Source organism: Lissotriton vulgaris, chromosome 5 (genome assembly GCF_964263255.1).
Source record: "Lissotriton vulgaris chromosome 5, aLisVul1.2, whole genome shotgun sequence".
NCBI lineage: Eukaryota > Metazoa > Chordata > Amphibia > Caudata > Salamandridae > Lissotriton > Lissotriton vulgaris.
The window spans coordinates 1,832,229,686-1,832,518,043 of NC_141693.1; the positions used below are offsets into that span (position 1 = coordinate 1,832,229,686).

The window sequence follows — 288,358 nt, forward strand, 5'->3', positions numbered from 1 at the left end:
ATCAGCACAGGAGAAGATAAGAGAACAGGGAGTTAGAGAAGGAGGCAGGGTGGTAGAGAGCAGCAGATCAGCACGGGAGAAGAGAAGAGAACAGGGAGTTAGAGAAGGAGGTGGGTGTAAGAGAGGGAGGGCAATAGATAGAGGGAGGGAGGGCGATAGAGTGTGGACAATAGATAGAGGGAGGGGGATAGATAGATAGAGGGCGATAGAGGAAAGGCGATAGATAGATAGAGGGAGGGGGATAGATAGATAGAGGGAGAGCGATAGATAGAGTGAGGGAGGGGATAGATAGAGTGAGGGAGGGCGAAAGATAGATAGATAGATAGATAGATAGATAGATAGATAGATAGATAGATAGATAGATAGATAGATAGATAGATAGATAGATAGATAGATAGATAGATAGAGGGTGATAGAGTGAGTGAGGGCAGTTGAGTGAGGGCGGTAGAGTGAGTGAGGGCGGTTGAGTGAGGGCGGTAGAGTGGTAGAGTGAGAGCGGTAGAGTGAGGGCGGTAGAGTGAGGGCGGTAGAGAGGAAGAGTGTGGGTGGTAGAGGGTGGGTGGTAGAGTGTGGGCGGTAGAGTGAGGGCAGTAAAGTGGTAGAGTGAGGGTGGTAGAGTGGTAGAGTGAGGGCGGTAGAGTGGTAGTGAGGTCGTGAAGGAGGTAGAGTGGTAGAGTGAGGGCGATAGAGTGGTAGAGTGAGGGCGGTAGAGTGAGGGCGTGAGGACGTTAGAGTGGTAGAGTGAGGGCAGTAGAGTGAGGGCGGTGAAGTGGTAGAATGAGTGCGGTAGAGTGAGGGCGGTAGAGTGGTAGAGTGAGGGTGGTAGAGTGGTAGAGTGAGTGCGGTAGAGTGAGGGCGGTAGAGTGGTAGAGTGAGGGCTGTAGAGTGGCAGAGTGAGGGTGTGAGGGTGGTAGAGTGGGGGCGGTAGAGTGGTAGAGAGAGGGCGGTAGAATGAGGGCGTGAGGGCGGTAGAGTGAGGGAGGTAGAGTGGTAGAGTGAGGGCGGTAGAGTGGTAGAGTGAGGGCGGTAGAGTGAGGGCATGAGGGCGGTAGAGTAGTAGAGTGAGGGCAGTAGAGTGGTAGAGTGAGGGCGGTAGAGTGAGGGCGTGAGGGCGGTAGAGTGGTAGAGTGAGGGCAGTAGAGTGATAGAGTGAGGGCGGTAGAGTGGTAGAGTGAGGGCAGTAGAGTGAGGGTGTGAGGCCGGTAGAGTGAGGGCGGTAGATTGAGGGCGGTAGAGTGGTAGAGTGAGGGTTGTAGAGTGAGGGCGGTAGAGTGAGGGCAGTAGAGTGGCAGAGTGAGGGCGGTCGAGTGAGGGCGTGAGGGTGGTAGAGCGGTAGAGTGAGGGCGGTAGAGTGAGGGCGTGAGGCCAGTAGAGTGGTAGAGTGAGTGCGGTAGAGTGAGGGCGTGAGGGCGGTAGAGTGGTAGAGTGAGGGTGGTAGAGTGAGGGCGGTAGAGTGAGGGCGTGAGGGCGGTAGAGTGAGGGCAGTAGAGTGAGGGCGTGAGAGGGGTAGAGTGGTAGAGTGAGGGCGGTAGAGTGGTAGAGTGAGGGCATAAGTGTTTGGCAGGAGCTGAAGAGGTGAGTGGCTGGTGCCTCTGTAAGGCAGGCCGACATAGGACCGCCCCTCGCCCAGCCCTCCAGTCAACACTGTCTACAGGCTTACCTGTCTACAATGCTGCTTGGGAATCAGTGTCTAGTCAGATATCCGGGCTTGGGGGAGGGTGGGGGGAGGGGGAGGGTTGCAGCTGAGCATTGAGACACTTGGGTAGACGCATGTACATCCTTTGAACAATCCAGCTATCCATCCGTGCACCAACAACCAAGTATTCATTAAACCATCCTGTTAATCACTTATTTAATCATTTGTGCATTCATTTAACCACCCCTGAACCTGCATTATCCACCTACACATCCATTACCCATCCATGCATCAATTGAAGGTTGCAAACATACGTGAAGCCTGTGTATAATTTCTGTTGGGTATAGAGACAAAATATCGACTTCAAAATATCGACTGGACATAATATCGAGTTTTAAATATAGACTGGACAAAATATCGACTGGACATAATATCGACTACAAAAATATCGTTTTTCAGGTAAGTGAAGTAATATCGACTGTATAAAATATAGATAGCAAAAATATCGATTTTTTAATAATATATAATATTTTATAGTGTATTTTTATGTAATAATATGTGTGAATAGTGTGTATTAATGTTATAAAATATTTTATTACATGAATTTTGTTTTGATAATAATTGCGTAATGTAATTCTGTAGCGGGTTGTGGGTTTATAGGGGAATAGCGGGTGGGAAGTAATTTAATAATAATTAATTAATTAATATATGTTTGTTAATATTTTTAATTAATAATTAATTGATAATTAATTAATATTAATTAGTTAATTAATTAATATAATGTTGAATATATTTTGTATTAGTAAATAATTGTTAATTAATTAATTGTAATTAGTTAATTACATTAATTAGAGTACATTTTTTATATATATAATTTTGTGTTATTTTTAAGTAATTAATTTTGAAAAAATAATATTAATTATTAAAATAATTACACCTAATGTTCTAATATATTTACTTTATTGTTATTGTTAATTAATAATTAATTGGTAATTAAATAATATTGATACATTTTGGGTAAAGGAGCATTTTTAGGGTTCAGGGTCAGTTTTCAGTTCATGGGTAAAGGGGTATTTTTAGGGTTCAGGGTCAGTTTTCAGTTCATGGGTAAAGGGGTATTTTTAGTGTTCAGGGTCAGTTTTCAGTTCATGGGTAAAGGGGTATTTTTAGGGTTCAGGGTCAGTTTTCAGGTCATGGGTAAAGGGGTATTTTTAGGGTTCAGGGTCAGTTTTCAGTTCATGGGTAAAGGGGTATTTTTAGGGTTCAGGGTCAGTTTTCAGGTCATGGGTAAAGGGGTATTTTTAGGGTTCAGGGTCAGTTTTCAGGTCATGGGTAAAGGGGTATTTTTAGGGTTCAGGGTCAGTTTTCAGGTCATGGGTAAAGGGGTATTTTTAGGGTTCAGGGTCAGTTTTCAGTTCATGGGTAAAGGGGTATTTTTAGGGTTCAGGGTCAGTTTTCAGTTCATGGGTAAAGGGGTATTTTTAGGGTTCAGGGTCAGTTTTCAGGTCATGGGTAAAGGGGTATTTTTAGGGTTCAGGGTCAGTTTTCAGTTCATGGGTAAAGGGGTATTTTTAGGGTTCAGGGTCAGTTTTCAGGTCATGGGTAAAGGGGTATTTTTAGGGTTCAGGGTCAGTTTTCAGTTCATGGGTAAAGGGGTATTTTTAGGGTTCAGGGTCAGTTTTGGGTTTTTGGGTAAAAGGGTATTTTTAGGGTTCAGGGTCAGTTTTGGGTTTTTGGGTAAAGGGGTATTTTTAGGGTTCAGGGTCAACAAATAAGATTTTAAAAAATTATTTTTATTATTTTCATTTATTATTTTATTATTATAATTTAATTTAAGTCGTTTTAAGTATATTTTAGTAATTAAAATTTAATATTAATTTAATTTAACACTGTTTTTAATAAAGTCGATATTTTTTACATCTATATTTTTGTTAACGATATTTTGTACTCGATATTTTTGTACTTACCTGTTTGTAGATACAAACTCGATATTTTGACTGTCGATATTTTGTCCACGATATTTTGGCAAGTCGATATTTTGTCAGTTGATATTATTTCAGTGATCCTTCTGTTGTTTTGCTATTTTCCGCTATGAAATATACATTAAAGGAGCTGTGTGAGGTCTCAGTTGTATCAGTCTGCCAACACTGCAGTCCAAGGCTGAGGAGCCCTGGCGGCGGCTGTGGTTCCCTGAGATGGCAGTGCTGCATGCTACCGATCAGAACTGAGGTGATTGGTCGGGCTAGGATGGACTTTTATCGGGGCTGGTGAGATTTCTCGTAGAATGGCAAGGCAGGCAGACACTGAGGTGGGGTGGGGGCAGGGCTGGTGAGAAGTTAGAATATTTGTAGTTCCCTTCTCCCGGGGTGGGGAGGGGGAAGGGGTTAGTTAGAAAGGATTAAACAAATAGTGCCTTCAGCGTACTGTCTGCAGGGCACAGTTATGTGTGCATGCCAGGTGTAAGGGCCAAGACGTTTCAAAACACAGCACATTCCAGGAAAGTTCTTTTGGTTTTCATGAGTTTAAAAAAAAAAAAAAAATTTAGTACATGTCTCATATTAGCTTATGGCCGCCTGCTAGCTCGGAGCCGAGCAGGATGCGGGCTTCTCCCAAGGGTGACTGGAGATTTAAATGTGTGCAGGAGGGGTGTGTGTGTGGGGGGAGGAGTCATAGTGAACACAGTGAGATGGTCTGGGTGAGGGGTAGAGAGAAGAGAGAAGAGAGCCATAGTGGTAAAGTGAAGGTGAAGGGACTGTTGTAGAGGCGAGTACGGAAGGAAAAATTGACATTAGGTCCGAGGGGGGAGGGGTTTTGGGAACGGATAGGCAAGCATGTGAAGGGAGGGTTGGTTAAGAACGATTGCGCAAGAGAGTAGCCAGGGTGGGTGAGGACGTGGGCAGCTTCTTTTCTACACCTACCTTTTGCAATCTTAGAAATCTTAGATCCGGCCAGAGGAAGGAGTGGAGAGGTTCTCTGCCAGGATCCTGCGGTACTGGCTTCAATGCGTGTCCACTGGGAGGGTACCCGAGGAGTTTTGTAGGCGATGAGTCACTGTGGATGCCACTTGCATTGTAAGATGGGGCTGGGGCAGAGTCAGTCAGAGGTGCGGAGTGGCATCGAGTTGAAAGGCTATGCGTTGTACACTATGTTTAACCAAATTGACCTAGCCGTCAATAAGTTGAAACGCCCTATTGTGTAAACAATCTTTGACCAACCCGTATTTGCGATTTACGGACAAACGGAAAAGGTCGCAAAGCACAAAAAAAAAATTGTGAAATGTAAAAAAAGAGAAAGGGACTCAAATAGAGGAGCAATCGCGCCACGTTAGGGTAAAAAGAGCGGGCGTAAAGAGATTGGCAAGGGGAGACTGGTGAATTTGAGAAGGACAGAGATAAAACAAGAAATGATTTGTGCGCCATGAATCTGTGACACTAATCAGTGAGTGAGCTCTCTAAACAAAGAGAAGGGGTTGTGTGTGTGTGTGGGGGGGTTGTGTGTGTGTGTGGGGGTTGTGAAGGGTCGGGCCTGCGGCTCGGAGAAGGGGCTCAGTTTCCCGAGGGAGGGCTACTGCCTGCTCGGCCCAGATGTTACAGTCTGCTCGAGAGTCTCTGGCACCATCAGAGATGGAGATACCATTCATCCTGGGGGGTAAATACTAGGAGGGAAGGGCGGGGGTTGAGAGAGGGAGGAGGGAGATCACAAACCGAGCATGAGAAATTTAAAACAAGCCCCACAGGACTAGATGCTTGACCTCCATTATTTAAGATGTAAATAAAAAATAAAAATAAAAACGAGTTGGCCGAGCCGTGCGGAAACACATTAATTGGGAGGGTGTAACACCCCAAACACCTTTCCCGTCCCTAAAGATGTGCCTCTCTCCCTGCAGGCTCTGAAGAGATGGCTGTGTAATGGGAGGGACTGTCCATGCTGGTTGCGAAGTCTTAGGGACTGTTCGGACAGGTTCTGAAGAGACAGCTGTGTACTGGTAGGAGCTGGCTTTCACTGGAAGTGACAGTCGGTGATGTCTCTGAAGAGTAGCCGTTGTCTATTGGGAGGGGACAGCCGGACAGGCTCAAGAGTGTTGTCTACTGAGAGGCACTGTGTGTGGTTGTGTGCTGAGGGACATCTGTGGTGCATCTGAAGAGATTGCTGTGAACACAAAGGAGCTTGTATGCAGTGGTAGAGACAGCCCCCACTCTTCAGAGACTGTTCTGTACCGAGAAGAGTTTGCATGTGCAAGAGAGGGACAATTGTGTAAAGGGGACAGTCAAAGCTAGCTCAGAGTGAACTGGCCAGCTCATAGATCACATGGAAAACGAAAGCCTTCTAGTGACTCGTGAAACTGGAAATGTAAAGGGAATGTCATGGCCCCGCACATAGCAAAAGGAAGGCTGCAAGAAAAAAATCGCATTGATCTGTCTTGGCATTGCTGTCGGGAGGCGGAAGGAGAAATGCGAGTCACGGCTGCCAGGTGTGAAGCAGTGGGCGGGGAAGCAGATCCCTTTGAAGCTGCTGGGCAGAAATGCGAGTCACGGCCTGGCGGCCGTGAAGTGTGAAGCAGTGGGCGGGGAGGCAGGAGCAAGCAAATGGTAAGGGGAGCCTTTGAAGAGCAAGGTAGGGGGATAGAAGCACGTTCACAAGCATGTGCACTTCTACAAATCCGCATTGTGAACTCCGCTTTGTGGTTTGACTGCAATAGGTCTCTCTGCGAGACCTAAAAATTACAAATATTGCTGATCATCAGCCCAATGCATATCTGTAAAAGCATGTCTCATCACAACAACATTCATGAAACTACAATGAATCTGCTTCCAGCACACATCCTCTTAAAGACCAGCTGAATCACCTAAAGGGCCATCCGAAACTGCACATCGAGATGGCTGACCGAATGGGTAGCTACCTCAACGAACAGCGCCCTTGCAAAAACTAAGACGCTGCTGGTCTGGAAACAAAGAAACAGCATATAATAGAATGAAAGAAGTAGACTGTTGTTCGTCTATGCTGCCAGGATCTGGGTCAATATCGCAGATACCATCAAAATACCTCCATCCTCCTAAGCCGCTGCACTTTAGCATTCAGCTCCCTAACACCCAGTGCCCATGTTCATTGTGAAGGAGCTCACTCCTCTGCTCTGTAACTAGGTCTGCACTTTCCAAGTCCACTCACACAATTGTGAACTAATGGCACTATACTGCAGCCAAAGTCTCAGGATTGTGGAATATGCAGGCATTCTGGAAGTGGGACAACACATTAACAAACCATTGCCGATACTATCACATTCCCCAAATATTTGGAAGAAATCCCTGGGCCTGGCACTTATACTACACATACAAAGTTTGTTTGACAAACCTGCCTATAGCAATATACCTGATTACTAATTCAAACGTCCAGCTAAGAGATGAGAGCAGAGAGGAACGGCCTGGCAAACACACACAGTCATTTCCAGGAAAACAGGAACATGTGCCATTTGGCAGAATTCCAAGATTGCTATGATATCTTCAAAGAAGGAGTCTAAAAAAGGCATGCAAGCTCACTGTACACACGAGCATAGTCCAAAACACATGGTAGTATAACAAACAAGCACTAGCAAAGCCAATAGCTCCGCCTATGCTAGAGTTATTCGATTTGGCAATCTTTTTTAGCCGTGATTTAGACCATGCCCCTAATTGGATAGGCCGCACCCCTTTTAGAGTACCCCCCATGTTTGTTCCCCACTTCAAGCCCTGCCTGCACAGAGCCCCTTCTTCCTTCAAAGATATGTGGTGAGACACTCAGCGGATTTACACCTAAGTCAGAAGTCTACCTGCAGTAGTCAATCTACTTCACCTCCTTGTCCATTCCTGTCTGTGATGTCACCTCCATGTTTCAGAATGTGTTGGTTTGAACATCAGGGTCTGTTACTGAGTCCCCTGGAAGCTGTGGAAATGAACGGTCAATAAACTTAGTGCTCTTGCACTTACCTGACTCTGTGTAATCATTTCACTACCTCTCCCTCATAAATACTAGTAGGCTATCAGGTTCCTGACTGTTAGACTTGGCATCTTTTGGCATGTTTCCCCTGAAATATTACGTTCTGACCTCACGGTTTTGACTCTGTTTTGCTGCCATAGTGTCCCTGCGCACTTTTCTCACTGCTGATCAGTGGTAAAGTGCAAGTGCTCCTGTGGTAAATGGTGTTCTGGATTGGAATTTCCATGATTGGATATTTGATTTACTTGTTAGTCCCTAGTAAAGTGCACTGAGTGTGTCAGGGCCTGTGAATCAAGTGCTACTAGTGGGCCTGCAGCACTGATTGTGCCACCCACGCGAGTAGCCCTGAAAAGGTAACTCAGACCAGCCATTGCAGAGTCTGCGCGCAGTTTGTAACTGCCATGTCGACTTGGCCAGTGCACCCACTTGCCAGTCCCTCACCTTCCCTTTTCTTACATGTCAGCCATCCCTAAGGTAGGCCCAAGGTAACCCTGTGGGCTGGGTGCTGTGTATGTGAAAGGTAGGACATGCCCTGGTGAATGTGGCATGTCATGATAGCGAATTACGGCCAATTTTGTCTTTCACCATTGCAAGGTTACCTGTTCCCCATAGGACAGAATGGGGAGTTTGTTTATAACATCTTATAAACATAACTGGCCCGGGGAATAAGGTAGGAAAGTAAAGTTTAGTATGCCTGAACTCAGAATCTAAAGATCCATCTTTTTGTGAAGGTGATTTTTACATTCTGTGTTAGAAATTACTACTTTTAGAAAGCAGGTATTTTCTTGCTCAGTCATCCTGTGTGCCTCTGCTTGAATGTGGATAACCCATCTGGGTTTGGGATGACAGAAAGCTGGGGAGCTGTGAAAAATGAATACAATCTTGGTGAACATTATCGGCGCCATCTTGCCCCTTTTCGAGCCCATTCGTGCGCGTAAGCGGCAGCCATTTTGAGCATCATGGTCTCCCTGCCCCTCACTAATAGCCAGCGCGTCTCTCTCTCTCTCTTAACCTCGCAAGCATTCCCCCGCACGCTGACAACCCCCGCTCTCTCATGCCTTGGGTCATAAACCCCTCTCCAGCGCAGCTTCACCACGGAACCCCATCCTGTTCCCAGCGCGACACCTCCCTTCATTCCTTTCATGGCCTCAAACCCTTTTGATGCAAACCCCCTTTTCCTGTGTCCCCGTTTGTCTTCCTCGTTCCCAGGCTGCCACCTGACCCTGCGGATACTGTTTATTACCCCGTACAGTAGGAAGCTTCCCCTCCCCATCAAAGATCCCCGAACCGATCAAAGCCCCCACCCCATGAGATCCGATCAAACCCCATGCATTCCGTGAATCGGCGGAATGCCCTGCTGTGTGACCACCACCACCTGTTGTGACCGGGGTGGGGAATCCAACTGTAAATGTATGTGGGAACGGGTCTGAAGGGGAGATTCCGAGGATGTCCTTTCAAATACTAAAATATTACGAGAATGTGTTATGTGCAATAAAGGTTGTAAACTCTAGTATAAGAGGCCAGGCCTCAGAGATGTGGTTAGAGCACCTCGTGACGATACTTGCTGTCTGAATTGATGTGTTCTCCTCCGGAGAGAATAAAATCCTCGTTTCCCGCCTTCCAGTCTCCAGCGCCTGCTTCTTCATTGATTAATATTGGTGGGTCATAGAGGCGATACTGCCGGGCAACATAAAAGGGTCTTTGGTTACCGGTTGTCTTTGGAACCCTTTTTAACAATTGGCGTCCCAAACGTGGGGCCCATCAGCGACTCGTGGATCCAGTGGGAGAGGTCCTGACGACAGAGTGAACGACTGCAACGATCGGAAGGTACCCTGTCCGATAGACCCTCGTCTGACAGCCGATCATCCGAACTTCACTGGTTCCGAACAGACCTCTCTCGAGTGATCTGCGGTCCTGACTGGGAACCATCAGGAGTGCCACGAGAAGTGCGAAGAGAAGAGGACGATCGGGCGCTGGATTCGGAAGACGAGAAACTGTCCATGCGGTCCGGGTAAGGTCGTGTAAACACGACGAAATTGCGATAGGGATAGATAATTGAAAGAAATTGATAATTGTTGTGAAAATACTAGTATTACTCTTTGTTAATTTATTGGAGATTCACTGTCTACAAACGGAGAAACAACAGGCTCTCCCTTTATAAACAGCGAAGGATAGGTACGCACCCGTCGGACCTATTTTTCTCCCCCACTAAACAATTGCCCCTTTGCCCCATTGATTAACGGTTATAGATTGTTTTCTGGAGATTCTCTGTCTGAAAACAGGGAAGATTAGGTCCCCTCTTTACAGATAGTGAAAGGGTAGGTGACGCGAACCTTTGCGAGCCTACTTATTCTCCCCATTGACCATATTGATTTTTTATTTTTGACCTAACGTTGATTGATTGCTCAGAATTGGTTCATGAGGTATTCACTACGTGCAAACAACGTAGAATAGAAATATTCTGTCTAGTCTTTGCGCGCAGTGATAAGATAGGTAGTGCTGATTATTATCCCATTGTGATCCGTCATGCCTGTCTTCTCCCCACTGGTCAGTAGCCTGTTTAACCCGGACCGCTTATTAGAGATGAACCATCCGGCTCCGCTGGAAGGCACCCCTAATAAGGACATGTTCATGAAGCATGGATTAATTGCTATAGCCTATAGTGAGCTGTGGCATAATTATACAAAAAGGGATCGAGAAAGACAGTGGCCACTGAGAGGATCCTTTGATCTCGACAAAATAGAAACAGTAGAAATAGCCCTTCGTAGGAATGAAACAACACCTATTATGCTCGATAGTCTCGGTATGTGGCGCAAAGAAGCCACGCAACGAAGGGAAAGCGACGAATTTAGAAAAGGTGAAGGGACACGACGGACAAACCTCCAAACGTCTAGTAGGCAAAGGGAAGGGCCAGCGATGGCACAGCCCCGAGGAGTAGACATGAAAAGCGAATGGTGTAAGGGGATGTGCCGACAAGCCAACCCCGGAACACAACGACCTGAAGGTAATCCCCCGACATTACGCACGGGACGGACAGATTTAAAACAAAACCAATGTGCTTTCTGTAAACGTCTTGGACACTGGAAAGTCCAATGTCCGACTCTGCAAAGCATAGGTAAAAATGGAGGGTTGACAGAAAGGACGGTCCGACAGAAAGGAAAAAGACGTGAGATAAAAACCAATCAGACTAGTACGGACAGGACAGATAGAACCACCCCGTTCGATTATGCTCGGTGGCACAGATTTCGTCAGGCCAATTTTAACGACATGTTAGAGTTCTGGGACTGATTGCTCTCTGTTGCTCCCCCACTCTGAAAAACAAACACAACTGCAGGTCAGTGTAAACAACCCCCCCGTTAGAGAAAAGATTCAAGAAAGCCAAGCGTCTATTATATAACTTAGGATTTAATCACGGTAAAACACACAACCAACAGTAAATAGAATAACTAGTAGAACTCTCTAAAACAAACTTTACTGATAGGAAAAATACAAAACGTGTTATGCTCACTCCGGAAGTCCTCCAATGTAACAGTTCGATGGTCCCGCCCATCCGAAACACATAGCACGTGTGGGGCGGGGCCTGCCAGCAGCCATGAGCCAAAAGGAGATCGCTGGCGAGAAAGTCCTGGAGACTCCGCCAAGCAGGCAATGAAATGGTCTTCCCATACCGCCCTTCCAGGGATGGCGTCCCCCGGGCCACAGGTAGGGAGGGGGCGGCTGCAAATGACCCCCTCCCTCGTATCTCCTGGTCCGGCCATCACGAATTCCTCCATCGAACGGATGCAGGGTGGGCAGGGAGGAAGAGGCGACGCGGACGAGCCTCTTCCACCTCCACAGGTAGGAGGCTTCCCTGCCCTGGTCCGGCGCCGATGTCCTCCAGCCGGGCGACGGCCATATACCTACGCTGCACAGGAAATATAATGTCCGGCTGGTATATTTCCGTAACACAGGACATATAATGCCCGACTGGTATACTTACGCAGAACAGGACATACAAGACCCGACTGGTATACTTTCTCAGTACAGGACATACAAGACCCGGCTGGTGTATTTGCATAGTACAGGACACACAATGTCCGACGGGCATATTTGCGGAGCACCGGATGTACAGTGGTCCCCCAAGAGTCGGAATCAGGGATGTAGGGTGGTCATCATGTGCGCCCCTGATTCCAAGAGACGGCGTAGGATGCACCGGGAGAGGAAGACGGCACGGTGAGCCTCCCTCACCTCCCCATATGAAGGCTCCACTGCTGCACCCTGGCGCCCCGAACCAAAATGTCTTGCTCCAACCGCATGGTGCTCTGCTTTTCGCCATCACAAGAAGTTTTCCTCCGCTCCTGATGGATACGGCAAAAGTTGCTGCAGGGCCTCAAAATGGCGTCTGGGCCCTTGAAAGGCGGGTCTAGGCCGCTGGAGTAACTTTGTCCGAAATTGCAACTCGGGCGCTTGCCCACCTGGGCGCAAGCCCCCCCACCATCGACAAAACATCCCCTCGACTTTGAAGATTCTACCAAAGTCCCAAGAGCCCTCGGCCCCTTCAGGCTTCCGGTGAGGAACAGTTGCATTGATCTCAAATGAAATAACCACGGCACAGCAACAAGATGGCGGTGCTCTCGTGTCTGCATCAGCTTCCGTCTGAACCACCCAGGAACATTATGGGCTAACGAACTCGAACAAGTTCCGGCTGAACATCAACATGACCCGGTAAGAGAGACTCTACCCCCTCCCTCTCTTGATTGACGGTCCACACCACCAGCCCCTCTGTTAGCACAATTTTCTTTTGAACTGCCGAAAGGGACTCTGGTCCAACCGCCAATTGTCGGGGATATTTTGCCCCTGACGCTACTTCCGGACTAAACCGGCCTCGCCCAAAATGGCGCTGGTATCAATGGAAACTAACGGATGCCTCGTGGTATTCCTTAGCTAATGAAACTTGATGTACTAGGATATATATATATATACGAACCATTGCGCACTCGATGTTAAAGGGAGGAGGGTTCACTTGGCAAACATTTAAGAAGGGTTCCGTAAAAATGTTGATTTCAATGAACAATTTATTTTTTGATATTTGATGTAACTGATACATAACGTCGCTTATGATGCACACCTGCGGTTTACATCTAGGAAATGTGATTACGATGAGCTTGACTGTGTTTCCGTTTATGAACTGAAATGCCCCTGATTCCTTTGTCACACAATGAAATGTTTTTGGTTACTTACAAATAATTAATTAGACCTTTTTACATGTTCTTGTACTACAAAATAACCCCCTACTGTATGTGCTTCCATCGATGACATGTCAGGCCAAAATATGAATTGCGCTCTCACCTTTTACGTACTGAATAACTCTAAAAATAAAAGTCTTAGAAGCTCTGGATAGGCTCCGCGTACTTTTGTAAATACGGGTATCGGTGGGAGGGTTTTTCTGTGCGCAACTGTTCTGCTCTCTTTTTAAGGTTATCCGAGAAATGGTCGTTCGGCCCTGGGTTGATGATCAAAACGAAGGTATGATACGCTGCTTATGAAGAAGGACCTCGACTTCAGAGAATGGGTAAAGTAAAATGGTGTGATTGATAAATTGTTATAAGGATATGATGGTCGAAGGTACTAAGGTACAGGGTTGAACAAAGAACTGGTATGCCTTAAGAACATCACAGCTTTGGGAATGATTTTGGGACCCCGATGACCGGATACACCTACAAAACCGGGTACCTCGCGCTAGGCACCTCTGATTCCTCTTTTTAGCGTTTTTCACTACACACGATCCTTAACGCCATCCTCGAACATCCCCATGAACCACCTATCACATTGCCTGACCCCATGACTTTAAGAAGCCAGAACCCTAAGGGATTATATCCCGAAGAGACAAGTACGATTATGTGGTAAGTAAAGGATTTTCGTGCCCTACATTTGATATGTTCGAATGTTGTCCCCCTACCTCCCCTTTTTTCCCTCTGCAGGTTACATTAGAATCCCGATAAGAGTATCATAAGGAATGTGGAACAACGTCACGCCCGATGCATGAAGACGGACTAGCGCTACAAAATGGCACAACAAGGACGCTCTCACGACCTTTTTACCAAATCTAACGCTTTTCTGTCCCAAAACTGCATGCTTCCCACCCCCTAACACAGACCCGAAACGTCTAACGTTGGGTAACGCACTGAATAGCCCAAACAATACACGGTCATTCTCTATGTCACACGTGTACTGTTCGGCCTATTGTCTCTCTCTCTCTCTCTCTCTCTCACTCTCTCTCTCTCTCTCTCTCTCTCTCTTTCTCTCACTCACTCTTCCACCCCTCCACACTTTCCCTCTTCCTGGCAACTGGCACCTAATTGGCGAACCTGGTGCACCTCCTGATTGGCCCCAAATACCACAAGTATTTGTGCAAATCTGTCCTAAATAAAATTATATTGGTACCACGTTACTACCTCTCCTTTTCTACTAAAATATGGATGAAATTTAAATTGACCGATAGGAAAGGGACAGGTAAGACGACTAAGGTTCCCTAAATTTGACCCACTCTCAGGGAACCATTTGTCTGTGGCTTCTATGATAAAATGTGTCTGTGGTAATGCGACCATCCCCATTGAAAATTGTCTCCGTACCCCAAGCTGTAAGAAATGATCGAGACACCCCCATCTACCCAAAATGTCCCCAGTTTCGATATCAGCCACCCTGAACGAGAACTTGAAAAACGCCCCCCCCCCCTGCTCTAATTCACTGTGTCCCTAATTGTTTTCCATAAGATCCCTCCTTCCCCGAGAATAAGTTAAATAATTGTTTCAAACCACCCCTCCCGAGTTTTTGTAGTAACCAGGTTGCGAGGATTTATATAGAAAGTTAGAAGGATGTGTGCAAAGTTGAAAAATTAGATTGAAAAACGAAAGAACTTGTTGCAGTAGGCATGGTTGAAAATAAGATGTTTTTTTGTAATGCAGACTCGTTTAGCCTATGTTCATCCCTCAGAAGGGTGCTTATCAGACTATGGTGAATAGCACGTTACACTTTTTGTAAAATACAAGGCCCTGAAGACTAGCCTAGCCTTGCAAGACTCGTACTAGGGAAAATGGGTCTCTGCCAGAAGAACTGACATCTACTATAATAGACATATGACAAACGAACGTAATAACCATCAAAGCGCCAAAGAATTAGCCACAAAAGGAAGTTGTAAGGAATCCAGCAAACCCATCATCAATTGCTTATACGCTAGCCGCAAGAATCTCCAATGTAGCGAGTGCTTACCCCAGTTGCTTGGTGTTGGGAGAGAAATAGACTTATGTAATTGCCTTCTTCTACAATATCTCTAAAAACTGTCTTTTCAAAACTCATTTAAGGATACCACTGTCGGAGGAGAAAAGAGACCGGATGTGGGAGCACGCGGCCTGACTGCGGATTGTGGAACATCAGCGACGGAGGCCGAGGCGAGACCACAGCAGTAAGGAGACGCCGGACGGGGCATTGTTTCAAACGAAGCTAAGGAAAGGGGTGACCTGAAGCCCCTGCTATATGATCAACGTGTGCCAAAAGCCCCCGCTCTCTGAACATGGTCTCGGACTCGCCTGACGCCAAACTCTCCGCCTCCCCCTGATCTACTCCCGACTTGGCCTTGCTCCATCCCCTCCTCCTCCGACCTACTATAAAGACTGTTCACACCCGCACCTTTTCACCCGAACTCCCAAGTTCCTCCAAATCCTACTGAGCTGCCCAGAAGAGGGGTACCCCCTGCGTCAAAAAGGGGGGGAGCTCTGACTAAGTAGACCACGAACTATGTTAAAGTCCCAGAACAGTGACCTAGAACTCCACCAAGGGTCGCCCCCGAAGAAAAGATAAACAAAGTCTGTGGTTCTGCCCGCTACCAAGCACCTTGAAGATGATGGAAGCAACAGGAAATGCCCACCACAGAGACTCAAGAAACGAACAGATCTCACAATTCTGGAACAATCGCATTTTTTGCAAATCCATGCTCTGCGCTACAAAAGAAAGTGCATCTGTGCCAAACCTTAACGTATTGCTCCTATGGGGTCTGGCGAATCAAAGCAAAAGGTACCCCTGCCCGCAGACCTCCAACGGCTCAATCCACATGAACATTTCTGTTGCTAGGTAATCCAGGTGCTCGACAGCGCTGACAGAAGACGACAAAGGACAACGAGAACTTTGACATATTTACTGTATCTCCTTTCTCTCCCAATCACCATTTGACTGACTACGTACTCGCTATATACAAGAAGGACTTACTTATATGATAACTCACCAGTTCTTATTCTATGATCTGTACCCAACGCCCTCACTGCGTAATTCTAGGCTGATATTGCATTACGATGACTTTTCCTGCAACCAACTTAACAATGAACCCGCTTACTAAATGATGAAATTTTTCAATGCGATGTTTATAAAATAATGTATATGCACAGTTCCTTTGCCTAAATCCCCTCTCCCTTACTTGTGATTACTGCATATAGGTGTAGATAGGAAATAAGCCAGCAAGATGTCTTGGAAATGTTAAAGGGAGGACTGTGAAAAATGAATACAATCTTGGTGAACATTATCGGCGCCATCTTGCCCCTTTTCGAGCCCATTCGTGCGCGTAAGCGGCAGCCATTTTGAGCATCATGGTCTCCCTGCCCCTCACTAATAGCCAGCGCGTCTCTCTCTCTCTCTTAACCTCGCAAGCATTCCCCCGCACGCTGACAACCCCCGCTCTCTCATGCCTTGGGTCATAAACCCCTCTCCAGCGCAGCTTCACCACGGAACCCCATCCTGTTCCCAGCGCGACACCTCCCTTCATTCCTTTCATGGCCTCAAACCCTTTTGATGCAAACCCCCTTTTCCTGTGTCCCCGTTTGTCTTCCTCGTTCCCAGGCTGCCACCTGACCCTGCGGATACTGTTTATTACCCCGTACAGTAGGAAGCTTCCCCTCCCCATCAAAGATCCCCGAACCGATCAAAGCCCCCACCCCATGAGATCCGATCAAACCCCATGCATTCCGTGAATCGGCGGAATGCCCTGCTGTGTGACCACCACCACCTGTTGTGACCGGGGTGGGGAATCCAACTGTAAATGTATGTGGGAACGGGTCTGAAGGGGAGATTCCGAGGATGTCCTTTCAAATACTAAAATATTACGAGAATGTGTTATGTGCAATAAAGGTTGTAAACTCTAGTATAAGAGGCCAGGCCTCAGAGATGTGGTTAGAGCACCTCGTGACGATACTTGCTGTCTGAATTGATGTGTTCTCCTCCGGAGAGAATAAAATCCTCGTTTCCCGCCTTCCAGTCTCCAGCGCCTGCTTCTTCATTGATTAATATTGGTGGGTCATAGAGGCGATACTGCCGGGCAACATAAAAGGGTCTTTGGTTACCGGTTGTCTTTGGAACCCTTTTTAACAGAGCAGGAGTGGCTCCAGATAGTCTAGGTGGGTCAGGAAAGGCCTGAATATGCCTAGGCTGCAATTGGGGAAGGAGGAGGAGATTTCCTTGCACCTCAAAGGGCCTGGTCTGCCTCTGACCATGCCGTCTTCACCTCCTGCCAGGAAGTCACACCATAGAAGGCAGAACTGGTTCTGACAGACACTCTTCACCTAAGAGATCAAAGGATTTTGGGATATGAATATTGGGGCCCAGACCCCAGAACTTTAGAACTCTTTTGGACCAAGAAGGCTGCCAAGAAGAAGAGCAGGAGAAGCTGTGAGGAGGAACTACCACTTTGCTGTCTGCTTTGCTGTGTTGGCCTGCAGTGGCTGCTTCTGTCTTGGGCAGTGAAAGGACTGAACTGAACTTTCTGCAATCTACCTTGTGAGTTTCTCCAAGGGCTTGAGGTAGAGCTTTCCCCCTGTTCAAGAAGTCTCAGGAACAGCACAGACTTCAAGCTCTTCTGCCCTCAGCACTGGGCACTGTGTGTTTTGTGCTGCAACAGGAGAAAAGGAACTCCGACGGCGTCTATGAAGCCGCTGCCGACTCTGTGTCCTGAAGGCACTGCAGAGGGCACCGACGCAACGCGACCCTGGTCTTACCAACAACGCCTGCTGATGCCGCCACCGAGCCGCTGCTTGCACCGCGACCTGTGAGCACCACACTCCGCACCGCCTTGCTTCACGACGACGCCTTGGTATCTCCGACGACGCCGCTCCACGCCGAAATCTACGCCGCTGCTTGCACCGTGGTTCGAGGGCACCGCTCGAAAAGTTACACAATACACCTCTCTCATCCCGCACCGCAGCGTTGGCCTACCAACGCCATCGACTCCAGTTCAGCAGACGACGACAGCGCTTCAGCAATGACGACCACGCTGCTTGCACTGCGACCTGCCAGCACCGTGACGAGCACTGCATTCACTTCGTACCACGACCCTGGTCTCACCAACTACGCCATCTGACCGGCCACTGAGCCACTGCTCGCACCGTGACCTGAGGGCACCGCACTGCTGCACTTCGCACCGCAGCACCCGACTCCAACGCTCCTGACTTCAACAGAGAGGAAATTGATCTGCAACGTGTGTGACTTCGAGGACCACCACGACTCATGCACTGACCTCCTGAACCGACGCCTGCAGGCGCCGTGCTTTCGGAAACTCAACGAGAGGTCGCCGATGCCCTGTATTTCTAAAAGGTACTGTTTGCGGGTCTTCCCGACACTGTAGCTGGCCCGCGACGCCGCGGTCAGCCAGAACTGTATGGATTTGTTTGCTCACGATGCCGTGATAGCCCTGGATGGAGCTATTGATATCAAGGAACTATTTTTAAAGCATATTTTGAACGAAGATTTTAAGTACCGTATTGTAAATTTTTATCGTTTTGGTCCTGTCTTAAGTATATAAAAATATTGGATAATTTTTCTAAACTGGTGTGGTGTCCTTTTGTAGTACTTACACTGTATTACTGTTGGTTATGTGCAAATGCTTTACACACTGTCTCTAAGATAAGGCTGACTGCTCAAGCCAAGCTACTAAGGGGGTGAGCAGGGGTTATTTTAGGAGTGTAACTCCCTTATCCTGACTAGAGTGGTGGTTTCTGCCCGACTTTGGCACATGCCCTAGCCAACCAAAAATCCCATTTCTAACACTGACTCTATAGCTCACCAATTAAAAAACGTTGGCAAGCTATTTCCCTAAAATCATTAAAAATTATCAAATCTACTTCTGCAGACAGCTTTATTCTAATCCCTCAAAAAAATTTACTTTTTGCCCTTTTGACTTGCCAAACTGTAGGAATAGTTCTCTTTTACCCTACGTAGCCAAACTCGTAGGAGGCCATGGGCGTAGGAAGTGTAGGGGAGACGGGGGATATATCCTCCCCCCAGATTTTAGAGTGGGGGGAACTTGGGGAACAAGGGTGGGGGGACGAGGGGACTAAAGAATTTCCCCTCTCCCATGTGTGATTCACAGGGCCATTAGGGCGAAAGTGCTACGTATAATGGCCCTGCACTTGTCTGCCTCCAGTTCCTGTGATCATAACTGTAACGCCCAAAGGGCCCTGCCCCCCCCAGCACCTCCCCCTGTGTCTCAGCCTGGGGTGCTGCAGCTTGAGCTGCTGTAGTCTCAGCTGGGCAAGTTTTTCACAGGTCTTTAAAATATCATTTACATCACTTTGGAAATGGTTAGGGAGGCTTTGTTTGTTTTATTCACTGGGTTCAGTACCCCTGGGTCAGCACTCTCCAGAGCAGTTTAGGCCCTGCTCACATCTAGCCTTAATTGTTGGCTTGTGAACTGACCAGGTGGCACATTTCACGTGTGAGATGCTAGAGCCAGGAGCTATTCCCAATACGTTTATTTACAGTAATCCTAAAGCCAGATAGGCCCTTCACCACACTATTTTACTCTGTCCTAACTGACACTAATATAACTTAGGTGGGAAATGACTTTTATTCTGTCATAGCCACTTGCACCACAATCACCATGATATTCAAGGACACCCCCCCACCTACCCATTCACAAAAAGAAACTAAAAGACAAAAGCAATAATGTAATCTGACAATCTAAACAGCACAGTACCACACAGCAGAAAGACCATCAAAGAACCATATAACCTACCAAAAAGTATATACCCACAACATAAAAAATATAACATAAATCAAAATAGTTAGAATAACACCACAATTGGATCTCAATTAGCCTGGGGGGGAGTTTCATTTACGCAAGCATAATCTCACATGACTTCTGGCATTTTCCATTATGATTGTTAGACGAAAAGGCCTGAGGTTACGCCACGTCGCATAACTGAAACTTAATTCGGGTAAAAATCCTATGACGGGAACACAGGAAGAGTGAGTGAACCTAAAGTGAGCTCCTGTTGCTTTTGTCAGGAGAAATTTAGGCTTTTTGTTGTGTGAAATGTGTTCTCGTGCCAAAAACAAATGCAAGGACACATTTTGTTCTAAAAAACAATGCAAAAGGATAAAGCCGGGATTTTTCGTAATTTTTGTGATTTTTTGGGGACATTTTGCATAATTTTTGCAAAGGAAAGTATGCCAATTCTAATCACAAAGACCCTAAAATATACACCTATCCTTACCCGTGCAAGACAAGCACCCATTCAAAGATGTATAGGTTAAGAATCGCCAAAGAACCTGAAGACATGCACATCACCCATAATGGAAACCACCCATCGATACACTAGACAAAACAAAACACCAGGAGGAAAAGTGCCCTACAGGGAAGTACCCTGGACAATTTAGCGCCTATCCAACCATATGCTAGCAAAATGTACAGCCCTCAGGAGTAAACCACTGGAGTAATCCACTTTATTACATACTGAACACTACTGTACTCTCACTCAGTACAATTCAAAGTTACTCCGGGTGTCTGGGTATACATCCTGCATTCAGAAAACTCACTCATTCTCATCACTCGCCCTTCACTTTCCCGCTCGCCCTGCATTCACAGCGATCCCCCTGCTCACCATGCACTCGCGCTATTCACCCTCCTCCTACCCTGCATTCACACGAGCACACCGCTCACCCTGCATGCACATGACACTCCACTCACTTGTTACTTTCACTGCTCACCTTACACTCACAGCGATCACACTGCACTCACGATGATACCCTACACTCACAGTGTTCATGCTCCACTTACCCTGCTCTCACATCAACTCACCGCTCAACCTGCACTCACACCACTCACCATGCACTCACGCTTTTCACTGTACACTTACACGAGCACACCACTAACCCTGCAGTCATGTGACACTTTACTCACCTGTCACTCTCACTGCTCACTTTGTGATCTCACTCAAATAAGCACATTTTCACCATGCATTCATTCCTCCCACTCTGCACTATCACCCGCACTCAAATTTGTCACAACACTCACCCTACTCTCACACTGCCACATCACTCACCCTTCACACACATCTTTACTCACATGGGCAATGTACACACAAAATTTCAACTACCCTAAATGTCTCCTATTAGGATATTTTAAAATCCACCTGGATACCCCATCCATTCCTGAGGCCAGGGCTTTCCTGGACTCCTAGAGCCTCGCCCAGCTTACCCAACATGTGCTACTCCCTTCCCACGTTGGGGGCCACCTTATTGACATGGTCTGCTCTAAATTTCCTTTATCTGTGACTGATCCAGAGCCTACAACATGGTCTGACTACTTCCTGATTAGGTTTTCGTGGGAAGACATCAGGTCTGGCAGAAACCCCGCCCCTTCTGCCGGGCCAGTAGCTAAGAAGGAGAATCTCCCTTCACTTTCAGAGTTCCTGCTTCAGTCTCACCCTACTCCTGCTTCAGATCTAGAGGGGGCAGTGGCCTATTTTGACCACTGGATCAGCCCGGGAGTTAGGACCTGCTCAAATGCTAAACGGGTTCACACCAGATGCTCTCTTCCCCCGCAACCATGGTACTCTTCCAATCTCAGGGATCTTAAATTGGGGTGTAAGCGGCTGGAGCTCTGCTGGCATCAGAATTACTGTACGAGAGCAAAGGTGACCTTACGTCTAGCTCAGAGAGAGTACTACACGGCCATTAGAAAGGCGAAGAGTGACTATTTCCCCGGGAGGATTATGTTGACTCGGAATAACAGCAAAGAAATCTTTGCGATTGTCCGGAGCTTCCTTTCCCCCTGGGCGGAACAAAGTGTACTACCGACATCGAACGAGTGGTGCGAGGAGCTCTCCTCTTTTTTATTGACAAAATTGTTAAGATTCAGGAGAGTGTTGGCCCTGCTTCTAGGCCCACTGAGACTCTCTCTCTCGAACCTCCCTCGAACCAGCCAGCAGGACCCGCCCTGTTCTCCTCGTTTGTGCCCACTTCTGAGGCAGATGTGCTGGCCCTTTTGAGGTCTCTGAAGTCTGGCTCTCATGTTGAACCTTGCCCGGCTCGGGTTCAAGCTGGTGTAGCAGAGGTAGTCTGCCCAGCAGTAGTGGATATGGTTAATTTGTCCCTTCGGTCTAGCTACGTTCCCGCTCAATGGAAGCGGGCTAAACTACTCCCCCTCATAAATAAACCTGCATTGGACCCTCTGCTGCCAGCTAACTATCGGCCCATCTCCCTCCTTCCTGCACTCGCCAAAGTATGTGAGAAAGTGGTCTTCCCGCAGCTTGAGGTGTTCGTGGAAACATCAGGAGCACTCCACCCAGCCCAGTCAGGATTTAGATCTTCCTACAGTACTGAGACTGCTCTAGTTGAGAGGGCAGCCCTGATCTTACTTGACCTCTCTGCCGCCTTCGACACGGTGCCCCACCAGTTGCTCCTGGACAGTCTTTCTGCTGTGGGGATTTCTGGTCTGGTCTGGAAATGGATTAAATCCTTTCTGGATTCCCGCTCACAACAGGTCTGTGTGGCCTCTTGCGCCTCCTCTGTCAGGAGTTTGGCTACCGGGGTGCCACAGGGTTCTACCCTAAGCCCACTTCTTTTTAATGTCTATCTGACTCCGCTAGTCTACCTGGCAGAGAAGCTGGACGCTAAAGTGATTGCGTACGGAGATGATACCCAACGGCTGTTTACTTGGGGTGGTTCTGACTTGAATACTAGTGCTGCTCAGATGTGTCTAGCCTCAGTATTTCAATGGCTGGCCCAGGCTTCCCTCAAATGTAATGAGGATAAATCAGAGGTCCTTCTCTACGGCCAGTTCCCTGATGACTTTAGAACCCGTCTGTGGCCTCCGGGCTACCCCTGCCTGATGTCCAATGGTGGGCCAGCAAAAAACCTGGGTATTTGGTTTAATGAGGACCTACGATTCAGCGACCATATAAAAAAACTGACAGGGGTCTGCTTTGGCACCCTCAAAACATTTAGGAATTTTTTTTCTCTTCTACCGACAGTAGCCAAGGAGACAGTCACCCGCGCTCTGATCCTGTCTAGGCTGGATTATGCTAATGCCCTGTTCTTGGGGCTGCCGGACTATTTGCTGCGTAGGCTCCAAATCATTCAGAACGCCCCAGCCAGGCTTCTATTCAATTCCCCAATGAGATCTAGTGTGCGGCAGTACCTACGGGAATTACACTGGCTGCCGGTGGCCCAGAGGGTGCAGTTTAAAGCGATTACTCTGGCCCATAGGGCTCTTCACAGTCAGGGCCCTCCCTATCTTAGGGAGCATTTTGGCTTCTATGTGCCAAATCGCCCTCTGCGCTCAGCGGGGCAACGCTGGATGGTCGTTCCTCGCTTCCGCAGAGTGCGATTGGGGGGCCAGTCCATCTCTGTCAAGGTGGCTGAGGCATGGAATACGCTTCCTGCCGATCTGTAATTCATCTCGGAGTTTCAGCAGTTTAAGAAGCAGCTCAAAACACATATGTTCAGCTTGATACGCTAATCTGATTCTTGCTCCCACCTCTGCTCTCCCTCGCGCCAGGACACTCTAGAGTAACAGTGCGCGCTACAAATGTGTTATAACATATAAAAATAACTCACACTGCACTCACACCACACAAACAAGCACATCTCTTACCCTGGAATCACATCCCTCACCCTGCACTTCCTCCTCTCATCCTGCATCACAGAGACAAACCTCTCAGCCTGAATCCATACAGGCCCTCTGTTCATCCTGCAAGCACACAGGGACAATAGTCTTTATGAACTCATTGGGGCACACCACTCACTCTGCACTAACTCCCCTCACCATGCACTCACAAGTCACTCTCACAGATATACTCTTCACTCACACCGTTCATTGTGCAGCACGCACACCACACTGCATTTACACTACTCACACCACCCACAACTCACTTCTCTCACTCTGCACGCACTCTTCACACCTGACACTCACATGTGCACTCCTCTCAGATTACATTCATGCAGTTCACCTGACAATCACATCTGCATATTTTTCACCCCACACTCGCACCACTCGTACTGCATCTACTCTCCACCATCCCCCAGCACTTATATGAGCACACCTCTTACTCTGCACATATAAAAATTACACCACTCTCCTGAATCTACACATATTTCTACTAAAGCACCCACAGAATACCTGCTCTTTCCTTGGTACAAGATGCCTACTTAATTCCATTGTCAACAACGGGGCTGGTGCAAGAGGGGAGAGTGGACTGAGAATGTGGGATGGCACAAGGAGGGAGACTAGGATTGAGGCTTTGGGGTATGGTGTTGGATTGAGGATTGTGTAGCACCTTCAGCCATTCCTGGCTTTCCACTCACCATGCTTTATTCCGGGACACAGTTTTTTTAATTTTAGAATTTTTGAACATTGCAATTGGGTCTCGAAAACCCAAAAAGGCGGAAGTGTTACTTGCCGCAGAAGTCAAGCATTTCATAAGGTCAGTTGGATGCTGTGATATTACATCTTAGAACATAGTGTAGTTCCTTTCCAATCCTGTAACTGGTTGAACCACATGTGAAACCAATTACAGGCCCTGTACAGCTATTTTAAGGAGGTGCACTTTTCATTCACATCATACTTGTAACAAACATTAACATGGCAATATATTATTATTTTTGAAAAGCGTATAGAGAATATGTTTTTATTAAGTATCACTAAAAGGCAAGGCAGGAATAGCAGAAGCATCACTGCAAGCTTTTCTATCACAAAAAAGCAACTTGACTAATTGAAGCGTGAGTGGCAGTGTGTCTTTGTGTGAGTGTGACAGAGTACAAATGTACGAAAGAGGGCAAGAAATTTGGTGAGAATGTGTGTGAGAGAGAATGTGTGTGTGTGTGTGAGTATATGTTTGTTAAACATTCATGTGTGATGGTGGTCTGGCATACTTGCGCTTATTCTTACCTTATGAACAAGGGCACTAACAGCATATGGATGGGGGTGTTACCTAAGGCAAACTGCAGGCTCTGACATACTTCTATGAAGACACCATCATTGGCTGTGGGCACTCAAATTGCCTAACTGAGAAAGACGCTAATCCAGTCATACCCAGAAGCAGGGACACAGAACACACACCACCACATCCGGCCGAAGGCCCTGACAGGATGCAGGTAATTCTTAGTAAATGGGGTGGATCCGCAGCAAAATGTTGGAACTGATATTTGAAGTAACTCTTGTCATAAGATTTCCTGTACTCATTGTACGGGGGTGTCAATGGCAAAATGCTGACCCTGGTATAATGGAGGGAAATTTTAGAGGTACCCATGACCGTGGCTGAAGTATCCATGGCAAATTTCTGGCACTGTCATATTGAATGTACTCCTTGGCAGAAGGGGCTCACCCTTGAAAAATGATGACCTTAGTATATAGTATGGGTAATTTATGACTTAAAGACATTTTAATAAAAAGAGATCTACTCCTAGGAAAGGCCAGGCTTCCCTGGAGCACCATGAAAGTACTCGAATATTCATGAATTCCCTATAAAGGTTTGTAGTGTTTTTAGAAATTTGATCCTAAAAATTTTAAAACATTCTCAGGGGAGTCTACTCTACCATAAATCATCTACAAGAAATATGTTAAATTATTTTGCTTGCTGGAATTTGATGGGAAGTATCATACCACTAAACTTATATAGATATGTTTCCTCATATAATGGCTATAAGGTTAGCTCTGACCCCATATCTGGAAATGCTTGTCCTGCCCAATTGCTGGGAGCAGGACTGGCTTTAGGGTGGTGTGAGCGGTGCAGCCGCACCTGGCATTGACTTTAGTGTGGGGGCGCCGTGTTTAAAAACAATTTGTGGTTTAAAAGCACATGAACTTCCTTGTGCATCAGAAAGATTTCAGGCAACAAACAATAAAAATGTCAAGATAACTCTAGTGATTAATGTTCCTACTAGCGAGAGTTCGGAATTTTGTCTATGGGAAGTTTTAGCTCATTGTAAAGTAGTGCGGCTGGTTAATGTGCCTGCTGTAAAGAAAGTGTACCATGCAGAACTGAGTGTGAGTGAACTATGAGTAGCAATGTAAAAAAAAAACCTTGATTTTTCACATATGGTCTAATTACTTTGTGAATATAAATACCAATAAAGCATACTTGCAAACTGTGACTACATGCCTGTCTTTCACAATATTTCACTTCAAAACTATGTGATTGTATTCAACGTGCGTACTGGAAAATCTATTACTGGAAATTCTATAAGGTTGTCCCTGTAACCCTTCCCCCCCCCCCCCCTCGAAATGCTGTGTCTCTTACACCCCTGGAAGAGGCCTTAATATTGCCCTTAGGGTGACAATATCTGAATTGCATCTAAAGTCGTGAACGCCACAACCATCAACAAGTTAATACTGTAGAGTAATAATCCGGAATCAGCTTGAAGGTGCAAGTCATGTATTAAGTTCATAATACAACACACCCTGAGCAGGAGTGCTCAGTAAGGCTAGCAAACAGGAAAACATTAACTGACAACTCAACTCACAGGGGAACTGTCACCGTAGAACGTCCAGCCGTGAGCATTCCAGCTGGTGACATCACTGTCGCGCGCAAGGGATAGAGCGCGCAGGGAAGAGGGGGAAGAGAGGGAGGGGAGAAGGAAAAGGGGAAGAAGAGAACACAACAAACACACAAAGGCATCGAAAGATCACACATAACATGGAAATGTCACGCATAAGCAAACTTGACCAGTGAAAGAAGTGGGCGGGAACGGCAGGGCACGGCGTGCCCCTACTGCTCTCATTTAACAGATTCTGTTCCCCTACTTTTTTAGTTTAAAAGTGCGTCCCAGGACGCCAGAAATAGCCAAGATCTATAGATAAGGCTTGGAGTTCGTGGCAGTTCGGGGAGGCGGGACAGGCAGAGAAGGAAAAGGACTCTGTTTTTTCTTTCCTTCCCAGAGAAGACAAGGGCTGATCTGACATCATAGTGTGAAGCTGAAGAGGAACGGAGCAAGCACTCGCCATGACGTTGTGTTTTCGCTGTAAGCCCCGTCCTTTTCAGACTGGGGGGCGTGTGTTTTTAAAGAAACGAACAAAAACACGCCCCTCAATCCGAAAAGGACGAGGCTTACAGTGAAAACACAACGCAAAGGATACCAGCAGACACCAGGAGAAAGAGACATGCTCAGACAGGGTCAGGAAGAGGAATTTGTGTGACGACCATCCCCATGGCATTTATTTACTATAATGCACCTGGGAAGCAGGGGGGCGCAACTGCGCTCTTGGGGGCCCCCTAGTCGCGTACAGTCTAAAATGCCTCACTCAGAGTGGCCCCCACCGCCGAGCTCACACCAGTCCACAAGCACTGCCGAAAAATCTCTCAGTCAAAGTAAAGACATGCATCCGCGCCGTAGTGTAAGCGGGAGTGCAGCGGGGGATTCCTCTGGCTGTTCTTGAGAGTGAAGGCGGGAGCCACGCAGGCGGGGTGGTGGGGGTGTCTCGCTCCTGGGGGGATTTCTAGATGAAGTGCTTCTCACGTGTGGAGCGCTGACTACTCGAGATGGAGATGCCAACGCCAGGCCACTGAAGCAGGGCTGGGAAAAAGCGAGAGGGGGTGACGGAGAGTGGGGGTGGGGGCACAGAGGTGGGTGAGGGAGGAGGCCGAGGAGACTGCGGTGCGAGAGCAGGACGGCCGCCGCCTCTCCTCACTTCTGCGGGGAGGAGGGGCCGTGACTCGGCACACACTGCGCCCGTCCGTGGGAGACTGCATGAGTAATGCCCCGCCACCTCGTAACCGCTTCCGAGTTACACCCCCAGCTCCCGGCAGAGCAGCAAACACTGAGTCAAGCAAAAAACCCCAGCAGACCTACAGCGCAACGTGGAAATGTACACGTGTAACACATTTACAACAAATGGTTTTTAGTTCTGGCTTGCGTTACGTGGATTCTCGTAGATTACTAATACGCAAGGGATGTAGCATTGATTACCTCTGAAAACAATAGGACCACGCCATGAAGGCTACTGCTCGGCCGCCATCTTCGGAGGAATGACAAAAACACGCCTTGCAGAAAAAAAAAGCAACCGCCCACCGCCGCAATTACGTTTTAAAAGGGGTGGAGAGGGAAAAAAAATTGCCGGAACGCCCACGAATCGCCTCGGACAAAGACGGACAGATCTCTCTTCCAATGGCTACCCTCCATTTATGGAGCTAGCCAATGGAAGAGAGAGGCGGGACAAAGCCACATACTGTTCTAACATAAGATTTCGCCTGGGCGGACGCTGCTGCGCAGCGGATGCCAGGCGAAACCTAAAAATTAGAATGATTTGCTCTTTCTGGCCACACCTCTGACTCTGCCCATTGACCCAAGCCTCAGGTTATTCCCGCCCCCTGATCTCCGCCCACAGTTCCCCTACTTTTTTTTCCCCCACTTCGACCACTGAACTTGACAGATATTTTGAGAGACCAGGAGTGGTATGCTTTTGTAGCTGTCAGTTTCAGCGGTTCAGCTCGGCGCATGACTGCTTCCGCCTGTTCTCGATGGAACAGGCAAAGACAAGCTACACGTCAGAGGCGGAACTAAATCGAGACCGCGTACAGCCAATTGCGCATGAGGAGGGCGGAGCATCGGGGGGTCGCACAGGAGCAGGGGTGAAAAAATTCCAAAGGATAAGAACTGTACATCGACGGACCGCCTCTAACAGCTGTTGAGAGAGGCAGGACTTTCAGCCAACCAGAAGCGAAACAACACCAGCACGTGGACTCCCAGTCGTCTGGAGGCGGGGAAAGCGACCAGGAAACGGCCGAGGCGCATGGAGGTGTTATTAAAGGTACAGGGGCACCCGAGGGCAGGTTACGAAGTGGAGGCGGGGTCTGCAAGGGATTGGGTTGATTTCATGCCCCTATGGCACCCCCTTGCTCTGGGAAGTCTGCGAGTGGCATGACAGTGGAGAGCGGTGTTTGGTAGCATCGGGCCGCCCCTGTCCTTTGCATCCTAGAAACTGTATTAATTATTCCATCCATTGACAAGTACCAGAATGTACTTTCCTTGGAGTAGAGCGGGCTAGGCTGTGCTTGGCATAATGTCACACGTATTTATAGCTTAGTTTGGAAAGTGGCTAGACACATGTTCCACTAAGTACGAAGGCACGATGGGGAAATTATTGCGCCAGGCCTGGGTAGAAGCGAGGGTTAGGGGGAGTAGGAGGTGTCAAAATCGGGAGGAAATGCTCCGGGTATGTAAGACATGAGTCGAGTTAGTAATAACACGAGTTTAGGCGATGGTGCAAGATGAGCATTGCACAGGCCAGATAATACAAAAGAAGATGCCTCAAACAGCTAATACAAATCTTTACCTTCCACCGACCGTACAGAGAAACTGTCATTTACTGAGGAGAAAAGCACACAATCCATACAACACATCGGGAACTCTCATGTTTTCCAACCCCATGCATTAGTAGCTCATATAGTCTAGGATTTTCGGGAACTTGTAGTCCTGAATGCATAACGCAGACCTGCCAGCCGACACTTCGTCACTATTTGTCACATGTCATCTCCTTTCACACGGGAACCTGCTAAAGCGCTGATATCACAGTGTTTATACAAAGAGCTGTACACCCCAACAGAGAGCGGGTTTCCAGGGCATTATGTGGAAGTTTTTCACAGCTGCCATGCATCAGGGATTTTACACCGTCCCCAGCATATCAGCAGCAGCCTTAGAAACATTTGTAATTTTTTTGGGGCGGAGAGACTGGTCTGCTTAGGTAGGGCTGGGCTGTAAGTCCCATCTCCCGCCATGCCCCTCATCATGCAAACTTTGCATAATTTGCCTTAGGTTAATTATATAAAGTTTTGGCCAATGTATACGCAATTATGAGTAATTATAATATTTTTTGGGGAACAATTTTGATTGATTTTACAAGGGTTCAAGTGACCTGAAGCAAACATTTTCTGCAGACATAGGTTCAATGTAATCACAACCCCCCATTTTTCACTGAAACTCCCAGAGTTATAAAAAAAACATTATAGCTTAACCTTGGTATTAACCTATCAATCAATCAATCAATCATGACATTTGTATAGCGCACTACTCACCCGGAAGGGTCTCAAGGCGCTGGGGGAGAGGGGTTCGTTACTGCTCGAAAAGCCAGGTCTTGAGTTGCTTCCTGAAGGAGAGATGGTCCTGGTTTAGCCGAAAATGGATGGGGAGGGAGTTCCATGTCTTGGCTGCCAGGTAGGAGAAGGATCTTCCTCTGGCGGTGGCTCTGCGGATGCGTGGAACGGGGGCGAGGGCGAGGCTGGTCGATCGTAGCTGGCGGGTGGGCGTGTAGAAGGTCAGGCGGTTGTTGAGGTACTTGGGGCCAGGTCGTGGAGGGCCTTGTGGGTGAGGAGTCTGAACGTGATCCTCTTGCTGACGGGGAGCCAGTGCAGGTCTCTCAGGTGGCCGGATATGTGGCTGTGTCGGGGGATGCGGAGGCGTTCTGGATGCGTTGGACTCTTTTCTGAATTTTGGCTGTGGCTCCGGCGTAGAGTGTGTTTCCATAGTCCAGTCGGCTGGTGACTAGTGCCTGGGTGACCATCTTCCTGGTTTCGGTGGGGATCCATCGGAAGATCTTTCGGAGCATGCGCAGGGTGTTGAAGCACGATGATGAGACGGCGTTGACTTGTCAGGTCATCGAGGGGGAGGAGTCCAGGATGAAGCCCAGGTTGCGTGTGTGGTCCGTTGGCTTGGGAGTGGTGTCCAGGGCAGGGGGCCACCAGGAGTCATCCCAGGCAGAGGGTGATGACCCCAGGATGAGGACTTCCGTCTTGTCTGAGTTCAGTTTCAGGCAGCTGTTCTTCATCCACTCGGTGACGTCTTTCATCCCTTCGTGTAGGCTGGTTCTGGCGGCGGCGGTGTCGTTGGTGAGGGAGAGGATCAGCTGGGTGTCGTCGGCGTAGGAGATGATGTTGAGGTTGTGTTGCTGTGCGATGGCTGCGAGGGGGCTCATGTAGATGTTGAAGAGGGTGGGGCTGAGCGATGATCCCTGTGGTACGCCGCAGATGACTTCGGTGGCCTCGGATCTGAACGGGGGAGGCGGACTCTCTGGGTTCTTACGGCGAGGAACAAGATGATCCACTCCAGTGCCTTCTCTTGGATTCTGATGTTGCGGAGGCGCTGCACCAGGGTGCGGTGGCAGACAGTGTCGAACGCTGCGGAGAGGTCCAGGAGGATGAGGGCCGCTGTCTCCCTGTTGTCGAGCAGGGATCTGATGTCGTCAGTGGCTGCGATGAGGGCGGTCTCGATGCTGTGGTTGGCTCGGAAACCGGACTGCAAGTGGTCGAGGGATCCGTTCGTCTAGAGGAAGGCGGCAAGCTGTCTGTTGACGGTCTTCTCGATGACTTTGGCAGGAAAAGGGAGGAGCGAGATGGGGCGGAAGTTCTTGAGGTCGGTGGGGTCCGCTGTTGGTTTCTTCAGGAGGGTGCTGAGCTCGGCGTGCTTCCAGCTTTCCGGGAAGGTGGCGGTGTTGAAGGAGGCGTTGATGATGTCCCGGATATGGGGTGCGATGATGGAGTCGGCTTTGTTGAAGACGTGGTGGGGCAGGGGTCGGTTGGGGATCCGGAGTGGATGGTGTTCATCGTGCGGGTGGTGTCTTTGGTGCTGACCGGGGTCCAGGCGCAGAGGGTGGTGGTGGGGGGCGTTGGTTCGGTGGTTGGGTTTGTGGTTGGTGCGCCAAAGCTGTTGTGTATTTCGGCGATCTTGCAGTGGAAGAACGAGGCGAGTGAGTCGCAGAGGTCTTGGAAGGGAGTGATGTTGTTGTTTCCGGCGCTGGGGTTGGAGAGCTCTTTCACGATGCTGAAGAGTTCCTTGCTGTTGTGGGCGTTGTTGTCCAGTCGTTCTTTGAATGCTGTCTTCTTGGTGGTGCGGATCAGCTGGTGGTGTTTGCGGGTGGCGTGCTTGAGGGCAGTATTGTTGACTGTGGTCTGGTCATTGCGCCAGGCTTTCTCGAGAGTGCGGCAGTTCTTCTTGGAGTTCTTAAGTTCGTCGGTGAACCAAGAGGCTTTCTTGCTGCCGTGTCTGCTGGGAGGGGTCTTCAGTGGTGCGAGGTCGTCTGCGCAGTTAGTGATCCACTGTGTGAGGTTGCTGGCTGCTTTGTTGTGGTCCGTTGCGCTGGCGGGAGGGTTCTGGCTGAGGGAGGTGGTGGGCTGGTCGACGGTGATCTTGTTCCAGCTCCTGCGAGGAACCTGTTGCGGGTGGTGGTGGGTCGTGGTCCTTCTGAAGCTGAAGTGGACGCAGCTGTGGTCAGTCCAATGAAGTCCGGTGGAGTGGCTGAAGGCGATGTACTTGCTGGAGGAGAAGACTGGGTCAAGCGTGTGGACGGCGTAGTGGCTGGGGGTGTTCACCAGTTGTTTGAGTCCGAGGTTGGTGAGGTTGTCCAGCAGGGTGGTGGTGTTGCTGTCCTTGTTGTTCTCCAGGTGGATGTTGAGGTCCCTTAAGAGGATGTAGTCAGCGGAGGGGAGGGCGTGCGGGCTGATGAAGTCTGTGATGTCTTCGCTGAATTGTGTGTGTGGTCCCAGGGGTCTGTAGATGAGGGTGCCTCTGAGTGTGGTCTTGGGGTCGGTGTGTATCTGGAAGTGGAGGTGTTCGTCGGCGGTGAAGATGTCGTCGGAGCTGGCCGTGATGCGGATGGTGATCTTGTGTACGATGGCGATGCCTCCTCCAGTCTGGTTGACGCGGTTCCTCCGGGTGATCTTGTATCCGTCCGGGATGGCGATGTCGGGCGCTGAGTAGGCGTTCATCCAGGTTTCCGTGAGGAAGGCGACGTCTGGTGATGTTGTGTCGAGCAGGTTCGACGGCGTACGTGGACGGAGCTGGTGTTGAGCAGGATGCATTTGAGGTGATTGCTGCTGGTGCTCGGCTTGGTGGGTGCGGTGCCGGTCCGGAGGTAGGTGAATTTGCAGGCTTTGGCAGGTGAAGGGTCCGTGGGTGCGTTTCGGGGTGGCTCGGTAGCAGGCGGGGGTTCGGCCGTCGTTGAGTGCGTTGAGGGTGGCGGCATCGTAGGTCCGTCGTGTGGTCTGGCGTCGACGGGAACCAGGGGTCCTGGCGCTGGGCGCGGTCCACGCGCGAACGGGCGCAGACGGGCTTGCATTTGGCGCGCCTTCGGCGCACAATCGGTGCATCCGCTGCACGGTCGCTCTGGGGGCATCATATAACATACAGTGTCTCGGCATATGTCACAATTAAATGTATGATCCACAGCGACATTTTCGTGTCCTGTTTAGTAAACAAGTATTACTATTTTACAGTGTTCTGATTGCCATGCCTTTGAATGGGCCCTCCGCGACTTCATGTATTTTCATGGGGATTCCTCTGTATGATGCCCACCTGCTCCAAATCTTAGTATGTTTTAGGGGGCAACCCCTAGCCACAAAAATTGGGAATTCTAAGTCCATTGCATGAACCATGCCTGCTTTCGAGATCGATAGTCGGGAAGCATTTCCTGCTTTCTATTGTTGAGCAATTTCTCGTTTAGCCAAGGTCAGACCTAAGAATAGTAGATGTGGTTTTTACCTGTTTCCACCTCTTTCCACTGATCCCATCCTTGCTATGTATCATTGTGAATTTGGAGGATCTCAGATGTTTCCATGCTAATACCTCTCCGAAACATGCCAGTACCCCACGCCTGTCGTGGACTAGAATAGGACAGGCCCAGGCCATGTGTAGAACTGTGCCCTCCGCCAATTGCCATCGGAGGCAGTGAGGTGATGCAATCAGTCCAGCTTTCCACAGTCTTTGTCGAGTGAAGTAAACCCTATGCAGATACTTGAACTGAATGTATTGTAGTCCAGTTTAGATAGCTGCCTCTCATGGGGATTGCCGGACATCCAGGTGGCGCACAAGGAGTCAGTATTAGTGGGGCTATTAGTCTCTAATGTTTGGTATATTTTAGATACCATGTGTTACCCAAGATCTCCCATAATAAGTTTACCCTCTAAGGGGCTAAATTCTGGTAGGTCCATCAGGTCTTTAATGTAAAGGAGGAGGGCGTGCCGCAGCTGTAGATATTTATAAAATTGAGAATAGGACATGAAAAACTCCCTGTGTAAGGTCCCCCTAGAGTGGAGATGCCTATCCGGTCCCAGCCCAGGAATCCCTGAAGGTTCGCTATTTGTGGGAGGAGACGATTTCGCCACAATGGGGTTTCTCATGTGAGACGCACATAACCAGTCCATTTGGCGTAGAGTTTGCCTTCAAGTCATAACCACACATTTCGTCCCCCGGTGAAGATCCTTGGGGTAGGTCCTACTATATATAAGATAATATGTGGAGGATTATCCCAATATCCACTGTTCAACTCTAAATGCTGGGTCTTCTTTGGACCCATACCACTATTCATTTAATTCTTGAAGATGTGCTGCTGCATGATATGATTTTATGTCGGCTGTAGCAATGCCCCCACAATAGGTGGATTGCATACAAGTGCGTAGGGTGACCCTGACAGTACCAACACCCTACATGAAATCTGCAGTGATTGTGTTTATCTGACGAAACCATGATATTGGAATAGGATATGGATATGACTGAAGTTGGTATAATAGACATGGTAGGGCCACCATCTAAAAATTGGCTGATCTACTATAAAGCAATAAGGGGAGTGTCAACCACTTCTTCACCTCGATTTTAACCTTCTCAGTTGGTAACTCTATATTATTGTACCAGGACAAGGCCTGGTTATCTGTTATATGCACAACTAGATAGATGAAGCCATGTGTCACTGCTGTAAGACCCTCTGCCCATCGACCACTTCCAATAGATCCTCTAATAAGCCAGAGTAATGATTTGGAGGCGTTCATATAGAGACCCGGAGTATCACTGAATATGCGTTTCACCTGGAGTATTCTGGGGCCCGATCTAAGGGGATCAGTTAAGAAAAAACTGGATGTCTTCGCCATATAATGCAATACGATTGGAAATCTCGGGAGTCCACTCGAAGCCTCGTATGAGTGCGTCTTTTCTGACCCAGACAGCGAGGGGCTCTATGTCAAGAGCAAATAATAGGGGGGATAAAGGACACCGCTGATGTGTTCCGCGTTGTATTGAAAATTGTGCAGACGAGGCTCCCATCACCCAAATGGAGGCAGTGAGCTCAGTATATATTAGTCTCACCAGAGCAATATATCTGGGGCCCATATTGAGATGATGTAATCACGTGAACATATATGCCCAGATGACAGAGTCAAAGGCTTTGTCAGTATCAACAAGGAGGAGGGCAGATGGTCTCTTCAGTCTATTGACTACGGTAATCACGTTGTTCACACGGCATATGTTGTGGCGGGTAGAACTATGTGGCTTAAAGCCGGCGTGCTCGGGGTGGATTAAATCTGACAGATGTGGTTTTAGCCTATTTGCAAGAACCTTGACAAAGATTTTGGTTTCAATATTTACAAGGAAGATTGGGCGATATGATGAATATAATTCTGGTGGTTGCCCCGGTTTTAGGAAGACCACGATTTTTGCGTGCCTCCAATTCGGAGGCCGACATTTGTTCTCGAGGGCTTCATTAAGAGTTGCAAGGTATTGAGAACCGAAGATTGTTGTGTGCATTTTAAAGAATTCAATAAGGAATCCATTCGGTCCAGGGGATTTACCTGATGCCTTGTCTACTGTGGCTGCAACAAATTTATCCTGGGTGATGGGTGAGTCCAGCGCATCCTGTGTGACTGGGGACAGTGCTCGAGGCGGGAGGTCTCGGAAGAAGTCCTCTTTTTGGGATGCAGTTAGGACTTCGTACTTAGTATAGAGGGTGCAATAGTACTCAGCAAAGGTTGAGCTATGCATGTAGGGTCGGTGATTGCTTCTCCAGTATGTGAAGTAAAGGTGGGTAGTTGGACTGATTTCAGAGTACTTTGGCAGAACCTAGGTAGTAGTTTCTCAGACTTATCCCCAATTGGTGTGTCCTGCTTTGCATGGCTTGCCATATGCGTTTGGCCTCGTCTAATTAAATGCTTTGGTATTCCCATTGTAATGCGCCTAATTGTTGATGAGCATGGTCTCCTGTTGGTTCTATGATCTGTGAATCGGTTTGTATGATCGGGCTTCAAGCTGTGTTAATATTGTTCTTTTTTCCTGTTTTGCGGCAGTATTGTGGCTTATATCGAAGCCGCGATTGGTAGGCTTCATGGCCTCTTATAAGATCGTGGCAGAACTAGCTGTGTCCTCATTTAAGAGGAAGTAGTCTGTCAGGGTTTAATGAAGGTTATTTTTGTAGCTCAGATTGCGTAAGTGCCTGGTTGATAGGTCCCAGTGCATTGGGGATCGCCAGGTACCTATTTCAAGTTGTAATTGGTCAGGGGAGTGGTCCAATAACCCTCTAGGTAAGATGTCTGCTCCTTTCAACCAGTGTATGTGTTCTCGAGGGATAAATATGTAATCAATTCCGGAAAATGATCCATGTACAGGCGTAAAATACATTTAGCCAGTAACATCAGGATGTAGCACACGCCACGTGTCAGTCCAGCCCAGCGCATCTACTAAGGGTACCACCCGGGATTCCTTGGGCGTATAAAGTGTGGTAGTGGGTCGGCACCTGTTGAGGTTTGAATTCATGACATCATTCCAATCCCCACCTATTACGGCTAGGATATCTGGTATTGAGCTCCAAAGATCAATGATTCTTTCAGTAATCGTATGGCTAAGTGGCGGTGGGCATATACAATACCCAGAACTATCTGTTCTCCATTGATCACATCCTGTATAATTAAAAATCTGCCAAAGGTATCGGCCCTTTTGTGTATGTGTGTGAAGGATAATTGGGAATGAATCAGGATAGCTGCCCCCCTAGAGCCTCTGGTGAAACCGGAATGGAATACAAGTATATAGCCAAAGTGGGGCAGGCATGGCGCCTTGGAACCTAGCTAATGTGTTTCTTGTAACAATAGGATGTCTGCCCCCAGGCGCATCGTGTGTCTAAGCACAGCCCCCTGCTTAATCTTGTCTAATAGACCTCTAACATTCCAAGTGACTACCTTAACTGTCCCCATATGGTTTATAGTATTGGTGTGTGTTGTCATGCGATGGGATGGCCAGAACTGCGAGGTCTAGAGCGCCAATTTCTATGAATACGTACCTTGCACATACACTGTAAAACCATAAAATAGAACTTTTAAAAACTGTAACTTCTTTTCCCCTTCCCCCTCTTTAGCCCACCCCAATACCTCAAAAAACAATGAAGAATCTGTCGCGGAATGTGAGCAGCGTCCACCCCAACTGAAGATGAAGGCTGAAACAGTCCAAAAGAACCCTAGCTGTCGCATCCCTAACCAATGACTTAAGTCATCTGCAACAGTTAGTTCTCAGGTACTTACTTCATGCCTGTGAAAGTCAATGTTTGTCAGACTCCATTGTTCATTTCTGGATATAAAATCAGCTGTCTATTGAAGGATGAACATGTGTCATTTGCCCAGTGCCTTTTTTTGTTGTTGTTGCAATAGGATCGCAAGGTGTATCGCGACCTGTGTCGTCGCTTGTTCTTGTTACTTTGGTCTTGGTGCATACGCGGATCCCCTGAGGAGGAATCATAGTCACGGGGTGGTGTTGTGTGGGATTTGACTAATCGACGTTCATTTGTCCACTGGAAGACGTCCTCTGGAGTATTGAAAAATATGGTGCTGTTTTTATAACTGATCTGAGTCGGGCAGGGAAAAGTAACATGTAAGGCATTTGTAGTTCTCGAAGACACGCTTTCCCCGCAAAGGACTGTCTCTGCTTTTCAACAAGGTTGGTGTAGACTGGAAAGATCATGATAGAATGGGCATTATATGTAAGGGACTTCTGCACCCGAGCCATAAGATGCGTCTCAATCATGATAGTTCAGTATCCGTATGATCACAGGCTAAGGACGAGCACTTGGCGGCAGCCAAGTGGCAAGGGCCCGGTGAACACACTCCAAAATGAAGCACAGGGATAGCTTTCCATCGGGGATCCAGGACTGAAGCCAGTGTTCGAGGAATTCACACATGTCGGTGCCCTCACACCCCTCGGGAAATCCCACAAAGCGTAGATTATTGCGGCATGCTCTTCCCACAACATCCTCGACACGTGTGGCAAGGCCCCAAGCAAGCGTTTCAAGAGTCGTGACACGTTTTTGCAAAGTATTTATTGTATTCTCTGTTCTGGAGATCCATGTCTCAGGCTGTGTTACTCGGTCTGCAACATTCCGTAAATCCTGTCAGCTCCCACAGCACCTATTCTAATGTCAAGCATATCTCGGGACTGCGTAATCCTGGCTAGGATTGCGGCTGAGTCTGTGCCTAGGTGGGCTTATATTTTAAAGTTTTGGTGCTTGCACTACTGCTTGTGAATTTGTCCATTGTGCTCTGTTTCGATGCAGGACCAGACGTCAATCCCCTGGACATATTAGCGCAAATGGTGGACCATCCAGCCGTAAGTATTGAAATTTCAAGCTCTGATAAAGTAGTAGAGCCCCAACGCTGAGGAAGTGCGTTATGGGGGGTATCAGGCGCTGAGGAGGGTCTCCCCCACCCACAAGCCACACTGGGGCTTGGCCCAGCTGTCTCCGCGGGCAAGGTACTACCCCCTCTTCTAACGGGCACTACCCTGCCTCAATTATGTTTCGCCATTGGCCAGGAGGTCCCACACCGGATGCTCACATCTGCATCGCAACTGATCCCCAAGAGCTATGACTTTAGAGGGGGGCCCCATAATTACCAGGTGAGCAAGGAGCCCCAGGTAAGTTGATGTATGTACTGTATCTGTCAGTATGGATTTCCTACCTGTATTAATGAGGCAATGGCCTTTGATATACTGTTTATAGTGTCTATGCCTGGGGGCCTCCGACACTTCATTTTGCCTCCTTTAGGCGAGCTGGCAGTATCTCTAAACCCAGAACGGGGCCCTCCTCGGCCCAGTCGCACCACACGTGGCACCAAGTTGGCGCTTTCAGGACACTCTGAGCCCGGCCCAACGCGGACCACTGGGCCTCAGTCACCACTTCGCCCACTGCTCCCAGCAATCAAGCAACGCTCACAGGGCCACACGCTGTCCCTGGCATGCCCTCTCAGCAGCGGCACCCACCAGGCCCGATGCGCCACGTTAACTCCTCCTGCACAGCCGTGCCACACCCGGCCTCACTGTCTCGATACAGGGGGGCCGTTCCAGGCCGAATGCAGCATCAACTCTCTAAACCACTTGACCCCAGCCCGACACCCACATCCGGCAGTCAACCACCTCTTCGTCAGGACCGGCCTCAGCCCGAGGGCACCCGACTTCAGCCTCGCCCGTCAGGTCTCCGCGCGGTGTCCACCACCGCAACATCTATCCCAGGCTCTGCCGTAACAGGTTCCGTCACAGCAAGGTAGGATTCACCGCTTCCTAGCTGCAATTTCAGATGCGATGTGTCCACGGGCACTAGCGGCGCTGATGGAGTTGACGTTTGGATTACTAGTGCTTGTAGCCCGCAGGATCATACAGAATATGTGGCGGCTACGGGAGCTGGACTAAGTCACGTCCACCATAATGGACCGCTTGACCACGCCCCCCCCCCCGAAGAGTAATTGTTTTAAATGCAAATTTGTTATTTTGTGCAATATTTTTTTCGCAAGGGTGCATTTTGCTTTTTAAAAAAGGGCAATCCAGCAAAAATACTGCAATCAACAGCCACTTGCATTCCGTTGTTCCTGTGTTTTCACTTTACATTTTTACAACGAATGGCATGTAATTAAATTAAGTGGCATTAGGACATAATTTCAGGAACAAGCGTAATGCGAAATTCACACAATTAAACCAGTGTAATTTAAATTTCATCGAGGCCTAATCCTTCCCTCCCACTCCGGACACTGCCTGGTATTCAGCCTCCTGATCGTTAACACTTCAAAAAGTTGTAAGGCCAGGCCTACATTTACAATACATCATTAATCACAAATTTCTTCCATTTGCCGGTGCTATTTGCAAACCCTACTTCTAGACCCCATTTAAACGTTCCCCACTCTGTTGGATTGAAGACAGTGCAAGTCTTCCTTTCTGTTTACAATAGATCGTCTAAATAAACACTTGTTGCGCTAGAGATCAGCTGCACACCATTGTCTGTTAAGCGATTTGGAAAAACCTTTCCTATTACACACTCTGCTCACAAGTTTGATGACACGCCACATTAGTGTAAAAGTGCTAATGGTTTTGTTTTTTTGTTCAAGTGTTTAAACAGAGAGCATGTGTTCATTCATAGTTTATAGATGCATATGTATACATATAAATATATTTATAGAAAGATTGGGTGTATAATGTGGATATTTCACATGCACCTAGCTGACTTGACCAATGAAAATAGATGTGAAATCTTTAACCCGCAGTCAGCTCCAAAGATAATATCGCGGTGTTCCATAGATTGCGACTTTGGGATTACAGGAACCTGGCCCTCCGGCCACCAACCGCTACAGCTCAGCTGACCTCCTCGCACTCTACCCCGGAAAGAACAACTGCCAGCTGTCTTCGCCGAACACCCCCCTTTGCCAGTTCCCCTGCTGACAATCCATCACAACCCTCCGCACCCCCACAACCGCCGCACCCACGCCAGCACCACTATAACCCTGAAATGCATCCTCCTCAACGTGCCCTCACTGTACAGACATGCTGTAGAGATCTGGGACCTCCTCTACACCCTCTTGCCAGATGTCGCCTTCTTCTCGGGTACTTGGACCAACTCCACTTCTCCCCCAGACATCGCCACCGCCATCCCTGATGGATACAAGATCCAGAGGAAGGACCACCCCAGCCGCCCAGTAGGAGGATTTGCCATCACACACAAGAGCTCCCTCCAACTCACCACCTCCAGCTTGAACGCCAGCCCGCCTGCCACCGAACACCTCCACTTCCAGATCCAGACTAGCCCCAGAACGACCCTACGAGGCACCCTCACCTACAGACCTCCCAGCCCGAACAACATTTACCACGACCATCGCAACCTCATCGCACCCAACTCCTTTGCCTCCAGTGACTACATATTCATCGGAGACCTCAACTTCCACCTCAACAACTTCAGCGACCCCAACTCCGCCACCCTCCTGGACAACCTCACCAACCTCAGACTGAAACAAATCATCACCACCCCGCCCACAAGGTAGGACAAAACCTTGACCCTATCTTCGCAGGACAACATCCACTTCAGCCACACCACCCAACCCCCCCGGGATGGATCACCACTGCGTACACTTCCACGTCGACAAACCCACTGCCCCCAAACCAGCACCCCGTCCTCCGCGAAGGAACTGGAGCAAAGTCACGAGGAGCAGCTCAACTCCACCCTCAACTGCGATTCCCCTCCTCGACCGACGACAACTTCGCAGCCAAAGAATTTCACCAACTGCGCAAACGAGCTTGCACCCCTACGGAACCCTGAAAGACAGCGCCCCTGCAAGGCCACCTGGTTCACCCCAAACCTCCAAGAATCCAGACGCACCTGCAGACTTCTCGAGAAGAATTGGAGAAACAGCAAATCCTCGGAACACCGCACCAACTATAAGAACGCCATGACAGAAGACCACCAACGCATCAGATCCACCAAAAGGACCTTCATACAGAACATGATCCTCACTAACTCCAGAAACTCAACAGTACTCTTCTGCATCATCCAGGAATTCACCAAACCCCCCAGTGAAATCACGAACATCACCCGCTCCCAGGACATCTGCAACAAGCTCAGCTCCTACTTCCATCTTAAAATGAAGGGCCTCTACGACAACTTCAATGACCAGACACCTGACTCCGAAACCTCTCCCTCCCCCAGCAACACCAGCCAGCCCACCGTCTCCTCCTGGACATCCGTCACCACCAAAGGCACCACTTCGACCATGAAAGGCTACACTCAGGAGCCCCCATGGACTCCTGCACATCTTCCACAGAGCAGCTGCCATAGCACTGGAACTAAGACGCATCATCAATGCCATCTTTGAGACCGGCATGTTCCCCGTTGACTGGAAATGCGCAGAAGTCAATTCCCCACTCATGCAGCCCTCAGCAGATCCCACAGACCTCAAGAACTACCAACCCATCTCCCTCCTCCCCTTTCCCGCCAAAGTCACTGAGAAGACCGCCAACACCCAACTAACAAAATTCATCGAAGAGAACTCCATCCTCAACCCCTCCCAATCCGTATTCAGCAGCAACCACAGCACCAAGACCGCCCTCCTCGCTGCCACAGTCGACAGCCACACTCTCCTCGACCAAGGACACAATGCGGCCCTGATCCTACTCGACCACTCTACAGCCTTTGACCCCGTCTCCCACCGCACACTCACCGCCAGACTCCACGACACCAGCATACAGGGAACTGCCCTCGAATGACTTTGCTCCTTCCTCACCGGCAGAACCCAAAGAATCAGACTCCCGCCCTTCCTCTCCAAACCCACAGAGATCAACTGCAGAGTACCCCAAGGATCATAACTCAGCCCCAAGCTTTTCAACATCTACATGTCCCCCCTCGCCACCATCTTCAGACAGCATGGACTTAGCATAGTATCCTACGCCGATGACACCCAGCTCACCCGCTCCCTCACCAAGGACCCCATCACCACCAGACTCAACTTCCAGGAAGGAATGAAGGACGTCGCATCCTGGATGAACAGCAGCTGCTTAAAGCTCAACTCCGAGAAGACAGAGGTCCTCGTACTCGTGCCCTCCCCCTCTGCATGGGACAACACCTGGTGGCCCACTGCCCTCTGCAGCCCCCCACCCCCACGGACCATGCCCGGAACCTCGGCATCTTACTCGACTCCTCCCTCTCCATGACCCGACAGGTCAACGCAGTTGCCTCCACCTGCTTCAACACCCTCCGCATCCTCCAGAAGACCTTCAAATGGATCCCCTGAATCAAGGAAGACTGTCACCAACGCACTCATAACCAGCAGACTGGACTACGGAAACACCCTCTACGCCCAGAGCAACATGCTCTTCTCCGCAAACTTAATAATTATAACAACAGGGGAGAGGAGAGAAATAGTGGATCCACAGGGCTGGTCGCTCCACACACCGCGCAGCTCCCTCTCTGAGTGCCGGGACCCCCGACCCCCCCCCGCTGCTGCCTCGCACAGGCGTGTGCCGGGACCGCCACTCTACCGGCTCACCTCCTGCTTTGTGCCCCTGAGCGCCTTAGCGGTACTTTCGCCCGTGTACAGCGTTTGTTGGTATTTCTGTTGACTGTTTTGTATTGACCTGTGCTTTTTTTCCCATTGTGCCTCCTGTGCCGCCCTCGTGTCCTCCCCGCCGCTTGTCCCCCTCCCCGCTCCCCGCCGCTGCTCCCCTGCAGCCCCGCCCAGCTTCACTAGTTTTTGCCGCCCATTGGCCCACCCCGCTCCCGCCTCCCAGCTGCCCCGCCCTCGCTCCGCCCCCCACTACGCCATTTATGGCGGAGTCCACGCGTACGCGCAGAGTGCTCGCGCAGCGGGCCCGCCGATTGCGCGCCGAAGGTGCGCCGAAGTTGCGCCAAAGGTAAGCCCGTCTGCGCCCGTCCGCGCCAGGACCGCGCCCAGTGCCAGGAACCCAGGCCCCGGCAGACCCCAGCCCGCCTGCCGGACGTACGACACCGCTACCCTCAACGCACTCAACGCCGGCCGACTCCCGGGCTGCTACCGAGCCACCCCGAGACGCACCCACGGACCCTTCTGCTGCAACTCCTGCAAGTTCACCTGCATCCGGACCAGCACTACTCCAGCACCAACCAAGACCAAGACGAGCAACAGCAGCAGCCACCTGAAATGCATCCTGCTCAACACCCGCTCCGTCCACAGGCACGCCATCGAGATCTGGAACCTGCTCGACACCACAGCCCCAGACGTCGCCTTCTTCACGGAAACCTGGATGAACGCCTCTTCAGTGCCCGACATCGCCATCGCTATCCCAGACGGCTACACGATCATCCGAAGGGACCGCATCAACCACACCGGAGGAGGCATCGCCATCGTCCACAGGAACACCATCCGCATCACGACCAACACCGACGACACCCTCACAACCGCCGAACACCTGCACTTCCAGATCCACACCGACCCCAAGACCACCCTCAGAGGCACCCTCATCTACAGACCCCCGGGACAACGCACACAATTCAGCGAAGACATCGCCGACTTCATCAGCCCGCACGCCCTCTGCTCCGCTGACTACATCCTCCTAGGGGACCTCAACTTCCACCTGGAGAACAACAACGACCGCAACACCACCACCCTGCTGGACAACCTCGCCAACCTGGGACTCAAGCAGCTGGTCACCTCCCCCACCCACTACGCCGGACACACACTCGACCCCGTCTTCTCATCCAGCAAGGACATCGCCTTCAGCCACGCCACCGGACTCCACTGGACGGACCACAGCTGCGTCCACTTCAGCTTCGGAAGGACCACGATCCACCACCACCAGCAACAGGTTGCACGCAGGAGCTGGAACAAGATCACAGCCGACCAGCTCGCGACCTCCCTGAGCATGAACCCCCCCCCCAGCACAACGACCCCAAGCCAGGCGGCCACCAACCTCACAAAGTGGATCAGCGACTGCGCAGACAAGCTCGCCCCCCGGAGGACCCCGCCTAGCAGACCCGGTAGCAAGAAAGCCCCATGGTTCACCGACGAACTCAAGAGCTCCAAGAAGAACTGCCGAGCCCTCGAGAGAACCTGGCGCAGAGACCCAACTCCGGACAACATGGCTGCCCTCAAGCTCGCCATCCGAAAGCACCACCAACTCATCCACGCCACCAAGAAAACCGCATTCAAGGAACGACTGGACAACAACGCACACAACAGCAAAGAACTCTTCAACATCGTCAAAGAGCTCTTCAACCCCAACGCCGGAAACAACGACATCACCCCTTCGCAAGACCTCTGCAACTCCCTCGCCTCCTACTTCCACAACAAGATCGCGGACATACACAACAGCTTCAACACTCAACCGACGCACGCCACGACCGAATCACCGCCCCCCACCACCACCCTCCGCTCCTGGACTCCGATCAGCACCGAAGACACCGTCCACACGATGAACTCCATCCACTCTGGATCTCCAACCGACCCCTGCCCTCACCACGTCTTCAACAAGGCCGACGCTGTCATCGCACTCCACCTATGGGACATCATCAACACCTTCTTCGACACCGCTACCTTCCCGGAGAGCTGGAAGCACGCCAAACTCAGCGCCCTACTCAAGAAGCCATCAGCCGACCCCACCGACCTCAAGAACTACCGCCCCATCTCGCTGCTCCCGTTTCCTGCAAAAGTCATCGAGAAGACCGTCAACAAGCAGCTGGCCGCCTTTCTCGAGACGAACGGATCCCTCGACCCCTCGCAGTCTGGCTTCCGGGCCAACCACAGCACCGAGACCGCCCTCATCCTCCTCGACCTCTCCGCGGCCTTCGACACTGTCTGCCACCGTACCCTAGTACAACGCCTCAGCAACGTCGGAGTCCAGGAGAAGGCCCTGGAGTGGATAATCTCCTTCCTCGCTGGAAGGACACAGAGAGTCCGCCTCCCTCCGTTCAGATCTGAAGCCACAAAGTCATCTGCGGCGTACCTCAAGGCTCCTCGCTCAGCCCAACCCTCTTCAATGTCTACATGAGCCCCCTCGCAGACATCGCACGCCAGCACAACCTCAACATCATCTCCTACGCCGACGACACCCAGCTGATCCTCTCCCTCACCAACGACCCCGCCACCGCCAGAGCCAACCTTCACGAAGGGATGAAAGAGGTAGCCGAATGGATGAAGAACAGCCGCCTGAAACTGAACTCGGACAAGACGGAAGTCCTCATCCTGGGATCCTCACCCTCCGCTTGGGACGACTCCTGGTGGCCCCCCGCCCTAGGCAGCGCACCCAAACCAACAGACCACGCACGCAACCTGGGCTTCATCCTGGACTCCTCCCTCTCCATGACCAGACAAGTCAACGCCATCTCCTCGTCGTGCTTCAACATCCTGCGCATGCTACGTAAGATCTTCTGGTGGATCCCCACCGAGACCAGGAAGACGGTCACCCAGGCCCTCGTCACCAGCCGTCTGGACTACGGCAACTCCCTCTACGCCGGAACCACCGCCAAACTCCAGAAGAGACTCCAGCGGATCCAGAACGCCTCAGCACGACTCATCCTGGACATCCCCCGTCGCAGCCACATCTCCGGACACCTGAGAGACCTGCACTGGCTCCCGGTCAACAAGAGAATCACCTTCCGTCTCCTCACCCATGCACACAAAGCCCTACACAACCAAGGCCCAGGATACCTCAACAGCCGCCTCAACTTCTACGCTCCCAAACGCCAGCTTCGATCGACCCGCCACGCCCTCGCCGCCGTCCCCCGCATCCGAAGAGCCACCACAGGGGGACGGTCCTTCTCCTACCTCGCTGCCAAGACATGGAACTCCCTCCGACCCACCTCCGCCTGACCCAGGACCACCTCGCCTTCAGGAAGCAACTCAAGACCTGGCTGTTCGAGCAGTAGCAGACCCCCCTTCCCCCAGCGCCTTGAGACCCTCTGGGTGAGTAGTGCGCTATATAAATGCGATGATTGATTGATTGATTGATTGGTTCTCCCTCTACAGAATTAATTAAACAAAAAGAATCCACATCAAGATTTTGTAAGAGTGGTCCCTACAATGGTGGGGAGCACACTGTATTCTTTAAATACCCCTCACACACCAAAAGGACCCTTGGTGTCATGCTTCATCACCGACACCGCGGCCACGGGATGCGGCGTGCTACTGACCAGCGACTACGTGGGAGCACTTTTATAATTTGGCTATGTGTGGTGCGATTGAGGTTTCAGTGTGTTTAGGTGAGTTTTGGGTTCTGAAAAGTGATAAAGTGAGGTTAAAAAGTACCTGGCACGTGAGGTCTACAAAAACTTTAATGTGCCCCATGCTGGTACTGTTAAAAGAGTGAGTGTGAGGTGTTTTGTATGTTAATGTACAACAACTCGTGTGTGTGTCGTCGACATGTTTCGAAGCTAGGCTTCTTCTTCAGGACGGGGTGCACAGATCCCCACCTTACTCACATCCCTCGAAATTTTCGGTTTGTTTACAGAAAGTGATATTTAAGCAAAAAAGGCTAGTATGTGCCTACTTGTCTGTTCCAAAGTTTCAATAATGAGAACCTGAAAAGGACAAAAAAGAACAAAAAAGGAGAATATTTTTGGTATTATCGTTGTAATATCCAGTAATGAAGGTTCCGTGACCTAAAAAAATGTGAGGGCTACAACTGCTAGACATAGGATGTCATCCTATTGTGGTGGTGTGCCCTGTAAGAAAGAACAGAGACAAGACATACAACATAAAAAGCACGCTCTAGTCCATTAGCCTTATAGGGTTATGATGAATCTTAGTTTGTTAATTGTTTAGGAAACAATCAATTATGAGCATACTTGCTGCCAAAGTGCTGGTTGGCACCATGAGCCTCCAAACGGTGGGGTCAAAGGGCTAGTTGCACCTTGCAAAAATAAGGTATACTGCTCACTCTGTAAATGCCTCGTATTCACTTATTTCTGGTGGTGGCAATCGAGGTTGCTAAGTGGATAGTTATACTCACTGCTACAGGACAATTTCTGTGCCTTACTTCCCCCGACCGCTGCTCCGCTGGTAATGAAAAGAGCCCGGTATCTGAGTCTTAAATACCCCCACCAATCGCCGGGAATTGTTTGCCTAATTGGTCAAAAAAACAGGAAAATTTGTGGGCCATATAAGGTATTTCCGGGTTGCCGGTAAAATCATTGCTGCCTCCTGTATAGTTAGGTGAATGCGGCGCATGCGCCGGGCGTGATCCGGTTATCAAGCATGTGCTAACCTACTGGCGGAGTGTCTAAGGTCCTGTGCATGCGTGTTAGGATACCGCGGTACATCATATGCGGTATACTCGATGTTTGACAAAGGCAAATCGTTACCGCAACAAAGTCAATGTGAAGCTCAGCAAACTCCAGACCATACATAGCTCCGCAGCCAGATGCATCCTCGAATTCGCTCGAAACGAACACATCACCCAACACCTGCAAAACCTTCACTGGCTCCCCGTCAAGAAAAGAGTAACTTTCAAGCCTTTTTCCCCTTTGCAAACGGGCAGATTTTCAGAATCGGCACGTTTGCAAATTGGAAAAAGCCCTTTGGGGTGTTTCATCATAAAAGGCCATCACAAAATAGAGAATTGCAAAATTTGCGATTCTCTTTTTTGCAAATGCAATTTAGGAATTACAAATTGCGATTCCATAAATGCAATTCTGGAAGCACCAGAAATTTGCTATTTGGCCTTAAGGAATTGCAAATTACCACCGACTTCAAGTTTGTGGTAATTTGCGATTTTCTCTAAAAAAGCACTTTTTTGATTTTTTTAAAAGAGCCATATGTTGCACATACAAGCCCATGTTGCACATACATGCCCTTAGGGCATGTATGTGTGCAAAATGTGCATATTTCAGGGATGCAACAGGGTGTCCTTTAGGCACCCTTGCAACCTTGAAATTGCATTCTCAATTTGCGCTTCTCTAATTGGTAATCGCAAATTGAGAATGTCTTCCCATTAATTCCTATGGGCCTCCTAGCCCATAGGAATGAATGGGAAGGTATTCCTTATTTGCGAATCTCAATTTGCGATTCGCAAATAAGGAATATGTAGGATTCGCAACATTTTTTGCAAATCCTACATACATTGCATTTTGCGATTCTCTAATTGCGATTCGCTAAAAATCTCAATTTGTGAATGGCAAAACTCTTTTTTGATACTATGGCCCATGATCCCTAAGATTGCAGGTGGCCTTTTGGGCCAATATATCACAGTTGGCAGTAGGGTGAAAAGTAGTCATCAAAATGGTGAAGCTGCTGTACTTGCTAAATTACTTTATTAATATATCATGTGCACAATCAGATTAAATATTCAGAGAGCTGGATGCACTTCTGGGAGGGACAGGACGTCTGACCCCTTCGTTTTCTCTGGCAGGCCCACCACTCGAATGTTATTCCGCCGGTTCCTTCCTTCCACATGCTCTGCCCGCTTCTCCGACACTGCGATCCGGTCCATTGCACTTGCCATCGTCGCGGCCAGCGCGGATTGGGCAGGTGCCTCCTCTTGGATCACTACTTCCACATGCTTCACCAGATCCGATAGTTTCGAGTGGTCTGCCCACAGGAGTCCCAGCCCCGTTGCCACTTGTGCTATGTCCTGCTGTAGGGCAGTTTGTGAGTCAGCTATGGCGGACAGTATTTTATCCAACTGCTGCTGCAGTCCAGGCTCCGGCGTCAGGCCCTGCGTGTCTTGCTTCGCTTGAGGTGGGGTTTCGGCATCAGAAGGCTGGGGGTCTTTGTCTCTCCTCCCTCGGGGCTTGCCCATGGCGGCAACAGGCTGAAGTCAGTGGAGGGGTCTATGGATCTCAAACAGGCTGCACCTGCGAGGTGGACGCAGAGGCCAGGACCCAGTCCGAGAGGTCCTCTAGGATTCCAAGCAGCCGCTCAGTCCACCCTCCGCTAGCCCGTCGCCAGCAGCACCACCATCCAGTGCCCGCCGTGCGTTGCGCCAGCTACGTAGGCCCAGAGAATGCAGCCAGGGAAAAACCGGTAAGGCCAGTCCAGCCGCGAGCCAATGGGATCCCCCACAGCTCAATACACGGCAGGGCCCGGGCCCGCTCCAGGCCTCCTGCGTCCCAGAGGTCGCAATCCCCGCAGTACTGTGCAGGCAGGGCGCCGCCTCCCAAGTTCCCGCGGGGCAGCCCCTGCGCCAGGCCCGCAGCGATCTCAAGCCTGCGCCGGGCAGCGTAGGCCAGCAGCCACAGGCAGTGGGCCACCCCTCCAGTCTCGACGGTGTTCCAACCCTGCGAAGGCTGCACCCCGCGGGTCCCAGGCAGATCAGTCCGAGCCCTCTGCCATGTCCAAACAGCATCTCAAGGCGCTAAGTTCCGCCCCCAGGCTTAAACCACTAGCCACTCCACAGGGCCGGCTGCAGGCGCCCCCACCATCCAGGGCACTCAATGGTCGCCTCACCTCACTCGCCTGTGTAGCGTTCCGACCCGCAGGCCGCAGTATGCTCCAGGACTCGGCACTCCTGCAGCAGCCACCAGTCAGCAGTTCAGGGCTAGTGCGCTCTCAGCCCGCATGGTGCAACCACCGGCGCTCCGGCCACAGTCGCCATGCAGAGGGGTCTGCCCCCCGTATCAGCCCCGCCAGAGAGAGGCCTCCACCTGTAGCGCCCACTGCCTAGGGCCGCACCGCCCCTTCACCATCAGGCCCAGCAGTTCGTCTCCAACTCAGCCCCAGTGGGTCCCCAGCCAATCCGGCCGATCCGGCCACTCTGCTGCCGTCCACCATGCCTGGTCCGCAGCGCCGCCCCAGCGTGAGGGACAGCGCGTCCCCCGATGCGACCGCGGCTGTCGCACTCAGCTCTCGCGGTCCCATGCAGGGCCTCTTCAGTGCTGAGGAGCCTTCATTTTAAGCCCGATGGTCGCAGCCGGCGCCCCCTCAGAAATCCCCGATCCCATCAGGGTGTGCCTTCGGCGTGCTCAGAATGCCCAGGGCCAGTTCCCCTCCATCTCGCCGCTCCCCGTTGGTGCCTGGGTGGGCCTTGGGGGGTCAATGTGCAGTATTACGGCTGGGTTCGCGAGCGGAGCTCATCGCCTACGCCGCTGCTCGCATCGGCGTACAAGTCACGCCCCAACATTTGGGTAGAGGATATGGGGTAACATCGAGAGCTCCGGCTATGGAACTGGGGAACCAGGTTTGAGTCTTGGGGTCGGCTCAACATCCTGTGAATCTGGGCAAATTACTTAATCTCCCCATGCCTAAACAAAAAAATTATGTATCCTTGTGTAATGTACCTGGTGTTCATGTAAAGTGCTCCAAAAGGTCGAGTTCAACCTATATAGAAGGGCAACAAAAAAACAATTGAGCAAAATAAATGGAACAATAGTCATGTAGTAAATTCACTGTACCAAAAGAAGTGAAATAAGAATACTCTCTAAGAATCAGATTACATAATTGTGTAACACGTTAATGTAAAATTGCTTGGAAAATGCCAATAAAATTAGTTTACAAAATATTCACACAGAGTCATTGATCATGATTAGTGGACATGGTGCTGGGGGAAGAGAAGAATGACATTGTGGCCCAGAAATGAAAATGTATGTTAAGAGGCAGAGGTACAGTGTGCTAGTCTAATTCGCATTTTGTGGAACTTCTCAATATTTTTATATTATCAATCAAGGATTTATAAAGCGCGGCATAACACCAGTTAGGGTATCAAGGCACTGGAGTAGCTAACCACTTTTTTGTGACTTGGTCATTTTTACTGCAAGTTTGTGCAATTTTGTGTAATGTTTATTGATGGAAAACTGGTATGCACAGAAAATGCCTTGCCGAGGTACATTTCTATTTGGACCAGACTCCTGTCTGCATGTTGCCTGACTTTTTGTTATAAGTATGAATACTTGTGGAAAAAAGTCACATGAGATAATGATGAACAACATTTTGTGCTGAAATAGTCATGAAAGTATAGATAAACAAACCACTAGTTTCGTACAGCTTGTAATTTCAGTAAAACCAAAGTATGCTGCAGTTACAAACAGATACATTGTTGCCATTCCAATATTTTGGACAAATAAATACAACATGGCCATTTCAATATTATGGAGCATTGTAGTAGTCTATAATAATTAGTGCAGTGTATAATAATTACATTCAAGAGTTAGTGTTAATAATGATCTGAAACTTTACAGGATAACTACACTAACTCCAGCACATTATAATTAGAATTACAGCATTTTGTTCTCTCTCACCTATAACAAAACATTGGTTCATAGTGAAATTGTGCACCTTTTCTTGTGCAGCCAATTGTGCTTCCAACATCATGGTTCCCAAGTGTCACACCTCAATTTCACCGCCATCTTCCAGGTTCTCCACACCCGTCATGGTAAGTTCCTTCTTTGACATTTCAAACTGAAATGAGATGTGCTGCTCAGTCATAATTCTCTCAGAGTGTGGTTTTACAAAAGTGCAGCATACATTGGCATCTTAACCTTTCCTCTAATTGTGCTTCAAATTGCATTTTAGTGGCGGTCTGCATAAGCCATCATGTACTCTTCCACTCTCTCTCTCAATCATGGTGCACACTCTTTGCCAAGCTGGTTATCACTAATGTCGTGCTCTACTATGGATTGAAACTGAATTACGCCTTTTAAGATATGTATTATACTCACTCTATTATCTTCTTTAGCAGGTGAAACATTCTGAAATTCAAAGCTCTTCGGCTCTAAAGAGTAACCAGTATTTCTTCAGTTCAACCTAAAATTGCTACCAAATACTGGAGACCTATAATGGGATGACTTCATGTTCCGTTGCCCCCATTTTCTGGAGGATCTGCCTTGAAATGCAAAAAAAGACTAGCAGAGGTGAAGCGTTCTGCATGATGATCAGATGACACTAATTCAAAAAAGCTAATACACACATAGGGCGAGGCTCCCTGGATATGTAGCGAAAAGCTTTATAAAGTGTTGTGAAGTTGTGTGTGTGGACCAAAGCATGAGAGGCTACTGGTATTACTTGGAAAAGGTGCAGGCGGTGTCACGCACAATAAGGTGGGACTTTGAGAATAGATTCTGTACCGGGATTTGGTGAAATGTGACCATATGGTATCCGGCATGTAGAAAGCTACAGTCTGGCGAACAGTGAATACTAATTAACTGTGTTAAGGATTATGTGTGATCAGTTTGATTTCAGTTATCCTTTGTGTTCCTGAAAGCAAGAATAATTACTCCATTAAAGGGCATTCTTCCTGACCATTCTGTTGTGAAAGCCCATCAATCATGTACCTATAGCAAATGCCCCGCTTTGCAGTGTTCTTGAATATGTTGTGTAGAACGTTGTGCTATGATGACATGGAGTTGTTTATTGGTAAATAAAGAATGGGTCTTCTAAGGTTATGTCATTGAAATAGCGTTTCCCTATAGCTCTTGTGTTCCCTTTTGACACGCTGTGTTCACATTTGGCACCGTTCCACAGGAATTACCTTGTAGTGCTTGTGGCATCATATGTTCCTATGAGGTTCCTCTGTGTTTTCATGAAGTGTCTGTCGAGGGTGTTGCACTGGTGTGTTGTTTGTGTCTCTATTAGTCCATTCTTTTGATTGTGCTGCAAAGTTTGCAGTTTTGAGCATCTCTTTATGGTCCTCTTTGTGTTGGGATTTCCTCATTGTGTTGGGTGTTCTCTTCTCTAAAACGTGGTTGTGCTCCTCCATGCTCTTAGTCATTTAATGTGCTTGTATATTACCCTGTTGTCTTTAACATTTCTTATGGCTCTTGTGTTCCATTACCTCAACCTGTAGTTCCAAGAGGTTATCTCTTGATTATCCACTTGAAAGTCCCTGTCGAAATATTTCCACACGCTTTCCTGTTTTTGGTATCCCAGTCAGTTTCTCTGTCTCAAGTGTTTCCACATGGCTCTTGATTTCAGGTGTTGTTTGCTTTGGCGTAAAATCTCTATTCAGATGTCTGTGGTGAGCCACTTTGCTGTGCATGTATGTTTCTGCTGTCCTCTCCAAACACATTTGATACATTGTTTCTTTCTGTAACCTTCAGGATGTCTTGATTGTGAGCTCACCATGATAGTGACTGACTGATGACTGATGTCTCCTGTGTCCTAAGGCTCCAGTCGAGAACCTTCCTTGCCATGGAAGGAGTGATGGAAGAAGATGACCTTAATGACTCCAGCAAGCCCCATCAACGGCTGGATGCTGACATGGAAATTGCAGTTTCTTGTAGCTCTAACTTTCAGGTGCACCAGGACTTAGATCGGGTTCAGCCTCAGAGATATGCTGTCAATATGGATTCTGCAAGGTGGGTAAATAGATGTAAATCACAAGTACCTCTGTAACTGTTCCAAAAACCAAACCTATTCCATCTTCCAGTTTCAGCCAGAGGAGTGAGCACAGAGGGTTATTGAAAGTAGTGCTATATGTTTGTGTAGTAAGGTAGTTGTTCTTATCAGTATCATAGAAACACATGTTTTATCACCATCAGAATGGTAACATGCTGCTATATACCATGTGAAATTTAGTTATTGCAACTCTTCAGTGATCTATCCAGAATTTAGATTTTCTTTTTTACCTAACAACCTATCTACAGATTTCCTGCTCACAGCCACTGATATCTACCACCTTCCTTCTCTGAATGATGTGTCTTAGGATTCTTCATTCTACTGTGCCTCAATACATTCCGCGATTACTGCACCGTTATTACAATACCACACACCTCCCCCTTATAAGTAAAATTTAGCAATAACATTCACTTATGACAGCTATTTGCATAAAGTTTTACATATATAAGCTTGCTATTAACGACCATTTATAAATAAATTATATACTGCATAACCATCTAGTTTATCCAGTTTTGGCAAATAAATGTTAAATGTTAAATGTCGTATACTTGTAAAGCGCACAGCTGCCCCAGCAAAGGGGCGTCCCGGCGCTGTATACCGCTGGGGAACCCGTCCTGGCTTTCCCTGTGGGATGGTCTCTACTGGGAATCCCCAAGGTGGAGACAGGCATCCCCGGCGTTGGTGGGGCTGTTGTGGAGATTAGGCAAGCTAATGCCCAGAGTTGCCGAGTGGGACCCCAGATTAGAGAGGGCACGAAGGCGAGAATTGTCGAGTCAGCTGACCCTGGTCCACGACCCTGCCGCGTTTGGAATTGAACCCTGGTCCCGGGCCGACTTCTGCTCCCGGGTCTGCCGCCTCTAACCAGTGAGCCACACCATAACACACTGGATTTTGGATACGGAAAGGAGTACTCTCCACCGCATTTTGCTCATACTGCAGATTGCTTACTGGAATATTGAAAATTGGGTCTTTTAAGTTTGCAGGTCGCATTGATGCACTTTATGTTTGCTCTTCAGTGGGTATATTGCCGACCTTGGCGCGTCAATATAAGAAATTGTGGCAGGAATCTGTGATTGACATATATCGGATACCCGATTTTTGTGCCCTGATGAAGTCTGAGGTTATTTGCCGATAGACAAAACATGTGTTGGCTCAGCCTGTGGCTTGTGGCCTGTTATGTTGAAGGATTGAAGCACACTTTATTTGGATATATATATAAAAATGGAATAAAACATCATGAAAACTGCTTGAGAAGATTACTACTTGGACTTATTAAGTTATTGCTTCTGTGACTGTGTCTCAGGACTTTGAATTGTGTCTTGTACACTTATAACACTTGATGTCGAGCATCACTTTCATGCCTTGACTTGGCTAAGCATCTGCACTTTAATATCTGTGCACAGCGGTGAGCCACAGATCTGTTGAGTACACACTGTTCCACAGAGTTTTTTTTATAGCTTGAGCCTGCCTGTCTCCTCAAACTCTGAAGGGAACACATACTCACCAATATTCCTGCTTGTATTGAAGTTTCCTACAATTAGACAATTTTTACACATGCTTCACAGTATTGCCACGCTAAATTCAATGTCAACTGTTATCACGAAATGGCGACTTTCAAATCCCCCAACTTTGACAATAAACACGGTATGGTAACATCACTTTTAGAAAATTAAACGAAGTTGCAAGATGGACAAAGGTTCATTTAGAATGTCCATGTTAAATGAGTACACTGAGATAGGTCACAAACCTAGAGGAGGAATAAATGTCACAGTGATTGAGAGTTGAAGTCAAGGTTCCTTAAAGATAGGCAATGTATAGCCTTCACAAACACAATCTGTATATATCCAGAACATAGGTTTAATTTTAATAAAACCCCATTCTCCGATTTCCAGCTCACAGCCACTCATCAGTTCCTCCGTCTCTCTCAATCTTCATCCTCTAAAAGTATCTAAAGGTTCCCACTTCTGTGTATCCTCACTTCATTCACTGATGACTTCACTTTACTTAAGATGCTACCATAATACTTCCATATTTCCTTTTCCTTGATATGGAGATATTTTCTCATGTTATCACACTTTCAAAAAGATGATTAGTTTGCCTTAAATATTATGGCAAAAAGCTGGCTCAATAAACTGATGGAAATGTGGCTGTTGGGTCTCTGTTTACTTTAATCTTACTCTAACCCCCTGCGCCCTCCCCCCCAATGTAATTGAAGCTCTCTGTTTAAAACTTCACGTCATGTGTGGTGTAAACTTTGCTGCAAACACTTTGAGGTGCATAAATTATGAGTCAATATTAAAGAGCAACTAAAATAAGGATTCATCAAATTGTAGACTTTATTCACGCTTTCAATATTTAGTTGGGAAAACTGGAGGCGTTAAATATCCTATGTTGTATGGTGCCAGCAGATTCATCCACATAAACATCATGTGCTGTCATGGCATGTATAGTTGGATATTTGTAGGGCAAAAAAGAACAATTTGGATGGAAGAAGAATTGTTTCTTTTCTCTCATTTGTTGTTTTTGCGTAGCACTGACGGGCTCATAACAGTGAGAGATGGATAAGAAATAAAATAGTAGACTACTAAACAGCAAGTGGACAAGCAGTATTTATTAACCACTCATTTGGTGGAAAAGGAATGTCTTCAGGCCTTTCAGTGTATCCCAAAATCTGTATTGAGTTGAGGGGAGAAAATTCCAAAATGCACAACATCCCCAACTGTTTTCTGTCTTGATGGGTCGAGTAACAGGCGAGTGTGGCAGGCCAACCTTTGCCAACTGGTTGGATTGTGCGAAAGCATTAGATTAGAGTGGCAGTTACCCAGCTTTCAAACTGACCCTTGCGTTAATGAACCACTAATGAATAGTTTCCTAACTTGTGGACATTGCTTTATAGTTTTCATGTTGGAAATCTGTGGAGCTTGCGGGTGATCTTTAGCATATTAATCATTCGTACAATAGTAACCTCCCGAACTGGTGAAAATTCTCAGAAAGTGGGTATTGTGCTGGGGAGGCCAAGTAGTGTGAGAGGCAATTTTAGCACATAATTAGGAAATTAGATCATGGCATCTAGCAGGTGTATGTGTGTGAACTCTCCCGAAGAGTTGACACCGCCATAACTTTTGCCTTGTAGCAAGTCAATTTTGCTTTGTAGCCATGTTAATTGATGAGACATGTTAGTCCTTCATGTGACAAAAGCGTTTTGTAGTGTCTTTCGAGGAGACCCTTTCTATGGTCTTCAATGTTGGAGATTAAGCTTTATGCTTGGGGAGCGGCTCAATTGACGGTGTCATACAAGCTATCTGTTGGTCCCTGAAGATGAGGCAGGACCATGTCTGGAACGGTATGAAAGAGAGTATAATCTTTTTTAGGTTTGGCTTGACAGTGCTGCTGTTGCCAGACCATATATGATAAAAAAGAGAGCTTTCAGGGGTACTCCTGAAAAGGGCTGTGGTGCCCACCAATTGTTAGTTCATCTTAGTTAAGATATGTGTCAAAAGCTGTGTGCTTCCACAGGATAAGTGTTATGATAAATAGTTGTGATGATTTGTTTGTCCAGCTGCTTGAACCATATTCTTTATCAATGAAAGCCATTGTGTTTAACCCATCGGTCAAACACATGCCACTGTGATGAATGAAGCTATGTCTTAAAGGTTAAGCAAATGCCACAACAATGCTATTAATCAATGTCTCATAGATAATTAGATAATTTTTGAGTTAGTTCTTATCTGATTGCCATCTGTTAAAGCTTATGCTCAATACAGCAGAGCTTTGTTGGTTATGATGCAAAGGCAATGACCAACACTAAATGCTAAAATTCTTTATCCTGACAAATTACCATAAAGTCAGTGTAGCTGGTCCTTTTTTTGTGAAAAGGCTATGTTAAAGTCAAAAGGCTTTGAGGGTGGGTTTGTATTACTCTATTAACATTTGCAGATATGTATTGTATTTTGTTACATGGAATCTTACAGTCTACCATAGTAGACAAGTGGTTTAGTGGTAGTTAATAATCTGTGGTGATAAAAGATTCACATTATGATAATCCTTGTTAGTCCCTATTAGGAGACCTAGTATTATGCTTTGTTAACTGTAATTTTATTGACATTTCTAATTCTATGACCATATGCATGATGATTTCCTTGATGAAAAGCTTACAATCAATACTGTAGGTATGAGTTGATTATGGTGACAAACTACTGATAAAGAGTACAGATCTGATTGTTTTACTGGTAAACGTTATATCTGAAGCCATTGGTCTGATCTCTTTATTATAAAACCTTATGACAAAGGAAGTAGGTTTGGCTTATTTCTTGTTAAAAGCATTTTAAAGCCAGTATGCCTTTAAAGTGTATTGTTATCACTTTGTGACAGGCTGTAGACAGATATTTTGTTACATGAAATTTCACAGATTACAATAGCAGGCAAGGGATTTGGTGTTTGTTATACCCTGTGGCAAACTTTGCAGTTAGAAGATATTAATTGTGAATAGGCTTGTTAGGCCCTTTTGAGAAGGGTTGTATATTGTTTTGCCAACTGTAATATTGTCCATGTTTCTAATTCTGTACCTGTATGCATCATGGATTGCTAGCAAGCCAATGGTAAAGGCCTTATTGGGCCCTAGGAAAAGGTATGTCAGATTTCATAGGTTTGCTCTTATGAACGGTTATAAGAAAGCCAGATGGCCTTACTTATTTATTATGAAAAGCATGTGTAAAAGGCAATAGGCTTTTTAACGGTGGATTGTTAGCATACTGTGGTCAACGTCTGTTTTTTAATGAAAATCTCACAGATTACCATAGTAATCATGGGTTTGGTAATTGCGACTTCCTTGAACAAACTTGGGAATAGAAGATTTGCAGTGTGATAATCCTTATCAGGCCGTCTGCAGAGGGAAGGAATATGGTTTTGACAATTATAATTTTGCATATATTTGTATCTATAACTATGTACCTGGTCATCGCCATGTGCACAATGCAGTAAATCTGAGTTGGTTATGATGATAATCCCATGAGAAAGGCTATAGCCTGATTGGTTCAATGGGAAAAGTTATGCAAGATCACATAGTTATGATCTGGTTTTATAAAAGTTACACCAAAGGGAATAGGCCTAATTTTCTTTATTAGGAAGCACAAATGCTTAAGCTAATATCCATTTAAGGGTGGAAGTTAGTGTACTGCGTTAAGCTTGCAGACATGTATTTTGACACTTTAAATCTTACAGATTTCTTTTGTAGGCAAAGATTTTGGTGTTGATTACTCCCTCAGTGTTTCCCACACTGTGGGTCCCAACCCACTGGTGGTTCGCGAAAGTCCAAGCAATAAATAAAGAAGCCTTTAAATTCTGTATTTAACTTGTCATGTTTGCTTCGCTTCAAAGACACAGACCAGGCTATGTCTTCTGGCAAATTGCAGTTTAAAAAAAAAGAAATGGAGTGGGGCTTACAAACTCCACTCATTTTACAGTCAGAGAAGAAAAGTAAAGTAAATTATGTGACAATCTTGCTTGTGGGTACGGGGAGGCAATAGGATGTCCTTTTTTGTAATACTCAACAAAATGTAAATTCCTGTAAATGAACTATGCCCATTCAGCAGTGAGGAATGTAAAATTGAAGCACATTTTGTTTTTGTAATTCTGAAAAGGTGATGGAAACAAAGATTTCAATAGCATGAAAACAAATCAAGGAACTTTCCTTGGTGGTGCACACATGATATATATTCACTGAAATATGATTTCCCCACATTGTCATTTGTGTGCAAGATAATGTTATCAGTAAAACTGTATGTCTATGCGAATTAGGTAGCCATTTCAATGGAAAATGTGCTGCCTGTAAATGACAGTTCGTTACCACACGATGCTTTAGTTGCATAAAAAAATTCCTTGCCTCATGTCCATTAAAACTAAGTGGGAGTGAGTCATGTGACCATATATATATATATATATGCCATCATGCTCTATGGCTGAGACTGCTTTGGGGTGATCAGAACACGTACCAAGATTGTGCACGTGTGATCTGCTGCATCCTGTCACTGCAACTCTGCTCCCTTGTTCGAGGCCCGAGACACCGTCAGCTACAGGAGAGAGAACTCCTCTCGGTTGCACGCCATAATCGCTCCTGATGAAATTGGAATTGCAGGTACTGGAAGTATGCTGCCATCTGCCCCTGTGCAACAAGCGCACACTGCGTACCGCTCCTCCTTCGCTCCTGCTCCCAATCCGACCGCCTCTATGAGCAAGCCCAGCCAAGGAGTATACAAGCAGAGGATCGCTCAAACAGCCCGGCAAATCCAGGTAACAGGGGTAATTTGTGAGAAAGCTGCAGGAAGGGGCACATGATATAGTGCCATCTTAAGAGATTTCTTCTGTTTGACAGACTAAACAGGACACTTTTAGCACATGGCAGGTACTACTACAAAACAGCAGCAGCTGCCATAACGTTGAGCTGGTAGAGGCGGGGAAGACATGTAAGGAGCCAGAGAGTCCATTAAGGTAAAGGGACCTGGTACCTTGTAGTATAGTGGCTAGCTTGTAGGACTATATTATATTCAGAGCCAAACCGAACCTGGTGATTCGAGTTGTCGCAGTGACTTATGTGGGCTCAATAAGTGCCCATTCAGGTGCTGGGAAGCCACAGTGTGTTGCAGAGGCAGTCTGCATAGCAGCAGATGCAGCTTGCGACCTCCTGAGGTACCACCAGCATACTCCACAACTGCCTCATAAGCACAATTGAGCCCCTGCCGGAGTCAAATGAAGCGACTTTCTCAAGACGTTTCAGTAAAAACTCGTGAGCTGGGCAAAGCCACAAGGGGAGTCAAGTATCGTAACCATACAACGCCTGCCTCAATGCAGGGAGTTACTAGCTCAGACAGACTGCTGCAAGAAGCCAATCCCTAAGAGTTAGCTGCTCTGAGGCATCCAGCAGCAGAAGGACTTAACGAAACCCATCCTGTTAGTCCATCAACACCGGAATTGTCTCCTGATATATTTGCCATAGGAGTGGGCAAGCAAGAGATGGATACAGTCAATAATTTTGGGGTGAACCTAGCGCAGGTGTCAATATTACCTCCTCAAAATCTAGTCCTCCAGCCATCATTTGGATCTAGGAGCCAGATATACAAAGCTTTTTTGAGGTTGCAAATATCCCAATTCGCAGAATCGAGGCATTTGCAACCACCAAATATATATTTTTTAATATACAAAGCCCTATTGGATTTTTGATTCAAAATTAGGAAGTGCCGTGTTTAGGGCGTTCCTTCCCAATGTAATCGCAGTGGTATTAGTGAATGTTTTGCGACCGAAAGGCATTCACATAAGATTTGCATTTTGCTGCGTACTTCAATTAGGTGGTAAACCATTCGCAAATTGGGAAGGGTTTCCCAAGGGACCCCTTCTCCTTTGAGAATGTTTGTAAAAACATTTTTTAGAGCAGGCAGTGGTACCACAGACTACTCCCTAATCTTAAAAAAAAATGAAAAGAAAACATTTAATTTTTCTTTCTGAAACATATTCAGTTGCATTTAAAAAATGCTTTATTAAAAAGCAATTACAGATATGGTGGTCTACTGACTCCATCAGGCCACCATCCCTGTGATTTTTGCGATTCCTAATCGGTCGCAAACTGAGACCTACCTCATGAATACTAACGAGGCAGGTCTATTTGCGACCCAATAGGAATCGCAAAATGTGTTAAACACACATTTGTACATGGGTGTTTACGATTATCTAGTAGCAAATCTGAAAAATTCGCTATTTGGTCATTGCAAACACTTTTCTACATACATCTGGTCCTAAATCCTTTGACCTCGATAGCACTCCTCGTGAATCTTCACTCAGTGATGCTTCTATGCCTAAAATGCTGCCAACTTATCCTATGTTCTCAGTCACCGGTCTTAAGGGACTACAGAGGGAGGAGAAAGACCTAGCAGTTGTTTATAACAAAACAAAGGGCATATGTGGAGTTATGGCGGGCACAAACTGTCCACAGCATACCAAACAAGCCTTACTAAAGTCTTCTGAGGGTATAACTATGTAAGTGAGCAGAACATTCTCATGGGAGAAGTGATAACTTTGTCGAGGGTCCTAATCCTCTTCAGGCCCATCCAACATTAATGGACCAAGTACTGTTGCAATATCCTGCTCAATCCCCTCCTATTGAAGAGATCCTAGAGCCAATACTAGGTGAAATCAGGAAGATGACAATCTCACAAGAGAAGGCCTATAAAGAGACAAATGACCAACTAGGTTAGATTTACTCTAGCATACAGCTACGTACCTCATGGGTCACACAAGTGCAACAAAAAATCTCTGACCTAGAAGATTTCAAGAATTAACAACACTCTTCAACTCTAAAGCTCCAATCAGAACTAGCTGAGCTGCAACTGAAACTTGAAGATATCGTAAATACGTCTTGCCGTTGTAATTTGCAATTTGTTTGGCTCCTTGAGGGTCAGGAAAACGGTTAGACTGTTACTAAATTAAATACAGATCTAGTTAATAAGTATGTGGCCTTGGCAACAGTAACTAAGGACACGTAGCTCACAATCACATGAGCACATCATGTCCTGGTGTTCCAGTACCCTAACTCTAAATATCCACTAACTATGTTGGTGAACTTTGGTGACTTTCATGTGAAAGAATGGGTCTAGATCAGAACAATAAGGGACAAAGCTTTTGAAACCCCAGACAACTACTCTTTCAAATTTGTTTTAGACATGTCGTTAACCACAGCCCGGTGGTGCAAAGAGTTCAAATTAAAAATTGATAACTTCAAGAGACAAGGGGCTCTAATCTAAACAGAAAGTCCTCTACAAGAGACAATCATGAATCTTTAATTCATGGACCAGGCTAAGGACCTTTTACAACTTATCCAAAACTCTGATGTTGAGGGTAGAGGGTCGAGAATACGTGATATGGGCTGCAGCGCTTCAATTTTAATACAGTGTCAAGATTCTTTTATTCTGGCTAGCCCTGATATACCACTTTGCATATTTTGCCTGTTTTGGTACTTTTTCGGGTTACCTGGCAGACTGAGGGTCGGCTGTATCAAGGGTTTTCCCATTCGCAAACGGGACGATTCACTTAGTTTGAGAACGGGAAAAAGCCTTTTGGGATGTATCATCCCAAAAGGCCTTCGCAAAATAAGGAATTGCACAATTTGCGATTCTCTATTTTGCGAATGAATTTAAGGAATCACAATTTGCGTTTCCTTAAATGAAATGCAGGAAGCAAAAATTATTTGCGACCTGGCTTTAAGGACTCGCAAATTACCACCAACTTCAAGTTGGTGGTAATTTGCGAATTCCATGAAAAATGCACTTTATTGCATTTGTCAAGGTACCATGTGGCGTACATGTGTGCCACCTGGGCACACATACATACTTCAGATGTACAACAGGGTGTCCATTTGGTACCCTTGAAATTGCATGCGCAATTTGCGAGTACCCAATAGGTATGCGCATGCAATTCCCATTCATTCCTATTGGCCTCTGGGCCCATAGGAATGAATCGGAAGGCATTCCTTATGTGCAACTCGCAATTTGCGAGTCGCAAATAAGGAATATGTAGGAATGGAACATTTTTCAGCGAAATCTACATACATTACATTTTGCGATTCTGTAATAGCGAATCAGTAAAATTCGCTTTCATAGAATTGAAAAAGCAATTCTTCATACATCTGGCTCTGAATTGTCCCATACCATTTGCAATTGCAGTCACCTTAGTGCTATGTGAGGGCACTCACTTAGGGGAAGGGTGAAACAGGAGAGGGCATGTGGGCATTTAAGGGTGGGCGGGGAGTTGCTGCAGTGGGAACTTATGATGAGTGGGGTTCTAGGCATAGGGAGGGTTGGGTGTGGGAACGGGGTCACTCCGGGTCAGGAAAATTCAGATAGAAAAATCCAGAAGCATTCTATTGTGCAACAAATTGCCATTGACGAGTGGAAGCAGCAAGAATGTTGTAGTTTGAAGTCACAAGGAGGTCTGGGGGAAAGTCGTTCAAGATTCCATGAATTCTATATGTTTTGTGATTGTATCCTGTAATGCCAATAGTATCAATAACCGGACCAAATTTATGTCCATGTTAGCGTGGCTCAAAGCTCAGATTATGTTTTTCAAGAGACTCATCTCAAAGCCTCAGCTAAAACACTGGGTTCCCCAGGATTTATCTCACTTACATATTATGCATCTGCTAGTCTGGCAGTTGGGGTGGAGGGGGTGGTACCAGTTTTGATCTCACAAGATCTTCTGTGCAAGGTGCAACAGGTATTTAGAGGTCCCAGGGCAAGGTGGATTTTGGTGAGACTTAAGATCCGCTATCAGTTTTTCTTTTTTATTAGCTATGATTGCCCTACTGAAGATGGTGCTCTCTTCCTTGCCGAAGTTTATAATCTTATGCTACTACTAAATAGACTTGTGCTCAACACCCGCTCCGTCCACAGGCACGCCGTGGAACTCTAGGACCTGCTCGACGCGACAGCACCGGACGTCGCCTTCCTCACCGAAACCTGGATGAACGCCTCCTCAGCGCCGACATCGCCATTGCCATCTCGGACGGATACAAGATCACCCGGAAGGACCGCATCAACCAGACGGGAGGAGGCATTGCCATCGTACACAAGAACACCATCCGCATCTCGACTGACTCCGACTAAACCTTCACCGCCGCCGAACACCAGCACTTCCAGATACACACTGACCCCAAGACCACCCTCCGAGGCACCCTCATCTACAGACCCCCGGGACCACGCACACAATTCAGCGAAGACATCGCAGACTTCATCAGCCCGCACGCCCTTCCCTCCGCCGACTACATCCTCCTTGGAGACCTCAACTTCCACCTGGAGAACAACAATGACAGAAACACCAACGCCCTGCTGGACAACCTCGCCAACCTCGGACTCAAGCAACTGGTGAACACCCCCACCCACTACGCCGGCCACACGCTTGACCCCGTCTTCTCATCCAGCAAACACATCTCCTTCAGCCACTCCACCGGACTCCACTGGACCGACCACAGCTGCGTTCACTTCAGCTTCAGAAGAACTACGACCCACCCCCACCCGCAACAGGTTCCCCGCCGGAGCTGGAGCAAGATCACCGCCGAGCAGCTCACCGCCTCCCTCAGCCAGAACACTCCCACCAGCACAACTGACCCCAACGAAGCAGCAAGCAACCTCACCAAGTGTCTGACTGCCTGCGCCGATGACCTCGCACCACTAAAGAACCCCCCCAGCAGACCCGGCAGCAAGAAAACCCCCTGGTTCACCGACGAACTCAAGGAATCCAAGAAGTACTGCCGCACCCTCGAGAAAGCCTGGCGCTCGACCAGACCACAGACAACAGGACTGCTCTTAAGCACGCCACCCGCAAACACCACCAGCTGATCCGCGCCACCAAGGAGTCGGCACTCAAAGAACGACTGGACATCAATGCGCACGACAGCAAGGAACTCTTCAACATCGTCAAGGAGTTCTCCAACCCCAGCGCCGGAAACAACTACATCACTCCCTCGCAAGACCTCTGCAACTCACTTGCCTCGTTCTTCCACCTCAAGATCGCTGATATACACAACAGATTCGACGCACAGACCACGCACCCCACCACCGAACCAAAGCCCGCCACCACCACCCTCTGCAACTGGACCCCGATCAGCACCGAAGACACCACCCGCACGATGAACTCCATCCACTCCGGATCTCCAACCGATCCCTGCCCACACCACGTCTTCAACAAAGCCGACGCCATCATTGCACCCCATCTCCGGGACATCATCAACTCCTCCTTCCACACCACCACCTTCCCGGAGAGCTGGAAGCACGCCGAGCTTACCGCCCTCCTGAAGAAACCAACGGCGGACCCCACCGACCACAAGAACTACCGTCCCATCTCGCTCCTTCCTTTTCCGGCCAAAGTCATCCAGAAGACCATCAACAGACAGCTCGCCGCCTTCCTCGAGACGAACGGATCCCTCGACCCCTCGCAGTCCGGTTTTTGGTCCAACCACAGCACAGAGACCGCCCTAATCGCAGCCACCAGCGACATCGGAACCCTGATCGACAACGGGGAAACAGCGGCCCTCATCCTCCTGGACCTCTCTGCGGCGTTCGACACTGTCTGCCACCGCACCCTAGTGAAGCGCCTCAGCAACATCGGAATCCGAGAGAAAGCACTGGAGTGCATCATCTCGTTCCTCGCCGGAAGAACCCAGAGAGTCTGCTTCCCCCTGTTCAGATCCGAGGCCACCGAAGTCATCTGCGGCGTACCACAAGGATCTTCACTCAGCCCAACCCTCTTCAACATCTACATGAGCCCCCTCGCAGCCATCGCACGCCAACACAACCTCAACATCATCTCCTACGCCGACGACACCCAGCTAATCCTCTCCCTCACCAACGACCCCACCGCCGCCAGAGCCAGCCTACACGAAGGGATGAAAGACGTCGCCGACTGGATGAAGAACAGCCCCCTTAAACTGAACTCAGACAAGACGGAAGTCCTCATCCTGGGATCATCACCCTCCGCCTGGGACGCACGCAACCTGGGCTTTATCCTGGACTCCTCCCTGTCGATGACCAGACAAGTCAACGCCGTCTCATCTTCGTGCTTCAACACCCTGCGCATGCTCCGCAAGATCTTCAGATGGATTCCCACTGAAACCAGGAAGACCGTTACACAGGCACTCGTCACCAGCCGACTAGACTACGGGAACACCCTCTACGCCGGAACCACAGCCAAACTTCAAAAAAGACTCCAACGCATCCAGACTGCCTCCGCACGACTCATCCTGGACATCCCCCAACACAGCCACATCACCGGACACCTGAGAGACCTGCACTGGCTCCCCGTCAGCAAGAGAATCACGTTCAGACTCCTCACCCACGCACACAAGGCTCTCCACGACCTGGGCCCCAAGTACCTCAACGACCGCATGACCTTCTACACGCCCACCCGCCAGCTACGATCGACCAGCCACACCCTCCCCACCGTACCGCGCATCCGCAGAGCCACCGCCGGAGGAAGATCCTTCTCCTACCTGGCAGCCAAGACCTGGAACTCCCTCCCCACCCACCTTCGGCGAACCCAAGACCATCTCTCCTTCAGGAAGCAGCTCAAGACCTGGCTGTTCGAGCAGTGACATACCCTCTCCCCCAGCGCCTTGAGACCCTCCCGGGTGAGTAGTGCGCTTTACAAATGCCGTGATTGATTGATTGATTGATTGTGGTATTGGGAGGAATTTCAGTATCATCCAGGATATCAGACTAGACTGCTCTTGTAGCAACAAGCAGTAAAATAAGCCAAGGTCATCACGCTTTATAGCCAAATTGAGCAGCAGTTTCGCTTTAATAGATCCTTGGTGGGCCGATCACGCTCAAGGGAGAGAATATACTTATTAGGACTGTTTGCTCTAACCATTAGATCTACACCCGAGCATATTGAGGAATTCTTGCCTTCGAATTAGGCTCGCTGTTCTAACTAGCGAACTTCAAGCCACTGCCACAGCTCCCATCTCATTGGCTGAGATAAAAGGAGCAATAAAATCATCTTCCAATGCAAAAGCTTATGGGAGTGATGGCTTACTAGCCAACATATATTAGTTGTTCAGAGTCCAAGTGGTCACATTTTTTGTCATCTTCCTAAATGTAATTTTGGAAGGATGCAAGTTAATTAGTTCATTTACAGAGGCAGTGATTATTAGCTTCCATAAAAAGGATAAACCTCCAGAAATTCCAGGCTCATACTGTCCAATCAGCCTGAAAAACAGCAATTACAAAATCTTTACAAAAATTATCAAGGCTAGGTTAGTTACACTAGCACAAACTGTGGTCCACTCAGATCAAAGTGGATTTTTACGTGCAAGGTTGATTTCATCCAACACCATTTTTTTGTTGCAGGCAACTGATTTGTACTCAAGTAATACTGCAAATGCGTCCGTTATCATGCTTGATGTTGGAAAGGCATTCAACCTAGTATAATGGGAGGCCCTATTTGCCATATTATTGAGCTTTGGATTTTCCCCAAAATTCATTCATTTATTGGAAACGGTATACAAGAAGGCTGAGGCTAAAATCATATTAAATTAGCAAACAATGGGTGTGTTTCCTTTAATAGAGGCACAAGACAAGGGTGCCCTCTGGCTCCTGTTCTTTTTGCTCTCTTCATTGAGCCTCTGGCCGCTGCATTAAAGCAAGAACCGCAGATCAGGGCTCCCATGCAGGGTTCATCTAAGATAAAACTCTTTGCGTATGATGTGATTTTGTATCTGGCTGGCGAGTAGCAACATATTATCTGGGAAAAAGACTCATTGCAGTATCAAGGCAAGACACCGGCTTTCTATCCCGACTACACTCCAATTGTGCAGGAGGCACGTCACAAATGTGGAGGCGTCAAACAGATTCTACGCAGTGCTAATGTGAAATACTCCATTTTTTAATCCGCTGATGAAGCTACCCAGTTCTGCACTTGCTGCGTTGAACAAGGCGACTGGCGTTTCCTCTCCTGACCACCAGTTGACTACCTAGCAACAAACTATGTCCTGTGAATACCACGTGTTGCTCGTCTCTCACTTTTTTTTCTCTCAATTTTAGAGGTAGGTTGAGGTCTTCCCCTTTATTAGAGCACTGTTATTAGCAGGCTCCCCCAGCATACAAGGTAACTGCTCTGTTTTCCGCTCTGTATTGATGGATTGATGGATATTGCAAACTTCATTCTAACTAGGCTATTTTCTATATCTACATAGCCACTGACAATAGGTGCACTCATTTGACTGTTGCCTCACCACCAGATGACTCCTTTATATTGTTCTTATGTCTTGTTGCGGGTACGTTTGTTGGGATTCTTGGACAGTACTTGTCTTGCTACCGGAGGTGGGAGGGGGACACTAGGGTTTGATATTTTGTATCACTTGGATTTTTGAATATCTTTATAAAAAAAAATGTTTTTATCTCTGCTAACACAATGTACAAGGGAATGTTTCACATCTGTTAACTGCTTCATCTTAGATATATGCATTGCACACTTTTATGCACCCCCTTTTACTAATAAACACTGTAAATGAGCACACTCACTAATGTAACTGGGCGATGCCCATTAAAATGCAGGACTTGGAATGTATGGGGGATATGCAATTCGCGAAAGAGCCAGCAAGTACTATCCTATTTGAATATGCATGGAGTGCAAATAGCTTTTCTCCAGGAAAGACATTGCGCCCCCAGCGCTACCTCCTGCTGTGCTTCTGCATGGGGTTTAAATCGATTCTTTGTCAACTACAGGACATACTCCAGGGGGGGGATGTAGATTCTGGTGCACAAAGCAATACCCTTCACAGTGGAAGAGGTAATCGCCGATCCTGGGGGCCGTTACCTCATAGTCACAGGCAGCCTGGCCTCCATCCCCCTACTGTTAGTTAATATTTACACACCTAACACCGACTCCCTAAAAATCTACACAGACATATCTACTCACCTAACTCGATTGCATACGTCGAAAATTTTAATGGGAGGCGACTTCACTCTCTCCCGAATGCCAATACTTGACACAACAGGCACAGGCACAGGCCGCACCACAAAGCCACGTTCCCTGTGTGCACACTCAACACTCATAGAATCCCATCGATGCATGGTACCTTATACACCCTAAAGATAAGGGATACATGTTTTATTCTGCACTTTTGACCCTGCGAGGTATGCAAATTTGATTGCTGCTCCAGTTCACCAAGATTGAAACACTTTTGGAGTTCTGAATTTGAATCACACTATATTAGAAGAACTAGACCTACTTCGACCTCGATACTAAGATCACAGGGTCAAAAGTGCTGCCCCAGAAGAGCGACATTAATAGGCTCTGATTCGGCCTTTCGTCTATAAAATGTTTTACGATTTACTTGAATCTGCCTGTCAACTGACGTCGTCATTTTAAGATCTCACTGAGACAGAAGAAAACTTGGAATAACCATTTTTCTGATCCAAATGAGGGGTCAACTGTTATAATACTGTTCAGTCCTGAAGATGGTCTCATCAATGAAAAAATAGAGACCGAAACGTTTTTTCTTCCATCATTGTGCATTAATTTTAATTGAGAAGAAAAGTGTCTATAATTGTTACCGTGAAGGCGTTTGAATCTATATTGTCACCTTCGTGTCACATTGTTTGTACATCTCTTAGTACCCTGAAAATATATAAAGTGAATATTTTTTCTACATACACCTGATTTTTATGTAGGCTCTTTGTCCTGCATGACAATTAATGTTGGTCATTGTGACTTTGACTCAATGTATGAAATAATTAAGTTGTGACACTAGTTATTGAAATCTACTAATGAAAAGAGGCAACTATTTGTTTGGCCTGAAATGTAACTTTATAAATAATTTAAATAGATTGTAAAACAAATCCCTTGAAGGTACATTTACCCTATTGTTTCATTATTCCAGACCTAATGCTAGCAATCATCAACATTACACATCTACCTAGTACATTATCCTATCATTATCCTGTGATAGTTACTTTACATCTACCCAGAGGGTTGTTGCCACGCACACCCTGGCATTTCCCTACCAGTGCATTACTAGACGAGGTCTTATGCACTTAAGTGCGAGATGGGAACATTTAATTTTTTCAACTTACTAAAGGAATGGTGCAATATTACTGAACACTCAAGGATGCTTTTAAAGCATATATCAGAGGGGTATGTATGGCAAGGCACTCCAGCGTGCTGCGCACAAGACCTGGGAACTTGAGAGGAGAACGTGCGCTAAAAGAACTCGTCTCCAAGATGCTTACTGGTGATCACCTTGCTCACCAATGCAGAAGGGCATTATTAGGAGTTCAAGGACCTGGCTTCCCGTGAGATTAAACACTTAGGGCGAGAGGCCTGGCCATACCATAGCCAGCCCTCTCCGCCCCCGTATCAGGCGGCAATAATTTTGTCCCTCCACTTAGATGATAGAACCATTGTCACAACCTTGGAAGCTATAACTCGTACCTTCACAAATTACTACACTCAATTGTACACCTCACATTGCAGTGCCTCAGTAGGCACCATTGTGAAATACCTTGCGTAAATTGCCATGGTATGGCTGGAAACGGGGCAACAGCAGTTCTTGGCAGCACCTATCACTTGCGAAGAAATTACCCAAGCAATAGATGACCTCAATGACACTCGTCCCCCCCGGACAATGCGAGAGGCCGTTATAACTCTTCTATTAAAGCCTGGCAAACCGCCAGAACGCTGCACCTCATATTGGCTGTATCATTTTTAAATCATGATAATAAAATCTTAGCCAAAGTTCTAGCCACATGTTTGTCTCTACTAATGGACACAATAATCTCCCCATTGCAATCAGGTTTTATCCCTTCTCGCTCCACGTCAGTAAATTTAAGAACCATATTTGCAGTACCTAATCACATGAATCCTTATCTCCCCGCTGCATCAGTCTTGCTCGATGCTGAGAAAGCATTTGATTCACTAGAGTGGTCCTTTTTAATGGCCACATTGACAAACTTGGCTGTCCTAAGGGCTTCTGTGATCTGGTCTGTTCACTATACGCAGCTCCTTTAGCACGTTTAAAAGTATATGGTATCATTACGGACCAATTTGTTCTATCTCGAGGCAAGCAACAGGTATGTCCTCTCTCCCCCCTACTATTTATTATAGCTATGGACCCACTCATCCGTCATTTACAAGATTGAAACTTATAGAGAGGACTTCAATTCTAATGTGGCCCACTGTTAGCATCACTTTATGAAGACAACGTAATGCTATTTCTTAGAAACCCTGAATTCAGCCTCTCCTCTATGCTGCGTGAAGTGATCCGTTTCGGGGCACTGTCCGGTCTTACAATCACTTGGGCAAAACCGAGAGTGCATTGATTTATAACATCCGTAGCATGCTTACCTGATTGATTTGGGCCGGTAAGCACCCTAGAACTGGCTGGAGCACCCTGACCTTACCCTACAAAAATGGTGGGTTCGGAGTCCCTGATTTATACCTTTATTAGTTGGTGGCGCAGGTGTATTTTGCCTACCACTGGTACCACCACAACGCATGGCTTCAATTTCTTAAACCTGAAAGCTCACAAATTCACCCTAACCAGCTTGCAACACTTCTACCACATGGCTTACCCAGAAACGCATAAGAAATCCAGACGATTGCAACTTCATGTTGGGCATGAACGAAACTCCAAAGATATCTTGGTTTCGATTACCTGTATTCTCCACACATCAGCATCGCAGACAACCCATGGCTACCTGTCACTACTGAAACACTCACCAAGAAAACCCGGCCCACTTGCCGACTTCATAAATTGGGGGGTGTTTTCAGCAAGGCTGGCTTGTGCTCAATCACGTCCCTCACGGAGGGACTTAATATCACGCAAATGGACAGATTACATGTCACGATCCCTACTGCCCCCCCTTATCCACCTGAATTCCCACTGTTGTCACTGGTTATCACAACCCCTGATGGAGTACATTAATATCCAGACTCTATCATACAGCCTCAAACATGAGACCTATTGTTGATAGGGGAGCGAGGGCAACCTGGGAAAGAGATTTAGGAACCCACTACCAGATAAGACGTGGTTTTACTGCTGTGAACAAACCAGATTGGTTTCAAATAATCACCAACACAAGCTATTGCACTTTAATTATTTGCATCGATCCAACCCGCACTTACTGGCTAAATTAGATACCAATAAATCCCAGCGGACCATGCTGACTTCATTCACCTGGCCTCGAATCGCGGCCCTATATTTGCATAGTGGGAAGAGGTATTCCATATCTTGTCACATGTGATAGAAGCCGATCTTGCCCAACTCCACTAACAGCTCTTTTGGCTTATATTGGTGTAATAATCACACTTAAATTCTTGATTGTAGAGCTTGTTTATTCACAGTTTACAAGATACAACTTCACAGTAACCTCCAGCTTACAACTGCTCTCATTTAGAATTTCTAGTGATGTCACCATGAACATCATCAGGTTCTACCTTAAAGAAGACATCACCACACATCTCCCCCCCAAAACCTTCATACAATTGATAAAACAAATAACATAGTTCCACTATAATGAATATAACATTAGATACTATATTAAAATATACATATTATTATAACAGAAAAATCAAAACAGAAATATGTACATCATGAATTACAAAAACTTCTATTCTGTAGAATGAGAGTTAATGTTACACAAATTACCCACACTCCAAATGTTTCCATTATCCAACTTCACAACAGATCCCATCACTTTGATCACACTTTGAGGTTGAGAAAACTTGCTTTCTCCTTTTTTGACCAACCCAACTTTTCTCACAACAACCCAATCACCACATTCTATTTCCATAGGTCTTACACACTTTCTTTTATCATAACTTTCCTTGTTACGCTCTTGAGAATCCTTGATTCTTTCTGCAATACACTCACGATCCACCCAAACTTGGCTCTTCTTTCTTAACCAAATAGGGGATTCTTTAGTAGCAGGTTCCCGCCCTTCAAAGCAATGAAAGGAGAAATCCCAGTGACGGAATGGGAAGTCACCCAATGTGCCCACATCATCTTGTTCAATTCTTCTCTCCAAATCAAACCATTCGCCAAGGACAACTGAATATCATCCATAATTATCCTATTGACTCTTTCTACTAGACCATTTGCTTCTGGTCTGAATAGTGCTACCTTACTATGTTCGATTCCTAATTCCTCAAGAAATTCTTTCATCACACTAGATACCAATTGTACTCCATTATCAGTGACTATCATTCTGGGTATTCCTTCTTCCAAAAACACTTCTTTAAGAAACTCAATCACCTTCACATATGTGATATTCTCAACTGACTTAACAGTAAACCATTTACTATGATAATCCACAAGAACTATCAAATATCTGTTCCTGACACCCAGTCTCTCCACAGGACCTAAAAAATCTAGTGCTAGCTTTTTCCATGGACGATTTGGAACTTCCACACACCCCAATGGTGGTTCATGAACAATCTTGCACTTGTCACTATTTTTACAAGCATAGCAGTCTTTGATAGCTTCCTCCACATCTCTATCAATTTCTGGCCACCAGAAGCTCTGTCTCAACCTTCTCTTGCTCATACTCCTACCAAGATGTTCCTCATGTACGAGCTTAATCAGCCTTGGTCTCAATACCTTAGGCGGAACTATTCGATTACACCTCAGCACTTTACCAGATTGAATGCTCAACTGATCCTTTACTTTAGTATATTGCTTCAATTCTTCATTCATGTTGGAAACATCTTTCCAACCATTAATTATCGCACTCCTCAATCCTTCATATATTTCATCACTATCCAATGCCTCATTCCAATCTTCACACCTCAAAGCCAATTCTCCTCCCGCGGAATTAGATAACACATCCACCTCAACAAGAAAAGAGCACTTCTCTTCCTCATCAATTGGCATACGCGACAAACTGTCTGCTACAACATTTTTCTTTCCCCTTACAAAATCAATCGTGAAATTCATATCCAAGACAGACAAAAGCCATCTAGAGATCCGAGGGGTCACATTACCTTCCAATCCTTTTCCACCTTTAAAAATATACAAGAGTGGTTTATGATCAGTCTTGAGCGCGAATGGCAATACCCAAAGATAAAACTTAAAATGATGCATTCCCCAACAGCAAGACAAGGCTTCTTTTTCTATGGCTGAATAAGATCTTTCAGCACCTTGTAGACGGCGTGAGGCATAACCTATTATTCCTTCCTCATCATTCACATGTTGTGTTAAAACGGCAACTAAACCCAAATTGCTAGCATCTGTGGTCAAGATAGTCATTTTAGTAACCTCAAAGTGACTTAAGACAGGTGCACAAATTAAAGAATTCTTGATCTTATTGAAAGCCAAATCACACGCCTCATCCCAGATAAATTCAGTTCCTTTCTTCAATAGCGCCCTCATTGGATCAACCAAATCAGAAAAATTTGCCACAAATTTAGAGCAATATTCTGCCAGGCCTAAAAATGATCTCAATAAATCTTTGTTCACAGGCTTCTGAGCCTCGACAATAGCCTTTACAATACTATTTTATGGTTTGATTCCACCTACCAGAGATCTCATGTCCCAAATAGTTCACTTGCTTTTTTCTTAGTTGATACTTCTCTTTTTTATAGTCATGCCGTGTACACTAATATTCTTCAACACTTCATTCAAAAGTTCATCATGCTTCTCAAAAAACTCCCCAACTACAAGAATGTCATCTTGAAAACATAAAATTCTTTTCATTCCTTTAAAAATATTGTGCATAATCCTTTGAAAAACCGTAGAGGCGGAAGCTAATCCAAAGGGCATGCGACAATACCTAAAGGCACCCAACGGGGTAACAAATGATGTCAGTGCTCTAGACTCCAGATGTAAATTTACTTGATGGTAAGCAGCAGACATATCCAGGACTGAAAAAACTTTACCACCACTCATCACACTCACCATTTCCCCAAACTTTGGGAAGAGGCTGCCGATCCACCCAGATGTTTTTGTTTAGATCTCTGAGATCGATGCACAAACTAATCTTCGTTCCATCCTTGGGCGCGACCACAATGGGGGCAAGCCATTCTGAGGCCTCGATTGGTTTAATGCTCTTACTTTCTAACAATTTATCAAGTTCTTGTTGAAGGGGTTACCTCATGAGTAGAGGAATAGGCCTTACTTTATGCACCACTGGCACAGCATTTTTCTTTAGTATGATGCGATGTGTGAAACCTTTCAACAGGCCTAATTTGTCAGTAAACACACTAGGAAACGCACACATGAATTTCTCACTCCAATCAATATCAACATCATGTACCTTCTCTACAACCATTACTGGTTCTTGACTATTGGGATTAAGGATTATATTTAAATCTTTTGGATGGCGCCATCCTTGGGGGGGGGGATGATTAATGGACACAAAACTCTTTAAAACAGTGCCATATCTTCAGCAACAGTTTACCTCCAGGAGTTATTTATAGATGAACAGCTGAATAAGCTTGGTCAGTGTTAGTTGAAATACACACAGCTCACAAAAATGATAACTGTTCTTGTTCTTATGGGCAGTTTTACATCTTGTTAAAACCCATCTTGTAGATATTATTCATTATAAGTTACTTCTATACCTAGAGAATAACGTTTCTCTGTTTCTTACTTTCTGTCAATCTGATCAATAAGTCCTTGAATCATCAAATATCCAGCACAAAGTATAAAATGGTTGTAACTCACGGTTTTCAATAAGTAAATCCTTGCAGGAAAATTCTTCAGTTTACCGCTTAAATCCAGGGGTGAAGGTTACCACACACTACCCCCTGCGTAGTTCTCCAAGTCCTCGTCGCCATAAAAAGTGTAGTACCGTATTTTCCGGCGTATAAGACGACCCGGCGTATAAGACGACCCCCTACTTTGCCTGAAAAATTTTAGGTTTTGTGCTATACTCGCCGTATAAGACGACCCCCACTTCCAGCGCAGTCCAACGCAGTCCTGCATAGCCATTCCGAGAATGTACGGTACCGGTATTTTGAACTTACCGTATTAGTCTAGTCCTCCTCCCTGTGGGTGAGCAGTAAGGCTTTATCAGTGGACAGTGTTACCTACCTAATCGTTTATTTTACAAACTCAAAGACTGAACTCAAACAAATTGGTTGTATAAACAATCTTGCTTTACTCGCAATATTTTTATTTAGAACCATATGAAAAACTGTCACTTCTGAATATACCGGTACGGTACGGTAAACATAAATAAGTGCATGAAACAGTGCAAGTGGATTAAACTTCCCATAACTTTCCATAAATCCAAGGGATTTCTACAGGATTTACAACGTTCCCTTAAAAAGCCTTCAAAATCCTCCTCTTCGTCATCTGATCTCATAAGTAAGTCAATGAGATCTTGTGGTACATCTGTAAGGCAGTCATCGTATGGATCTGGTACCAATTCCGTATCAGATGATGTGGTCTCTTCTTCGGCATCTTCTTCACCTTCCCACAAATAGTCGTCCTCCATACCATCTAATGAATTTGATATGCCACACTTCTTGAAAGACTTTATTACAGTTTCTGCATCAATGTCGTTCCAGGCCTTTATAACAAAGGTGCACAAAACATCCAACTGTGGAGCACGCATGTTTCCTCCTTTTGTGAATGTTTTTTCACCGCTAACCATCCACTCATTCCACTGTTCTCGGATGCGATCTTTAAATGGCTTGTTTAGGCACACATCCAGTGGCTGCACCAACGATGTCAATCCTCCAGGTATAACTGCAGCATCTGTTTTTATTCTTGCCAGCCTTTGCTTGGTGCTCGGAGTTAAATGAGCCCTGAACATATCCCACACCAGTAGACTACGTCTTTGTAGAAGTCCACCTGGTCGCCTGCTCCATACATTATCAAGCCATAGCTTTACCCCTTCTTCATCCATCCATCCTTTCTCATTCACATGCACAAAACAACCAACAGGGAACTTGAGTTTCGGCATTGTTTTTCTTTTGAAAATAACCATTGGTCTCAGCTTTGCGCCATCAGCTGTGCATGCTAGTACCACTGTGAAACTGGACTTCTCATGTCCTGTTGTTTTTATTAAAATTGTCTTTTCGCCTTTTTGATGGACAGTTTTGTTGGCAATCATATTGAAATTCATTGGAGTTTCATCCATATTTCCGATGCTACTTAGCGCATAGCCATGTTCATTGCGCAGCCTAATAACGTAGCGATGGAAGCTATGCATTTTGGCATCAAGATCCGCAGGTAATTTCTGGGCAATTTTTGTCTTTTGCCGCAATACCAGATTATGCCTTCCCATGAATCTGGTACACCAGGATACAGTGGCCTTAAATCTGTGGCTGAGATCTGGATTAGATTTGGCCCACTGAAGTGCAACCAATCGGATTTTATTTCGGGTCACGACATAACCGCTTTGCCGATGCTCGGCCACCATGTCTGCTACATGCTTTTCAAGTTCTGGCCAATGTGGGGTGCCTCTTCTTAATGCACACTTGCCCCTTGGCATACTCCGTAATGCTTTCTCATTTGCTCTCCAGGCCTGAACCATCTTTTCTGTCACTCCATATTGTCTTGCAGCAGCACAGTTATTATGTTCCGTGGCAAAATCCACAACTTTAAGTTTGTAACTGGCTTCATATTTCCTTCTTCTTGGAGCCTTGCTGGGTTCTTGACTGCCAGCCATTTGCACTGGATGCGCTGCTGGAGCCTTGCCGGGTTCTTCACTGTCTGCCATTTGCACTGGATGTGCTGCTGGAGCCTTGCCGGGTTCTTGACTGTCAGCCATTAGCACTGGATGTACTGGTGCTGTACAGTATGAACAGGTGCAGAGACTGTCTTCAACACCACACGTACGGTACGGCAAATACGGTATCTGGTCACCAGACTGCCTTTCCTCTTCGCAACAACCAGCCAATCACGGCAAGTGCTCTACTGCCTTCGGTAACATTCGGGAACATTCGACAGTCCCCTTTCTGTGCCCACGCCCATGTCAAGGAGAGAGGGGCGCGTGCCAAAACGTGCCAAACGTGTCAACACACCGGGCGCTGCCATCTTCGGCGCTGGCTGCCCGTTACCATATACCGTATTTCGGACGTCCTGCTGCCTCGTCCTGCTGCATCGTCTGCCTGGGGATGTGCAAGCGGTTGGAGGCGCGTGTACAGCGGCAGCGGCAGTCGAGGTAAGACTCATGGCGCCATTTGCTCGCTTGTGAAGCGGTTTGACACCTTCGAGTGAAGTCCTTGCTATGAAAAAAACGCTCGCTTTCGATACTTCATGGCGCGGGGCCTGGTTGTAGACTTTGCCAGGGCCGGTGGCTGTATTTTTTAACATAAGGTGTGTTGTTTCTTGTTACATACGGTATTTCCTATTGTGAAGCGGTCTGACACCTTCGAGTGAAGTCCTCGCTATGAAAAAAAAACGCTCGCTTTCGATACTTGCACAATTTATGGCGCGGGGGCTGGGTGTGGACGTTGCCAGTGTCGGTGGCTGTATTTTTTAACATAAGGTGTGTTGTTTCTTGTTATTTCCTATTGTGAAGCGGTCTGACACCTTCGAGTGAAGTCCTCGCTATGAAAAAAAAACGCTCGCTTTCGATACTTGCACAATTTATGGCGCGGGGGCTGGGTGTGGACGTTGCCAGTGTCTGTGGCTGTATTTTTTAACATAAGGTGTGTTGTTTCTTGTTATTTCCTATTGTGAAGCGGTCTGACACCTTCGAGTGAAGTCCTCGCTATGAAAAAGCGCATGAAAACATACCATAACATTTTGTACCCGGCGTATAAGACGACCCCCGACTTTCCAGAAAATTTTAAGGGGTTAAAAGGTCGTCTTATACGCCGGAAAATACGGTAATCACACTTAAATTCTTGATTGTAGAGCTTGTTTATTCACAGTTTACAAGATCCAACTTCACAGTAACCTCCAGCTTACAACTGCTCTCATTTAGAATTTCTAGTGATGTCACCATGAACATCATCAGGTTCTACCTTAAAGAAGACATCACCACAATTGGTTAAACGCCAAGTATCCATGCATTGGGGAACCACAATCCTTCCTACAGTCAAAAGATGGATGCAGGATCTGATGAAGTGCGATAACATGAGCAACATTTACGCTACTCTGCAGCCGCCTGCATCCAGACCTAAAAACATATGACAACCATTGTGATCTTATCTACAGCTATTCCCACTTGAGGATGGAGACCATGGCCCTGACTGTTATTTTTTACAATGTGGAACAGATACTAATAACTGACAAAGTATTACCTACATAAATCCCACTTCATAACCCCCCTTGCATTCCACATCCTGGGTAGGGTGCCACTCTCCAATATCACACAGGTTTTTCTCTGAATTATACACCCTATTATTTGCTTGCCTGGCACCCTGAGTGGTGGGCACAATGCATCCTCCTTTGTTTATACTATTGGTGAGGCGTGATAATGTTGAAAATATGCAACAATGTGTAATCACAAAGTGGGAACTGAATTACCATTGTACTTGTATACGAGCCTATTCTTATTTTTGGAGACTATTTTTTTGTGTTACGTTTTTTCTGTTATAAAAATCAATAAAATAAATTCAAAAGATAAAAAAAGGTGCGTGGGTTATTACTCCAATTACATTTCTTGCCTCGGAATATTATAGGATGTATAGCTTTAGTTAAGATGGCTATTCTTCCATTATATGTTTTTATGTTCCAAATGTCATGATCAAAATTTAACAATCTGGTTTTTAATTAACTAGATCAAAAGTAATGCCAAGTTTTATGGCAGGGGAAGAAGGCCCATACTAATTTGATGAAACTTCAATTAAATGTCTAAGACGTAGGGCTGGCTCTTCTGTATAATAAAATGTACTATCAAGCTGCCTTCCTTGACTGGCTTGTCCGTGCAGCAACAATGAACAACCAGTCTGATTGTTTTTATCTTCAGCAGAATGCAAGAGGCCGACATCCGGCTCCCTGTTTTTCAAAAGTACCAAAACTGCCTAAATGTACTAGATATAAGCTACTTCATATTTTGTTTTTTAGATATACAAAACTAAAACCTGAATTCCAGTTTCCCCAGTTTCATCCTGCATCCATATAAGAGGGGGCTCTAGGTTAGGAATACAATTCGAGTCTGCAGTTATTAGTGGGTAGGAAAGGTGGGATTTCACAGGCTCAGTGGTGTTTTGCTGACCGGGGCAGTGGAGTCTTGGGAACAACTGACTGCCAATAATTCCCTCCCCCCTTCCAAATTAGCATTCTCCTATTTGCAAATCAGTAATTTTTTATGATACAACCAACAAGCGTTTAATACACTTACCGGGGGTAGTAGCAAAGCTTACTTTGTGGTCTGTCTCAGGAACAGGCAATTGGTATTGCCTACTACATCACAAATTACGCAAGGTAGTGGTCCCCTCATTTTTAGGTCTCGCCTGAGCCAGCGCATGCGCTGCTCTGTTAGGTCTCACCTGAGCCAGCGCATGCGCTGATCTTGCGAAACATTTAGTAAGTGGGCTTTTAAAAGTCCGACCAGAGCTTTTGCTGGCCTCAAGCTTGCGGTAACGTGTGCGTACACACGCACAGCCGCCATCTGCTCCTCATGGCCCCCCCCCTCTCTTCCTCATTAATCATGCTTGCGGCACCCTTACAGCGCGATCACTTTCGCTGCTGCCGTGCGTGCACCACTCGCAAGCTTTAATTTTTATTTCCTTTTTGCACGCGCGCGTGCACACAACTTCCTCACCACTCGCGAGCTTTTTAAAAAATTTCCCTGCTACTACATACCGCCAAGAAATGCACGTGCGTCTCGCGGCGCTAGTAGCCACAGCTCATTTTGCCCGTCGTGATGATGTTCAGCTTTGTGCCCTAATAGTGAAGAGCGAGGGCAAGCGGTGAGTGCACAGGTCCTCAGAGATCTCCTCCCAGAGACCATCCGAAGGCACAGACTGCCCCTCCACACCCCGTGTCCAGCCTGCGCGACACGTCCTCTCTGTCAAGCCCGGTCAGCCTGTATTTATGTGTGCTTTCATTAATTCATCCTCAAGTACATTACAGAGTTTAGTTTAGTTGAGGGGAGAGGTTGTTGCCGTGCCCCACTTCAACAACCTCCCCCCCTTTGAAGAGCACATTCCAGCTGGGCTTACCAGTGTCCCAGCCAGAGCGGGAGGATCGCCTTTCATGTGTCTCGAGCTCCCCCTTAACGAGGAACACATTTCAGAGACTCTGAAAAGGCGGAAATGTAGTTCTTTTATTGTGGAGCTCCCAACTGTAAATGCGAAGAGACTTGACACCACAGAGTGAAGCTACTGTCCAAAAATGTACCTGAGAATAAACTGCGCATTTCTTTTACAACGAACTGTGTAGCGGGCGTATGTAATTTAGAATTCGCCGGTTAAATTAGGTGCATTTAGAAAACGGAGGCGCAGGCTACTTACTAGCCGGAAGACCGTTTCTTTTCTTTATTGTGTATTTGTGGATGAGCCCTGAGAGGTATGCATGCATCTCTCTTATCATGTTGGTAGTTCTGTCTCAGTGAAGTGCATCATTGTCGTACATGATGGGCTATTTTACATCTGAAAATGACACTCCACCACTGTTTATGATGCATTCTATTATTTATATCATGTCTGCTTTGGGTGCAAAATGCAGTGCTTTTTTATTTGTTTGTTTAATGTGAAACACAGTGGTTCACTTTATAGAGAGGGGCGAAAAAGAATTCTTTGAAATCCCTCGCAACTGCACCCGGACCAGCAGCATCCCTGCTTCCTGCGGCTGCCGATGGAGAAATACAAATTCAGTCCGCGTAGTGCCTTTGGCAAAGCCAGTAGGTCTGGCTTATAATGAAAACACAAGCAAGACAGTTTTTAAAGTCAAACATGTTGTTGCTTTTTGGGCAGACCCCCACCTTTCATGCACCTTTCATGCAGTCACATACCCTCCCCCGAATTTTTCAAACAAGCCGGACCTATTTTTTTAAAATGATTTTAAAGTTTGCATGTTTTCATAAGCATGGCCATGATAAAGTTCTGTTGAGGAGGCATATACACTATTTTTGTTTTTAAAGAAATAATGTAATAACTAAATGTAGTCAGTTTCATAAACCAAGAATCCGTCAGCACATTACCTGGATGCCAAGTCGGCCCGCCGTGGGAATTGAGGAACTTGACACTGAGCTACATGGAGAAGAATAACTGAGCATCTCAACAATGTAATGGCAAGTCCAAAGGGGAGTCAGTGCTCCCATGTGTAAGGCATCAAAGGCTCCTCTGCTTCAGAGCATATCAAAAGGCATACAGGAAACAAGCATTGCCATAGCCAATAGGTCTCGCCTTTGGGACCTTACAAGTGTTTAGCCATGCAACAGTTAATGTTGTTGCAGTAAGGATATTGTGCTGCATAACTAAATACTTATAAGGTCCCAATGGCGAGACCTATTGGCTATGCCAATGCTTGTTTACCAAAGTTATGGCCTCCACAGAATGTAAGATCGACCCTTGCTCATGGGCCAGGTACAATCAAATTGCCACAAAGCCATCTGTGGAGCAAAATGACAAAAGGATGGCTTTTAGCCTCAAATAGATGCTGTATTACACTCTCTATTGAATACAGAAAATTCATTCTACCAACTCAGCAGCAAGCATTTAGGTGTGGTCACGTAAGGGTGATTGCTTATTTGTTTTACATGCCCAGCAGTTTGCCACTTTTGGGTAAATAAATGTCATTTTAACATTGATAAGCTGCAGTATCACATTTGCCCAGACCCCTGTTGGCCTTACTTGGTATTTGTGTTCCACGCAGGCCAATTCCTCCACGGCAGCAACAATTTCGTTTTATCACCAGGCTGATTGCCTAATCTCTAATTTTGCAAACATTCTGTGAGATTTGGTTCGATATGTTAGAATGAGCCATAACAACATGCATTTAAGCACTTAACTACTATTTTAGCTGTGCAGCACTTTAGAGTAGCCTATAGCACTCCAATTGCTATGCAAAATATCTGCATAATATAAAATATCAAAAGCGTAGGACAAAACATACACTTGCAATAAGTTTCCCACATCCATCACCCGCTAGGCATGTTGATGTAAATCCTATGGTACATGGAATGGTGATTGAAGGTAAATCCTACAGCTTAGCCATGTAAAGTAACATACAGTTTGGGGCATGTGTGGGAAAATATATACCTCCTAAGTTACAGCAAAGAAATCCTTACAGAACAAAGGTGAACATTTAAGTCCATGTAGTACTAAATATAAAGTGTCTAGATAGGTTTTTCCACTTCCCGGGAGGTAGATTTTCAAGAGACTTCTGTGTTTATTACTATAAACTAACTATGGTTTCTTTTGGTTCCAGTGGGCACCCTCAGGCCGTTGTGGGCAGAAGTAGTCACCATGTGATGAACAAAGAAGAAGATACCAAAATTCGGAAACGTCAGAAAACCTTCAGTGGGCCCCAATCTAACAGCCTGGTAAACCTGTCCTTTTCCCGACGGCCCAATGGACAGGAGCTTCCGAACTTGGGCTTTGGGCAGAACTTGCATGGCACAAACCTTGATTCAAGAGCAGACAACCATCATGATGTGGTGCGACTAGTTAGGAACACAGACTATGGCAGCACACATCCTGGGCCCTTAACGTTACACAGCAACACATCTGCCCAGGAGCAGCCAGGATTCTCCCTGGATTGCAGTCCTCAAGATGTGCCTAAGTGCACTGTCCGCAACAGTCTCAGTGCCCAAGGGAGCAGAACTGCTAGGATGCAGGCTGATCACAATAACAGCATGCAGGGGGGACGAACCATCGGACTTCACAATGACCACATCAACAGCATCCCTGGTAGCCGAACCACTGGCTTTCAGACTGACCATTGCGGCAGCAGCTCCCAGGAGAACAGGACAACGGGGCTGCATGCAAACCACATAAATAGCAACATTCAGGGAGGAAGGAAAAGTGGGCAGCAGGTAGACCACAGCAGCAGCATCCAAGGGAGCAGGGTGACCGGGTCGCAGTTGAACCACAGCAGCAGCTTCCAGGGAAGTAGGGTCACCGGGCTGCAGGCTGATCATAGCAGAAGCCTCATTCAGGGGAGCAGGGTGACAGGACTATATGCAGAACTGGTCAAGGAGCTGGAGACACAAGTAACAGAGTTGAGGAAAATGCTCTCCTCCCGGGAGGAGGTGTCTGCTCAGCAAGACCGGAGAATTAAAGAGCTGGAGCAGGAAAATGAACAGCTGAAGTGCCAGATGCGGACCCTAGAGGAGCAGAATGACTTGCTGTCCAGCAGGAATGAGGAGGCAGCTAAAGCAAGCCAAGCCAGGTTGCTGCTGGGCCCCGGAAACAGCTTAATTGGTAACTACATATTTATAATCAATATTCAAATAATAAAACTGCAGATAAGCTATTATTGACAGGTTGTACCATCACTGACATGAATTAGAGAGCCATGTGTTGAACATCTTATAATGCAAACGAAGCATAAAAACATAGATGTAAAAGAGTAATACTAGGCCATCTCATTTAGATTAGTCACCCCAGGGGATATTTGGTTGGCAAGCAGTGAGGACTTAGGCAGTAGACGGCCTTGGAAAAACTTAGACTTAAACTCCCTTAACAATTTGCTAGGGGAAAATCCCCTGGACACTAACTTACCCTGCTGCTCTTTAAACACTGCGGTACCCGACTGGCTAGTCAAGTCTATTGATAAATGTCTGCCTAGGGCAGCAAAACGCAGGTCGACCCACCATCCTCCTGCCACATGGTTTAATAATGAGCTAAAGGACATGAAATCAAAATGTAAACACTTAGAAAGAAGATGGCGTAAGACTTACTTCCTTAAGGGTAAGTGAGACTACAAGGCCTCCTTAAACAAATATCACCTGGCATGTAAGGCGGTGAAAATATCTTTTGTGTCGAATGCCATCTCCACCGCAGTGAACCGTTCACGGGTCTTATTTTCCATGGTTAAGAAGCTGGCAGGATCTAAAACGACTCCACTACCTCCAGCCTTAGATGATATCCAATGCAACGATATTGCAAATTACTTTACCGCTAAGGTTGAAACAATATTTAGCTCATTAAAGGCCCCCAATACTGTAAATATAGTGAGTCCTCTGACCAAGACAGATGGTGAATCTTTCTTGGATTGTTTAACTAGGGTAAAATCTGGCTCCCCTTTAGACCGTCTCCCCGCAAACATCTTGCAACAGCTTTCTCGAGAAGCGCATGGTATTCTCAAAGCTCTGTTAAATGCTTCTTTACGAGAATCATGTATTCCTCGTGAATGGAAACGTGCAATGGTGGTTCCTTTGCTGAAAAAGGTGGGGGCTGGTCCCATGGTTATGTCAAACTTCCGCCCTATTTCGCTGTTGCCGGTCCTTTCTAAAGTTCTGGAAAAACATGTCAACAGTCAACTTTCAGCCCATGTGGAACATTCAGGCTTTTTACACCCATCCCAATCAGGGTTTAGAACTCATTATTCTACCGAAACCGCCTTGTTGGGGGTTACGGAAAAATTACGCTCCTGCTTGGACAGAGGTGAGACAACGGCGCTCATTTTACTTGATCTGAGCGCCTCATTTGACAAGGTGTCACATTCTATCCTGTTAAAGTCTCTCCAGTTAGCAGGAGTTGTAGGGCCTGCGCTCTCCTGGCTGTCCTCCTTCCTTAGCGACCGTAGTTTTCAGGTTTTCTCTTCCAAATCTTCATCTACCATCAGGTCATCTGCATACGGAGTTCCCCAGGGGTCCACGTTAAGCCCTGTGCTCTTTAACATCTATGTGAGACCCCTGGCATCAATTGTAGAGGATGCGGGTCTATCTCTCTTCTCGTACACCGATGACACGCAAATCATCTTCTCCCTGTCCTCTACAAAGGAAGAGTCTCCTTCTTCCCTTAAAATTGGTTTACGGCGGGTGTCGGAGTGGATGAGTGCCAACTTGCTGAAATTAAATGGAGAGAAAACCAAGGTGGTTATTCTTGGCTAACACAAGCACCTTTGGGGCCCCAACATTGGCCACTGGAAATGGGCCCTCTCCCTCAACCGGTTACCCAAGTTCGTAACCTGGGGTCTATCCTCGATAACACCCTCTCAATGCGGCAACAGGTGGTCAGCGTTGCTTCCTCATGTTTTACTGTTCTAAGATGGTTGCGGAAGATTATCTGGATGCTCCCTGACTCCACGAAAAGAACTGTGGTCCAGGCGGTGGTTACTTCGCGCCTGGACTACGGGAATGTTCTGTACCTTGAAGGAAATAAGGAGGTGCTGAAGAAACTCCAGGTAGTCCAGAATTCCGCAGCCCGTCTTGTGTGTCAGATCCCTAAGAGATCATCCATCTCCCCTGTTTTGCGGGATTTGCACTGGCTCCGCATTGAGAGCCGTATTAAATTTAAGACCATGTGTCTTATTTTTTAAATCAACCAAGGGTCTGCCCCTCACTATCTTAAGGAGATTGTCCACCCCTATGTCCCCTTGTGGTCCCTACGCTCAGCCGCTCATGGTAACTTGGTAACACCTAGTTGTAGACTATCCAGAATGGGTGGTTGTTCTTTTGCGTTTCTCGGCCCCAGATTGTGGAATTCTCTTCCCTGGTCTATGAAGCAGAAACCATGTTATCTTAGGTTCCTGCGAGATCTTAAGACCTGGCTGTTTTCTCAGTGATGAGTTATCTGGTTATTCAGTTGCAGTAGTCTAACTACTTGCGCCGGGAAACCCTGTCCAGGGTAGCTGTGCGCAATATAAATTTAATTAATAAATAAATAAATAGGCCAACGTGAGAGTCCTTGCCCACTTCAGTGTGACTCTTGTATCAACCAGGACTTTGAGGGCTGATAGCCTGGGTAGGACATGTTCCTGATGCTATGGTGGAGCTTCTTACTTTTCCCATGGGGACAGGGCACCAGCTGTTGGTCATGTTGCTGGAGAAAGAGGCCAGCACCAATAGAGATTTTCGGAAAGCTGTGCTATGTAAGTTAGAGGGCTGCTATATATGATGGTGTCTTCACTGATATTCAGGGACACTTGGGGCCTGTTTACGAGTACCCACCTGATAATATTAGCCACAGAGGAGTGGTCTATTGCACTTTTATGATTAATTTTATTAATCGCATAAAGTGTTTGTGGTTCTGCTTCTAGTTACCGAGGAGTTTGAAATGTATCGGTTTAATAGTCACTGCCTATTCTGGCTTTTTGTGGCATCTAATGCGGCACCAAAACCTGCATTTACCAGCAATTACTAGCCCTTGATCCCCTGTAAATTTGGGCCTGGTTTAACCTGCTGAAATTTAATGTGAGAAATGAAGATAATTGCTCCAATAATTACCAGTTATCATAAACATTGCTCCACTAATAATTATGATCCACGCTCAAACAGCAGCTTGCCAAGGATCTGAATGTACTGGGGAACTTTTATTAGACCCTTAATAGCTGCACGAGAAAGCTTGTCGTTTATGCACTTATTTATTTGCCTACCTGAAGGCACGTTTTTCCCTTCCTTTTATTGTATTAAGGCTAGCCAACTAAAACCAAACAGGAGTAAAAAGAGGCTTCAGAACCTAATTCTTCCTGCAATACCTATTCTAAAATGAACTATAACCATTCATTTAAGAGAAGGAAAAACTGTACAGCGTCTATAAGACTTCATGCTGTCCCACCTGGCCTAGAGGGCACAGCTTTAGCAGTTTACTGGCATTCCAGTTTTCTAGTCTCTAGAGACACGATGTCTGAATATGTTTCACTTTAAATATTTATTTCCATTAGATTTTGACTTTGGAGTCACTCAACTTTGTCTGAAGTTCTATGTCTTTCATAATATTTTGGATGGATTTTGGTGTATGTGTTATCCACCATACCTTAACTATTTGTAATATGTCCCTTGTGCGAGTATAAAAAAGTAGAGGACGAAGCCATTTTCAGCCTTCTTTATTCTAATACAGTGATATAAGGTGTCTTGTGCATTTCAGGTGGACTTGAATGTAGCAGAAATATTTGGCTTTAAGGCAGGGGACATTCCAGAGCCACCTCAGAGACTGCTGTAGATGGGTCTGTCAACAAAGACAAGGCCAGAGTAGCGCCACTAAGGTGTTTGAGACCATCAGTGACCTTACTCAGGAGAGGTTCATGGAAAAGAGAAATGAGCACAGGTTTCAACAGTACTTTTTATCAACAATGAGACTCTCAATTTCAAAAACATCAGCACTGACGAGTAGGTCCTTCTTGATGTTGATGCATTGATTGTTAAGGCCCATGCTGTTGAGGGACCATTAGGCCACACTGTAATAAGGCACTTGACATTGAGAGGATATGGCATTCAGGGACTGAGAGTGCTGGGCTCCTTTGACTAAAGCTTTGAGGAGGCATTTCTGTTTGATTTTTCCAAAGGGGATTACATCTGTGCTTGGACAACCCCTTCAGACTGGAGGAATCATCACAAGAGGGAGAGAACACGTCTTCAACAGATACCTAAGAGGAAGCCCTTGGTCATACCTCAGATGCAGATTGCACTAACTGACCATACCGCATGGCAGATGATACATCACAATCTATAGTCTTTGAACTCGAGGCTCTCGAGTCTCCCACCAGACCTCATGAACTTACTGAAAAAAGCAAACAAATTGTCTATCAGAATATCTTTTTCATTCACATGGAAGAAATATTATTTTTCAAGGGTGGAGAACATTGTTGATTTGATGAAGTACCACAGAAAACAAGTTGTCCATAACGTTCTAATTTTTACAAAGTCTGATTCCAAGATTTCACTCATAGCAGTGTATCTAACTGGTATATGACCCATAGGATAAGCATTTCTCACGCCTAGTTCTTTACCTGCGATTAAGAATTTTAAAGAGGCATGAAAAGGTATCCCAATCAGGAGCCCACTCTTAACTAGCTCTATGAACTGACTCCAGTCCTTCCCCGATCGTCACATTCACAGAGCTTCTATAGAGCACCTTTCTTGGTGGCTTTACTAGTCGTTATTATCTATGAACTGTGGATTAGCAATGCAAATGTTCCTTTTTCTGACAAGCCTGATACATTTTTCAACAGGGATAAATGTTTGTAAGGACCCAACAGACCTAGCTTCTAAAAGTAATTTCAGACTTAACCTGACTATAACAATCTTTGCATCTCTCACATTTTTTCCATCCATATACGCAAACAAATCACTACACACTTTACATATGAGGACGTTTCTACATTGCTACCATAAAGCAAATAGATCCTACTGCAAGCAGGCACAGCACGCATACCACTAGACTAACAATATGGATTGTAGTCATTATTTGGAGTATTCCTGATGTTGGTATTTACATAGCAGACACCTAATGCTCAGTTGACATCTATCCAAGACACTAGAGCAGCGGTCTCCAACCTTTTCTGTAATAAGTGCTTCTTATGTTCAGTGAAACTCATCGAGAGCTACCAATATTATTAGTGTTGTAAAAGTTACCACAAAGGACAAGATTACATTTGTGGCCACCATGTGCAAGAATATAACCCACAATTAGGCATAGTTGCCAGCAATTATGTAAAAAAGTATTTGTCAGTATGAAATGCCTCTACCTGGATAATACATAACTGCTATAGATGTGTTGCCCCTGTCACTAAGGTAATACCATTTGTAAAAAGTGTCTTCAGTCCCATGTGATTTATCACTCAAATATCAGCTTTACAATATTTGGGAAATCTAGCTAGTTTACTCCAAACACCAACTTATGAGTTCAGAAAATAAACTATTTTTTATTGAATGCATATTCTCTGTTTAGGTGCAAGTATGTTAATTCAACCAAGCAAAATATTTTAATTTAGTAGGCTGGTCTGCACACAGTAGAGCTACATATATGTAGCTGAAGAGCTACCAGTAGCTGAAGAGCTACTCATTGGAGACGCCTACACTAGAACCTAGGTGAGATATCAAACTGAGTCAACAGTCTCCGTGAAATCTCTTTGGCTAAGTGTACATTTATAGGTCTATGTATCTGCATGTCTCTGTCTGTAGTGGTGCAGTGTCTGTCACTTAAAAGAATAGGAGTGAGTTACCTACTTCATTGTCCTTCGTGAAGACAACTGAAGATCGAATGATGGAGGAGGAAAATGTTCTTCATCGTAGGATCTTCATTCATTGTCATAAATGCTTGAATAATTCCCCACTGCATGCACAAACCCCTTTTTTTGCAAAGCATTCTTTAGTGGAAATAGCATCATAGAATGTATTTATCGGTAAGTTCATATTCTCCAGTATTGAATCTTTCATAGATTCACATGCTTGTATCTTCCCCGTCGTCATGGTGGGAGTCTCACAGTAACCAAATGACCATAGCACTATTAGAAAACTGCATTGAAAAAGTCCCATAGGGAATCCTATTATTTGGCAACCAAACCTCATCATTATTTGGTCCAAATCTCAGCCAATCAGCTGCCAGCCCTGACATCACACTACCCAGCAGAGCCATCGTACCTCAGATTTCCAACCGCCTTAGTGTGAGAAGGCGTCTCCCTGAGCTCTACTCAGTATTGTTCCTGTGTGAACTTTTCACCTTTTCAACTGAAACTTCTTTCTTCTGGATTTTAGGTACTGTGTTACTTCTCTTACCTACTATGGCTGAAAGCTCTAAACAGAGGCTTTTCAGGCCCTGCAGATCCTATGGAAAACCTAGACTATATTCTGAGGATCCACATAAGGACTGTTTGTACTGCCTCCACCCTAAACATGTGCCAAAGGACTGCAAGCACTGTAGAACCTTTTTGGAAAAAACTTTGAGAGACAGGGAGGCACGTTTATTATTGTCGCTTCAAAAGAAGAAAGCCACTACAGATACAGACTCTTAGGAAGAGGTTAATACTCAATCATCCAAGAAGAGGAAGTCTTCTGCTCCTGAGGAAAAAATAGATCCAAAAAAGCAAAAGACCAAAGACAAAGAAGCCTCTTCACCTTCTCTTCCTCAAACTCCCTTTAAAAGTCATCTGTATCAAGGGAGGTGTCTTCTGCTCCTTCTAAAGTAGAAGTGTCACCAGCTTTGACTCCTGTGAAAATGGCGACGACTACGATATTGACGAAGACAGCTCCGTCTACGACGAAAACATCGTCGAAAAAAGGTTCATCGACGATCCCGTCGACAGGAAGAACAGCATCGACGCCGACGACCGCGCCGATGACGACCTCGCCGACGACATCTTCGTCAACGGCACCGTTGGCGACGACGACTTTGTCGACGAAAATTCGTATCAGGAGCTCCGTCAATGACATCCTTTAAGACCCCGAAGGCAAAGCCGTTGATAACTTTGAAGTCCTTTCCACTGTCGACGAGCTCGTCGACGGCGAAGAAATCTACGGAGTTTACAAGTTGGACTAAGATTTCACCGCTACCACCAACAAATCTGCTAGATTTGCAGTCAGAGGATGAGGAGTCGACGGGAGTGGCTTATAGTCCTTCCCAGCTTCAGATAAAAGGTCAGGACACTGACGATGACGAGTATCAGGTAGTGCAGGAGGTGTTTTCTTTCCACGATCGTCAGGTGGCTGAATCAAAGACATATGAATCTTTTCAGCAGTCATATGCTTATGAGGAGGAGGAAGAAGTACAGCAGGAGGTGAGAGAGGAGTCTGTCTCCATGCCAATTTCTCTCGTGACGGATCTACGTCACATGATTAACGACTACTATTGTCGTTTTCCAGAAGTTAACGCTCCAGCCTCAAAGCCTGCATAAAGTCCAGCTCAAGCTCAAGTAGCTCAACCTCCACCTACACCTTCAGTTCAGAAGATTCGATCTCCCCCAATTATTATGATTAGAGATAATTTGGCGGACAGTGATGGAGATCAACCGGAAGAAGGAGAACTTCTTCAGGAAAGTCCAGTTGGGATGGAATGTGATCAATATATTATTCCTACTACGCCGTCTCCATCGCCGTGTCCAGCAAATTCTCCTCCTCAGGACATTGGAGGATTCCATGATATTATGGAACTACCGCTTCCAGTTCAAGAAACTGAATGTTTTTATACGATTTCAAGGAGGAGTCAAGAAAATCTATCCGAGCAATTCCTATTATCAAGTTAATTTGGGAAGAGGGATTGAAACTTATGAAAAATCCGTCCTCGGTCGCAGCCTCGGTGCCTAGGATAGAGAAAAAGTATAGGGCACCAGAATCCTCTACAGCATGTTTAATTGGGCATCCACGGCCAGAGTCAGTGTTAATGCAGGCCGCATAACAACGCAATTCAAAAAATCCAGTTTCAACATCTGCAGCCCCTCCAGACTAAGAGGGAAGAAGAATGGATGGCGCTGGAAATCGCTTTGCCGTGATGCCATTAGAGCCGCAATCAGTAGGTACAATCGGCAAATGTGGTCAGATATAGCACCATTGTTGTCCCTCTGCCGGAGGATAAAAAGGAAGAGGCAGCCGCCATAATACAGGATAGATCTAGAGCAGCATCTGAATCTATAGATATTGCCATGGATATGTCTTCTATTTCATGTGGACAAATGGCACCGGCCCTTCAAGGCATAAAAGCTGACACTGATACGGCGTGAGCGTTGGGCTCCCTACAGCAGGGCAGATTTCAGTCCTTAGAAAAGAGAGGGTCGAGAGGACAATATAATCAAAGACCCGCATACCAATCTGGCAGATATCAAACTTACAATCAGCAGGGGTATCGCCAGTTTTCAAGGAGCCAGCAATTTTGATCCTCAAATACCCCATATCATCAGCAGGCAAAAGGAAAGGATACTGCGAGAGGTAAATCTCAACACCATATTAGAAGACAGTGACTCCATCAAAGCGCCCGCCACTTGTTCAAGCTTCAAAAAGCAGTACCTTTCTCTGTATTATCAAGAATGGATGTCAATAAAAACAGACAGATGGGTAATGGACATAATTCAGCAGTGTCATACCCTTGAATTCATACAGGAGCCTCCAAATCAACCTCCGGTTCTCAAAAAGCAATGGCACCTGTCCGCACTCAAGGCAGAAATTTTATCTCATTTGCAAAAAGAGGCAATAGAGGAAGTGCCACGTCATCAACAAGGGAAAGGCTTTTATACGCATTTCTTTCTAATAAAGAAGAAACAAACGGGGAAATGGAGACAGGTAATGGACCTGAGAAGTTTGAACAAATTCATCAAAAAGATATCTTTTCAGGCGTTGTAATGTGCATGTATTCTATGCTGCAAGTGGGCGAGTGGGCACGCAGGGAGGGCGCGGGGGGTGGGTGGGGGGGATTGAACATTTATTGCATCCTATGTTTGCCATGCATTGCGGGGGGCTTTCTTTTTTGCTTCTATTGTTTTTCAACTGTTAAACTGTACCTGACAATTCTCGTGATTCATTGATGAAGGCAGTTGCCTCTGGGAGACAGAGCATTGCATAATATGTGAGTTCAGACAATAAAGTTTGTTGTGAAGAAAAAAAAAAAAGATATCTTTTCGTATGCTATTCCTGCAAGAAATACTCCTTCTTCTCTGCAAAGGAGACTACATGGCATCCCTGAACCTCTTAGATGCTTATTTTCACATCCCGATCCATATAAATCAGAGAAAGTTTCTGCGCTTCACAGTGGCAGGGAGCAACTACCAATTCAAAGTCTTACCATTCGGCCTGAAGTCGGCCCGAGGGTTTTTACAAAGTGCATGGCGCCAGTGGCAGCTCACTTAAGACTTCAAGGTCACCAAATCTTCCCATATCTAGACGATTGGCTCATAAAAGGCACTTTGTTTCGGGAAACCCAGCACTCTCTACAATGTTGCATGGATATCTTCAGTCATCTGGGTCTGAGAGTCAATCTAGAAAAGTAATTTCTCATCCCATCTTAGTCTCTTCAATTTCTGGGAGCCATGCTCCGCATAAGGGAAGGCAAAAGCTTATCCTTCAGAGGAACGTGTTCAGAAGATAATAAATCTGCAGACAAGAAAGTACACTTCGGTGAGAATCTACAAGTCATTATTGGGGATGATGTCTTCTTGTATCCCCTTACTTCCCAACTGCAGACTACACATGAGGCCTCTCCAAGAGCTTCTGGACAAACAATGGATTCAATCCCAAGGGTCCTTGGAAGATCAAGTGACTATCTCTCCTCAGCTAAAAAAAGGCCCTGTCATGGTGGAAAATCAGAAAACATTTACCAAGAAGTCTGCTCTTCGAACCTCAACGTCACAGTTATATTATGATGACGGACGCATCTCTTCAAGATTGGGGGGCACATCTTCAATACCTCGAATTTCAGGGTCATTGGTCAGAATGTGAAACTCATCTTCACATCAACTTCCTGGAGCTAAAAGCAGTGTTCTTGGGAGTACAGGCATTTCTACCCAAAATCAGAGATTCCAATGTGCTAGTCAGGACAGACAGTACAACAACCATGTTTTACCCACTGAAACAGGGGGGTACAGAGTCAAAGGTTCTCTCAAAACAAGCGCAAGAAATTTGGAAGGTTGCTCTTGCTCCACAACATCTCGCTTCAAGTTCAGCACATTCCGGGTGTGGATAACACAAGAGCAGATACCCTCAGCAGATCAACCACTGTTTCTCATGAGTGGGAATTAGATCAAGGTCACCTTCTCAAAGTCTTTCGCCTATGGGGAACCGCATCTCTGGATCTGTTCGCGAACCTTCACAACTCAAAATGCAAATACTTCGCAAGCAGGTTTCATCAGAAAGGATCTTGGGGCAATGCACTTCAAATGTGCTGGACAGGGATGTTCGCATATGCATTCCCTCTGATATTGAGAGTAATACGGAAAATGAAATCAAGAACGTGCTACTTAATCCTCATAGCTCCAGCGTGGCCGAGATAAGCTTGGTTCTCAGATCTCCTCAAGCTGTCTGTGACACCCATGAATCAATTCCCATTCTCACAGAAACTGATCTCCACGAAGGAAGGTCAAATTCTCCATCCAAATTTGAAATCGCTCAATTTGTCAGCATGGAACCTCACGAGCATGAATTCCAATCTTTAAATATTTCTCAGGAATGCTGGGATATTCTCTCAAGATCCCGGGCAATTTCTACAAACAAGACTTATACGGCTAAATGGAAGAGATTTTGTCAATGGTGCGCATCTCAAAGTCTACATCCCTTTAATAACTCTTCAGAACAAATTCTGCCATATCCTTTGCATTTGGCTAAAGCTGGCCTTTCACATGCATCTATAAAAGTGCATTTGGCAGCTATCTCAAGATATAGAAGGAATCCTAACCATCCAACTCTCTGGTCTCAAAGAGTAATAAAAGAATTTCTCAAAGGACTTTTCAGGGTGTTTCCCCCGGTTCACCGTCCAAAAGTCTCTTGGCAGCTTAATACGGTTCTTGCACAGCTCATGAAACCGCCCTTTGAACCGGTACATAAAGCAGATTTACAGTTTCTTTCATGGAAAACAGCCTTGCTAATAGCTCTCACTTCAGCAAGGAGAGTCAGCGAAATTCAGGCTTTCTCGATTTCAGAACCTTTTTTCCAATTCTAACCAGATACGGTTATCTTGAGAACAAATCCGAAGTTCATTCCTAAGGTTCCCTCCATTTTTCATCTTAACGAGCCTTTGGTATTACCTACATTCTTTAGAGATCCTTCTTCGTCTGCGGAAAGGGCTCTACATTCCCTGGACATCAAACAATGCTTAAAGTACTACATTGACAGAACAAAGTCCTTCATGAAAACAAACCAACTTTTTGTGGCCTTTTCTGGTACAAGAAAAGGTTTGGCGGTATCCAGATCAAGTATTTCTAGATGGATTTCGTCAGCTATCTCTTTGTGTCATGACAAAGCTGGTAAACCTCTACAATACAGAGTACATGTGCATTCCACCAGAAAGATTGCAACTTCTACTAACCTATATGCAGGAGTGTCTCTGCCAGACATTTGCAGGGCAGCAACGTGGAAAAATGTGCACACTTTTACTAGACAATATTGTCTAGGCACAGCATGGAGAGAAGATACAGCAGTGGGAAAAGCAGTTCTCTGCCATTTATTTCATTAAGGTATTTGTGTATGTATATATATATATATATATATATATATATATATATATATATATATATATATATATATATATATTCTTGTTTACATTCTTTTTAATGTATATATGAATATTTTAATGTTTATGTTTTTGCATTATTTTAATACTGTCTTGTCATAAGCATGCTTTGCTACAAATTTTTTCAATCAAACTATTCTTATGATTGATAATTTTCAAGAAATGGGGACAGAGCCCGCAAAGAATGTGAGGTTCTATCCTGAGCAACGCATCTTTCTACAAGTACTGCTCGCTATTCTGATACAAGCATGTGAATCTATGAAAGATTCAATTCTGGAGAAAAAACTAGTTACTTACCTGTACACTATGGCTCTCCAGTATTATCTTTCATAGATTTACATGCGGCCCACCCACCTCCCCATTTCTCAGGTAGACCTTTTATATATCCTTGGCTCTCACTTGGGGCTGAAAATCTGAGGTATGATGGCACTGCTGGGGAGTGTGATGTCAGGGCTGGCAGCTCATTGGCTGAGTTTTGGACCAAATAATGATGAGGTTTGGTTGCCAAATAATATGATTCCCTATGGGACTTTTTCTATGCAGTTTTCTAATACTGCTATGGTCATTTGGTTACCGTGAGACTCCCACCATGACGACGGGGAAGATACAAGCATGTGAATCTATGAAAGATAATACTGGAGAACCATAGTGTATAGGTAAGTAACTAGTTTTTTTGGGGAACAGCGTTTACAACGCAACTTTTACAACGCAGTACCTTTACGACGCAACCATTACAACGCAAGTCATTACAACGACTTGCGCTGGGGGGCGGTCTAGGGTAGGGAATAGTTTTAATTTACTATCCAACACCTCCCCTACTATCCACGGGGACTGGAGTTGGAATAGTAAATTAAACTATTCACTATCCAGTGCCCCCCAACGCAAGTCGTGGTAACGACTTGCATTGTAAAAGTTGCGTCGTAAAGGCATGCGTTGTAAAAGCATGCGTTGTAACGACGGACATCCAGTTTTGTGAAACATAACAGAAATTATTTTTTTCTCTGACTGTTTAAAATAATCCTCCAAATGTCATAGACATGTATTCTAAACGCAAAGAAAGCACTTTTCAGAAGATATAATGAGGGTAAAAATGTGGGAGAAAAAAAGAATCTTCTACACACAAAGGAGCTAAAGAAGGAAAAATCACTTGGGCAATAAATTCTATTGACTTCCTGAGTGGGAGTTGGAGTTTATTTTCTTCCCCAACAACAACCTTTCATATTCCATAGGTATTGTCCCTACTCATACTCACACTATCTTCTCATTAATTACAAAAACCGACCTCTGAGTCAACAGTCACTGTGTTCAGCAAAATACCCTCCACTTCAACAGGTATGTACACCACACAAATGTGAACCAATATTAATAAAAAATTGTGAAAAAGCGAGATAGCACCTTAGGTGCGCACCACCAGAGGAGCTTACTGGTTAATCATCACCAGTTATTTATTTATTTATTATTTGAATTTGTTAAGCGCGACAGCTACCCAAAAAGGGTTTCCCGGCGCTGGACAAGCAGGTTCAATTAAATCTCCGTTTCAACTACAAAAGAGTTATTGATTAAAGAGCCAGGTTTTAGTGGCTCTGCGGAACTGCACATAGTTAGTTTCAGTACGAATGTGCAATGGCAAGGAGTTCCACAGAGTGGGGCCTAACAGAGCAAAAGATCTACCTCCCATTCTGGCTAGTCTAATTCTAAGCACTACAAAATAGGCCAGATGGGCAGATCTCAAGTTCCGGGAGGGTACATGAGTGTGAACAAGGGACTTAAGGTAATGGGGGGCCAGGTCAGTTTTAATTTTAAACATGTAGGTCAGTGTCTTAAATTTGATACGGCTATCTATTTTGAGCCAGTGAAGACTCCGTAAAGGGCCTGAAATATGGCTAGATCGGGGTAGTTTGCATAGCAATCTTACGGCTGCATTTTGTACCAATTGCAGTCGCCCTATTACATCTTTCTTTGCCCCTAAGAAGAGAATGTTACCAGTTATGCCCATGTTTCTCATCATTGGTCACTACCTCGCAAAAATAATAAATGTTGGTGTCCAAAAAACCAGTGAAAAAATGAATATGTGTATACTGAAGAAAATAAACTCCCACTGAGAAAGTCAATATAGTTTATTGCCTGAGTAGATTAGGCCTATTTATTTTTGTTGTTTGGAGAAAAAAAGAAGCCTGTCCTTTGAACAACCTGGGAGGCACCCATTCCCAGAGTGCATTGTACCTCCAGTTACCCCCCAGGGCCAGTTATTTTGTATAACCTGTCAGAGAAAGATCTCAGAACACCTGCTGATGACTTTGACCTCAAATATGTTAATTTATTCCTGTCTGGAAAAGATTTTTACTTGATTCACTCAAAGAATTCTACCATCTGCTGTTGAGTGAAACAATCCTTTTAGTATCTGACATGTTGTTTCTTTCAGAATGCCATTTCTTGCCTATCAGAGGGCCCCTAGATGCCTTTGAGTCATGCCTTTGAGTCTGTAAAGGCAATTGCTATGTATCTATTAACACAGTTGTTGGAGCACAGGAGGGTAGACGAGGAGAAAACAAAGAAGAGGAGGCTAGAAAGATTAGCCTCTCATCCTGCTTCAGTTTCCTTAACACCTCCAGACCATAAAGCAAACACCACAGAGTGAGGTCTAGGGAGAAAATATCAATTGGCAGAGAAAACACATAATTGTCAACACCATTGGAGATAGACATCAAGACCACCAAAGTCACCATTGAGAGCCTCGGTTCCAACCTGCTCGCTGTGGAAGGATGGCTGGACAACAACACATCTACATTCAGAATATGACCTGCCATCAATGTTAGGCTATTCAAGATCAAAGTATCTCAGACAGTGCTGATACCATGACCTTCTAAACCTGTCAGTTCATCATAGGAGACTACCTAGAAAATCAGATCTTCTACCAGACTTAATGGACAAATCTAAAAAGCATGCCTACAGTCCTTGACTGCGCTGCATGGCTCCTGAGTGATGCAGTACAGACATCTAAATCTTCCTCAGGAATGAATGCCTTGAAATACTTAAAGAAGCAAAACATCCATGAACAAGATCAATCAATCAATCAATCAATCATACCATTTGTACAGCGCGCTACTCACCCGGAAGGGTCTCAAGGCGCTTAGGGGAGGGGTCCACTACTGCTCGAACAGCCAGGTCTTGAGTTGTTTCCTGAAGGCGAGATGGTCCTGTGTCAGCCGGGGGTGGATGGGGAGGGAGTTCCATGTCTTGGCTGCCAGGTAGGAGAAGGATCTTCCTCCGGCGGTGGCTCTTCGGATGCGTGGTACGGCGGCGAGGGCGAGGCTTGTAGAACGTAGCTGACGGGTGGGCGTGTAGAAGGTCAGGCGGTCGTTGAGGTACTTGGGGCCCAGGTCGTGGAGAGACTTGTGTGCGTGGGTAAGGAGCCTGAACGTGATTCTTTTGCTGACGGGGAGCCAGTGCAGGTCCCTCAGGTGGCCGGAGATGTGGCTGCGTCGGGGGATGTCCAGGATGAGTCGGGCGGAGGTGTTCTGTATGCGCTGGAGTCTTTTCTGTAGTTTGGCTGTGGTTCCCGCGTAGAGGGTGTTCCCGTAATCCAGTCGGCTGGTGACGAGGGCCTGGGTGACCGTCTTCCTGGTTTCCGTCGGGATCCATCGGAAGATCTTTCGGAGCATACGCAGGCTGTTGAAGCACGATGAGGAGACGGCGTTGACTTGTCTGGTCATCGAGAGGGAGGAGTCCAGGATGAAGCCCAGGTTGCGTGCGTGGTCGGTTGGCTTGGGAGCGGTGCCCAGGGCGGGGGGCCACCAGGAGTCGTCCCAGGCGGAGGGCGATGGTCCCAGGATGAGGACTTCCGTCTTGTCTGAGTTCAGTTTCAGGCGGCTGTTCTTCATCCATTCGACAACGCTTTTCATCCCTTCGTGCAGGCTCGTTCTGGCGGTGGCGGGGTCTCTGGTGAGGGAGAGGATCAGTTGGGTGTCGTCAACGTAGGAGATGATGTTGAGGTTGTGCTGGCGTGCGATGGTTGCAAGAGGTCTCATGTAGACGTTGAAGAGGGTGGGGCTGAGTGATGATCCTTGTGGTACGCCGCAGATGACTTCGGTGGCCTCGGATCGGAACGGGGGGAGGCGGACTCTCTGTGTTCTTCCGGTGAGGAACGAGATGATCCACTCCAGAGCCTTCTCTTGGATCCCGATGTTGCTGAGGCGTTGGACTACATTGCGGTGGCAGACGGTGTCGAACGCTGCAGAGAGGTCCAGGAGGATGAGGGCCGCTGTTTCCCTGTTGTCAAGCAGGGTTCTGATGTCGTCGGTGGCTGCGATGAGGGCGGTCTCGGTGCTGTGGTTGGCTCGGAAACCGGACTGCGAGGGGTAGAGGGATCCATTCGTCTTGAGGAAGGCTGCAAGCTGTCTGTTGACGGTCTTCTCGATGACTTTGGCAGGAAAACGGAGGAGCGAGATGGGGCGGAAGATCTTGAAGTGGGTGGGGTCCGCTGTTGGTTTCTTCAGTAGGGCGTTGAGCTCGGCATGCTTCCAGCTCTCCGGGAAGGTGGCGGTGTTGAAGGAGGTGTTGATGACGTCCCGGAGTTGGGGTGCGATGATGGAGTCGGCCTTGTTGAAGATGTGGTGGGGGCAGGGGTCTGTTGGAGATCCGGAGTGGATGGTGTTCATCGTGCGGGCTATGTCTTCGGTGGTCACCACGGTCCAGGTGCGGTGGGGGGCGTTGGTTAGGCGGTTGGGCTGCTACGTTGGGGTCCGTTGCGCTGGCGGGTGGGTTCTGGCTGAGGCAGGTGGTGAGCTGGTCGGCGGTGATCTTGCTCCAGCTCCTGAGGAACCTGTTGCGGGTGACGGTGGGTCGTCGTTCTTCTGAAGCTGAAGTGGACGCAGCTGTGGTCGGTCCAGTGAAGTCCGGTGGAGTGGCTGAAGGAGATGTGCTTGCTGGATGAGAAGACGTGGTCAAGCATGTGGTCGGCGTAGTGGGTGGGGGTGCTGACCAGTTGCTTGAGTCCGAGGTTGGCGAGGTTCTCCAGCAGGGCGGCGGTGTTGCGGTCCTTGTTGTTCTCCAGGTGGAAGTTGAGGTCACCTAGGAGGATGTAGTCAGCGGAGCGGAGGGCGTGCGGGCTGACGAAGTCCGTGATGTCGTCGCTGAATTGTGTACGTGGTCCAGGGGGCCTGTAGACGAGGGTGCCTCTGAGGGTCGTCTTTGGGTCGGTGTGTATCTGGAAGTGGAGATACTCGGCGGCGGTAAAGGTGTCGTTGGAGTCGGTTGTGATGCGGATGGTGTTCTTGTGTACGATGGCGATGCCTCCTCCAGTCTGGTTGACGCGGTCTCTCCGGATGATCTTGTATCCGTCTGGGATAGCGATGGCGATGTCGGGCGCTGAGGAGGCGTTCATCTAGGTTTCCGTGAGGAAGGCGACGTCTGGTGAGGTTGTGTCGAGCAGGTTCCACAGTTCGATGGCGTGTCTGTGGATGGAGCGGGTGTTGAGCAGGATGCACTTGAGGTGGCTGTTGTTGGTGCTCGGCTTGGTGGCTGCGGTGCAAGTACGGAGGCAGGTGAACTTGCAGGCTTGACAGGTGAAGGGTGCGTGGGTGCGTCTCGGGGTTGCTCGGTGGCAGGCTCTTGGTCGGTCGGGATTGAGTACGATGAGGGTGGCGGCGTCGTAGGTCCGTAGGGGGCCAGGGGTCCTGGCGCTGGGCGCGGGCCAGGCGCGGACGGGCGCAGACGGGCTTGCCTTTGGGGCGCCTTTGGCGCACAATCGGCGCACCCGCTGCGCGCCAACGCTGCGCGTGCGTGGAGGCGGCATAAGAAGGGAGCCGGGAGGAAGGGTCCGCTGGGTGGCGGGAGCGGGGGGGCCAATCGGCTGGCGGGGGGGCGGGCCGCAGGGAGGCAGCGACGGGAAAAGGCGAGTGGCGGCAAAAACAGCAGGAAACCAGCAAAACAGGAGCAGGAGGAGCGTGGGGGCGACCAGGCCTGGCAGGGCAAGATCATGCTATGCACTAAAATGGAAGCAATTCGGCATATTGTGCCACAGTAAAGATCACAATCCTATTAACATGCTAATATAAAGTTCTATTACCTTATATGTTGTATCCAGCCAAATCAAAACTACAAGCCTCTTCTATAAAGGTTCATCTGGCCGCTTCAACAGCATATAGAAAGTTACCACAGCAAGTCTCTCTCTTTAAGATTTCAGTATTTAAGACTTTCTGGAAGGACTCTAAGAAGGTTTTCTCACCTGTCAAAAGACCATCTCGACCATAGGAGCTCAACCTAGTACTTTCAAGATTGATGATCTTTCCTTATGATCCTGTTCGCAGGGTAACATCAGCATCTCTCATGGCATTGCTGTCACCTCAGCTAGAAGAGTCAGTGGGTTTACAAGCCTTATCAGAATTACAACGGTTTACTATTATTTATTTCTATTAGGTTGTTTGAAGAACTCACCTTTCATTCTTGCTCAAGGTAGTAGTCTCAATCAGACTATTGCCTTCCCAACTTTCTTCCATAAACCATCTAATCCGGCAGAAAGGGCTCTCAATTTGTTAGATATTAAAAGGGTTCTGTAGTTTTATCTGGAGAAAGCCAAGGATATTAAAAAATATATTTATAAATAATGGGTACTTCAGACAAGGGCTGACCACTTCTAAACAATCCATAACAAGAGGGATAGTGGCTTGTATTTCATTATGCTACCAACTTTCAAACAAGTCACTACCAAGAAAACCTAAATCTAAATTCACTGGTGGGAAAGTGGCTATCATAGCAGAGATTATTAAAACAGTCCCTGTTTTGGACATTTGTAAAACCACAACATTGAAGTCAATGCACACTTTCACTTGGCACTGTTGTCTGAAATCGGATACCTACCCTACCGGTAGTCCCAGTTCTGCATCATAGGCAATGCTTAATTTGAGCCAATGGTTGCCGATGGGGGCATCGATTTTTATGCATTCGACATTTACTGAGAGCAAGAGAGGGAAAAACAAACACAGCGTTATGACGGAGGAAGAGGAAGATAGGAAAAGCATAAAATAGTTAAGCATATGATTTTGTCATTAGGATTGTGTTTGCTAGATGTAGATTGCTCTACAAACCTGCATGGTTTGCTCTGTAAATGTTTTGTGGTGAGGGCTGCCTGATTCCAAGAAATAACCACTTTCTCTCCTTTAACAAGAGGGCTGCTTGGAGCTCAAATCTTAGCCAGGGTGGAGCAATAAAAGGAACTATCAGTTGCTCAGATCATGGAAATCATACGTCCCTGCATTTTGTGTGACCAAAATAAATATCCTTCCTTTTTTGTTAGTCTCTCAGCTTCTATAATGAAGTTGCCTCTTTTGTCCCCCATAGCAAGTTCCCAGCCTCAGTGCATATCTGTCTGTGTTCTGATTTCTTTCAGTTAAGGCTCTCATTGTCCGAACTTTAGAATAATTAGTGCCTTCCATTTCAAACTTCCAGGCACCTTTACTGGGTTGTGTCTCTGGCCTGTACCATCTGATACCCCAGTCTCTGGCCCTATCTCCCTTTTACTGTTATGTATGTTTTCCTACATTTGACCCATATTTATTTATTTATTTAATGAATGAATTAATTAATTTCCTACTATTAGACCTTTCACCCTTGGGTGCTGGCACCCCAAACGTTTTGCCTTCACCCATCCTATCTTGCTCAATTTGTGACTGTTCCCTTTACCACTGCTTACCAGTGCTAAAGTTCCGGTCACCTCTCCTTAAAGCATGGTAAAATTGGCACATTTAATTTACTTGTAAGTGTCAGGTAAATGGGACTACATGTACCCAGGGCCTGTAAAGTAAATGCTATTAGTGGGCCTGAAGCACCCGTTGTGCTACCCACTAAAGTAGAATTGTATAGCCTGTCTCAGGCCTGCTACTGCAACTTGTAATGCAATTGCAAACTCCTATTGGACCTGGCTAAATAAACCTTTTGCCAGGCCTAATCCATCTACTTTAATACGTACAAGACACCCCTAAGGTAGGCCCTAAACAGCTCATAGGGTACATGGTATTTAAAAAGTAGGACGTGCACGTATTTGTCCTGTCAGTGAAAATCTCGCCCATTGACTAACACTGGGTTACCTTATTGCATTAATTAAGTGCTAACTTTGGATTGTGAGCAGATAGAGCTATACTGTTTAGACTAAGCATGGGCGGATTTCGCGGATCCACGATCCGCGAATTTGCGGATTTGCGTATTCGCCGATCCGCAAAATCCACGAATTTGCAGATTTTGCTGATTTTTAAATGGGGCGGGGTCTTCTGTGCGAGTTCAAGTGCCTCTTGTGTGTATAAATGGTCAGAGACCGATCAGAGCAGCAGATGAAGAGAAAGAAGCTCCTGGTCACAGGAACAGCACGAGGATTGCGCTCGTGAAAGTCAAGCATACAAAGGCCTCTATCCAGCATCACAGCTGATTTTCAACGGTAGATTTGGGAAGAAGGCACACCTGTCCAGCCTCGACGACGCTCACAATTGTTTTTGGGCTGATGAATGAGTCACTGAATTTAAGCTTCAACTAGTTCCAGCGACCATGTGTGTGTTACTATGCAATCGCCCCAAAGGATTCAGGGGTCCCTTGAGTGAGCTGTCCATCATAGTGGGTAAATGGCGGGAAGACAGTGCACACCGCGAGTGTGTGAGCGGGGCCAAACGGGCGGGGCTTCCATGCGAGTTCACATGCCTCTTGTGTGTATAAAAGGTCAGAGACGGATCAGAGCAGCAGATCAAGAGAAAGAAGCTCCTGGTCACAGGAACAGCACGAGGATTGCGCTCGTGAAAGTCAAGGATGCAAAGGCCTCTATCCAGCATCACAGCTGATTTTCGACGGTAGATTTGGGAAGAAGGCACACCTGCCCAGCCTCGACGACGCTCACGATTGTTTTTGGGCTGATGAATGAGTCACTGAATTTGAGCTTCAACTAGTTCCAGCGACCATGTGTGTGTTACTATGCAATCGCACCGATGTGCGCAGGGGTCCCTTGAGTGAGCTATCCATCATCCTGTAACTATTTTAGGATGGCGCCGGCAAGCTGCCAGCGCCATCCTAAAATAGTTACTAAATTAGCTTCATCAGGAAGCACTAATAGATAAAATAAAGCAGGTGCTCGAACAATATTTGCTGATTTACCGAAAATCTGCAAAATCCGCTAGCGGAACGGATTTTGCGCTCACACCTAGTTTAGACTCAAATGAATTGTCATTTAAAAATCCTCTCTAATGGTAAAGTTGGATTTTAAGTTACAATTATGAAAAAGCTAATTTTAGAAAGTTGTCATTTTCTTGTCACAGCCATTTGTGCCTTCTGCCAGGGTCCTGGGTCACATGACTTTGAATGGCTCTTCTGTTGGGGTTTGTTTATTCCTTCCAGACAGTGACACAAAGGGGACTAGGTGTGTACAGGATGGCTGGGGACGAAGCTGTGCCCTCCCTTTACACATCAAAGATCTTTGCCTCCAGAACACACAAAATAACTTGATACCAGCCTTTCGTCATCACACCAGACAGTTTAAAGCTTTGACAGGGGAAGGAAAGAACTTTCCAGACCAGATGTGGCGGTAAGACAAGGTGTTCCCCCACACAGAATGACTAGCACCAGGTATAATAATTGGGCCCCCAGAAACATTCTTCAGATCACATCTGGACCTGTGGAAGACTCGTAAGAAGGACTGCCCTGCTGCTGGAAGGACTTTCCTTATACCCTACTGTCTGAAGAAGGAAGGAAAATTGGACCTGCTCATTGAACCCAGGACCACCAGAGAAACCTTAGGGCTGGCTGGCCTTCTGTTTGAGCTGCAGGGAAAAAACAAGCTCCAGAGACCCTGCATATTACCTGCCTGCTGCTGCTGGTCCCTGCAAGAGTGAGTCCAAGCCCCCAAGTGGTGCCTTCCCAGTTCCTGGACCTTTGGTTTGTTGTTAAAGTGTCCTTCTGTTACCAAAATACAAAACCTAGGACTTAGAAAAGAATTTAGCAAAAACTGCGTTGAGAACCGAAGGCCTGGAGCTGTCTGCAAGCCGATCTGACTAAGTTGCATTGCCAGAGGTATGGACTTTGCCGCATCTCCTGCTACGTTCTTCTCTGCCGCAGCAGGTGTACTTCAGTAGGACATCTCATTGACGGTATGCAACCTCATAGAGGCCTCTTCAGCTACAGTCTGCAGCCTCATCCTGCTGGGTGAATCTGAGCTTTAGAAAAACATCTAAGTCTGCAGGTAGAAATCTTCACCGGGCTTGACGACGACAAGGACGCCACAGAAGAGGAGAGACTCCTCGGCCTGGAAATCAATCTGCACCTGCTCTGAGCTTTTCCTGCCTTCGTCAACGGCTTCACTGAGACGTTATCCAGCTGCTCCCCGTCGTTGATGACTCATTCTTAGTTACAGCCTAGTGCCTTGCCTAGCTGAGTTTATACATTTAAAGAACTTTTTCATAAAAGTCCAAAGGTAAGCTGAGACCAATCCAGCCCTTGTACCCGACCCACACTCCATTGCGTTCAGTCTTAACTTTTGACTGACCAAGCCTTGCGAGTCCCGGTACGCACAATTTACGCTTTGATCTTTTAGGTGCTAGATTTCACTGAAAAAAAATGGAAATTCATAACTATGGTTCTACTGATTGGATTTAATTTGTTTTAATGTAATTTTAATTTGTTAAAATTTACTCTATTTAGGTCTCGGCTAGCGTAAGACTGCGCACATGCGCAGTCTCGCTGGCGAGACTTGATGACATAGAGTGAGTTTCACTAGCGAGGTTAAACCTCGCCCCTCTTTTCCATTGGCTGCCATCATTGTTCATGCTAAACGTTGGCCAGCCATTGGAGAAGAGGTCCCAGTGAAGTTCTTCTTTCTCTTTAAACCCTGTCCTTTTCAGACTGGCTTCCTTGGCTTACTGTTGTGGTAAAAGGTTTCTTATCTTCTTTATTGGGTGAAACAGATGGCCCAATAAAGAAGATGATAAACCTTTTACCACAGCAGTAAGTCAGGCTGAGGCCGTCCGAGAGGGATGGCTCTGAAAGAGAAATTTCTTTTATTTTAGTATGATCGCGGCACCCGCACATTACTTTTAAAATGGTATTAAGTAAAGCGCGGGTGCCGCGATTATACTAAAATGAAAGAAAAAGATGTTTTGTCTATTTCTTTCATTTTGGTATAATCGCTGCACCCACGCTTTACTTGCAACATTTTAAAAGTAAAGCGCGGGTGCCGCGTTTATACCAAAATGAAAGAAATAGAAAAACATCTATTTCTTTCATTTTGGTATGATCGCGGCACCCGCGCTTTACTTTTAAAATGTTACAAGTAAAGCGCGGGTGCCGCGATTATACCAAAATTAAAGAAATAGATGTTTTTTCTATTTCTTTTCTTTTAATATAATCGCGGCACCCACCCTTGGCGCCATGGCGGGAGTAACCATGGCGGGAGTAACCAGTATCGAGGCGGTAAAGCGCAAAATCCAAGTGCTGCAGCAGCAAGCCGATGAGGCAGAGGAGCGGGCTGAACGACTTCAGCGGGAGACCGAGGAGGAGCGACGGGCCCGCGAACAGGTATGAACCGGGGGCTTGAACATAGCACTGCAGGGGAAGCTGGTGAAGTCGAGGAGGAGTTGTCAAAGCGCTGCCAGGTAAAAGTCAGTGGGAATGAGTAGGGCGGCCCGAGAGGGGACACCGTATGAACTGATTTGGGAGCTGATGGAGGTTGGATGGAGCTGCGGGTACAGGGCCAGAGAGTCAGGTGTGTGCCTGCATGTAGATGAAACTGGGGAAGAGCTTTATAAATCTTGGTGGCCAGGGGGGTAGGATTGCATGCAAGTCAGTGGATTCATTTAACTGAGTAAATGAATGGTAAGGTATCGAAGTCGGGCTGTCACGATTCAGGCAGGTGAGCGATGTGGAGTGCCCGTGTCACTCAAGAGGGGACTCCAGGCATTCGGTGGGGAGTGCCCGACAAACCGGAAATTAGCTGAACCCAGCGTACCAAACCGGACCAAGGGATAAAAGATTTTACAATCATGAACTGCATGTGATGACAGATGATATCACAAAGAGGTGCGATTTTATCTGTGCAGTATTCATTTGTCAAGGTTAAGGAGAGCGAGGGCTCATGTCCTTACAGGGGCTTTGGAAAGGGGGTGGCACGTGAGGATCTGGAATCTAGGTGGGGACGCTGAGTAGATCTCCTAAAACCTGGCAGCGCTAGGGCACGGCCAGGCTGGCAGGACATGAGTCTCTGCCCTTCCTGTCTACGCTTCCGCTGCCTCCCTTGTTACTGCAGAGCCGTGAGCTCTAACGGGGCATAGAGGGAGGAAGGAGCATGGTTTAACCTCGTAACCTCTGTGGGTGTCATAACTGCACAAGGAGCCACGTTAAGGGTGGTGATGGGTTGCAGCATTCCAACTGGATTCATGGGAGGTGGTGTACAGTACATTTGGGTGGGTGTTACGGTAACAGTTACCATTCATTGTTGCAAGCACCAAGTGAACGGCCTTTGCCGCTCTCCAGGCTTTAGCAGCATAATTGGGATTACGTGCCACAAATATTTGTCTTGGGGAAAACGATGCTGGGTAACCTGTCCGACATTCCCTCTAATGGAGGAAGTCACGAGCAGACGATGTTATAACCACTGCACAGCAGAGTGGCATGTCTGTTGTTGCAGTCTAGTACAACAGTAAGCAGTTGATGTATATTATACTGGTGTAAGGCATGAAGGTGTGTGGCGGTGGAAGAAGGCTGCACAAAGCGTGGGCTGATCTGAAGACTGGTGTAATAGCCGGTACAGCACGACTCCGTGAGAAGTGACTGTTTCCTTGTATGTCAGCCAGCCAAACGAGACTGGCGTACAGCAGACGTGGATGAAGTTCCGGTGTATATCCTTGTAGATCACAGTAGGGTACCAGACTCAAACGGTGCCTAGGAAGTGTGGTTCATTGTGCGTTCCTTCGAATCTGCTGGAGTTTATTGGAAAGTTCATTAAAGTTTTTGGGTGGCAACAGTTAAGGGATAGCATTGAAATCTGTTAGAACAGCTGGAGAGTAGAGTATTTTATGAATGGATAATTGAATAGAAAGACCCTTCTTCAACTGATGGTCGAGGGGGCGCCAGTCGCCTGTTCACCTCTGTTGTACGCGTATATTGTTTTTGTTTCGTCGTATTTTGGGTGGAGCCTGAACGGAAACACCTTTGATTTTGAATCCTGTAGTCAAATTTCAGCCATATAACATTTAAGAAAAGGAACTGAAACTTTTCTCAAATGTTTGACGTGAGACATGTCTCATCATCCACTAGGGTATTGCTGGTGTCACTGTAAGGGGCCTCATTAAACTTGCTGAACTTCCAGCATGTGCAGATGTTGCCAGCCACTGCCCCATTTACTTCCACTGTGTGACTTTATATTGATTCACTGGTCTATATTGCAAAGGTCGTGCTCTGAAAAAATTAAGCATGTCTTGATAATCGTCAGAGAATTCAATGGTTGGAAGGAGTAACGATTTGTGGGCTCTGAAAGGAACGTTGAGTCCAGCCCCGGCCACATAAGCTGCAGTTAGAGGCAAAAATAAGGCCTCATTGAGCCTCTTTCTACCTAGACTCGCCAATGTGATTGTAGTTTAGCCGGAGGTCTCTTCTGAGGACAAGTAGGTAACTTGCCGCTGATAGACTTCAGATTAACTGGAGACTAGTCTGACCTCTAAGAGCCGCAGTGCTGTTAAAGATGCACTAAAATACACGCCTTGCAACTAGGATGTGGTGTGTATTACATTGTTAATTGCTGCACCTTCTGTGTCCCATTCGCTCATAAAGGTGACCTGCCTCATTATTACCGACATGTAAAGTCCTTTTGGCTGGTTATCAACGGTGGCACAGAAAGGTGAATTTAATGTCTCGCCAAATGTTACATATAAGCAGGGGGTGGATTAAGAGTAACTTGCGAGCCATGTCGATTCAACCAGTTTTAGAGGAAAAGCACATACCATGGTGTGGTCCGAATTAATGAAAGAATGCACTTACATTATGGTGGGCACGTTTGGGAAAGGGCGCACAGCTTTATTCAAGTCGCTGGTTGCTGTGTTGGGGAGCAGGGGCGTATATACATTTGATCAGACTTTCGCGCAGAGAGCAAGACAGTGGCCTGAAAAGGGAGGTGGGTGCAAGAGAAAGGAACGTGGCGTCAGAGAAAGTGTAGGCGGAAAAAGAAGCTGCAAAGGTGATCTAAGCAACGGAAGGGTAAGGTACGAGTAGCTCGAGTTGGAATGAAGATTACACATATTTGGTATTTGACAGGGCCCTAGAAAAACAACGCCTCACCCCATTTTTTTGCGTTCTTATTTACCACGGTGAAGGCGAGCATACGGAGATAACTGTCTCCATGCCCCTCCGACAGAGTTTAATGAAACGGGGCCAGAGATGCTGTCGTGGTATTCATAGGTACAAGATAAATTACCGTAGTACCCCTGACAGAAGCTGTACGTGTTTTTGTGCGCGCCCTTGTGAGTCAGTGAGTATTTTAGTGGCTATAGTAAGCCACTATATATATTCCTGTACGGTTAAGCTAAATGCTTTGAGACGTGCATGCCATGCACATAATAACCCTTTCGCCCCATCAGTCCTTTGTCAACTTATTACAGCTAATCTGCTTGTACTTGAGTTTTACAAGGCTTCTGCAGCACGACTAAAAAGAAATAAATCCCAGCGTTCTCTTCCAACCCGCTACTCACTACCATTCACTCTCTACTACTCTCTACCTACTACTCTCTACTACTCTACTCTCTACTACTCACTCTCTACTACTCTCTACTACCCACTCTACTATTCACTCTACTATTCCCTCTACTATTCCCTCTCTACTACTCACTCTCTACTCACTCTCTACTACTCTACTACTCTCTATTATTCACTCTTCTACTCACTCTCTACTACTCTCTACTACTCACTCTCTACTACTCTCTACCTACTACTCTCTACTACTCTACTCTCTACTCACTCTCTACTACTCACTCTCTACTACTCACTCTTTACTACTCACTGTACTACTCACTCTACTCTCTACTACTCACTCTCTACTACTCACTCTCTACTACTCTCTACCATTCACTCTCTACTAACTACCTACAAATCTCTACTACTCTCTACCTACTACTCTACTACTCTAGTCTCTACTCACTCTCTACTACTCACACTGAAAAAACAGCGTGACCTTACTCCAACCCTTTACTTTTTGCCTAAAGGCAGCAGTGAAAAAACATTCAAAATGCAATAGGTCTCATCTTTATTACACTTGAAATGAAATGAAATGAAAAATTACATTTGTAGAGCGCATATACTACCCGTAGGCCTCGCAGCGCTTTTAACTGAAGTCCAAGGCAGCCAATTAGGATGATTAACAGGCATTACTGAACAAATGGGTCTTTAGAAGCCTCCTGAATGCCATCCGGTTGTTGTTGTCTCTGAGGGTAAGCGGAAGCGAATTCTATATTCTCGCAGCATTGTGTGAGAATGAGCGGCCCCCCCAGCGAGCTTTGTTTATCTTGGTCATGGTAGCTAGTTGCAGTGAACTTGAGCGCAAAGTTCTGAGGGGAAGGCAAGGGGTATCTAAAGGGTGCATTATGGCTGGACCAGTTCTGCGGATTGCTTTTTGGACAAGACACATGGCCTTAAATTGTACACTAGTTGCCACAAGAAGCCAATGTAACTTTTTTAAGGCATGTTTGGCCGACTGCCAGCGTGGAATTTGAAAAAGCAGCCGGGCCGCACAGTTTTGGGTGACCTGGAGTTTATTGAGCACTGCCACTGGGGCTCCCAGATAGAGAGCATTACCATAGTCCAGGCGTGAGAGTATCAGGGTCTGGACCATGACTCTCCTCGCCTGGAATGGAAGCAGGGTGAGCACCTTCCGGAGCATTCTCATCAGCCCAAAACAGATGGATGCGGTTTTGGTGGCCTGACAAGTAAAGTCCAGTGATTTATCGAGCCACACTCCCGGGCTTTTTATCTCAGATTTGGGAAGGGGAGGGGGGCCTAAACATGTGGGCCAGAAGGAGGCCAGGCTGGTAGGTGAAGGGTTTCCCAGTAACATGACCTCCGTCTTCTCTCCATTCAATCTGAGGCAGGAGGATTTCATCCATTTAGCCACTGCTTCTAAGCATGAGCTCAGCGTGCTAGACGACCCCTCAGAGTGGTCTAATGAGACCACCAACTGAGTGTTGTCTGCGTAGGTGACAATACGAACGCCAAATGGATGAGCTATCTCCGCTAAGGGCCTCATGTAGATGTTAAAAAGCGTGGGGGCCCAGGGCAGAGCCCTGAGGAACCCCACAACTGAGTGGCTGTTTGGTGGATACAGCCTCACCCTCAAATACCTGGAAGAAGCGTTCGTCCAGGAAGGATGCGAACCATGCCAGGGCCGCGCCCGACTTTCCCATGCCCTTCAACCGATGTAATAGGGTAGCATGGTTAACCGTGTCGAACGCGGCGCTGAGGTCTAATAATATGATGGCTGCTTTCCCTCCCTGGTCTAACACAGTTCGTGTTTCTTCGGTTACTGCTAGCAAAGCTGTCTCAGTCCCGTGTTGGGGACGTGTTGAGCCCTGACCATTGCACATTTCCACCCAGTTGGAACTATGCTCGGCGCAATTGAGGTGTTAAGAACGTCGAGAAGAGCTGGACGGATGACATCCATGGCCAGAGTGAGGAACTGGGGGGGTGCTGGGTCACTAGGGGATCCTGATGTGAATTTAGAGATTATTTCATTTAAGGAAGTAGAGTCCAAGAAGGTAAAGCTTTCCAGTGTACAGGGAGCTGGGGTGTTGGGGCAGGCTGTAGTAGCAACCTCCAGTTCGATTCCATCAGTGGAAAAGGAAGAGTAGATGGTCTGAATCTTCTGGAAGAAGAATGTTGCTAAGTTATTACATCGAGCTAATGCCCCATCTGATGACATTCGCTCGGGAGCGGGGGAGATCAAATATTTGGCTATTTTAAAGATTTCTCTGGGAGCATTTGCTGCCAGATTAATCTTTATATCATAAAACTGAGCTTGGGCAGATTTCATTTACTTTTTGTATAGCCTAATTGCGGCTCTATAGTCTGATTTCCTGATCTGAGAGCGATCTTGTCTCCATGCTCTTTCAAGTTTGCGACAGGATAATTTCATTTCTCTTAGTGTAGGGGTGTACCAGGGGGCTACTTTTTGCCTCTTTATAGAGTGCAATGGTTCCCTCGGGAGTACTAAATTAAGGGAATTAGTAATCCAGTTGTTAAAAATAGTGTTGGCTAAATCAGGATTTGTAACCTCTGAAGGTTTAGATTCAGCGAGCGCTGATTCCCATTTGGAGAGGGTAAGTGTAGCCCACTTCCTGCCCCAGTGTTTTTTTGATTCAGAAAAGGGGGTGGTGATGAACAGAGTGTCTGAATTAAGCAGACCACTCTTACCCAGTCCAAAGATCAGGGTTTGATCCATCACTGTCATTTATCTCACTGCACCATCCCAGCTCAGAACCTGGCTATATGCAAATCAGTCTGTCCCTGGCCCAGTGCATCATGGGAACAGGGCAGACTAAACTACCAAGCCAATTCTTCACCAGAAAGGAGACAAGCTACCGGGGACCGGTTTCTGGCATTTCAGCCTTCTTCGGCCCGGCTTGCTTGAATCCTGATGGTGCAGTGAGAAAGGGACTCATGTCTGAGTATACCCTGCCACACCTATAGTGGCCAAAAACGATTCAGAAAAGGGGGTGGTGATGAACAGAGTGTCTGAATTAAGCAGACCACTCTTACCCAGTCCAAAGATCAGGGTTTGATCCATCACCGTTATTTATCTCACTGCACCATCCCAGCTCAGAACCTGGCTATATGCAAATCAGTCTGTCCCTGGCCCAGTGCATCATGGGAACAGGGCAGACTAAACTACCAAGCCAATTCTTCACCAGAAAGGAGACAAGTTACCGGGGACCGGTTTCTGGCATTTCAGCCTTCTTCGGCCCGGCTTGCTTGAATCCTGACTGTGCAGTGAGAAAGGGACTCATGTCTGAGTATACCCTGCCACACCTATAGTGGCCAAAAACGATTCAGAAAAGGGGGTGGTGATGAACAGAGTGTCTGAATTAAGCAGACCACTCTAACCCAGTCCAAAGATCAGGGTTTGATCCATCACCGTTATTTATCTCACTGCACCATCCCAGCTCAGAACCTGGCTATATGCAAATCAGTCTGTCCCTGGCCCAGTGCATCATGGGAACAGGGCAGACTAAACTACCAAGCCAATTCTTCACCAGAAAGGAGACAAGCAACCGGGGACCGGTTTCTGGCATTTCAGCCTTTTTCGGCCCGGCTTGCTTGAATCCTGATGGTGCAGTGAGAAAGGGACTCATGTCTGAGTATACTCTGCCACACCTATAGTGGCCAAAAACGATTCAGAAAAGAGGGTGGTGATGAACAGAGTGTCTGAATTAAGCAGACCACTCTTACCCAGTCCAAAGATCAGGGTTTGATCCATCACCGTTATTTATCTCACTGCACCATCCCAGCTCAGAACCTGGCTATATGCAAATCAGTCTGTCCCTGGCCCAGTGCATCATGGGAACAGGGCAGACTAAACTACCAAGCCAATTCTTCACCAGAAAGGAGACAAGCTACCGGGGACCGGTTTCTGGCATCTTGACTGGGTGAGAGTATTCTGCTTAATTCAGAAACTCTGTCCATCACCACTCCTTGTTGTTTAATTATCCAGTGTTTTTTTGGGCCTTGTATAGGGGAGGAATTTGTGGTAGTCCATAAAAATGGTATTAAATAATGATCAGTCCAGGGCAATGGTACAGGCGATTCAGTATTTAGATTGTTAAGGGTACTGCAAATGTGATCCAAAAGATGACCTTTGGTGTGAGTAGGGAGGAATCCTTTTTGTGCCAGGCCAATTGCTTGAAAATTCAGTCGAAGACTGTTAGCTTCTGAGTTGAGCTGGTCATCTAAATGAAGATTTAGGTCGCCCAGCACAGTGAAATTAGCGGAGGTAATCACTAGATTGGCAGCTAGTTCAGTCATATTCGAAACAAACTGGCCGATCGTTCCAGGCAGTCGATAGACCAAAAGGCCTGACAAGGTAATTAGTAGGGGACAGTTCTAAGGTGAACATTAAGCTCTCGTAAGCTGACGTGGTAGAGGGGGTGGTGCGACACTTATATTGTTCTTTGTAAATGATGGCTAGCCCTCCTCCTCTACCCGTGTTGCGGTCAGATCTCTTCATTGTATAGCCTTGTGGAGTAGCCCAAACTGTAGTAGGATCGGCTTCCAGCTGGAGCCAGGTCTCTGTTAAGAAGAGGACATCAGGTTTAAGATCTTCTATTAACATGGCCAGTTCTATATAGTGTTTGGGCATTGATCTGCAATTAAGAAGAAGCAGCTTCCAGTTGCGATGAGTGGCGTAATTCTCTGTGGTTTTAAAGGATACTTTCCAGTCGCAATAATTACAACGGAGCTTGCTACCTACAGGGCGTACCGAATGCAGACAGTTTAGGTAAGTAGCTAATCTTAAGGCATGTAAAGATAGGGAATCATAGGTGATCAGATTGCCCACCATAGTTCCGGGAATCGTGGAATCTGGGAGCGGTTGGACGCGGACTGGCGCAGACTGGCTTCTTTTAGGCACCTCTTCGGCACGTCTATGGCGCTCCCGCAGCGCGAAAAAGACAGGGGATTAAGTAGATTGGGTTTAAGGGAAGACTAGAGCGTCACCCTACTAAGATGGCCGCCCGCAATGGCACCACCAGGAAGTGAAGGCGCTCTGTTCTCCCTCCACAACAAACAGCATGAATTGCTGCGGTGGACCGGGGAGTCAACGCACAATATGCTACAAATAGCGAACAGTTTTAAAATGCAACGAGGTTTAAAAAGCACTTGCAGCAAATTACAGTTTTCACCCAAGCGCTAGCGCAGTGATGTATCAGGAATCAGTTATTTCACTTAAAGCAATTCTGTGTGTAATCAGGTGGCTTTTTAGATTTACTTTTATTACTGTTTATAAAACTTTCATGTACACAACATGCATATATATATATATATATATATATATATATATATATATATATATATATATTCAATGAAAAAACCATAGGTTATAGACCATATATAGTTAGGGATTAGCATTTAAAAAACCTTATTTTATTTGCACAAAACCATTGAAATTCCATATATAGTTACTTGCACTAACTATATATCGCGGACCCGCAATCCACTGCTAATGATGTCACATATTACATCATTCATGACATGGTCAGTGACATCACTGATGACATCACTGATGACATCACTGATGACATCACTGATGACAACACCCAGTGACTGTATGTTTCTGTAAAGTTAAAATATGTCTTAGATATTGAAGAATGAGTGGATGTATAAGTGTCTGGATGAAGGATTTAGTAGGTGCATGACTGACTGTATGAGAGAGTGATTAAATGTGTCTCACTGAGTGCATGGGTTAGTGACTAAACTGTCTTAATTTGTGCATCATTATGTCTGTTGTTCTGTAAACTGCTGCATGTTTTGATCAGTAGCTATATGAGTAACTACATGGGTTATCGATTGGTTGCCCAAGTATTTGTATGGGAGACTGAGTGTATGTGTATAGGTGGCTGGGAGGTGTGTGACTCTTTGCATAGATGTGTGAACAGTTGATTCACTAGATGTATGGGTTCAAAAGTGCATGTGGAAACAGCTGTATGGGCGGTTGACTGTGTGCATGAGTATATTGGTGAGTGAATGGATATCTCAGTGCTACATGTCAAAGTAAGTACATATGTAAAACACACTCCATGTGAGAGTTGACATATATAAATAACTGAACATAAGAGCCAGTGAATGTGAGAGTGGCTGTATGAATCATTGTGAACTTGTATCAAGGATTGTATAAGAGAGTAAATATGTGTTAGTATATGTTTGAATAAGTAAGGTGTGTATAACTGTATAGTTGAGGAAATGGATATGTGTTTGATTCTTTGCATGACTGACTAGGTGTGTGAGTAACTCCATGGATGTGTGACAGTCTGTGAGTGCCTGTTTACACTGAGTGTATCTAAGGTTATATTAGAGTCTGAAGATGTATTATCACATAAATGATATCATCAGTGATGTAATCAGTAATGTCAAATGAGATGTCAGTGATGTCATCAGTGATGTCATTTGAGATGTCATCAGTGATGTCATCAGTGATGTCATTTGAGATGTCATCAGTGATGTCATCAGTGATGTCACTGACCATGTCATGAATGATGTAATATGTGACATCATTAGCAGTGGATTGCAGGTCCGCGATATATAGTTAGTGCAACTAACTATATATGGAATTTCAATGGTTTTGTGCAAATAAAATAAGGTTTTTTAAATGCTAATCCCTAACTATATATGGTCTATAACCTATGGTTTTTTCATTGAATTTTCAAGGTTTTGTAAATGCAAATTCCTAACTATATATGGTCTATAACCTATGTTTTTTTCTGTGAATTTCATTGGTTTTTTAAAAGCTAATATCTAATATATTCTTCATTAAGTGACGTATCACGTAGCCCGTGAGACGCCTCATGATGCATCGCATAACCGTGACGTATCGTCTCTGCAGCGCAAACCAAACCCAAAACGTAAGCGCGCCAGAACACGCCTTACTTAATTAGACAAAATCCACACGTGCACATATCACAAACGTTCAAAAAACACAATATGTCGGACTCCCGTTACGCTGCCGGTTAGCTGCCCGGTTAACGTACTAGGAAGCACCTTTACCGCAAAAAATCACAATTTTTTTTCTTTTGCCCCACAGGGAACTTTAATAGCCCCCTCATCAATCCTAGGGGTTCAGGAGGGGTCTGCCTTACCCCTTTCATTCATTTACACCTTTTTTTTTCCACCTCTTGTCTCTCGATCCCACAGAGAGACAAGATGGCGGCCGCTCCAGACTGTTTACAATGATAACAGCCAATCAGCTTCTCCTCAGACTCCCGTTACACTGCCGGTTAGCTTCCCGGTTAGCTGCCCGGTTCGCGTACCAAGACGCGTCTCTACGGCGAAAAAATCGGATTTTTTTTTTTTTTTTTTGGCCCCGCGTGGCTTTATAATATCCCCCTCATCAATCCTAGGGGTCAGAAGGGGTCTACCTTGCCCTCTTTCCTCTTTCCTTCATTTCCCCCTTTGTTTTGGCCTCCTCTTGTCTCTCGATCCTACCGAGAGACAAGATGGCGGCCGCTCCGGACTGTTTACAATGTTGACAGCCAATCAGCTACTCCTCAGACTCCCGTTACACTGCCGGTTAGCTTCCCGGTTAGCTGCCCGGTTCGCGTACCAAGACGCGTATCTACGGCGAAAAAATCGAAATTTTTTTTTTTTTTTTGGGCCCCGCGTGGCTCTATAATATCCCCCTCATCAATCCTAGGGGGTCAGAAGGGGTCTACCTTGCCCCCTTTCCTTCATTTCCCCGTTTGTTTTGGCCTCCTCTTGTCTCTTGATCCTACCGAGAGACAAGATGGCGGCCGCTCCGGACTGTTTAGAATGTTGACAGACACCGGAGAGCCAATCAGCTTCGCATCGCAAAGTTCCGTTACGCGAAAAGTACGCGAACCGGAGCGCTGCCCGGAGCGCTGTTACAGATATATATCTTATTTTAAACGTTAATTTCTCAAAATCCACTGAAGCACATATATTGAGACCTAGCAAAGGCACATCGGGCTAACAGTCCCTACAATTTTGCCAAGTTTCGTGCAAATCCATTCAGCCGTTCAAGCTAAAAGTGAGGCCAACCGCCCTATGGAAAAATGAATGGGAAAAACGCGTTTTGGGACCCCCCTTTTTTCTCGGCCCCCCCTTGACGACCCACCCCCAAATTTTCAGGGGCTGCTCAGAAACAAAATGTGCCATTTTCCTGAAAGTTTCAGCCAATTCCGTCCACAAACGCCAAAGTTATTAGACATAGAATTTTCAAAAGTTCCATAGAGAAAAAATCCTAACTATATATACTCAAGGCAGGGGAAACCTTGCTGAAACGCGTCATGTTGTTGTGGAATGGCTAAATAAACTGCACTATTAAAATTCCAACCTTTCGTGGTGGTCCGTTCCTGGTGTGTGGCAGTATGCAGTTCGAGCAATAGGACTGTGCTCTCCTTTCCAGGATTTGGCTTTTATATATATATATATATATATATATATATATATATATATATATATATATATATATATATATATATATATATATATATATATATATATATATATATATATATATACATACATATTTATGCATGTGTATAAATATATATATATATATATATATATATATATACATACAGATATAAACATCTATAGACATCTGCATATCCATAAAAATACCAATATTAATGCATCCATACATATACATACATATGCATGGTATGTACATAAACGTTTAAAAAAAACTAATAAAAGCAAAGCTAAAAGCTACCTAATTACAAACAGAATTGCTTAAGCTTAACTAAAGCCGAGACCGTTGCATTGCAAATGCTTGTTTTTTTAATTGGTTTGGGATTTTACTTGTGTTGTATTGTCACTTTATTACTGTTTGTGTGCTGCATAAATACTTTACACATTGTCTCTGGGTTAAGCCTGACTCATTTTTGTGCGTAGCTGCCAATGTGTTAACCTCCATCAATTTAGTGACTTTTTGTGGTTCACCCTGACAGGACTGTCTTTATTATTTGAGTGGGGCTCCCAACCCTCACAACTAATAACCCAATTTCTAACAATTACTTTATTTTTAGCTTAATTTATATAATTATTAAAGAATTTGTAAAGCACTACTTACCTGATGTGTACCACCAAAGAGTGCTTTGAGTGGTAAGGGGTGCTGGCAGATGACAAGGTGGTTTTCTAGTGTTAGGATATGGAGTAAATAGGTACGCCCTCACTGTGCCTTTATCGTTTAGGCAGTCTTGAAGTTACAAATGTATGGAAGCACCCTACATCCTTAATTACAAAACATCATACTTGAGCCTTACTGTTCTTCGCAATTTACGGATAGAGGAAGGGTCTTCTGTCAAAGTGTCAGAAAAAGTGCTTCACTTCAAAGTGATGGGCCTCAAAAGTAAGAAGATCCATTTATGTCCGATACCAGCATGTCACTGAGGAAATGTACAGAATGGGCTCCTGTGATATAATCAATAGACTAAAGAATGTTACCGTTTTAAAAGCTACTTTAGATTTTCAGGTAGATACTAATATAGGGATGTGGCCTGTTCGAACCTGCTTTGACTGCTTCTTTGCCTCAGTGCATAGTACACAACAAATGTATCAAGAATAGCATGACATGTTCGTGATTTGGGGGCATATGTAGGTAGCCGTTTGCGATTCGCAAACGCCGAAATTTGGCGAATTTCAGCGTTTGCGAAACGCAAACGGCGTTTTGATATGTAGGTGCCACTTAGCATAGTGAGGAATCGCAAAAATTGGGATTCCTTATTTTGCTTATAGCATTTAAGGAATCACAATTTTGTGATTCCTTAAATGCTATGTAGGGGTGCTTTAAAAATTGTGATTTTTGCATAAGGAATCGCAAAATACCACCTACTTCAAGTAGATGGTATTTTGCGATTTCCTTCAAAAATGCCTTTTTTTTAAAAAAATTCAGTGCCATGTGGAGCACAGACATGCCCTTAGGGCATGTCTGTGCGCCACATGTACTTACAGGCACATTCCAGGGGTGCAACAGGTGTCCTTTGGACACCCTGGCACCCTTGGAATTGCGATTCTCAAATTCCGATTTTCACACAGAAAATCGCAATCTGAGAATGTATCCCCATTCATTCCTATGGGCCTTTTGGCCCATAGGATGAATGGGACACTCATTCCTTAATTGTGATTCGCAATTTGCTAATCGCAAATAAGGAATGTTAGAGATTCGCAAAAAAATTGCGATTTTTTTTTTTTACCTACATTCCATTTTGCTATTCTCAAATAGCGATTCCTTAAAAATCGCTATTTGGGAATCGCAAAATGGAAATTAACTACATATGCCCCCAAGTCTTAAAATTCCCATATAGCACACCGCCCCCAGGGCATGTAAGCACTCTACATGAGATGCACCGTATGTTGCACACTAATATCCTACATCAGCTATCAAAATCAAGGTGTCTATAGGCCATCTAGGCACACTCGACCGGAGACATAAACTTACAGTATAGATTCTAACATTGTTGTGCAACCTTTTCTTGGAGTCCTATGGCACTTATGGTTACTGGGTATTATCAGTGGTGGGCATTGTTCTATAACACTGGTGCCCATGGCCACCAGCACTGGTGTTCTCTAATTATATAAATTAATAAATATATAATAAGTAAACACAGGGAGCTCTCTGAACCATTTGCAGTCAGTAGGGGAGTTAGGCAGGGCTGCGTGTTGACCCAGACATTATTTTGCATATACATCAATGGCCTGGTGGATTTACTAAACAGGGTCAATAATCATGACGCTCCCAAGATCGCTTCAAATAAAGTACCGGCATTGATGTTTGTCGATGATACCCTTCTTCTCTCAAAGTCTCCATTAGGATTCAAAGAGTACTTGATAGTTTTAATGTTTTTTGTAAGTCAAGAGAGCTACCAATTAATGTCACCAAGACCAAATTCATGGTCTTTAATCCACTACATTCCGCACGCTCTAATTCCTATCTGAATGGTATTCCCCTTGAGAGGGTATCTACCTTTGAATTTTTAGGGCTAACTCTTAACATACATATGATTGGTCGATTCACATTGCTTAATCAAGGCTTAAACTAGCGAAAATATTGGGGAAATTGCCAGAGTGCACAGGAACTCGTTCTATAAGCCCATAAACCCCACTGTTGAGATCTATAATGTACAAGCATTGGGTGCCATCGTATATGGGGCTGAAATATTAGTGACAAATCTGTGAAATATATTGGTAAAATAGAAAATAACTTTATTAGGCCACTAGTCAGCCTCCCCCCTAGGACCCCACTTGTCCCACTTCAATTAGATACAAGAATTAGACCTATCTCTGAGGAAAATTGATTTAGACTCCTCACTTTCTGGAGTAGAATCTGGGTAACTTCTGAGTTGATCTCCTACAGACTAGCGCTGGAGGAGATACTGGGCTACCAGGGGCAGGCAGATTATCGAGACTCAACTACATTAAGGATACGCTGAACAGCATTGGCAAACTGAACCTTTGGAGCGGTCCTGCTGTGAGCTGAGGTGCTCATTATTAGGCACCCAGACAGCAACTTTTATTTGGGTAAAAGATAGCTACAGTCTTTAGGTCTTTCTAGATGAAATTCAGCCCGCTTTAGCTACACAATTCAGACATGGGTCACTTCCTTTACACTCATTTACCAACAACAGGGGTGGTGATTCGTCACCGAATTGCCCAGCATGTGGTGCAGAAGAGGAATTCAATTGTGGAATTTGGGATGTTTGCACTGTCAAGAGGCATTGAGGATCCTGAAATACAACACCTATCAACCTATTGTCTTCTCTGTTTCTAGATATTTGTTCATAATGTGGTGCAAACGTAAGCGGCATTTATGACCACATTCATGCACTTATGGATAAGATCTGCATTTTAAATCTGGAACCCGTATTGAAAAGGAAGGCAGCTTACTAATACATGTATTTGTTAAGATGCCACCAAGGGCTTTAGGCTCTTAAGAACTTGCGGTAGTGTGGTTGTCCTTACTTGGGCTACAATGAGATCATCTGCATGCCTATGCTGCTGATTGCTATTGCACTTTATGAATTAAGTGGCTAGAGGTTAACTGCCTGTTTTTAATTTGTAATTGCTTTTAAATTTAATCGTTTTTAAAATTAATATTTTATACTTGTATGTATTTATTCTGTTCTTTTATGGCAATTTGCCGAACTAAAGATGATGAAAAGAATTGAATAAGATACTGGCTTTAGGCACCTGGTTCTCTAGTGTTAGCAAAGGTGGGACATTAAGGCTCATACTATGGTGTATTGGTGGCGTAGAATCTCATGGAAAACATAACACAGTAAAAAACACAAAATGTACAGAATGTCCAGTCAGACTTATAGCTTCTAATATGTGTAGGGCTGTACTTTCAGGTAGGATATTTAAAGATAAGATTTACCAACTTTATATTGTTTACACACTAAGTTTTTGATGTGTTATAACATGAAGCCTAATGGAAGTGTGAGGTTTTAGGTAGCCAGAGACGACAAACTGTGAAATGCAGTGAATCAAGATTGAATATGCTATATCTATCTTCTGCTGTAAAGTTATGGTAACCCTGGGTGCAAGGTGGGTTTGATCCAAAGTGGCTGTGTTTTCCTCGAAACAGTCCCTTGCGGCATCTCCCGCTCAGCCCGAAGTCTGCGGCCCGTGCTTTTTGTCCTCCTGGTTCAGACTCGCCCCTAAAGCCCATTCCTGTCTTTTCACTGGACAGGTGAGTTTTTTCTCTTATTTAAGATACAGTATTAGGAATCGATCCATTGTTTCAAGCTTGTTCTCAGCCCTTCAAAGGCAGCATCAGGTAGTGCCCTGTTCTTGATATGTCAGTGCCGCAGGCATTGTCTTCTTCTAGAAGTGCAAATGAATATTAAGTACTATTGCAAGAGCCAATATGTATCTTGATTTGATGACATTGGCAGAAAGCCCAAACTAAATAAAGCTTCCTTTAAATGTTAAACTCTTTTTCAGTCTTTTTAAATCACTTCTTCTTTCTCTCTGCTTTTCTTGGTGGGACTTTCTATAAGCAGGTAAAAGAGAGCTAGTCCATACTGGTTAAGGTGATTATTTGGCCATCCTTACCTTGGACAGAAGCTGCTCTAAAAACAGGAAGGTGGGAGAGTGGGTTTTAGTACAGCGGAGGGAACTTATATAGGAGGGAAGGGATGTTGATTCTTCCCCAACACATGCAATAACTACACTTTTAGGACTGAGACCCTGGAACAAAAGGCATGCATCTTCTTGTGTCTGCAGAAAAGCCACCAAAATGTGCACATTTTATTCTGTCTCTCCTGTGAACATTTTTTTCCCTGCATATAGTCTTATATAAACTAGCATACACCTAACATACCACACACTCTATTTGGAAGTAAAGCAGGGCAGTTTTGAGGGTCTGTCAACTGGTCACATTTTACTCCGAGGAGGCGGATATGTAGCCACCCCACCAGAGGAGCAGGTAAAAAAAGACTCATTCCTTCTTCTGTCAGTCAGACACCAACTGCAGCTCCCCATCCTTTAGCCTGGTATGAGGGAATGGTTGGGCGAGGTAATTCTTGAGTGCATCTCCTTAGGAATAGTGCTTAAGCTATGTTGTTGAATGCTGTCACAGAACATAGAAATCCTACAGGGTGCCTCCGCTAGGATTTCTGACCCTACTGTGCATTCCTACCTTATCAGACATTCCCAGTTTACACATGTGTAGGAGACACAGGGTAATCTGAATGTGAAACCCTAGAAAGGATGTCAGCATTTCTTTGTTTTCCTTGTCTGATGTACCAAGTGAAAGTCTAACCCTTGCAGAGAAAAGCAACACTACGCAAATTCAGGGTTTTCACCCTCATCCTTGGTCAAAAAAGGGGGTCTGTTAACCATCTAGAAATAAATCCCAGACAAGCAAGACCTACATTTTTTGTTCATAAAATGTCAAAGGCACTCTCTTTTTCTGTGTTCTTTTAGCTAATGTTGTGACTTATAAGACTGGAGGATGCTTCTTTTCTTTTTCATTTGTTTGAGCTCCAGCTTGTTCCCATTATGGCAGCTGACTTTAGTCAGAAGCTTTTAGGACTGGTGCCTTGCACCACACGTACATCTGGGCATGAAAGTCCTCTCAACACCCATCATGTCATTTGCTGTTTTTGAGAGATTAAGGTAGTTAACATGGTCCCATACTTTGCCAGAAACTTCCTTTAAGGCCAGTGAGACTTAGAAAAGCTCGTAATGGGGGCTGGGTAATGAGGGCCTACCAGCCCAGGACAGCCTGGACTTTGACTTTCAAATCTACCCACTCTCTACCTGGTGGCTCAAGGACACTACACATGTTTTACCAGTCTGACTTTGATGCCGCAACCATAATTAATTGAGGAGAGTTGATGGAGAGGAAAGAGAGAATCCTAAACTTTAACTTTCTGTTAAGGCCATTAAGGAAACCTGCACAATAAGGTTTGTCCAGTTCTCAGTATTTTCTAATTTACTGAAAAAATAGTATCACTACAGAAGGGAAAAGTTAGTTAATCAAGGGAATTAGCCACAAAACCAAAGTCATAATAAATGCAATCATGCAAGTGCCTTGAGGAAATAAAACTAGTAAGCACATCTAGCAGTCAATCAAATTAATAATGGTAAATAGCCATTAATACAGAAAGAACCACAAGCACATAGCCCACTCGAAGCAACAAGCAAAAAAGTCTGCAAGATTAGGAAGAAAAAGATCGTTGTTGGCTGTTTCCCAAATAGCACGTCTTATATAATATTCTGGACAAAGAACACACAAAATTCGTAGCATGATTTTACATAAATGTGCAGCACTAACATTTTTACTTGAGGAGCAAACCAATCCTATATTAAATACAAAACAAACATACTTGCACATTATTTTCCTTGGGTGTAAATGAAATTATTTGTTGCTCAGAAGAAATAGTAAATTCTATTAGTGCAAAACATGAAAAAACTAAGAACTGGTTCTGCACATTTATAACACAGGGTTGGTTCATAGCCTTGCAATCTTGCAACATAAGTACCTACCTTCTAGAGTAAGTTAGAAATAATTTACATTTGCACACAAGGACAGATTTCATGTTTGCAGCTTAACGTTGATGATTTTCTCAAAACGAATAAAACTCATGAACGAGCGCGGTTCAAGCACAAATAAACATGCACTCTACTGTAATGTGACAATCACTCTTGTTAATGCTGCCTATTTATGCTAACTATACCAACTCTACATTAGGCACTATTTTCTAATTTAAAATTTTACTTTCACACTGGCACTCACTTTTATTATTATTTTATTATTATTATTTATTTTTATTATCGGATTTGTAATGCTCATGGCTGCCTCAGCAACGAGGCGTCCCAGCGCAACCAGACCCAAGAGAGCACAAGCATAAGAAAACAACCTGAAAAATGAAACATTAGAAAGTGGAAACAACCAAGTTTTTATGGATTTACGAAACGCAAACAGGTTAGGAATAGCTCTAATATGAGCCGGGAGCGAGTTCCAAAGTTTTGCTGCTAAAAAGCGGAAGGAACGGCCCCCTGCCCTCGCTCTCCAGACTCGAGGCGTACAAACGAGCGCAAGGTCGGCGAATCTCAATGCACGCCCGGGTACATAAGGCGTCAGCAGGCCAGATAGTCCTCGACGGGCCCGTGCATCAAAATCTTGTGTGAGATGCACAGCACCTTAAACTGAATGCGCTTTTCGAAGGGTAACCAATGAAGCCTGGGGAGCACATGCGCCACCGAACAAGATCTCGGTAAGACCACCAGGAGGCGCGCAGCTGCATTCTGAACCCTCTGCATACGTGTACTACTGGCTTTATTAGCGCCCAAATATAAAGAGTTACCAAAGTCGAGCCAGGAGAGACTGAGTGCCTGAACAATGTCTGACGAACTCTGGCAGGGAAAAAACAAGCAAGGGTCTCAATCCGCGCAAGAGCTCGAAACAGACAGCGGCAACAGCTTTTGTCTGTTTCTCAAACGTCAGTCCATTGTCAAACCACATGCCCTGGTTCTTCACAGCCTCCTTAGGTAACGGGGCAGGTTTCAGACTGTCCGGCCACCACTGCTCGGACCATAGCTCCCGATCCCTGCCAAACAGCAAAATCTCAGATTTACTGGCATTTAACTGTAAACAGTTTGCCGTTATCCAATCTGAGATAGCCAACAGATCCTCCTTGAACTTCTCCAAGTTGGCACAACAAGTTCTTGAAAACGCAATTACTAACTGGGCGGCGTCGGCGTACAACACCAAAGACAGCCCCCTTCCTTTTGCCACTTCTGCCGGGGCCACATATGAAGATTGAACAGTAGTGGGCTCAAAATAGAGCCCTGTGGTACCCCCTGGCGCAGGGCACATTCCTGGTAGTGGAAAGGTGATACTGAGACCTGGAAGGACCGTTCCTCCAACTTACTTGGTGTAATGCTTAGTTAAACTTTCGGCAGGCCTTTCACCGATGACTCTGGTGTTCTTTCGAGATGTCATGGAAACCTGATACACCTCTTGAATGTGGCATCTATTAACACCAAAGCAAATAGTCTACTAATAAAATGCAATAGGCATCTGTCGTCATCCCTGTATAGAGACCCTCATTGTTCTTGAAGAAGCCCCGTTCTGTCGACCCTTGCTCGGGACTAGTATGACTGGCCTAGTCCATGGACTTTGTGAGCACTCATTTGCTCTAGGGTCTAGCATCAAATTGGGGATCACCAACTACAACAAAAAAATAACAATTTAGCTATAGTGAGGCTATCTATGTATACAACATTTGAGCCAAGATGAATGGAGGTCGATGTCATAAAGGTGGGAGGGCTGGAAAACCTTGGCTTCGTAACCCAGTGGCATATCCATACATGAAGCGTAATCTAATCATTGTATCTGAAGCAAATTATGAGTGATGTGTCATAAGTCTGAGTAGTTTTAAGCTTATTAACTGTCTTTTGGGAGTACCATATAAATTACGTAGGCAGAAGACGTACCTCCGGATACATATGCTGCTTGCATGACAGAAAGAAGAATGGCAAAAATGGTAGAGACAGAAAATTCTGAGGTCCTCTGCAAGGAATTATTGGACAAACTTAGGAAGACTGTGGACTACGTGGCACCAATACGTAGGTTGAATATAGTGAACCGAGGACCTGGGGCCCCTTGGTACAACGAATCTCTTAGGGAGAGGAAACAAGGGCTTCGGAAACTAGAAAGAGCTTGGCGGAAGCATTATGATTCCAATTCCCGGAGCCAGTATACACAGGCACTCGCTAGCTATAAACAGGCGATTTTAGCTAGGAAAGCGGAGTTCTTTGAGGAGAGAATAACTACCGCTAGAAACCCTCAGAAAGAAATCTTTAAAGTCCTAACGGAACTCAGGAAAAATAAAGAACAAACCATGAAGTTCGTGCAAGAGGACTGCCAAAAATTCCAAGATTTCTTTGTTAACAAGATTTCGGACCTTGTAGCTGAAATTGGTGCGACCCCTGAGATTGACTGTCCTCCGCTGGATACACCTGTTAGAACGTCAGTGACTAGCCCATTAACGGCCTTACTCTTGATTACGAAGAAAAGGCTGCCAGCTCTTCTGGGTCGGGTTAAATCGGGCTCCTTGGCAGACCCGTGCCCACCAGAAGTGTTTAAACTAGCACTGCCAGGCATAGAGGAAGAAGTGTTAAACTTACTGAATGCTTCTTTACTAACAGGCCAAGTACCGTCTTCCTTTAAGGAAGCCCGGCTGATTCCCCTGCTGAAAAAAGAAGGGGCGGACGTGAAATGCCTAAAAAATTTCAGGCCTATATCTCAGCTGCCGTTCCTGGCGAAGGTGGTGGAGCAACACGTACTCACCATCCTGTCGGAACATCTGGAAAGTAACAACCTATTTGAGCCAAATCAAGCTGGGTTCCGTGCGAATCACAGCACGGAACTTGTTATGCTGTCTATTCTGGATGAATTAAGGAACAGGGCAGATAAGAAAACTCCAAGTGCCCTGGTGCTGTTAGACCTCTCCGCGGCATTTGATACCGTCTGTCATAAACAACTATTGTTGCGGATGATGGATTTCGGCATTCTGGGCACGGCACATGCTTGGCTCTCCTCCTTCCTTCAAGGGAGGTCACAGAGAGTACAGCTTGGTGACCTTCTCTCCACCACTACATCGATCACCTGCGGAGTGCCACAAGGGTCTGCCCTGTCGCCCCTCCTTTTTAACATCTATTTACAACCTCTGATTAGACTGCTCAACCAGATGGACTGCCAGGTGTACAACTATGCGGATGACACCCAGATAGTGATCCAACTAGATGATGGTCCGGGTGCTCTCGTAAGACTGCAAAACATCTTGAAGTACACAGCCAATTGGTTGTCCAGAAATTCATTAAAGATCAATCCGGATAAGACCGAGGTACTGCCAATTACCATCGCAGGGAACCCATGGAATGAGCATTTCTGGCCAAGAGAACTAGGGTCACCTCCGGAACCAGCAGCTGTGGTCAAGAGCTTAGGCATCCAGGTGGATGGTAGGCTGTCTATGCAGAAACAAGTTAGGACGGTGGTGGGGACCTGTGTCGGCCTCCTTCGACAACTTAGGAAAGTCTCACCTTTGTTGTCCTTTTCCACTCTGAGGCGAGCGGTCTCCGCCACGATCCTGGCTAGGTTAGATTATGGCAATTCACTATACATAGGGCTGCCGCAAAAACTCCTGAATAAGATGCAGGTTGTCATGAATGACGCTGCTAAGCTTATTTTTAAAAAGCCAAGGAATACCCATGCATCCCCCCTTATGCAAGAACTGCACTGGCTGCCGGTTAAGCAAAGGGTGATGTTCAAAGGGATGTGCATGTTCACAAAGCCCTGTACGGTAAGGCACCAACCTACATGAAATCTTGCCTAATCCCCTTTAGTCCAGCTAGGATGCTTCGATCTGCTGACGCTTCCCTCCTTACTCAACCACGCTGTAGATTACCCACAGTGGGTGGTCGTGCCTTTTCCTATTTACTCCCAGCAACCTGGAATAAGCTGCCAATGGAATTGCGGAAGGAGACTAATTTGTTGTCCTTCCGAAAAAAACTAAAAACAGTGCTTTTCCAGCAAGCATGGGGTGATTTGTAATTTTTATGAACAGTTTGTCCTCCACGGTACTTGATGTTTTGATCCTGACAAAGTGCTTAGAGACCCCTGGGTTATAACGCGCTATATAAATTGAAATAAATAAATAAATAGAGACAAAGGCACAGATGTCAGTGCCTTTTCTACTATTTCTGTCCCTGGACTGCCACTTTCCCTCTGTCTTATTTTTCTCCTCTGAGCATGTGTCTGTCTCTTTTTTTCATGGCCTTTGTCTCTCCTTATCCTGTTTTCTGTCTTTCACCAGTCCTTCACTTAAATGTCTCTTCCCGTGCCCTCTCTGTCCAAATGACACTATATATGGGATCCTCCAGTTTTCTTTGCCCCCATCAGTCCTTGTTCATCTTTTCTCCACTCCACTTTGTCCCAATCCAACACCTAAAGCAGGGTTATGTTATGTTATCTGATATTAATAAAGCGCTTGTTCAACTGAGGATGTCATGGCGCTAACCTTGAGAGAGAGAGAGAGTGACATACGAGAGCGTTGCGGCTAACCTTAAGGGTGCACCTCAAATGCTTTCTTAAAGAGCCATGTTATAAAAGCAGTCCTGAAGGTTTTTAATTCAGTAAGGGATCGAATGTGCAATGGGTGGGAGTTCCATGCGGTTGGGTCTAACACTGAGAACCATCGACCTCCAACTCTTCTTGGCTTTTCCGAATATCTGTACCATAAGGAGATTAGCTGTAGAAGAGTGGAGTTCCCTCTTTGGAGCATATCTCAGCATTTGACTGGTCATCAAATCCGGGCCCAACCCATGCTAAGCTTTAAAAATGAATATGCTTCTTTACTGGTAACCAGTGGAGCCGTTTGAGAAGAGGTAAGGTGTCTGATTTGCGAGAGGCCTCGCATACCAGCCTGGCCACTGCTTTCTGAATCAGTTGTAGTCTTGCAATAGTCCTTCTATTAAGGCCAAGGTGAATGCTATTTGAATAATCCATTCTCCTTCTGATGGCAGCTGCATAATAGTCCTCATCGCATCAACAGAAAAAACACAGCTATAGTTTCTTGAGGGTGCTTGAAAAAACAAGCCCATTTGAGACCACAGCATTCATTTGTGGTCTTGGAGAAAGCTGTTGGTCAACTACTATGCCTAAGTTATTTGCTTCTGGCTTGGGAACTGACCAAGGGTTGTGCCTTTTTGTCCTGTCCCATACCATTTATAGCTTCTCCTACAAATCAAAGGAATCATAGTTAGGAAGGCACATGAAATGGTTTTTTAATCATTTGACTCTCAATTAGGAAGTGTTTTCCAAATTATTAGAATCACACTTAGGAAGAGGCCTCAAAGGGGAAGAAACGGTTTGCAACACAAGTTGTAGTTACAATCCATGGACGAGTAACCCTCAGGTCAGTGGGGATAATACCTTATTTGCAAAAGGGAAGCTTTCCATATAGAACAGCTTTCATTGGAACCACTGCTTACTACTGCAGCCCCTCCACCCACCACCCACACCCACTGTTCTGCTAGAAAGGAAACATTTTTCTTAAATGCAGCATCTGTCCCTTAAATAGACAGTGGGCTCTTTTGAAAAACAATGCTTTCCATTTGGGAAAGTAAATACAAGGATGGTGATCTGCTGTCCCAGCAGTCCACCATTCCTGTGTAGGCAGCAAATCAAAGGGAGTCCCTAATAGTGACTTGCATAATTAATATTCAATAAACAGGTTGTTTTGGCACCACCAGCAGATTGTAATTTGTGATGTGTTCTGCTAGTACCTTGGTTGCAATTCAAATTGCATTCCCATTTTCAAACCAGTCGGTGTGCAAATTACACATTTTGGTTTATGACTGGATCTTGGTACTGCAAGCTTATGTTTTTAGGTCGAGCCTAGGCAACGAATGCTCTGTCACTTCAAGACATGCTGTATTCGCTCTGTGGGATTACAGCCCACACATTGCCTTTTTAGTTGTCCCTTCAATTATCGTTCATAAATGGTTGGTTGCTAGTGGTTAATCCTTCCTCTTTTTCCTCCTTTTTGTGTTTGGTTTCCTCCCAGGGGGCACCGCCCAAATACTGTTAACATTACGCTTCTGTGTTTATGTGCTCATTTGGGGGACTATTTTTTCTTTGATTTCTGCTTGTGTCACAGTTTGCCCATCTTCAGTGGATCAGCTTCAGCACCCGTCACTTATTCTCCCCGTCCCGTTCATAAACCAAGATTACTTTTCAGATTCTGTTTATGAAATTGCCTCTTTAATTTCCACTGACTTCAAAGTGTTATAGGATTTTTCCCAAATCCCTCCCTCTTCGCTGCTTGTTGCTTTAGCGAGCCTCGGTTACTGGACCTTCAGCAACCCAACCTTGCAGTAGAGTTAAGGGCAAAGCTGGGCAACTCCTGTCGCATTTTCACTGACGCTTGTTTATATAATGTGAACTCGAGCGGCCCGAAGGTGTTGGAGCGTTTTCCTTGACTGCTAGTTACATTACACAATGTCAGATTAATTTTGGGGGGGGATTTTTATAAATCGTAAACTCGCCTAATCCAAAGGTATTGAAGCGCTTTACGAAAGAGCCAGTTACATTACACAAGGTCAGATACATTTTTTTGGTTTTAGGTGCGCTAAGTGATGCCGACGCTGACCCTGTTTATTCATTATTTCCCCTCTACCTGACAAATGGAAGCAACTTTCGCCCCTCCCACCTCCTCCCAAGTCGCTGCATGCCCACCCGCTACCTCTTCCTGTCATCTTGCTCCTCTCAGAGCCCTAATTTCAAAGAGCATTCACAGCAGCTCCCCAGTGACTGTGAAGCATTTTTATTATGCAATATGAACTTGAGCGGCTCAAAAGTGCTGGAATGCTTTACATGAGTGCTTGTTACATTACTCAATGTCAGATTGATTTGGGGGGCATTTTTATAGACGCAAACTCGACTTACCCAAAGGTATTGAAGTTCTTTACTGAAGCGCCAATGACATTACACAAGGTCAGGTTTTTCTGTTATAAGGTGTGCAGATAGTAAGTGATGCCGACACAGTTGCTGTTTATTCATTATTTCCCCTCTACCTAACAAATGGGAGCAGCATTCGTCCTCCCCACCTCCTCCCATGTCACTGCCTGCCTGCCCCGCTGCCTCTTCCTGTCATCCTCTTCCTCTCAGAGCTCTAATTTAAAGCACATTCACTGCAGCTCCCCAGGGACATTGATGTATTTTTTATTATATTATTTGAACTCAAGCAACCCAAAGGTGTTTGAGCGCTTTTCATCAGGGTTAATTACATTGCACAATATCAAATTGATTTTTGGGGGCCTTTTTATAGAACGCAAACTCGACTGACCAGAAGGCATTGGAACGCTTTACAAAAGCACCAGTTACATTACACAATTAATTTTGGGGGTTTAGGTGATGCCGGCGCCGTCCCTGTTTTTTTATTATTTCCCCTCTTCTTGACAAATGTGAGCATTTTGTTGTTGTTGCTATGTCCAGTACTCCTATACCCTGGGGGCTGGAACAGAGAGCGCGCCGTGGGCTTGCTTTTAAAAGGATGGTGTCTGCAGTGTTTTGAATGGAAAACTCGGGAGAAGGGTGACTGGTGAATAGAGGCCTGGGTGAGAAGGGAATATGACGTCTCCACCATCGGAAAGTACTTAACTGCTTTTTTTATAGGCTGTTCAATACTCTAGGGATGCAGTCACACACAGAATGTTATAGAGCTGTTGACTTGCATCGAGGCACTTGTCTAACTGTCTGTACGTTTAGAATCCTTTGAATGTGTCCATAAATGTTTCCTGAGGCAAGTATGTATTCCTAAATCACACTGCATGACCCAGTGTATAGTAATTGTATAGCTCTTCAAACCCTGGCTGCACAGCATCCAGGATAATGTGCTGCATTGCTGAATACTTACAAGGTCCCAAAGGTGAGAACTAGTGGTTATGCCAGTGCTTGTTTCTCTTATGTTCTCTGTGTCCCTCCACCATGTTCCAGAACATCTTTGTTCTCTCACCTTGCCTGCCTATCCAAGCCCATTTGTTTGCCTCTGTCTCCTTTGTTCTCTGTGGCTCCCACCCCTCAACACCTGGGTTCACATGTAACACATTAAAGTGAGACTTAGCTCCTCTCCCAAAAGAGTATTTGTTGTACTTTTCAATAAGCAGTGCCACGTCCCAGATAAAGTATTCCAGCTCATCTAGTCTGGCATCTGTCTTGCTTCTGTGCCGGGCAGAAGAGATGGTAGACTAAACTCTTTTCCAAAAATGTAGGCCTTTCTTCAATTGATCTTTTCAGTGTTTGACGCGCCATATGTGAGCATTTGAAAATTAGAAGTTTTGTCATTTTTTAGCACTTTCACATGATAATCATTTAGTGAATACTGGCTAAATGGCATCCCTGTAATATGTCCCTTTGTGTGACCAGCTCCACCATGGAATGCATGGTCCCTTCCATCAACTGGGCCCCACTTCACAGGTGTTTCCATGATGGGTCTGAGTTTAGGGGCAGTGTAAGACACCGGCCTTATGTAGCTCACTCCTTTTTCTCTCCCCAGATGTGACTGACGGCAACATCCAGTTTCTGAAAGGCCTCATTGGATTCCTGGAGACAAACACGAGGTCACAGGTAAACGTCTTCATAGATTCACTGGTTAATATAGTACTCGGTGCGCACTGCTGGACTGTCTTCTGGCCCTAGAAGCTTATGATTTCTCTCTGATAACTTGTAAGGTCGGAGGTTATAAACACTAGTCTTATTGTTTTAGGAGTATGAAGATTATCATACATGCTCACATGTCATTGCTGCCTCATATGAGCCCAAATGGGGAGACGTTTTTCTTAGGAACACTCTGTTAATTATTCCACAGTTTGAACTGGAGAAATTGTCAAAAGAAGTTTCAATGTTGCACCTTTTACCGTATTGTTTTGGAGGGTGCTGGCGCTTCCGATCTTCGACACCAGGCAGCCAAGGGGTTGATAGGGGCGGAGCAGTTTGGTTAGCGCGCTAGCTCTCCCAGCACTACTTATTTGGCATGCCTTTTCCCTCGTGCAGCGGAACCGCACAGTGAGTGTCGGTAAACTTTTTATCGACGGCACGCCATATCCAGGCTTCCCCGCACGCCACATCCTGTAATTTACGTGTCAGCTGAATCAGCCATTATCCTGTTCATTACAGAATCATCATATATTCGACACACTTTGACTACGTTTTATTGACCTCAGTCTCTGTACTGCATCATATTTTGCCGCTTCTAGTGGATTACATGGTATCAACATCAAGAATCACACCCTGTGAGATATTACAAAAGGACTCTATCGTATCACAACCAAGGATTTGTGACATTTATGTTTTTATTGCGTACCACTCCAATCAAGAAAATTGCACACCTACTCTAACAGGTACATTGTGTGTTTTTTACCATCCACTAGAAGATATAAGTGTGCTGCTCTATCCTGTTGTCAGTAGTAATTACAGATTTTAATCTTGTGGCTCCTGAAGAAGGCTTTTTCGCCGAAACGCGCGTCGAGTTCTGTTTTTCACCCTGGTTGTAGGCACCACTGATCTTCAGATGGTGTCCGTTTTATGTATAAAGACTGTATATTGTGTTAGTGTATGTATTAATTACATATAATTTTACTGTACTGTCATATAAATTCAATTTCCTTGTTCTTTATATGATTTTTATCAAATATATTAAAAACATGTTTATTTTGTATTAATGACTGTTTGATCATTTTTAAACTGTTTACCTTTTCCTATTACCACTGGGTCCACATAATTTGTTGTCTTCTATTGAGACTACCTAGGAATTATTTACATACACGGGGCTAGAGGCTATACACTTTGCCCATTTTTTATCCTACACGACTTCTGAGCTGAAACACTCACATGGCAACTGGCCTATCACACTGACACCATGGCCCAAGCCAACAAAGCAGGGATCCTTAACCATGGAGTCTCATTTCCAGAGCTCTCTGATCCACCTGCCCGACAGGAACCCCCCGCCGTCCACAAGGGCTTACCTGACTAACATCTCTGAGAATCAGGAAGCAGGGACTCTCGTAATTAGGCACTTAAACACCCGCTCTATGGTGAAACATCAGCTCGAAATTGATTCGGACAAACCCGACATCCGTCTTCTATCCGAAACTTGGCTCACTACAGAGTCTGTCCCTGATATCCTTGCAGGAGTTCCCAATGACTACTATATACTTCAGACAAACAGGTCTACGGGCAAGCTCGGGGGAGGGGTAGCAGCTATTGTCCACCAAAAATTTCAGTTCACTTCATTAGGGATCACAGGCATACCCTTGGTCGACAGCCTTATTTTGACATTTGAATCACCCCAGTTCCTCTTAATCTGTGCCTTATTCTATCACCCACCTCACCATATGCCCTCATTCTCCCAACTACTAGGTGAACTAATAGTAGTTATCAACTATGCTAGAATCATTGTGTTAGAACCGGCTATTTCTGGTAGGCTAAGGCTGACGCCAAAGCCAGGCAGAAACCACCATTCTAGTCAGGGCAAGGAAGTCACACGCCAAGATAACCTCTGCTCACCCCCTTGGTAGCTTGGCACAAGCAGTAAGGCTAAACTCGGAGGCAATGTGTAAAGCATTTGCGCCAGCGCACAACAGCAACAACATACTAGGCACACCACAGAAGAGACTCCACACAAGGTTATTATAAAAATAACTTTTGTATTGTAAAAACACATCAGATAAAATCACACATATACATGGTGCCAACTGGCACGGGCAATATTCACAGGGATTATGTACACAAGACAGGGCCACAAGGGCCACTGTCATAGTCAGATATAGCACTTCTAGAATAAGAAATAATAAAACATAAAATGGTAATCACAAAGATAACAACCAGTAACCACTGGTAACAGGAATCAGGACCTTACTAGGACCCCCTGTACTAAGAAAGAAGAACCACCTAAGTATCACACAGCATTAGGGGTCTAAGAAAGAATACATTACTCATGATGCAATAAACCTACATTCAGAGGAGTAGAAAAGACAACCACCTAAGAATAACCACATTTAGGGGCATAAACCAGAACACCTTACCCATGATGCATGAACACATTCAGAGGAGTAATAAGGAGAAACACATGATGACTAAACATTCAGAGGTGTTAAGAATAGAGCACATGATGCAATAAAATCACATTCAGGGGTGCAGCGCAAGAAGACACATGATGACTAAACATTCAGAGGTGCAGCGCATGGAAAGGAAGACACATAATGCATAAACATTCAGAGGTGCCTAATAAATCAATAGCGCAAAAACTCACATAAGCAATAACTATTAAAAAGCATAGAAATCACATTGCGCCTACCCTACATAAGCCACTACCTGTGGCAGTCCCTAGGCCAACTGGCCTTGTTGGGGCATGGATGCCCTGGGTCCAAAGTCAGGGCGCGCTGCCATGCAGCGCCAGTCCAAAGTACAAAAAGCCTAAACGTGGCAGGTGCCCACTAAGTGCTGGGCACCTGGAGAATCAACAAAACGGCGCCAGCTAAGCCACACAGGCTCTGAAGCCAACACTGCGCACGTTGGAGCCACACAGGCTCTGGCCAACACTGGTCAAACGTTGGAGCCACACAGGCTCTTAAAAACACATATGGCCCCTCTGAGCCACACAGGCTCTCTTCAGCGTTGGGGCGACCCACTGCCATCCGGGGCCGCCCTGACTCTCCAGTCACTTCATAGAATGCCCCCAGCGCCTCTCAGGGCACGAAATACAAAACAAATGGGGCTGGGAGCCTCTCCGGGCTCCGTGCACGTTGGGGCGACCCACTGCCAACCGGGGCCGCCCATGAAGCCTTCATGGCTTCCTTCTGGCACTCTGGGTAACGTTGGGGCGGCCCACTGCCATCTGGGGCCGCCCTTGAAGCCTTCGTGGCTTCTCTTCACCGAGCGCGAGCTCGCGCTACTGCGGGGGAGGGGCGGACACCGACAACGTGTCCCGGCGCCCCTCCCCTGCTCTGCTCCACTCCGCCCGACCCCAGCCCAGACTCACCGGGCCTCAGGGGCGGCTCCTCCGGACAGCGGCTCCTCCTTCTGGCCAGCGCGGGGCTCCTCTTCCACCACGGAGCCCCGCCGGCCCGCTCAGACGCTCTCGGCCGCTCCTCTCGCTGCAGGGCTCCCTCCGCTCACGGGAGCCCTGCCGACCAGCCGCCATCACTCGTCCTCCTTCTCTCCCCCGGGCAGCTTCTCTCCTCTCGGGCTGCGGGGGCGGGACTTCCGGCCGGCCGCGCTGGGATTGGCCGGCCGGCCATCCACTTCCGGGTCGCTGCGGGCAGCGCAGCGGCCCTTCTCCTTTAGGCAGGCAGGCGGGGAGGCATTTTAAAAGATCGGCAATACCGGCGTGGGCAGCCGAAGTTTAAATAAAGTAACAAATAAGCGAGGTGGGCACTCGCCAGGCTGGCAAAGCGCTCCTCAGCGCTAGAATCAAAAATAAAGCGCTCTAAAGCGCTATGGGGCAATAAAGCGCTCCCAAAGCGCTAGACACAAAGTACTAAGGTCCTTCCAGGAGTGCAGCTCCACCATGCTGCACAAAGGTCCCAGAGAGTCTCAGGGGGCAAATCAAAGTCCCCCCATCAGCCCAGCATGGCAGAGGGGTCCCCCAGGAGTCCAGGAAAGTCCATCAGGTGCCCAGGGGCTGGGCAGAGCCAGGGATTCCCCTTAGCTCAAGCAGCAGCAGCCCCTGGCAGATTCAAGTTGAAAACAAGAACAATTTGGAAGGGGATACAACCCCTTTTTATACAGTGCAAAACCTTTGAAGTTCTTTGAAGTCCTTTGAAGCAGGCAGTGTGAGAACCAGCTGGACTGGTTTAGAGGGAAGTCCCCTTCAGTATCAGGGACAGAGGTGTCAGTCGCCCAGCGGGAGGTGGAGCCAGCTTTGTAGTTACACAGGAACAGCCCTTCACTATCAGGTGCCATCTCCTCCCACTTCCCTGGCAGCAGATGCTGCCTTTCATCCATGGGCTGACTTCAGACAACCTCCTGGGCTCTCCAGCCCCTGTCATCCTCAAACCAGCCAGTCAATCCACAAGCAGGCCCATGCACTCTGGGCCAGGCTCACCAGCCAATCACACGCTAGCACCAACTTGCACAAATATGCCAACTTCCAAAAGTAGGACTTCTAGACTAGACACAGCCATGTCGCATACATCATTTTGCGGCATTCATTCTCACGAGTTCTCTCATACCAAACTCGCCCCTGCACTCCCCACGCATCAGGAACTACCATGGGCATACATATTCCCCATTCATTCCTATGGGAGGGCAGGTCACTCACCATTCATCCACAGAGAGCTCAAGCACTTTACACTGTACCACAGTGAAAAAGTGCGCAGAGGCCTAAAATCACAAATACCAGGTTCCATAAATAGGCTAGGAAAACGCAAAAAGTCTAGGGGTGAACCTGCCTAATGGGCCGGGTCCAACACAACCCCCTTCCAGCCAAAACGCAGGGTAGACCAATCACACCACTGATGGGCTTCACTGCTTTGGGCGACAAAACCACGGACACGGCCTTGCACAGCAGGGACACCGTCCAGTTTTTCGCCACTCTGAACCTACATGGTTTCCTCCAAATAATAACTCTCTGACTCAACTAGGGTACCCCACTGGTACACACTAGTCATCCACAGCCAAGACCAGGCCATAGGCCATCCAAATCACAGGTCCTAACTAATCCACAGAGTGGGGGGTAGTAACCCCTGGCATACAATAGCCATGCTCCACTCTCTCTCTCAGTGTAGCTACAACCACCACTGATCCAACAACCTAGGGACCATACCCTCAGGCTGACCAGAGGTCACGGGCAAGAATGCCCCACCCTACCTCTACTTCTGGGTTTCCGCACCCTCACAGAAAAGCACTTCACCAGAACACAATTCTCCTACCAGATCAGGACCTCACTCCATCACTGGTCTACCACCTGGAAACTATTTCACTTCTGAGGTACAAAGCACACAGCACAGTTCCTCTTCAAGCAGGTGGGGGGACACAGCACACAGCAAAGCCCCCTTTCCTCTTCCTTGGTGGAAACAACAAACTGCAGGTGAGCCCCAGAACACACAGCAAGGGCAGCCCCCTCAGTCTCTTCAGCTGATCCACTTTGGTAGAGATTCCTCTTGACCTAGAAGTTTCCTAATCTCCCAACCTAAGATCTAAACCCTCAGGTTACACCGGGGTCAGAAGCAAGGATACCGTCCCTCTGCACCCCCTTCCAGTTCCAGTATGTCTCAGGCTAGACAGAGCACACGCCAGCGGCGTATCAGCGACACACTCTCCTCCAGTACTCCCTATCAGGTCAGGCCACACCCCAACCCGGCTTTCCCCCCTCCTCGGGGAACGACCTCCAGAGGCCCCACAAATGGTCAAGCACTCTAGACGGTCAAATGCTCAGCGAGCCAGGACTTCTGCACCCTCCACTTAGGAGCGGTACTGCCCAACACTAGGACCGCCGGAGTTCTGGTTACAGACACTCCCCGTCCTCTAGACACAGGAAGATCCTCCTCAAATGACCTATGTACAGCTTAGGCCCCTGACCTGGCGCTCCCTTAAGGAACCCTCCAGGCCCTGAGATAGGGTTTCAGGCCAACGTGGGACACACCGTCCCACACTCACTCCGCCTCCACTGAGACAGGGCGTGAGCCCCTACACCCCTACCATACTACTGGGACCAAGCTGGGTTACACATGAACCTCTTCCCCTTTACAGGATCATCAGATACACAAGCCACTCCTTTTGGAACCACTCCCTAATGCCTCTGCAAGACATCTAGCACACCGCCAGACATCCACCTTCTTGTCCAGTGCCTCTGCAGGACCTCCTGCACACCACCAGAGGTACACCTCTCACGCAAGCTTTTTAACAAAAAGAAAACTCACACCAACTCCTCCAGTTCAGCACATCACTCATTCGCACAAACCCCCCCCTCGGACTGGTAAGGCAGTTACTACCACCCCTGATCACTTAACCTGACCACACGTGACACAGGTACCAAACTCTGGGAGCGGGGAATGGGAATTAACACACTGGACACATTAAAGCTGCCACCACTGGATCCTACCACACTGGGGAATCCAGACACACACTACACTCAGGGAACAACCACCCTCCTGAGCAAGTCATTTCTCCTCACACTCCCTCTCTTCCATCTACCCACACAGGGACAGGATTTGGGATTGGACATTGGACCCAGCAAGGGATTCCTAAGCTATGGGAACCTCCCCCTCTACTGGCGTCCCGCCCTATCACTTTCTCTCATCTGCCACTAAACATAAAGCGCAGAAACACATTTGAAAATGACACTCTTGAGGAAAAAAATCAAAAACAATAATCCCAAACATGTGACTATCTGAAAAACAATTGTAGAGTTTTGTAATGTAGCCAGTTGTTGCTATGGCACTGCGCAAACACAAGTCCAAAATCCGCACCGCTGACCAACAATGTTAGAACCGGCTATTTCTGGTAGGCTAAGGCTGACGCCAAAGCCAGGCAGAAACCACCATTCTAGTCAGGGCAAGGAAGTCACACGCCAAGATAACCTCTGCTCACCCCCTTGGTAGCTTGGCACAAGCAGTAAGGCTAAACTCGGAGGCAATGTGTAAAGCATTTGCGCCAGCGCACAACAGCAACAACATACTAGGCACACCACAGAAGAGACTCCACACAAGGTTATTATAAAAATAACTTTTGTATTGTAAAAACACATCAGATAAAATCACACATATACATGGTGCCAACTGGCACGGGCAATATTCACAGGGATTATGTACACAAGACAGGGCCACAAGGGCCACTGTCATAGTCAGATATAGCACTTCTAGAATAAGAAATAATAAAACATAAAATGGTAATCACAAAGATAACAACCAGTAACCACTGGTAACAGGAATCAGGACCTTACTAGGACCCCCTGTACTAAGAAAGAAGAACCACCTAAGTATCACACAGCATTAGGGGTCTAAGAAAGAATACATTACTCATGATGCAATAAACCTACATTCAGAGGAGTAGAAAAGACAACCACCTAAGAATAACCACATTTAGGGGCATAAACCAGAACACCTTACCCATGATGCATGAACACATTCAGAGGAGTAATAAGGAGAAACACATGATGACTAAACATTCAGAGGTGTTAAGAATAGAGCACATGATGCAATAAAATCACATTCAGGGGTGCAGCGCAAGAAGACACATGATGACTAAACATTCAGAGGTGCAGCGCATGGAAAGGAAGACACATAATGCATAAACATTCAGAGGTGCCTAATAAATCAATAGCGCAAAAACTCACATAAGCAATAACTATTAAAAAGCATAGAAATCACATTGCGCCTACCCTACATAAGCCACTACCTGTGGCAGTCCCTAGGCCAACTGGCCTTGTTGGGGCATGGATGCCCTGGGTCCAAAGTCAGGGCGCGCTGCCATGCAGCGCCAGTCCAAAGTACAAAAAGCCTAAACGTGGCAGGTGCCCACTAAGTGCTGGGCACCTGGAGAATCAACAAAACGGCGCCAGCTAAGCCACACAGGCTCTGAAGCCAACACTGCGCACGTTGGAGCCACACAGGCTCTGGCCAACACTGGTCAAACGTTGGAGCCACACAGGCTCTTAAAAACACATATGGCCCCTCTGAGCCACACAGGCTCTCTTCAGCGTTGGGGCGACCCACTGCCATCCGGGGCCGCCCTGACTCTCCAGTCACTTCATAGAATGCCCCCAGCGCCTCTCAGGGCACGAAATACAAAACAAATGGGGCTGGGAGCCTCTCCGGGCTCCGTGCACGTTGGGGCGACCCACTGCCAACCGGGGCCGCCCATGAAGCCTTCATGGCTTCCTTCTGGCACTCTGGGTAACGTTGGGGCGGCCCACTGCCATCTGGGGCCGCCCTTGAAGCCTTCGTGGCTTCTCTTCACCGAGCGCGAGCTCGCGCTACTGCGGGGGAGGGGCGGACACCGACAACGTGTCCCGGCGCCCCTCCCCTGCTCTGCTCCACTCCGCCCGACCCCAGCCCAGACTCACCGGGCCTCAGGGGCGGCTCCTCCGGACAGCGGCTCCTCCTTCTGGCCAGCGCGGGGCTCCTCTTCCACCACGGAGCCCCGCCGGCCCGCTCAGACGCTCTCGGCCGCTCCTCTCGCTGCAGGGCTCCCTCCGCTCACGGGAGCCCTGCCGACCAGCCGCCATCACTCGTCCTCCTTCTCTCCCCCGGGCAGCTTCTCTCCTCTCGGGCTGCGGGGGCGGGACTTCCGGCCGGCCGCGCTGGGATTGGCCGGCCGGCCATCCACTTCCGGGTCGCTGCGGGCAGCGCAGCGGCCCTTCTCCTTTAGGCAGGCAGGCGGGGAGGCATTTTAAAAGATCGGCAATACCGGCGTGGGCAGCCGAAGTTTAAATAAAGTAACAAATAAGCGAGGTGGGCACTCGCCAGGCTGGCAAAGCGCTCCTCAGCGCTAGAATCAAAAATAAAGCGCTCTAAAGCGCTATGGGGCAATAAAGCGCTCCCAAAGCGCTAGACACAAAGTACTAAGGTCCTTCCAGGAGTGCAGCTCCACCATGCTGCACAAAGGTCCCAGAGAGTCTCAGGGGGCAAATCAAAGTCCCCCCATCAGCCCAGCATGGCAGAGGGGTCCCCCAGGAGTCCAGGAAAGTCCATCAGGTGCCCAGGGGCTGGGCAGAGCCAGGGATTCCCCTTAGCTCAAGCAGCAGCAGCCCCTGGCAGATTCAAGTTGAAAACAAGAACAATTTGGAAGGGGATACAACCCCTTTTTATACAGTGCAAAACCTTTGAAGTTCTTTGAAGTCCTTTGAAGCAGGCAGTGTGAGAACCAGCTGGACTGGTTTAGAGGGAAGTCCCCTTCAGTATCAGGGACAGAGGTGTCAGTCGCCCAGCGGGAGGTGGAGCCAGCTTTGTAGTTACACAGGAACAGCCCTTCACTATCAGGTGCCATCTCCTCCCACTTCCCTGGCAGCAGATGCTGCCTTTCATCCATGGGCTGACTTCAGACAACCTCCTGGGCTCTCCAGCCCCTGTCATCCTCAAACCAGCCAGTCAATCCACAAGCAGGCCCATGCACTCTGGGCCAGGCTCACCAGCCAATCACACGCTAGCACCAACTTGCACAAATATGCCAACTTCCAAAAGTAGGACTTCTAGACTAGACACAGCCATGTCGCATACATCATTTTGCGGCATTCATTCTCACGAGTTCTCTCATACCAAACTCGCCCCTGCACTCCCCACGCATCAGGAACTACCATGGGCATACATATTCCCCATTCATTCCTATGGGAGGGCAGGTCACTCACCATTCATCCACAGAGAGCTCAAGCACTTTACACTGTACCACAGTGAAAAAGTGCGCAGAGGCCTAAAATCACAAATACCAGGTTCCATAAATAGGCTAGGAAAACGCAAAAAGTCTAGGGGTGAACCTGCCTAATGGGCCGGGTCCAACACATTGTAATTGGAGACTTTAATTATTGGCCCTCCGACGCACAGGAGAGTGCCAGCTCCATAGAATTTACGGATCTCCTGTCAGGAATGAACTGCATTCAACATGTGATCGAGGCCACCCATATAAAGGGACATATTCTGGAGCAAGTCTGGACATCCAACTTGGAAATCTTACTACTATCAATTTCCCCATGCACATGGTCAGACCATCACCTTTTCACACTCACCATCGCCTGTGCCCCTCTAATAATAATCCATATTTGTAAAGCGCACAATCATCCGTAAGGGTCTCTAGGCGCTGGGGGCCGTCGGAAAGATTAAGCAAGCTATTGCACAGAGTAATCTGCCACCGGTGCTAGGTATCGAACCATGATCCCCAGATTCCGAAGTCAGTCGCCCTAGCCGCGGCGCCACGCCTCTCCCTAATCAGACCCTCCCTGTTGGGAAATCACCAGGCCAGAAATTGAAATCGAGCCAACATCTGTGATTTCTGCACACTACTAAAGGCTACATTGCCAATCGAACAGGAGTCCCTCTGTAATCAGACAACTAGCATCAAGCTATGGCTTGAATCAGCTAGCGACAGCATTGCCCCCTTTAAACGAACTGAACTTAAGCATCCCCCTGATGCACAACGCTGGTTCTCCGACTATCTGAAACCAAAGCTGAGCGTAGCTGGAGACGGGACTATGCCTCAGGAAAAAAACACCTATGTAACCCTGTTCAAAGAATACAAAAACTCCATCCTTCAGACTAAGGCATCTTACTTCACCTCTAAGATTATAAACTCAGCTAATAAGACAAAGGATATTTTCTCCATAGTCTACGAGCTTGCACACCAGATAGAGTGATGGCGAAACCTGCCCCCTTGCAATCTTTATGTGACTCCCTTAACTCTTATTTCATTGAGAAAATCGCCACCATCAAAGCCAGTATTCCCACTCCCACACCTTCAACCACCCCCCACCACGTGTAATAACCTGTTCCTATTGGACCAGACTCCCCTGATCTCTAAGGAAGATTTTTTTTTATCCTACTCAAAAAAGTTGGATCAGGTTCCCCTACCGATTGCTGCCCTCCCCATATCTTACAGGAGGCCTTCATCTCTTGTCCAGGCCCGCCCCTTTTATTTCTGGACAACTCTCTTAAACCAGGCATTGTCCCAGACACCTTTAAAAATGCAGAAATTGTCCTGATCCTGAAGAAACCCAACTCCGACCCTTTGGTCCTTAGTAATTTACGCCCCATCTCCTTACTCCCCTATCTAAGTAAAAGCCTTGAGGCCCACGTAGCTAACTGCCTTAGCTCCTTTATTGAGCACTCCCATTTCCTGGACCCTCACCAGGCAGGATTTAGACCACCGCACTCTCCGCAGTCAGTCGTATTAGCAGTCATGGACGAGCTAAGGAGAGGGGCTGCTAAAAACCTCACCCAGGCCCTGGTACGCCTGGATCTGTCAGCCACATTTGACATGGTCGATCTTTTCTTCCTGATCGACCGTGTCAGTAGTGCTGGCATCCAGGGTCTGGCTTTGAAGTGGATCTCCTCTTTCCTCTGTAACCGCTTTCAGGCAGTCTGCCCCACCAGTTTTTCGGCCAAGAAAATGAATCTGACATGCGGGGTTCCCCAGGGTTCTTCCCTTTCGCCCCTTCTTTGTAATCTATACTTGCTACCTTTGATTTGGCCCTTGTAAAAAAGAAGAGTCGAAACATTCAGCTATGCTGATGACCTCCAGATGGTGTTTGATATTAACTCATGGTATCCTTTATGATGTGCTAATTGCCTATCGTTTTCATTATATTATTATGCATTTGTTTATCCACCGGGTTGGGGAAATGTACTTTAGTACTAGGATATAAGGTGGAACTCCTATGGGCCCTCTTCCCCACTGGGACTGGATATAGAGGAAATGATCCTGGTTAAGCACTGCCCTGGATAAACTGTCCGCTCCTCCCGCAGTGATGTCTCCATTTAGCGATTGAGAGTATATCCTTAAGTAATGCCCCCGGGACAGAATGCCGTTGAGCCAGCTGCGCCCGGTGCGAATTGCAAGATGACTGTACTAGTGCTTGGCCACCCCCACATTGGCGTATGCACCAGAATTTGGACCTACCTTTTTATTGTTTTCATGTTGGGCCCAGCATTGTTGTCCTGCTGTGCCACATTTGTTCAGTTCTTAGAGTGGGATTTGGGGTACGAGGTCTCCTGGTCGCTTGTTACATGGGGTCATGTTATGGGACTACTGACACTCCTATGCTTGATAGATGGCGATTATGGCTGAGACTGTAGGGTCATATAGATTTCTTACCTGGAATGTGCGTGGCCTTGGGGCGATACAGAAACGGCACCGGATCCACTAATTTCTCCTTAGACATCATACACAGGTTGCATTCCTTCAGGAGTCACACCTCACGGTATCAGACGCTCAAAAATTGAGAAAGAAGTGGAGGGGCACTATTTATTCCACGACATACTCAGCCTTCTCCAGGGGGGCGACTATTTGGATCTGGCATGGGACGTCATTTGTGGAAATCAAGAGGAAAGTGGATGATCAGGGCCGATACATTATGGTAAAGGGCACCTTAGACGGAACATTGATAGTGCTAGGCAGTATATATGCCCTGAACTTTGATCAGCACAGGTTTCTACACACAGTGGCTTTGGCACTATCGGATTGGGTTGGGATTCCCTGGATATTGGGAGGGGACTGGAACGCGGTATTATATCTGGGCCTGGATAGATCGCACCCCCCCTCCAGGCAGCTGGAGCATCAAAGTTGACTGACCTGTTCACGGCGTGGGCGGAGTGTTGGATATTGGCGGATACCTGGCGTGAGTTGCATCTGGCCCATAAGGAGTACTCTTTTTATTCCCCCCTACATAACTTACACACTAGAATTGACCGTTTCATGTGCTCACGTATTTTAGTCACGAGGGTAGAAAACTCGGAGTACTTGGCTAAAACTTTCTCCGATCACAGACCCCTGGCGCTTACCCTCCTCTGGGGTAGGGTGCCGGCCCCAGTTCCTACCTGGAGACTTAACCCACTCCTCCTAGAGGATGGCCCCCTCCGGGCGTCACTGTCCGCCACTCTAACTAATTATTTTGAGTTAAATTGGGATTCTGCTTCCTCAAATTTGGTGGTGCGGGATGCCATGAAGGTTGTGGTTCGGGGAGCGGCAATAGGTCAGTTAGTGGGAGCCAGGCAGGAAATTCACAAAAAACTCTGTGAGGTGAAGGATCGTTTGAAGGTACTTGAACGGGAGGCGAGTGTGGACCCTGGGAAGAAAGGGGATTTACAGGCAGGATATATTGACCACGCAGAGGTGTTGGAAACACTGTGGACCATTGACCATAAAGAATACCTGCTCCGCCAGCACACCGATGCTGACAGATCTGGTACTCTACTGGCTCACCTGATGCGGGACCAAACGGAGCCGCCGGCCATAACCAAGATATATGACCTGTCGGGCACCCTGGTCCGCACGCATTCCGAGATTAACATGGCGTTTTGTGACCACCTGAAAGCACTGTATGCTCCCTGTGACTTGGAGGACTCGGCTCAAGTGACCAAGTTTCTGAGTGACCTTGCCTTTCCGGTTTTGACAGCTGACACACAGAAGGCGATGGAGGGCCCCATCACGCATCATGAGATACAAGCTGCAATTAAGAATCTTAACCGTAACAAGACACCCGGTATGGCCGGACTCCCAGTAGAGTTTTATTCGACTTATTCCGCCACCCTAGTGCCTGTCCTTGACATGGTGTACAGGACGGCGCTTGAGGAGGGGCATTTACCCGTATCGACGATGCAGGCCCTGGTCATATCAATACCCAAGCCCGGCAGGAATACACTGGAGATGGTGATTTATAGACCTCTGTCTATGCTCTCCAAAGAATATAAGATTCTTAGCAAGGCCATAGCCTTATGCATACAATCCCACCGTACTGCCCTTGTACATCAGGATCAATGCGGGTTTCTCCCGGGGTGGAGTACGTCCCTGAACACACGTAGGCTACATGCGCTGATGGCGGCCACGCCACAGGAATTCCCTCGGGTGGGCTGTATAGCACTGGATTTGAAACAAGCGTTTGATTCCCCGTCGTGGACATTTATGTTTGAATCCTTGAAACGCTTTGGCTTCCTAGACTCCTTGCTGGGATGGATCCGATTATTATATACTGATCCTACAGCTAGGGCACGCACAGGCCGATATGTTTCGGATTGTTACCCAGTGTACAGGGGCACACGATTGGGTTGCCCCCTGTCTCCGATTTCATTCGCATACTTGCACACGTATACAAACATTGGGGCTCTCCCGCCTTCCCCTGCTGGCTGATGATACTCAGCCTACTCCACCATTGCCGAATGAACCTAGATCGGCTCCTCTATTATTACATAACATGAGATGCTACTACCTCAACACAAGGTCCCTAATAAAGAACCAGGTCAACATCTTTCTTTTCCTGACGGAAGAAAAACCAGATCTCCTGTTGTTGACCGAAACGTGGACCAACCCTCATTCTCTGCCGGACATTCTGGCATCACTTCCCTCAGACTACTACATTCTGACTGCCAACCGTGCTCAAGGGAAGGCTGGAGGTGGGGTAGCAGCAGTCATTTCAAAATCCTTTCACTTCCGGGAATTACCTTCTCTCACCCTCCCCAACACAGAGAATTTGGTAATTACACTAGACTCAGAGAGTGGGGCTCTTACTGTAATTTTGTTATACCGCCCTCCCCAATACATGGCCAATTATCCAGTACTTTTGGCAGAACAACTGGCCTCCCATGTAATAAAGCACTCTAAAACTGTTCTAGTGGGGGACTTAAACTATTGGTTCGATAGAACAGACACTGACACCCAAGCTGGAGAACTGAGGGATCTGCTTACAGATCTAAACCTGGTCCAACACATTCACTCTCCCACTCACCAGAAGGGTCACAGCTTGGACCAAATCTGGACATACAACGTACCACCATTCTCTCCTATTATAAGCCCTTGCATTTGGTCAGACCATTATCTTATCCAGTTCCCACTAGAAATTCAAGGGCAGCACAAGGCCAAACCTCCCATGGGTAAAGAGTTCCGCAAATGGAAATCCATGGACCGCTCTGGGTTCATGGACACGCTGAACAACACCCTTCCCCCATTAGACGAAGATCTGGAGGTTGATGAGAGGGCACTGTCCTCCTGGCTTCTCCACGCAGCAGATCTGTTCGCCCCCTCTGTATACTTACCTAACATCAGAGGCAATGATGCCCACAAATGGTTCACTCAAGAACTTAGAGCACTTAAATTAGGGGTACGACAGAAAGAAAGACAGTGGAGAGCCACCTACTCTTCACAGGATAGGGAAACCTTCTGCGTCACTAGGAAAAGTTATCAAAAAATTTTAAAACAACACAAACTTAATTACTTCTCCACAAAAATTTTATCGTCATCCAACAAGTCCAAAGATATTTTTAATATAGTTAATGAACTCTGTGACAACGACAGGACAGCCCCTTCAATAGCTCCTACGCAGAAGCTATGTGATTCCCTGAATAATTTTTTCAGAGAAAAAATTGTCACTATCAAATCGAGCATTGCTAATTCCCCAACGTCACTTCCTCTGGATGACGTTTTTTACAATCCCTCTGTATTAGATACCTTCCCGGCCATTGATGGTAAAACCTTTTCCTTACTTTTGACGAGGGTAAAGTCCGGATCCCCTAACGACATCTGCCCCCCCCACATCTTCTCGGAAATCGGTCGGACTATCCCTCAGGGTATTCTACCCCTACTAAATAAATCACTGACCCAGGGCAGGGTACCCACTGGCTTTAAACACGCTTTGCTAATCCCTCTAATTAAGAAACCAGGTCTGGACCCTCAGGACTCATCAAATTATCGTCCTATATCCCTGTTGCCGTTCCTATCCAAGATATTGGAGGCTCACGTCTCCAATTGCCTTTCCAACTTTGTGGAAACCACTGGATTTCTGGAGCCAAATCAAGCTGGGTTCCGTCCAGGCCATTCGACCGAGACGGTAACCCTGGCAGTCCAGAACACACTTCGGTGCAACGCGGACAGGGATGTCCACCAGGCACTGGTGCTTCTTGACCTGTCTGCTGCATTCGACACGGTCGACCACACTATTTTGGTCGGCCGTGTCGAGCAGGCAGGCCTCAGAGGTACTGCCCTGAGCTGGGTGGAATCATTCTTGTCCGACCGGACTCAAGCAGTGAGACTGGGCACCTTCACAGCCCCTAGAATTAAGAACGATTGCGGTGTCCCTCAAGGCTCATCCCTGTCTCCCCTTTTATTTAATTTATACCTGCGTCCCCTTTTGTACTCCTTGAGGAAATTCAAAGTGTGGATCTTTAATTACGCAGATGATCTGCAATTGGTTTTCCCCCTGGGGTCGCCGGATGCTGTCACTGAGTTTAGGGAGGTCATGGCTCATATCCAGAGATGGATGGGCCTTAACCACCTAAAACTTAACCCAGGCAAGACTGAACTGATCTTGCCTGGGAAGAGCGAACTCAGCTGGGGACCTCAATTCTGGCCTCCGGAGATGGGAAATCCCCCTTCCAAATCCCGCACGGTTAAGAGCCTTGGAGTCACCTTAAGTGAAGACCTCTCCTTGAAAAGTCAGGTGGGGTCAGTTGTTTCCGCATGCTTCTTTCAGCTGCGCAAGATTAGAAAGATTGCCCATTTCCTAACCCATTCTGCCCTGATACAGGTGACCATCGCCCTTGTGCTGTCTAGGCTGGACTACTCAAATAGTTTATATTTGGGCCTTCCAGCCGGGCAGCTCAAGAGGCTGCAGCTGGTTCAAAATCAGGCGGCCAGGCTGATCTGTGGGCTTCCTAAATGGCAGTCCATCAGGCCAGGCCTGGCAGACCTGCATTGGCTGCCGGTAGCCCAGAGGGTGGCTTTTAAAACCGGCTGCATTATCTTTAAGGCATTACAAAGCAAAGGCCCCAAATTCATCATCAACCTGCTTGCCAGATACACCCCCTCCCGCAACCTCCGTTCTGGTCACAAAAACTTGCTCACAGTGCCGGTTGTTAGGAAACAACGTCAGGGCGGCAGCTCCTTTCATTTTCTTGCTGCATCCCTCTGGAACTCCTTGCCAGCTTCTTTAAGGTCACACGAGGATATTCTAGCCTTTAGACTAGCCTTTAAGACCTGGCTTTTTAGAGAAGCCTATCCTTAGACGCTCTAAGTGGTCCTCCTGTTGTGTTATGCTCTGAAAACTTCCTACAGCGCCATGAAGCCTACGGGCGTACGTGCGCTTTATAAGCTAAATTTAACATAACATAACATAACATAACATATTTGTCCTAGCCCTGGAGCCCCTGGCTATAGCCCTTCGCACTCACATGGGTCAGATGGGCATCCCGATTAGGGGGACACACCACTTGATATCCGTCTTTGCGGATGATATTTTATTGTATCTACGTGACTTAGAGGTGGATCATACTATCCTTTTGACATCTTTTGCCGGTTTGAAGCAGTGTCTGGCTTGGCCATCAACCCGGAAAAATCAAATGGTTTCTTTTTAAGTGAAGCACCACACCCCTCTCCATACGCTTTGGGGTACACCCGATCCCGGTGGCTCAGACCACATTTAAATACCTAGGGATACAGGTGTATAGATCAACAGAGGATCAAATAGACGGCAATATCAAACTAGCTATCGCAAGACTCTGCAGTAGCGTAGGATTCTGGACTTCATTGCCCCTGTCCGTCATGGGCAGAATTGCTATCTCCAAAATGGTTATGCTCCCCCGCCTGTTGTATTATTTTGTAAATTTGCCAGTGATTATCCCACAACATATTTTTAACATGCTCAACACTATCTTGATTAGTCTTATCTGGGGTGCCGGCCGGAGACGCATTAGCCTCCGTAAACTCCAATTAGGGACCAGATCGGGGGAACTGGGAGTCCCGGATTTCCGCGGATACTATTATGCCAGTCAACTCCAGTGGCTTTCATACTGGGTCGCCGGTAGAAACCTGCACAAGATTGATTTTACGACGGACCGGCTGGACCGTGGGGAGTTACACTCCCTGTTGTTGCAGAGGAGTTGGCTCCCTCCAGACTGTCACCCACTTCTGCGTACAGCCCTATTGTGGTGGAGGAGGGCATTGTCATATACCTCTTCGGTGATACCATATGCAGAGAACATTCCCTTGTTGGGTATCCCGACGCCGCAAAGCAGGCTTACATGACATAAGCTGCGCCATTGGACGGGATTGAAGAGATAGGTGCCTTTTTTGGGGACGAGACCCTGCTGGACCACGAATCCTTTTTACAGATCACGGGTGCTCCTCCTAGATTATATCTGTTGCATGCCACAGTGACTTATTATATCCGGAACACTTGGGCACCACAACAACTCAAACCTATGCTACACAAATTGGTTCATCTACTGTATCACATGGGAGCGGGGGAGTCATCTGGTGTGCTGGCTATACACAGGGGTCAGAGAACACGCAGCAATCTCGCTTAATACCCTTAGGGCTACCTGGGATCAGGATACAGATTCGGTACTGATTGACAAGGCATGGCAGATTATACTGGAGCATCCCAAACGGGTATCGCGTAATGTTAAATTGTAATTTATACAGGCAATGATGCTCCACAGGGCATACCTAACTCCCAAGAGGATACACCGAATGTTCCCAGACTCTCCCCACTGTTGCCCGCGCTGTAAGGAAGATGAGGCGGGTTCATCCACATGCTATGGTCCTGCCCACACCTGGGCTACTGGGCGGAGATATGCCAGGCGCTACACACAATTACACTCCTGCCGGTGCCGGAGGAAGCTCTATATTGTCTAATAGGGTCCCGTAAACGATCCAAAACATTGAAGCCTAAACTGAGATTTTTGGACCTGGCTCTACTTTTAGCAGTTAGGGTATTGACGATGAGATGGAAATCCCCCAGGCCCCCTAGAACAACTATATGGCAGATGTACCTAGTACGGTGGGGCCGGGCAGAGGGTGTAGCTCTCAGAAGGGAGGAGGAGAGGGGTCAGGGAAAGCACCCCATAGCGATGGAATGGGAAGTCATGTTGTTGGAGTTGAAGTGGTTAGATTTAATACCATTACAGGAAGAAAGGCCGCAATAACTACACTGTGTGCAGAGCTCCCACGGTGAGAGATACTGGGGTACAAGATGGTGCGCTTGATATTTAAACCCCTTGTAATACAGAATAATAGTTTGTACAGTATGCTAGGAGGAAGTCCCTCGATTGACACTAAATCGACCAGGAGAGTGGAGGGCTCGTGGTGGGGATTAACCGGGGAGGGGGTGGTGTTTTGTTTTTCTGTTATTCATGTCGACAGTGGATGAGCATTGATGATCTCCTGTACAGAGTGGCTGTGTGTAGCAGACCAAAGATGTTTGAGGGGAACATGTTTTGATATTGATATCCGGTGACAAATTGTATAGACAGAAGTTGTCAATGACATTTGCTGGGGAGAAAAGGAAAAACAATGTGTATGCGACATTATGACACTGCTGTGTTTCTCTTGTGCAGTCAAGAATAAAGAGTTGTAAAAAAATCAAAGCTTGATGCTCGTGCGCTTAACAGGTAACTTTAACATAACATAACATAGTGGCACCCACAATCGCATGGTACCTCTACTGGATGTATCAAATATGGTGCTACCCTATGCGCCTCTTACTAGGAGCAGGCTAACATACTTACCTTCATATGTACTTAGCCGCTATTTGTGAATGTATGCCTGAAGATCCCAGGGAATGAATCTCAACCACTACCACATGTTACCATGTACAGAATATTCAGGAGCAATACCCATAAATTAAATCTCCTTACAAGGCAGAGATATAGCATTATCATCACCCTAAAGAAGAAGCATGATACAGGTGTAGTCTGGCATAGGATGTGCCAATGGCTGCAAGGTGATAGACCATTTAAAGATATATGCAGCTGTAGTGACCAGGATCATCTGGCAATCATCTAGACTTGCAAACAAATACGACACTCACACAGAGAATCGCACATCATTCAGCACACACCTGTAGTGACTCCAGTGGCCCTTTTAGTTCTCCAAGATTACGTTTTTGCTGCAAAACTAGGCTACTCCTATCTTGCTTGTGCATCTTAGGAGGCTCTCCCAGCAACTCTGAGTTAGTCTTTCCCTAGAGTGACAAGGCTAAAGTCACATAAACGTATGCAAGGGACTGTTCACCAGTACCCTCTTGAATAAATTGGTGTGCCAGTACGCCCTGTATACTAGCTATGGCTCAGTACCAGGTTGTGTATTCGGTACAGTACCGTGTGAGGCAGAACCACGCTAAATGAAGTGATATCACGTTAGTAGCACTGTATTGGTGACCCTCTATGCATCACACACATACTGCCTTGTTGTAGATAGGGAGATGTACTTACCAAATGGCTTGTCTCCATCTTGTGTCATGCTGCAGAGACACGTTAGAGTTTGGGAGGTCCTGGCTGCGGGTGGCTCAAGCATGCCTATTGCTGCTCCAATTGCTGCTCCAGCCAGCCCTTGTGGCACAAGGGTCCTCATCTTCCAGAAAAGTCTCTTTTAAGCCGAGGTCTTCCAGGAAGAATCACAATGTTCACCCTGTATGGGGTACAGGGCTAAGACTCAGCGCTCTAAGGCTACCCTATTTAGTAGCTCCAACCATCTGCATCTTCTGGGAGCATCTCACATCTACCATTCCTGACCATGCCTCTGAAGAATTACAACTGTCAGTCACTTGCAGGCACTGTCATTAACTAGACTCAGTCAGTCAGTAGACACACCTGGTACTCATGTATGCCCCTTCTTCCATCTGGCACTGCAACTATATCAAACCCTCTCCCGACAGGCCTGGTTGGAACACCACCCTCCTGTAGCGATGCACACAAGAGACTAGATTGCCTAATGCACTCTAGGTATTGCAGGGAATGTGTATCTGTACCCACTTGCGGTATTTACACACAGCAGTGCACACTTGGATGAATTACATAAAATTGTGCCTATGTAATGTTAAGATAGTTCAATGAGCTGATTATCCACCCACAAACCTGCAGGTGATGGGTTTGAACCCAGGCAAGATTGATTCAGCCGTTTATCGTACAGGCAAGTAACACTTAGTATTCCAGCATATATAGAAAGGCCACTTTGTGTCACCCTGTTTTTTTCTATTGTTGGAGGTTTGTGGTGGTAAATCAACGTTTTTACGAAGGAGCAATTGTGAATTTATGGTGCATATTTGGAAAAAATGACCTTAAATATTTTGAGTGTCATATTTTGTAGATTTTTTTTTAAACAAAATACAGTGGTAAATGCCCATTTAATTGATTAACACGCCATTTTTTCTGACGGGTATGTTTACATTTGTTGTTACTTCTAGAGGTAACCAGATCACTTATGACTGGCCAGAGTAGTTACCATGCAATCCAAAGTCCTGTGATGGCAGAAAAATAGCCAGACACGGCACAAGTCAGGAGATATATTTTGCTTACATATGGACTGCAAAACACAGCACATTTGTATTATGTCCCTTCATTGAGGAAAAACTAGCTTCGTTAATACTGAGTCTTTAATATGTATAAACAAACTTTATTTTCTAAAATATGAAATCATCATCTTGGTGTAGCTTAAAGGTCAAGCTGAGAGCTGTTTAGCTAAGACGTGTCAACCAGCGGACTTGAGAAATATCTGCAAGCAACTTCTGCTCCATTATTTTACACTCCCCCTCCCAAACACAGTACCTGGCTCCAGTTTGTTGTCTTTCCTGGTTCTGCATGAACACCTGCTCTGTCTGCTGTTCAAGCTATGTGCAGAGCAGTGGACCGCCCCACTCTATCATAGTAGCAGGCCTGCCTCTTAATAGTGGATATAAACCCTTGGATCACAATCACCTGATAGGACCCTCCATTACCTCTGTTCTAATTTCACCATTAATAGTCCTAAAACTGTCTCTCAAAAAATGTGCCACTAACCAGTGTGTGAGTGGAGGGGGAGAAGAACGAGTTCAGAATAGAAAAGCCCCAGCCTGAATGCCTGAGTGTGGCACTACAAGATTACAGAAGAAGAAACACCAATGATGGACTGAATGCAGAACAAATCAAACATTCACCCCAGTCAAGAGATCTGGGTTAAATCCATCATTCTTTTGCCCACCATGCCGCCCCAGTTAGTCTTAGCTATATGCAAATCAGCGTTGACCCTGCTCCTCATGCGAACAGTCCAGCCTGTACTGCCAAGCCAGGTCCTCCCTGGACCAGAAACAAGCTTTCTTGGACCGGTTTCAGGGTATTACCCTTCACTAGCCAGGCTAGCTTGAATCCAGTGGCACAGTAGCCCAGGACCCACATCTGGGCATACCCGGTGCACTTAGGGTGAGAAAGCAAAAGACACACAAATGATTACAATCATGGGCAGTGACGTTGCCTGAATCTGCCAGCCTTGCCAGTGTGTAAGAAAGCAGGGGTTTGTGTAGATGTGTAAAAAGTATTGTTCTTTCTTGATGTGAACAGGTAGTAGAGCTTCTGAAGAACTGGCACAGGAAGCTTGTCACTGTGTCAAAGTGTACAGAGGAACGAGTGCTCCTGAAGAAGTGTGCAAAGTACACAGCACACCTGGGGAAGCATGTGTAAGAAACAAATAAAGGGAGAAGTGCGTGTGTCTATAAATATGTGCAGAAAGCAGTGTGCATGTAAAGTTGTAAAGGTTTGTGCTTTTGTATGTATCGTCCCACAGGCCAACGTGCATAGGAATATACCTAGTCAAGGCTCCGATTAATTTCTAGTCCTCTCTTTAGGTGAATGGGCGAGTTCCATTACCGCCCTTGGTTCCTGCACCAGAGCCGAAGATGCCTCCAACAGAAGTGCGAGTGCCCCCTTTCCAGCAACAGGCTCCCAGGCCGGAGCCTAAACCTGCCCCTACAGAGGTGCGGGAGTCCTCACCAGTAGGCATGCTGAGGGTGAGCGGCGTGACAGGGGGCTTCCAGTACTGGATGAATACAGAGGAGAGCTCTGGCAGCCCAGCGGGCCTCAACGAATCCTGCGGCTTGTGGGAGGACACCATTCAAGAAACCCTGCCTGACGGCACCCCTGCCTGGGCCTCGCCTGTTGAGGTGCGGAGCAGATTAGTTTGACCAGAGCGGTTCAAATGCTAGAAGATTTGGAGGGGTCTAGGAACATTTGGGAGTGTGGAGGGAAATAGTAGATTTGGTGTAAGTTCAGAGAGTTGAAGGCGTCAGGTGTTTTTCATGTGATCAATGTATGTGGATTGGGCCAGAGTTAAAGATATCTGGTGCAGTGGAGATCAGGCAGAGGTCGATGAAATTCAGGGGGATTCATTGTCATTTCATAATTGGTGAGGATGCTGGTGTTGGATGTGGGACTGTGTACTGTTTGCTGATTTCATAGATTGCTATGAGAATATTTCGTCAAAGATGAACATCTTAGCAAAAAAGCTGCTAGTTATGACTTTTGTCAAGAAACCTATTTCACATATCCCCTCTTAAAGTGAAAAAGGAGTATGCATTTCCAGCAATGTTTGCTTAAGTTGGCCTGCTCTTAATTTCATTTTTTTTTAACAAACTTTATTGAGCACCATAAAGGGATATCGGATTGTCATAGCAAGTACAACATGGCATTTTCTTTCTTTTTATTTTCTAATCGCAACATAGACTATCTTCTTGGAGAGTCGAGAACTCAGTACATATGCCTGATTAAATAGGACATTCTTGTGATTATAAAGGAAAGAATGAGTGCATACATATGATATAAAACTATGCGATAAAGTATGCAATGTATAACTAAACAATCCTGTTAAACAACCCCTTCCCCTCCCCCCCTCCACCCCCCACCCCCCCTCCTGGCCTGTCGGTTCCTTTGTGCCATTTAACCTTGCGTGTGGATGTATATAATACTTGCAGCGAGTCGTTCCTAGTGTGCATCTGGATTGTGAGTGGGACCCTCACCTGCCCCTTAAAAGACGAGGGCCACTTACTACTGGGTACATTATGAGGTAGGAGTAAGACACAGAGGATGAAGATCTAATGCTTTAAAACCTTCCAGCATGAGATCCCATTCCATAGAAATGGGGTGCTTCCGTAATCCTCGAGTCTCTTCGCGTCTAATGTCCGCGCTTTCGACACTGCACCAGCACACCACCTCCTCCTGCCATGCAGATAGAGTAGGGCATCTAGGGGTTTTCCATCTCATGGTGATTGCACGTATGGCCAATATGAAGGCAAGGTCAAGGAAACGCAGTTGGACTTTCAAAGTTTTGTGCACTTGCGGATGCCCAGTAGGCATTCCAGTATATTATCCGTGAGTGGTAGATGTGTGATCTCCTGAGTGCAGTTCGGACCCAGTAATCATGCAGGTGAGAGCATGCCCATAGCATGCGGGTAAAGCTCGCCTCCTCTGACCTGCAACATGGGCAGTGGTGTTGGGCATCAGGGAACATGTGTTGAATTCTCTTTCGGGTCAGATAGGATCTATTTAGTACCATATATTGTATGAATTTAAATATGGCATTGTGGGATACACACTTGGGGTGTTCTAGAATGCTCGCCCATGCCTTATCAGTCAGTGCGTCGTCAGTTGTCTCGGACCATTTTGTTCTAAGGGCAGTGAGTGGGATGGAGGCTTGTGATTGAATACTAACGTATAACCATTTAATAAGTTGACTGCCCTCACCCATGTAATATAGAGATCGTACCAATTTGTGTTGCGGAGGTTCACTACGTTTAGGTGCCCATGTCGTCCTAACATAGTGAGACACTGCTGCGTGAGTTAAATAGAGACGATCTGGCATGGCAGTGGTCTGTACAAAGGCGTCGTGGTCGAGGAGGGTTCCATCGCCGAACAGCAACCCCAATTCTTCTACACCAGCGTCCACCCAGATGCGTAGCCCAGCCTTTGTGAGGACCTGCTCTCAATTTCGACTATGACATTTCTTCCTTCCATCTCTATTTCAAACCTTTTACTGTGTCATACTCTGCCATCCCCTCCTAGTCCTCACTCTGGCCTTGCTTTGCGCTATGATGTAACTTCTTGTCATTCCTTACTGTAAGTCAAGCCTGCTTCTTGCAACTTTAGCATCCCTCCCTCTTATAAGGGTTTGCAGGCTCTGCTTCGTACTGTGGTCATAGTCTCTTGTATGCCTTTCAAGCCATGTCTGATGCTGTGGCATAGCCTGTGTCATCTCATGTTTCACATTCTTCTTAATACCAAGACATCACTTCCTGTCAAACTCCTTCGAAGGTTTTGCCTTACTTTGATATCCCTTCCTGTTATATCCCTTTATGGACACCGACAGTTTCAGTCATCTGTCTTCCTTGGCCATACTTCACACTGCTATGCTTAATAAACAGCGATTTTCCGTCCAACTAAGCAATCATTCTCTGCAACAACCTCTTTCCCTTTTTGAAATAATAACTGGAGCCAGGCAGTTAACTGGTGTAGTGCAGTTTAATCCAGTTGAATTAGATTTGTACTATGCTCTGTTCCCTGGCTTCTTGACCCCAGCAACTGAAACTAACAAAATACTCTCTTAGCAAACATTAGCAACGGCCTATCTCAAGGAAAAAGAGCAGGAATAAACTGACACAGAGGACAGACACAGAGAAAATAGAAGAGAGATCCATACACAGGACACAACACATATCTCGTGTCTTTTGATGGTGTGATTTCAAAAATAGGGATTTCAAACTTTGCTCATCCTTTTGAGGTGCTGTTTAGGGTTCAGAAGGAACCCTGTGAATTTTGAATATTTAGCAGCATAAGTCTTCCATAGTAATGTGTGGGACTGTTGGTAAGAGTATGGCATCATGGAGTTGCTCCACTTCGCTTACCATGTTCATCTCGTACAGAGGTTCTCTGAATTATGCTTCAACCATTAAATATTAGCCATTCAAGTAGTAGCTTTGCATTAATCTTTTGAAATACCAGTCACCTACAAAAGATAGCAGCCTAACAGTTAACTTCCTTGTCTCCTTGCAGGAAAATGGACGCCCCAAATTAGAACTTATCCCCAACTCTGGGGTGTACATCACTCATCATCAGCTGGATGACCTGTCGCAAATCTCAAATGAAAAGCCCAAGCTGATGACACGGCGCCTGCTGGACTACTTTTTCTCGCGGGAGACACTAGCCAGGTCCTCTGCCACTGGGCAACGCATTGCACACAACAACACAACTATGGAAAAGCCCATTCGCCTACCTGTCGCTGTGGTGGGTGCCATTAAAGGTATGCAAGGTTTCATTGAGTGTTGTAGAGTGGAAGGCAGAACCTTCATAATTCACACACATTAAATACAAGGAAAAAGACAATACTTACCTGTGCTTGAATAACACACAAAAGACCTGAAAGTTAAAAAAGGATAGGCATCTTTAGTTTGCCTGTTGTGAACAGCAGTAATCAACAGATACCCTCAAAGAGATTCCTTGGCTAACAATGGCTGCACAGACACCTACGGGCAAAATTTGCCTCATAGTTATTGCATGGGAACTTAAGGCTGCATTTGTACTGACAGCCAACAAAGGTACTCACTAAGATTTCATATACACATTACCATAACAGACGTGCTGTCACAAGCACACAAAGTGTTATTTCCTTCAGCTTTATGTAAGCAATTCTCTAGCATGCTTAAGAATTTGTATCACATGTTGAAGAGGAATTGCCATATTGCCAAAAAGTGTGATTAAATTCCTTGAAAGGTCTAGCACATACAAAAAAGTTTAGGAATATTGGAGCTGATTTAGAGTTTGCCAGGGAAAGGTAAGTCAGTCAGTATGGGCAGAACTTTAATCCCGCCATACCAGGGTCCACGGCCCTACAAATTTAGAGTTGTCCGCCAGCCGTGCGGACACCTCTAAACATTGGCAGGATCTGTGTCATTCTATGATTGTGTCCACATTTATAATGGGGAGTTGAATGCACCCAACCTGTTATCGACCTATTTCTCTGATAATAAGGAGATTAAAATAATAGGCCGGCTGCTTCTAGACTGTCTATGTATCTGGGCAAAAGACCATAATATTTTATTTGAGATTCAATATGGGTTTATGTCCTGTCGTGGCACTTTTGGGCAAAACCTCAACCTATATTCTTTAATTTCCAAATATAAAAGGGCGAAGGGCGGCGCAATTCACTTGGCCTTCTTGGGCCCCAGCTCGGCGTTCAACAGGATTAAAAGAACCAAGGCCGTTTTGGGGTCTGTGGGATTTAGCCCACTTTTGTTGCCTTTTTCCACGATCTACATGTTGGCCATACAATCTTAGACAGGTCTGGCCTCAATGGGGAATGCTCTCAGCACTTTAGTTTGAAGAGAATAGTTTTTCTGGTGTGTATCCTGGTCCCCTTTTTTTATTCTTTATATTAGTCATCTGGAATCAGTTTTAATTAAACAAGGGATGAACGTTTTGTGTGTGGGAGGACGTTCTCAGCCTGCCTTCTTATATGTGGATGACGCTGTCCTAGTCGCACGCACGGTAAGGTGTTTGCAGCATCTTTTCAGTTTCATGGATAGTTTCAACCTTACCACAAACTATAAAAAATGTCACGTTATGGTGGTGGGCCCTGAAAAAATTAAGTATAAAAACTTTCTGGTTAAGGGCCAACATATTGAGGGTGGATCACTTTACTTATTTGGGTGTTTTATTTGATTCATATTTTAATTGGCAACCACTGTTGAATAGAAATACTATGATATTCAAAAGGAACATTTAAAGTAGTATTGGGGATTATATGATATGGTTGGGGCAGAAACCAATTAAGGCGATGCTAAATGCTTATAAAGCAAAATGTATCCCCACAGCAAGCTTTGGATGTGAGATCTAGGGATAAATGTCTATTGGACTGATTCAGACAGTAGAAAACATGTTCATGAGAGGTCTTCTAAATGTTCTTCAAAGGCATACCCACTGGGGTATAATAAAGCCTGTTAATCACGAAAAAGGGATTTTTCTTCAGACTGGAAGGCTTTATATATTTATAAGGTAGCTTAAGTGATGTTTCAAAGAATTCCTCTATGTCATTTGCAAGTGGTGTTTGGTTCCAAGCTGATATTTGAGATGGGTTCTCTCAATTTCCTCTGCTTCTAAGATTCTTGTGTACCAGAGGGATATTTCCTTCTTTTTAGGCCAAGTGTCTTGTAATACCGATTCCAGGTCCCAGTTTCCAGTAATTTCTGCCACTTCTGACTAGTACCATGATCTTAATTGGAGAAACTTGAACCTGGAAAATCTTGGGCCTAGCTTGTAAAGCCTCCCATGGAAGAATCCCATCGCCAAATTCACCCCGGCCTCGGCGCCAAGCTGTCCTAGATGCAAACTCCTCAATGCCGATGATATTCAATTTTTTTTTTGAATGCCCGGAGTTAACTTCTTTTTGGAAAAATGTGGGAGACGCCTTAACATCTATTTTTGAAAGCAATATAGAGATAGATCTCCACTTGGTGATATTTGGTAAGAACGACTCAACCAGTGGTGTGCTCTCACAGATTCAAATGGGCTTGCTATTATACTTGGTCCTATTGGCAAGGAGGGAAATATGCATAAGATGGAAGGCTGCAATTCCTCCGGCGTGGGAGGATTGGCTCAAAGCTGCCCTCAACATGGCTCGTTTAGATCAAGATGGCAGAGAGGGAAACTCATCAAATGCTTAGCTTCCAATGTTGAGATGGGGTCAGCGTCTGCAACTGATAAATGGTTAAAAATCGGCCCAGATGCTGAGTCCTATGATAACACCAGACCTCAAAAACGCGAGGAAGGCTCGGTTTGCCTAGACAGACGCAGTTAGCTGAAGGGCGCCCAGTAAGAATTGAAAAATCGGCTTGTTAAATTGGCTAACGTCTTTGGTGAGATGAGGATAAAAAAAAAAAAAAGGCATGCCCACTGAGATTGAACATGATGAGCTAGGGATGGGGTATATATTAGACTTCTTCGCCTTTGCCTCCTTTTGTTATGACTTTCTGTTTGGATGGAGTTTGAATTAAACCTTAACAAACTAATTGTGGGGGACTGCATGGGTCTGGACAATATGTTTCGAATTCCTCAGTTACCATACACATGAGAAATTTGAAAGAGCTAGGCAGATCTGTACTTGTTTACGATCCTGTGCGCATACTTAAAGGGGATATCGCCTGGGTTGAGCAGGGTTTCTGCTACAGGTTGGCAGAGTGGCGAGAGGTCTCTGCTTTGACTAGGCGATCGATGCAATAGTTTATCCAGGTAAAATCAATGAGCGGGATGGAACTGTATCTGGATACTGCACAAGAGCGGAGTAGGTCGATTTGGATTTTATGTTTTTCAATTGATCGTGGTTAATGTTCCGTAATCTGTACCTCTATTGAGCAGGTTTGGTTAAAACGAGTTCTTCTGTTTTGATCATATGATCTCTTTTTAGATTTTGCTAAATGGAAAGTTTTTCTGTACATGTATTCTATACATTGCATTTCTTCTCGATGTATTCTTTATCCTTTATTATATGTATTCGTTCTGCTTCATGACTGTGATTTTTTTAAATTAACTTTTATGATTTTCACATGAAAAATCAAATAAAGTTATTTTCCCACTACTACTGCGGTCACATGACAGCCACCCTTCAAACATTTACAGTGAAACTAATGGCTCCCACACCAGAGGAGTTGTCTCCCAAGGAGTGGGGTCATTATTATTATTTTTTTACTGTGCCACACCACCACTCTAAATTAGGCAGGCAGTGTTACATGTGTAAACATCTGATGGCTTTACTGTGTTGAGTCATCGGAGAAGTATGCAATCAACCGAGCTGGAGTAGGCACCCGTCTGTAAATCTGGGGGGGCGGACCTTTTATACATGAGTTTCAATCTCAGCTTTGAAATGAAGTGCCCTCTCTGCCAAATCAGCCACACGCATAGGTTGTAACAAACTAAACACTATCGAAGGAGGAGTAAATAAGCCACTCGTATCAGACCTCCTAACGTAATGCTAAGTCAATACCAGAGGGTCCAAACGAACTTCCACTGGTCCACATTAATCACCAGTGGGTCAGATAGTGAGTGTGGGCAAGTAATGGCTCACCAAAGGTTCATTGGGTACCCTACATGGTGAATATCAAGGGCTGAGATGTGCCTAATGTCAAATGGGAGTCCTGTTATTGTTGCTGCCTAGCTGAAATTCTCTGTGTATTAATGCATAATTTTATTTACTGGAATAACTAACTGCAAATGAAGTATACATTCTTTCCATCCGATAGGTGGACCCAGAAGTGTGTAGTTAAGATTTCTGATGAAATGAGCTAAATGTTAATTCTAAGCATCTGCTTATTACCACAAACCTCATATGTATTTTCATCTCTCATACAGAATATGTTACCAATGTGTGTGGCAGAGGTTGCAACTTCAATGCTGTGATCAATAGCAAGTGTGGGACATCACGCCGAGCAGTTAAGAAGATGTCCATCCGTATTGATTGGATGGAAGGAGGTGGTCAGCCCTGCCCCAGAACAGAGGTAATTGCAGAGGGATCACTGTCCCCTTGCAGGAGAGGGACAGCAATGCTCCAGAACTCTGAATCTTACCAGGATTCTGCCATGGCAATGGACAACCCGCCATATAGTTGATGACTAACATTTTAAGCAGAATTACTTTTTCTCATCATCATAGGGCCCAGTTTCAATGAACCTAAGTCCTTCCCTCGAGTCTGGGCAAGATCCTTATCCAGCAGTTGGCTTCTTTGATATAATGATGCTAGGCATGTTGATCTGCCTGCAGGATTAAAGTGGCTCAGCGATGACTGTTTTCTGAGGATGTCGGTGATACGCTATGAAGCATTGCACATTAAGAAGTTGTAGATCAACCGCATCATCAACGGATATATTAATATGGTTCATGCCTTGTGGATGCTAAAGTCTTGCTGACAGGTTACACTTGTGGTGTAAAGAAGAGAAGGAATCTATGTTATTCTCGAGAATCATTGAAGTTCCTGCAATGTGATCTACTGTTTTTAATTCCCAAAGACTTCTTCTTAACAGGAGGCCATCTCCTTTGGTGGAAGACCAATGGTTGTCAAAAGTGTGAATCTTTAAGACAGGTCTCTAAATAAAAAGCACAAAAACAAGACGAGTATCACTAATGGTATTTTAGTAAAAATGAAGCAATTCTTGTTTGTAATGCAGATATACATTTCTCAATAAAACATTTGCTTTAGGACGGGGACTGGCCTACTGTGATACCCCACTGGTCCAGATGTTATCTCTTGATATTATAGTAAAACCACAAGAAAAATTGGATGCTACCATCTAGTCTAAACAACATCCCACAGATTAGTCTTTGGGTCATATGCCTCCTTCCCCAAAAGAACAAGCCTCACCTGGGTAAATGAGAGGCGGAAACCCTTAAAAACACTATTCTTAACATATACATATCTGCTGATGCCCCCAACAATTCCTGTACATCATTGAAATACCGAGGAATATACTTCTCATTCAATCTAACCAATCACCCAGTGTTGCGTACATTTCTGCTATTAACACTTGCTTAGGTTACATATACACAAATAATTTCTTACCCGAAGTAAGGGATTCCTCACCCCGCCTTTACATTCTCTTTGGCAACACCCAATTGCTGATTAAAATATTCCGGCCCATACGCGACGACTCTGGAATATTCCTGCCCATGTGGGGGGGACCCCACAATACATTAAAATATATATATAAAAACATATATAGCAGTTCGTCAGGACTTCCTTTCATCCACCGCAGGCGCTGACGAAGGCCAATCCGGCCGAAATGCATTTGCCATTCATTTTGAATTAAACGGTGCTGCACTCTAATCCCCGCTGAGGCTTCTGCTTCTTTATTTTGAGAAGGTGCTTGCTTCATATATATATATATATATATATATATATATATATATATATATATATTACCTACTGGCGGTCGCCAGTAGGTAGTTACGGTTAAAACCTTGTTTCCATAGGAAATCTGCAACATTCTATTTGGAATAACTTTGGCGCTGGTGAACGAATCTTCGCGAATTTCTCCAAGAAAATGGCCTGCTCCGCTCCGCTCCTTCCCTGAAAGATTGGGGGTGATTCGTCAAGTGGGGGCCGAGAAAAAAGGGGGGTCCCAAAACGTGTTTTCCCCATGCAATTTTCCATAGGGACCTTTAGCTAGGGCTACAGCCCGAACGGCTGAACGGAATTACACCAAATTTGGCAGAGAGGTAGATTTTGTTTCGCAGATTGTGCTTTTTGTTAAATGGTGTAAATCCGTTCAGTAGTTCCTGAGAAAATCATAAAATTATAGCGATATCTTGAGACGGAGTCAGTACGCGTACCTTCCCGAACACGAGCTGCATGCTGATTGGCTGTCAACTGTCTGTCAACACTCGAAACCAGGAAGTGTTGGCAGCCATCTTGCGCCTCGGTAGAACCGAGTCACAAGAAAACAGGGAAACAAAGGTAAAAACAAAGAAAAGGGGGCAGGGTAGAAACACCCTGACCCCCTAGGCCTGCTCAGGGGGTCCCACAAGGACCCCCAAAGCCCCCCCAATTTTATTTTATTTTTAAATCGTAGGGTACACATACATTGCCGATCCCCCCCCCAAAAATTATGGCACCACTCTGCAAGCGCGCCCCTTGGCGCGTTTGCAGAGGGGGAACTAATTCCCCTTGAATACTGGGGGTCCCTGCGGGCCAAGTAGCCCACCAACAACCTCTAGTATGCGCCAGGGGGCTGCCTTGCAGAGACGTGTAAAGAGGCCACGCCCCTTTTTACACCTCTCAGCAACGCAGCCCCATGGAGCATACTGGAGGATCCTGGTGGGCTAGTTGGCCCCCAGGGACCCCCAATATGCAAGGGGAATTAGTTCCCCCTCTGCAAACGCGCCAGCGGGCAGCGTTGCAGAGAGGTGTAAAAAGGGGCGGGACCTCATTACACCTCTGTGCAACGCAGCCCCCTGGCGCATACTGGAGGTTCCTGGTGGGCTAGTTGGCACCCAGGGACCCCCAGTATGTAAGGGGAATTAGTTCCCCCTCTGCAAATGCGCCAGGGGGCTGCCTTGCAGGGACGTGTGAAGAGGCCATGCTCCTTTTTACACCTCTCTGCAAGGCAGCTCCCTGGTGCATACTGGAGGTTCCTGACCCCCTAGGCCTGCTCAGGAGGTCCTCCAAGGCTCCCCAATTTATTTATTTTTTTAAATCCCAGGGATAAGCGCAGGGTACGTGTACCCTGCCGATCCCCCAAAAAACATAAAGGCACCACTCTGCAAATGCGCCCCCTGGCGCGTTTGCAGAGGGGAAAAAAATTCCCCTTGAATACTGGGGGTCGCTGCGGGACAAGTAGCCCACCAGGAGCCTCCAGTATGCGCTAGGGGGCTGCCTTGCAGAGACGTGTAAAGAGGCCTTGCCCCTTTTTACACCTCTCTGCAATGCAGCACCCTGGCACATACTGGAGGTTCCTGGTGGGCTAGTTGGCCTCCAGGGACCCCAGTATTCAAGGGGAATTAGTTCCCCCTCTGCAAACGCGCCAGCCTCGTTATAGTTCAAAATTAGCATTTAAAAACCTTACAAATTCAGGCAAGATGGCGGCCGTGGCGTGGGCTGTGTAGGAAGCTCGGACCTTCTCTCTACTGGTCATTGATCTGTAGCGGTTCAGGGAGAGGAGAGGAGCGCTATATTGGTCACAAACCTCAAATCGAAAAAGGATAGTCCCTGAGTTGTAAGATTCATTTGCGGCTTTAATCCATATTGACCAAGTCGGGACCCCAAGAAACGCCAAGAAACACTAATGCAGAAACGGCTGTTACAGCTGTTACGGTGGTGTTGTCTGCGGGCGTAGACCGACGTGGTTTGAACCAGCAGGAGGATTCGAGTCTGGTACAGCTGCAGCGGCTTCGTATTCTGCGGTAATGCTTCAGTAATAACAAATCGGCTTTTTGCATTGCAGAGACGCCGATGGAAGCCGAACAAAGGAAGAAAAGATTTGTGACCTTTATTTAAAGGGGGAAAAACCCACCTGTGGCTCAACTTTAACTCGGTCTCTGCCTGTGCGAGGGGACGTTGGGACATTGGAAAAAAGCGGAGCGGAGTGGAGTGGATTATTAGCGGCGGCAGCAGTGCTGTGCTGGGAGTCAGCTCGGCTTGAGTGTGGCTTAAAGCAGAAGATTAAGTGTGGTAAACCTGTGCTGAAATAGATGCTGAGCAGCTGGCTTTTAACTCGGTATAGGGCTCCATTTTGGAAGCTTCCTTTTTGCTTACTGGGGTATCGGCTTGGTGTAATTCGAGGTCGAGGAGGAGCCACGAGGAAAAAAAGGATGCCACCGAAAGCCCCGCTAAAGTAAAGGAGGTGGTAAAGGTTACCACACACAGCGATAAAACTTAGGAGCAAGCCACAGTTGTGATTATGGAAAAAACAGGAGAGAAAGTAATCGAAAGTTTAAACACACAAGGTGAGACTGTTTCTGATACCCCCAGCACCCAGAGTACTAATAGTGTTAAAGCGTATTTGAAAAGGGGAGATGAAAGCAGAGGGAAAAATGCTGCTACTTTACGTGCACCTAAGCAAGGCATACAGACTCTCCCTGCTATGTTTGAAAAGCAGAACGCTCGCAATTTGGATCTTACGCAAGGCGTTATGGAAGTGGATGATAAAATTGTTTCATTGGGTGGCAATAGCGACCAAATATCCCAAAAAGAAGTTTTGAATCATACAGAATTAGCCCCGGAGGTAGAGTTAAATGGGGACCAGCAACAAAATGGGCGAAATGTTGAAGTTAGCTGCATTATGGGAGACGGAGTCCTTCAAAACTCAGAGAAATTAACAAAGGACAACCAGGGTCATCAAGTAACTGGAAAAGATTTATTGGTTATTAGTGAGGGGGAACAAGGGGGAACAGGGACCTCTGAATCTGTCAAACTTTTATTCATTGTCTGAAGCATCCTCAGACGAGGGATTGAATATAAGCAAGGACTGGGTGGACTATAGTGAAGGTAGTAGCTTTGATGAGGATTTAAGACGGAGTACGGCCTCTCCTAATATCAGTGTTACCACAGTTAAGAGGCAAAAGAAAAAAGGTTCACGACTGGTAACATCAGAAAGCACTCTAACACCTAGTGAAATTGTAGAAGGAGCTAGAGGTCTAAATTTAACTGACATGGAGGGTGTAAAAACCGTATCTGATAAACCATCTCCACAGGAGATCACTCTGGCAACTATTTACGAGACTATGATGAGCCATAGAGCTAAGAGTAAAGCGGAGAACACCAGAATGCAGGCCAGATGCAGCAAGGTAAAGAACGCCGTACGGCGTGCAATAAAAATAGGTACGGAAACGGAGGAAAGAGTTACGGAGGCAGAAGCCCGAATCTCAGCTCTAGAGGACTATACTGTTGCACAAAAAGCGGACGCTTTGAAGGCTCATCGCGATGATTTGAGTTATAAACTGTCGGAGATGGAAAATTACGCTCGCAGAAATAATTTACATTTTCTGGGGGTTCCAGAGAAGAAGGAGGGCTCGGATGTGCATACATTTGTCGTGGAACTATTGAAGAAGCTTTCCCCGAATTGACAGCCTGGGACTGGTCCAGGGAAATCCAAAGGGCACACTGGTTTCCTTTTACAGTAAAGAAATCCCGTCAAGGAGGAGAAAGCCGCCCTAGAGCAATCTTAGTTTGCTTTAATAAATTTTTAGCTCGAGAGGATATATACGCTTTGGCACGACCAGACAAGAAAGCTACTGCTTAGGATTGCAGTTTTTTCGTGAGACCGGATTTCTGTCAGGCCACAGTCTCAAAACGGTGACATTTAAGACAATTCATACCAGACTTTAAAAAAAAAAAGGGCTGTGGTTTACTTACAAAACCCGGCAAAACTCAAGGTTCTGGTGAAAGGTCAAACTAAATTTTTCTGGTCAGAAATCCAAGCTAAAGACTATCTGGACTCTATATAGGGGGGATGTTGCAAGTGATAAAGTAGTGAAAAACCGGGGTAAATTGGGCGGAAGTTCCCTTAGGTGATTGTAAGAATGTCTTTTTTTCCTCTTTTCTTTTTTTTTTTTTTCTTCCTCTTAGCTGGCATCTGGACTTTCTCCCCGAAATATGATGATAATAGTTTACGTATCGATGTCAATTACCAGGGAGGGGGGGGGGGCACACGGTTCTCCATTTATTGCAGGGACTAATGGTCCCTGGGCCTCATAAGGTGGGAAGGAAGAGTGGGGGGGTGGGAGGGTTGGGGTTGATGGCATGACGGGGTGGGGAATGGGTTGGGCACGGGACCTTGGTGGAGGTGGATGAAAAAGACGTGAAAGTGGTTGCAAGGTATTCGAATTCAAGAAAATCGATTGTCTTATTTTGAACCTGTTTTTTTTTAATACCTCTTGTGGCTAGGAAAATAAAGATTTCCACATTAAATATATGCGGCCTTAATGACCCAAAGAAACGACAAGTTCTGGCTAAAATAGTGCAAATACTGCAGATTGATATACTGTGTTTGCAGGAAACGCATGTTGCTTAGGCCAATAGAGGGTATTTCAGAAATTTGGGGATGGAGCTGGTGGTATGTTCTAAACAGACGGGTATTAAAAGAGGGGTTGCGATACTTAAAAAAACGGGGGTCGGGGAGTGTGTTAAAACTGCAGCTGACAAATGGGGACGCTGGGCTATCTCCGAGTTCAGGATTGGCCAATACAAGTTTACACTTTGTAATGTTTATGGGCCAAATTTGAATGATGTGGAACTTTTTAATTTTCTGAATGTGGAATTGGCACAGTGGACGTTGCCAGTGTTAATGTGCGGGGATTTTAATATCAATCTTGATGCAGGAGTGAATGTTAGATCTAATCATGTCTGTACTGGAAGAAAGAAGTTAGTTTTTAATGCTCTCCGGGGCCTGATTTTGGATCACAGCCTGCACAATGTGTGGAATTCAAAATATTCCAGCTATCCTGGTTTCACCTTTTTTTCCGCCCCTCACTCAAAATTTGTCCGCTTAGATTATTTTTTTACCTCATCTGTATTGTTGGCCAAAGTTAAAATTGAAATTCACCCCAAATTAGTTTCGGATCACAATCCGATTACACTAGATTTGGTTATAGACACTGCTGAAAAAGTGGAGTTCCAACAGTGGTCCTTTGATAGAAAATTGCTTTTGGATGAGGAGTACCGTACCGGCAGTTCATAGCTAAAATAATTCAAGATTTTTTTGTTATTAATAAAGGCACGGCCACACAGGAGAAAGGTTGGGACGCGTTTAAATCAGTAGTACGTGGAGAAACCCTTAGCTTCTCTAAATTTAAGCGCAAAAGGATGTGGATTAAACACCGACAGGAGTTTGAGCAGGTCTATATTGTCGCGAAGAAGCTGGCAGAGTTAATAAGGCAAGGCGCAGAAGTAGACACAGTACAAGCGGTCCAAAGGGATCTTACTATAAAAAGGGCTATGGCCTATGCCATCATTGCCGATCAAATATTTGAAAAGTATGTACAATACAAAGAAACAGCATATGAGTTTGGAGAAAAAGCGGGTAGAGTGCTGGCAAAAAGGGCGAGGGCGAAAGCTGTGTATAGTGATATCCCTAGAATTATAGATTTAAAGGGGGATCTGCAAGAAACCAAGGAAGGCAACTTGTCGTCTTTTCAAGAATTTTATCAGTCATTATATAGTGATGAGACCGGTCGGGTGGAAGCTGATGAATACTTAAAGGATGTGATTTCTGCAACACTGTCGGAAGCTCAAAAAACGATATTGTTGGCACCGCCAGATTGGTGTGAAATTGAACTAGCAATATTGAGCTTGGCTATGGGCAAGGCTATGGGCCCGGATAATATCCCTTTGGAATTTTATAGGACCTTTAGGAACCTGATGAAAACGGAATTGGTAGCAGTATGTCAACAAGCCTTCTTGGGGATGGCCCCTCAGTCATGGTCCAATGCTACGAATGTTGTGTTTAAAAAGAAAGGCAAAAAGGACACTGAAATGGGTCTTATAGACCAATTTCATTATTAAACTCAGATAGTAAAATTTATTCTAAACTTATAGCTAATAGGTTAAATGATATAATGCCAGGCTTAGTCTCTTTAAGACAGCACGGATTCATACAGCATAGAGGCACTACAGATCATATTAGGCGGATAATTTCTTTATTGGACTGGGCGCAGGGCACTAACTCCCCTGTCGGTGTGGCCCTGTTGGACGCTGAAAAAGCGTTCGACAGGGTCTCATGGAGTTTTAAGTGGTCTGTTCTTGCAAGGAAGGGGTTTCCACTGGAATTTGTCAGAGCTATTCAGACATTGTACTCAAATCCATCTGCTGTTATTAGGGTTTCCGGGAAAACATCAGGGAAGGTATTGATAGCAAGGGGGACGAGACAGGGTTGCCCCTGTTCCCCCTTGCAGTTTGCACTATATATTGATCCGTTTATTGTCACCTTGGAGAGGAATAGTTTAATTAAACCCGTGCAGCTACTTAACCGCGATTTTAAAGTCTGCGCGTATGTAGACGACAACGCAATATTGACACCAGATATCAGCACTGCATTACCTAATATTATAGGTGAAGCTGAAAAGTTCGACCGGTTATCCGGTTATAAATTAAACGTTGGAAAGACACAATTTATTCACTCGGAGACCGGACGTCCTGAGAACATTAAGTTTGAAAAGGAGGCAATGTATTTAGGCATAACAATTAAAACTAATATGAAGGATAGTATTCCTGAAAATTTGGATCCAGTCATAATTTCTTCTAATAATATATTAAATAGAATAAACAACCTAAAGCTCTCACTCTTTGGTCGTAGCAATGTTTTAAAAATGCTCATTTTTCCTAAGTTTTTGTATTTATTTCGGGCTATCCCCTTTCTTATACCTAATTCCTACTTTTCCCGAAGGGAGCTAATGTGCTCGCGATTTCTTTGGGGGTACCACCGGGCTCGGAGAGCATTTAAGAGATTACACTGCCCCGAGAGAGAGGAGGCTGGGGTATCCCAAATTTTCAGATGTATTATTGGATTGCGATATTACAGCATATGGGTTTCCTTATTTTACCAGAAGATCCAACTGAAGACTTTGCTGCCCCATCTATTTATGAGATGTTACTAGGTGTTGAGGCAAAACAATGTTTAAATAGTATAATTGAACCAAGTTATTATAAGAAAAACAAATGTAAGATTCTTTATTCTGCATATGTCATTTGGAGGACAACTAAAAGAAGATTAGGAATAGGTCCAAATATTAATTTTTATACTCCTCTCCAAAATTGCTCTCTCTTACCAGACATATTTAATGATCAGGTGATGTCAAGGTGGCAAATTAGGGGATCTGTTTCAGGGGAATCATTTCACTTCTTTCGATCATTTAAGGGAGGTGTATAGGCTGCAACGTACGGATTTCTTTAAATACCTTCAAGTGCTTAGCTTTTGCCAGCAGAAAATATCAAAGAACCTGATTGTACTAGGAAAAATTGCGATTTTTGAGGCTATTGCGGATAGGCAAAAAATGGGGTTTATGTATCAATTATTGCGGGAGAAGATTGCGGACGATTTAGAAGCCAGGGAAGCAAAATGGCAAAATAAATTAAGCATTGAGTGTGTCGATTTGGAGAGAAGTATAGAAATGGCCACTAATCTATTACTGAATGGATCATTGATAAGTCAACATTTTATGTCTGTTTTCGAGTTGTACTACACGCCAAGCAAATTGGCTAAATGAAATTCTGGGAGAGGGACAAACTGTAACCGTTGTGGCTTATATGCAGCCAATGCTGCCCATATGTTTTTTTGTCCTAAATTGTTTCAGTTTATATCTGAAGTAGAGTCTTATTTGAATAATAACCTGGGCATTTTAGTATAGTTAATGGCACCACTGGTTATTTTTGGATGTGAAGAGAGCAATATTTATAAGATTTCAGTTGCTGAGGAAGGCTTTATTTTTATATGTATTGCTGTATATCGCTCACGTATCACATCTCAATGGTTAGACGAGGAATCACCAAACTTTATTAAGTGGCAAACCAAAATACTGTCTATCTACTATCTTGAGACTGCACTGTATAAAATCAAGGGCATAAGGAAGAAACCTTTTGGATATAAATTATGGTCTCCTTGTAGTGTAGTTCCTATTTTCCCTATAGGCCCTGCGCATTGGAATAACATAAACAGTAATATAGACGTAGAAGTGCGGTCTTCCAGGTCTCTACTGACTATGCTAAACTTAATTGGGTTTGTACCAACTAGCTCAGAGGTCACTGGAAACTTTCTTGACTGAATAGGAAGTGATCAGCTTCCCTGGCACAGACAAGAAGGGATTCAGTTTGCCAACAACCGCATAAACATGACAACTTTGCTCCTTAGAATAAGAGTCAATCTCTAGAGTCGTGTGAAACAATAGACAGTTATTTTACTCAGTCAGTTGTGCAGATTACTTTCACCAAGGTGCATAGAATAGAGAGACGGGCGTTTTCAATAAAAGGTATTATTTATTGAACAGTCTTTCTTCTCATGCAAGAGAAATGTATTGCCACAATTGCAAGACTTGTTATTATAAAAAGTGCGTACAGTAAAATGAGGATTGCGAAATAATACTGTAAAAGCATTGATATGGTTTCTTAGCCATACAATGGTTTAAAATGAATAAAATATATACATTCATATATACATTTGGCTAACGTACTCAACTGGTGCTTCTAACTACGCCTACCCCAGTGTACCTGACCTAAGCCTAACACGTGGAAAGGAGTAAGTAGCCGTTTAAGTTAAGTTGGTTTTGCCAAGGTTTGCTTCAAGAATTCTCTCTAAGGGTTTAGTCAACACCATACCTCTGGAATAGAATGTTGGAGGTCTTGTATCTCCTTCCAGGACTCGATATCCCAGTCACTTGCAAGAGTAGGCTGGAAACGCCGGATCTGGATTTTCTCGGCAAGAGAAAAGACAGCGTCTCTCTCAGCGCATCAAGGAGGAGGAGGGGCAGCGTCCGTGGGCTGCTTGCATCTGCTGGGCTCTGCAAGGGACAGCTGTTCGGCTCCTGTATTCACCACACCATCGTTCGCGCTTTGCTTAAGGCAACGCTGGTATTATTTATACCTGAAAGGTGCCTTGTTTGACGTACGTTTTTGGACATAAGACGTCAATAAAGATGTCACTAGGAAGTGATCGTCCTTTCAGTGCTCATTAGAGTTCTATTACTAATCAAAACATAGCAAGCGGGGTTTTCCCAGGTTGCTGAGTTTTATCTTGTTGAAGAACTCGGAGTGTAATCTAGGAATCTTAGATAGTGGCTTCTGCTGTGTCATGTACTGTAATGAGCTGCAGAGGCGAGTTTCAGAAATGTGGCTGAAATATGGCTCTGATCGTGTATGCCATTATAGGGGTATGAATGGATTATAGCCGTATGGGGGCATAAGGTCACAGTATTGATCGGAGTCCTAGATTAGAACACGACACCCACTCCACGAATTTATGTCCATCAAATTACTAAAAACTAAAGCAATAAGATGCATGTGTAACATTTCCCACCCCAAAATACATATTTGCATTTGAAATGGCGTATTTTGAAATACATGAAAATATAGGTACTGTACGTCTTTAAGCATAGAAATCATTCAAAAATGATAGCATATGTAATCAATTGAACGATTTTGCGAAAAAATTACACATGAAATATCTCTTAATACTGAAAAGAATTGCGAGATAATTTCATCACATATAAATGCATTTGCTGTAAAATGTGCTAGAGGCTGATGTAAAGTTATTATGTCTCTAGATTTACTAAAAATAGAAGTTCTGTTCTTTATGAATAGGTCTACTTTAAGCAAAGAATTTTGTGCCAGAAAAAAGGTAAATACAAAAAACGGGGGAATAGACTTCCAACGTTTTTCAGTAGTTTTTGTTGATTAAAACTGAAGGCCGAATTCAGAGTTCATGGGAACGCTGTGTGTCGGAATGGTTTTCAAATGTTATTGTTTCTGTTCAGGGGAGAACATCATATCAGACAGGCTCTCAAAAAATTGGTCTACAAAATCAGGTGACAGTTCGACCAAGTTCGATAACGCTGTAACTTGGCAGGTGTGAGAATGATTGCTATCATCAAAGTCTGGATCAGCAATGCCCACAGAAGGTCATACCTGGGTGATGTTGCTTTTGTTTCTCGCTCCGCTGTCACCACCTAGTCGTAGCACAGGAGTCTCAACGAATGCCGTCATCAGGATTGGTAGCCGCTGCGGACAACACAATGCGTGAGCCGTTACAGGACTTAGCAAAGTATCAATATCATTGGTACTGCTGATGGAAGTGCAAGAGAGATGTCTAACACGCATTCTTCTCCGCATAGCATACATCGAAGCACAGGTAAGATGCAGGTCTGACATATAGGTCTGAATGAAAGAAACCAGGTCATGTTTAGATCTCTCAGCCTGGCCAATCCAAGGACTCTAGTTATCCGGTCCCGGTAGCGTATTGCTAGGATTGTTTCTTCCATTCCTGCCGGAGTCATGTCTGTGTCTTGGCTTGCCATATCGGAGCAGGAGGGTCAAAAATAAAATGCCTGCTACAAGTCCCAAAAGTAGGGATATGCTGCCAAAGACTGAATGGACAAAATTAGGAATGATTCCCAGAATTGCTTTGAATGGTGTTAATAGTCCCGTAAAAATCGTCTTAAATATGCCTGGGATGCCTACGGCATCTGACATGTTTAGAATTTGGCTTAGCATTTCTGTGAAATGCACGGGGCAATTTGTTGATAAAAGGTCATGTATCTCCGAAGCTGTCCTTGCAACTTGGAGTTCATACGTCTCTTTTGATGACTTGATGGGCACTGTTGTCTGTAAAAGCACAGACTTCATTCTGCTTAAAGTATCAATTCGTATAGAAGAGACATTCAGACGAGGCCATAAGGGAGTCTCGGAGTCTCCAGAGCCGTTTGGAAACAATGCTTGCATACAGCAAGTGACCATGGAGGTTACGTGTACGAGAAATGCTTTCCCTGGCATAAGGCCACAACAGCTGCGATCCGTTATTAGAATGTAACTCCCGTTCGAGAGCTGCTTAAAGAAAGGCTCTATCTGCGTTGCAGGTGTGACATGCTGGTGGCATGAAAGGTTGTTTGAAGTTCCTTCACAGGCCCCGTGTAAATTAATACCCTGGCACAAAAGTATACCGCTTAGTGAATGTTTGCAATTTTCACCAATAAGAAATACATTTTTGTTGCTGTCACTATAGCATGTGTGTGTATATGGTAATTTCCATGCTGACTTAATGTACCCTTTACCCAAACGTTTATACTGGCCAGTCGGTATGTATTCTAGGAAATTTTTAAATCGGAAAGTTGTTATCGGAATTGTGATAATCCCGTGTAATATCCATTCAATGACAGGACTTTCTGACATTGTCAATGGTAATCTCTCAAGTTTTTCGATGCTCAGGATTGTATAGTCTGCTCCTTTCTGCGCCAAGCTGATTTGTTTATCAGTAAGGTTAAAGATGGAAAACAATGACGTTGTGTTGATTAAACGCCAAGGCACATAGCCTGAACGAAGATTTTGCAGCGTCCAGCCTAACTGTACAATAGAACGCAATTGTGACTGGCCATGCTGTAACATTAGCAAGTCTTTGTCTATTATATCTATGGCAGATGATACAATTCTGTCCAGTGAATATATTCTGGAGGACAGAGTCATTAACCCATTGTCCACTACAGAAAGTGATTTTTCCAAATTAATACGATCAATTTCTCGTATTTTGTCTGCTGTTTCAATTTATGTGATTTTCCAAGCCTCGTTGTAAGCCGCATATATACTGGTCGCTATGAAACGTTTTTGACGCTGTTTGCGTGGTCCCAGAATGAAATCGCGCAAATCAGCACCATCTTTAAGTAAAGATAAGTGTTGCTTAATTTCTGCCAGTGTGGATGATTCTAGCCATTCAAGGCACAGCTTCCCTACACTGTATGTTGTTACTATCCCTGGATGTTGTCTCTGGGAGTATCTAGGGTCTTGTATGGTCATTGCTAACCCCTGTGTTTTGTTCGGGAATCTATCTTGACAGTTATTCGTGTCAGTAGGCCAGATTAACCACTTTTTCCAATCAGGATGTGTTCTGTTTAGATGTAAAATTTTAGATACGTCTATTTCAATATCTGTGGTTGCATTATCAGGTATTGGCTTTGGAATAGACGGTTTGTTAAGTTCTTTAATCTTAGCTAGGCCAAGACAGGTTGTTTGGTGAATTGTGTCATTTAAGAACAATATTTGTTCTGGGATCATGCAGGCTCGAAATAATGCTTCTAGGCCTTGTACCTGCCAATCTTTTGTACCCCAGATGGTTTTTGTTTCAATGTTATTTTTCCAAAAATCAAAACCAAATGTCATCATTTTTTCATCAAATGCTTCTGAATATAGCAATTTAGTATTTGTCAGCATTGTTTTCGTCCCTGTTTTATCTAACAGTTTATAATAAAACGTTTCTGCATCACTTGTGTTAAACCCTGAGAAGTACTGGAATTTCTCATAGAATGTTTTAGAACTACTTTTAGGTGGAGTAGCACAATGTTCCCATTGGTTATATTTAAAAACATTTCTAGGTTGTGCAGATTTATGTAAGTAATGGTCTCCATAATGTGAGAAGCAATACATGTGTTCATAATTAGACGAACCTTGTAAATAATCATGTTCTGTAAATCTTGCTGACAACCCTAAATCTGACATCATAATATTAATACTTTCAAAATCCCAATCATCAGAGAATGTACTAGGTTTTACAAAGTCACTTAAGGAAACCTTGAACCGGTGAGGATACTTCAAGATTTCAACCGGGCCATACACTTCATAGTCAGTCTTGTCCCATAATACCCCGCCGGGTATTGGAATGGCTGTGGCATTTACTGTTGATAGTTCTCTTTTCTTCACGTGGGATGATTTGTATGGTTTCAGGACTAAGTTGATGTTCTGACTTGCTGTGTTCATTGAACTGTAATAAACTTTCCTAAAATTAAAACTAAAATTAGGTATAGTAGGAATATAAGTACCCCTGAGATAATCCAATGCTCAATCAATGGTGCATCCAGATATACTTCTTTGATTTGATGAAAGAGTTCTGTTGCTTTTTCTTTAAAAGTCTTTGTTTCTGGCGTTACTTCAGGGTTGCTTTGATCTTCAGAAAAGTTATCGAAATTGATGAAGTAGCCAGAGGCAGTTCTGTCAATTGTTGGAATTGTTTTCTCAATTTGTCTTTCGGTAGCACATTCTGATGTCACATCATTGTAGACTGGTGTTTCATGACGAACTGTTTCGATCTGTGTTTCAAGAGGCACGAGTTCCATGGCATTATTGCATAGTCCCTCGCTGTGCACTGCAGGTTTATCAAATGTGATTAGTCTTTCAGTTTGAACTTCCTGGATTGTTGCAAATTTGGGTATTCTGTTGTTTCTCGGGAGTCCACTGGGCCTACTGTTGATTATAGGCCACATGCTTGTGGTTTTACCAGGTCGTTTGATACAACTCTGTTCTCCTTTTTACCAGCAAGAGGCGGTAGTACTACTGATCTTGTTCCGTTGATTGCCAAGACTGGTACTGCTTTTCTGTAAGAAGGCCCAAATTCCTTCTTCACCGCTATTTTTCGCTCTGATTAGTTCCCCAATCTTTGGAATCCAGACAGGTCTTGCTGGGGCTGGTGGTGCCTCGTCAGTGGTAGCTGGCTGTTGCTTTAACTTTATGTTGCTTAAGGATTTTCTTGTTTCATTCAAGTCCTGTAAAACAGCCAAACGATCTTTGATGTCAAAGTCTTTTTTCTTATCTTCTACCACTGATACCTGACTATCTAAGTCCTGAATGTGCATTCTAGTTCCGAACAATAGTTCGTATGGGCTGAAACCTTTTAGAGAATTTCTTGGCAAATTGTTTAGACTTAGCTGGACACTTATTAAATGTTTGACCCACCCATCACCCGAACCTAATACCTTCGCTGTTATAGATTGCTTTATGTCCCGGTTTTTTCTTTCCACTACACTGTTCCCTTCGGGGTGTGATGGACAAGAGTATCGCAACCCAACGCCCATGCTGGCCATGGCCTCCTTATAAGCTCGAGAGCTGAAAGCAGGACCCTGGTCAAAATGGAACATGGCAATTGCGTATGTGCCGATAAAGACTCGCAGATCTTTTATAACCGTTCTGGCGTCAGCCGAGCACTGGGGGCCACATTTTTTAAGTGAGTTTAGTCTTAAATGATATACAATGGGACGCATTTCTCTCTTTTGATTATACGTATAGATCGCCTTATGCTTTCTATTAGGGTTCCTGACACTACGCTGGCCGGTTCTCCACTGCGATCTCTGTTGCAGTCTTCACAATTTTTTGCAAATTAATGACTATCTACGCTCATTCCCGGCCACCAGTACTCCCATTGTAATTCTTTCAGAGATTCCCTGATTGTTTGGTGTCTCAGACCCAACCCCATATGTGCTTCCAGTAATAGGAAGCTTCTCCTGTTCGTGTTTGGAATTAGGAATTACCCTATCCCCCACTCCAGGGATTCGAGCAAAAGGAACGGAGTTTGCATCAATTACGTATGCATAATTGAGTGGATAGTTCACGGGTAGTGCTGCACAGTCGCCTTTTACGGACGTCTTTACTGCCAGCATGGTTTCCCCGTCTATGTATTTTTCTGAACGCTTTTTTGTGGCTACGGAAGCCGGTTTAGTTGCTTCCGCTGTGGCTGTATTAGCCAATGAATTCCCTGCAACGTGAACGCCATCACGTTGATGACTCAGAGTGTGTATCACGTGAGTCTTTTGTAGTTCTTTCTGTAAAAGAACTACCTGTTTCCAAAGCATTTTATGCTTGATTGTGGCACCTGTGTCATCTTTGTAATCATTTTGAACCCAGCTCTGTAACTTGTTATTGTAAGAGTTGACGCAAAAATACGAATCGCACACGATTAGTGTCGGGAATTCACGTTCTGCATTTTCAAGCGCCATCTTTAAAGACCTGATTTCAGCTCTCTGAGCCGAACAGTTTCTTACTGATTCAGTTTTTGTTATTTTCGGTCTGAATTTACTGCACAACCAGCGACCTTTAACAATCGCGCAGGCTGCATCGTAGGATTTGTTTTCTACATTGTAATGATGTACAAATCCGTCTGTATAGATTATACAGGCGTACTGTGGGAGAGGCAGAAGTTCGATTGGCAGAGGATATTCTTCTTCATATTTCAAATCATTCTGTTTTTTGAATTGCGGAGCAAAATAGTATTTCACGTCGTCCGCCGCAAGAGAATTTTCCCACTGTATCCATTTCGGATCCAGTGACACTGTAGGCAGGTTTACTGGGTTGAATAGCGCCTCGAAGGCGGATTCCGTTGTGAGGACGTTGATCCTTTTGCCATGTGCTAGTTCTCGTTCATTTGCTATTGCAGTTTGTACTGCTTTCACAATATTTTCTGTGAGACGACTGAATGTTTTTTCTGCTTGTGTGTACAAGTGAGATTTGTAAGAAATCGGTACCTTTTCTCCCTCATTAGAGGTCAAGTACGTGAATCCGCATCTTCCTGGGATGACTCGGATTACAAGGTTGCGTGTGTTATCACGTGTTTCTAATTTTGTTTTTGCTAACATGTCTGTTTGCAGTGATCTCAAAATTTCTGTGTGTTTTTGAGTCCAGTTGATTGGTTTAAAATCAGGTTTAATTAGTTCGTAGAGAGGTTTAACCCTCTCCGCATAATTTAGAATGTAAGTTCTTCCGAAATTCAGGAAGCCTAGAATCGATTGTAAGTTCTTCAGCGTTTTCGGTGCTTGGAGTACAGCGCACTTCTCTAGGAGGTTGTCCGCTAGGCTTTTTCCTTCACTTGATAATTTGTATCCTAAGAATAATACTGTCAGATGGGCAATTCGAGACTTTTTAAAGTTGAATTTGTAACCCTCTGCAGCGAACCCAAGTATTATGGTGGTCACTCTTTTCAAGTGAGTATCCAAGTCGTCGTCTGTTAGATAGATGTCATCGACATAGGATAATGCCTCATCATCATACATTTGTAGTAACTCTGTTACTCTGGCTGAGAATAGTCCTGGGCTGTTCTTGAATCCCTGTGGGAGCCTACAGAAATTTTTCTGAGACTCCATTACTGAGAAAGCGGTCAAATATCTGCTTTCTGGTGCAATATTTTGACAAAAGATACCATTAGATATGTCTAATGTCGTTTTGTATTTTTTCCGAACTATATTATTCATTAGTGCAGCACTATGCGAATTTTGTACTGCAAATGTTTTGCAACATGAGTTAAGGTGTCTGTAGTCCAAAACTAGACGATATGAATTGTCTGGTTTGGAGACAGGAAACAAAGGATTGTTCATTTGAGAGGTGCATGTTTCAATCACCCCCTGATATTCAAGTTGATCTAAAATCTCCCTGACTTGTTTTTTAGCTTCTTGCTTAATGGGATACTGCCTTTGTGCAGTCGGTTGATTTTTTAACTGGATTTTGTGAGGAGGAGAGTCCTCATCCCATCCTACATGATTTTTATATAATGCTGGTGCCTGGGCTACTGCCCATTTCCTTGCATAAGTATATTTCTTGTGAATCGGAATGTGATTCGAGAAGGCAGGCATAATCATTTCTTCGCCACGAGGGCACTCCCTGACAAACTCTGGGGGCCAATCTTTTTCAGCTAACAGGATGTCATAGCCTTTTGAGAGGTTATCCCACAATAGACCCCTTATTTTCCTAGTCTTATCTCCCTCTATACGCAGTGTTATTTCGTATATCTTATGAGGTTCGCTAACTCTGGTGTCTGCAGTTTCTACTTGAATGTATTCATTCGTGTCCACTGTCTCCAGATGACTCATCAGGATCTTGCGAGCTATGCTGATTTCTGCTGCACTATCTAGCATTGTCTGAGCCCACTCCCCGTTTTTCAACTGTGTCCTCAGTATTCTCGGCATGTTTGATTACTCTAATACTAGCTACCTTCTTTCTTGGGAATTGTAACTTTTTACTTTGAGCAGGTTCCTTGTCTTTGGACTTGGTGTGCTCTCCTGGGTCTGACCGTCTTCTTTTTTCCGATTTCTGCGAAAAAGATCGAGAGGGACGTGTATCAATACTTTGATATCTATCAGGCTTCTTCAAATTATCCCTGTTTCTAAGGTTGTATCTTTTCTCAGAGGGCTTCCTCTGGGGAGACTGGTGTTCTCGAGTCGGAGTTATTTCCCTCCGTCGAGGAGACCTTCCTCTGGACGGGAAAACTTTTTCCTTGGGAGTGGATTTTTTATTTCCATCCCAGTTCTTTTTAGGAGTGTTTGAATTATTTTTAATAAATAATTTTTCAGGATTTTCGAGCAGTTGGGGTTTTACTGGTTTCCCACCCAAGCTGTCTCTACCTAATTCTTCATAACATTTTTCTATAATTCTGGCAAGCTCAATTGGTTGATCTGTTATATCTGTTTCCTTCAACTTCTGGTGGATCGCCACAGATGCTGCTTCTCCCTTTACATTGGCTAGTAATATAGCCGAGACCTGCTTGAAGTCTTTCAGTAATTTCATACCAAGAGTTAAAGCAGGTTCTGGACCGTATTCATTCTGAATCTGTTTTAGCACATCTGGTATTACCGCCATTAACGGAACACCATGTGTTTTCGTGTAAATGGAAGCCAAGACTGTACCCCAAGTGTCACAGTCCTCCACGTGTAGTGCGATCCCCATCGGAAGGCAGATGGTCAGAATTCTGTGTTTCTCAATAGGGGTAGTATTCGGAAATACTGCCTCGATTTGAGTAATTTTCTGCGCTAACCAGAAAGGAATTTGTTCCCGTTTTATGGGTGTTTTACCAAGACATGATTGTATGTTCTGTGGTGTAATTTTATTTGTGTTCCCCTGATGAGGGGTCAGCTGTGGAACATTGACAGCTGTTTGGACTGTTGCAGTCCGCATTACATATTGGACTAATTGTCTATGTATTTTAATTAAGGTTTTTAGCTGTATTAACAGCTCATCTCTTGACATTTTTGCAATGTCCGGATGTGGTGTGTAGCTGGCTAGAACCGGCCACGTTGCTCCTGGTCTACCTAGTGGACCGAGCCTGGTTATATGATCATTGTGTTTTAGGGCGCCTTTAAACCAGAGCATATGCTCTTGGTATTATAATGGGATTTCAGTCTCCTCGAAAGGAGCGTACTCTTCCGGTGGATCCCCTATTTTGTAATAGTGGAACTCGTGTGTTGCGGTGTTTCCCGCTGGAAATTTTATCCAAGAATAGACTACCTCTGTCTGCCGATATTCGTGTGCCTCTATCACGAAGACGACTGTGCCACCTTGTGTGGTCAGTCCATTTTCTATAAGTTTTGACGTTATAGTTTTTCTTATGTTGACCGGGATGATTATCGCACCCGGTTCAGTAGTCCCTGTACTATCGGGACCCTGCGGAGTCGCATTTACTGCGGTTCCGTTTTCAGTGTCTGACATTTTTTTGTCAGGAAGGTTTTACAGAGCAGGTCTCCAAGGAGACAAAGATTAGGTGCACAATATTTTGGAACACTGTATCCTTCAACGTTGAATAAACCAGAGCTTTACATAGGAATCTCTTCCTACAAAGTTCGGGCGGATTTTAGCCTTTCACCCACTCCAGACGTCTATTGGAGTATTTACGGGAGAAAGGGTCTGTGTGAAAAATGCACGACTGAGTTACTCTAACGTCTTGCGTTAGTTTTATCGCCTTACCAAACGTTGGGCGCCATGTAGTGTAGTTCCTATTTTCCCTATAGGCCCTGCGCATTGGAATAACATAAACAGTAGTATAGACGTAGAAGTGCGGTCTTCCAGGTCTCTACTGACTATGCTAAACTTAATTGGGTTTGTACCAACTAGCTCAGAGGTCACTGGAAACTTTCTTGACTGAATAAGAAGTGATCAGCTTCCCTGGCACAGACAAGAAGGGATTCAGTTTTCCAACAACCGCATAAACATGACAACTTTGCTCCTTAGAATAAGAGTCAATCTCTAGAGTCGTGTGAAACAATAGACAGTTATTTTACTCAGGCAGTTGTGCAGATTACTTTCACCAAGGTGCAGAGAATAGAGAGACGGGCGTTTTCAATAAAAGGTATTATTTATTGAACAGTCTTTCTTCTCATGCAAGAGAAATGAATTGCCACAATTGCAAGACTTGTTATTATAAAAAGTGCGTACAGTAAAATGAGGATTGCGAAATAATACTGTAAAAGCATTGATATGGTTTCTTAGCCATACAATGGTTTAAAATGAATAAAATATATACATTCATATATACATTTGGCTAACGTACTCAACTGGTGCTTCTAACTACGCCTACCCCAGTGTACCTGACCTAAGCCTAACACGTGGAAGGGAGTAAGTAGCCGTTTAAGTTAAGTTGGTTGTGCCAAGGTTTGCTTCAAGAATTCTCTCTAAGGGTTTAGTCAACACCATACCTCTGGAATAGAATGTTGGAGGTCTTGTATCTCCTTCCAGGACTCAATATCCCAGTCACTCGCAACAGTAGGCTGGAAACGCCGGAGCTGGATTTTCTCGGCAAGAGAAAAGACAGCGTCTCTCTCAGCTCGTCAAGGAGAAGGAGGGGCAGCGTCCGTGGGCTGCTTGCATCTGCTGGGCTCTGCAAGGTACAGCTGTTCGGCTCCTGTATTCACCACACCATCGTTCGCGCTTTGCTTAAGGCAACGCATGTATTATTTATACCTGAAAGGTGCCTTGTTTGACGTAAGTTTTTGGACATAAGACGTCAATAAAGATGTCACTAGGAAGTGATCGTCCTTTCAGTGCTCATTAGAGTTCTATTACTAATCAAAACATAGCAAGCGGGGTTTTCCCAGGTTGCTGAGTTTTATCTTGTTGAAGAACTCGGAGTGTAATCTAGGAATCTTAGATAGTGGCTTCTGCTGTGTCATGTACTGTAATGAGCTGCAGAGGCGAGTTTCAGAAATGTGGCTGAAATATGGCTCTGATCGTGTATGCCATTATAGGGGTATGAATGGATTATAGCCGTATGGGGGCATAAGGTCACAGTATTGATCGGGGTCCTAGATTAGAACACGACATCCTATCACTAATTGGGATAGCATCTTAAAGGAACTTACTAAATATCTCTGTTATTGTATTGTATTTGGTATTCCTTTTTCCCCCTTTTCTTTTGAAATTTGTTTAGCCTAAAGTGTCCTTATGATGTAAGTCTATGTACGTTCTCAGAACAAAGATAAGGTATGTTTATTGATATGTAAGATGTCTACTTCATTATTATTGTTCTCCTTATTTTTTTTTTGTTTGTATGCTGTGTTAAAATTCAATAATAAAAAAAAAAGTTAAAACCTTACAAATTCTTTGAATAAACATGGGTTTCACACACGTTATAGTTAGGAATTAGCATTTAAAAAACCTTAGAAATTCACTGAAAAAACCATAGGTTTCACACATGTTATAGTTAAAAATTAGCATTTAAAAAACCTTAGAAATTCACTGAAAAAGCCATAGGTTTCACACGTTATAGTGAAAAATTAGCATTTAAAAAACCTTAGAAATTCACTGAAAAAACTATAGGTTTCACACATGTTATAGCTAGCTGGACATTTCACTCATACAAAACCATTGAAATTCCCCAGTTATAGTTAGTTTAGTTAACTATAACTCGCGCGCCCGCAATGCACTGCTGATGACGTCACATACTACATCACTCATGACATGGTCAGTGACATCACTGATGACATCTCAAATGACATCACTGATTACATCATCCAGTGAATATGTGTCTTTCTGAAAAAGCAGTTGCAGCAGAAGGACATAGGCTATGCAGACGCCCATCATATACATTTAAAAGGTAAAAGAACCGTGCCAGCAAAGTATACCCTTGTGGGCGTGTCTGTGTTGTGCTGTGGGCGTGTGGTGGGGCGTGACAAACGCTAGGGGCGTGTGGTACGTTCCACCCTTCATGCCATGTCTCATATCGTGTGCTTATCCCACCCTGCTCCCTTTAAATACCCCTGCACCCCATAATCATAACTCACCCTTACTCCTTAAAATATCCCAACACCCTTAAACACTAACTCATCTTAACCCTATAAATATACCCTGTACACCAAAACCCAAACCTATCCCTAAACCCTAAAAATACCCCTGTACCCCAAAACCCAAACCCAGCCCTGAACCCTATAAATATCCCTGTACCTCAAAACTCAAACCTACCCCTGAACCCTAAAAATACCCCTGTATCCCAAAACCCAAACCTAGCCCTGAACCCTAAAAATACCACTGTACCCCAAAACCCAAACCTACCCCTGAACCCTAAAATATCCCTGTACCCCAAAACCCAAACCTAGCCCTGAACCCTTAAAGTACCCCTGTACCCTAAAACCCAAACCTAACCCTGAACCCTAAAAATACCCCTGTACTCAAAACTCAAACCTAGCCCTGAACCCTAAAAATAACCCTGTACCCCAAAACCCAAACCTACCCCTGAACCCTAAAATACCCCTGTACCCCAAAACCCAAATCTAGCCTTGAACCCTAAAAAAACCCTGTACCCCAAAACCCAAACCTAGCCCTGAACCCTTAAAATACTCCTGTACCCCAAAACCCAAACCTAGCCCTGAACCCTAAAAATACCCCTGTACCCCAAAACCCATACCTATCCCTAAACCCTAAAACTACCCCTATACCCCATAATCCAAAACTATATCTGAACCCTTAAAATACCCAAACACCCCAAAACATATACCTCAGTACCCCAAAACATATACCTTAGTACCCATACTTACCTTATCCAAACATTTTTTTAAAACATGCTTTTACCATTCATTCATTTACAACGAATTTCGTTGTAAATGTATGCGTGGTAAAAGCATATAAAATGTAATGCCATGCATTATAATGGCATTGCGAAGTCATGGTACTTTCGTAATGAAAGTATGCGGAGTGATGGTATGCAGAAAGAAAGTTGCGGAATAATGGGTGTTTACATTGTAAGTAAATTGGTGGCACGGCGGCCCACATCTCCAGCAACATACTCATATTTTTTCACCACCCATTTGAAAAATGCACAGGTCTCTCTTATTGATGGCCAGCACCGACATACACTTTTAGACACACCTCCCGCCACAAGTTCTAGAATTGCGACCTTTAGAGCTGGGAAGCTACGTTCGAATCTCGGCATCAGCTCAACATCCTGTGATTCCAGGCAAATTGCTTTGTTTCTCCGTGCCTACCGCGAATGAATGTGTTCTTCTGTAATGTAAATTGTGCTCATGCCATGTTGTCGAGTTTGCGCTATATAATATTGCAAGGAAAAATAAAGTAGGGAAACTCAAGTTCACACACTACTGAATGCGCACTCTTAAGTGCATCAGCAGTGCACTGTGAATCAGAGTGTTTCACAGGCCTGTCACAGATAAGAAATGCTATCAAAACGAAACCCTACAAAACAATATACTACTGGCCAGCAGCAATTCATACCCGGACAACGTCGGGACGGGCTGCTAGTATATATATATATAATATATATATAAATCACACAAAGAACGCCCATTAGAGGAGCCTCAGCGGAAATTTGACAGCCTTTATTTGTAGGATTGCAGCAGGACAGCACAAACAGAATGTCTCTCCAATTAATGTCAACGCCCAACGCGTTTCGAACAGCGAGTGTTCTTGTTCACGGGCACAGGAAGCAGTGATGGCAGCTTTAATGGGAAACACACCTTGATAAGTACAACTGGCTCCTCTAATGGGCGTTCTTTGTGTGATTTATAAAAAGCGGCTATGCCTGGTCGCGAGGAAGCCCGCTACCTACCCAGCAGATCCAGCGCTTTGAAACCTCAGAGCGCGTTGGAGTGGAAAGGGCGTTTGACGGATTTGTAATTGAACAGTGCAACAAACAAAGAGTTTATCTTCTGCCTACTAAGGATTTTATTTGGATTACTTTGCAGATGGCGAAAGCACCCACAAGGGCAACACTATGTGGAACTACCGGCTCCAGCATGCTTAGCAGCACTCTAAGTATGAGGAGGAGCCAGTTATACTTATCAAGGTGTGTTCCCCATTAACGCTGCCATCACTGCTTCCTGTGCCCGTGAACAAGAACACTCGCTGTTCGAAACGCGTTGGGCGTTGACATTAATTGGAGAGACGATCTGTTTGTGCTGTCCTGCTGCAATCCTACAAATAAAGGCTGTCAACTTTCCGATGAGGCTCCTCTAATGGGCGTTCTTTGTGTGATATATATATATATATATATATATATATATATATATATTACCTACTGGCGGTCGCTATTTGGAATAACTTTGGCGCCGGTTGACGAATCTGCCTGAAAATTTCCTCAAAATGGCCTCGTCGAGCTCCGGTCCTTCCCTGAAAGTTTGGGGGGGATGCGTCAAGCGGGGGCCGAGATAAAAGGGGGGTCCCAAAACGCGTTTTCCCCATGTTAATTTCCATAGGGCGGTCGACCTCACTTTTAGCCCGAACGGCTGAATGGATTTACACCAAATTTGGCAAAATTGTAGGGACTGGTAGCCCGATGTGCCTTTGCTATGTCTCAAGATATGTGCTAGAGTGGATTTTGAGTAATTTAGGTTCATAAAAATATATATATCTATAAGCGCGCCCCGGTACGCGCTCCGGGGAGCGCTCCGGGCGCGACACACGACTTGCGCGCAGAAAGATGATTGGTTCTTGGGTGACTGTAAACATTCGAAACAGTCCGGAACGGCCGCCATCTTGTGTCTCGGTAGGATCGAGACACAAGAGGTGGCCAAAACAAAGGGGGAATTGTCCATAAGGGGGCAGGGTAGACCCCCCTAACCCCCTAGGTTTGATGTGGGGGCTATAAAAAGATTTTGATTTGCGCGGGGGAGCGCCCGGTACGCGCACCGGGGAGCGGACCGGGGAGCGCACCAGGGTAAAAAGAGAATGGCAGAGTTTAAAAATGTAAGTCATTTTATATAAATGGGAGGTAGTTCTGAAAAGAACTGTTTTTTTTTTCTTTTGGTTATTTTATATATTTTTTTTGAAAATTTTTTGGGGGGGATTTTCAGAACAATTTTATATTTTTTTGTAGTTTTTCTGGGGTGAAACAAAAGTCAGGGAATTGCAAACAGCTCAACTCATAAAAAAGGCAGGAGCCAACCCGCTAGATCCCATCAACTATAGACCCATATCGTTGTTGCCATACTGTGCCAAACTGCTGGAGTCACACGTGTGCGAGACTATCTCCAGCTTCTTGGAGTATTTGGCACCGAATCAAGCAGGGTTCCGTCCTTGCCACTCCACCGAGGCGGTCATCCTCTCGGTGTTAAATACATTGAGGCGGAATGCAGATGCAGGAATCCATCAGGCGCTTGTGTTACTGGACCTCTCTGCTGCGTTCGACACGGTCGACCACACCATCTTGGTCGACCGTGTCGAGCAGGCAGGTCTCAGGGGCCCCGCATTGAGCTGGATCCGCTCTTTCATCTCGGGCCGCACACAATCGGTCAGACTGGGCTCCTTCTCCGCTCCCACCATACCCACCACCTGCGGGGTACCACAAGGTTCCTCGTTATCTCCCCTTCTTTTTAATGTCTACCTACGCCCTCTCTTGCACTCTCTGCGGAATGCTAATGTAACCATCTTTAACTATGCGGATGATTTGCAGCTCATCTTCCCTCTTAACAACAAGGACTCAGTGGACGAATTCCAAAGAACTATGTCCCACATATTGAGTTGGATGAGCTGCAATCATCTGAAGCTCAACCCGGGCAAGACCGAGCTGGTCCTGCCCGGACAGAGCTCACTTAGTTGGAATTCCAACTTCTGGCCCACTAATATGGGAGCGCCTCCCACTAAGTCGTCCGTGGTTAAAAGCCTAGGCATCTTCATCAGCGAGGATCTCTCGCTAAAAAGACAGGTTGGAGCGGTGGTATCTTCCAGCATCTTTCAACTGAAGAAAATAAGAAAAATTGCTCGTTTCTTCTCTTCAGCAGCCCTCACACAGATCGTCCTCTCCTTGATTCTGTCCAGGCTGGACTTCTCTAACAGCCTTTACCTCGGCCTCCAAATTGGTGACCTTAAACGCCTCCAGCTTGTTCAGAACCAAGCCGCCAGGCTCCTTCTGAATATTTCCAGGAGGCAATCCATCAGACCTGGCCTTAAGCAGCTACATTGGTTGCCAGTTGAGCAACGTGTGGCCCTCAAGGCTGGGTGTATTCTGTTCCGGTCTCTGAACGACTCTGGCCCTTCATTTATCAGAGATCTATTCAAAAAATACTGCCCCTCCCGTCACCTCCGATCCACCTATAAATCACTTTTGATTGTACCTCCATTCAAAAGGAAACGCCTCGGAGGCAGCTGCTTCAACCACCAAGCTGCGGTTCTTTGGAACTCTCTTCCTCTCCATATAAAGCAGAATGATAACATCCTCAGCTTTAGACAATCCCTGAAAACCTGGCTGTTTTCTCAAGCTTACTACTGATAGCACTGCTTTATTCTTTGACTGCCTTGCCTGGTTCCTCCTACAGCGCCATGAAGCCTCCGGGCGTACGAGCGCTTAACAAATCCCAACTAACATTAACATTAACATTAACAAAAAATAGAAAAAAATTAAGGTTGCTTGCTGCAGTGATGGTTGTCTGCAGCTCAATTAAGTAAAGTGATGCTCTGCTCACCATAAGATATAGTTTTGTTGCAATATATGCAAACAAATTTAAATTTGGAAAACTTAGTTTGAACATTAGGGACCATCTCCCTAGCCTTTGCACCCGATGGAGTGGGTTGGTTGGAGGTGCCTGAAGTTGAAGGTTGGGGGGGGTTCTTGCTCAGTTGCCTGACTTCTGCTCTTGAGTAATTGTTTGGGTGCTTCCTCTGCATGTTCCTTATCATCGTGTGGTTCCCAAACGAATATTTCCTGTTTGGGTTCCCTCTTGACAGTTCTTGGTCACAGATCAGGCAAGTCACCTTTGCTGCATTTACTTTTTTGGCACCCCTTGGCATTTTGAAAAACTCCCAAATAAAATGTTCTTTGGGTTTGTATGGGGGAGTGTCCTCAGGCAGATATTGCCTCTCCTCCTGCTCCTCTTCGTCCTCCTCTTCTTCATGACCACCAATGTGGTCTTGTGGTGGTCTTTGTGGTGGTGGTGGAGGTGGTGGTGGTCCAGATGCACCTGCAGCTGCTACTACTGAAGCCATTTTTCACAGTCCTCTTCTCTCAAACAACAAAGTGAAAATGAGGAAAAAAGGTGGGGTCTTTCATCATTTGGAAAACAAAACTGTTGTGAACCAATCAAAAGTGTTATTTTTAGGTCACATGACCCGACGCGCTTACGCTACGTGCCCCGGGGCGCGTCCCGGGGCGCACCCAGGAGCGCGTCACGTAAGCGCGTCGAATGCTTCCGGGTGCGTTTACGCCGTGCGTATCACGCGGACGCGGCTACGCGATACGTCACGATCATCTTTTCGTTCGCGACATTGGTGCTAACGGGACGCTTCCCGGTTCGCGCACCGGGGCACTTCAAATGAGTACGCTCTCCGGGGTGCTCACCGGGGCGCGCACCGGGAGCGCTCCAAGGCAAAAAAAAAAAATGAAAATGTTAGTTTCTATTTTTGAATATGTGTTTCAAGGGTTACATTACACTGAAAGGAGGTCTGTCACTATGCCACAAGGATGGTGTCATCAGTGATGTCATGAGTGATGTCACTGACCATGTCATGAGTGATGTAATATGTGACGTCATCAGCAGTGCATTGCAGGCGCGCAAGTTATAGTGAGTCCAACTAACTATAACGTGGGAATTTCAATGGTTTTATGTCAGTAAAATTTCCAGCTAACTATAACTGGTGTGAAACCTATGGTTTTTTCAGTGAATATGAATATATATATATATATATATATATATATATATATATATATATATATATATATATATATATCGTAAGAAACAGCTCCGCTTTGCTGGGGGCCGCCGGTCCTGCAGGGCGAGCTCCGGCCAGGAACGGAGATCCTGGTAAACTGCGCGTTCAGCCACAAACAGAACAGAGCTCCACAGTGTCTCATGGTGCAGCTGACATTTATTCGTCACATCCTGTCCAAACACGCTCATTTCCTAACGCGTTTCGACGTCACAGACGTCTTGATCACAGGTGAGCAAAATAATTAAAATCCAATTGTCACGTGCCTGTTCGTCTTACTTCAGGCCCCAGAATGCATCAACAATGTTTTTAAGGGATTTGCAAGTTATTACGAATACTGCTTAATAGCGTTTTTTCAAGATTGCTGTGTTGTCCCCAGTTAATGCCATTCATTTTCATTGCATAGTGCCGGTTGTTGGACAAGATATTCGCTACTTGCCGCATCTGCACTGTTCCAAGGAGAGGCGTAGCCCTCTCCTATCTCCCTTTCTCACTCGCCTAAGCCAAATTGCCACGGTGAGTCCATTTAAGCTGGCAAAGTGCGAGGAGCGGTCCATGCCCCCTCGTTCAATATCGTAAGAAAACAGCTCCGCTTTGCTGGGGGCCGCCGGTCCTGCATATATATATATATATAGATATATATATACACACATATATATTATTTTTCCACAAACCAATACAGCATCCAATAAAATAAAGCTAACCAATGCTCTGATAAACTGCTTTAGCAGCAAAAGACAAAAGAGAAATTAGGGGTAATTCTTGGAATCTTAACAACATAGAAACTGAAAGCAATTGCAAGAGCAAAAAACTAACACCGTGCCTTTAAGGCAGCCATGACCCTCAGCTTCCCATCATGCCTCATGGGTGACAGTTAGGTCAGCTGTTCTTTTCGGCTCCTTCAGTCCGGACCCTGGACTTTCAGCTCTGTATTTTTTTGGCTTTTTGTCAACAAGTTTTCCTTTATTACTCAGTAACTTCTGTTCATTCGACTTCTTTCACCTGTTGAAGTAAAAAATTAACTTCTTCTGACAGAAATATTTTTTTCTGTCAAATTTATCCCTTCTCTTTTCGACCCTTGCCCATCTGTGGCAAAAAGAAGGCTAAGACAGACATGCATTCTGTCTGCATTCTCTGTCTTCCTGAGTCTCTTCTGAGACCTGTCAACACTGCAAGAATCTTTCTAGACACACTTTCAAGGAAAGAGAAAGGATTTGTCTTTATGGCCTCTTTAAATAGAAGAAACCTACCAGTTCTAGAGGCAGATCCCTAGTGAGGCACAAGAGGAAGAGACCAAGGTCAACTCTCATAAGTAAGGTACCTATCTGTTCTTCTTCAGTGTCGGGCTTGGCGTCAAAAATGCCTCCAACAGTGAAGAAAACAACTTTGAGGGCCTCTCCATCGTTGAGGCCACGATCGAAAGTATGAGAACACCACTCATCAATCTCAGGAAAAGAGAGGTTTGTCTTCACATCGACGACATCTATCGACGTCAGTTCAGCCCCCTCCGTTGCAGTCAACTCTCAATGGTCAACGTCGAGGTGCAGATCTCAGTTGATGCCTTCACCATGCTTAACATCCAGACATCGATCTCCGGTGATGCCATCTCCTAGGCGCTCAACGTCGAGGCAAAGGCGAGTTGAGGTCTCGATAAACGTTGACACACTTCCGAAGAGGCTCAACATACAGAAGACATTTGCCTTCATCTCCCCGTATGACGTCGAGACATCAGTCTCTGTTGGCTAGTGCACTACCAACATCGAGGTACCAGTCTCCATTGGCGGGTCACCATTCAATGTCGAAGCCGAAATCGCACTCAGCATCAAGACTTCATTCTCTCTCATTGTCCATCAATGAGAGAGACCTGTGCATTTTTCAAATGGGTGGTGAAAAAATATGAGTATGTTGCTGGAGATGTGGGCCGCCGTGCCACCAATGTACTTACTGGGGGAGGCTAAACTCCCATTATTCCGCAAGTTTGTTTCCGCATACCATCACTCCGCATACTTTCATTACGAAAGTACCATGACTCCGCAATGCCATTATAACGCATGGCATTACATTTTATATGCTTTTACCACGCATACATTTTACAACGAAATTCGTTGTAAATGCATGAATGGTAAAAGCATGTTTTTTTTAAATGTTTGGATAAGGTAAGTATGGGTATAGTGGTATATGTTTTGGGGTACTGAGGTATATGTTTTGGGGTGTTTGGGTATTTTAAGGGTTCAGATATAGTTTTGGGTTATGGGGTACAGGGGTAGTTTTAGGGTTTAGGGATAGGTATGGGTTTTGGGGTACAGGGGTATTTTTAGGGTTCAGGGCTAGGTTTGGGGTTTAGGGTATAGGGGTATTTTTAGGGTTCAGGGCTAGGTTTGGGTTTTGGGGTATAGGGGTATTTCAAGGGTTGAGGGCTAAGTTTGGGTTTTGGGGTACAGGGGTATTTTAAGGGTTCAGGGCTAGGTTTGGGTTTTGGGGTGCAGGGGTATTTTTAGGGTAATGAGGTAGGTTTGGGTTTTGGGGTACAGGGGTATTTTAGGGTTCAGGGATAGATTTGGGTTTTAGGGCACAGGGTTATTTTTACGATTCAGGGCTAGGTTTGGGTTTTGGGGTACAGGGGTATTTTTAGGGTTCAGGGTAAGTTTGGGTTTTGGGGTACAGGGGTATTTTAAGGGTTCAGGGCTAGGTTTGGTTTTTGGGGTACAGGAGTATTTTAGGGTTCAGGGGTAGGTTTGGGTTTTGGGGTACAGTGGTATTTTTAGAGTTCAGGGCTAGGTTTGGTTTTGGGGTACAGGGGTATTTTTAGGGTTCAGGGGTAGGTTTGGGTTTTGATGTTCAGGGGTATTTATAGGGTTCAGGGCTAAGTTTGGGTTTTGGGGTACAGGGGTATTTTAAGGGTTCAGGGCTAGGTTTGGGTTTTGGGGTACAGGGGTATTTTAGGGTTCAGGGGTAGGTTTGGGTTTTGGGGTACAGTGGTATTTTTTAGGGTTCAGGGCTAGGTTTGGGTTTTGGGGTACAGGGGTATTTTTAGGATTCAGGGGTAGGTTTGGGTTTTTTGATGTACAGGGGTATTTATAGGGTTCAGGGCTAGGTTTGGTTTTTGGGGTACAGGGGTATTTTTGGGGTTTAGGGATAGGTTTGGGTTTTGGGGTACAGGGTATATTTATAGGGTTAAAATGGGTTAGTGTTTAAGGGTGTTGGGGTATTTTAAGGAGTAAGGGTGGGTTATGATTATAGGGTGCAGGGGTATTTAAAGGGAGCAGGGTGGGATTAGCACGCAATATGAGACATGGCATGAAGGGCGGAACGTACCACACGCCCCCAGCATTTGTCACGCCACCAGCACACGCTCATAGCACAACGCAGACACGCCCACAAGGGACTACTTTGCTGGCACGGTTCTTTTACCTTTTAAATGTATATGGTGGGCGTCTGCATAGCCTATGTCCTTCTGCTGCAACTACCCTTTCCAACGTTGTATTGAGTGTTGTGATTAGTGCTGTGGTTCCTGAGATTACCCGCCTCAAAGGTTTGAGGTCTCTCTTTATAATATTAGTATGGATATGGATATACACATACACACACACCCACATATATATATATATATATATATATATATATATATATATATATATATATATATATATATATATATATATATATATATCCAAAAGTTTACCGTCTTTGATTGTTGACAGAGAGTCGAGGCCCAGGTTAGCTTGGTTCAAGTGCTTTTATTTGGCAACAACAACAGAGTGTTGTTGTTGCCAAATAAAAGCACTTGAACCAAGCTAACCTGGGCCTCGACTCTCTGTCAACCATCAAAGACGGTAAACTTTTGGATTTAACGGGGCGAGGCGAAACCCCGTCGAGGCCCGCCACATTAAGAGGCGCAGGCAAGAACTTCGCCAAGCCGTTTGGAATATATATATATATATATATATATATATATATATATATATATATAGCTGCTATATATATATGTTATATATATATATATTTTAATGTATTCCGGTGTCCCCGCGCATGTGCAGTAATATTCTGTGGTCCTCGCTAATGGATGGGAATATTCAGTGCTTATTACTTTGATGAGGATATCCCTGGAAGAGAGATAGGATTACAGGTAAGTAACTTATCCTTCATGCTTCTATTAATTGATTGTGAACCTAACTATTGGTATATATGGGGTAAGCTCCCTACACCCGAGTGACGAGTGCGGCTCATTTGTTGCACATCTCCCCATCGAGCACAACATATATATATATATATATATATATATATATATATATATATATATATATATATATATTATACATATACATACACACACACACACACTTATATATATTTATATATATCTGCTATAAATATATTTTATATATATATTTTTTTTTATGTATTCCGGGGTCTCCCCGCATGTGCGGTAATATTCCGTGGTCCCCGCTCATGGAAAGGGGCGACCATTCGGTCCCCCCGAACGTATGGTGGAGTACCACGATCCCCCCGGGAAGCCATCTTGGGCGGGAGGCGAGTCTCGGCTGGTATGCCCGAAGCGGCGTAGCCGGGGCGCGCCTTTTCCCGCCCTGGAGTGGGTTGTCCTAGACACTGACGCAGCTGGCCATGCCCTCGGAGGCAGGCGGGGGCGGGTTGACGCCCGCCCTGAAGACGGATAAAAGGAGCAACAAGCCAAGAAAGCATCCTCTTGTTCCTGTGCTCTGAAGCTGCACCTCCCCGCTGCACGTGAGCTCGAGACGGAACGAAGAGCCAATTTTGAGCGTTGTAATCTTTCTTTTTGTCTTACAGATATCTTCGTTGAGAATGCCAGGCAAGAAGGTCGGAAAGCGGGTCGGTACCGATCAGATGCTCCGCATGCTCATAAAGGAGGTAGCCGATTTGAAGAAACAGATGGCGGCTAAGAACGGGGAGGGAGGACCGAAGCGAGTCATCGGACCAGCTTTGCCAGGAGTAGTCCCTGGTGGGAGAGGCAAGAGGTCCAAAAGGGGGGCACTTGGGGGGGAAACCCCGGTCCCCGATACCCCACTCGAGGAGCCAACCCCGGTTCCGAAGGAGGGGCACCCGACCCCCGTGACCGGGGAAGATATGCCTCCCGAGTTAGCGGCACAATTAGCAGCGTGGTTGGGAAAAGATAGTGAGGGCACCACGGCTGAAGATGCCCGGGCAGAAATGAGACAACTGCGGGAATCTAGAGAGGCTGCGAAGGCACCATCTTCTGTTACCCCGCCAGTTCCGGCGGCGGAAAATGCATCAGGCCCAAGTTCGGCGGCAAATGCAGCATCTGGTTCAGGTAAGCGGCCATTGCCGATTGCGGGGGAGGGGTCTGTACCTTCATGAAGGGAGAAGGTGGCTCAGCACGTTCCATTGGAAATTAAGGAAAAGATTTGGGCGAATAAGTATGTGAACATTTTTTCTTTGCTTACCGACCATTACGAGATGGAGCATGTTAAGAGCCAAAAGGAGCTCATGCATCCGGGTGTTTGGCGCGCAAAAATGGCCGCCTTTAAGGTTGATGAGAACATAGGTACTTGGGGCAGAGCGTGGGGCATTTTTACCTCCATCATGGGCGAGCGCAGGCCCGAGTTGCTGACCGAGTTGCCTATTTATCAGTCACGTATCATGGAGTATTCCGTATCGTACGGGGGCAATCAGTGGTTCTGTTATGACAATATTTTTAGAAAAGCTAAGGAGCACGACCCAGTTCTAACTTGGGATTGTTTCGACTCCGTTTCATGGCAAAAAATGGAGAGTTCAGGAATGTTAAAAGTGCCATTGTCAGGGAGTAACGGGGGGGGAATCTTCCCGCCAATCCTCTGGGACACCCTTTCGGACGGGTGCAGGTAACGAGTACCACTCGAAGCCGAGTGGCAACGCAGGTAAAAAGGGGATTTGTTGGAATTTTAACAGGGGAAAATGTACGAGGCCCCAGGGGTCATGCAAGTTCAGACATGAATGTGGGGGGTGTGGGCAGCCATCCCATCCTGAGTCCATGTGCAGAGCCAAAACGGGTGATAACGGTGGTAGGGGAAGCGCCAAACAGGTCTGAAATAGTCCGAGGGGCGCCTTTACCTACTCCGATTGATACCATGGCAATGATTCCTTGGCTCAACGAATACCCGGATCATGCTTCCGCTGGGGTGTTGCGAGACGGGTTTTCATATGGTTTTCGCATCCCAGTGGGGGATTTTCAGGGTGTAGCAAATTGTAAAAATCAACTGTCGGTCTTGCAGCATACGGCGGTGGTACAGGTAAAGATTGGGAAGGAGGTGACTCGAGGTCGTGTCGCCGGTCCATTTGATTTGCCACCGGTTGCTAACTTTGTTTGTTCCCCTCTAGGGGTGGTCCCCAAGAAGGACCCGGGTGAGTTTCGGCTGATACATAACTTGTCAGCCCCACGTGGTCTTTCCGTTAATGAAGCGATAGACCCGGAAGTGTGTTCGGTGCGGTACGCATCTTTCGATGAGGCCGTTGCCATGTTGAATCGCCTGGGGCCCGGGGCGCTGATGGCAAAATCAGACATCGAGTCAGCGTTCCGGTTGCTCCCGGTGCACCCAGACGATCAGCGTCTCCTTGGTTTTATGTTTCAGGGTCGCTATTACATGGATAGATGTATGCCAATGGGGTGCTCGATATCCTGTGCCTATTTTGAAAAGTTCAGTTGTTTTCTGCAATGGGTATTCACAAGGAAGACGGGTTTTCAGCATGTTATGCATTATCTCGATGACTTTCTGTTTTTGGGGGCAGCCGGGGATCCTGAGTGTGGACAGGCTTTACATGAATTTTGTGTCTTAATGAAACAATTCGGTGTGCCATTGGCGCCAGGTAAGACTGTGGGTCCCTCAACTTTGCTCGAGTTTCTGGGGATCGAGCTCGACTCGGAAGAAGGTTGTTTTAGATTACCCAGGGAAAAAGTGTTAAAATTCAGGACATCCCTTGAAACATGTATTCGTGCGACAAAAGTAAACCTGCATCAATTGCAACAGGTGGTGGGTCAGTTGAATTTTGCCCTGAGAGTAATGCCAATGGCGCGCCCCTTTTCCCGCTCGATTTCACAAGCCATGGTCGGCCTGAAGGAAGGACATCACCGCACGAGGCTCTCGGCAGAGGTTCGCCAGGACATGCGCATTTGGTTGGCATTTCTGGCGGATTTCAATGGTCGAATTGTCTGGAACAAACCGGCAGTGTCCTCCGAGGAGCTGGGGCTTTGGACAGATTCCGCGGGGAGTGTAGGTTTTGGCGCCATATTTGGTACACAATGGTTGGCTCAAAAATGGCCGTCATGGTGGCACGAGTGCGGCCTGACGAGTAACATTGCTTTCCTTGAACTCTTCCCTATTTTGGTGGCCTTGAAAACATGGCCGGAGGGTTTTCGTGATCACTCTGTGGTTTTCTGGTCTGATAACATGACTGTGGTTGAGTGTATCAATAGTCAGGCAGCACGTTGCAAATGGATTCTGAGACTGCTCAAAGAAATTGTGTTATTGTGTATGCAGTTGAATGTGCTCTTTAGGGCAAGACATGTCCTGGGGGTACTGAACCAAGCGGCTGATGCGCTTTCTCGTTTCCGTATGCAGGCCTTCTGGGGTTTTCTGCCTGCAGCGGACCTGGTGGCAGCACCCTTTCCCGAAGCTCTCTGGTCTCTCGGTGCCCCGAACTACAAAACCTCGTGGGAGAGAGTTTAGCACCCAGGACAAGGAAAGCATATGAAGGGGCGTTCCGTTCCTATTTGTCCTTTTTGGGTTCTGCTGGGGGGGAGCTTTGGGGACAGGAAGAGCTTGTCGTAAGATTTCTGCTGTCTTTACATCAGGCAGGCAAATCAGTAGCTACGGCCCAGAGACATCGGGCCGCCATTTCCTTTATGGCAAGGGCTCATGGGATCCAGGACCCGACAGCGTCTTTTGTGGTGCAGAAAGCGCTACGTGGGTGGCAACGCCTTGAGGGTCGCAGAGTGGATGAGAGGCACCCGATAGGTCTGGATAGGTTGACCCTGTTATTGTCCGTACTCCCGGCAACGTGTTCATCCCAGTACGAAGCAGTGTTATTCCGAGCTGCATTTGCGCTAGCATTCCATGGGGCTATGCGGGTAAGCGAATTGGTGGCGAAGAACAAGCAGGATACGATGGGGGGACTGTGCCGGGAGCACATTCAGGTCAGGGGGGAGACGATGACAGTCTCGTTTGTTAGGTCCAAAACCGATCAGGGTGCAAATGGGGACTGCATAATCATTCAGAGGATCCCCGGGTCTTCCATGTGCCCTGTGGTGTGCGTAGAGGAATATTTAGCACAGAGGGTGGCATCATGGGGGGGGACCTTGTTGAGACACGCTGACGCCACCCCACTGACGAGGTTTCAGTTCCAGCGGGTGCTTGCGATGTCGATTTCGGCCGCGGGCTTGAACCCCGGCGAGTTCGGGACCCATTCCTTTCGGATAGGGGCTGCTACTGAGGCTACAGCCACGGGTCTGAGTGTGGATGAAGTAAAACGTGTGGGGCGTTGGTCCTCGAACTGTTATAAAAGGTATGTGCGGTTGCACATGTTGTGAAGCTGTAATGATGTACTCACGCTTCTTGTTTTTGTTTGGTTTTCAGTTGCGCAAGCTTACGAGGCGGGGCGGACTGTGCAGTCGACCCGACACCTGGGGACCAGCGGTCAGACATCACCGGCTGCGAAAAAGGAGGTGTGGGTCGTGGGCCACTCATACGTGAGGCGTGCCGCGGACGTATTCAAAGCAGGTGACATGATTCACGTGGCTGGGGAATACGGGTACAGGGTGTCCTTCTACGGAAAGGGCGGGCTCTGTGTTGATCAGTTTCAATCCTTTTTCGAGGGTTTGTTAGGGCGGACAAGGTCACCGCCGTCTATAATCATAGTCCATCTTGGGGGCAATGATTTGGTTGCCACTGGTAGACGACTTCTTCTTGAGGCACTGCTTTCCACAGTAAGTTGGTTGGCAAGAAGAGTTCCAGGGTGCACAATTGCATGGTCCCATATGATCCCACGGAAAGTGTGGCGGGGGGCTATTTCGGTTTCTGCTCTGAATCATTCAGTAAAGAAAATAAATAACAAATTGAGTAGATTGTTTCGGTCAAGTACACTGCATTCTGTTTCGCATGGTTGTATCAAAGGGGACAGTATGTATTTGGGGGATGGGGTTCATTTGTCCCGGGTGGGGAATGAGTTACTCATAGGGGACCTCATAGCTTGGCTAAAGAGTTTAAAACATGACCTTTAGGCAGGAGTTGTTGTGGGGGGTCCGGATAGCCGGTCAGCTATCCGGCCTGTGGCGGTAAGGTCATGATCGGTGAGCAGTAATTGGAAGATCCCTATGGGGGGGCGTCACCCATTACGGATAGGAGCGCTCGGGGGAGGTGGCCATTGGCCCCTCAACGGGGAGGCGGTCCCTTCTAAGGATAGGCCGCCGGAAGGAAAGGAAAGGTGGTCAAGGCCCCTTCCTGGATAGGAGGGGCTACGGGCCCTCCTGGGGAATTTCCCGGGGCCAGGACATCTGCGACGGCAGATGGGGTAAGTTGTGTGGGGTTCGGGAGGGGGTTTACGCTACCTTTTAGACACCTCACACGAGTCCTCGGACGACCGTTAAATGGCGTCGAGTTCATTGGGGCCCCCGTCAAGTCCAAGGGAAATTGGTAGATGCACTTGAGGTACGCCTCTGTGCGGTCGATCCCCTCACAAGTGAGGGGGGGTATTTCTGGTTTAGGGATCTGACACCGGTTACGACCTTGCCGTTGGCCCTTAACGTTAGGATGTACAATTTCAAGTCAAATGTTTTGTAGGATGTTAGTTCGGCTAGGAGAACCTTTGTATTAGAGATCTGTTAAGGTTAGCCAAACATCGTAATGTGGAAATGAAATTGTACATAATATGAAACTGTTATTTTAATGTTTTGATTTTGTTTCATATTTTAATAAATACGGCCGGGAGGGTCACTCCCTCCCGCCTTCCAAAAGTTCAGAACCGTTTCCGGTTTCCCATCCTTGGGGATTGTGTTGAGAGGGAGTGGCGGGTATCTCAGCCATATGGAAAGGGGCGACCATTCGGTCCCCCCGAACGTATGGTGGAGTACCACGATCCCCCCGGGAAGCCATCTTGGGCGGGAGGCGAGTCTCGGCTGGTATGCCCGAAGCGGCGTAGCCAGGGCGCGCCTTTTCCTGCCCTGGAGTGGGTTGTCCTAGACACTGACGCAGCTGGCCACGCCCTCGGAGGCAGGCGGGGGCGGGTTTACGCCCGCCCTGAAGACGGATAAAAGGAGCAACAAGCCAAGAAAGCATCCTCTTGTTCCTGTGCTCTGAAGCTGCACCTCCCCGCTGCATGTGAGCTCGAGACGGAACGAAGAGCCAATTTTGACCCACCCACCAGCCCCTGAGGACAGCGAGTTGTTTTGAATAAAGTTTTGATGTGGTAACCCTATTTCTTACAGGTTGTGATGATTGTCGTGATATTTTGAGTATGCAATAAAGAATGGTCATTTTTCAGTATGTTTTTCAAATAAAGTAATTCTGCATTAGTGTTGATCAGTAATCATGCTTGTAATAGTTATGATTGTTTTGTAATTTAGTAATTTAGGTAAATTGTCGTATTTATTTTGGTCGGGCGGTAAGGTCATGATCGGTGAGCAGTAATTGGAAGATCCCTATGGGGGGGCGTCACCCATTACGGATGGGAGCGCTCGGGGGAGGTGGCCATTGGCCCCTCAACGGGGAGGCGGTCCCTTCTAAGGATAGGCCGCCGGAAGGAAAGGAAAGGTGGTCAAGGCCCCTTCCTGGATAGGAGGGGCTACGGGCCCTCCTGGGGAATTTCCCGGGGCCAGGACATCTGCGACGGCAGATGGGGTAAGTTGTGTGGGGTTCGGGAGGGGGTTTACGCTACCTTTTAGACACCTCACACGAGTCCTCGGACGACCGTTAAATGGCATCGAGTTCATTGGGGCCCCCGTCAAGTCCAAGGGAAATTGGTAGATGCACTTGAGGTACGCCTCTGTGCGGTCGATCCCCTCACAAGTGAGGGGGGGTATTTCTGGTTTAGGGATCTGACACCGGTTACGACCTTGCCGTTGGCCCTTAACGTTAGGATGTACAATTTCAAGTCAAATGTTTTGTAGGATGTTAGTTCGGCTAGGAGAACCTTTGTATTAGAGATCTGTTAAGGTTAGCCAAACATCGTAATGTGGAAATGAAATTGTACATAATATGAAACTGTTATTTTAATGTTTTGATTTTGTTTCATATTTTAATAAATACGGCCGGGAGGGTCACTCCCTCCCGCCTTCCAAAAGTTCAGAACCGTTTCCGGTTTCCCATCCTTGGGGATTGTGTTGAGAGGGGGTGGCGGGTATCTCAGCCATATGGGCGGGAATATTCAGTGCTTATGACTTTGATGAGGATACCCCTGGAAGAGAGATAGGATTACAGGTAAGTAACTTATCCTTCATGCTTCTATGAATCGATTGTGAACCTAAATGTTGGACATCCATATTCTTCAAAACCTTTATTAGTTAACTCAAACAAATGTGTGCACTGTTTCTTGCAACTAAGTGGATAGACCCTCACTAAAGAAAACCAGCAGCTTTATTACAACCTATGTAGAAATATTCACAAAATTAGAATCCTCTAATAATACAATGTCAAATGATACACTACTGTCAAATGTTAAAATGAAAATCAACAAATAATATTCCTTTCTACATTATCTGAATCTTGAACAGGACATCAACAGTGTGCATGGACAGAACACACATCAACTCTCTTGTCCCTTAATGCACAAGCAATATAATCCATTAGTAACTATTGAAATGTAATATTGACATACTGACACCATATCTCCGAGTCAATGTAGTGAGACTGTGCCCTAAATGACCATCATGAGTCATAGAGGTACCAGTCTTTCCTTACCCTTCAACCTCTAATATCAACTCATCTTTTTACGTTCTATACTTTTTCAGCCCCTTTTCTTGTATTTCCATCAACTTACAGTTTCCCATTTTCCTTTCTCAGGCATTTCCAGTCGCTCACCTATGTTCATCGCCAACCAACACCACCTCTATGGCATCAAACCACACACAACTACTAAATTGCCTCCTTTACCCTCTCTTTTTGGGTCACTGCTTAACATGACAAACAAGCAGCTACAGGGCTCTTGTCACTATTACATATTCAGCCACTATGCTCTAATTCCTCTAATTGGCCAGTCATTGGACTATCCTTGAATGTACCTTTGAAGCAGCTTTAGTAGCCAATAACCGCTTAACCGCAGCGCGAATTCCGCTTGGGTGCAGCGGTTTAAATGAGTGAGCTGTGCCGCGTCGGCCAACAGACGTGCGCAGCACTACTGAGGTAGTGCCAGCGACTGCCGTTGGCCGACGGGCGCAGCAAAGGGGTTATGTGTAGCAAGGATTTAGATTCATGACAGAATGCCTTTTGGCATGCCAGAAAGAACATTGTAAATTGCTGTGCACTCCTACAATACACCATCACTCTAAAGGAGCATCACCTCTATATGTAATTTATTGCTCAGGGAAGTATGATCATTCGAGCACCTAAGAGATAAGGACCATACAAACAGGTGAGCAGAAAATAAAGAGATGCATATCCCCTAGATTTACTCAGAACTGTGATTCTTTTGTGTCAGAATGCACAAGCCTGACCAGTACCACAGAAGATGAAGGGTGAGTTGAAGAAAGGAAAATTACCAGAGCAGATGGATTGCCTAGGGCTTCTGCCAATTGACAAAGGGAGCATGTATCGTGCAGTGTGTGGAGAAATTGTCAGGAAGGAAACTGCCCCAGCCCTTCTTACTGTGCAGGGAAAAAGAGAGTTTCACTCCAATACCAAGAGTTCAAAGGCTAAAGCGTGTGTAGAATACTCAGATAATTCCCAAGAGCCAGCAGTGAACCGTGCAGACAGGAAAGATAATATTGTACCTGTAGACTTAAAACAGGGACAGGAAAACGTGCGCTTTTTGAAAAATGTTCTTTGCAAGAAGAGTGATGCTTGTTTCTTTTCCAGTTGTAAAAGAAATAATTGATGGATGGAATGCTGGACAATGCAACATTCGACCCCAGCCCCAAGGATCTGGCTTTAATCCATCGTTCTTTTGCTCATCACACCACCCCAGTTTGGACCCAGACATATGCAAATCCGTCTTGACCCTGTTCCTTGTGGGAACAGTCAAGCCCTAACTGCCAAGCCAGGTCCTCCCTGGACCAGAAACAAGCATCCTGGGACCGGTTTCAGGGCATCACCCTTCATCAGCCAGGCTATTTTTAATCCAGTGATGTAGGGAGCACGAGACCCACGTCTAGTCATACCCTTCCCACTTAGGGCAACATATGCAAAAGAAACAATTGCTGGACGGAATGCTGGACAGTGCAGACATTCACCTGGGTCCAGGGAGGACTTTGCTTGGCAGTTCGGGCTGGACTGTTCCCACAAGGAACAGGGTCAAGACTGATTTGCATATGGCTGGGTCCAAACTGGGGTGGTGTGGTGAGCACTCCTGTCTAGTACAAAGAGGTACTAGACAGGAGTGCCCCCTTACCCCCCTTCTGTTTGTGCTCGCATTAGAACCACTAGCAATGGATTTGAGGTGGTCATCAGGGGAATTGTTCACTTGATATTTGGGAGTCTGCAATTACTGATATATTCGGCCTGCCTTTCCAAAGTATTGCATAAATAAACTTGTGTGGTATTTTACATGCACCTGGATTTGTTTTCTTACCTCGCCTTAAGCGACTACTGGGTCTTTGCCTTATCTTTTGGGAGTGTTGCTCAAACATGTATTATTTAAAGGTGGAGTGGTAAACTCTCCTCACCTACAGGGAGTGCTGCTTAAAGTATATTATTTAAAGGTGCAGTGGTATATTTGCCTTCAAAGTGGGAGTGGTTTGGGTGCGGCTTATTGGTGAGAAGTCACATTCATTACAACAACACACAATACAAATCCAACACCAATTTATACAAATTGTTTATATGTTTATGAACAAATAGACACTAAAATGACAAAATTCCAAGGTAGGGAACAGGAGGTAATATTTTTTAAAGAATCAACACTTCCTAGTACTTCTTTTTTTATTTTTATTTTTTTATTTCAAGTCATTTTTATTGAGTAAATCAAATGAACAAATGACACAGAAAATATAACGCATCGAGATGAGAGAATTTAGTTATAAGAATTTATAAAAATCGAACGGTTTTAGTCCGTGACGGGCTTGAAGGTCGGAAAAAGGCTGTGTAGTGTACCTATAAAGAGATTTTTGACTAGATGTATTCCGCTTTTAGACCAATGTTCCCAATGTAGTGTCCTCCCATCTGTCTTTAGGCTTGGGTTGTGCCATAGGGAGGTCAAGTTGGATTTGCTGATTTTAATTATGGAAAACTGCTCCATTCGCAATAGGGCTGTCTTTGTATTAAGCAAAATGTATTTTGAGTGGGGTAAAGCGGGAAAGTCTGCTGTTAGGAGAGCGGACAGAGGCATATCGTTGGTGATTGACCTTTCTATGTCCAACCAAACTGGTGTGTAGTCCATTTCAGGGATTAGCCAGTTAGAGCCTTGTTTGCAGAGATACGGCGTTTGATAGTTTCTAAAGTTCGGGAGGCCCAGACCACCTTTTTCTTTGGATAATTGGAGTTTATTCAATGATATTCTGGGCTTTATACCTTGCCAGAGGAACGTATTAAAAAGTTTATAGATCCTATTCAGGAAGTCATTTGATAGCATCATTGGTAGCATACTGGCTAGATAGTTGACAGGGGTAATCATCATTTTCAGTGTCTCAGCTCTCCCCCACCAGGACAAAAACTTGGGGGACCAACCATTAATCAAGGTGGATATTTTCTTGTATAGGGCATTCTCGTTGGTTTTTAAGGTGGTGATCAGGTCTTTCTCAAAATTCAGGCCGTTATTTGAAGCATAACCTGAGTCGCAATAATTTCTTTATCACCAAGGTTGTTCAAGAGTTTTACCTCTGTCTTGTCCTTATTTAATTTGTAACCAGAAACTGGCAAAGTCATCTATTGAAGACATTAGAGCCGGGATGGCAGTTTCTGCATTTTTAGATACCACTAGTACGTCGTCAGTGTAAGCGGTTATTTTGACCGTACAATTGTCGAAACATGGGGGCGTGGCCAAGCACCTAAGATGGCGGTCGCAACCTGGTGAGGCTCCGGACCCTGGGAGGCTCAAAATCCTGAAATCCACTGTGCTGCGATCTCACACTGGGGACAGATCCCGAAATCTCTCCAATGTGCTCTGGATCCAGATTTTCTTCCCGGCACGACGCGGCGACTGCGAAACAGATCACAGACATCGGAGGCGGAGTGAGGAGTGTGCGGCCTGCTGACGGAGGCTGGAAGGGCTCCACACCGAACTGAGGCTCCGAGGGGGTGAGGCTGTGACTGGAAGCTGCTCCGGATTGCCCGCATGGAGGTGATTGGAGGACCTGCCGACCAACCAAAGGTACGAAGATCCAAGCGCCGACGCTGCAGCACAGAGTGGGAGGGGGCTCAGAGACAGAGACTAGGGCGGAAAGCGAGCGACTTTCCCCGCCTCTGACTGCCTCACTGGGACCAGCGGCACTACTGAGTAAAGCGCTGAGAGCTGACCTTCCCACCCCCACTACACATATTGCAAGGAGCAACCGCTGTCCCATAAATTGCCGGCAGGGCTATGCTGGTGCTAATCAAGGCGGGGGTGGAGGGTGTGTGGGGTACGCCTGCAGAGGAGGATCGAGGTGTCATGCTACAGACAACAGCCTAGTGTGCAATAAACCCCCGGGGACTGCATAGTAAATTTGAACATCGCAAAGCAACAGGGACGACGATCGGGGGGGAGAGGCCATGCTTAAGGGCTTCCAGACGCCACGGATCACTGGCAAGTGAGGAGGGGAATTCATAGCCCTGGCCGCAACCAGGTGGACTGATTGCACGTGGTAGTGAGGCCCAAAGCACTAAGATCGCCTTTTATGATGGGCAGACTCAAGGTCAAGGTTTTAGACGCTGGCTTACCTGCAGGGGGGGATCCCACGAAACCGATGACAAAGGGCTGCCGCCGAGCACTTCCGCCTCTGCCTCTATGGAGTCCCACTCGGAGAAGCTGGACTTAATACTGTAGGAAATCCGGGATTCCAAGAAGATGTTGGAACAGCAGATAGGAACCCTCACGACTAGCCTTACTCTACTGCGGGCAGGTCATGGGAAGCTCGTTGACCCGGTGAGAAGCCACGACGCAGCGCTGACAAGCATAGACCCCCTACTCAAGGAGCAGGCCAAGTTACTGGACTCCAGAACCGGATAGAGGACGCGGAGGGCTGCAACCGACGCAATAATGTTCGCATTATTGGCCTGCCAGAGAGAAGAGAAGGAGTTAGATCTGCTGATTTTATGGAAGCATGGTTCAGAGAACATGTCGCACCGGAAGGTTTATCCTCATATTTTTGCGTGGAGAGGGCACACATGATTCCGACTGGAGCACCAAAAGTGGGTGCCCCAGCGACCTTTGATAGTCAAAATCCTGAATTACAGGACATACTACTCAAAAGGCAAGGGAAAAGTCAAAACATCCAGTTTGAAAATCAGCGGATCTCCTTATACCGGGACTACACGATCATGGTGCAGCAACAGCAGACATCTTTTCAAGCAGTGAAGAAAAAACTATGGGCGGCTCAACTTAAATATGCCCTACTATTTCCAGCCAGGCTCAAAATCATGCACAACAAGAAATCTTATTTCTTTGAAAGCCCTACTGATGTGGAAGAATGGCTTGAGGTGATGGAATTGGACCTTAGTCAGGGGAGACTGTCTGGCTCGGCACGGCACAGCCTGGTACCGTCATAACAACAGCTTCCCAGAGGATGAGGAGGAGGCTCAAGGAACTCGGCAAGAATGGGTCCGACTCCAGCCCAGAAGAAGGGGGACAGAGAAGAGGCGCTGGCGGTCGCTGGTTCCTTCCGCGAGGACAATACAAAGATTTCTACGGACTCGGAAGACAGTACCATACTCTCAGACTCGGAACATAGCATAAAGCTTTTCCCATCAGCGACGTGAGGGACATCTAGTAATCACCAGTTAAACTGCAGCTCTTTGTAGAATTATTTTGATATTGGATACTATATAATATTCACTGCCCACTGCTAATCTCATCCCATAATCCTTTACAGGGCCTTTGTTTGGGATTGTTTATTTCCAATAACTGTGCTTGGGGTGGTCCTAAGAGGATGGGACCACCACCGAATCGTTCAATAAGATGAGCTTTTTGTTTTCAAGGCATCTGCTTGGTACTCTCCCTAGGTTAGGGAGGATCTCAAAATCATCACCTCTCTCACTGCTTGCTAATTTTTTAGATTCACTTTTGTGAAAGTACTTTATGCTATTTAGCATATGAAGACATAGATACTTATTTTATCATAAATTGCTTTGTGCAGGATGACATTTCGCTGGGGCAGCCGTGCGCTATACAAATCACCATAGCATTTGCAATTATTTCACAGTGCAGACAATTACACAGTGCCATCAGCTACACTACGCAGTACTACATGTACTACGTGTAGTTCGGAGTATACTACGTGAAGCTACGTGTAGTGATGCTATGCAAACTACGCCCAGGGTTAGTTTTAACAGTGTGTAAGAGCCTGTATTGTAAACTGTTCTGTTAAGCTTTATCATTAGGTGTATCCTGATCGTTAATCCAGACTAGCGAGATTCCACAAGTTAGTGCTTAAACCCAGATACTCGTGGGCAGCATATGCCGGTGGACCTCCTGGTCCAAAACACAGAATCTGTTACTATACAACACAGTGACAAGTATAATTTGAGAGGTACAAACCTCCCCTCCCGGGGCTCGGTAGAGCCACCGGAATCATGTACTAATCCTGACAGCAGTACGGTTGGCTGCGCATACCCCCGATAAAGCGCGTGCACTGTTCTGTGTTTTCTATACATTGTCAGTTTTGGTTTGGTTCAGCACAGTTTATTGGCTGTGCTGTTAATTTCTAGTTTACAGGGGTTGGAGACTTCCTGGTCTGCAAATATTCATGGGCTCCGCACTACGCGGAGATTAGCACAAGTAACACAGATATGGCTCATAAACATACCAATGTAGGCACATATAACCTATTGACCTGGAATGTGCGGGGTTGGGGTCTGTGAGCAAATGGCACAGAGTACACGCTTACCGTCTTAGGAGGAGGGCGCAGATTGTATTCTTGCAGGAGTCCCATTTGAAGGAGGCGGAGGTGGTGAAGACCCTAAAAATGGGGAGGCCGACTATACACCACTAATTATTCGGCCTTTGCTAGTGGGGCGACCATTTGGATTCGCCATGGGGTCCCGTTTGTGGAAGTGGATCGCCGTGTAGATGACCAGGGGCGATATATACTGTTGAAGGGACGTTAGATGGACTACCTGTAGTCCTGGGATGTATATACGCTCCAAATTTTGACCAAGACAAATTCTTCACTGAGCTGGGCAGAGCCTTGGTGGGATGGGAAGCTATCCTCTGGATCTTAAGGGGAGACTGAAATGCAGTCCTAGATTTTGAATTAGACAGACCCCATCCACCACTCCACAGAGCAAGTACACACAAATTGGCTGAATTCCTGAACACTTGAATGCAAGGCTGGGCTCTCGTAGACGCATGGCGCACGCTTCACCCTACACACAGGGAATATTCCTTTTACTCCCCGGTCCACCAGCTTTATACTAGGCTCGATAGACTTCTTTGCTCCTGCTCTATAGCTACACAAATACACCAATCAACGTACCTGGCAAAGACATTTTCGGACCACAATCCATTAGAAGTTACTCTAACATGGGGAAGGGTTCCGACCCCTGTACCGACTTGGAAACTATGGCCCCAACTCCTGGAGGATTCCCCCTATCGGGCCACATTTTCAGATACCATTAGTAATTATTTTACAGGAAACTTGAATACGGACTCCTCCAACCTCGTACATTGGGACACGTTCAAAGTGGTGGTTCGAGGATCGGCAATTAGTGCTACTTAGGGTGCGCGTCAGGAAGCACACAAAAGGCTTATAGATACAGAATCATTGATGACAGAGCTAGAACAAGCCACAGTGACAGATGCTAATAAAAGGGCAACTCTCCAGGAGGCCCGTATTAGACATGCAGAGACCCTGGAAACACTTAGACTCATTGATTACCGAGCATATACACAACTGAAACACATGGATGCCGACAAGTCAGGCACATTACTAGCACGGTTAATAAAGGATAAACGGAAGACACCCTTAATCACTTGTATTCGTACACCACAGAGGGGCCTGCTTCATACTCAAATGGAGCCTTTTGTAACCACCGCAAAATATATATATGCGGCACCAACGCATATCGACGGTGATCTAATAGATGCCTTCCTCAATGACTTACAATTTCCCACGATCACGGAAGCCATGCGGAGGGACCTTTTAGGCCCCCTCACCCAACATGAAATAAAAATATCAATCAATGGCCTTAACCGCAATAAAGCACTGGGACTAGACGGCTTGCCCGTCGAAATTTATGCAAAGTACTCGGAGATTTTAATGCCAAAACTAAAGGAACTCTATAAGACGGCTTGGAAAACCGGTAGATTACCACAATACACGATGCAAGCTATGGTGGTGTCACTCCTCAAACCCGGAAGAGACAGCACTGAAATGTCCAACTATAGACCGCTGTCGATGCTGGCTACCGAATATAAAATTCTGATCCCCGCTCTCCCCACTCTTATACACAGTGACCAATGTAGGTTTCTCCCAGCACTCAACACTTCACTCAATACTAGAAGACTCCACCAGATAATGAGGGCTGTACCCAGGGACTGTGACAAGGCCGGGTGTCTGGCGTTAGATCTACGTCAGGCGTTCGACTCCATAACATGGGAGTACATGTTCGCAGTCTTTTTTGGTCTTCCCCACGATTTCCTGAGGTGGATACGCCTACTCTGTGTTGAGGCTACTGCAAGGGCATGTACGGGGCGATAAATATCCCCGGAGTACACGGTACACAGAGGTACTAGACAGGAGTGCCCTCTTACCCCCCTTCTGTTTGTGCTCGCATTAGAACCACTAGCCATGGCTTTGAGGCGGTCATCAGGGGATTTGGGAATTCTCATACAAGATCATACACACCTTAGGGCAGATTTACAATAACTGGCGCATCCCTGCTGATGCAGGGATGCACCAGTTATTGTGCGTCACGGCTCCGCCACCATGGATGCGCCGCATTTACAATGCGGCGCACCCTGGGGCAAAAATGGACAGATGTGTGACGCATCTGCTGCCGTGAAGGCGGCGCATTGCTGGAGTTGCGTCGCAAGCGCAATGCAGCTCCAGCAAGGCTCGGGGGTCTCCTATCCTAACAATGCTGCGTCAATCCTTACGCCTGCTTCAAGCAGGCACAGGGTTTTGACGCAGCATGGCCTTTACAGGGCTTTACAACGTGACTCATCTCCATGTGCATCACGTTGTAAGTACCCCGCACCATGGAGCTGGATTTGCGCCCGCTGCATCACAAAAGTGACGCAACGGCGGCGTAAAAGAGGCGCAAGGGGCTTGAAAATCTGCCCCCTTGTCTCAATATACGCAGACGATATCCTTATATATTTGCACGATCTGGAGAATGGGGCATACCTGCTCCCTGCCCACTTCTCCGCCTTCGAGACTATATCGGGGCTGGCGATTAACGCAGGAAAGTCTCATGGCTTTTATTTCCAAGAAGGTCCTCATCCGGGCATACTCCACTTTGGCACCTATCGGATCCCCGTTGCAGTGAATACATGTAAGTGCTTAGGCATTAGCGTGTACAGGGCTCCATCGGACCAACTAGAAGGTAATTTGATAAAGCCATCGCCTCACTACGCCCGAGCGTTTCCTTCTGGACCTCCCTGTCACTGTCCGTGATGGAGAGGATAACCATCTCCAAGATGGTGATGCTGCCCCGACTATTGTACTTCTTTGTTAATCTGCCCCTGATGGAGCCCCAGGCCACATTTCGCACTCTAGACACACTCTTGCTGGAACTCATATGGGGCGGAGGCAGGCGCAGAGTAAGTCTCAGAAAATTACAGTTGCCATTGAACCGAGGAGGGTTGGGTGTCCCTGATTTCCGAGCATATTATTACGCAGCCCAATTACAATGGCTGTTGTTCTGGACGGCAGGCAGGAACTTACATGTAGGAAACTATACCACTCATGAGCTGGACAGGGGTACACTACATAGTATGCTGCTCCCAGCAGCGAAGATACCCTCTGACGGTCCACCGTTGTTGAAAGCGGCACTGCAATGTTGGAAGAAAGCCCTACAGTACACGTCGACCACACCCCCTACGCATCCAATATCCCGCTACTGGGGCTGCCGGTGATGGGTAGTAGGATTACAATGACTAGGATACAGGAATGGATAAATGTAGGGGTGGCGGCGGTGGGTTCATTCTTCGGAGATGGAATGATACTAGATCATGACACATTTGTAAGGACCACGGAGGCTCCCACCGCCTTTACCTGCTACACGCAATGACGGCGCATTACATCAAGACGACATGGGCACCCCAATGTAGCGAGACTCCACAACATGACATGGCCCATCTACTTTATTACATGGGGAAGGGTTGACACCTAGTGAAGTGTTTATATACCGGCATCCGAACACAGGCTTCCATAGGGCTTGAAGACCTCTGTCAGAAATGGGCAGAAACTACAGATGTGGTAATCACAGACAAGGCATGGGAAAGCATTTTAGAACACACTAAACGGGTCTCCCGAAATGCCAAGCTCAAGTTTATACAGTATATGGTTCTCCATAGGGCGTATTTGACCCCGAAACCTATACATTGTATGTTCCCGGAGGCCCAGAACTACTGCCCGAGGTGCAGGGAAGAAGAAGCTGGCCTTGCTCACATGTTGTGGACCTGCACTCACATTAGGGAATATTGGGGACACATTTGTAACATCCTGGGAGAGATCACACATCTCACAATGACAGATAACATATTGGAGGGCCTCTTGGGTCTCTGCAAGCACACCAAGGCTCAGAAGGTTCACTTATGGTTTCTAGATCTAGCAATTATATTAGCGATCAGAGCGATTACAATGAGGTGGAAGTCATCTAGGAGCCCCCCGTTACATGTATGGAAGAAGGAGGTAATCAGGTGGGGTGGCGCGTAAAGCGCGGTGCTTTGACTAGAAGAGACGAGGGAGTTGAAGAAACGTCCCATCTCCATGGATTGGGACATTATGTTAGAAGACCTTTCACAAATGAATATCCCACTTTCCTGATTCTAGTAGAAATTTCCTACGAAGACAACGATAATTGGACAGGAGAGGAAGGATGACCCATGGTGTACAGGCAATATAGGTTGGAATCTATGACTCTCAAGGAAATGGTACAGGATAGAGGGAGGCACACGGCCAGGCTAGGAAGGGGGGAGAGTTAAGGAGGGGGTTAGTTTTTAATTTAGTTTGGGGAATAAAGGTATAAATACCAGCCAAGATAACTTAGAGGCATCCGTAATGTATACCTATGGTTCTGCATATTACATTCATAGCATTATTATTTCCGTACTGTATAACTGATGGATATGAGGGTAGCAATATGTATATACCAGGGGTCTCCAACCTTTCGTGTAGTGAGAGCTACTTCTGAGCAGTGAAAACCGTCGTGAGCTACTGAAGGTCGGGCAACTCGCGCATTTTTTCGAGAGACACTCCCACGCCCAGTTTCATTGACTTTAAGCCTAATTTCTTGTGAGCCCATACTGTGCTTTGAATAAAAGGGGCCACTCTCCCTCTTCCGAAGCTACAGACAGCTGAAGGTTGTGCTACCAGCTACCTGAAGCAAAAGCTTGTCTTGCTTAGAAGCATTCCTGGAAAGTGTAATGAAATATTGCAGGATACAAGCCTGTGACCTGCTTTTATCACTAAATTATTCACACACTGCAAAAGTTAAACCTCAACATATATTCCTTACTAAATGTGAATTATTGAAGTCTAGCTTCAATGTTCAGTCACTAGTTTTCGGCTTTACAAACTGAGGATTTAACTAGAATACTCCAGATTTGTCCATGATCCGTAACTCTTTTACCCACAGAAACATCTGTAGTGTTGCTGTTAATTGCCAGATGCAATGGGATCAGAGAGGTATTAGGAATGGGCAAAATGGGCTCTGGCCCAGAGCCCCACCCATCCAGGCACCCCGATAGAGCCAGCTCTGTTCTGCAGAGAACCTTGCCCGGATGATCTTTAATCATTTTAAATCCGATTGATTTAAATACCATTTTCCTTACATTTATTTTGAATGTGGCTGATGTGCGAGTTTATTACAGAGTATTTGCATAGAAATGCTGTTTTATATTTCATGCAACATCAATTAAAATGTTTATTTGAATAGATTGAAAAAGGACATCACATATTAGAAATGGGATGGTGGCACAGAGATTATTTGCAGTAAAGTTAGTGAGCTACTGCTGTGCTAAATATTGAAAACACACATAACTATCCCTGAATATTAAACACATTTGCAATTTGGACGAACGTGCATATGCTGTCAATGACTTCTCCAAAGAGGGTAAGAAAGAGTTAAAACTGGACCAGAAATTTAAAGCTGCTCTGAAGAGTGAGATAATTTACATTCTATTAGGAGTGCAGATGGGGAGCGTTTTCTTTATGTTATGCCTTCAGAAACGGAAACTGAAACTTGGCAACACCCTGCTTCTGCTGATGTACAACCCAGAGCTGGGAAGCGGGAAAAAAAAACATTTCCGATTTTGTCTGTTAGTCATCATTTTGGATGTTTCCAATCTGTCAGGCAATGTTGCTAAATTAAAGGCATCCTTTGTGCCTCTTTCACTCATAAACCACTCGAAATGTAGTTAGCATGGTATATTTAGCATTCATAGTTAGGGAGCAGATGGGACATGGGGGGCTCATACCTGGCTATAAACAACAAGACCCAGTCCATCAAGTGCCCGTGGCATACCAGCGACTGCAGCACGTTTACAGTACAGAAGGCTTCAACAAATTCATAATAAAGAATGAAGCCTAACTTAATTAGAGGTAATCTGGAGGTTGATGCCAGTACTTTTGGGTGTGTTTTGTGCAATTAAAATACCAGGTAGTCTGAGCCTGTGTCTCCTACAATGAGACCTAGAACCAAAAATGAACTGTGTTGCCACATTCCCACTCGAATCAATGGTCAGCAGTGGCCCAATTGCACCTACGATCCTACAATTGGTGAAGACAAGCGAGGGTATGTCACAGTAGTATCCCATGTGCATAATGGTGAGGAACTGCTTAAAAGTAGCACTGTCAAGAAACGACGACCCAGGCACTATAAAGCAGTATATTAATAGCACCTCTTATGAACTTACGAAAAGGCCAAGCGACATGGGCGGGGGAAGGGAAGAAATCCAGAGCTTGCAAGTTATTTGTTGCCGGGAGCAATAGTACTATAACCAGTGGTAACATTGAAACCTAAATCTTTGAATACTCACTCCGTTTTAAATCTTAGCTAGCACACCATAACGGATAAAAAAAATCGTCTGCCACACAATGACCTTTCTTTTACTACAGAACACTCAAACTTTTTTCAACACAAAGGTTTTTATCTAAACATCAAATACAATTTTTCCTTTGGTAATAGCATATTTCTAGTTTAAGACACTGCAAGTTTACATCCACTGTTAAATTTCATTCCACCTCCTAATATCTGAAGAATTCACATTTCAAAAACTTTTCAGAAGTACCTTAAAAATCTTGAAGGCAACCAACTGTACATTCCACATAACATAAACAAGGAATAAAATCAACTCTCAATAATATTTAAATTAACACACACCGTCTGGAGAACAGAGCATAAAGAGGTTTCCTGGACAGGCCAGTGCTTACCGATATAATGTGCCAGATAGAAAAAAATCCGGTGCCGTGGGTTTGTAGCAGTTCAATACTGCTTGCACCACCTGCATGCTAGCAGGCTTTCCAAGGACCCGCTACATCTTTGGCCTGCCCCTCCCCAGCTAAGCTCAGTAAGGCCAATCTGAGCAGTTGGGTTTGGTGAGGGCAGGTAATGGCTGTGAAAAAAGGCCTAATAATAATAAAGGACGATAATAGGCTACAGAATTTAGATGCAATGCGCGAGCTACTCACGGTGGTTATGCGAGCTACCGGTAGCTCGCGATCGACTGGTCGGAGACCACTGGTATATACCATATTGAAACAGACATGTCCACATTCCACCTACAATGAAAAATGCCACGAATAATTGTTATATTGTAAAGTGCTCTGAACAATGGCTCAAGAAACTTTGTTAAAAAAAAAAACAAATTAGCGAAACCTGAGATCTGTTTGTTATTCCTAAGGTGTTAGAGGAAGGGTTTGATTGCGAGTAGAAATAGGGAAGGGGAAAGAGGACACCCATGCCTAGTTCCTTGTTTTAATTTGAAGGAGGACGAGAGGCAGCTTCCCGCTCTTACTCTGGCTGAGGGATTGGAATAAAGTGCCATTACCATACACGTAAAGTTCTCACCCAAGTTGAATTTATCCAATGCTGCTTTCAGATAGGTCCAGTCTTCTATATCGAAAGCCTTTTAGGCGTCTAGAGAATAGCAACTGTTGGGGAGTCAGTCAATTTGGCTTTCTCCAGAACATGAACTAGAATGAGTGTGTTGTCACTAGATAGTCTGGTTTTTAGTAGGCTGACTTGTGAGGGGAGGATAAGTTAGGATAAAAATTTTTGAAGTCGTTTGGCGAGGATCATAGCATAGATTTTGCAGTCCAAGTTAATTAGAGATATCGGTGTATAATTTTTTGGGAGGGTTGGGTCTTTCCCCTCTTTGGGGATTCCTGCAATGATGGCCTCTGCCGGTGTCCCATTAATTTGGCCAGAGTTACTAAATTCATGGTATAAGTTTAGTAGTGGGAGAGTTAGTACTGAGGAGAAGCATTTGTAGAACTTTGCATTAAACCCATCGGGCCCGGGGCTTTCCCAATTGTAAGGGTCCTAATTGAGTTATCGATTTCTGAATCTGTGATCGGGTTATTAATTTTGTTTTTTTCTTGGTCTGATAGAGCGGGAAGCGTACACTTGTTTAGGTAGTCATGCATTTTCGTGCCGTCTAGGTCCTGATTCTTTCTATATAGAGTGCTATAAAATTCCTTGTCTGCAATCTGTCAGGGTCAGAGTGAGCTAGACCTGTCTGATCGGTTAAGTTCTTGCTTGTGTTCTTTTGTAGGATAAACTTTAAGTATGAAGCAAGGCCCTTCCCTGCCTTTTTAGACTCGCATAATTTGGTGCTTTTTTTTTATAAAATTTTTATTTTGCAAGATTTTAAGTAGAAGAAAGCAAGGAAAAAAAGGCAAGAAAAGGAAGGAGAATGAGAATTAAGAAACAGGCGACATTCCGCCATAAATCCCCACACAGGGGTTGCTGGAGAACATTACTGCAAGGAAAAAGACCAAAATTACATCAAAAGGGACGGCAACTATCTTTGTCAAAAGCAATGCAAGTGTTATTGTTCGCCAATCTCCATCGATCGGGAGGAGCACCCATGTCTCAGCAGTTAGTTCAAGGTTCTCAGAAGTAAAGGGTGTCCCAATCATAATCACAATCATAGAGGAAGGTCATGCAGTCCGTCTTCATATGCGATTTGTGTCGCAACCAAAAGAAAATCAACAATCCTAACTCAACACCCCACCCACCCCCCGCCCTGTCCCTAGTGGTGGCGACCATCATGCATTCAGAACATCATCATACAGGCAGGCGATTACATTTGGAAGAGATGTAGCGCGCGAAGCGCTGAGGGGCAAACTGCTGAAGGCAAACCTCGAGACAAAAACCTAACCAAGGGTCCCCAGTTGAACATGAAGTTTTTAAATTTCCCCAGAAAGATATCTGAGAGTCTCTCCATACTCAGTAGTCGCCACAGTCGTGCATGCCATAAAGAAATGGCCGGTGCTGTCGGGCTTTTCCAAGCGGCCGCCAAAGTCAATTTGGCCGCCCCCAAGCATAGCCATATAATGCGTTTATCAGCTCTCGTTAGATGTTCAAGCTGCGGATCTCTAAGTCCCAACAGGACAAATTCCATTGAATCTGGGAGTGGGTAACCCATCACATCCTTGATGTGGGAGAGGATCTCGGACCAGAATGGCCGGATGGTGGGGCAATCCCACCAGATGTGGCTGAAGTCACCCAACATCCCGCAGCCTCGCCAACACTTATCCGAGGTCTCTGGGAATATCCGATGTAATTTGGATGGATACAGATACCAATCGAATATAAGCTTCATATGAGCCTCTCTGAGATCCGTGGAGTGATTATGTGCCGCCACATCTCGCCAGAGGCTCCTCCATTCGTTGTCAGAAATGTCCCTCCCTAATGTAGTCTCCCAATGGTCCATATATCGAGGTCGGGGGGACACCGCGCTGTCTAGTAGCAACCCATAAAGGAAGGAGATCGTCCCCTTCATGGTGGACGTGCGAAGAATAAAGGTTTCAAACTTCGTCAATGGTCTAGTAGCGGCATCCACCACCCCAGGTGACGTTGCCCAATGGAGGAGCTGAAGGTGACGAAAGCATTCAGTAGGCATTACACCATAGTCCCGCATACAATTATGGAAGGTAAGAGGCGTCGTACCATGAAACAGGTGGGTGAGGGCCCTGCAACCACCCTCTCTCCAGACACCAAAGGGTCCATCCGTCAGTGCCGGAGGAAAGGCCGGGTTGAAATGGATAGGAGTAAATGGGGGCGGGAATGTGGTCCATCGATCGTCGCCACTGACCGTGTCCCAGATTTTCAACACCGTGCTGGTGGGGGTGCTAATATACGCGTTTCTGGGCCGGTCCACCTTAGGTTTCCAGGCTAGGTCCCAGATGGATCTTCCGGCCACACTCCGATCCATATGGAGCCAGTGCTTCTCTGAAAGCTGTTGGGACCATTCCACCAGTACTCTTAATTGGGCAGCCTTATAATACAAGTGCATGTCCGGGAACCCCACCCCTCCTTCTACCCGCGGACGTCTAAGAACGGCATAAGAAAGTCACGCCCGACCGCCTTGCCAGACAAATTTCAACATCAAGGTCTTAAGGCGACGGAAATAATCCACCCCTATCGGAATGGGCAGTGCCTGGAAGAGATATAAGAGTTTAGGTAGGAGGACCATTTTAAGCGCATGAATCCTACCCAACCACGAGATATATTTTGGTTTCCATCTCTCCAGCTCCGTACGTATCGCCGCCAGCATCGGAGGGAAGTTGGCCTGAAACAGTGCACCCAGGGTAGAGGTCAGCCTCACACCCAGATATAACAGGGATGAGGTCGACCATGAGAGTGGAGTAAGCGATCGAATCCGGTGTACGTCTTCGGGCGGTAGAGTCAGGTTCAGAATATACGATTTATCGAAGTTGACTCTGAACCCTGCCACCGCTTCATAATCAGAAAGCACTGTATGGACATGGGGTAACGATAGTGCCGGATCCTGAACCGAAAGTAACACGTCATCAGCGGAGAGCGAAATCTTGTGTTGTTCACCCGTAAAGGGGAGGCCCAAGATCTGTTTGTTCTCCCGTATCGCTAGGGCCAACGGTTCTATGCTTAGCGCAAAGAGAAGTGGTGAGAGCGGGCAACCCTGACGCGTTCCGCCGGAATGGCGGAAACTCCCGGACCTATGTCCATTAATCAGTACCCGGGAGGAGGGGTTGTTGTAATTGGCCTCAAGCATTCTTATGAATTGGGGTGAAAACCCGAAGGCTTCCAGAGTGCGATGTAAAAAGCCCCAATCAACGTGATCAAAGGCTTTTTCCGCGTCGAGCCCTACTAACACCGCCGGTATGCGAAATCGCTCAGCTTTCTCAATCAGATGGATTACGCGCCTCAAGTTGTCGTGAGTCTGTCGACCTTTTATAAACCCGGACTGGACCGGGTGGACCAGAGCCGGCATCAAATCCTGTAACCTGCTAGCAAGTATAGACGAGTACAACTTAGCGTCCAGGTTGAGGAGCGCTATCGGGCGATAAGATGCGCATTTGGTAAGATCCTTCCCCGGATTGGGGAGGACGGTAATCAGAGCCTCAGCCATAGTGTCTGAGGTTCTTCCCTCAGACGCCATTGCGTTAAAAAGGGAAACCAGGTAATCGCAGATTTCCGACGCGAACGTCTTGTAAAACAGGGCCGTGTAACCGTCAGGACCCGGGGCCTTGTGGCGCTTCAGAGCCTTAATGGCGTCCAGTACCTCCTCCCTAGAGATGGGGAAGACAGCAATTCGTTCCATTCCCTGGAGACCTGTGGGATAGGAAGACCACCCAAAAATGCAGACTGGGCCTCTGGATCCAGGGCGTCGCTCGAATAGAGATCTGCATAAAAGCGGCCAAAAAGGGCCGCCTTGTCTGCATCCTTATGCCGGACAGAACCCGTATGGTCCTGTATGCCCCCAATGTAATCTCTCTCACGTTTATCTCGAAGTTGTCGGGCAGGTGACGTCCCACCTTGTTCCCCTGGGAGTAGGAGACGCGTCTGAGACGTAGGAGGGTAAATTCAGCCCGGTTTTTGTAGTGGGCTCTCAATTTCCCTCGTACCGCTGTAAGCGGACGGAGGGTCACCCTAGAGGGGTTCGACTTGTGCGCTTGCTCCAGTGTAGCAAGCTCCGTCTCCAGAGCCTCCCTCTCCTTCCATCGAAGCTTGTTAAGATTCGCATTGAGGGCGAGGCATGTACCTCGTATGGAGGCCTTGCACGCATCCCACGTGGTATATACTGATGTATCAGAAGGTGGGTTAAGAGCGAACAACTCCCCTATAGCCCTTCGCAGCTCCTTACAAGACACCTCATCCCGTACCAATGCTGCTGGGAAGTACCACTTCCGCCAGCCGTCCCCCCCCCCACAGACCAATGTAACCCAAGCTCCACTAGGCTATGATCAGATACTGAGAGTGGAAAAATACTAGCCATTCGAACATCTTCCCTGAGGGCCTGGCTAACAAAAATGTGATCTATACGAGAGTACGAGCGATGGACATGAGAAAAGAATGTATAATCCTTGGTCTGAGGGTGTACGAAGCGCCAGCTATCCACCAATCCCAATTCGCCTATTTGTCGCTGCGTTTCTTCCGAGAAGACCCCAGTATCTTCTCTGCGCACCCCTGAGCTATCCAAATCCCTGTTCCACACCATGTTGAAGTCCCCCAACAGTATCAGATGCCCTTCCACAAAATCCCCCATCTTGTCCATCAAGCATTGTAAAAAACCATTTTGGCCAGCATTCGGAGCATAAACCACCACAAACGTACATTGGCGGCCATATAATGACCCCTTCACCATTAGCCAATGACCCTCCTTATCACCACTCACCCCCAGGGGCTGAAAGTGGAGAGAGGCCCGGAATAGGAGGGCCACCCCTCTATGCTTGGTGGATGCTGATGCCCTATAGATAAGGGGGAAATGTCTATGTCTATGTCTCAGTTTATCTTTCCTGGCCAAGTGGGTCTCCTGGAGGGCAACCACATCCAGATGGTGATCTGATAGATACTTCCAAAGCTTCTGGCGTTTCTGTGGGGAATTGAGACCCTTCACATTCCAGGTACCTATACTAACAGGCATAATGGTGGCATGAGACTCCGTGCTGTGTGTTTGCTAAGATACTCAGAGCCCGTTCCCCGGTCCCCGCCAGCCACCAGTCTACACACCCCTGAATCAGGCCCACCTCCCAACAACCTCCTCCAAGCTCTAGTCCACCCCATTCCTCCAGCAACTCCAATTCACCGGACCTCCCAAAGCCCCTCAGACAAGATGACATGCTAAGCACTGTATACTGAGAACAATCGGATAGAAACACCAAGTGCAATGCCCCAAGCACCCTCCGTCCACGTGGAACCACACCCCCCCCAGCGTTCCAAACAGTTCTCCCCCATGCAAACAGCAGAAATTGTATAATCCTCAGCACAGCACAAGATAGTAATTGCAATGGAGAACACCACTAGCGCCAACAACACCCCACGCACACCTCCTTTGGTCGCCACCACACTCCCCCTTCCCCCCGACCCCAGCACCAACACTCCCGCTGCATCCCCAACCCCCAGAACTCCCCACCTCCCATCCCCCCCTGCAAACAAAGAGGCCAGAAGACATAACTCAAGGCGCTAAACCTGAACAAAGTACTCAGCAGTTCCAATGGGCCACGGTTCACAAGGTCCACATCAGACTGGGATCGGGGTGGGGGCACCAATTCAGGGACCCCCAGGGCCACGGTCCGGGGTGTCTTCTCCAAAAGTACCATAGTACCCCGGGACCTTAGGGCCAGAGACCCTCCGGCGACCAACAATCATGGAATCGGGGATCACGCTGCTCCAGAGCTCCGTTGAGATTCTGCTACTGTGGCCGAGGCCACCGACGCCACCGCAGCACCCCTTTCTTGCAAGCTAGCAGTGCAGTCCGGACGCCTCCAGTCCGGGGAAGAACCAATTCTATGCCATGAGGAAGATCGGTGTTGTCTCCTCGACGGGGAGGGATGAGCCGCTTGGGAGGGAGGAACGTCCTCTAGTCCCAGAAGATCCTTCGCGACCTGCAAGGAGCGGATTTGTGCCAGCCTATTTTGCCATCGAAATATGATACGGAAGGGGTGCCCCCAGGAGTACGAGATGTTGCGCTCCCACAAGAAGGCAGTTACCGGGCGGAATTCTCTCCTCTTCTGGAGTGTCGATGCCACCAAGTCCTGGTAGAGCTGCGGACGGTGGTCCCTGAATTGTAAGGAGGTGATGGCTCTAGCCTTCCGCAGAATACGCTCCTTTACCTGAAAGTCATGCACACAAACGAGGATGTTCGGAGGGGGGCCTCCCCCTCTTCTAGGCAGACCGACTCTGTGCACCCTGTCCATTTTAATTTCCTGCACGTCCTCTTCGTCTAAGATCTGTAAGAGCAGGGCCTGGACATACTCTCGCAGGTCTCCAGCTTCTCCGTCCCATGGGACCGCCCTAATGCGAATGTTGTTCCTTCGGGAACGATTCTCCAAGTCCTCCGCGTGGGCCTGCAGATCCAAATTCTGTTCCGTAAGACGAATAATGTCCTGTTGTAGTTGGTGCACATCATTTGCCACACTCAAGTCGTGATCTTCCAGGGTCGCCACCCGTTCACCAATTCCATCTACATCTCTCCGCACCTCCCGGAGATCTGACGCCAACTGGGCGCGAAGCTCAGAAATGTCCTCCTTAATAGAGGTGAACAGCTCCGTCATGAAGGCCTTGCCATGAAGGGTGGCAGGTGCTTCATCGTCCGATTGCCTGGATGAACCACTGGCCCCGGGGGAAGATGGCTGCTGCGAGGACTTGGAGGCACCGTCTTTACCCGGTCTTCCCTTGCGAAGCGTGGTGGAGATCATGGAGGTCCGGCTATGTCGTGGGACCAGGGCTATCGTACCTTCTCCAGGGACAAGGAGTGCTCAGGCGCACCGTAAGACCTCTCCAAGTATTCAGACTCGACCTCCGTGTATCTGCGCCACAGTCAATGGCCGCCCGGCCAAGATGGCGTCACATAAAGTTCCCCACCAGAAGGCGTCCTCCAGAGTCAATGCAAGGACAGTTTCGTCCGGCAACCGATCCCGGGTCTCCGCCACTGTAGATCGGGCCACTAGTCCGGACCCCTGGCTCCAGCAACGCTCCCCCGCACTCCTCTCAAGACTATGTCTCAGCCGCCGTCGAGGGAACAGAGCAGGCCTGCCCGTCAGATCGCAAGGCGAGATAGGCCGCACCACCACCGCTAATGTCGTCGTGTCCCTGTTCTCCGGACCCACCAGCTCCTGTCTCCCGGGTCCCTCAGTGAACCACAGACCGTACCTCGGCCCCAGATAGCTTATAATCCGACCACAAGGCCCCGTGGTCGTGGCAGTCCTCAACGTCTAGATCCGCCCTCTCGCCGGATCGGGGTCCACAGTGCAGGGATAGTTCCTTCGGTCCTTAGCCGCTTCACGCTACGGTCAGTACATCAGAGTGCTAAGTTGCTCGCAGGTGCGGTAGGAACGTCCCCCTCTATCAGCGGCTGCATTCCACTAATGGCCGCTCCCGGCCTCTCACAGCTCCGCCGATAGCCCGAGGTGCACTCTCCACGTGGCTGATCGGCCACCAAGTCCCTCCGGTCAGCTGCAGCAGAGCGCCCTATACCGCCTCAGTGCCTCGATGGTGTGCCGCAGAACTGGCGTGCGATAGGGAGGGCAGGAGCGGCCCGCGGCTCCGCGATGCCACGCCCAGCCGGCGTCGGCGCCTCCGCACTCACGGGTCGGCCACCCCTTCACGCAGGCCCGGTGCTTACTAGGCGGGATGTCGACTCTCCCACAATGGCGTTCTCCGGTCTCCTGCTGCCCCGCCGGCAGCTCCGGATCGCTCCACTGGTTGTCAGTGGCCTCTGCGGGTATCTGAAGGTCGGTTAGCACCCCGTGGGTGATGCTATACAATGCTAAGCTGGTCGGGCGCCGGAGAGACTTGAAAGTGCATCTTACTCCGACGCCATCTTGGTCACGCCCCATTTGGTGCTTTTTTGTTTGCTTAACCATATCCCTACTCTGTCACTGACTATCTTGTTATATTCGTATTTCTTTTTCACTATTTCATTTAGAATAGGGGTGGGCGGAAGTCGCGGAAGGGACTATCGCGGAGAGGCACGGAGATTGAACAAATCTCCGTGCTTCTCTGCAATATTTCCGTTTCGCGAGCCCGCCTGACCGCCTCCCGCCCGCCTTAATAATTATATTTACAGGCTACAAATAAAGTTAAATAAAACTTATATTATTGAGCTGTAAACTTCCCCATTGTGGCTTCTTCTTTGAAACTGCGCATGCGCGGGAGCCTGCGCATGCGCATTCCTGGCGAGGAATGCACATGGGCAGGCTCCCGCGCATGCGCAGTTTCAAAGAAGGAGCCACGATGGGGAAGTATTTTGCAGCTCAATAAGGTAAGTTTTATTTAACTTTATTTGTAGCCTGTAAATATAATTAATAAGGTGGGCGGGAGGCGGGCGGGCGGCCAACTTCTGTTCCGCCCGAGAATGTGTGGAAATTTGCCCCGTTTTTCCACCTTCTTTGCAGAAGGCGGAAGGTGCAAATTATCGCACATTTGGTGGGCGGAACGGAAATGTCCGCCCACCCTTACATTAGGACTGAGGTATCGCTTGATATTATATGTCTCTCCTCTAGCATGGCAATTTCTTGTTCTAATTTTTCAAGACTGCTATTGGAGTCCCTATTCATCGCTGTTCTAATTTTTATGATCTCTCCTCCGATAATGCTATTTAGAGCCTCCCAGCGTATAAGGTCTGATGTATCTCCCTTTTTGTTGATTCTAAGGTACTCCTTTATTGCACATTCAATGGCTTGTCTGTGGTTTTTTTTTCTAGTACCTCGTTGTTGAGCCTCCAGAGAGTTTGTCTTTTGGCAGGCTTCAGCTCAGATGAGGATAAAGTCACACCCTGAGTGATCCGAGATCACTCTTGGTTCAATCGAGGTTTCTTCAATTCTGGTAATAGCATTCCCAGAAATAAATAGATAGTCAATGTGTGAGTAGGAATTATGTGGTGCTGAATAGAAAGTGTAATCCTTTCCTGTGGGATTTTGTAGCCTCCAAGTATCTATCAAATTGAAACGTGTGCAGTGGTTAATAAGGGCTTTGTGGGAGATGTTGGGGCGAAAAGGGCAACAGGAGTCCCTGTCTAGTGTTGGGTCCAGGGGTAGGTTGAAATCACCCGCTATTATGTGCATGGCAGTATCTGGGATTGTATGTAGGTGCTTGCTTAGCTCATCCCAGAAGTCAGGTTTGTCCTTGTTTGGGGCATATATGTTAGTGACATAAAATTCCGTATTGTCCTTTGACATTTTTATTGAGATCCCCCTCCCTTTGGATGTACTAGTCAATAAGTCAATGTTATATTTCTTTGCCACTAGGGTTAGTACAACATTGCTGTACGATTTGCTTCTGAGTGAGTTAAATTGTTTTGAATCGAATATCACCTTTTTGTTTATGAAGATAGTCAAGTATCTTCTTCTGTTTTATTGGGTGGTTTATGCCCTTAACATTCAGTGAGACTATCTTGAGGTTATTATGTGCCAAATCACCTGTATTAGTTAGCGGTGTTATAAGTGGGTTATATTCATTATGTGTGTGTTGCTGGTCTTTTGGTGATCCTTGAGTGACTTACTATGTAATTGTATAGAGATTGTAGACCCAGTGTAGCAGGGTTTCCGTTCTCCCACAGAACTGTGCATAGAGATCTAGAACCTCGGTGAATTAGGGTGACCCAAAACACACCTTAGTATCCAAAATCCCCTTACCAAACTAGCTACAGTGTCTCATTGGTCATAACAAACTCCCAATGACTTAGACAAACCAGAACATGAACTTAGGTTACCTCAGGTATTGTGGAACACATGAACACTCTTTTGCTCTATAATCATTTCAAACCAGAACGGGGAGTAAAACAAGACACGTGCAAGTTTGAAATATTTATTTTTCAATGCAAGGTTCTCAAACGCAGTATCTTATATAATACCCACTTGGATGCTAATGACAAGGGTAACTTGTCATGCACTGCCCATTCATTTCAATGGAAATCTCATTATATGGGACTAATTCCCTTAGCGTCCAAGTGGATACCAGAATACATATTATAAAAATCAGAGTTATCAGCATAGTCACTAATCCATAGTAAGCAAACGGTGATAGCATATTATAATGCAAAATTCAATAGAAATCTGTATCACCTATATTTCGCGCACCCTATTTAGCATACTATATTATATCTAAGAAGGTCTCAGTTGGGTTTTAGCCGGGCGGGCCCATACCTCTAAATGTCAGTAGGAGAAGATCGCATCATCAGCTACCAGCTCTCTGCATGCGAAGCACCATCAAGTGTGTTTTTGCATTCTCAGTAACTCTATCTTAAACCAGCTTAGAGCCCAATGTTGGCAACAACTATGTTTGTGTTATGTCTAGTGGTACGAGGATCAGAGCTCCCAGCAACCTTGTGTTAGGTTATTCTTAGAGGGTTTAGCACTCACTGTTCAGACAGTGTACCAAGCACGACTGACATCAGAGCAATAACATATTATTCTCAAATAAATCACATCTTTCGTCTAGGTTGAAAGCTACAATAACAATTATGTGTTGTGTGCAAACTGAAGCCAAAGGAAAATATGTCGTTTACACATTTAATAAACTCATGCTAACTTAACACAGTATATAGAAAAGCAGCATCTATATGACACCCCCCAAATGATCCGAGGACGGTCAAAAAAACATAAGCCAGTACTAAAATAAAGGCATAACATGAAAGCAGAGTTCAACAATATTGAGCCAAGCTAAAAATGTATATAAAATGTATATAAAAATATGTATGAATGCCTATAGTGGCCAAACAAAATGTAATATAAGTCTTGAACTTGAGGCCAAATATAAAATAATAGGCCTAGATCATATGAAGTTGAAAGTTCGTAAGAAAAAGGCACCATTCAGAATTACTAAAAAGTCACGTGCCATTATAATGAAAGTCTCCAAAGCAACTCATGGGTGGATAGAATATGCAAAATAGGTAGCAACAGCTTCCAACATGAAATCACTGTCATCATCCGAAAACAGTTCAGCCATCCAATTAAGCAATGGGAAAGAACATACGTGCTCCTCCAGCACCGGACCCTCTAGCAACATCAGAGGACAACTCGATGGGTTCTCAAGAACGCTATGTGCCAGAAACTCATGCGCCGCTGCGGGTATGTCCCACTGACCCATTAGTCCATGCATCGCTGCCAAGGCCATAATCCTTTCGCCAGAACAAACCAACTCGTGAGCAACTACGGTGCCCATCAGGTGATTAAAATCGACGTCAGGAGATAACGGCAAGCAGAGACACAAATTAATGGCCCAGTCAAAATCGCAGCTCAGGCAACGAAACACAGGCTGGACACATGCGAAATAGGAAACCCGAAACGATAATCCAAATGCCGTGCTTAAAGTCGCAAGCGTCAGGGTGCCATAGTAATCAAGCATCCGGTTACGAAACAGTGTCAGAAGGAGCTGAGCGGCTTCTTGCGCAGGATGGGCATCCATGTTTCAGGAAGCAGAATAATATCAAAACACCTGCAGCTAAAGCCAGCAAAACAGGGAATCTGCCAAACAGACTTGAAAATATAGAATGGAAGAAAGCGGGGATCACACCAAAAATCTTTTCAAATGTAGTCACGAGACCACTGCTAACCAATTTTAAAAAAATGAGCTAAGCCAGACGTGGAGGAGGCATTAAAGATTTGATGAACTAATTCGCAGAAATGAAACGGCAAGTCAGTATTTAAAAGTGCCTGCACCTCTGTGGGTGTGTTAGCTATGTGAAGGACATAAGTTTCACGGGCCGAGCTCAGGGCCACTTCCTTTTGAGACAAAAGAGCCCTTATTCTGCTCATACCATTGAACTCCGCTTTCAAGGTTGGGATGTGCGGCCAGATGGAAACATCTGAATTCCCATGTGTGGGAGGATATAGCACATTTTTGCAACACACCACACGTTCTGATACAGTAACCACATAAGCGATACCGACCATTAACCCACAAGACTCCTCGTTATTCAAAAGTAAATAACTACCGTTTGTCAATAATGTAAATGTGGGAACTATTGCTGGAACTGGCGTGCCTTTTAAAACACAGGCTAAATTAGGCCGGTCCTGATTACAAGAACCATGCAATTGGATGTGTCTGCATATCAGTGAACGGTCAGGCGACTGTGTGCATTCTTCACCATTCAGATTCACTTCCTTTCCATCCTTTAGGCATCTGTACGTGTATGGTAAAGACCATGCCTCATGGAGGAAAGCACTGCCTAGTGGTTCATATCGCCCTATTGCAATATACCGCATACAATTAGTAAATTTGTACAACGCAAATGGTAACGTAATAACTCCATGGATAAGCCATGTTGCAGCAGCTGCCTCAGCTACAGAAAAGGGCAAAGATTCTAACTTTTCAATGTGTAACATAGAAAATGATGCATCTCGCATGGAAAGCATGCGCTGCTTGTCAGTCAAATTAAATGGGGCAAATAGGGAGGACACGTTCATGTAACTCCAGGGCACGCGGCCCGCCTTAAGAGTCTGTAGTGTCCATGCAAACTGCACTACAGAACGCAATTGATTTTGACCATGGTACAATACAGACACCTCATCATTCACAATGTCAACTACAGAAGAGACAATATTGTTCAACGTGTAAATTCGGGAAGAAAGCATGTTAATACTGTTATCGACAACTGCAAGCACTTTTTCCAAATTTGCTTGGTCAATCGCCCTTAGGCGCTTAGCAGCCTCAATTTGTGAAAATTTCCAAATTTCATTGTAAACCGCATAAATCCACCGTTTAGACGTTCCCTTAGCTGGGCCTTTTATAAAATCATTTAAATACACCTTATCATTTAACTGAGACAGATGTAGTTTAACTGCAGCTAACGTGGAATGTTGTAACGAATTCTGACACAGTTTCCCCACAGAGTAAGTAGTGACAGTATAATCCGTTTCAAAACAGGGATCAGGTCTGACTTGTGTGAACCCTTCAGCCAAACCCAAAAAACGACGTTGGCAAGAATCAGCACTTCTATGCCACATCAGCCAACCCTTCGGATCCAAACTGGATACATTAAAGGATGAATTGTGCAATAGAGTTTGTAACTCACGAATGGACAATTCAGTATAATTACCCCATCCTGAATATTCTTCCAATTCGGGGATAATTGGTGTATTTAATTTTTTAGAAGTCGCCAATCCAAAGCATGTTGTTTGGGAAATGTGATTCGGGATGAGACATGCACGGTGCAAAGCCTCAGTGCCTTGTACCTGCCAATCTTTGGTACCCCAAACCGATTTAAGGTCAATTATTCCTTTCCATAAGTCGTAGCCATTTACAGCTAACTTGTCTAGAAAGGACTTCGAATACAGCAATTTTGTATCGGTAAGTCTAACTTTGGACATGGACTTTTGTGTCATTTTGAAATAAATTGACTCAGGATTTGATTGATTAAAATCTGTAAAATAAGTGTATTTTTTCAGAAATGTATTTGAGCTGCCTCCCAATGGAGCTGGGCAATGTTCCCACTGTGTGTAATTCACAGTAACCCTCCTGGAATTTGTCTTATTCAGAAAATGATTACCATAATGTTGGAAGCAAAACAAATCACCATAATTAACAGAATCTAAGTATAAATCCTCAGCATCAAAGGCAGCATAGTATTTCAAATCAGAGAATAATGCTTCTATGGCCTGAATATCCCAATCATCAGAACGTATATTTTGTTTAATCACATCCCCCATGTTTACTCTAAGCACATTCGGAACATTAATCACTTCAGTGGGGCCATGTATTTGAAATCTAATCGCATCCCACACAATCCCATCAAGGACACGCCAAGCAGTAATGTTGACTGTATTCAAGTCTCGTTTCAGTCTGTGTGCTGAATGTGAAGAGGAAAGAGGGGCCAATGTTCCATTAAGGTACCAAATTCCTGTTCTTTCTTTGACATAGTGGCCATCGATCAGGCGGAAAAAATAAAACACAAAACCAATTGAGATAAAAAGATAAAATGAAAATAGAATCAACCAAATGTATGTCCAAGGGGGAATTAAAAAATGTTTTTTAAATAAAGTGGCATATTTTGAAATAGTTGAGGGTTTCTTTGAATGTTCCGAAACAGAGTCAAAAGAGAATCCGGACTGGTCGGCCAAACGAGTCTGCAAATCTGGCATTGATAAATCAGTTGGATAGGTGTAGTTCAGCTCATCAATGTTAGTAACAGGAATAGTATTTAATAAAGGACTGGAAATAGCAGTCTTCTCGAGGGACACCTCCGGTTCTGCACCAGAAGTAATAGCCAGCACAGAGTGCCTCACCATGGAAGGACAGGATACAGCCGGTGTCATGCTATGAAGAATCGGCCACCCTGTGTGTCTTGACATTGTCAATTGAGATAAATCTGTTTTCCTTACGACCTGGAAGTGGTGGTAATAGGACTGTTCTCGTGCCCTTCACTCCAAGAACTCGAACCGGTGCACGATATGAGGGACCAAACTCTTTATTGTTATCGATCTTCTCTCGAACCAGTTCTCCAACTTGGGGTAGCCAGCCAACTACCGGGATCTGCAACGCATCATCCGATGTGGAGGGCAAATGTTCCTTAGCTAGACTGTCTCTGGTCTTTTGTAGATCCTGTAAAACATTGCAATGTTCATCTACGTCAAAGGCCGCAGCCTGGGCCTTGCAGTCTAGACCGTCGAGGTCAGGGACATACATTTTGATACCAAAGAGCATTTCGTATGGGGTCCGCCCACCCAGAGACCTTCTAGGGAGATTATTAAGCGCACACTGCACGCCATTGAGGTGGGCCAACCAGTTTCTGCCAGTGCCTATAACTCGAGCTGTCAAAGATTGCTTTAAGTCACGGTTCATTCGTTCCACTACACTGTTACCCTCAGGTCTGTATGGAGACGAAAACTTGACTTGGACCCCCAACGAAACCATTGCATCCTTATACGCCTTAGAGGCGAAAGCCGGACCCTGATCCGAATGGAAGGTACCACAGGCAAAAATCCCTATAAAGACTCGCAAATCCTTAATGACAGTCCGTGAATCAGCGCTCCGATGGGGTCATACCCACACAAAACGTGTGCATGAATCAACTGCTACTAAGATGTATTTATACGCAGTATCAGAAGAAAAAGGACCGCAGTGATCTAAATAAACGCACCCCAGTGGTTTATTAGAAATGTACAACTGTGTCTGAGGCAGACGCGCAGCAGTTGAAGGCTTAATCTGCTGACAAATGTCACATTGAAGGACATAATCACGCGTCTGTTTGTACAGTCCCCGCCACCAGAACCTCTGTTGTAGCTGTGTTACATTGGCTGAGACGCCCGCATGCGCAGGCGCCACACCTTCATGAGCCGCTGTAATCAAAGTAGCCCTGCGATCCGAGTTGGGAATTAAACGTTCGCCAACATCAGGAATTTTCACATAAGGAACCTTATCGGGAGTCGGACTTAAGTGGTATGTGTACTTTGAAGGGAACCCCGCAGGATATTTACCTCCCTTCTCAGTGGCAGCAACAGCTGCCAAGATGTCATCATCTATCTTACTTTTGGACCGCGTGACTGCTGCAACTAAGTATTTTGATACAGCTGACTTCGCTGCTTCATCAGCAAGCGAATTACCGACAGCGTGGACTCCCACGCGCTGATGGCCAAGAGTATGAATCACAAACACGAGTGGCAACTTTTCTTTAAGTTACGCCACTCGGACCCAGATCATTTTATGTTTTATTGCGCTACCTTTGCAATCACGAAATTCATTCTCAATCCAACAGAACACGTTTTCATTGTAAGACTGGACACAGTAGTAAGAGTCACTTACGATCAAAGTCGTCACACTAGGATCTGCGTACTCCAATGCAATCATCAGAGCACGAAGCTCTGCTAATTGTGCGGTGCAGTCCCCAAGCGTCTGCGTGTGCACGACACTGGACTTGAACTCATCGTTCACCATGGCACCGACCACAATGGCGCACGCGGAAACGTAGGCATGTTTAGAGCCATGCGCAACCTGCGCCGAACCATCAGTGTAAATGATGCAATGGAAATCCTCCAACGGCCGCATTGCTAAAGGAGCAGGATGAACAAATTTATACTGTAAATACTCCTGCGACCGTAAAGTGGCGTAAAAAATAAAAGTGACATCCTGGGACGTCAAGGATGCAGCCCATTGAATCCACCTAGGGTGCAAAGCTTTGGAATTTGGTACACTGGCTTTCGTAACTGCCTCCAAGGCAGGACACGGGGTAACAACCAACATGCGTTTTCCCTGTGACAGGGCACGTTCCTTGAGAATTGCCATCTGCACAGCCGTCAAAACTTTCTCCACAGTGGAAAAGCGCATTTCAGCCGAAGTGTACAAGTGTAACTTGTAAGCCATAGGTACTGTATCTCCTTCATTAAAAGTTAGGTACGTGAAACCCACCGTCCCAGGGACAATTCTTATCACCAGGTTGGTTTGGTTATCCCGAGTCTGTAAATATTCAGAAGCGAGCAAATCAGCTTGCAAAGACTGCAGTATAGCTGAATGCTCAGGCAGCCAGCATGATTTGGAAAAAGATGGTTGTATCAAAGCATACAAAGGCTTGATATGCTGGGCATATTCCGGAATGTATGTTCTCCCGAAATTCAAAAAGCCCAGTAAAGATTGTAATTTTTTCAGTGTTGTCGGAGCGCGCAACTGTGCGCATTTCTCCAGGAAGTGAGGAGCCAAGCCTTTTCCTTCATTGTTCAGTTCATAGCCTAGAAACAACACTGTGTACTCTGCAATGTGCGACTTTGCAAAGTTAAACTTGTAACCCATGTCTGCAAAGTTACAAATAATACTGTTCACTCGACACAGATGCTCCCAAAGTTCGTCGTCTGTGAGATAGATATCATCCACATAGGAACAAGCATCTGGGTCGACCCTCTCCAACAGAGAGACAATGCGGGCGGAAAATACTCCAGGACTATTCTCATAGCCATTGGGAGACGCCGAAACCTTTTTATGGACACCGCCGCATGTGAAAGAAGTCCATTGGGAACTTAGACCGTCCAATGAATGGGCATAAAAACCGGTGTTTTTCACCAGGCGTCGTATTCGGAAATACCGCTTCCAGCTGGTCAAATTTCTCGGCAAGCCAGAAAGGAAAATCATCCTTATCCTGGGGCTTTCTGCCCATTACGGAATTTACCATGACAGGACTGATTTTCAAACCAGCCTGCCCTGCCGGAAGGGCTGCACCTTGAACATTACGACTCGTGTAATGTACAAGGGCTCTAATCACGGCAATAGCGACTACATGAAGTCGCCTAAGTTCACCTAAGTTACAAGTGCCGTGATTAGGGTGAGGAGTAAATCCAGCCAAAGCGGGCCAATTTGCGCCCGGAATGGACAAAGGACCTAATCTTGGAGCGGTTAAAGAGTGGGGTAGGGCGCCACCAAACCAAACTCCATGCTGCCAAACATCAATAGGTACTTCCTGTGCTCTGTACGGAGCATATTCAGCAGGTACAGGTGACGCAGTGTACGAGTGGAACACACCAGAATTTGCGTCCACTGCCGGAAATGTCACCCACGAATAAAACAGTTCGTATGGGTAAGCATGTTCCGCACTCACCACCAGAACCACAGCCAAGCCATCCAAAGGGACATCATAAGCCCGCAAATGATCACGCACCGCAATGCGACTATGCTGCGGGATGTCCACGGCTTGTGCCATGACTGCACAGGAACGTGAAAAAACAAAGATTACTTTGTAGCACAACTGGGTAGTAATTCAAGGAAACCGTTTTAGATAGATTCAAGCTTGAAAAGACCTATTTCAAAAATAGGTAGGTTTTTCCGACACCACCGTTTTTGAGAAACGGGAATGAAGGGGTTAAGGTTTGAATGATATACTACTCAAGTGTCATGATATAAGGCCAACAACGTATGGGCGCCATGTAGCAGGGTTTCCGTTCTCCCACAGAACTGTGCATAGAGATCTAGAACATCGGTGAATTAGGGTGACCCAAAACCCACCTTAGTGTCCAAAATCCCCTTACCGAACTAGCTACAGTGTCTCATTGGTCATAACAAACTCCCAATGACTTAGACAAACCAGAACATGAACTTAGGTTACCTCAGGTATCGTGGAACACATGAACACTCTTTTGATCTATAATCATTTCAAACCAGATCGGGGAGTAAAAGAAGACACGTGCAAGTTTGAAATATTTATTTTTCAATGCAAGGTTCTCAAACGCAGTATCTTATATAATACCAGAATACATATTATAAAAATCAGAGTTATCAGCATAGTCACTAATCCATAGTAAGCAAACGGGGATAGCATATTATAATGCAAAATTCAATAGAAATCTGTATCACCTATATTTCGCGCACCCTATTTAGCATACTATATTATATCTAAGAAGGTCTCAGTTGGGTTTTAGCCGGGCGGGCCCATACCTCTAAATGTCAGTAGGAGAAGATCACATCATCAGCTACCAGCTCTCTGCATGCGAAGCACCATCAAGTGTGTTTTTGCATTCTCAGTAACTCTATCTTAAACCCGCTTAGAGCCCAATGTTGGCAACAACTATATTTGTGTTATGTCTAGTGGTACGAGGATCAGAGCTCCCAGCAACCTTGTGTTAGGTTATTCTTAGAGGGTTTAGCACTCACTGTTCAGACAGTGTACCAAGCACGACTGATATCAGAGCAATAACATATTATTCTCAAATAAATCACATCTTTCGTCTAGGTTGAAAGCTACAATAACAATTATGTGTCATGTGTAAACTGAAGCCAAAGGAAAATATGTTGTTAAAACATTTAATAAACTCATGCTAACTTAACACAGTATATAGAAAAGCAGCGTCTATATGACACCAGGTTGTGTGTGCCACAAAGGTAATGTATAATGTTGTATGATTGTAAGGTTATCACCATTGAGTAGTGGTTTGATACACAGGGCATGATACTTGTGTAAAAAAACTTGTTGTTTACATAGGGAATACTCAGCTTAATGGTCACACCTTTGTATAACGTGATATGAGGAGAGACAAGCATAGAGTGCAAGCTGAAAGATATGACACTTCTGATACCTATTTTGCATTTGCAACACAGCAAAGTGCATCGTTCACATATGAGATTGCTACTGGTTTTTGGAAGGCAAACAAGGTACCTGTATAAAAAATATACCTCAAAGTATACATTACATATATAGATCATCTCATGCAGTTTTTTATCCTCACAATGTGTATGAATGGTCTTGCAGGACTCGCTGTAATAATAATAATTGCATTTACAAAGCGCCTGGTTACAATAAACCAGTGTGTCCCCGTGCTGAGGTAACAACTAAAAAAAGAGAGCAGCATCCACAGTAACCTGGTAAAAGAACAAATTAGACCACAGGAAACAAATAGGTCTTCAGACCTTTCCGAAAGATGGATTCAGAGCACTCCAACTGGAGACTCTGAGGGAGAGTGTTCCACAACTGGGCCGCCAAGTACCAAAAAGAGCGGCCGCCCATCCTGGATCTCATAATTTTGGGGATATGCACCTTTCCTTTCCCACTTGATCTAAGCATTCTGGTCGGTGCATATGGAGTGAGAAGGTCGTGCAAATACAAAGGCCCCTTCTCCTGTAGAATCCGAAGACTCACACACATGGCCTTAAACTTCACTCTCTCCAAAGAGGCCAGTGTTCTTTTGGCATAAGAACTAATCTCTCAGCTGCATTCTGGATACACTGCATTCTCCGTATGCACTTGTCAGTTGCACCCAAGTACAGGAGATTGCAGTAATCCAGGCGAAAAGTCACCAAGGCATGCACCATGATCTTCCTGGATGCCATGGGAAGGGTGTCAAGGGTCTTCCATAAACCCCGTAAGATACGGAAACAGGCGCCTGCCACCCGCATAGTGTGGTAATCAAAAGAAAGCTTGTTATCCACCCATACCCCAAGATTCTTCGCTTGTTCGTACGGTGTAGGGGTAGAGCCCAACGTCTGGGGCCACCAAGCCGATGACCAAACTGACAGAGCCTTCCCTATCACCAGCACCTTGGTCTTGGTACCATCTAGCGTCAGACAATTGTTTGCCATCCACCCAGCCAGTTCTTGAAGGCAGGACATGAAGTTGGAGGCAGCGTCGACCCGAGCTTGAGTCAAAGAGACCACAAGCAGGGTGTCATCAGCGTAGGCAGATCACCTTTGCTTAAGGATAGAAAAAATACTAGCCAGTGAGCCCCTGAGCATGTGGTCTAGCTCAAGAGCATGCAGACAGTCACATCTAGACATTAGAGCATTAAGCTAGGTTAAGGAGCTCAAGAGCCTGTGTTGGAAGACCCCGGGTTGCTGTGTCCATCGAGGGTTTATCTGGTCCATCGAGGAATCTTTTTAGTTGTAGTGGGTCTGTGAAAAAAGTGTGGAGACCCTTGAATCAATACGCGGAATCTGGCTGGACCTGCAAAGCCAAATTAGTAGTTCAAATATCGTAGACTTGGACGGAGTGCTAGGAACCCTTTTCTAGTGTCTACTGTTTCCTTGCTGTAATCCTGAGAGATAGAAACTCTGTTGTTTTTCCACTAGATATGGTTGTTCTTGCGCATAAAGGCCAGGATCTGCTCTACATGCTGGTAGCGGAGAGGTTTGCATACAATTGTTCTTGGTATTTTCTGGTGTGACGCAATTCTAGTTGGGACCAGATGGGCCCTGTCAAATTCCAGAGGTTTGCTAAAGGACAAGTTAGTTGCCTGTGTGAACCAGTTTTCCAAGAAGGTGATGCAGGATCCAGAGGGATCCTCCTCCCCATCCGATATTCCGAAAATTCTTAAATTCCCTCTTCTGTTCCTTTCTTCGAGCCCTGATGGCCATTTTGTTAGAGAGTCTGTAGTGGTGGTCAGGTGTTTGAGGGATTTACATACTTTATTTTCTGTGTCCTCTAGTTGGCTAATTCTGTTCTCCGTTTCAGATAATCTGACGTTAGTAACTTTAATGTCGTGCCTGATTGCAGAGATTTCTTCTTTCGTTGACTTTGCGAGATCATGAAACTCTACCTGTTTGCTTAATATGGTGTCCATGGTTGCGTTAATTTCGCGTTTACCTTTTGTAGGCGAATCGGGATTTGGAGGTTCAGCTTTGAGTCTCTTAAGGTTTCCTTGTCACGCATTTTTGAGATGATCGTGTTTCCTGACCAGCTCGCTTGGTTCGCGAAGTAAACGTATAGTTTGCCACGCCGTTTATCTTGACTGTTTGTGGCCCTAACTACTACTTAGGTTGGTTTGCAGCCCGCTTGTAGCTTGTGGGCATGTAGGCTTGTAGACTTTTTGGCCTGCTGGTTGTTGGTTACGCCTAACTGCTGTTGCGTGTAACCACTGTTTATCGCGTAGAGCACAGGGGTTCAGAGTGCGGTAGGTGAATTGTCTGGCTATTGGTTACCTATTGGTTACCTAATAGTTTACCTATTGGTTACCTGGTACGAAGCTGGTACGAAGCTAATACGATGCTGGTGCAGCAGTGTAATAGGACCTAACAGTGTTGTTTGATGACACAATTTCCAAGAAGACCTGAGGGAACACGGTGGAGCAGTACAGCAGCAAGGACCAGCAGCACAGGCTTGAGGCAATACTGGCCTCGAAGTGCCTGGAGGTGCTAAGATCTTTCTGTAGTAGCGGCCATCTTAAGGTCAGGCAAGCCTGAAGCTAAGGTTATGCTTCCCTATGGCAGCAGCCATTTTGTAGTCAGGCATCAAGATGCATCACAGGGTTCAAATTAGCATTTATCAGAACAAGGACATTTGGCAACCTACATACTATCAGATTTGTTCGGTGCAAGCAATTATCTGGTAGGGGCAAGCAATTATTAGTTTTTTCCCTCAAATACGCCGATCGCCCCTCGCTCTGGTCAATTTTACAACAGCAGTGCCGATATTGTCTCTATTTCGTGTTAGCCCATAGTGAACTGCCGAGACATTGGGGCGGTTAGTGCTCAGCTGCTCCGCTTGTTACCAAAACGCTCAGGTGTGCTGCTCAAATGTGCCGCTTGTTGCCTCTTGCACATGTCATTTGATTGCGCTTCAGTTGCAGCGCCCTTTTCCTCGTTGTCATTATCCAAGCCCAACATTCTGTGCTCCGAAGTATTGCTGTAAGAGCGAGTGTTGTTGTGAACAACAGCAATAAACCTTCAAACTGTTGTACTGTTGCGCGCCGATTTACCGCGATTTAATGTGGGTTAATGCAGAGTAAGTGATATTTCTGCTAACCGCCATCTTCGCCGACGTCCTAGTACTTCTAACCAAAAGTGCCAATTTAGGATATTTGGTCACGCTTGACCGGGACACAGTCAAAGTACAAGGCCGACCGCGATTGAGCCCTGGTCGGATACACTAAGAGGAAAGCCTTGGTCAAAATGTTACCTTTGCACTTAGAAACTTTACTAGAGAATTTTCTGTTGATATCGAGTGGGCCTGTCCAGCATGCCAGACTTGCAGCAGCTTTGTCGGCTTGGTTTAGTGGGAGCATCCGGTCAACTTCTGGAAGTCTAGAGCTCTGGAGCTTTCAGCGGGACAAACCTGAAATCCAGGCTAGGTTGCCTTTCGCCATAGTCTGCTTGACACTCGATGTTGAGTCGGTCAACTCGTAGAGCTCTTTCCAAATGTTTCTCCAAACTTCTGGAACATCTTTTAGAAATTCCTTTTGTGGATTCAAAGTGTCCAAAACACCACTCTAAAGGTCTAGAAGCACTGAGATGGTCCCTGGGATGTTGGGAGTACAGTTCCCACAATGTAGTTGGCCAAATCCTTAAAGGTCCATTGGATTCACTTCTGGATGGGGACCTCTTGATGGAGATGATGCAGGTGGGCTCTGTCAACCTTAACTTGCAGGGAGTCCACTCCTTAATCCTTGAGAAGCCAGGCAAATTCCTTACGGCTGTAGTACCAATTTTTTTCTGCAGGTGCAGTCCTTCAGAGCACAGTCCTTTGGGTGCAGTTCAGGGTTTCAGCAGTTCAGTTCTTCTTCTCCTTGTTGTTTTAGGCAGCAGATCTGAGTTGCATGGCAACTCTTCCATATTTATTCACTGTTCTTAGGTGTCAAGCCCGGGGGCACCACTGACCAATGAGATGCCGGGTGCCACCCTCAGCTATGAAGACTTCCTCCAAAGTGTGGCATATTCATGTCCCAGACAGCGCTATTCTTCCAAAATCCAAGAAGGAGAAAGGTAGACATTTAACCGGTTGCTGAAGGCGAGGAAGAAGTAGGTCTAATTCAGGACCTTTAATTTGTTCGTTTCTCCCGGATGTGAGAGTCGGGATGTGCCGGACTGAGTCTACAGTAACCAGCCACTAACCTTAAACTTACGGCTTCTCAGTACTAAATACAGGGACCTACGACCAAATTAAAGGTCCTCCTGAATTAGACCTACTTCTTCCTCGCCTTCAGCAACCGGTTAAATGTCTACTGTTTTACCAGACTAGGCACGATTGATATCGATTGCTCGGTTTCAACACCATCCTATCAACTGATTCTCAACTGAACATATTAGTCAGAGGTGTAACGCCCAACTGATCTGGCCTTGCTACACCTTTACAGTTTTTTCGTGGTGCTCCCCCTCCCCCCGCCCCCCAATTGTCCTGAAGAAGACCCGCAGCAGAGGTCGTGATTTTCCCGTATTGCGCCAGGGTCGAAACGTCGACGATCCCCCCTTTTTTAATTTCCTAAAGCCTATACCATCCCCCCTTGTCCCATTGTATAATAGTGTATATATACTTTGTATGGGTAGGCTTTATATGTGCAATGTAAAATATTTTCTTTGTTGCACTGAATTATCCTAAACCTTTGCCTACAGCTTTTCCTTCTCATCACTTGAGCACCAACTTTCCTTTTTTCCTCTTGTTCAATTTTATGAATATGTAAATAAACTGCAGTATAATTTGTCTTGATACTGTTGTGTTGGGTTCATTGCATTTATAGCAGAATTAGCTAACAATACATCTCCATTTGTTTGTTTTTTCAGATTATGTCTGACTATCTGTTTATTGTGAATAATTAATACGTATATCATTCGCATTAGAACCTTCAGCACAGCGCAAAAATTTGCGCCGCGCTGAAGGGGTTAATCAGATGGCAGGCTCTGGGTCTGGTTAGCAGAGCCAAGGTGCAGTCAGAGTCAGACAACCAACACCTAGTAGTCAAAATGGGGGCAAAAAGTGGAGGGACACTGCATACAGGTCCTGATTTCTCACACATAACATTAATAATAAAATAATAATAAAATTAAATGCTACTGAGGTACACATAGGTAAATCACACAGATGCACTTTGCAGCCCCTGTACTCATCAAGTGCATGATGCAATATGTATATTGGCACCTGCAGGTTTCTGTGCCTTCCATGTACAACAGTTCCAGTGCGCACCTTACATGCACAATACTGAGCAACATACACTTCATCCAGTGCTGATGTGCACCACCAATGTGCCATGTAGCATACCACTAACATGCCCTTGACAGACATGCACCATCGCTGCTAAGCAACCAGGGATACCATGCATGTTATCCATTGCACAGCACTAGTGGTGGCTGGCAGGAAATGAGTGGCTCCCACCTGGCTGCGTTGTTTGCGGGCAGCAGAAGATCTGGTCCGGCGGCCCCAGTATTATGCCGTATCAGCTAAGAGGCCGTGTCTGGACCACAGAGGCGACCAGGCCAGATCCTGGTGTGACTTGCGGCTAGGGAGGGCAATCCCTGGTCAACACATGCTGGATCACTAACACACAGACTACAGCTGCAACATATTCCTGATTTGGCTGTAGCTATAGTCGGACACTATCTGTCTGGAGGCCTGGGTCCCTGTAGACTTTGGTGAGGGGCATGGACCCACCTAGAAAGAGGAATCTGCATAAGTAAGGTGTTCTGTAGCAGCCTGCGGTAGATATTGGGATTCAATCATGACCAAAGATAAACCCACTGGTAATGTGACAAAGCAGAGCACCATGGACCGTTTTACCAGGGCAGGGGCCCTTATCACTGACACCGGGGGAAGATCCTAACTCACTACCTGATAATGCTGCTCTGCTGGCTGCAACCACATAATCTAGAGATGTGCTGAAGGCTAAAATTGGCGCTGTGGGCTTGGATGTGACTTTACTGCGTCAAGAAAGATCTCCGCAGTGCAGTGGAACACCTTACTGAGGCGGAGGCCAGAGTCTCTGGTGTGGAGGATGCCGTTTCTGTTCTCCAGGTGAAAGTATCCACCCTCAAAAAACATGCTAAAGGCCTGGCTACATGAGTGGAGGATGCAGTGGAGTGGGCCCGCAGGAATAATCTCTGCTTTGTAGGTTTTCTGGAGAACTGGGGGGACCAAGAGTATCCCGGCTGCAACCCTCACTGGACTTAGTGGGATGGAAGGACACATGGAGATTGCATCACTCCAAAGGTACGGGATGTACCTTCTATTCCCGAGTCCATGAATCCTTCTCTAGGCTTGATTACATTTTCGTGCCACGGAGCTTCACATATAGGGTGCCAGAAGCCAACATATTACCCTGTGGGCTCTCAGACCAATCTCCGATGGCTATCTGACTCTTAATCTGCCCATGCAGACCCCCATTCCGGTGATGGCTATCCCCATGGCATCTGCAGGATCAAATGAATCGGACTCATGTCCATAAAGCCCTGAAGGAATATTTTACTCTCAATGTTGTGACAGTGTCATCCGCGGAAATGCTGTGGGAAGCGATGAAGCCCACCATCCGGGGAGTAGATATTCGCTATTGTGCAGCTGAACGTAAGCGTCGGAAATATGGCATTATACAATTAGAGGCCCATATTCTAGAACTGGAAAGGCAGGGGCAGGAGGCCAGTGGGGGCACAGCAAGCAGACAATTATGCCTAGCCCAACAACAGTATCAGTGAGAACTGATGAAATAGGCCCAATGCGCATGGCTGGTCTCCCAGAGCAGAATATACCAGTGGGGTGACAAGTCTGGGAAACTTCTATACAGATTATGTCAACAGACTGCAATGCCTTCCCAACTTCCTGCGGTCTGCGATATTAACGCAGTGGTGCTTCCAGATTCGGCAGTGTTCGCGAGCAGCTTTGCAAATTTTTACAAGACCCTATATACTCAGAGTGAAGTTATAAATGCTTCCCAGATTGAGATATTCTTCAAGGATGTGCCCCTGAAGGCTCTGTCGACTGCAGTGCGAAAGTCCTTAGAGACCCCTCTCACATTGGAGGAACTGACGGCTGCCCTGACAGAGGTTTGGTCTGGGAAGGCACTTGGTTTGAACAGGTGTCTGTGTGAATTTTATTAGACATACATGTCCCAACTGGGCCCACATTGCCTGGTGACCATCCAAGCGGTGGTTCAGGTGGTGCTCAAGCACTCTGATTGGAATCACACAGAAATTATTGGGATTTTTAAAAACCAGGCCGCCCCCCGGAACATCACACCTCATATCGCTCGATATCCCTTCTAAATATGAAGGTGAAGCTGCTGGCAAAAGTCCTTGCTAATAGACTAATGCCCTGGATATGTTGTATACGGTCCATCCGGATCAGGAGGGTTTTATGCCCCACCGGGCAACACGCCAAAATATTAGGCATGTCCACAATACAATTGCCGCAGTTGATCTTTTGGATTGACCGGCAGCCTGGCTAATAGCAGATATAGACAAGCATTCGATTTGGTTAGCTGGACGTATCTTTTTATACTTTTGAAACGGTTGAACTATGGCCCGTGCTTTTTGTCGTATGTTCGGCTACTGCATACTGATCTGACAGCATCCTTGCAGGTAATATCCCCCTCCATTTCTCGTTGAATGCGGCACTAGACAGGGGTGCCCCTTGTTGCCCCTTCTGTTTGCGTTAGCCATCGAGCCCCTGCCCGCATGGGTCCACATTAATGCATTGGTCTGCGGCTTTGAGTGGACCATGGAAATATCCAACCATATCACCCTATATGCTGATGATGCCTATTCTTCATTACCAACCCACATAAATCTGGCACAAGGATCCTCCATATTATGCAGATCTTAGGAGAGACCTCTACATGAATGGTTTTAAGTCCATCATATGGGGCCCGATGTAGGTAGGCCTTTACCGATCGGTAACGGCCGAAAATACCGATTTTGGGCCCTTACCGATCGGTATACTGCCATCGAGATGTAGGGCAAAGAAAAATGTCCAAATCGGTACAAATACCGATTCGGAATGACTACCGAATCGAAAATAATCCGATACCTACATACCCCGAATCGGAAATGTAACGATTCGGTAACACACCGAATCGGATAAAAATAACGATTCGGTCCATGTACCGAATCGGTAGTGACACCGAATCGGAAAATATCCGAATCGGTCCATGTACCGAATCGGTAGTGACATCGAATCGGAAAATATCCGATTCGGTCCATGTACCGAATCGGTAGTTACACCGAATCGGAATAATTTCGATTCGGTCCATGTATCGATTCGGTAGAGACAGCGATTCGGAAATAAGCCGATTCGGATAACCTACCGAATCGGTAGAATCACCGATTGGGAAAATCCCCGAATCGGACAGATAGGGAGATGTAGGGAAGCACAGAAATACCGATTTTGGCTCCAAATCGGTATTTTTCACTCTGTATTTACCATGGATTACAATCAGGTGGTAACCAACTCCAACCCATAAAAATAGACCCAAAATGCATTGCAACTTGCAGGATGGCAGCTTTTTATGTCATTGCAAGGCGGCTACGGCTACAGCAGGAAGGACAGAGGGAATGGCAAAGAGAGGAACAGGTCTACAGACAGAGGATCACCCTGTTCATGCTCACAGAGGCAGAGATCCTACAGAGGTACAGGCTGGACTCAGACACCATACTGGAGCTCATCAGGGACCTCAAACCACTGTTGGACCACCCCACCCCAAGGGCACACGCCATCCCAGCGCACGTCCAGGTGCTATGCAGCTTACACCTGCTTGCGTCTGGCAGCTATCAAAGTGGAGTTGCAGCGGTAGGAGGGGTGACCCAGAGCAGCCTGTCAAGGTTCTTCCACACATTCCTTGACGCCATGATACACAGGATGGACCAATACATCCCCAAATCATTGGCTGCATAGATGGCACGCACATTCCGATTTGCCCCCCAGCTGACACAGAATACATATACCGCAATCGGAAGTCTACGCACACCATCAACGTTCAGGTGATCTGCAATGCGAAGTGCACCATCACAGACCTGGTAGCAAAATTCCCAGGGAGTACCCACGACTCCTACATTTTTCAACAGAGCGGCATCTATGCACGGCTGATGGCTGGCGAATTTGGTGAAGGATACCTCCTAGGTGAGACACATCATCAGACCCCCATAACACAAAGTAGCTAAGTGTAATACATGTATGCATGTGAGTAATGTTACCCCTTTTCCTTCTAGGCGACAGTGCATATGCCCTCCGCTCATTCATACTCACCCCCTACCTCAACCCCTCCACACCCAGCCAAAGGAGGTATAACCGGGCCCACAAAAGCACAAGGAATGTAGTTGAACGGACCTTTGGCATCTGGAAAAGTAGATTCCGATGCCTGCACAAGAGTGGAGGTGCAAGGCAGTATACCCCCATCACCTGCGGCAAGATCATAGCTGTCTGTGCAATGTTGCACAACCTTGCGGTGAAGAAGGGCACTGAGGTCGAGTTGTCTGACTACGAGGACCATGACGACGACGATGCTGTGCCACAAACACAACCTGCTGGGGTGTCTACGCCAAGTGATGGCAGATACAGACGTGAGGAGATTACCGAAAACTATTTCTTAGTGAGTACAGATGCACAGACAGGTAAATGGTTGTGAGGAAAAGCAAATTTTAATAATGTTGCAACACCGTTACTGCACTGATGTGCAACAAAAGAAAATGTCAATGTAAAGAAAACAAATGTCAAAGGTCCGGGTTGCCTCACCCGCCCTGGCAAGCCTACTTTTTGGTGCGCTTGGCAGCCCCACTGGGGTGTGCCTCACCCCCTTCCGCATGTCCAGCGGCTTCTGCAGAGCGCCTGGTGCTCCGGCGCGGCTCCGACACAGCGCTGGCCGGGCTGCTGCGGCTGCTGCTGTCCCCAGCCTCCCCCAGGTCCAGGGCTGGATTGGCCACAGTGTTGGAGATGATCATTGCCTCCATGGCTGTTGTTATGCGGGCCATTCCCCTGGTGACCTCAGCGGTGTTCTGTGTTAAGCTTGCCTCCATATTAGCCCCACGTTGGCACAGTTGCGCGGTAGCAGCAGCAAGGCGGCTAATAGAGCGGTTGTGCATGCGGGCATCCCGCCTGCGCTCGTGCTCGTGCTCGTCAAGTCGGCCGCATAGCTGTGTGATGGCTGTGGTCAGCCTGCCAAGACCTGCAGCAACTTCCGTATTTGTGTCAACAAAAGCCTTAAACCCTTGCACCATCTCGCCCATCTGCAGGTTGTGCTGGCGGAGCTGGCGCTGGCAGGCCATGATGGACTTTGCCTGCATGCGCTGGATTTTGACCATGCTGCCTTCAAGTCCTTGGAAGACGCTGCCCCCCTGTGCCGGAGGTGCAGTGCTGGAAATGGCACGCCTCCGGGAACTGCTGCTGCCGCCCTGCTGTGTGGGCTGGGGTGCCACTGGTGTTGTTGTGGTGGTGGCTGGGGCCTGACCCGCTGCTCCTGGATAGGGTTGAGTGGAGCCACAACCATACTCCTGGCTGGAGATGTGGTAGGTGCAGGGTGGGCCGTTGTCGGAGAGTTCTCAGGGGAGAACAGCAATGGTGGTGTGCCAGACATTTGTGGGGAGTGAAGGAATGCGTAGTCAAGTACCAGGTCTCCCTCATTTCCCTGGCCAATGGTGTTGTCCTCCTCCTCCTCCTCCTCCAGGGCAGCCTGACTTGTGCTAGGCCCTGCCACCGCACTGGGAGTTGTTGCTGGTGCTGGTTCCACAGTTGCTTGTGTTCCTCCGCCTGATGGTGCCCCTAGGTATAAAGAAGCATTTGTGAATTGAGTGCCGATGTATTACAGTCACTACAATTAAAGCATTGCACATGTCCTTGCATATCCTTTGAATGTGTTCCACTGTTTTCTATATTGTGGTTCTGCACTGCCATATTTTGCCAACTTCTGCTGCCTACATTTACCATGATGCTTTTCTCTTGTATGTTGGTTACAGTACTGGGCTGGGGTTTGGCTGTGCATTGTGTCTAAAGGGGTGGTGTCTGGTAGGGTGTGTCATGATGCGCATGCTTCTTACCTGTAGCTGTAGCTCTGGCTGAGCTATCCAGGGTCCCGATTCCTGTCACACTCTCCCTCTCGATGGTGCTGGACACCAGTTCCTCCAGCTCAGTGAGGGGTGGCGCCGGGTTCCTGCCTCCACCAGTCAGTTCAGCTTGCCTCTGCAGCTCAGCCATTTTGCGTTTCATCAGGCTGCGGATGTCATAAAATCGTTTTTTCAGGTCATCAAGGGTCCTGGGGGTGACACCAACTGAGTTGACCTTCTCAGCAATCTCGCTCCAGAGCCTCCTCTTCGTGCTGTCCGGCACAGTGAGGGACAGCCTCCCAAAGAGCTGCCTGTGCACCCTCACCACCTCCTCCACCAACACCTGCAGCTCCATGGTACTAAACTTGGGCTTTCTCTTGTGGCCAGCCTTCTGGCTCTCACTGCTGCTTGCCATCTTGCTATCCACAGTTCTCTGGCTCCTGCTCCCACTGCTGCTCACTGTGAGTGTTCAGCTCAGGCTGCCTCTCCAGAAAGTTCTTAATGAGCTGCACCTGCCTGGGTAGCCACTCCCTGCTTGGGTGGGGGAGGGTGGATACACCTCATTGGCTGTTTCGGATTTTACCGAATCGGATTTTACCGATTCGGATTCTAACAAATCGGATTTTGCCGAATCGGATTGTTCAATGCATTTCTATGGGCATTTTGGCCATGGGGGTGTATTTCGACCTCCGAATCGGTAATTGCCGATTCGGTGTGTGCCGATTCGGCAATTTCCGAATCGGTGGTAGCCGATTCAGTACATTCCGATTCGGTCCGTGCCGATTCGGTACGTATCGAATCACAATACCGATGACGAACGAATCGGTATTTTTTCGTTTTTTTTTTACTACATCTCGTTTTCCGATTTCAGTATACCGGTTCGGTGCTTATCACACCTCTGTTGGGTTTGTGTGTAGTGCAATTGGCTGGGGCACTGTAGTACTGTGTGTTCACTGTGTCCCTTTTTCTACACCACAGAGCGGGGCCTCATACTCCCGAGCGGTCGCCGGGTGAGGTGAGGTCGTCACCCACACAATGCTGGGTGAGTATCACTTTGAGGAAATGCCTCGCAGTGATCAAGCTATTATGCTTCCTTAATATACAGAATGAAAAGTATTCCTGTAGGTGTGTGTTGTCTATACAGTCTCTCTGGAGGCTGAGGTGTGTGTATGTTTAATTTAATGTTGCTATACAATAACTCTTTGTTTATTGATAGGAAGAAGATATCCTTCTTTCCCACAAGTGGACATCTAAATGCTGAGGGTCCTGATAGATATGTATCCTTCTACCAGTAATCCCATCTTTGTCTGAGGGTCCTGATGGATATGTATCCTTCTACCAGTAATCCCATCTCTGTACACAATCATTACAGTTATGTCTGCAGTAGCTGATTTATATTAGGTCCTGAAGAATGCCTGGGGCAAAAATTCCCCTTTAAGGCAGAAACATGTTGACCGTACTGCTCGCAGCGCCATATGGTAGTTGTCTCACCAGGCGTAGTTTTAATCCCTTGACACACCGACTTCTGTCTAAAAGGTTCACTCAGAGTCTGGGAAGTCAATTTTATTTATCACTTCTTTTTTGAGCACTGCACATTGTCTAGTCCACCACATGGCAAACATGCTGCTAGTTTTCCGACATCCATTCCCATACCGGCACTATATGGCCGCTTTTGGATATGGATTGATCTGCAATTCCCACGTGACGTAAACTCCACCACATGGGTGGTCTGATGGGTTTTGTACTAGCTCAATGTTTCCCATAACCTACAGCAACATGGGTTCACATATGCTGCCCTCTGTCCCCGAGTTACTGTTGTGGTCACACACCACTCCCAGACCTGTTCTGCTCCTTTGTGTGTTTAGTACCGATTCGGTGCGCCTCGGTATTTTGAAATCGGAAAAACCGATTTACCTACATCGGGCCCCAGGTCTCTGTGGGGGACGCTTGGTACAGGCCGCTGGGGGATGGATCGATCACAGACCACAGAAGGCCTGAAATATCTTGGGGTCTTCCTGTCGAATAGCCAGAAGGTGTCCTGGGACTTCAGTCATGGCTCAATGAATGACAGGGTAAGGGCTGAGGAAAAACAAATTACATTCAGCTAGCATTCAGCATTAAAGAAAAACAGGAATTCTCTGAGCTACAAGCCATGCATGCTGCAGCCGAGTGGCAGCCATTTTGAAGGCTGGCAAGTTGAGGGACACACCATTGAACTCTTTGGGGTGGTCAGACTAATCCACTAAAATCAATGAGGCGGCCATATTGGAATCAGGCAATCCAAGCCTAACTCACTGAAGCCTACTGAGACAGCCATTCTAAGAGCAGACACTAAGCCAGGTTGGCTTTTGAAAGGAATACACATAGCTGGGGGGCCTCAAAGCTGGAACTCCTCTACTTCTATTCTCCTCTTGACTTTCATCTATCCTACTTCCTTACTTTCCCTCTTATTTGGGTGACATACATGCGCCCATTACCACGGAACAGTGTCCTCTTTGATTTAGCCAGGTGGGAAAAGAAACACAGAAAGCTAACCCCTGCATTGAAGTGCCACCACCAGTGACAGAGACCGGCACCCAGAGTTTGGGTCCCAAATGGAACCGGTAGCTGGAGTCACTGGATGAACAACAAAACACACAAGATGATGAACGGAATGTTGCACATTGGCAAAACATTCACCCCCCAGTCACAAATCTGGGTTTGATCCATCGTTATTTTGCTCACCACGCCATCCCAGTTCAGACATGGCCATATGCAAATCATGTGCGCCTCATAGGAACAGTCCAGCCCGAACTTCCAAGCCATGTCTTCCCTGGACCGGAATCAAGCATCCTAGGACCGTTCTCTGGCTATCAGCCGTCATCATCCAGGATAGCTTGACTCCAGTGGTGTCGTGAGCACGGGACCCACGTCTGGGCATAACCTTCCCACATAGGGCGAACAGCAAAACACACAATTCCGGTCCAGGGAAGACATGGCTTGGCAGTTCAGGCTCGACTATTTCCATGAGGCACAGGGTCAAGACTGATTTGCATATGGCCGTGTCTGAACTGGGTTGGAGTGGTGAGCAAACTAACAATGGATTAAACCCAGAGCTGTGACTAGGGGTGAATGTTTTGCCATTGTGCCACATTCCATCCATCACCTTGTGGGTGTCACTGGATGAACAGCCAGTGAGCGAAGAGACCAAAAACATCTGCTACTACTACTTTAGCTGGTGGGGGATGAAGGCCGATGTCTATTCAGAACATTTTCAACAAAGGACACAGAGATATGAAAAACTCAAAGAGACACTACGTGTCCATTTCAACACAAAGAAAGACGTGGATCAAGTATGCCTCAACTTTAACACAGCACAGCAGGAACCAGGTGAATCATTAGCAAATTTCATTACAAGGTTACAAAGTCTGGTACAATACTGTGATTTCAATACATTCACAAATGAGGAAGCAATTCGACTCAGGGTAATTGAGGGCTGTTCAATACCAGACACGAAGCGCAAGATCCTTTGAAAGCAGCTCTCACTACAGGAAATCATCAGGAGGGCCGTAGCTGGAGAGCGGGCCAGAGCAAGAGAATTGCACCTCAATGCAAGAAAGGAAGACAAGAGAAATGAGATGTTTCTCATGTCAGTGAGTAAAGCCCAAGAGACCAAAATAGCCAGAAAGAGTGAGGGCAAAGGCAGACCAGAGACAAGATATCACAATAGACAAAGTGACATGAAATACTCAGATTCAACAATACAATCGTCAGTGGAGAATGGCAAACAAAAGACCGGTATAAGCCGGGATTCTGACAGCCAAACTGAAATAATTTCAAGGAGTCATTCATCAAACTTTCCAGAGTATTCTGAAGAAGCTTCAAGCAGTGGGACAGATCACACAAATGGAATGGACAACAGTGTGCCTAACAAACGAGAAGAAGAAACAAACGACATAAGACTGGGAAATTCACTCCGACTCCTGAAACTGGTATGCAAACGCACTCAAGACACCCACAACAATAAAGAGAAAACTGAGAGAAGACAGTTAATACCACATGAGAGGAGCAGAGGCAACTGCACTGGGACCAAACAAAAGAAATAAACACTCACCTATCAAATTATCCCCCGGTTGCAAGAGCACATAAGACACTTCAAGAGATGTACCCAAAGAAATGTCTCAAAGATAGCTCTGACTCCAGGAGCAGTTCATCACAGTCCATCAGCTCAAGAGATTCACAGGTCAGACCACACCCAAAATAACTTCCTCAAAGGAAATCAGCAGAAGATTCATCTGATTCAGAGAGTATGTCAGCACCATCACTCAGGTCAACAGAATCATCTGGCAAGTCAAGATCGAGAAAACACCCATGCCGTTAATCACCCAAATGCACAGTGGAATCGGAGAATGCTCTCCCTGTTCAGAGCAAAACATCACATGCCGATGACTTAGAACAATCACTTACCCTACAACGCAACATGTCATGTCCATGTTCATCAAGACATGAATATTATACCTTCACCTCTGATGGAGACAGCTCGCCTGACTCAAAGAGCTTGCAGAATAAGAACAAACTTATGGGACATTACCCAGAAATGTTGGGAAAATGCTGTGTCATCACTCTGTAAGAAAGGCAGAAATGTGTTGACAGAGACATTTCATTCTCAAGAAAAGCGGGATGAGAAAGGAGCATGCAGATGCCTGGATGGTCAAAGAATTCAGCATTCCCAAACGGAACTGGGAGTGGGTGAGGCAAACAAAACAAGTAAATGGCCCCAGAGCGGACCCCTGTTCTCGTGAAGCATCGTACCAACAAATATCTTTCTCAACAGAAACCCCACTCAACATCCACAGAGCTAACAAACCAATCAAGGAGCCCAAAGGATGCTCATCTCACCAACAAACACTCCCTGCAGCAGACATCACCCGCAACATCTGCAGAACCACTCTCAACATTCGCAGAGCAAAGAAACCAACTACAGAGCCCAAAGGATGCACTGAAGAGATTGACTGAATTTCTTTGTAATTGGGTGGGGGAGATGTCATATCTTCTAAGAAAGGACATCTTGTATAAGTAGGTCAGCAGAGCTAACAAACGAATCAAGGAGCCTAAAGGATGCTCACCTCAGTAACGAACACTCCCCACAACAGACATCACCCTCAACATCCGCAGAACCACTCTCAACATTTGTGGAGCAAAGAAACCAACTACAGAGCCCAAAGTTTGCACTGAAGAGATTGACTGAATTTCTTTGTGAGTGGGGGGAGATGTTATGTCCTCCAGGAAAGGACATTGTTATATAAGTAGGTCAGCGGTCTAGCTGGTCCAGACAGAAGTGAGATGCCAGGAACTTCCTGGGTGGAGACAGGAAGTACTAGTTTTCCCTTTCACTACATTGAGGGAAGCAGAGAGAGGAGGACATGTGGAGAGTAGCTCCACGTCAGTAGGCCATGTATAAAAGCCGAGAAATTAATAAAGATGAGTTAATAGCCTTATACTAGGTGCTGTCTTTTATGCACAGTGTTATGCTTGCCAGTGCTGTGAGCAAAATAACAGGATGGCCCCTTCAAAGGACTTTTCTTTATGTACAAAAGCAGTCTTACGAGTCAGAAAATTCTTCCTGACTTGCTAAAGAACTTTTGAGATCCTTTCCAAATCGCAAATAGGAGGGGGCGTGATTTAGAAAGGAATGTATCAATGGTTTACGACCACAGGTGCAGGCACAAACCATTGATGAGCTATCAACCCCCGAGCTGGCGTGGTAACTGATTTACAAAGGAGAAGAGGTCACATAAGCAACCCTTCATCTTTGAGAATCGTTTTGGGTGCCTGATCCCCCCGAAATTTCCCAAAAGGAAAAACGTTCCTTGTTTTAAAATCAGCGCTAATTGCTTTAAAACACGGGCTGCTTTAAAAATAAAAGATTTCAATTTGGGAATGCAGTCTGCTGTCCCAACAGACTACTATACCAGTGATTGCAGCCAGTCACAAGAGTTGCAAACTGTGACCTGCCTAATGAATATCAAGTGTTTTGGTCAGTTCATAAAATACTATTCCGTTCATAACATGTATTTTTTGCAACCGCTTTAAGTGAATAGAATAATAGTACATCTGACACTATATTTATGAATGTGTAATGACATAGTCTCGTCTCCATGAAGAACACACTATTTTCAATAGATCAATATAAAGAATGGCAAATCACAACCAAAGGCAAATGGGGGTAAAATACTATAGAACATGGTTAGGTCTTGAATTGCAGAATGCCACCACTAGCGAAAGAACACCAGCATTTCATCTGACACCTTTACAAAATGAGACCGACTCTCCTAAGGACACAAGGCATAGACCCAGTGCCACCTTCTCAGAATCGCAACAGGACTTGTTCCAGGTACTTCCTCATTTAGAAAAAAGTTCAGAAACATTCTGTACTGATATGTTTCTGTAGTCTTCTGCAAACTATGGCCTTGGTTTAGATCCTCTAGACCATCTGACCAAGCCCAGGCTCAGAGCCAAATTACCAACTTGAGACAGGAAACCTGGTGGACTGTAACCCATGAACCACCTGCACACTGCATGAGGGTGGAGCACTGATCAGTCCTGTGAGACTTAACAGGATTGTAACTCCTTTCACAATGAATGAACACACACACAAATTCAAATAGACTTTATTAGAATCAACATTTTAATCTACTGCAGATAATATGTATGTATGTGTGTAACTGAAAACAAACATTGTAGTGGCAATGAAATAAATTAATATGCAAAATATTTAAAAGGATCGCAACATTGTGTTGGTGTTTCAGAAGTTCATTCCATTGAGTGATGGAAACAGTTTTTGTTAACCAACCCATCCAGTTTACCCCTTAGCATTAAGCAGAACAATCCTGTTGTTCTATTCTGTGAGAAGGTCACTGTCTGTCTCGGGTGTGGTGAAATGGTGAGGCCGCTCTGGCTTTGGGGAGCTAATGCACTTCCATGAGGATGTTAGCAGCTCAGCCATCTCAAACCAAAACTGCCAGAAAGTAATGGATTCCACCTGCTTAATACTGTTCAAATTCACTTTTCTGATTATTTTGAAAAGGGCAGGTTTTGTGATGAATGATGTAAAATGCAAGAGTAAATATATTAATCTTGTTGCACCTTCACTAAATGTTATCACACATTATTAATTATAAGATTATATATGAATTATTGCCCTATAAAACCATAATAAAACAAATGTTCTATGCTATGCATGTGCAAAAAGCCGGTCAGGCCAGGAACCTCAGAAGCTCAAACTCCCTCCTACTCATCCCACTGAAAACTCGAAAACACAACTGCGACACGATCCTTTGCCGGGAGTGCGCCTAAAATCTGGAACTCTACTCCCCTCCCCCACATCAGAACTATTCCCTCTTTTGTAAAATTCAAAAGCCAACTCAAAAGTCAAATCCCTGTTCCTTGACCGACCCCTAGGGAACTGATAGGAGCAGTCGGAGCGGGAAAGCAGACACCTCGCACTGCTTCGATTCCTTGTTCCCAAGACTTCGAATCAGATCTCCCCCCCATCGACCTGCACTGCTAATTGTTGTTTTTATGTGATTCTGTGCAATGTATCTGTTGTAAAGCGCTCCAATACCCTCGCGTCAGGCCAGTGCTACGATTGGAAATTAAAAATGTGCACTGAAATAAATGAATATATGACTATAAGAAATACAGTAGCGCTGTGTAAGCAGAAAAACACAAATATTCCGTCTGTACTTACAGAAAGTAAAACAAGTGGATCAAAAAGAAAAGAAAAATTCTGATGGATGCTTCGAACTGCAGATTCCTCACTTTGTGAATATACTCAGCCCTTATACCTCCCGACAGAATTGAACGTTAACCGCGCTCGCCCGTGTGACGTGACACCTAGCTGAGAGGAACGACGAAGAGCAGCGCGAGGGAAAACTGAGCCCCACTTGAGGTTCGCTTCTGATTTAAACTCATATCCAAACTGTGCTGTCCCTGATAAGATAACATTCTTCATGGTAAACTGTACGATCTTTACCTCTGTGAAGGGGCAGAGCTTACCTCCGGGTCGCAGCGACCCCGTACGAACGCCCATAGGGGCAACAACAACACTAACCTGCCGCTCAAAACGGCTACACCTCTCTCTGTCTCCCTGCAGGTACCGACAGCATCACTGACGCCCAGCGGACCGGAAACGACCTGGATTGACCCCGGAAGTTCAACGGCCATTAGAGGACCGGAAGTGACCCTGCCTGACCCCGGAAGCCGTTCCTCAGCGACCCGAGGCGATTGTATAAAGACCGGCAACACAGAGGTGGATTGGTTCCCAGCGGTGGACTCGTGGCAGGAGTTGGCGAGACGCGAAGAACCAGCGGAGGAGGTTGTAGGAGAGCGGACGCGAGGAGAGAGCGGAGAAGAGGAAGAATCGTGGTGCGAGGATTGGTGGCATCCTCAGGAGGTGGCTGGAAAGCGGCCGTAACTCGGATGAGAGTTACGGCGGGGCACGTGAGTAATCTGTTATCATTCTCCGTGTTTCCCCCACCTTGTGTAATTAGTGTAAATAGTGTAAATCGTGTACAGATATCACGCGCACCCACACTGTGTAATATAGTCACCCCTCCACTGTATAATACTTACCACCCCCCCCCCCCCCCTTCCTTCACGACAACCACTCTATTCCGAAGCCTCCCTTTCCTTTCCCGTCTTACCCAACCCTATCGTCTTCCCTCACAGTCTATTTCCCTCCCTACACTCCCGGTGCCGGTGTCGGTTGTCTCAGTTCCGTGTGCTTTGGAACTAATTGCCCTGTGTCTTTCTCACTTACCTCCGAGGGACGCCCCGACGCCCGCCAGCAGGAAGGAGATCCCCAGCCCGGCGGAGGAAGACCTACCTGTGTTTCCCTCTTCGGACCCCCTCTCGAGGACCCGGACCAGGGCCAGCAAGCATCGTACCCGGACACCGTGCCAAAGGACTTGCTTTCCTCTGTAACAAATAAAATCCTTGCTAACCATAGCACACTACATTCGGCCTCCACGCCTGTTATTCCGGCCCGCACACCCCCACACCCCACAAGTGGTGTCAGAAGTGGGATCGCCCGGAAGCATGGAGGCCGCCGTCAAACAGCTGGCCGAGGGCCAGGAACTCCTCGGCAAATTGATGGAGAGGTTTCTGAAGACCGCAGAAGATGACAGGGGCCAATTGCACGACGTCCTGAAGGGGCAGGGAACAGCCCAGGACCAGGCTCTAGAAAAATTGACCACCGTCATGGGGCAGCAGAGACCAATGGCATCGTTACCCTCGGTAGTCCTGCAGAAGTATGTGGCAGGCGAAGATCCAGACTTTTTCTTCACAAATTTCGAACGGCTGGCTCAGGCCGCTGCCTGGCCTGCAGATCGGTGGGGCCACTACCTAGGTCCCCTGCTAACAGGGGAACTGCAAGCAGCTTATCAGCAGGCCAACATTCAGGGACAGACTCCGTATGCGGATATAAAGAAATGTATCTTGGAACGTCTGGGGATAGATGACGAAACCTACAGGGTTAGACTCCGCCAGGCCAAGGAGGGACCTCAGGAGAATCCCCGGGCCTTGTCGTTCAGGATACAAGACTTGGCCGACCGATGGCTCAAACCAGCAACCTCAAGTAAGGCTGAGATAATGGCCAAGATATACCTCGAACAATATCTGGCTTCCCTACATCCCGCTACGCAGAAGTGGGTCCGCCAACATGCCCGTTTGACTCTTGACAGTGCCGTCGAAATAGCCAGTGCCTATAATCGAGCACAGGAAGGCCAGCGGCCGAGGGAAGAACACCCAACCCACCCAGGTCGGGGCAACCATCCCAGGCCATCAAGACCGCCTCCGGTGCAAAGAAAACCAGAATTAGCCCCACTGATGCCTTATCCCGTCATGCCCAGACCACCGCCACCCGGACCACAATGTTACCATTGCGGTGGATATGGACACATTGCACGCATATGCCCTCAGAAAGAGGAACCCATGGAGATTGGCTTGACGAGAAATTATGTGTGTCTCACCACCGAAGCAACCCCTCCACCCTTCCGGTGTCCCGTACAGATCGACGGACAAAGGATGATGGCTCTTGCGGATACGGGGTGTCGCCACAGTGTTCTGCGTCCCCAAGAACTACCTCACGCCGTGGGGCCCGTGACCGGGTCAGTGGCCATCAAATGTGTCCACGGAGACACCAAATGTTATCCGACCACACAAGTACGGGTACAACACCCTACTGACCCAGGAAGCATGTTGACAGTCGGTTTGGTTCCCAACCTTCCCGAACAGGCAATTCTAGGGAGCGACTATAGTGGTCTTCCGCATCTCCTCCAAGACACAACAGACTCTTTGAAGAAATGGTGGGCAGAGGCTCCCTTTTCCCGTGATTCCCCTGCTACTGTCGAGACACCCAAACCATGGAAGACCAAGGCCCAAAGAAAAAAAGAAAAGAGGGAATTCGCTCTGGCCTGCCCAGCCCAGGCGGACCCTCATCCGTGGGAAACCGATCGGGAATTCAGAGCTGCCCAACAAGAAGATCCAGTGTTGCAGGATGCTTGGGGTCGGGCACTCCCCGATGAAGACCCCTTACACGTAGGTCCCTACTTCTTCATACGGAATGGACTCTTGTATCGCAAAGGAGGAGCCCCGGCCAATACTCAACTGGTTATCCCGGGGTTATTCCGTGAGAAAGTTTTGTTTCTGGCGCACAGTCATCTGTTAGGTGGGCATTTCAGTGATGAAAAGACAGGAGAAGCGATCCTGGAGAAGTTCTACTGGCCCGGGGTGTACGCCCAGATTAAGCGCTATTGTCGGGAGTGCCCGGTGTGCCAGAAAACCAGCCGGTACCGACCACCGAGAGCTCCCCTACACCCCCTTCCTTTGATAGATATCCCCTTCACTAGGGTGGGGATGGACATTATAGGCCCCATGTTACCCTCCAGGAGCGGCTGTAGGTATGCCTTAGTAGTAGTGGACTACGCCACCCGATTCCCGGAAGCAGTACCTCTCCGTCAACCAACCACCCAGAACATAGCCAAAGCGCTGATTGCCATATTTTCCAGGGTGGGGTTTCCCCGTGAAATTTTAACCGATCAAGGCACCCCCTTTGTCTCCTCCCTCATGCGCCAAGTCTGTTCCAAACTGGGGATCAAACAGATAAGAACATCCGCATACCACCCCCAGACGGACGGCTTGGTAGAACGCTACAATGCCACGCTCAAGACAACCCTGAAAAAACTTTTGGGTCTCGAGAGCAAAAGATGGGAGGAGATGTTACCTTTGGCCCTTTTTGCCATCCGGTGCAAGGCACAAAGTAGCACGGGTTATTCGCCCTACGAACTGCTCTATGGTCGCGCCCCCCGAACTCTTTTGGACATGGCTCGTGAGGCCTGGGAAGCCGAACCTGATCGAACCCGTCCTCTCCCCGAATACGTCAGCAACCTGAAGACCCATTTAGGAGAGATCCGGGAGATTGTGAGACAGAACCTACTGGCCGCCCAAACGTCTCAAAAACAACAGTACAACAAAGGAACCAAACTCCGGTCCTTTGTTCCCGGGGACTTGGTCCTGTTGCTCCTTCCCTCCTCCGACCATAAGTTGCTAGGACAATGGCAGGGGCCATTCACCGTCACCAGACAAGTGACTCCCGTGACATATGAAGTTCAAATCGACGCCACCATGGGGTCCACTCAGATATACCATGTCAACCTCCTAAAGAAGTGGGAGGGTCCACGACCCGTCTTGACTGGTGTTAGCCCCCTCCCCTTTGAATGCTGCTTTGATGCAGAGCTATCTGAGAGCAAGAAACGGGACCTCTGCCAGACCCTGTCCTCAGTGCAAACCGTGTTTTCCTCCCTCCCAGGACACACTACAGTAGTGGAGCATGCCATCCATACAGAACCGGGGAAAATAGTAAGGCAGCATCCGTATCGTGTCCCAGAAGCTCGAAGAGCAGTCATAAAAGAGGAAACCAGTCAAATGTTAAAGATGGGCATCATTGAACCCTCCCGGAGCAACTGGAATTCGCCCATAGTCCTAGTACCAAAGCCCGATGGTTCTACCAGGTTTTGTATCGATTTTAGGGAGGTAAACAAAATTTCAGCCTTCGATTCCTATCCCCTACCTCGGGTAGACGAGATGGTAGAACGCATCGGTAGGGCCCAGTATATAAGCACCCTCGACCTCTGCAAGGGGTACTGGCAGATTCCCTTGAGAGCCGAGGATAGACACAAAACAGCGTTCTCCACCCCAGAGGGACTGTTCCAGTTTAAAGTTATGCCCTTTGGCCTTCATGGAGCCCCAGCAACATTTCAACGGGCCATGAATCAGGTTTTACAGCCCCATTCCCACTACTCGGGTGCGTACCTAGATGACATAGTCATCTACAGTGACACCTGGGAGCAACACCTGTCTCATATACGAGCAATCGTAACCTCCCTAGGTGCCTCTGGCTTCACCATAAATCCCTCCAAGACCACGTTAGCTGCCCAAAGTGTGAAGTATCTAGGATACCTGCTGGGGGAGGGACATATTCGACCACAAGACAGCAAGGTCAAGACCATCCAAGACATTCCCTTTCCCCAAACCCGTAAAGATCTCCGAGCGTTCCTAGGTATGCTGGGGTACTACAGGAGATTTATACCTAACTTCTCCCATACGGCAGCCCCCTTGACGGATCTCCTAAAGAAAGCAACGAAAGCGGAGGAGATCCTCAAACAACCAACCCCCTTGTTGTTACAGGCCTTTCACCGTCTCAAACATTCCCTGACCTCAGAACCCGTGCTGATGAGTCCTGACTATTCCAAGCCCTTTATATTGCAGACCGACGCGTCTGACCACGGTTTGGGGGCAGTACTGTCGCAAAAGGACGAAACGGGGGCGGAGAAACCCGTTCTATATCTAAGCAGGAAGTTGTTTCCCCGTGAAACCAATTATTCAGTGGTAGAAAAGGAAGCCCTCGCCATTAAATGGGCAATCGAAAGCCTCCGGTATTATCTAGAGGGGAGGGAATTCATTCTATACACAGATCATGCCCCTCTTGAATGGATGGCGCATAACCGGGGTAATAATGATAGAGTACTCCGGTGGTTCCTCTCTCTTCAACCCTTTCGCTTCCGAACCTTACATCGGAAAGGGCTGGAACAGGGTAACGCAGACTATCTCTCCCGGTACCCACCAAACCTGACCCCTACAAGAAACAATCCTAGGGAAAGGGGATGTGAAGGGGCAGAGCTTACCTCCGGGTCGCAGCGACCCCGTACGAACGCCCATAGGGGCAACAACAACACTAACCTGCCGCTCAAAACGGCTACACCTCTCTCTGTCTCCCTGCAGGTACCGACAGCATCACTGACGCCCAGCGGACCGGAAACGACCTGGATTGACCCCGGAAGTTCAACGGCCATTAGAGGACCGGAAGTGACCCTGCCTGACCCCGGAAGCCGTTCCTCAGCGACCCGAGGCGATTGTATAAAGACCGGCAACACAGAGGTGGATTGGTTCCCAGCGGTGGACTCGTGGCAGGAGTTGGCGAGACGCGAAGAACCAGCGGAGGAGGTTGTAGGAGAGCGGACGCGAGGAGAGAGCGGAGAAGAGGAAGAATCGTGGTGCGAGGATTGGTGGCATCCTCAGGAGGTGGCTGGAAAGCGGCCGTAACTCGGATGAGAGTTACGGCGGGGCACGTGAGTAATCTGTTATCATTCTCCGTGTTTCCCCCACCTTGTGTAATTAGTGTAAATAGTGTAAATCGTGTACAGATATCACGCGCACCCACACTGTGTAATATAGTCACCCCTCCACTGTATAATACTTACCACCCCCCCCCTTCCTTCACGACAACCACTCTATTCCGAAGCCTCCCTTTCCTTTCCCGTCTTACCCAACCCTATCGTCTTCCCTCACAGTCTATTTCCCTCCCTACACTCCCGGTGCCGGTGTCGGTTGTCTCAGTTCCGTGTGCTTTGGAACTAATTGCCCTGTGTCTTTCTCACTTACCTCCGAGGGACGCCCCGACGCCCGCCAGCAGGAAGGAGATCCCCAGCCCGGCGGAGGAAGACCTACCTGTGTTTCCCTCTTCGGACCCCCTCTCGAGGACCCGGACCAGGGCCAGCAAGCATCGTACCCGGACACCGTGCCAAAGGACTTGCTTTCCTCTGTAACAAATAAAATCCTTGCTAACCATAGCACACTACATTCGGCCTCCACGCCTGTTATTCCGGCCCGCACACCCCCACACCCCACAACCTCATTGTTCACTGTTCGTCAAGCAGCCCTTTCCTCACAGAAACTTGTTCAGGAAGATCTCCTTCACAGGAAGTTCCCGCCACCAAGAGGATAGGAACTGTACTACCATTGGGTGCTCTGTTCCTAGTCAGTAAAGAAGAAAGGGGACTGATGACTTTATCTGCTGTGTTGCTGAATTCATGTTTATATGTGAGTAAATGTAGTTTGAGTGAACAGTGACATTTACAGTTTTCCGGTTTTACCATTTAGCTAGAGAAGAAAGGTCTGTCAGGAGTCTCAGGTATTTTATGGCAATGGCGGGCGCAGGAATGAGTCAGCCTCCACCTTTTCTAAATGAGTTAGGAGAACCTGTAATTCCCTGGAGAAGGTGGGAAGGCATTTTCAAATCGTATTTAATAGCCATTGGAGGTAGCAATTACACCAATATACGTAAACAACATATACTACTCCAAAATTTAGGAACACATGGGAGGAAAATTTATGAAGATATAACAGGGAGATTGGTGGAAGATGATCAAGAGGAGGTGGAGGAAGGTGTCAATGTCTATGAAAGCACATTAAGGGAGCTGGCGGCTCACTTCAAGGAGAAAATAAATGTGGTGATGGAAAGGCATAAGTTTTTTAAGAGGGTGCAGAAGAGGGAGGAGAAAGTGAGCGCTTATATTGCAGTGTTGAGAGGGTTATCAGCCACATGTGAATTTGGGCAGCTCACAGACTCTTTGATTAGAGACCAACTTGTGAGATGCACAAATGACACCAAAACTCAAGAGGAATTGCTTACCAAGAATCCTAATCTAGAAGAAGCCATAAATATAGCTACGGGCCTAGAACACACCGCGCGGTGTATGAGAGAGATGAAATCTCAGGACGGGATAAACAGGGAGAAAGCAGAAAACAAGTCAAGCACAGAGGGAGATACAGTTTGTAAAGTAGGAGACAAGAGTAAAGAGATGAACCGCAGTAAGTCCAGTACTATGGTGTGTTTTAAATGTGGAAGTCCAAATCATTTGGCCAATAACTGGAAGTGTCCTGCAAGAAATGTGCAATGTAGAAAGTGTAACAGGTGGGGGCACTATTCCAAGGTATGTAAAGCTCCCAGTAAAGCAGTGCATGTTATAGAGGAGTCCTCTCTGGATGAGGAAAGGGAAAAATCCTATATTTTCCAAGTGGGGGAAGAGGATGAAAATAATGAGGACATTTACCCTAAATGTGATGTTTTACTTGATGGTGTGAAGTTTAGTATGTATGCTGATTCATGCTCTCCTTATACTTTGGTAGATAAAAATGTATTTGAGGATAAATTTGCAAACCATCCTGTCAAAATGATGCAAGCCGACATCAGTCCCAAGGGGTACAACAAAGGGAAAATACCGTTAGAGGGTATGGTGACAATGAGAATTTCCTTTAAAGATAGACACACAGTGGGAAAAGTGTATGTATCCACTAGTGGCTCGACTCTTTTGGGCTGGAAACACCAGAAGGAGTTGGGTATTACTCTGGACCCGAACAACAAGGAGCAGGTGCTATTAATTGACCCGGCAGGCATAGCAGGGGATCTCACCAAGGAGTTCAAAGAGGTATTCAGTGACAGGTTGGGAGTTTTTAAGAATTATATGCACAAGATCATTCTAAAGGAGGGGGCAGTACCAGTGGTGCACAAGACCAGGTCCATACCATTGCGTATGAGAGAACCACTCCAGCAGGAACTTCAGAGGTTGGTTAGCCAGGGAGTTATCACAGAAATTGAGAGTTCAACCTGGTAGGCCCCGATCGTGATCACAGCCAAAGAGGGTCACAGCATCAGGCTCTGTGTGGACCTGAGGGACCTTAACGCAAATATTCTGGTGGACAGGTTTCCCCTCCCTAGGATAGGCGAGATGTTGAGCACGATTAGGGGGGCCAGGTATTTTAGTGTGCTGGACCTGTCCTCTGCCTATTACCAAATCAAACTCCACCCGGATTCACAAATACTAACGGCATTCACCACCGCTTTCGGAAATTTCAAGTTTCAGCGAATGCCATTTGGTCTGGCGTCAGCGGCTGCGGCCTTCCAAAGAATCATGCAACATGTGTTAAAAGATAGCAGGAACACTCTCTGTTTCCAAGATGACATTCTGATCTTCGGTGGCTGCGAGGGAGAACACAATGAAATGGCAAAGAAGGTGTTGGAGAAGTTGAAAGAGGTAGGATTCACCACCAAACCATCCAAATGCAAGTTAGGGGTATGCTCGGTGGATTACCTAGGACACACCTTATCGGAAGAAGGCATTAAGCCCAAGCACAACCTGGTCAGAGCAGTGAGAGACGCACCCACTCCCAAGAGCAAAGAGGACATATTATCGTTCTTAGGGCTTGCTGAATACATGGCAAAGTTCATCAAGGATTTTGCAATGGTGTCACAGCCGCTAAGAGACTTGATCAAGAAAGACAGCGTCTTTGCTTGGGGAAAAGAACAAGAGAGGTCGATGAACTACATAAAGAAAGCAATTATTGAAGCTCCGTTTATCGGGAAGTTTGACCAGAATGGTGCAACTATCATCTCTACTGACGCCAGCAACAGAGGAATAGGGGCGACGTTGGCGCAAAGAGAGGGGAGCAAGGTCAATGTCGTGGCTTTTGCTTCCAGTACCCTCACTTCTTCTGAGAAAAACTACTCGACCATAGAGAAAGAAGCTCTAGCGGTTTATTGGGCCATCTGTCACTACAAGTTTTTCATCTGGGGAACTCCATTTGAAGTACAGACCGACCATAAACCACTGGTCTCGCTTTTCACAAGGAAGGACATGGAAAGCATGACGCCCCGCATAGCTAAATGGGCTGTGGGCCTGCAAGCCTACAATTTCAGAGTATCCTACATACCAGGGCAACAGAATATGGTTGCCGATTTCCTATCAAGAGCACCAGCGGTAGGCGAGGAGGAGGAAGATGTTGCTGGTGAATCAATTCTCGAACTGCGATTAGCGGCAGTGGAGAAGGAGTCTTGGGTAACCCAGATGGATCTGGATGAGGTACTGAAGAAAGTGAAGAGGCATATACTCACGGGATGGCCAAAGAAGTGCAAGGACATGGAGACAGAGATCCAACCGTACTGGAACGTGAGGGAAGACCTATCAGTAGAAGGAGATTTCGTACTGAAGTCAGGGAAACTTGTCCCTCCAGAAGCTTTAAGAAGCCAATTAGTGGAACTAGCGCACAAAGGACACTTAGGCCGTAGTTTAAGCAAAGCTAGGCTTCGTACAGACTACTGGTTTCCAACAATGGACAGTGAAATGGAGGACAAGGTGCGAGACTGCTATGCGTGCAGTTTGAGCGACAAGTCTAAAATTACGAGGCGAGCACCTCTGTCTCCAGTGGAAGTTCCCGAGGTTCCGTGGGACAAGCTAGGTTTCGACATAGCCGGACCCATCCATGGCAAGGGGCCCCAAGACTGGTACCTACTGGTCCTGGTGGACTACTACTCAAGCTGGATAACCGGCAAGACTGTCCACAACGTGAACACTAAGGCGATCATTGAATTCCTGAAAGAGGTATTCTCGAGGGAAGGAATGCCATTGACCCTAGTGACAGACAATGGAGTGCAACTGATCTCTGAAGAGATGACGGAGTTTCTCAAGGACTGCTCCATAGTTCATGTCCGCACCCCACTGTATTGCCCCAAAGCCAATGGCAAGGTGGAGAGAGTAAACCGCATGCTCAAAGAGTGCATACAGTTGGCCAATCAAGCAGGGGAGAACATCGATGCAGCCATAAGAGACATGCTGTGGGCGTACCACACCACACCCAAGTCCACAACAGGTTGCACGCCCTTTGAGTAACTGAGGGGGAGGAAAGCTGGCACCAAGCTGACCCGCAGTTGGATGGGAAGAAAACAAATAGAGGAGACCAACCACAAAGAGGTCAAGAGGAGGATTGAAGCCAACCAACAGAAGTACAAGGAATGGTACGATAAGAAGTGGGGAGTGAAGGAGAGAGAATTCCAACGAGGACAAAAAGTCTTTGTAAAGAAACCGGAGAGACTGAGAAAAGGGGGTGACAAGTTCTATGCCCCCAATACCGTCAAAATGCAAAACAGGAACACAGTGGTCATGGAAGATGGTAGACTATGGAGCCATGATCGGGTGGTTCCAGCAAGCAGGGAAGAACTTAGGTCAGACACGAGAAGGTTCGAGGGTGGAAACGCCAGTGGAGGGATCAAACTAGACAGGAAGAGCGATAGACCTAGGATCACCCCTCATTGGCACAAACAGTACCTTATGAGATAGTACCTGCAGCGTAACTCCAAGAGTCATAAGGGGTCTTCTGTGTAAGACCGTCAGTCTGGACCTTGGGCGGGGGGTAACCCTTTCCTCCCACCCGTGAGGTGGTCACCCCCCTCTTCTTTCCATCCCTTCCTGTTTTTCCTTTTCCCTGAGGGAGGATGATGTGTTGTAACTTGTATTGTTCCATTTACCCGACTTCCTGTGTCTCCCCCCACCTTAACCCAGACAGTGGTATGGTCTGCCTGTCAGCCTGGCGCTCGCTATGGAATGTTGACATAGCAGCTGAGTTCATGGTTGACAGGCGGACGGTTTCGTATGTGATGTTCTTCACTGAATAAAGTTGGTAACTACCCACACTGGTGTACTTCTTTGCAACACCAGTGCAGAACTGGAAGAGCATGGGCCACTGATTGACGTTTCGGTATGTGAAGTCGAAGGCGAGCTGCTACGTTTTGGAGAATTTGCAATTTGTTGAGGAGACGTGACTGTATATTTAAAAACAGCCCACTACAGTAATCTATTCTAGACAGGATCAAGGCTGTAGCCACCGATTTCTGAGGTTCTAATGGGATGTAGGGGAGCATTTTCCTGATTATTTTGATCGAGTAAAAACATGCAGAGGTAAGTGCGTTTATTTGCCCCTTAAAGGACAACTTGGTGTCAAAATAGACTCCTAGATTTTTCACCTTGGAGGTGGGAGTAGGATCTCTCCAATTTCCTAAGGCCACCAGTTGGTTTGCCAAAAGGAAGTGTCTCGCCCAAACAGGAGTACCTCGGCTTTCCCTGTGTTCAGCCTCAAGCAGTTTTTGGACATCCAATGCCCAACTTTCCGCATACAATCCTGAAATCTCCGAGCAGTATTCGTAGAGTCCCCTGAAGAGGACGCTATGATTTGTGTGTCGTCAGCATACAACACAGTCTTGAAACCAAAAGACCTAATAAGAGAGCAAAGAGGGGCAACATATGGATTGAAAAGTGTAGGGCTCAATGAGGAGCCCTGTGGCACCCCACATGGAAAGGTGAACCAGGACGATGTATGTCCACTAAGCTCCTCTTGTTGCTCTCTGTCACGGAGAAAGGAGTTCAGAAGGGCCAAAGCCTTGTCCCTGATCCCTACAGAAAACAATTGGTTTATTAGGAGATCATGATCCACCGTGTTGAAAGCCGCCGAGACGTCTAAGAGGATCAGGGCAGTTTTTTCCCACCCCTATCCAAGACCTCTCTTATTTCCTCTGACACATTACTCAGGGCCAGCTCTGTGCTGTGCTGGCTTCTAAAACCATATTGGGCCCTATCTAGGAGATTATTGTCCTTTATGAACCGGTTGAGTTCTGTGTTCACGGCCTTCTCCATGACATTAGCTGTAAGAGGTAGTTAGGAAATAGGCCTGTAGTTGCTTGGATCAGTGTTATCCAGATTCGGGTTTTTCAGGAGTGGGAGGATGGATGCCTTCTGCCATAGTATCGTAAAATACCCATTGGAGAAGATACAGTTAAAGATGTCAGTAAGATAGCTAGTAGTGACCCCCAGGGGGTAACACAAAGCTCCCCCTAAATTACGCCACCCGACGTGTGCCGGAATTATAATCCCATTTTTAACAGGAAGAAAGTGTCCCACTGAGTACATCTTCCTCTTCCTGTCCAGCAGGCTCCTGGCAGTGCTTTGACCCTATCCTGGTCACTTTTCATTTGGATTTCAAGGTGGGAGGATCACTCTCTTTGTCTGCCATTCCTGCTTCCTATATACCATTGGATTTCGAAGATATCACAAGTAAGTTCAATCACTTTAGCATAAGGGTGTTGTTGTTTGATAAAGGGAATGCACCAGTATTTATTTGTACTTTGATTTTTAAATTTGATCATGATTGTGGTGGGTTCCCCAGACTTGCAATAGGAGCCTAGTTATTTTTTTGGATTTACTTTTTATCTTTTGTAAAGAAAAAGGTTGCACAGGTCAGTGCATTTGCTCCATGTTTGTTAAATTTGCACTATTAATTTATTTTACTATGTGGCCTTGTCTGCCCACGGGCTATCCAGGTATTACTAGTCATTGGGAACATGAAAAAACTGTGTCTGTGGTATATTTTGTTTTCAAACATAATTTAGACCAGGGGTGTCATCATTGCATTAAATTAAAAATGTGGGTTCCGGAGGCGTGGCTAGGCGAGCCGCGTTCTAGGAGAGCTCCACAGCGCTTAGCCCCTAAACCCCTCCATCCGCCTCAATTATCCGTATCCTGACTGCGGGATACCTTGTTCCAGATGCCGCAACATCCACTGACGGCCCCGCCACAGTCGGGGGTGGAAGGAGGACGAAGGGCGATCCAAGCTGATTTCAGGCCGACAAGCAGGCAGGAACCGCGGCCTGGGGTGATTGCCGGGCCGCTCTGAAGGTGCGGAGATGCAGGCGCGCATTAACTTGAGGTCGCTACTTGGGGCCTGGTCCGAGAGTCGCGAAACTACAGTGCGCCCCTCCTCCAGGCGCTTGTTGGAAGTGACGCGCCCGAAACAGAGCAGCGCAGCGCACAGTGTGCAGGATTGACCCGAGTGGACCTCTCCTGCCCGACCCCAGGCTGACCGGTTGGAGTGCAAGGTGAGCCTGGTATACTGTCAGTGGGGGCGGAGGAATAGTGCTGCCTCGTTGAATGCCCGGTTGGACTGAGTTGAGCCCCCACCTTTCTGCAGTATGACTCCCTGGGGTCTTTGAGAGGCAGAGACCTGGTGAGACCTATAAAGAGCTGAGCCCTCTCAAGTGGATCAGCGCCTAGAAGTTGAGGCTGAGGGCACTGTGGACTGTACTCCTAGAACATAGAAGTGGAGGCAGCACCGGTGTGGCAGTGTGGTCTAAGCCCCAGAGGGTCCACCTTTCCCTCCCCTTGAACCAGCCGGAGTGTTATTGTAGTGAGTCTTGCAAGCTGTTCATGGGGGCTGGGAGCAGTGCGCTGCATTAGTAGGTGCCCTGTGTGACCGACGTTGGAGAGGCCTTGGCCTACAGGGCCACAAAGAAAACTCCTTCTGCACCCCAGCCCTAGTGAACCTATAAGAGGCACGTCAGCGGTCTATGCGCGGTGGAGTTGGGTCCCCCCCGAAGTGGTCAGCATCCTGCTTGTATCTGTCCCAGCTGGGATTGCAGTGGTCGACCGTACCTACAACTACCCAGCCCTCTGCAACACCACTATGGCAAGCGGTAGGGGCACGAAAGCGACGCAACAGAGTAAGCTAGACAAATATGTGTGCTCCAAGAACCTGACCCCCGAGCAAACGGCCAGGCAGGCGTCTGCTGGGGGGGCAGAGATTGCGCCCCCCCCCCGAAATATCCCTGAAAGATGTAATGGAGGCCATCGCAGGAGTGCGCACCTCCATGGAACAACGCACTGACGCCATCATAGTGGAGGTGACCCTGATTAGAGCGGATCTCGCCAAAACCCATGAAAAGGTTAAACAGCTGGAGATCACTACTCGGAGTCTGGTTGACGACGTCTCACAGCTGCACTCCGAGGTCCAGGCGCTACACACCTTCAAGCAGTTGGCGGAGAGTAAGCTGGATGAATATGAAGGGCGCTCAAGAAGAAACAATAACCGTATCGTAGGAGTTCTGGAAAAATCGAAGGGGGAGACGCTGGACCTATCCGTCAAGTACCTGGTGATTAATCATCTAAAGCAGAAGGGACCTTCCAAGTTTTTTTGGTGAAGCGGGCTCATCGAGTGCCGGGGGGATGACCAAAACCAGGAGCTCCCCCAGGACCTATCCTGGCAAGACTTTTGAATTTTAGGGATCGAGATGTGGTACTACAGCATGCTAGGGACTCACCGCCACTTAAGTTCGAGAATTCGACTGTTACGTTCTTTCTGGGCTTCACCCAGGCCGACCAGAGACAACGGAGATCCTTTTTGGCAGTTAAGAAATCTTTGAGATACAAAGGGCTCAAGTATGCTATGCTTTTTCCTGCCAAGCTTCGGATAGAGGCGAATGGGAAAGCCTGGTTTTTTTATATGTCAGAGGTGGCGGCGGACTGGTTAGAGAGCATGAGGGTTGACGGAGAGCATTCCCCACGCTGAGTCCAGGGACCAACATTATGGGTGCTCTACGGGCTTGCAAGTGGCTTATTGGTGCACTGTGCCCGTGGAGCTCTGGTGGCGGTGCTGCGGACCCGGTGGGAGAGATCTTACTGCAGACTTGACTAATGCTGGCGGTGTGAGCAGTATATCCTTGCTCGCTGCCCTGGGGTGGCCTCCTTGAACAGGACAGATGTGATGGTTTCTTTTGTATTTTGGGGAGGAGGGCAGGCGGGTGGGATCCCTATCCCCCACATTTACTTTGTGTTACTAGTTTTAGGGCAACAGGCACTCTGCGAAGTTTGTTGTTGGGCTGGTTTTTGCCCGTAGTGCAGGAAGGCAGGGAGGGGGGTGTTGGGACGGAATTTGGGGGTTGGAGTTGTTTTTTTATTGTTCAATCTGCTTTAAAAATGTGTATGGCTATGAATATGGACTCATCGCATTTGGGATTGAGAGGTTAGGCTACTTTCTAGAACTTGATCATGGGGTCACACTGGGATAAAAGTTTCTCTCTACTCAGTTGGAACGTTAATGAGCTGGGAGATAAGGTGAAACGTACAGTGGTTCTGCAATATATCAAAAGACACTCCCTGGACATGGTTCTTCTTCAGGAAATACATCTAGTGGAGAATATGTGCAAATCCCTAAATAGATGGGGATACAAACTCTTAGCACATGTGGGACGTACCAGTGGATCACGGGGGGGGGGGCTTGGCATAATGGCGAAGGCATTGTTTCCCTTCTCGCCCCAATCTATACAGGCAGATCCATGGGGGAGATATATCGCGTTCACTGGGCAGTGGGAGGGTAGAATCGTGAACCTGATATCGCTATATGTACCACCGGGACTGCAGGCGCAAACATTCACAGACCTGGGCACGTTACTTTTTGCTTTACCGGAGGGCCTGCTTCTGGTGGGAGGTGACTTCAACACAGTGCAATCTGGGGATCTGGATTGTTGGCCCCCGTGGGCTATGGGACCCTCGAATAGTTGGCTTCCTGAACTTACTGAGGCATTCGGATTATCTGATGCTTGGAGAACATTCCACCCAGGGGACAGGGAATACACCTTTTTCTCGGGAGCCCATCCCAGCTCCTCCCGCATTGACTACATACTCTTACCGGCCTCTCAACTATTCCATGTACGAGAGGTCTGTCATCTGGCGAGGGGCATATTTGACCACTCGCCTGTATGGACTAGGATAGTACTTGGGGATCACCGAATTGATGTGATTGCCCCGATCAACCTATGGTTACTCCGTAACCCGTTGGTGAGGAGGGACTTGCAGAAAGCGATAGACCACTATTTTGTGAGAACCTGGGTTCGGTGGACTCCCCCCAGACGCTGCGGGAGGCGTTCAAGTCCATCGTACGAGGGGCTGCCCTTTCACTGGTGGCTTGGGTCTGGAAGGAAAACACTAGGGAGCTTGAAGAGGTTGAACAAGACATAGTGCGCCTTGAGGTGGAGGTTGGGGGGGGGATGTCTCAGAAGCCGAACACCTTTTACGATTAAAAATAGATGAGTATAAGGCCCTTGCCACAGAACGTGCTGACCTGGGGGAGGGAAAGAGATGGTAGGGTGTATGAATGGGGAGACAAGGTGGGGAAACTTATCGCCTGGCTGGATAAAAAGAAGAGAGCTAATCACATTGTTCCTGAACTTATGACCGAGTCAGGAGCAAGGGTCACAGAGCCGGACGCTATAGCCAGGGAATTTGCGACATATTACACCGAAGTGTATAGTTCACGGTCGTACCTCGGAGAGGCGAACTCGGCTGACCTCCTCAGAGATATCAGACTCCCATCTCTCTCAGATGACGACCAGAGCTTTTTAGACAGCGATGTGACCAATGATGAAATAGTGCAAGCAATTAGAGCTCTCAGCCAGGCAAGGCGATGGGCCCCAACGGGTTGCCAATTGAGCTTTATAAAATGTGCCCTGACAAGTTGGCCCCACATCTGCGCGCCATGTTCAAAGATTGCAGAGAGACGGGGGAACTGCCACCAGACCAACGGCTGGCATCAATTGTAGTCATCCCCAAAGAGGGCAAACTGAGGGATAAGTGTGCATCCTACTGACCCATTTCCTTGATAAACGCTGAACCTAAGATATTAGCTAAGCTTCTAGCCACCCGTTTTACACGAGTGCTCGGCTCCCTTGTGCATCCGGATCATTCAGGCTTTATGCCCCACCGTAACACTGCTCTAAATCTAAGGCGGGTGCATGGGGTGATGGAGAGAGTGGGAACAATACAGGAGGATGCAGTCATTCTGTCTCTTGACGCAGCTATGGCCTTCAACACGACTGAATGGCCCTACCTATTTGCAGTACTCTCAAAATTCGGATTTGGCCCTCAATTCATCTCATGGGTCAGGCTCCTTTACTCCGCTCCTCTTGCGCAGGTTGTGGTCAATAACAAACGATCATGAGCCTCCGTTCCCGGTCTAGGAACAAGACAGGGTTGCCCATTATCACCCCTGCTCTTTGCCCTGTCTCTGGAACCTTTGGCCTCATGGATTCGACAAGACTTGTCGATTAGGGGCTTGCGATGCTCGGCGGGGTGGGAGAATCGGATCTCCCTCTATGCGGACGGCGTTCTGCTCTACCTTGCTTCCCCCGCAAAATCACTCAGATGTGTCCTGGACATCTTTACATAATTTGGGAGGTCCTCAGGATATTCCATCAACTTGGGAAAATCTCTCTTGTTTGTATTATCTGGAGAACCCCCAACTCTTCCCAGAGATTGCCCGATACAAGTGGTCTCTGAGGGCTTCAAGTATTTAGGAATTTTTGTCACAGCTGACGCCAGGCTCATACATGAGAGAAATCTGCTTCTATCCCTGCAGCGTTTGCCCAGAGATGTTGCGACCTGGGGAGCGCTTCCCCTCCCGATGCTTGGGTGTGCTGCTTTCTTTAAAATTATGTCGCTTCCCCGCTTCCTATATGCCCTCCAGAACTACCCCGTCCCAGTCCCTGCATGTTATTTTAGGGAGATCGAAGGTTTGCAGAGGCAGCTATTGTGGAACGGAAGACCTAGGATTGCACTCCACAAACTGACTCTCAATTGGTATCAGTCTACCCGGCATAAAAAAATATTACTGGGCAGCCCATCTGGCGGCCATCAATCAGGGTAAATTTTTAACCCCTGGAGACCCGGGGTATGCCATGGATAAGTGGCAATTACCGGGTGGCTCCTACACCTGGGCCCTATACAGTAATCCTAAAAGCCTATGCCTGACCGGGCCCGCGTCCCATTCGGTTCAAGTATGGCATACGGTCAACAAAAGCCTAGGATGGGATTGTCGATTGAAGCTCGCGACCCCCCTGTGGGACACGGCTCAGCTGGGTGGGCTTCATTCCTCTAAGAGTTTCGACAAGTGGGACCTTATTGGCATATCCAGAGTGGGCGATCTGTGGGTGAAGGGGCAGATGCTCAGTTTTGTCCAACTACAACAGCAATATGAACTTGCAGACACGGAGTTCTTCCGCTATATTCAAATACGTCCTGCCTTGACAACTGCCGTCAGTGGAGGGCCCCCTCTCCCTGACTCCTCTCCCCTGGAAGATAGATTGCTGGATGGGCTCCTCCCTCAGAAGGCCATCTCCCTGACCTACAAGAAACTTGCCAATAATGCGCCAGACCCCCTGACTAAACTGCGTGAGGCGTGGGATGCCGACGGCATCCTGGTGGATGACGAAGAATGGAATGAAGCAGTAGGCTCTCCCCGAGAGGTGGCAATTTCTGTGCGCCTCCATCTAGTGCAACAGAAAGTCCAGGAGTACAAGTGCCTCTTTTTTCTTCATTATATCTGAGTCATAAAAGGGTTGTTTAGGCCCTGCAAGGCTTATGGAAAGTCTGGGCTGTATTCTGAGGACCCACATAAAGAGTGCCTTTATTGCCTGTATCCTGACCATAAGCTCAGAGAATGCAAGTACCGTCTTACTTTTTCCACAAAAACCCTATAGGACTGGGAAGGTAGGCTGCTTCTCTGGCTACAAAGGAAGAAGTCTGCTATGGACTCTGACTTTGAAGGTGAGGAGAAGACCCATAGCTATTCCAAGAAAAAAAGAAGGGTCTTCCCGTTCGCACAGAGATTCTAAAAAGTTGGATCTCAGAGTAAAGAGAGGCCTGAAGAAAAGAGGCATAAAAAAGACCAGCCTGGACCCTCTTCCTCACACAAAAGAGCTGTCTCTGCTCCTCCATCAACGCATTATACTCCCTTCAAAGATTCTTCATCACAGAATCAGGCACTCCATTGCCTGTTGTCTCATCAGCAACTTCGACTGTCAACGGTCAAGATGACGACGACGGAAGCAACATCGTCGAACACGGAAGTGGTGGTGTCACCGTCGTCAACAGTTGGAAGAAACTCCTGCTTGTCTCTGTCAACGAGGGCTTTGCTGATGACGGTTTAGCTTGTCACAACACCGTTGGCTAACTTTTTTCTCCAGCTGCCGCAGACGGTTCTACTGTCTACGACAGCATCAGCAATACATCGACAAGGGAAAAGGATGTTGTTCTTTCAAAGGCAATCCCATCCCTTTTACATGACTTTTCAAAAATATCTCCATTGCCTCCTACTCGTCTCTTAGATTTCCAGGAATCTGAGGATGATGGTCCGTTTGTTCCTGCATACAGCCCCTCGCTGCTCGGAGGCAAGTGCCAGGACTCATATGAGGATGAGGCGCTGGATCAACCATCTACACACTTAGAGGGAGAATATTTCTTCTATGATGCAGGGCATTCCAGCGCTCATCGATTAGACGCATTTCAAGAGCACTACCCATACGAAGAACAGGAGGTCCATGCACAGGAGCCTTCTATTAATATTTCCATTTCGTTGGCACTGACCTTCATATAATGGTCCATGATTACTAACAGTGATTTCCTGATGTGAACCACCACCTACACAGGAGGTTCCTGTTGTCTTTCCCCTGCACTGCAGTTTGCGCCTCTCAGCTGCCAAGAAACAAAAATATTATGCCACTTTTGGGAATTCCTATTCAGGTGCAGGATAGTGATGACCAGCATCTATAAGAAGGGGAGCTGCAGTTGGACCCGGATGTCGATGATAAATGGGGTGATTACGTGGCTCCTACTCCACCCTTGCCTACTCCACTTATAGCCAATATCAGATATCAGTGGTTTTCACGATCGCCTGAAACATACGTTAAGGCGCTGCGATCTCCCTATGCTTACCAAGCAGACTGAGTGTTTTTTTGTATGATTTTAAACGTAGTACACAACGCTCCACTCGGGCCTTTCCCATCGTGGACTAATTATGGTAAGAGGGCCTGAAGTTAATGAAGATGCCAGCCTCTATTACTGCGGTTGTACTGAAACTGGATAAAAAGTACAAGGCACCCGAAGGCTCTCTTGCTTGTCTTATAAGTCAGTTAGTGCACAGCTCCACCTGACAAGGAAGGGTGCCATCTGGACAATATCGACAAAAGGTTCTCTGCATTAGCAGCCACTGCCATCAGGGCATCCAACGCCATGGCTATTCTCAGGAGATATGACTGACAGATGTGGTCTGACATCTCTTCCTTGTTGGAATATTTTCCATAAGACAAGAAGAAGGAGGGGAAAGATGTTCAATTAGAGGGGGAGAGAGCCTCTTCTGAGATCATTGCGGTGGCTCTAGACATTCCATCAACCGCCTTCAGACAGATGGCGAGATTGGCAGTGTTGAGACAGCAGGGATGGCTAAAGGCTACAACATTCAGCCCTGAGGTTCAGGCCAATGGCGAATACCTTTTTGCCTAACTTGTGGACGACGCGCTACAGTCGATAAAGTCAGACACTGGCTCAACAAAATCACTGACAAATTTGCAGCAAAATACGTTTTCTTCTTTTTGGGGAAGTGTTAGAGGTCAATATCTCGACCTCAACTCCAGCAGCGTTTTCAACCGTATTACCAGCAGAGATTTCGATCACAGAACCCCGCACAGCCCTTTTGTCAAACCTGGACACCAGCCTATCCTAGAGCATTGGCACGTCAACATTCAGCGCCAGGAGGAAGAGCTCAATTTCAATGCTCCTTCGACAACATTGTTTCAATCACACCAGAGATGACCTCAGCAAAGTCCTTGTGGGCAGTCAGAGACAATCTTTCTCAAGTCAATCCTTCCTTATGACAAAACTGAAGTTGGTAATGGAGTAGGACGCTTCCATGGACGTGTGGGAAACCCACCTATAGGAGTTACAGAATCAATGAAAGTGGTCATCCCAGTAATTGCAGTGTCACATAAGTCTATTTGAGTTCAAAGTAGTTTTTCTGGGCCTGTGGGCTTTCCTGCCAAGAATCACAAAATCATCGATCCTCGTCCACGTGGACAACGCCACCACCATTTTCTATCTGCTAAAACAAGGTGGGACAAGATCTCATGCCCTCTCAATCCTAGCTCGGCAGATGTGGGAATGGCTAATAGCACACAAGATATCAATGCAAGTTCAACATGTACAAGGAGTCCAAAACGAATGCGCCAACTCCCTCAGCAGAGACACCAAACAATGTCATGAGTGGGAGCTAAACGAGAATCAACTGCAAAGGGTTTTTCGCTGTTGGGGGCTTCCAACCCTAGATCTAATTGCTACATCTCTCAACAGAAAATGCAGGTTTTTGCTGGCAAATTTCCTCAGCCAAGCTCTCTAGGAAATGCCTTCCATTTCCTCATTGCCTATGTTTCTTCTCATTCCAAAGGTTCTGCAAATGATCAAACAGAAGCCCTGCTGCATCATCCTTATCACCCTGGCATGGGCACGTCAGTACCGGTACATAGAGCTGTATCACCTATTAGGGTCCTATCCAATCCTCTTCCAGTCAAAGGAGAATCTATTTTCCATGAACCTGGTCTAAGCGTTTCATCCACAAATTCACACGCGTCACTTGTCAGCATGGCTCCTCACCACACGGAATTTGTAGCGTTAGCAATTTCTGACGAATGTCAAACAATACTGCAGAAAGCCCGAGCTCCTTCTACGCTCAATTGCTACTCGGCCAAATGGAAATGATTTTGCTTATGCTGTGTTGTGCACTCTTGTGTTCCTCTCTCATCACCTCCTGAAGGCGTTTCCGCCTATCTATTGTCTCTCGCCAAGTTTGGCATGCTACTCTGGGACCCATAAAGGATTGGTGGTGAATTAATATAGTGGAATATGAAATTTGAGAGGCCCAATGGAGCTCAAGAACATTGTTGCGAATACCGTGCTGCTGAAGGCTCGAGAGGAAGGAGCTTCCCAGTCCAAGGGGACTGCTACGCTCTTACCGGCAAGCTTCACCCAGGCTCTCGGCACCAGTGGACTACGGGGGAAAACCACAATTCCCAGCATCCTCCTCTGTGGCGCCGGACATCGCGTCACGGAGGATAGCGCCAGGACGCGCTCAAAGCCGCACACGGGCTCCCGCAGCACGAGTTCACTACAACGCCTATAGATGATACTGTTTCCCTTGTCCTGCATTCAGAAGAAGCTTCCCAGTCCAAGGGGACTGCTACGCACTTACCGGCAAGCTTTACCCAGGCTCCCGGCACCAGTGGACTACGGGGTAAAACCACAATTCCCAGCATCCTCCTCTGTGGCGCCGGACATCGCGTCACGGAGGTAGCGCCAGGACGCGCTCAAAGCCGCACACGGGCTCCCGCAGCGTGGATTCACCACAACGCCTATAGCTGATTCTGTTTCCCTTGTCCTGCATGCAGAAGGAACTTCCCAGTCCAAGGGGACTGCTACGCACTTACCGGCAAGCTTCACCCAGGCTCCCGGCAACAGTGGACTACGGGGGAAAACCACAATTCCCAGCATCCTCCTCTGTGGCGCCGGACATCGCCTCACGGAGGTAGTGCCAGGACGCGCTCAAAGCCGCACATGGGCTCCCGCAGTGCGGGACGCGCTCAGGAGTGCCCGGGCGCTGCCTGGAGCCAAGGGCGGGCCCGTCCGTGCCCATCAGCGACAGGTAGAGGCTGGGCTGGGCACCCCCCCTAACATTCGTATCACCTGCCCTGGACAAAAATAAGGTACTGTTAATCATCTCTAACAGAGTATATTGATATAATCTTAACCCCCATTCTTTAGAGCTGGATGTACAATTGCCCATTTAAAAGTTTACATTGTCTAGCCACATCCTGATTGCTCAGTGCAGTAGGTTACTCATCAAGTCCTAACACACTTGCCATACTCCTGCAAAATGGGTAAACGAGTTTGTGTGGAAAAGAAGCAAGTGGCACCTGTGCAAATACCCAACCCCAAACCTACTTCAATTGACCAGATGCTGGTGAAAGCCCTGGTCGCTGTTGCTACAGAAATAGAAAGGACAGAGAGAAGACTATCCATAACCCCAAATCTCGACCTTATATCACCAACACATAGCCCGAGCGTAGACACTGAGGTGGCACCTATAGCACCCATAGAGCCCCCAAATGCCCCAATAGCAGATTTAGAGTCTACGATAGAGTCACCTGAGGCTGGTAGCAGAAACCAACCAAGCAGAAGTATTAAAGCTAGAACAAAGTCCGAAGTAAAAACCACCAACAAGATTCTATCTCAGTAAAAGGGCCCAGGAATGATAACACCGCAGGGTCGCACAATAGTGACATTAACGAACAGCCTGGGTGGGTGTCTTAACTGGTGAATAATCTACACATTCAGGTGAGGGCTATTATTAAGGAGGAACTTTGTCACCTAATGGAAAGGATAGACGGGCTATCTGTCAGGGTGGGCCAATAGACAAAGGGGCCCCCTGCAACGAATACGGGCAGACGTCAGGGGAAGAGAACACAACTGTTAAGGGAAAAGTCCACCCACATAAATCGAACAATGGCTCACAAAGAATCCACAAGTTTACATATATTGTGCAGGAGCTCACAATGGGGGGTAACAGAAGTATCACGGGGATAAAGGAATTCAAAATATAAGTGTACAAAAATCTTTCTTTTTCTTTTTTCATATTTAATTCATATATTAGTTATTCAAAGCATAAAACATCATAACAACTCAACATATAAATAGAAAATAATTTCTGAAATAAATATACATAATATAGCATAGTTTCCCCACATCAACCTTTCCACAACCATTCATTCACTAATACTTCAGACACACATGCATTCATACAAGTTCTATATGCACAGAAAATTCCTCAACGAGGTTCCCACAATGACACAGGAGAGGGATCCAGTGGAGCCAAGATAGCGCACTGCTAGAGAGGCCAGGTCGATTAAACAGGATCCCACAACCAGGTAACGCCAATGCGCGTTTCGGTGCCAGGCCCAGATCTACGGGCGCACCTTCATCAGGGCTTGCAAGTCGAGGAAAGGGGGAAGATACAGCTCAAAAATGATACACCCGTGAAATAATCTGGGCCACAGGTGGTACTGGTCCATAAAAGAATGCTGCCGGTCCGAGGGAGGTTCGAGAAAATAATCAAAAGGGGCTAACTTCAGTCCATTTATAACCGGCTACAGAGGTTAATTCATCCACCCACAGTAATTCAAGCTCTTTGCGAAGCGATTTATATCCACAGAGAAAAAGATAGAAACTCCCAGGGTTTTCAAGAGCATGTATCAAAGGTCATGCAGCAAAAGATCATAGATTCAGGCCCACGATTGGGAGAGTTCAAAGAGCTAAAGCGTAGGCGGCCCGCTGGGCTCAAGTTTCTAGAGTATCAGCCAGAGAAAGAATCTCTCCTCCTATCGAGTCCTCAAGGGCGGTCAGCGGGTTTCGAGCTCCTGCACAATATATGTAAACTTGTGGATTCTTTGTGAGCCATTGTTCGATTTATGTGGGTGGACTTTTCCCTTAACAGTTGTATCTGTCCGGGTGGACCATTTCCTAAAATCTAAAGAGTCAAATGAGGCTACCCCTAATTTAAAGGACAGAGCATGTCAACAGGCCAATAGGGAAAACCACCTGGTCGACCCCGCCACAATAGCCACAGAACAAATTCCTACCACTAGTCAGGCAAACGCCCAACAGGTCAGGGGGCCAAACGATTTAGTAAGCCCCTCCCCCTGACGCATGCATGTGCAGTGAACATTAGTCAACCAATGCTCACAAAAAATAGGGAACCACTGAAATCCCCAAGAAAGAACATACAAGGAACTGGTTTGGCTCTGGCCCACAAAAATATAACCTATGTTCCATTAGTTATTAATCTTCCACCAGCCTCAACTCATTATGTAGTGGTGCTTGCAGGGGCACCGGCCGTAAGAGAGGGTCTGTCAGAATCCCACAGAGAACTGAAAAATAAATGCGTTAACTGGTTAGTAAACAATACCAACCAGGGATCTGACTAGATCCTAACAACCAGAAGGGTGGGTTGGATAGGTGAGCGTAGCAAGGACATACCAGGGGAATGCATAATAATACATTTTAGGAACCCCGAGATAGCACAAAGTATTTTAGCAACAGAGTACGGGAGGAACTCGGGTAGTATTGTACCACTCCACTTAAGTTACTTTTATCCTCCAAACAGACCACAAAAATCCTACCACTACTAGAGGATGGGTTGGAGACCTTTTCCCACAAAAAATACACCACTCACACGAGCAACCCAATGGACCACCTATCCTTGTTTTAATATTCCGACAGGTAACAGATTTAGTCCATTAGACGGGGTGGACTGACTAAATGGAAACGCCACGCCACACACATCAAGGAGACTAACTGCGCTTTGCTCAAGGATTGGTGGACTAAGTGTAGATGGGCATATTCTCCTAACAGGGGTGGCCTAGCTAGTTGAAGCTTGTGCGGCCTCACTAGCACTTATAGTACTATCCCTAGCGGAGTTTGTGCCCAGAGGGAAAATTGTGAACCCCAGCACAGTACAAAGCTCCCACCTGAGGTCAATACTGGTGCGCCAATCTCCCTATTGATGCCTTCTACTGTAATGTCGCCCGAAACTCCTCCACAAGTCAGACAAGTAACTAAGATTCTGTCTTGGAATGTGGCAGGTATCAAAAACTGGGTGACCCTACTGGGAGTCTTTCGTTGATCAACATGAGGTTTGCATGTTCCAAGAGACTTGGGCCTGTGAGGAGGTAACTATTCCTGACTATGCTACCTTTAACATCCCGGCCATAACAGGTGGTGTAGGGAGACCGCCTGGAGGGCTCATGATCTGGATTGGGATCCACCTAGGTTGCAAGGCTGTACAACTTGAAACTGGTTCTTTGGACATCTTATGTGTTCAACTACAGTTTTGCTCAAAGCCTCCCATCACTTTAATTAATCTATACTCCAGACTGATCCCTCTGGAAAAGGAATCTAACACGGTAGAGGCCCTATCTACTTTTTTAAGTCTTACAGATCCAATCCAAACGGTTTTGTTGGAGGGGATTCAATTGCCAGTTTGAGCCCCTCGAGGGCTTGACTCTCGAAAACACGGGGGATGAGGATCCTTTGCTGGCAATCACAGAATCCAGATGTCATTTAGTGAAAAATTGGTCGCCCTTAGCAATCCAGATGAACTGTCTTGTTTTAAGACACTCATTGAGAGCGTGTAATGGGAGATCATGCTCTGACTCATCTATTGGTTATACCTATTATACCAAGAAACGTGGGTCTATACTAGATTATATTTTAATTGATACTAACTCTTGGGACAGGATGATCGATTTTAATATTGTTACACGAACGGATAGCGACCACCATGCCCTAATAATGGAAGTAAAAGCCTTAAACCCTCAAACTACTCTCACAACTGGCCCTATCGACCCTGGCTTAACCATTTCAAATTGTACGAGGAAAGTACGGTGGTCCAACTTTCTCCAATCACAGGACAAGATGAGTAATCTGTATGAAGCGCTTATCCCTGTGCTTGAAGAGTCATCCCCATTACACCAAAGCAGTGCGGTTCTAGATCTGGGAGCTGTTGATACAAACTACAGCAAACTAAGGGATGTATCACTTGCCTTTTTTACCCTAATGCTTCTTCCAGACCGATGAGGCCACCCAGTCACCCATAGTACAACAGTAAATGTCGCAGGGCCAAAAGGCACTTGTGGTATCTATTGAAGGTAAAAACCATCCCCTTATTAAAACCACAAGGAAGTCATATAAATCAACGGTCCAAAAAGCCAAACAGCGATGGGAAAGGGAAAACTGGGATTTACTTAAAACGGTTTTGGGGATACAGATATGAGGATGTTCTGGAGTATTGCTAACACAGGGGCTCCTACCCCCAAATCCGCAATTGAACTAAACTTGGACGAAGAGGTATGGCGGGTGCATTTGAAACCCTCTATTCTGATGAAAAGGACTCTGAGGGCCCCTCAGTTGTCCAGTCCCCTATAGAAACTGTTTTGGCCAGGTCAGGCAAAGAAAAAAGTGCAGGACACGAAGTAGACCCAGGTAGTAGTCTAAATACATCCATAACACTTAAGGAGATTGACGGCGCACTGCAAAAAATACCACCAGGTAAAGCCCCAGGCCTGGATAAGATTGCCGGGGACCTATATAGGAGTGAACCAGCCATCTGGACCCCGTATTTTTGTGGACTTTTCAATGCTATAATACAGGACATGAAGATACCATCCAGCTGGCTGGGAGCGGAGATCATTCCAATTTTCAAAAAAGGTTCCCCACTCCTGCCAATAAATTATAGACCCATAAGTCTAATAGACATTTCCCCAAAATTATTTGCGAGGGTCCTGTTAGCCAGACTTTAATCCTGGATGGAAGAAAAGGGGGTACTGTCCCCCCTCCAGGCGGGGTTCAGGGAAAAGATATCAACCCTGGACCAAGTACTAAGACTTCAGCTCTTGTACTGGAAGACCGTCTGCCTCCAGGGGGGCAGCTTATACCTAATTTTTGTAGACCTAAGGTTGGCATTCGACCTGGTGCCATGGGAAAAGCTATGGTTCGTTCTCACTGAGTTGGGGGTACCGGCATATTTTATTTCTCTTCTTAAGAGATTGCACGAAGATAACTATGCCCAAATAAGATTTGGTAAGGATGGAAAACTCACAGCTCAAATCCCTGTCAAACGTGGTGTACGCCAGGGATGCGTCTTAGCACCGAAGCTATTTAGTCTTTATATCAACGGGCTGATCGATGACCTGGCAACTGTAAAAGATCTTGATGCCCCTAAGCTAGCGTCCCGCCGAATTGCAGCAATGATGTTCGCGGATGACACTCTTTTGGTTTCAAAATCTCCCATGGAGATTCAGAGGGTCCTAGACAAATTTGAGCTCTTCTGTAAGGAAAGAGGTCTAGATATAAACTTACAGAAAACTAAATATATGGCGTTTAATAGCCCAAAAAGCTCACGTCCGAACCCCCAATTAAATGGTAAATACCCGGAAAGAGTCTCATCTTTCACCTACTTGGGGCTCACCATTACTGAAAATTTGGATTGGGGGGCTCATATTACGAAGAGCACATTAAAACTAGCTCAATCGACATGTGGCATAATGAAGGTCTTTAGTAGATCAGGCAAAAGAACTGTTAGCCCAGCTCTGGAAATCTACAAGGCCCAAGCGTGTGGGGGCTCAACATATGGTGCCGAGCTATGGGCCATGCCAAACTAGATTCCCTTCTAAAAGTTGAAAATCAATTCCTTAGACAGGTCTACAGACTACCAATTAGCACCACACTGATTCCATTAAGAATAGACTTAGGTTTGATGGCGATAGCAGATACTTCAAGCCTTGGACCTATATTGTATTGGCGTTGCCTATGGGTCACCCCTGAACTAGTGACATACAGGGTGGAGCTGCTAGAGGTTATGTCAATCCGGGGTGCAGTTACACTTCCATGGTTTGCACATATAAAATCTTAACTGACCAATCTGGGCCGGGGTGACTGTTGGACAGACCCAGATTGTATGTATGTATGTATGTATGTGTGTTCTTATATAGCGCTCGACTTACCCTAGGGCATCTCGGTGCTTGCATTGGGAACCCATCCTGGCTTTTTCCCTGTGAGATAACCCGTACTGGGCATCCCCAAGGTGAAAGCCAGGCATCCCGCCGCGGGGGCCGTTGTGGAGATTAAGCAAGCTTATTGCCCAGAGCTGCATAGTGTGAACTCGTGCTTAGAGTGGGCACCGAAGCGAGAATTATCGAGTCCGTGGACAATTGGGCTCAAGACCCTGCCGCGTTGAGAATTGAACCCTGGTCCCGGGTCTGACCTCTGCTTCAGGGTATGCCTCCTCTAACCAGTGAGCCACACTTCTCCACAAGGAAGCAAATTAAGGCGCAGTACGAAGAATATAGAAGGGCCCAACTATACTCTTGCCCCAAGACGGGCATACTATCCTTGGCCTTCTTGGAAGTCAAGGATGTTGCCCGCTTTGAGCCAATATTAGACCTGATTACACCGGTGGAGGCAAGAAAGCTTTTCTTACAATTTCGGTTTGGGGTCCTCCCGCTCCGCTGTTACACGGCAAAGTGGAGCAAGGACCAAAAGGCACAATGCTCTGCGTGCGGTTTCACTGACAAATCAGTGCAGCATGTGTTTTTCGGCTGCCCCGGCTATCACAAGGCCCGAAAACGCTGGTTGGTACAGATCTCTAGAAACATTGGCAGTAGGCACTATCTGGAGGCATTTCGGATACTGAAATCTGACCTTAGCATCCTGATCGTTTTCTCAGTCTCCAGATTTTTGTTTTCCATGTGGTGCACTAGAAGGGCATTATTGAAACTACCAAATGAGGCCTAGGGTATTGTAATGGCTGGATTTTCTGTTTAGATGGGATCAGCCCCCAGGGGCCCCTGTGACCCAGCCAAAACGTACTCACCTTCCCTTCTTAGATCGTATTTACACTGAGTAGATATAAAGATGAATATACAGGTCGCACCTAAGAATGGGGAATGACAATATACATATATGGATTTTCTACAATATCTTATTCACATCAGTTGGCCTCGCGGTCGCCCCGACCCAGACCGTTCTACCCTAGGGCAGATCTGACACACAATCCGGCGTGTCTACACACGGGCCTGCAGAACCCAATGCTCCCTTTTCCAAATCGTTCGCGATCCTGCGAAACATACACGACAGTGTCCCTCCTGTCGCTCTCATTTAGTCTTATACCACAATCCGGTGGCTTTACACGGCGGTGTCCCTCCCGCCGTTCTCATTAACGCCGCATATCAACGACGACCACATTCCTATGAAACATTATTGGGATGATATCTCAGCAGTCTACTTAGGATAAAACTAAAATAATAACTTTGGATATGGATTCAGATTGTATAATGTACTCCGTGCTCATAACATCAAAGGTCCACTCACTCCCTCTTTATTTGGCTACCATTCGTCTGATCGGGATTTCTCATCCGTTCGTCTAAACAGTGCTCAACTAGGAGCCTCATTTACCAAGATTGAACACAAGCACCAGGTACACGATAATTCTATATGAATTAGGGTATTTATTAACAATAAACATAAATCACATTACTATGCAGCATTACATTTGCAAAGGGAATAAAAGATAAAGATTAGGGTGCACGCACTATAATAATCGGTCGGACATCACCTGGTTAATGGGAAATCGGGACTCGGCAGTCATCTAGGCTCCTGTCTCGTCTCTGGGTCCTGGCTCGCCTTGCAGTCACCCTCAGCCGTCACAAGTACACGTCTGCACCGATAGGCTCAAACTCGTCTGCTCTCCCCCCAGGACCTCGGAACCTTGCTGTTAATTAGCTACCGTCTCTCTCTCTCTGCATTAGTGCGCTCCGCGCCACTTCTCGTTCAGTCTATTTTCAGAGAGTTTCGGTCTTAAATCTTTCTCCGACTTCAAAGATGGCGACTTGTCCACCATGAAAGTGAATAATAGCAGAGATGCTAACGGCTAGATGCCGCCTACGGACTAACTGACTGAAAGACTAACACCTTCGCTAATATCAAAGCCCGTTCCTTCATGGAAATTCACGGCCAGTAACCTGCCGCCCACCAAATTCTTGTACCTCCCCGTACCAAGGACACTTTCCCAGCCGGCCGGCCTGAAGTTGTGTCTTCGGAGTGGAGAAAAATACATTCCTTCGATAAGGGTCAGCCTGAACCGGTTCTCTCCAAGCGGACAACAGCTTGAAACTAAAACATTACACTTCACCTAGAAAGCCTTCTCGAGCTACCAGGCAGAAAGCAAAATGGAGTCTGTCTCGCTTAAGGCCTACGGAGCCCATAATATGCATAGCTCCATGAGAAACAGATCGGCATGTTAGCAAATGAGTAAATCATGACTAATACTTATATATCTAACCCCTCACTTAAATTCATAAGCCTTACTCTAAGGGAAATGGCACGAAAATGCCCTTATATCTGTAAGACAGGGTCCCTATCTATCGGCCTAATCCCTATGCTATGGGGGTGATAGGCTGGAGTCACTCTCCATCATTCTTCTTCTCCAGAGAGCTGGCAGAAAGACAGCCATAACATTACACCCCTTGACTCCAGTCTATTAACCACAAACTAAATGGAACTAACGTCAGTAGACGAATAATATGAAACAAAACTAACTGATCTATGAGCCTTAGTAAGTCTAAAATATTGTAGCAGGGAAGGAATACACTGAATAAAGCAACAAATCCCTATAAGGATGCAGACAGTAATAATAACCCCTCCCAAAATTTGTCGTAAAAAATGCATGTCAGGGAGCCAATTAAAAAGCCAGTCAAAGAAACCCTGATCTATGTGTTCTCTAATTTCTGCAGTCAAGTCGTGGAGTTTATTAATATGGGATTGGATATCTTTAGAATGGTCAGACAAATTAAAACAACATAGACCTTCAAATTCAGAGC

At 46.5% G+C, this 288,358-nt stretch overlaps 1 protein-coding gene across 3 annotated transcripts; it reads left to right on the forward strand.

Moving 5' to 3' along the window:
- The first annotated feature begins 28,564 nt into the window (after positions 1-28,564).
- On the forward strand, positions 28,565-165,499 carry LOC147717478 (uncharacterized). Of its 3 annotated transcripts, none has more exons than XM_086924291.1 (10): positions 28,565-28,652; positions 37,005-37,159; positions 51,645-51,727; positions 52,031-52,266; positions 53,457-53,648; positions 83,501-84,495; positions 134,469-134,539; positions 157,203-157,517; positions 160,399-160,645; positions 164,746-165,499. In XM_086924291.1, the coding sequence occupies exons 5-10, from the start codon at positions 53,482-53,484 to the stop codon at positions 165,000-165,002; spliced, it is 2,052 nt and encodes a 683-aa protein (XP_086780417.1). In that variant the 5' UTR covers positions 28,565-28,652; positions 37,005-37,159; positions 51,645-51,727; positions 52,031-52,266; positions 53,457-53,481; the 3' UTR covers positions 165,003-165,499. The 3 variants fall into 3 exon arrangements, with proteins under 3 accessions (XP_086780417.1, XP_086780419.1, XP_086780418.1); XM_086924293.1 differs by having other exon boundaries at positions 52,031-52,205; positions 53,391-53,648; XM_086924292.1 differs by having other exon boundaries at positions 52,031-52,205.
- Positions 165,500-288,358: the final 122,859 nt, after the last annotated feature.

Coding starts and splice junctions, on each gene's coding strand:
- LOC147717478 (XM_086924293.1), top strand. CDS start 53,431: ATGACTGATGTCTCCTGTGTCCTAAGGCTCCAGTCGAGAACCTTCCTT. Junction 53,649..83,500: donor GTCAATATGGATTCTGCAAG/GTGGGTAAATAG, acceptor TTTTGGTTCCAG/TGGGCACCCTCAGGCCGTTG. Junction 134,540..157,202: donor AGACAAACACGAGGTCACAG/GTAAACGTCTTC, acceptor TCCTCTCTTTAG/GTGAATGGGCGAGTTCCATT.